At 42.8% G+C, this 288,358-nt stretch overlaps 1 protein-coding gene across 1 annotated transcript; it reads right to left on the bottom strand.

Moving 5' to 3' along the window:
* Window positions 1-125,359: 125,359 nt before the first annotated feature.
* On the bottom strand, window positions 125,360-269,435 carry LOC141141232 (vomeronasal type-2 receptor 26-like). Its single transcript, XM_073628932.1, has 6 exons — window positions 269,218-269,435; window positions 188,634-188,925; window positions 185,008-185,790; window positions 162,792-163,025; window positions 161,502-161,625; window positions 125,360-126,270 (listed from the first exon to the last, which is right to left on the bottom strand). Exons 1-6 carry the CDS (start codon window positions 269,433-269,435, stop codon window positions 125,360-125,362), a joined length of 2,562 nt encoding a protein of 853 aa, XP_073485033.1.
* Between the last annotated feature and the right edge of the window lie 18,923 nt (window positions 269,436-288,358).

Genomic DNA, 288,358 nt, shown 5'->3' with positions numbered 1-288,358 from the left:
CACCATGGACTTTCCCCAGCAACGGTTAGTTGGAGCGTCCGGAGGTCGCTCCTTTGAGGGGGGGTACTGTCAGGAAATGTTCCATCCGCTGGTAAGACCTGTTATTTGGCATGCAGTACTGAGGTCCACCAGCAGGTGTCTCCTGGCAGTTTGGAACTGTCAGGAGAGCTTTTCCCTGTTAATAATATATCATCTTTGGGCCGCAGTACTGGCATCCACCAGCGGATGGATCCTGGCAGTGTGGAGCAGACAGTACCTCCTACAATCAGGTGTCACTTGAGGCCAATCATAGGCCTATAAATACCTGGCAAACATTCACATGTTTGCCTTGATTTCTTCATTGCCTCCTGACCTGCTTGCAATCTGATCCTGTGCCCTGAATCTGATCCTGTCTTGGACCCTATCCTGTCCCACCTGTTACCTTGCATCCCTGCCTGCAGTCTGACCCATCCATCCTCTCCCTGTCCTGTGTTCCATACCCCATCGGCTGACCTCCCTGTGTATGACCTTGGCCTGGCTTACGTTTATGTCTCTGGAACATCCCTTGTCCATCTGCTGATCTGCTGTGTATGACCCTGGCCTGGCTTTTGTTTATGAACCTGGTATTTCCCATTTATTGCACTTATCTGTCTGTTGTTATTTGTGGGTAGGGATGAGCCGAACACCCCCCTGTTCGGTTCTCACCAGAACATGCGAACAGGAAAAAAGTTTGTTCGAACATGCGAACACCGTTAAAGTCTATGGGACACGAACATGAATAATCAAAAGTGCTAATTTTAAAGGCTTATATGCAAGTTATTGTCATAAAAAGTGTTTGGGGACCTGGGTCCTGCCCCAGGGGACATGGATCAATGCAAAAAAAAGTTTTAAAAACGGCCGTTTTTTCAGGAGCAGTGATTTTAATAATGCTTAAAGTCAAACAATAAAAGTGTAATATCCCTTTAAATTTCGTACCTGGGGGGTGTCTATAGTATGCCTGTAAAGGGGCGCATGTTTCCTGCGTTTAGAACAGTCTGACAGCAAAATTACATTTTGAAGGAAAAAACTCATTTAAAACTACCCGCGGCTATTGCATTGCCGACAATACACATAGAAGTTCATTGATAAAAACGGCATGGGAATTCCCCAAAGGGGAACCCCGAACCAAAATTAAAAAAAAAAAATGACGTGGGAGTCCTCCTAAATTCCATACCAGGCCCTTCAGGTCTGGTATGGATATTAAGGGGAACCCCGGCCAAAATTAAAAAAAAAAAATGACGTGGGGTTCCCCCTAAATTCCATACCAGACCCTTCAGGTCTGGTATGGATTTTAAGGGGAACCCTGCGCCAAAAAAAAAAAAAAAAACGGCGTGGGGTCCCCCCAAAAATCCATACCAGACCCTTATCCGAGCATGCAACCTGGCAGGCCGCAGGAAAAGAGGGGGGGACGAGAGTGCGGCCCCCCTCCCTCCTGAACCGTACCAGGCCACATGCCCTCAACATTGGGAGGGTGCTTTGGGGTAGCCCCCCAAAACACCTTGTCCCCATGTTGATGAGGACAAGGGCCTCATCCCCACAACCCTGGCCGGTGGTTGTGGGGGTCTGCGGGCGGGGGGCTTATCGGAATCTGGAAGCCCCCTTTAACAAGGTGACCCCCAGATCCTGGCCCCCCCCTGTGTGAAATGGTAAGGGGGTACATAAGTACCCCTACCATTTCACGAAAAAAGTGTCAAAAATGTTAAAAATGACAAGAGACAGTTTTTGACAATTCCTTTATTTAAATGCTTCTTCTTTCTTCTATCTTCCTTCATCTTCTGGTTCTTCTGGCTCTTCTGGTTCTTCTGGTTCTTCCTCCGGCGTTCTCGTCCAGCATCTCCTCCGCGGCGTCTTCTGTCTTCTTCTCCTCGGGCCGCTCCGCACCCATGGCATGGGGGGGAGGCTCCCGCTCTTCTCTTCTTCTCTTCTTCTCTTATTCTCTTCTTCTCTTCTTCATTTTCTTCTCCGGGCCACTCCGCAATCCATGCTGGCATGGAGGGAGGCTCCCGCTGTGTGACGGCGCTCCTCGTCTGACAGTTCTTAAATAACGGGGGCGGGGCCACCCGGTGACCCCGCCCCCCTCTGATGCACGGTGACTTGACGGGACTTCCCTGTGGCATTCCCCGTGACGTCGCAGGGAAGTCCCGTCAAGTCACCGTGCGTCAGAGGGGGGCGGGTGGACCCCCCCCCCGTTATTTAAGAACTGTCAGACGAGGAGCGCCGTCACACAGCGGGAGCCTCCCTCCATGCCAGCATAGATTGCGGAGCAGCCCGGAGAAGAAAATGAAGAAGAGAAGAAAAGAAGAAAAGAAGAAAAGAAGAAGAGAAGAAGAGAAGAGCGGGAGCCTCCCCCCCATGCCATGGGTGCGGAGCGGCCCGAGGAGAAGAAGATAAAAGACGCCGCAGAGGAGATGCTGGACGAGAACGCCGGAGGAAGAACCAGAAGAGCCAGAAGAGCCAGAAGAACCAGAAGAACCAGAAGATGAAGGAAGATAGAAGAAGCATTTAAATAAAGGAATTGTCAAAAACTGTCTCTTGTCATTTTTAACATTTTTGACACTTTTTTCGTGAAATGGTAGGGGTACTTATGTACCCCCTTACCATTTCACACAGGGGGGGGGCCGGGATCTGGGGGTCACCTTGTTAAAGGGGGCTTCCAGATTCCGATAAGCCCCCCGCCCGCAGACCCCCACAACCACCGGCCAGGGTTGTGGGGATGAGGCCCTTGTCCTCATCAACATGGGGACAAGGTGTTTTGGGGGGCTACCCCAAAGCACCCTCCCAATGTTGAGGGCATGTGGCCTGGTACGGTTCAGGAGGGAGGGGGGGCCGCACTCTCGTCCCCCCCTCTTTTCCTGCGGCCTGCCAGGTTGCGTGCTCGGATAAGGGTCTGGTATGGATTTTTGGGGGGACCCCACGCCGTTTTTTTTTTTTTTTTTGGCGCGGGGTTCCCCTTAAAATCCATACCAGACCTGAAGGGTCTGGTATGGAATTTAGGGGGAACCCCACGTCATTTTTTTTTAAAATTTTGGCCGGGGTTCCCCTTAATATCCATACCAGACCTAAAGGGCCTGGTATGGAATTTAGGGGGACCCCCACGTCATTTTTTTTTTTAAATTTTGGTTCGAGGTTCCCCTTTGGGGAATTCCCATGCCGTTTTTATCAATGAACTTCTATGTGTATTGTCGGCAATGCAATAGCCGCGGGTAGTTTTAAATGAGTTTTTTCCTTCAAAATGTCATTTTGCTGTCAGACTGTTCTAAACACAGGAAACATGCGCCCCTTTACAGGCACACTATAGACACCCCCCAGGTACGAAATTTAAAGGGATATTACACTTTTATTGATTGACTTTAAGCATTATTAAAATCACTGCTCCTGAAAAAACGGCCGTTTTTAAAACTTTTTTTTGCATTGATCCATGTCCCCTGGGGCAGGACTCAGGTCCCCAAACACTTTTTATGACAATAACTTGCATATTAGCCTTTAAAATTAGCACTTTTGATTTCTCCCATAGACTTTTAAAGGGTGTTCCGCGGCATTCGAATTTGCCGCGAACACCCCAAATTGTTCGCTGTTCGGTGAACTTGCGAACAGCCAATGTTCGAGTCGAACATGAGTTCGACTCGAACCCGAAGCTCATCCCTATTTGTGGGTCTCTGTCTGTGGTTGGTTATTGCACTGTGTCATATTGGAGTTGGTTGTTTTATATTACTCACTTTCTTTAATAAATTATTATATTTTCACTTATATACGTTTGGGTGTCCTCTGTCGCAGATCACACGGTTCTGGTCACACCTGTTCATGACAGAAGCGTTATCATAATGGGAGATTTAAATTATCCAGACATAGACTGGGCGGAGGGAACCGCGCATTCATTTAAGGCTCGCCAGTTCCTTAATGTCTTGCAGGACAATTTTATGGGTCAGATGGTAGACGCACCAACTAGAAATAAAACATTACTGGATCTACTGATTACTAACAATACAGACCTGATCACGGATGTGAAAATACGGGGCAATTTAGGTAACAGCGATCACAGGTCAATTAGTTTCAGTATAAATCACACAAATGGGAAACGTAAAGGGAATACAAAGACACTGAATTTCAAAAGAGCTAACTTCCCTAAACTACAAACCTTGCTAAAAGGCATTAATTGGGATAAAATATTATGAACAAAGAACACGGAGGAGAGATGGGTTTGTTTTAAGAGTATATTAAATAAGGGCATTAGCCAATGTATCCCATTGGTTAATAAATTTAAAAGGGCGAACAAAAGTCCTGGATGGCTTAACTCCAATGTAAAAATGCATATAAAAGCAAAGGAGAAGGCCTTCAAAAATACAAGGTTGAGGGATCATCCTCAGCATTCAGACTTTATAAAGAATGAAACAAGAAATGTAAGGGTGCAATTAGGACGGCTAAGATAGAACATGAAAGACATATAGCGGAGGAGAGCAAAAAAAATCCCAAGAAATTCTTTAAGTATGTAAACAGTAAAAAAGGGAGGACAGACCATATTGGCCCCATAAAGAATCAGGAAGGACATCTGGTTACAAAGGATGGGGAGATGGCGAAGGTATTGAATTTATTCTTCTCCTCAGTCTACACGAGTGAATCGGGGGGCTTCAGTAACCAAAACTGCAGTGTTTATGCTCATGACACAACACAGGAAACACCTCCATGGTTAACAGAAGACAGAATTAAAATTAGACTTGAGAAACTTAACATTAATAAATCACTGGGACCAGATGGCTTGCATCCGAGGGTACTTAGGGAACTCAGTCATGTGATTGCCAGACCGTTGTTCCTAATTTTTACAGACAGTCTACTGACTGGAATGGTACCAGCTGATTGGAAAAAAGCCAATGTAGCACCAATATTTAAAAAGGGCCAAAAATACATCCCTGGGAATTACAGACCAGTTAGCCTAACATCAATAGTATGTAAACTCTTGGAGGGGATAAGGGACTCTATACAAGATTTTAGTAAGGAGAACGGTATCATTAGCAGTAATCAGCATGGATTCATGAAGAATCGTTCTTGCCAAACCAATCTACTAACCTTCTATGAGGAGGTGAGTTGCCATCTAGATAAAGGAAGGCCCGTAGATGTGGTGTATCTGGATTTTGCAAAAGCATTTGACACAGTTCCACATAAACGTTTACTGTACAAAATAAGGTCCGTTGGCATGGACCATAGGGTGAGTACATGGATTGAAAACTGGCTACAAGGGCGAGTTTAGAGGGTGGTGATAAATGGGGAGTACTCAGAATGGTCAGGGGTGGGTAGTGGGATTCCCCAGGGTTCTGTGCTGGGACCAATCCTATTTAATTTGTTCATAAATGACCTGGAGGATGGGATAAACAGTTCAACCTCTGTATTTGCGGACGATACTAAGCTAAGCAGGGCAATAACTTCTCAGCAGGATGTGGAAACCTTGCAAAAAGATCTGAACAAACTAATTGGGTGGGCAACTACATGGCAGATGAGGTTCAATGTAGAAAAATGTAAAATAATGCATTTGGGTGGCAAAAATATGAATGCAATCTATACACTGGGGGGAGAACCTCTGGGGGAATCTGAGATGGAAAAGGACCTGGGAGTCCTAGTAGATGATAGGCTCAGCAATGGCATGCAATACCAAGCTGCTGCTAACAAAGCAAATACAATATTGGCATGCATTAAAAAAGGGATCAACTCCAGAGATAAAACATTAATTTTCCCACTCTACAAGACTCTGGTCTGGCCGCATCTAGAGTATGCTGTCCAGTTCTGGGCACCAGTCCTCAGGAAGGATGTACTGAAAATGGAGCGAGTACAAAGAAAGTCAACAAAGCTAATAAAGGGTCTGGAGGATCTTAGTTATGAGGAAAGGTTGCGAGCACTGAACTTATTCTCTCTGGAGAAGAGACGCTTGAGAGGGGATATGATTTCATTATACAAATACCGTACTGGTGACCCTACAATAGAAATAAAACTTTTTCGCAAAAGAGAGTTTAACAAGACTCGTGGCCATTCATTAAAATTAGAAGAAAAGAGGTTTAACCTTAAACTACGTAGAGGGTTCTTTACTGTAAGAGCGGCAAGGCGGTGGTCTCAGCAGGGAGCATCAATAGTTTCAAGAAACTATTAGATAAGCACCTAAATGAATGCAACATACAGGGATATACAATGTAATACTGACACATAATCACACATAGGTTGGACTTGATGGACTTGTGTCTTTTTTCAACCTCGCCTACTATGTAACTATGTAACTATGTAAGATAGAGCTTTTTGGCCTTAATTCTAAGCGGTATGTGTGGAGAAAACCAGGCACTGCTCATCACCTGTCCAATACAGTCTCAACAGTGAAGCATGGTGGTGGCAGCATCATGCTATGGGGGTGTTTTTCAGCTGCAGGGACAGGACGACTGGTTGCAATCGAGGGAAAGATGAATACGGCCAAGTACAGGGATATCCTGGACGAAAACCTTCTCCAGAGTGCTCAGGACCTCAGACTGGGCTGAAGGTTTACCTTCCAACAAGACAATGACCCTAAGCACACAGCTAAAATAATGAAGGAGTGGCTTCACAACAACTCTGTGACTGTTCTTGAATGACCCAGCCAGAGCCCTGACTTAAACCCAATTGAGAATTTCTGGAGAGACCTAAAAATGGCTGTCCACCAATGTTTACCATCCAACCTGAAAGAACTGGAGAGGATCTGCAAGGAGGAATGGCAGAGGATCCCCAAATCCAGGTGTGAAAAACTTGTTGCATCTTTCCCCAAAAGACTCATGGCTGTATTAGATCAAAAGCGTGCTTCTACTGAATACTGAGCAAAGGGTCTGAATACTTAGGACCATGTGATATTTCAGTTTTTTCTTTTTTAATAAATCTGCAAAAATGTCAGCAATTCTGTGTTTTTCTGTCAATAACTTAAATGATTTTAGCAAATGGCTGCAATATAACAAAGAGTGAAAAATTTAAGGGGGTCTGAATACTTTCCGTCCCCACTGTATGGTGGGCCTGTCCGTTAATCCTTGACTACTGGCAAAAAATTATAAAATGGATAAAATATATCACTGAGACTAAATTGGATCTTAACACTGCTGCCTACCTACTACACATAAACTCTTACTCACTGAGCAAGTATATAAAAAATTAAAAATGCTCACTAGACACCTTCAAATTGTAGCGAAGACTCTTATCCCTCTGCATTGGAAATCCACCCAAACCCCAACAGTCAAGGATTGGCTTAACAGAGTTAATACCATTTACAAAATGGAAGAAACTATAGCAATGAAAAGAGAAAAAGTAAAGATAAAAAAGAGAAGAGATGAAGGGAGAAGGGATGGAAATAAGAGGAGGAGTTGCGGGGGGGGGGGGTGAGCATACGGGGATCTGGTGCCTACAGACAGTTAGAACTTAAATGGAGGTCGGTTAAGGAAGGAGGAGGGGGTTGTCAAAACATGGTGGAAGGAAATGGTCCACCCAGGATTGCCAGATGCGTTCATACTTGGAAACCTTATCCAGGACCACTGCTTCAACCTTGGCATGAAGCATTGCCCTGGTGACTCTATGATTAACTTCAAGGGGGTGCAGGCTGGGGTTTTTATATGTTTGAAAGAAATCATGTCAGGTAGAGATGGGTCTGTACGCAAGCACAGGGTAAAGAAGTGTTTGAGCTGGAGGAAGTAGAATATTTCAGAACTGGGAAGACCATATGACTCGCAAAGCACTGGAAACGTCTTAACATCATCTGGAGTAGTGAATGAATGGGCCCGGCACTGGGGACATACTAAAATATTTAATGTGAAAATGGCTTAATGTAGCTTAACGTGTAATAAAGTGCCTAAACCTAGGGGCGCATGTGCGGCTTCTAGACATGGCGCACGTGTGAGGCATCGGCTCCATCCCTCGCCGACTCTCCGGGACTCCCGTTTCCCGCTACACAGCTCCGCAAACCATGGAAGTCACCTCCCTACACTCCCGCAGCGATTGTGCATCCCATGGGCAAAATAGGAGATCAAAGGCACGTCTACTCCTCCTTCCCTGGGCCATGATCCTCCTCCTATCCCTACTCCCTCAGAGATAGACTTGTAACTAGCCACTACGCAGCACATAACCTATGTACATCCAAGTTGCCTTTGGGGACATCACGTTGTGGCAAATGTGCATTTTGCCCATGGGTATTACCTGGAAATAGAATCCTACTCCCCAATGGTGAGACCTATTATCCCAAATTCTCCGCCACGTGCTGCACACAAGGGCTGGTATACCTTATGTGGAGCTTTTTATGTAGGGAAGACGGCCAGACAACTGAGAGAGAGAATCAATGATCATCTATATTATTCGGGCAATGGGAAAATGCTCACTCCCATCAGCTGACATTTGGACTTCTACCATCACTTTGATACTTCCTCTGTCTCATTTGTTGTTCTGGCCATCGCCCCAAAAAGCCCTAGAGGGAGTGAATGGGACAAGCTTATCCTTCAAAAGGAAACTCTCTGGATAGAGCGACTTAATGCTACCCGAGCGCCGGGGCTCAATGAAAACCAGTCCTACAAACTCACTTTTGCTGCCAGAGGTTTAGACATTAATGGCTGTGTGTTGAGTTATTTTGAAGGGACAGCAAATTTACACTGTTATACAAGCTGTACACTCACTACTTTACATTGTAGGAAAGTGTAATTTCTTCAGTATTGTCACATGAAAAAATATAATAACATATTTACAAAAATGTGAAGGGTTTCATATCAGATGGGTATGTGAATCCCAGAAGATTTCAATAGATGCCCGACCAATGGGACGTATTGTGACCATAGGGGAGAGATAGAGATTTCACCTACAATGTATATAAATTATTGTATAAACAGATATGATTTAGATTGGTTATATAGGGATCATGCTGAGTGTATGATGATTACCTTGTTCTTAATAGTTGATAGAACCAATTTGTTCCCTTTTTCTCATTGAGAAGGGTATTTTGCCACTATGGATGATGGAGGGAAAACATGGATGGTAGATGCTGGATAGCTCAGATGGAGCATACACAGTGAGAATTTCTTCCGCTGAGGGAGCCTATTATAATCGCCCTCCAATCTAGACTAGGTGCATGCCTCTCATTCTATAGTAGATCCCACAAGGCTGACTAGTGAGTCCCCCTTGAAGCATGGAGATAGTCACATATAGGTGCACAGAAATAGTCACCTGTCCCAGAAGAAATCCAAAGTTGTCTATAGAGAGGGAGAGGAGAGACTCTCTCTTTCACGGCCTCTGTCAGAGAATGGCGGCTGATCACTGCTTCATATCTCGTTCCAATGGCATTTGATGTCACCACTGGAGCATGGACGTCAGATAGATGCTGGCACGCATGCGCTAGCTCCATACAGTGGAAATGACGTAGCGCACTTATGAGCTGTTGTCACATCGCCATATTGGATTATCCTTGCTCAACATACACATAGGCGGGCTTAGCATGCCTCCCGAATAAATGTGGGCAGGACAGGTTGCACTATGGACCAGGATGCTCTAGGTAAAGCCTAGGTCGGATGGTATTGAAGGACCCGGTCTGATATTGTGCATTAGTCTTATACTATATTGGGCTCAAGTCAGCTACAGGTGATTGGTCAAACATCTGCCCCGGGCATCCGTATGGTCACTGATCCCTCCCAGTTATGGTTTGGCAATGGTCATATAATATACACAAAGAATATTGATTCCACAGTGTTACACATATTCGGACATCAAATTACATAGGTTAATATTTATCTCTATGTACCTAATCTTTCTGGCAATAATATTTTAGTACATATTAGGAGGGTGCAATAATATGCCCTGATTAAGAAGGGAATTATTGATAGAACGGTGCTCTCCTATTCACAGAAATTATTTATAACTGAGAGCATCGTTCAATCCGGGTTGCTTTAATGCAGAAAAGTTGTGAATCCAGCAAGCTTCTCGCTGTAAGAGTATCTTGCCATTATCTTACCCTCTTTCATTTAGTGGGATATTTCTAAAGCAAAAACATTCATTTTTGAGCAGTCAAATTGTGAAAATAATGGGTGTCTCCATTCTTTTCTTTGACATTAGAGAGACACGATCACGGATCCAATGGTAAAAAGGTCTCTTGGTTTTTCCCACATAAAAAGCCCCACAATCACACAGCATAATGTATACCACTCTCTATGATTGACAGTCAGCCAGAAATTGAGGTCTGAAAATAAAAAGCAAGGATACCAATCAAGCTAACAATAACAAACATTTTAGAGTTAGAACTGATCAAACCCCTAAAAAGAAAGTGCAAAATTATAAGCAAAAACAGATACAATTATTACAGACTCAAATGCAGCACACAAACAAAATCAACACATACTTATGTTTGAAATTAGCATGAAGCTTTATTTTCATCTAAGCATAAAACTAGATTAACATTAAAAGTTGTAAATCTAACATATGAGAATTCAAAGTAACTAGAACAAGATAAAAAATCTGCTGAGGCACACAAACACATGGTCAGAATGTACAAAAAACACACTTTTAAGGGCCTTAATGCAAAACTATACCAGCAAACAAAAAACCACAGCTTTAGTGAGGTGAGGGTCAGGCCTTATGCCCACCGCCCCCCAAAAAAATAACATATAGCGCTATTTGGAACACAATTTACACAATGCAAAAGATTCAGGCCTCTTGTCAGGCCAAACAACCAGCACAACTGCAGGCCTTTATATAACCTAGATGGAATTGCTAACAGACCCACCCAGTAAAGGACACACCCACCAGTGTAATTGTTTCTGTCTCTTAGTGTATGCCTCAAGTGCAAGTGCTCACACCTGTTCATCAGGAACACACACCCTTTACAAATGAATGAATGCCTCAGCATATAGATCTATGCAGGCTAAGGCTGGGTTCACACTAGTGCAACAAACGCTTCGATTTTGGGAGCTCATATCGCATGACGTGTGAAAATCAATGTTTCCCTATGGGAGCCATCCTAACTGGTACGATACAAGTTGGTCTGACTTTGAAAATGCTCCCTATACTACTTTGGCCCAACTTTGATCCTACTTCAGACTATCATTGAAGTTGGATCAAAGTCGGATCGCCATCTCGCATGATCCGACTTTGGCATGCGACTTGTGCTCTGATGATCTTGAGGGGGAACTCCATGCCAAATTTTAAATAAAAATCCGGCATGGGTTTCCCCTCCAAGAGCATACCAGGCCCTTCGGTCTAGTATGGATTTTAAGGGGAACCCCTACGCCAAAAAAACGGCATGGGGGTCCTCCCATATCCATACCAGAGCCTTATCTGAGCACGCAGCCTGGCCGGTCAGGAAAGGGGGTGGGGATGAGTGAGGGCCCCCCTGAACTGTACCAGGCCGCATGCCCTCAACATGGGGGGGTGGGTGCTTTGGGGCAGTGGGGCGCCCTGCGGCCCCCCACCCCAAAGCACCTTGTCCCCATGTTGATGCGGACAAGGGCCTCTTCCCGACAACCCTGGCCGTTGGTTGTCGGGGTCTGCAGGCGGGGGGCTTATCGGAATCTGGGAGCCCCCTTTAAATAGGAATTCCCCCAGATCCTGGCCCCCCACCCTATGTGAATGAGTATGGGGTACATCGTACCCCTACACATTCACCTAGGAAAAGAAGTGTCAATAAAAAAACAAACCAGACAGGTTTTTAAAATAATTTATTAGGCAGCTCCAGGGGTCTTCTTCCGACTTCGGGGTCTCTTCCTTCTTCTCCGCGCTCTCTGACCTCTTCTCCCGCTCTCCAATATCTTTTGCCAGGCTCCTCCGCTATCTTATGCTCTTTTGTCCACTCTTTTGCTAGTGGTGGCCAAGTCTTCTCCGCCGTCTTCTTCCCTCTTCTCTTCTTCCGATGTTGATACGACACTCTCTCACACTGTAATGCTGTGTGCGCAGTCTGCAACGACTTATATAGGGATGGGTCGTGGTCATTGGGTGAAGTTGTTGCGGACCGCGCACATGGCATTACAGTGGGAGAGAGCGTCGTGTCAACATCAGAAGAGGAGAAGAGGGAAGAAGATGGCAGAGAAGACCGGGCCACCGCTAGCAAAAGAGCAGAAGATAGCGGAGGAGCCTGGCAGAAGATACCGGAGTGCGGGAGAAGAACCGGAGACATACTGTGGAAGGCCAGAGAGCCATCGAACAACCTGTTTCTGGCATATTCCATGTGTTTTGAAGGCTCGGTATGGGTGATTACTGACAGCATGCTGAACCATCTCAAAATTGGTTTGTTTTTGATTGGTAAGAGGCTGCAATTAGTGGTGGTGGGGAAATGTTAAGGCTGATTATTGTCCTTGCCCATGGAAAAAATATGTCATGATTTGCAATGGTGGTGGAACCCTCCGACACATAAATACTGCAATTCTTTGGACATATACCTATAGGTGGTGAAATGACATCAGTAAGAAGTAATACTTCTTGATTTGTTCTGTAATATTTGATCGTCCTTGGTGGGTGAGTATAGAATGTTGATGAAGTAATGTTACCCTCAGAATTTTGGGAATGACATTTTGATTTCTGATGTTGGGCTCAAATTATGATCAACTGGAAATTCTAAACATCACACAAAATTGTGACTTATTTTAAATTTGCATTGGCAATGGTATTGTTTGTGCTTTGTAAAGACACCTGTGTGAGTTTGGGTAAAGATTGTTGTGAGATGGAAGTGAAAGTGACAGAGAAAAATATATTTTACCAAAACATCAAAACATTCCACATTCTAGTATTCTTAAAAACAAAATAGATGAGAAAAAACAAAATAGAAGCAGAAACATTGTTGCAAGGAACATTTATTTCAAAGAAAGATATATTTCATTTCAACATTAAAAGTATTTATTTCGGGAAATTTCAATTTGTACCATTAGAATCAATGGCTAAAACTAGCATTGGAATATAATAGCGCCAATTTTCATTCTCAAAAAAACATTTTAGCCTAGCGCTAATTTTGGTATTTACTATAGCGCCTTGTAAAAAAGCCATTGGTGCTAAAATGAGAGCTATTTTCAGGTCTGAGCATGCTCAGTTGTGTTGGCAGCTAGTTGTACAAAAACAGGGAATTTATCTCTTCACAGACTTTTAAAGATATTTCAGTTTAGAAATGATTTTTTCACACAGTTTAAAAGCAGATTATCTTTAAATAATATACCGCATATTTCAGTACCATATAGACAATTATACCATGCTCCAAACATTATTTTCATGTGCATTTCTCCAGGTTTTAGCAGAGTCATGCCCCGTACACACGGTCGGACTTTGTTCGGACATTCCGACAACAAAATCCTAGGATTTTTTCCGACGGATGTTGGCTCAAACTTGTTTTGCCTACACACGGTCGCACAAAGTTGTCGGAATTTCCGATCTCCACTAACGCGGTGACGTACACCACATACGACGAGACTAGAAAAGGCCAGTTCAGAACCAAGCGCGGCACCCTTTGGGCTCCTTTTGCTAATCTCGTGTTAGTAAAAGTTTGGTGAGAGACGATTCGCGCTTTTTCAGACTCGTGGCTTTCAGATCGTTTTCTGACGTTCAGTTTGTGCTTGTGGGTTTGTATCTGCTCTTCAGTGCGTGCAGTCAGTTCGTATCGGAGTTTTCTGTGTGATCTTGCCTGCTCGTTGCTGTTTTTCAGGTCGCTCTTCACAGGCCTTGCTGTTCTTCAGTGCGTTCTGTTACTTCGTTCTGAGCAGCCGACCGTTTTCTAGCCATGTTTCGTATGCGTACTCCTCGTAGAGTTCATGCTGTGCGGGGGCTTGGTGTTGGGGTCCTGGCCTTGACACAAGTCCAGTCCATGAACAGGGTGGGGAGGAGTTCATGGACCAAGAATTGGTTGCTTCAGCGTGACCAGTTCTGTCATATGCCTTTGCTCTGTGAGATCCGTGAGAATAATCCTGATGATTTCAGGAACTTTCTCAGGATGACGGACCCCGTATTTCACCATTTGTTGGCTTCGCTGACCCCCTATATCAGCAGGCAGGATACCTGCATGAGGCAAGCCATCACTCCGGAGCAGAGGTTGGTCGCTACCTTGCGGTATTTGGCCACAGGGAGAAGTCTGCAGGACTTGAAGTTCTCGACAGGCATCTCCCCCCAGGCTCTGGGGATCATTATCCCAGAGACCTGTTCTGCCATCATCCAGGTCCTGCAGAAGGAGTATATGAAGGTAAGATTTTTATCCTTTTATATCCCATTTTATTGTATTTAATGTTTGATAATATATTGTATTTCTTCCCTCGTTCCCTAATTACCATGATTGTAATATGCTGTGAATGTCCCCTTTGTCCTCATGCATGCTGGATTTTTATGTAATTATTATTTTATGTCCTTCATACATATTTGCCCTTCAATAACCTCCCCAGCATGGTGTCTCCTGCCCTATATTCACCTCATGTAGTCACTTAACAATGTATTTTATCAGCTCCATAGTAGTGCTTTACCCCAAACACCCCCTAAAATGTTTGGAAATGTTATTTTTGATTTAAATTCAGGCAAAGTGCCAGAGGCTTTTTTTTTGTGGTGTCCCCAAATTTTTTTTAACCCTCCCCCCCAACTGCTAAGTCAGCTGATCCCAATTTTCTATCTATCCTCAATCATCTATCTGCTGACTTTGCCAAACCCATACACACTATACCCATCTCTTTACTGGTCAGATTTATGGATGAATTCCCCAAAGCATGTAGTGCAAGGGCCTGCCTGTATACTTTCCAATGGTACTGTTTAAAGTTTTTGTATCCTATTATTATCTTGATAGGTAATAGCAGAATGTTCAAATGTCCTCAAATGTGTACAGTGTGTATTTATATCTTTGTATTATGACACTTCTTACCTGTCCAGTGGTCTGCCAATAGTGTAACTAAGGAGGGGCTGTTCATAGTAATACCCTGTATTTAGGCATTCATCTCTCAATGAAGTGAAAAGGGTTACCTGTCCAAGAGTTCCCCCCCTATAATGTTAGAAATGGCCCATGAGAGGGGGGGAGGGGGAATATGATAGGTGTACCTTATACTTTGGCCTTGTTAAATTCCCCTTAGTAAATGCTATCTGGAGGTTGCCCCATAATGTTTGTGACTAATTTGCTTGCCATGTTTCTGTGAAAAAATAGTAAGGTTTATTTTTTTTTCCTCAACAGTTTCCTTCAACGTCACAGGAATGGCAGACTGTGGCCTCCCACTTTGCCCAGCGGTGGGACTTTCCTAACTGCGGAGGGGCAATTGATGGGAAACACGTCCACATCGTCCCACCACCCAACTCGGGGTCGTACTATTATAATTACAAGGGGTTTAATAGTATAGTGATGTTGGCGGTGGTGTCGGCTAATTACGAGTTCTTGTATGTGGACGTGGGGAAGAATGGCCGGATGTCCGATGGTGGAGTGATCGCCCAGACGGAGTTCTACAGGCGTCTCCAGAATGGCAGCTTGGACTTGCCACCTCCAGAGGACAATGTTAAAGGTCTCCCATTTGTGTTCGTTGCTGATGAAGCATTTGCGCTGGGGGACCACCTGATGCGGCCATTCCCGATGAGGACCCTCACCCCGGAACAGAGGGTTTTTAATTACCGGCTGGCCAGAGCCCGAAGAGTGGTGGAGTACACATTTGGAATCCTGGCCAGCCGGTTCCGATTATTTCTGACACCCATCCATATGGCGGAGTATAAACTGAACCATATAATACTTGCCTGCTGTGTTCTCCATAATTTTTTAAGAAAACATTCAGCCAACTATGCTGGCTCAGTTGGGCCTGAGGCCGGAATCCCTAATCCATCAACACTGACGGCGCTTGAAAGTGGCTGTCCTGGCTTGCCCTCCCTGAATGCCCGTGATGTCCGGTTACGCTACCTGGAGTTCTTTGCGGGTAGGGGGGCTATCAATATGCCAGACAATCTGTGACACCTTTTTCAAATAAAAAACAACCAAAAGAAATTCTTGGTGGACATTTACTGCTTGTGTTTGTTTTAGCTGACCCTGACAGAAATGTGTTGAGTGCAGAAAATGTCGTGATTGGGTAACCTTATAAAAAACAGTGTTGGCTGGTACTTCCTAAATGCAAAAACACATTTCACTACAAGTGCACTTGCAACTGCACTGAACCTGCACTTGTAGTGCAAAGAGGATTTGCCCTTAGGAAATAACCCCCATTTTTGCATAAAACAACAATTACATCACCCCAAAAGTGTTGTAGTGTTGAGACAATAATCCACACATTCTTGAGTAAGGCACTTTTTTATACCTGCACAATCACATGTGCATTTCCCAAAGGTTTTTAAAACAAACCAACATGTTTGTTGTATAACAATGTTTGCAGTAGCATTATTGATATGACTGATTTCTGATTGGGACTCTAAAACAAAGTTAATACTGCAGCTGCAGGAACAGATTCACAGGACTCAATCACTGTGTTTAAAATGTCCGTTCGGTGAAAAATTTATTATTACATGTTATTTTATACATAGATAAGAAAGGGGTGGTGTGAGATGTTATTAAAAACTAACAAATAGCAATATGTTATTAAAAGCTAACAAATAGAAATATATTATTAAAAACTAGCGAATAGAACAATTGCAAAAGTAAAACCTTGAAAAGGGAGGGGGGAGTAGAGAGCGTTTAGTAGGAGAAGTGTCTGTGTGTTAGGTGAAGGTTACAGAACACATTTCAACAGTGAGAACAAAATGGATTCTCTTGTGCTTAAATGAACAGTACAATGAATGTCCATGTCATTTCCCCCCTTTTGTTTATTTGACACCATTCTTCTCCACGTTACGTTCAGCCGATTGCTGGTAACTCCTGTTACATTGGCACAGAGAGACGGCGTCCTGTTCAGCTCTCTCCTAGCTTTCTCACAATAATGGGTTCATCAGGGCTGGTGGTACATTTGTTGGTACAGCGGGTAGTCACACAGAGGCATAGCCTGATGAGGAAGTAAATAACAAACATGAGAAATAGGAACATCACAATGTAAGCGCCTAGTTTCTGTAACCATGTTGCTATGCCATATAAAAAAATCACCAAAACCTCCTAAACCCTGAAAGGGGTTCCATCCATCTTTAGCAATATCTCTGGCCTTATTCTGTAGTTCTCTTATCTTAGCAAGATGCCCTTTAATAATGTCCTCATTATCAGAAATGTATATACAACAGTCAGTGCAAAATATCTTACACATCCCACCTTGAGCTGCAGTGAGATCATTTAGCGTTAATCTGTGCTCTAATACTACTTTTTTAAGCTAAGCCATTTCTTCATTTAATAAACCTATATCAGTGGTAGTAAGGTTAATAATCTCATCTACAATTCTAGTGTAATTATTTAGTCTTTTCATTGCTTCAATGCCCCATCCTGTCCAGGAAGGGAACCATGACCATGCCATGTCACCTTCAGTGAACAGCTCTCTTTTGAACACTAAAGGGTATTCTGGACTTTGATCTGGTCGCACTGTATCTTTGCGAACAGCCAAAGCAGGTACTAACTTCCCAATATAACATGTACCTGTAACATTAGTAGGAAGCCAGGCGTAAGCTTTATTTCCACATATATAATATAACCCTCTACGTATGGACAGTATGCCTGCTCCTAAAAAACTGGAAGCAATAACATGGAATCTCAGGAAACCGATATTTTCACATATTGGAAACTGTGAGCAATTTGTACTATAAAGGGTTCTATTTAGTTCTGGATCTGGGATATAATAATATTGACCATAGTTTCCTCCATAAACTGTAATTTTTGCTCCAGTGCAATCTGAATTGCCCAACCGTCTACATTTAGTGTTAAACGGGCATGTAATGTTTAAACAAATCTGTGGAGTGTTTATCTGTTTCGAAACCATCAAAGTTACTGATCTGTGCTCATTAGCTGTGGAGACTATGTATGAGCCATTTATTCTGGTCCTGTTTAGATCAGTGAAATTGAGAGGCATTGCTATCATGGGTATTGTTCCTGTTTGGGGATGTAAGTGAGAACACACCCAGCAGTTACTAGCGTTGCTATGGGTTGCATACAATTTTAACATTTGGATGAAAAGGTTATTTTTCTATGTCTCAGTTCTCACAAACAACAAAAAGAAAAGAAACATTATCATCTTTTTTTCAAAGGATATCATCACTTCAGGATTTTCTTGCAGTGACTGGCGTGAATCCAGGTGGGTTTTCCTTCCAACTTGACAGAAGAACCGGTTGTCAAAAGCACCAAATGTGGTCCGTCAAATTTTGGTTCTAGTGGCTTTTTGACGTGTCGCTTGACCACCACCCAGTCACCTGGTTGGATTCTGTGAATACCTGAAACAGAATCTTGGTCGGGGATAGATTTATAAACACCTTCATGTATTTTATTCAATGTTCTTTGCAAAATCTGAACATATTCTAACAGATTAGAGTGAGAAGCCTGCAACTGTTGGGGAAAATATAGCCCTGTTTTGGGTGGCCCTCCAAATAAAATCTCATAGGGGGACAGCCCATGTGGTTGTTTAGGGGTAGTTCGTACAGAATATAGGGCTAAAGGCAAAGCTTCCACCCATCCTTTTCCTGTATCTGCTTTAATTTTTGCACATCTGTTTTTCAAAATTCCATTAAGTCTCTCAACGTTACCACTACTTTGTGGATGATAAGGTGTATGGAAAGCTTGCTGTATGTGAAGTGCTTCCATTACCTCTTTCATTACTTCCCCAGTAAAATGGGTTCCTCTGTCACTCTCAATAGTTTCAGGAACTCCATATCTACAAACTATTTCATTCAAAATTTTCTTTGCTGTTGTTTTTGCATTTGCTTTGGCTACTGGCCAGCTCTCGGGCCAACCTGAAAACATGTCAACACACACTAAAGCAAACTCATAGGTGCCTATTCTGGGCATCTGAATGTAGTCTATTTGAATTCTTTGTAAAGGGAAATCTGGCTTTGGAGAATGCCTTTGGGGAACATGAACAGGCCTCCCTGCATTGTACAGAGCACAAGTGAGACATGAAGCACAAAACCTGGCTGCAAATGCACTAAATCCAGGTGCTATCCAATAGCAGTCAGTAAGTGCCACCATCGCGCCCTTAGCAAGATGACTGACGCCATGTGCCAGCTGTGCTAAAACTGGGTACAAACTCCTGGGTAGACACTACCTGTTGTCAGCGCTCCACAGGCCCTGCTGATTTTGGGTAGCATTACATTTGATCCACTTATCCTTCTCTTCATCAGGGGCCTGGTTCTGCAACTGAATTAGAGTTTTTACATCCCACTGCTCTTGATGAGGGGAACTGTCCCCGCTACCTGGGCGACCCCTACAGTGGATGTGACTCCAAATGCCATCAGGGCAGCATCCTTTGCCGCTTGGTCCGCTAAAGCATTTCCTCTGGCTGTCATGTCACTTCCCCTTGCATGCCCTTTTACCTTCAAGATGGCAACTTCTGCTGGTTTCTGAAAGGCCTCAAATAGCCGCTCTATGAGTTTTGCATGTCTCACTGGCTTCCCTGCACTAGTCAGAAAGTGCCGTGCTTTCCAGATAGGCCCAAAATCGTGGGCTATTCCAAATGCATATCTGCTGTCAGTGTAAACATTTCCCCTTTTTTTCTCTAGGAGATGACATGCTTTGACTACAGCATACAACTCCGCTTCCTGTGCTGACATCTGGGGTTTCAATGCTTCCTGATGTAAAATGGTGTCTGTAGTGGTTACAGCAAACCCTGTGTGTGGCTGACCATCGTCAGTGTAAAATCTGGAACCATCTACGAATAAGTGTGTGTCACAATCTGATAAGGGCTCATCTTTTGCTGGTGTGACAGAGGCCCTTTCTACCTCCATAAGAGCCATACAATCATGAGAAAAACTCTCAGGTTCTACATCAGTACCATTTGTTGCATCTTCCTCATCAATTATAGGAAGAAGAGTAGCCGGATTTAAAGTAACACATCGTTTGATTGTTAAATTCGATGGAGCAAAAAGAGCAGACTGGTACTTGTCAAATCTACTGGCAGACACATGTCTAGTATTTACTTGATTCATGATTTCCTGTACTGCATGTGGCACATACAGGATCAGAGCAGAATCTAGTACAAGCTCCATTACTTTGTCTAGCAGCAAAATGCAGGCTGCTATGGCTCGCATACAACTGGGGGAGCCTTTGATGACAGGGTCTAATGGGGCTGATACATACATCACAGGCCTCTGTTTGTCTCCATGTAGCTGGGTGAGTACACCTGCAGCAAATCCATTGACTTCATGACAGAACAACGAGAAAGTCTTAGTATAGTCAGGAAGTCCAATGGCGGGAGCTTCAGACAAAATTTTAATAAGCTCCTTCATCTGCAATTCATTGTCCCATGTGAGTTTGAAAGGGTTTCTAGTGGTAGCCTCATATAGAGGAGCCATAAGTTCTGATGCATTTGGAATCCAGTCCCTACAATATCCCACTAACCCCAGGAAGGCACGTAGTTGCGGGACATTTCTTGGCTTTTCAAAGTTTTGTAGAGTTTTAACTCGATCTGGGGTTAGGTGACGGATTCCATGTGAAATGCAGTGACCCAGGAAGATCACTTTCTCTTGGCAGTATTGTAGCTTATCTTTGCTAACTTTGTTGTTACTGTTATAAAGAAACAGGACAAGGCTTACTGTTTCTCTGCTACAAATGTCCTTTGTATCAGAACAAATAAGCAAATCGTCTATGTACTGAAGCAAAACAGTGTTTGGGTGTGAGGGGGACCATTGGTCCAATACTTGCTTTAACGCAGTATTATATTCAGAGGGGCTACTCACACAGCCTTGGGGCAATCTTGTCCATGCTAACTTTTGAGCATCATGGGTAAATGAAAAAAGGTGCCAGCAATCTGGGTGCAGGGGCACCGAAAAGAAAGCATTTGCAAGATCAATCACTGTAAAGCAGGTGCTGGAGGCAGGTATTCCACTTAGTAAAGTGCGGGGGTTGGGCACGATCGGGGTATCTGCCTCTATTATATTGTTAATGGCTCTCAAATCATGCACCATGCGATATGTCACCTGCCCACCCTTCTTGTCTGGCTTCTTTGCAATTGGGAACAGGGGTGTATTGACCTGGGACTTAATTGGTACAACAACCCCTGCTGCTTTCAGTTGAGTGATTTGATCCTTTATCCCCTCAGTCTGAGCAATACTCAGTGGGTACTGTTTAATCTGTGGGAGATGGGCTCCTGGTTTAATTTTTATCATGACTGGGGTGCAATCCAGCAGACCTACATCATATTTGCTGGTGGCCCATAATTCAGTGGGAATCACTTTCAATTCTGGTGGAAATGGCAGAGTGGAGTCTTGGATTAAAAATACTCCACAGGCAGAATTTAAAACTTCTCCTGATAGACTACTGACCACTTGGACTCCTGTAGGAGTGTAGTCTATGTTTGCTAAAATCTGGTTCAAAATGTCAGCTCCCAAAAGATTGGTAGGAACTGTGTCTGAAACTAACACTTTAGTGACAATTTCTGTTTGCTGTCCTAGCCTGAGTTTAAGTGGCTTGGACTCAACCAAATCAGTAGAGGTCCCGGTTAGGCCAACACCAGAGATAACATTTGTAGATAATAATCCTGGAGGTAAGTCCTCTATATTAAAAACACTTCGGCTTGCACCAGTATCAATTAAACAGGTTAATTCTGTTTCTCCTCCAGGATAGGGGAGTTCTTGTAAAAATACTTTTACTCTGGCCTCGGGACCATTGTCTCCCCTATTTAACATGATTGATTCTGGCATGCCATTTTCCTATGCCTGATCCACTGCTTTTGGCAGAGAACTGGGATCAGCATGAGGGGCCTCTAAGCTCTTTTCTAGTCTACGGTCAGGAAGATGGCAGAATTTGGCTATGTGTCCTTCCCCATCACAATTGTAGCATATAATTGGTCCCCGATTGCCATGATTTCTGAAATTGCCTTTGCCTCTTCCTCTTCCTTTTCCTCTCTGCTTCCCCATGTACATTACCTTGGGTTTGCTGTCTTTTTGGTTAATCCTGTTTTCTATGGATAACAGGATAGGCAGGACGTCTCGAATAGACATATTGCCTGCCTCAGGCCTTGCTGTGAACAACTTTTCTTTCAACTGGGGTAATAAACCATCAAGAAACCTTTGTTTCACCAGTTGTGTAGATGGACTTGCAGTTTCTCCCGCCTTCTCTCTTCATCTTGCTGCCACAATTTGGAAATTATGGTTTGCTCCGGAAGTTCAGACTCTATCTCTCTTTCTCTGGCCAAAGCCTTAAGTTCAGAGAGATCCAGGTTTGCATATGTGCCTTTTGATTTATGCCAATCATCTGTTTCTAGGATACGAGCCAAATCCCTCTTTGTAGGTTGATATGGGGCTGTTAAACCTCTGCTCTCTACTATATTGCATAGCTCATCTTTTGTGTGTTCCATGTAATCTAATTATTTTGCTTTTGTGCGTGGACCCCTTTAAGCCAAACTGGCAGCCACATAAGGTGGGGGGTCCTCCTCTACAGAGTCTTCTGGCCAGACGTAGTAAATTTGGGCAGTACTTTTATTAAATATCTCCGTCAAGCCAGTTTGATTTGCTACTTTAGCTTCTGTCTCCCATGTGCAAGCTATTCTCCACGTTCCTTCACTGCACAGTAGTGGGCCATAATCGTGCAGAAAAGTTTGCCATACTTTTAAATCAAAAGTCCCTTCAGATTTTAAAGGTTTAGCTGTTCCCTTTGTCCATTCTACCCATTTATCTAGGGGCTCAGTATAGGCAGAACCGTACCTTCGGTTCATATATTCTCTAGCGCTCATCTTGCGCTGGGCATTTCCTGAAGGCCTCTCTCCTTTCATTCCCTTAATTAATTTAATGCCCATAATGACTGGCCAGTCTTCTCTCTTCTCTACTTGTGCCTATACCCTCTTGCCTCTAAAACAAATAGTACAGCAAATCTGCAGATTTACAAGAATAGTCTCCACTTATCTACGTGGATAGAAGGGGTTTATGACAATAGACAAAACACTCATTAAGAGACCCTCCTCGTCTCTTCTCTTCTCTGTGAGTTTTATCTGACCCTACCATGCGCCTCTGACCCAGGTCGCCCACAAGGAGTCAACGCAGGGAACTGCAGAGGATTTTCCCTATCCACACACAGTCCAACCCGTGAAGGGGGACACAAACACATTCACACACACACGTTACCCAACCAGAAAGGTCCGAGAGTGGTCTGGTTTCCTTGAGAACCGACAGATAGGATACATAGGAAAAGGCAGAAATATAGCAAGCTTAAGGGCAGCTTACCTAGCCGGCATTTGAGGTCTGCGTTTCCCGATGATCCCGATCGAAGCGCGGTTCCTTCTGGAGACTCTGCCAAACTCCTGGCTGGCTCGCCAAGACTGATATGACTGATTTCTGATTGGGACTCTAAAACAAAGTTAATACTGCAGCTGCAGGAACAGATTCACAGGACTCAATCACTGTGTTTAAAATGTCCGTTCGGTGAAAAATTTATTATTACATGTTATTTTATACATAGATAAGAAAGGGGTGGTGTGAGATGTTATTAAAAACTAACAAATAGCAATATGTTATTAAAAGCTAACAAATAGAAATATATCATTAAAAACTAGCGAATAGAACAATTGCAAAAGTAAAACCTTGAAAAGGGAGGGGGGAGTAGAGAGCGTTTAGTAGGAGAAGTGTCTGTGTGTTAGGTGAAGGTTACAGAACAGATTTCAACAGTGAGAACAAAATGGATTCTCTTGTGCTTAAATGAACAGTACAATGAATGTCCATGTCAATTATGAAAAATCAAAATATCCATTTCAGATAAAACAGGCCTGTGTAAAACCAACAAGAAAGCCAAAAAACTTGAACTTACAAAGTTCACATTAGGTAAAACCTGAAGGCTATATCAGACATCAGTATTTAGGAACTGGGTTTGATATAGCGTTCGATGGGGGGAAATCACCCCTGGAAAAGCCAAATTTGGAAGATGCACACCAATTTACGAATGTCAACATGTGCTATCTGCCATCAGGGGGGATCAAGGGACGTGTTTGGGGGGAGCAAGCCCTTCCTCAACGCTACTTTATAATTGAGGAAGGGGTTGCACCCCCAAAACGCGTCCATTGATCTCCCGTGATGGCAGATAGCACATGTTGGCACACTGTGTGCATCCTCCAAATTTGGCTTTTCTAAACATTTAAAAAAGTTTGGTACGATAAAACAGGTGATTTTGTGGGGTTTAAATTCGCCCCAAAACATCAATGATGTTATTATTTTTTTTAATAACATCAGTGATTTGTTGCTGGATGTTTTGCAATTGGAGATTACACCCCATGATCTCCCCGATCAGTATCTGGGCACTTTCAGATGTAAAGCATTCTGGATCACGATCACCTAAAAAGAGATAAAGAACAAAAAAAAGGTCTCAAAAATCTGCCACCATCCATCTCTTTTACCTGAGTCTGTGGTCGCAGACACTCACCTGTTGTGGTGCCAATCTCCACCACGTCTTCTTCTTCCTCCTGCTCAGCTTCTTGGGTTGGGGGTATTTCCCCTTCTTGCAGAGGTGGGGGGTCTCTGGTCTCCTGGGATGAGGGGTGTTCTCCGAGTCTTTTATCCCCTATGTAAAACAAAAATGGTATACTTAGCACACAGATATTTGATGGCAGAACTATAGAAATAGGAAACATTGCTTGGAAGTGGGGTACAATTGTCTATTTTAGCAGAATTCCAAGATATATATTTTTTATTGCCCTTTGTCAAGCTGCAATACTTTACCTGTTTGGTACAAGCTTCACAGATGTAACCCCCCCTATAGTATACACTGGAGCACCTGTGTGCCCCCCCCTAATAAAAATGGTGTTCTTGTGTCCCACACTAGTGCTCCAGTGTCCATATGTGAAAACAGCTGCTCAGTGTCCTCTCCTTACACACAATCTAGTTTGCATTTCATTCTAGTAACAAACCCATCTACACAAACAAATATTTGGCTTCCAAGTAGGCCCCCAAAAATGTGTGAAAATGCATATGGCCTAAACAATGGTGTTCTAGAGGCCGAAAGAAAAATGTTTGATACGAACAAATAATGTGCCCATGAACATTAAAGTTGACCTTTTGAAACGTTACAACTAATAAAAGCATATGGAGCAGAACGAACGTAATAAAGACAGAAAGAATAGGAACACAGCACAACTACTTACTTTTTTGCAGCACTCTCCGGATCTTTCGGTACTGCTCTGGCTCTCTCAACTTCAGGTCCGACCACCGCTTCCTGAGCTGATCTTTAGACCTCCGTACCCCGAAATTCCGCTCAAGACTCCTGACCACTTTCGCCATGATCTTGGCCTTTCGGATGTTGGGGTTGGGGTAAGGCCCATATTTTCCGTCATAGTCGGACTTCCTCATGATGTCGACCATCTCCAACATCTCCCCAAACGACATATTTGTGGCCTTAAAACGTCTCCTTCTGGATCGGGACGTGCCTGGATCCGCCCTTTCCTCCTCCTCGTTGCTACAATTAGCCCGCACCTGCTGTATGTCCGCCATTATGCTCTTCCCCCACTGCGCTGAACGAAAAGGGGCGGGGAATACACTAGAAAGAACGTCAGAGGCAGGCAGAGTTACACGCATGCGCAGTGTATATAAAGCGTAACATGCGTGCGTATTACGTTTGATCTGTGAGCGGAGGAAGGAGCATTGGACACGGCGATCGTAAGAACGAAGGTAAGAGACAAACTTGGGCCTATACTGCTTCTATAGATTGAGGCCTATATTGTAACAAGATTAGGAGAGTTTGGTGTGACATTAGGCTTTGTCTTGTGTTGTGTCTTGCAGTGAACATGGATATGGTACTGAAAGATAAGGACTTCATTTCAGTCTTCATAGAGATGCTAAGGGAGCTGCCCTGTCTGTGGGAGATTAAACACCCCCATTACAAGAACCAAACAAAGAGGAAGGCAGCACTGGAGCAATTGTGTGAAATTGTGAAGCAGGTGATCCCCACGGCAGACATCACTTTTTTAAAGATTTTCATTGGTGGCCTGAGGAGCACATATCTGAGGGAGCGCAATAAAGTCCTGGATTCACAGAGATCCGGAGCAGCAGGTGACATCTATGTCCCCAGGATGTTGTACTACGACAGGCTGCACTTTCTGGCAGGCCAGACTGAACCCAGGCCATCCCTCTCCAGTCTTCCTTCCACGCTTCCTTCCCCCCCGGCTGAGGTTTCTGACGCCCAACCTGGGCCTTCCAGGCCACATGTAGAGGAGCCCAGATTGAGCCAGGTATAGCATTCCTCTAAATATTTCTGCTTGTCCAATCAATGATGTGAACTATATGTTAGTTGGGAGTACTAATTAAGGATTGTTATTGATGATGCAAAACATTACAACTATGTCCCTTTTTCATACACAGGGAAGTCTCAGCCAGGAGGTGGCCGGGCCGAGCCGGCTGGCTGATCTGCAGGTCCCTCCATCCCCCCTGGAAAGAGAAAGTGGCAGTAGGAGGAGTGCCCTAGAGGAGGCGGCTATCAGATTTTTTTGTAGGGCTACAGAGGTCCTGGGAGCACCACACACCAGGCAGGAGAACATTGCTGCATTCATAGCATATAAAATGCAGAGGATGGAGGAGGGCCAAAAAGCCATGTGTGAGGCCCTCATATCTGAGGCTCTGGCGAAAGGTGTGAGGGGCCAAATTACACCTCACACACAGCTTTGGGATGGTTCTCCTCCTCCTCCTGCAGGTCCTACTCCTCCTCCAGGTCCTACTCCTCCTCCTGCCACATCTCCAACTGCACAGCCACAGCCCGGAAGGAAGTGTGAAAGGAAGACCAGAGAGTGATTGCCCTGGATCCCGTCTGGTCGGCCAAAAGATGCAGCCTCTTGTGGTACCACAGCCTGCGGACACAGATGTCATCTGCTGCTATCCGAGTCTCTGTGAATCCCGGACCAGACTGCCCTCCCTTACATATGGACTCCTCATGCCACCAATTTTGATGTTTAAGAATTGATGTCTGCCGTGGGGGTCCCAGGTTTCACTAATTTCTGCTGTTGATCCAGTGTTGCCTTCCTCTTTGTTTGGTTCTGATCCCTTAATAAAGGATTTTTGTTTTGAATTATACTCTCCTATGTGTTTTACTTCAAAAAGGACAGTTGGTTTGTGAGGATTCAGGTACATTTCAAATATACAATGTGAAATGAACAAGGTTCACCAACAACAAACAATCTCCTTGAGATTAAATAATAAATGATATCAATGGTGTTGGGGTAACTTGACACACAAAACACACACAAAAATGTTCTGGAGTAAAAATAAAAGTAACATTGAACAAAGATCAGCCTTGGAAAAATCCAAACATTAAAGAAAAAAAAAGGCTTAAAATCAAAAAAAAAAAAAAAACCATAAAAAATATAAAACTGTCAGATGTGACAACTAATAACAATATATTCAGGGAATCCCACTAAAAAAACACAAATAAAACTTTGTGAGAAGTGTGTGTGAATATGAGCAGCAAAACTACTTAATTCTTGTCACATTATAAAGAAGAAGAGAGTGCGCTGTATTAAACCATTTTTTACATTGCAGCGTGACGAAAGTGCTGTATCCATTGCGAACGCTAAGTTTACCAGAACGAGCTGTCCCGTGTTGGAATTTCTTCTGAGCATGCGTGGCACTTTGTGCGTCGGAACAGGTCACACACGGTCGGAATTGACGCGATCGGATTTTGTTGTCGGAAAATTTTATCTCCTGCTGTCCAACTTTGTGTGTCGGAAAATCCGATGGAAAATGTCCGATGGCGCCCACACATGGTCGGAATTTCCAACAACACGCTCCGATCGGACATTGTCCATCAGAAAATCCGACCGTGTGTACAGGGCATCAGGGTTGGGGCACTATCTGGTTTCAGGGAACTATAGTAAATTCGATTTTGGGAGTATTTTCTCACCAGAGCTATAGTAAATACCATTTTAGCGCTAATTAGCAATACTAGCGCTAATTAGCGCTAATTCACGCAAATTTGCACGAATTAGGGCCGTGGCGCTATAGTAAATGACCCCCATAGAGTACCAGGCACAGTTGGGAACCAAGTTCTTTGACAAAGATGAACCTCTCAAACTTTTACTTAAATCCACCCACCAAGGCTCCTCCCACCTACTAAAGTCATTTGACACCATATCAGTACAACTGCGCTGATTGGCTTCAAAAGATCTTTAGAACACTTTTGTGTATTACCAGGAACACACTATAGGTTGCACCAGAACCTAATTTCCCCCCTTCCACCTACTACTCTATCCCTCTCCCTTTTCTCCCCCCTCATTTATTTTTTCTTTTTTTCTCTTCTTCTTCTACTTTCTTTCTTTCTTTTTTTTTCTTCTTCTTATTATTATTTTAAATGGCCTACTCTCTACTAGGAATGTCTCCAAGCCTTATTTCACATAATGTGAACGGTGCCGGAAAAAAAGGACCAAAATCCTAAAAGAACTGAAGAAAGTCAACCCACAAATAGTCTTTTTACAGGAAACGCATTTCAAAGCCATAAACATGCCCCCGTATTACAAACAATTATTTCACAAATGCCTACCATGCCACCAACCCCACAGCAAAAACCAAAGGTGTCACAATCCTAATAAGAAAAAGTTCCTCTTTCATTCTTACACAAGAATTAATCAATTCAGATGGCTGTTACATCTTCCTAATAGGCACCTGGGACAGCAACCCAATAACCTTAGCTAGCGTTTACTTCCCTAATAAGTCACTCATAACCTTTTTTTTTAAAAATAATCACCAAACTCAAATGGTTTGCCACAGGCTGCATCCTCCTCGGCGGAGATTTTAATATTGCACTGAACCCCCTTCAAGAAACCTCTACAGGACATTCCCATGTAACATACAGGTACTAAAACGCATCAAAACATTTCTACAATCCCTATCTCTGGTATATACGTGGAGAACCACACACCCATCAGATAAGGATTACACCTTCTACTCCTCACCACACAAAAGATATTCCAGACTGGATTTAATCTTTATTACCCAGAAAGACTTGAGAAACATAACTAAAGCCGAAATAGGCATAATCTCTGTATCAGACCATGCACCCACCTCCATAGCCTTGAAACCTCAAACTCCTACTGTAAGTCGAAGTGTTTAACTGGAGACTGAATGCAGCATGTGTTTAACTGGAGACTCAATGCAGCATTACTAACAGACCAAACAATACAAAAATACATTCATGGCTCCATTAAAAACTACTTTGAGGTCAACAAAGATACGGACACCACCCCCTTATACAACTGGGAAGTACATAAAAGCGTGATCAGGGGTGAACTGATAAAATGAGGTGCAAGGGAAAAAAAGAACACGAAAGAGAAATTACAGCATTATCCAATAAAAAAGCAGGATTAGAAAAGCAACACAAACAATCCCTCTCCGCCAAATTAGGGAAAGAGCTTACACAATGCAGGAAATCTCTTAAACAGATACTAGAACTTAAAACCAAAAGAGCCCTTTAAAAAAAAAACAAAAAAAAAACATATTTTATGAACACGGAGACAAAAAGTGGGAAATACCTAACCAGGGCCCTTAAAGACACCAACATGGCAGGCTATATACATGCCATCCGCAATAAAGAAGGGATATTAGAAAATAAACCAGAAAAAATAGCTGTCCTCTTCCACAAGTTCTACACCAAACTATATAACATACAACCCCAACACAAACCCCCACACCTATCAAAAACAAAAGTAGAAACAATCCAAGATTTTCTAAAAGATAGAAAAATCCCGTCCCTTAATAGAGGAGACGCAGAGAAATTAGACCCTGATCCCCGATGGATCCACCTCCCAGTACTACAGAACATACACACAGCTGCTATCCAAACACCTCCTTGCAGCCTTTAACTAGCTAGCAAAAAACCAATACGATTCAAACTCCTTCCTAATGGCCTACATAACTATAATCCCAAAACCTGACAAAGATTACACAGACTGTACAAATTTTAGACCCATTTCCCTCTTCAACATGGACCTTAAAATACTAGCAAAAATCCTAGCAAATAGAATGAAACCCTTGTTATCAAAAATTATAGGACCAGAACAAGTAAGCTTTATGCCAGGGAAGCCAGAGATAACATAACCAAAACTTTGAACCTGATCCACCATACAAACAACGCAAGATCAAAGGCCTTTTGCTGTTCACAGACGCTGAAAAGTTCTTTGATAGAGTCTCTTGGGACTACATGTTTTCCACCTGCTCCTTCATAGGCATGGGAAACAACATGCTAAATTGGATAAAAGCCCTGTACCAAAACCCCCAAGCCAAAATTAAGATAAATGATATCTCTTCTGACTCAATAAATATAAGTAATGGAACCCGACAAGGATGCCCCCTCTCATCCTTCCTCTTCATATTGACTCTTAAACCCCTCATCAGAACAATAAACCTTGAAAATGCAATACATGGATTTCAGGTCAATAATAAAGTATGCAAATCTGCGGCGTACGCAGACAACTTTTTTTTTTTTTTACCCATCCCCATATTTCCATCTCCAACCTTAACAACATTTTTAAAACCTTTGGTTACATCTCCAACTTTAAAGACAACCAAAACAAATCTGAGGGGCTTAACCTAACTCTAACTCCCAAACAACTACACCTTACACAAAGGAATTGCCCTTATAAATGGGAACAAAACACCCCCAAATACCTAGGAGTTAAACTGACACCAAACATAGATTCCTTATACGAAGCCAATTTCAAACCCTTACTAAACTCCATTTCTACAGATCTTAAAAAATGGACAACCAAACAATTTTCTTGGTTCGGCCGGGCATCCATATTAAAAATTACAGTACTGCCAAGACTACTATACTTCTTCAATGCACTATCCATCCAAATACCCAATACATTTTTAAAAAGCTATAGGGATTGCAAAGGAAGTTTCTATGGGCAGATAAAAAACCCAGAACCAATCTCCGCCTGCTCACCCTCCCTAAAACTAAAGGAGGTATTGGTCTCCCAGATTTCAGAAAATATTGTTTCGCAACACACATTTCTAGACTGTTTGAATTGCACTGCCATGGCAACAACAAAGATTGGGTAAACCTAGAATTATCTAACAACAGACTAAAATGTTTATTCTACATTTGGACCCACCACTCCCAATGCTCCAACACCCTAAAACAACACCCACTGATCACAACTTTAAATATATTACACAAGATTGCCTTACCATACAAACTAGCCTTCATTCCAGGTCCCCTAACACTGATCATCAATAACCCTGACTTCCCACCAGGTCTTAACCAAAAAAGTTTATCAAAACCAGAACATAGCAAAACTTTCCTAGCAACACACTGCCTCCACAAAAGCAACCTAAAAACACGAGAGTCGCTGAAGAAGGAGTTTGGGGAATAATTTCCTGGCTATTGATTCTACATACAACTCCATGAATTTCTTCAAAATAGCAAACATAGAGCATCATACTGTCTTCCCATGACTCCCTTAGAATCAATATGCTTCAAGAGTTCTGTGACTCATAAAACAACCCCACTAGCCTATATGTGGCTAAATCAAATAAATCACAAAGATGATAACAAACACAGGGGATATGGGAATAGGAACTTAGAGTCAAAATTACAGATGCCCAATGAGAAAGAGCCCGTATTTTTGCACATAATGCTCGCTAACCACAAAAATACAGGAAATTTGCTATCACAATTTGGTTAAGCAGCAAAGATGGGAAGCGTTATCATAATGGGAGATTTAAATTATCCAGACATAGACTGGGCGGAGGGAACAGCGCATTCATTTAAGGCTCGCCAGTTCCTTAATGTCTTGCAGGACAATTTTATGGGTCAGATGGTAGACGCACCAACTAGAAATAAAACATTACTGGATCTACTGATTACTAACAATACAGACCTGATCACGGATGTGGAAATACGGGGCAATTTAGGTAACAGCGATCACAGGTCAATTAGTTTCAGTATAAATCACACAAATGGGAAACATAAAGGGAATACAAAGACACTGAATTTCAAAAGAGCTAACTTCCCTAAACTACAAACCTTGCTAAAAGGCATTAATTGGGATAAAATATTAGGAACAAAGAACACGGAGGAGAGATGGGTTTGTTTTAAGAGTATATTAAATAAGGGCATTAGCCAATGTATCCCATTGGTTAATAAATTTAAAAGGGCGAACAAAAGTCCTGGATGGCTTAACTCCAATGTAAAAATGCATATAAAAGCAAAGGAGAAGGCCTTCAAAAATACAAGGTTGAGGGATCATCCTCAGCATTCAGACTTTATAAAGAATGAAACAAGAAATGTAAGGGTGCAATTAGGACGGCTAAGATAGAACATGAAAGACATATAGCGGAGGAGAGCAAAAAAAATCCCAAGAAATTCTTTAAGTATGTAAACAGTAAAAAAGGGAGGACAGACCATATTGGCCCCATAAAGAATGAGGAAGGACATCTGGTTACAAAGGATGGGGTGATGGCGAAGGTATTGAATTTATTCTTCTCCTCAGTCTACACGAGTGAATCGGGGGGCTTCAGTAACCAAAACTGCAGTGTTTATGCTCATGACACAACACAGGAAACACCTCCATGGTTAACAGAAGACAGAATTAAAATTAGACTTGAGAAACTTAACATTAATAAATCACCGGGACCAGATGGCTTGCATCTGAGGGTACTTAGGGAACTCAGTCATGTGATTGCCAGACCGTTGTTCCTAATTTTTACAGACAGTCTACTGACTGGAATGGTACCAGCTGATTGGAAAAAAGCCAATGTAGCACCAATATTTAACCACTTCCCGCCCGCCCTATAGTGGATTGACGTCCGGGAAGTGGTTCTGTTATCCTGACTGGACGTCATATGACGTCCAGCAGGATAACATGCCGCAGCACGCCGATCGGTGGAGCGGTGTGTCAGTCTGACACACCGCTACACTGATCTTGGTAAAAAGCCTCTGGCGGAGGCTCTTTACCACGTGATCAGCCGTGTCCAATCACGGCTGATCACGCTGTCAATAGGAAGAGCCGTTGATCGGCTCTTCCTCACTCGCGTCTGACAGACACAAGTAGAGGAGAGCCGATCGGCGGCTCTCCTGGCAGGGGGGTCTGCGCTGATTGTTTATCAGCGCAGCCCCCCCGCAGATCACCACACTGGACCACCAGGGATCGCCACTAGGACCACCAGGGAAGGGGCAACATGTGGATGGCCAGGTATGTACCCCATGGCCATCCACATGTGCCCAGTGTGCCAAATCTGTGCCAATCAGTGCCCACAAATGGGCACTGATTGGCACAGTTATGTTGCAGTGATGCCCAGCAATGCCACCCTTAGGGGCATCACTGCAAACAAGTAATGCCATCAGTGCCACCCATCAGTGTCCATTCATGCCACCTGTCAGTGCCCATCCGTGCCCATCAGTGCCCATCTATCAGTGCCCATCCATGCCCATCTGTGCCAACTATCAGTGCCACCCATAAGTAACCATCAATGCCACCTACGAGTGCCCATCAATGCCACCTATGAGTGCCCATCAGTGCCGCCTATAAGTGCCCATCCGTGCCACCTATGAGTGCCCATCAGTGCCGCATACCAGTGCCACCTATCAGTGCCCATCAGTGCCACCTATCAGTGCCCATCAGTGCCGCCTATCAGTGCCTATCATCAGTGCCCGTCAGTGCCACCTCATCAGTGCCACCTCATCGGTGCCACCTCATCAGTGCCCATCAGTGCCACCGTATCAGTGCCCGTCAGTGCAGCCATATCAGTGCCCATCATTGAAGAAGGAAACGTACTTATTTACAAAAAGTTTTAACAGAAACAAAGAAAAACTTTTTTTTCAAAATTTTCGGTCTTTTTTTATTTGTTGCGCAAAAAATAAAAACCGCAAATGTGATCAAATACTACTAAAAGAAAGCTCTATTTGTGGGAACAAAATGATAAAACATTTGTTTGGGTACAGTGTAGCATGACCGCGCAATTGTCATTCAAATTGCGACAGCGCTGAAAGCTGAAAATTGGTCTGGGCGGGAAGGTGTCTAAGTGTCTGGTATTGAAGTGGTTAAAAAGGGCCAAAAATACATCCCTGGGAATTACAGACCAGTTAGCCTAACATCAATAGTATGTAAACTCTTGGAGGGGATAAGGGACTCTATACAAGATTTTAGTAAGGAGAACGGTATCATTAGCAGTAATCAGCATGGATTCATGAAGAATCGTTCTTGCCAAACCAATCTACTAACCTTCTATGAGGAGGTGAGTTGCCATCTAGATAAAGGAAGGCCCGTAGATGTGGTGTATCTGGATTTTGCAAAAGCATTTGACACAGTTCCACATAAACGTTTACTGTACAAAATAAGGTCCGTTGGCATGGACCATAGGGTGAGTACATGGATTGAAAACTGGCTACAAGGGCGAGTTCAGAGGGTGGTGATAAATGGGGAGTACTCAGAATGGTCAGGGGTGGGTAGTGGGATTCCCCAGGGTTCTGTGCTGGGACCAATCCTATTTAATTTGTTCATAAATGACCTGGAGGATGGGATAAACAGTTCAACCTCTGTATTTGCGGACGATACTAAGCTAAGCAGGGCAATAACTTCTCAGCAGGATGTGGAAACCTTGCAAAAAGATCTGAACAAACTAATTGGGTGGGCAACTACATGGCAGATGAGGTTCAATGTAGAAAAATGTAAAATAATGCATTTGGGTGGCAAAAATATGAATGCAATCTATACACTGGGGGGAGAACCTCTGGGGGAATCTGAGATGGAAAAGGACCTGGGGGTCCTAGTAGATGATAGGCTCAGCAATGGCATGCAATACCAAGCTGCTGCTAACAAAGCAAACACAATATTGGCATGCATTAAAAAGGGGATTAACTCCAGAGATAAAACATTAATTTTCCCACTCTACAAGACTCTGGTCTGGCCGCACCTAGAGTATGCTGTCCAGTTCTGGGCACCAGTCCTCAGGAAGGATGTACTGAAAATGGAGCGAGTACAAAGAAAGTCAACAAAGCTAATAAAGGGTCTGGAGGATCTTAGTTATGAGGAAAGGTTGCGAGCACTGAACTTATTCTCTCTGGAGAAGAGACGCTTGAGAGGGGATATGATTTCATTATACAAATACCATACTGGTGACCCTACAATAGAAATAAAACTTTTTCGCAAAAGAGAGTTTAACAAGACTCGTGGCCATTCATTAAAATTAGAAGAAAAGAGGTTTAACCTTAAACTACGTAGAGGGTTCTTTAAAAGTGCTATGTGAGTGGATGCGCTGCTCCCATCTGTGCTCTCTATATTACCTGTGTATGTGCTATCTTAATAGCCTAATTTGGTTCACCATCCACCTAACAGGTTATATCTCATTTATACAATAATCATATGTTTGTATAATTCATCACATGTGAACAACAACTTAATCCAAATACTTTAAATCATATAAAAAGTCCAGTGACATATGTCACATAATGATAGACTCTTCTTCATATATGTTGCAAATCATCCGTTATAATTGCCGTGGGCGGCGTGCTCTTGTGTGTGGTATCAGATTAAAGTGACTTAGTGCTTCACCACCACCTGTGAGATTTGCCACTCACCAGATTAATCTTTAAAACTGCACCTTTGGTTCATTAACAGGGATAACCACTCCACTCAAAGGAAACTTTCTCCAATATCTATACCAGGTCCTCAATGTTCCTCATGCAAACGGATAAAAAACCATCATCGCGCAATAACGTTTAAAACCTTTATTCCATACATAAAAAACACTTTGCACTCACATTTCCAAGTGCCATTAGGCCGGCACCGAGCTTTTCCCGCAGTTAAGGACGGGTGGGCACTGCAGCCCGGTTCGTCTGGTGTGTGCTAGATGGTCTCCGTTACCGCTTACGTTCCCCCCTGTTTGCGTTCGCGTCCTCTCCCAAGGGGGTTTGGAGAGGACGCGAACGCAAACAGGGGGGAACGTAAGCGGTAACGGAGACCATCTAGCACACACCAGACGAACCGGGCTGCAGTGCCCACCCGTCCTTAACTGCGGGAAAAGCTCGGTGCCGGCCTAATGGCACTTGGAAATGTGAGTGCAAAGTGTTTTTTATGTATGGAATAAAGGTTTTAAACGTTATTGCGCGATGATGGTTTTTTATCCGTTTGCATGAGGAACATTGAGGACCTGGTATAGATATTGGAGAAAGTTTCCTTTGAGTGGAGTGGTTATCCCTGTTAATGAACCAAAGGTGCAGTTTTAAAGATTAATCTGGTGAGTGGCAAATCTCACAGGTGGTGGTGAAGCACTAAGTCACTTTAATCTGATACCACACACAAGAGCACGCCGCCCACGGCAATTATAACGGATGATTTGCAACATATATGAAGAAGAGTCTATCATTATGTGACATATGTCACTGGACTTTTTATATGATTTAAAGTATTTGGATTAAGTTGTTGTTCACATGTGATGAATTATACAAACATATGATTATTGTATAAATGAGATATAACCTGTTAGGTGGATGGTGAACCAAATTAGGCTATTAAGATAGCACATACACAGGTAATATAGAGAGCACAGATGGGAGCAGCGCATCCACTCACATAGCACTTTTAATTTAATTTTTCTCTGAAAAATATTTTTTGGATGCAGCAGCTATAAATACCACTTACACTACTTTTGGATAGGATAGGTTTTGCGCCAGTGACACATATATTTTCACAGTAGAGGGTTCTTTACTGTAAGAGCAGCAAGGATGTGGAATTCCCTTCCACAGGCGGTGGTCTCAGCGGGGGCATCAATAGTTTCAAGAAACTATTAGATAAGCACCTAAATGAATGCAACATACAGGGATATACAATGTAATACTGACACATAATCACACATAGGTTGGACTTGATGGACTTGTGTCTTTTTTCAACCTCGCCTACTATGTAACTATGTAACTATGTAAGATAGAGATTTTTGGCCTTAATTCTAAGCGGTATGTGTGGAGAAAACCAGGCACTGCTCATCACCTGTCCAATACAGTCTCAACAGTGAAGCATGGTGGTGGCAGCATCATGCTATGGGGGTGTTTTTCAGCTGCAGGGACAGGACGACTGGTTGCAATCGAGGGAAAGATGAATACGGCCAAGTACAGGGATATCCTGGACGAAAACCTTCTCCAGAGTGCTCAGGACCTCAGACTGGGCTGAAGGTTTACCTTCCAACAAGACAATGACCCTAAGCACACAGCTAAAATAATGAAGGAGTGGCTTCACAACAACTCTGTGACTGTTCTTGAATGACCCAGCCAGAGCCCTGACTTAAACCCAATTGAGAATTTCTGGAGAGACCTAAAAATGGCTGTCCACCAACGTTTACCATCCAACCTGAAAGAACTGGAGAGGATCTGCAAGGAGGAATGGCAGAGGATCCCCAAATCCAGGTGTGAAAAACTTGTTGCATCTTTCCCCAAAAGACTCATGGCTGTATTAGATCAAAAGGGTGCTTCTACTGAATACTGAGCAAAGGGTCTGAATACTTAGGACCATGTGATATTTCAGTTTTTTCTTTTTTAATAAATCTGCAAAAATGTCAGCAATTCTGTGTTTTTCTGTCAATAACTTAAATGATTTTAGCAAATGGCTGCAATATAACAAAGAGTGAAAAATTTAAGGGGGTCTGAATACTTTCCGTCCCCACTGTATGGTGGGCCTGTCCGCCAATCCTTGACTACTGGCAAAAAATTATAAAATGGATAAAATATATCACTGAGACTAAATTGGATCTTAACACTGCTGCCTACCTACTACACATAAACTCTTACTCACTGAGCAAGTATATAAAAAATTAAAAATTCTCACTAGACACCTTCAAATTGTAGCGAAGACTCTTATCCCTCTGCATTGGAAATCCACCCAAACCCCAACAGTCAAGGATTGGCTTAACAGAGTTAATACCATTTACAAAATGGAAGAAACTATAGCAATGAAAAGAGAAAAAAGTAAAGATAAAAAAGAGAAGAGATGAAGGGAGAAGGGATGGAAATAACAAGGAGGAGTTGCCGGGGGGGGGGGGGGTGAGCATACGGGGATCTGGTGCCTACAGACAGTTAGAACTTAAATGGAGGTCGGTTAAGGAAGGAGGAGGGAGTTGTCAAAACATGGTGGAAGGAAATGGTCCACCCAGGATTGCCAGATGCGTTCATACTTGGAAACCTTATCCAGGACCACTGCTTCAACCTTGGCATGAAGCATTGCCCTGGTGACTCTATGATTAACTTCAAGGGGGTGCAGGCTGGGGTTTTTAAATGTTTGAAAGAAATCATGTCAGGTAGAGATGGGTCTGTACGCAAGAACAGGGTAAAGAAGTGTTTGAGCTGGAGGAAGTAGAATATTTCAGAACTGGGAAGACCATATGACTCGCAAAGCACTGGAAACGTCTTAACATCATCTGGAGTAGTGAATGAATGGGCCCGGCACTGGGGACATACTAAAACATTTAATGTGAAAATGGCTTAATGTAGCTTAACGTGTAATAAAGTGCCTAAACCTAGGGGCGCATGTGTGGCTTCTAGACATGGCGCACGTGTGAGGCATCGGCTCCATCCCTCGCCGACTCTCCAGGACTCCCGTTTCCCGCTACACAGCTCCGCAAGCCATGGAAGTCACCTCCCTACACTCCCGCAGCGATTGTGCATCCCTTGGGCAAAATAGGAGATCAAAGGCACGTCTACTCCTCCTTCCCTGGGCCATGATCCTCCTACACCATGGACCGTTACCTGCTTAGGCCTGCATCCCCGGCCTCAAGTATCCAGGATGATGTGCCGGACACGCCAGAACACCATGCGGCTGAGGCAAGTTCACTTTTCGCTCTCCCCCCACACAATCCCAGGGTTCCTCTACCCCCCCTGACAGCTGAGGTGTTAGATGCTAAACTGCACACTTTACTCCAAGCTCTCACCCGCAATATGGCACAAGAGGTAGAGAAGTTAGCTAAAGAACTGAGGGGTGAGATGGTGCAACTAGGGGAATGTACTGACACCCTAGAAACAAAATTTGATGAGCTTGTTCAATATGTTCAGGTCCTGGAAGAGGACAATGCTACCATTAAACATACTGTCACCCAGCTCCAAGCCCAACAGGAAGATTTGGAAAATAGGGAGCGCAGACAGAACCTGCAGATCAGTGGAATCCCAGAAACAATGGAAGATCAGGAAATCTGCCCCTTTCTACTAAGCCTCTTCAATGTTGTGGCCCCCAATATTCCCAATATTGACTGGCGACTGGACAGAGCCCACAGATCACTGGCCCCCAAACCCCCAGCTGGGGCAAAACCACAAGACATAATTGTCCGTTTTTATTATTATGACAGCAAAGAAGCCCTAACCATTGCAACCCGCAATAAATCCAGGCTCGACTTCAAGGGGTAAAAGATCCATAATTTTCAATGATCTTTCACCCATTACTCTTGCAATATGGAGGAATCTTTGCCCACTGACACTCCACCTCCAGGCTCATAAAGTTGCATATAGCTGAGGCTTTCCCGCCTCCCGTGATGGCACACAATATTCCCTGTGAGACCTCCAAGAACGTGATGCCTTCCTGCGTAACCTGGGTCTCCCACACCTCCCTGAAGAGGACATCACACCGCTCCCTGTCACACCTAAGCCACCAGCAGCTCCAAGTCACATTTGGACCCCAGTGAGACAGAAACTTCACAAGTCCACCTTCACTCCCCAGAGGCACGCTTTGTCCAGGTTTCCAACCTGATGACCACAACCCCACAAACTGGTTTTGATCTTTGAATTTATCTGGCCCCCTGACGTTCTTTTTTCCACATGGCCAGTGCCTCCACAATGGAGGCTTATTTTCTACCCCATGCCTATGGGGTCTACCGTTTGTTGCTTCTATTTCTCCCTGGTAATAGACTCACTCACTTTTGTTTCTGTTTTTGTTTTTCTGTTTTTTTTTTTGTTTTTGTCTGTTTATTAATTCATATTCCAGGATATCTCATTCCGGAGGACGGTGAGGGACACCCGCCTCCTCCCCCATCTTTGGAGATCCCATGCTCCTCTTCTCGGGCCGAGGCTTCGGCCCTGGCTTCCTGGTGGACACCCGCCCTCCAGGTTTCTTTTTGGTAACTTTTATTTTTTGTTCTTTATTGTTCTCTTTTTTCAGGTCTTTTTTTCTGACCTGTCGATGCTATCTCATGTGAACATAATGCATGTATGGTATTGTTTTGATGTTTTTCAATCTCTTTCTGAACTGTTCCCCCCCCCCTTCCCTTGTTCAACACACCATGGAACCCCCTATCAACTATGTTCTATGCTGTATTTCAATTGCTCCTTAAATGGATTGAGTTAACATGGCGTTGAAGTTCCTTACATGTAATGTTAAAGTCTTAAACTCTGTTCAAAAGAGATGTTTAGCTTTGAAAGAGTTTAAATCTTCAGGGGCTGATGTGATAATGGTGCAAGAGACCCATTTCCGCCCTGAGGGGTCCTTCAAATTTGCTAGTAAACAATTCCCAACAGCCTTTATGGCTTCTTATCCTTCTGGAAAAGCAGGAGTTGCCATTTTAATCAAACATTCTTGCCCACTGCGAATCAATTCCTCTTATTTGGACCCCCATGGCAGATTTTGTATCTTGAACTGCTCTTTCCTCACTCACTCCCTAACTTTGGTGAATGTCTATGCTCCCAACTCTAGTCAAATTAAACTTCTCTCTACTGTGAAAAATTAGACAAAGTCTCCCAACCTTTTACTATCATAGGAGGTGACTTTAATATGACAATGTCTCCTGGTAAGGATAGGCACTAACTTTTCCCCTCAGCAACAGCCTCCACAGCTCACCGCCTCTCGGCATCTTTCCACAAACTCATTAGGACACGTAATCTCCATGATGTTTGGAGACATAAGCACCCCACACAAAAACAGTATACATTTTATTCCAACCCTCATAAGCTTTATTCCAGGCTAGACCACTTTTTTGTCTCCTCTCCCCTACTGACATCCACGGTCTCCTCAGAAATTTACCCTATAACCTGGTCTGATCACTCTTTTGTACACTTAGAGATTGCCCTGTCCTCTGCATCACCCAGAACATGCCATTAGCAGCTCAACGAATCCCTGCTCCGCATTCCGGAGGCTAAAGAGAACCTATCTAACAACCTGTCTGAATTTTTCCAGCTCGATGATAACACGCTTCTGGAGACATCCACCTTGTGGGAAGCCCACAAGGCTGTCTTTTGGGGTTAATGTATTTCCATAGGCTCCTGCTTGAAAAAAGATATGGCCATCCAATGCTCCTCTCTGTTAAATAAACTCCAAAAGGCTGAGAGGCACCTGATGTTTTCCCCCACGGTGGTTAGGCTCCGAACTGTTATCTTTTTACGAAACCAGCTTCGATCCATAGATATGAAAAAAAAATGATAAATCCCTTCTGTGGTCCAAGCAGAAGTTTTATTAATACTCCAACAAACCCCACAGAATGCTGGTGAATAAACTGAAACCTTGCCCCTTCCACTCATCCCGGACTTTCTTATGCAAGCTACTGGCACACCTACCTATTGTCCTCTTACCATGTCCAAAGTCTTTGGAGTATTTTACCATAAACTATACAACTGTCTAAATGCAGATCCCAATCACCTCTTCACGCAAGAAAAATCCTTTTTCGAACCCTTACATAAGCCCAAACTTTCCTCGGCTCATCTTGCCTCCTTAAACTCTGCGATCACCCCTGAAGAGCTAGCTGAAGTAGTTAAAAACCTCATAAATCCCCTGGCCCAGATGGCTTACCTTACTCTTATTACAAAACATTTCTCCTGATTCTAAGCACACATTTAATATCCCTCTTTACCTCCTTGCTAAAGGGAACTATTCCCCATCCTCATTTTCTCCACGCTCATACCTCAGTGATCCCAAAACCTGGCAAAGACTCCTCCCTTCCTTACAATTACAGACCCATAGCTTTGCTCAATTCTGATTACAAGATCTTTACAAAAATATTAGCTAATAGACTCTCCCTTATAATCCCTAAACTTATACAAGAGGATCAAGTGGGAATGGTCCCCACTCGACATGCCGGCGACAACACAAGACGCACCATTGATCTCATTGATCTGCTAAATAGAACGACACGTCCAGCCCTATTCCTGAGCCTAGACACACAAAAGGCCATCTACCAGCTAAGCTGGCCTTTCATGTTTGCTACCCTTTCCAAATATGATTTTAAAGGCCCCTTTATGGCAGCGTTACATGCCTTATACTCCTGACCAACTTCCCAGGTTAAACTGTCTTAGTTTTTTTCGCCATCATTTCCATTGAGCAATGGCACCAGACAGGGGTGCCCGCTATCCCCTCTGCTCTTTATATTATGTTTGGAACCATTGGCTGAAGCTATTCGCACACATCCTGACATCCGAGGGGTCGCGCTACGACAGAGAGAGAGTATAAACTCTCTCTGTTTGCAGACGACATCCTACTGACATTGACCAGTCCACATACTTCCCTCCCGAATCTTCAAGATTTACTAGAAATATTTGATTCAATTTCAGGGTACAAAACCAACACAAGCAAAACAAGCTTTGCCACTTCACATCCCTACCTCTACCCTGGCCATACTACAACAGAATTACCCTTACCATTGGTGCCCACTCACCCTCAAATACATAGGGATACATTTAACTTCCTTATATCACACTCTCTATCAGGTTAACTTCCCCCCTCTCTTCCGCGACATTGACCGACTTTTGCATCAATGGGACACCCTCCCTATCTCTCTCTTAGGTCGGATCAATGTCCTTAAAATGTCCATCCTACCAAGACTTCTCTACTTGTTTGAAACTCTGCCAATCCCCATCCCAATGTCACAACTCAAGGCCACACAGAGACTTTTCCTACATTTTACCTGGCACAATAAAGTACACGTATAGCCAAGTCGGTAATGTTAGCCCCTTATTCCAGGGGTGGCGCAGGGGCCCCAGGCCTTATTAAATATTACTTTGCTACACACCTTAAACCGATTATTGCTTGGTCTGCCAGAATGGCTTCTTGTAGATGGTCAGAGATAGAAATGAGTATAACATGCCTGGTATATCCCTGTTCCATGATTTGGTCTACCCTACCTACCTCTATTGCCCAACTTCGGAGCCTTTGTTTAAATCCGATGCTATTCAAATTATCGATATGGAAAAGATGCTCTCACCAGTTCTCCCTCTCCTTCTCATGCCCACCCCTACTAAATTTGCTTTTTAACCCTGATATTCCGGATAGTTTATCTTACACTCGAATGTACCCCTGGACGCAAGCTGGAATTTTCCAACTCCGTAACATGGTCCACCCCCTCACCCGTACCCTATTACCTTTCATTGAATTACAGCAAAAACACCAGATCCCTAAACATCTCTTTTACTCATATCTCCAATTTAAACATTACTTCTATTCTCAGTCACAAACTCTGACCCTAGACAAACCCACCCGATTCAAACTTTTATGTGCCCAAGGCCCACACCAGATCCATCTCATCTCAGATATTTATAAGTTTCTCCACAATGCCCTCCCATTGACTAATACACACCATTTATATATGCAAAAGTAATCTAACAAACTATTTCTCTCCCTCAATGGCAGAAGATCTGGGAGGCGATCTCCAAATCATCAAGGTGCATTGAACAGAGAGAGAGACGGCTTATAAAATCTTATTTTATAAGCCATACAGGACCCCCGAGGTGATCCCAGGGTTCCTCTAGTGTGCTGAAGGTGCCAGAACAATGTTAGCTCTCTCTTTCACATATTCTGGGACTGCCCCGCTGTCTAACCCTTCTGGTCCTCCATCCAAGCACACCTACAAGGCCTATTCAAGATGGACCTACCCCTAGACCCGATTCACTACCTCCTGGGTCTGCCATGCCCGGGTAAATCCAAGCACACTCAAAAATTAGCCACTTTCATCCTACTAGCAGCTAAAAGGGCTATCCCCTTGAGATGGCTATCTACCTCCCTACCCACACTCCCACAGGTTTTTCAGATCCTGGAACAGATCTGTAGAATGGAAAACCTTACTGCAGTAATTCACGACTCACTCCCTCAATTTTCATTAATTTGGGATTTATGGGATCACTCTGAGCTTAACCCAGGTGCCATACCCTTAATTCCCTCATGATCAATGCCTGCCCGTGTGATTTCGTTAATCTAGTCCTCATAGAATACATACTGTCATACTCTCAGCTCCATGGTGTCCTTCCCCCCCTCTTTTTCGTTCAGTCAAGTCACCTTAGAGTGCCCTAGTCCTACAGTTTGGGTACTCTGGGAATCTTGCTGATAGCTGATCTGGAGAGTAAAAATTCTTATTAGTGAGATATAAAGTTACCTTTTTGTTAAGCTTGCTCTCCTGATCCACCCTTCCCCTTCCCTCACCCCCCCCCCCCAACTGTTCTGCAATTTTATACCACCTCCTATACTTGTATTATTGTAAGTTTATTCTGTTGTCATCTGTGTATGACCCCAGTGATTTTTGACAATCATACTGTTCAAAATGCACTGTCTTCTTTGAAGTTTTATATTTTTCATGAAAAAATTCAATAAATATACAATTTTTTTTAAAAAAGTGCCTAAACCTCAATTAATTGCCCTGAAACTTTGCACAGCCTAAGATGTTACCTTTCCAAACCTACCCTTTAAGTTTTATGCATTTTGGTATTCCACAAGGCAAACTAGGGACATTAAGCTTATTTTTTAGGGAGCTTAATATGGCTTAACATACAAAAAAGACCTTAAATGTCAACAAATTTCACCCAAACTTTACACAATAGAAGACAATATCCATGCCAACATATTCTGAAAATTCCAGCTCATTTGGTTAATCACACCAAAAGTTATTCACGTTAAACTATATTTTACAATGCTAAAACATTTTGTTGCCTTATGAGTTTATGTGAAATCTCCATTAATAGCTGTAAAATATTGTAATTTGGAATATATATCATTTAGCTTGTATCTATGCAGGCCGGAAGATAGTATCTTCACACATATCTGTGAGAAGACCAGACAAGACGGGACCCAGGCTTTTTTATACAAACAATGGGATTCAAACCTCATTGTTGTACACAAACTTACTTCAAAGGATCCCATGCTGGGATATGCAATGAAAGGAGGCCAATACTTAATTTCCCAGGAAAATTCAAGTCAATCTCTGGCTCACAAGGATTTGCATTAAAGGGGGCTGACTTGGGCAAAGTATAGGGAAGCTAACCAATCAGAAGGCACGCTATGCCGACCAATGAGGCATCAGCCTGTATTGATATACACAGACAAGCTTGGAGGAAACGCTCTCTTTTGGGGAAACCAGGCATCAGGATGGAACCTTGGTAAGAAAGGGTAATTATGGGAAAGGTATGCCCTTTACTTGTAACTAAATATGCTTGTAGATTAATGTTATAAGGAATATATTCTGTATTCCTTCATGTAATTCTTTTATTTTAACCGAATATTTTCTTCCTTGGTGTAGACTATCGATAGATGCTTGTGTATTAGATAGACTTTCAAATACTTACCAATAAATGTTGTTATTGTGTTAAAGCTTTCACTCTTGGTCAAAGAACTCTCATTTAACCCACATCAGATCTTGGAGATATTAAATCTTAAATATAATAAAGGGGTAACAATTTAATGTGAAAACGGCTTAATGTAGCTTAACGTGTAATAAAGTGCCTAAACCTCAATCAATTGCCCTGAAACTTTGCACAGCCTAAGATCTCAACTTCCCAAACTTATCCTATAAGTTTCATGCGATTCAGTATTCCACAAGGCAAACTAGGGACATTAAAGAGGGAGTCCTGCGAAAAAAAAATTAAAAGTCAGCAGCTCCAAATACTGCAGCTGCTGACTTTTAAAATAAGGACACTCACCTGTCCCAGGGTCCAGCGATGTCGGCACCCATGGCGGCTTAACTTCCTGGTTCCCTACTGCGCATGTGTGAGTCACGCTGCGCTTTCTAACTGGTCCCCGCTGTCTCTGGGACCCATGTGTGTCCCAGCAGACAGCGCGGTGGGGACAGGAAGAGGCATAGACTCCCGTGGGAGTCTATGCCAGAAGTGTGTGCAAATAGAAGATTCTATTCATGCCAACATATTCTAAAATTTCAGCTCATTTGGTTAATCACACCAAATGTTATTCACGTTAAGCTATATTTTACAATGCTAAAACATTTAATGTGAACAGATTAATGTTAAAGGAGCTTAACATACCATAATGTGCCCTAACCTCAATCAATTGTCTTGAAACTTTGTACAGCCTAAGTTCCCAACTTCCCAAACCTATCCTATAAGTTTAATGCGATTCGGTGTTCCACAAGGCAAACTAGGGACATTAAGCTTGTTTTTTTGTTGAGCTTAATGTGGCTTAATGTACAAAAAAGACCTTAAACGTTAACCAATTTCCCCCAAACTAACACAATAGAGGACTCTATCCATGTCAACATATTCTGAAAATGTCAGCTCATTTTGTTAATCACACCAAAAGTTATTCACGTTAAGCTATATTTTACAATGCTAAAACATTTAATGTGAACCACATAATGTAAAACGAGCTTAACGTACCATAATGTGCCTTAACCTCAATCGTCTTGAAACTTTGCACAGCCTAATATGTCAACTTCCCTAACCTATCCTATAAGTTTCATGTGATTGGGTGTTCCACAAGGCAAACTAGGAACATTAAGCTTGTTTTTTTGGGGAGCTTAATGTGGCTTAACGTACAAAAAAGACCTTAAATGTTAACCATTTTCCCCCAAACTTCACACAATAGAAGATTCTATCCATGCCAACATATTCTGAATAGGGATGAGCCGAACACCCCCGGTTCGGTTCGCACCAGAACCCGCGAACGGACCGAAAGTTTGCACGAACGTTAGAACCCCATTGACGTCTATGGGACTCAAACGTTCAAAATCAAAAGTGCTCATTTTAAAGCTAATTTGCATGGTATTGTCCTAAACAGGGTTTGGGGACCCGGGTCCTACCCCAGGGGACATGTATCAATGCAAAAAAAACTTTTAAAAACGGCCGTTTTTTCGGGAGCAGTGATTTTAATGATGCTTAAAGTAAAAAAAAAAAAAGTGAAATATTCCTTTAAATATCGTACCTGGGGGGTGTCTATAGTATGCCTGTAAAGTGACGCGTGTTTCCCGTGTTTAGAACAGTCCCTGCACCAAATGTCATTTTTAAAGGAAAAAATCTCATTTAAAACTGCTTGCGGGTTTAATGTCATGTCGGGTCATGGCAATATGGATGAAAATCAGTGAGACAAACGGCATGGGTACCCCCCAGTCCATTACCAGGCCCTTTGGGTCTTGTATGGATATTAAGGGGAACCCCGCACCCAAATTAAAATAAGGAAAGGTGTGGGGCCACCAGGCCCTATATACTCTGAACAGCAGTATACAGGCGGTGCACACAAGACAGGGACTGTAGGTTTGTTGTTAAGTAGAATCTGTTTGTAATTTTGAACATTTTTAACGTGTTTAGCTCCAGCCAAAAAATCTTTTCTAAGCTTTTTAGAAAACATAGGGAAGGGTTATCACCCCTGTGACATTTGTTTTGCTGTCTTTCCTCCTCTTCAGAAGATTTCACCTCACTTTTTTGTCCCAATGAAAAATGTTTTTTGAAAATTTGGGTTTTTTTGTGGAACAAGGATTGGAAAGCATCAGTGGAAAGGAGAAATTGTTTTCCCATATTAACTCTTACAGGAGAGAATTTCCCTTCCTAGGGGTAGATTTCATCTCACTTCCTGTTGTCTCCTTCCGTTTGCAAGTGGGAGTCGTTTGTAAGTTAGATGTTTGAAAGTAGGGTCCTGCCCTATATACTCAGCAGAAATTTGGGCCTTAGGTGTTGCTGTGGCCACAACACTGTAAGCCCTCACAGGGCCCTGCTGTGAAATATTAGATCAAGAATTGTAATTACATGCCCCTGTTGAACAGGAGCTGAAAAATTAGGCCTTAGGCACTGGTGCTGGTGCCACAACACTGCAACCCCTCACAGACACTCTAGTTGGAACGCAGGAACGAGCCCTGCTGCAAAGTATTGCTTCAAAAATTGTAATTACACGCCCCTGTTAGACAGGGGCAGAAAAATTGGGCCTTAGGCACTGGTGCTGGTGCCACAACACTGCAACCCCTCACAGACACTCTAGTTGGAACGCAGGAACGAGCCCTGCTGCAAAGTATTGCATCAAAAATTGTAATTACACGCCCCTGTTAGACAGGGGCAGAAAAATTGGGCCTTAGGCACTGGTGCTGGTGCCACAACACTGCAACCCCTCACAGACACTCTAGTTGGAATGCAGAAACGAGCCCTGCTGCAAAGTATTACATCAAAAATTGTAATTACACGCCCCTGTTAAACAGGGGCAGAAAAATTGGGCCTTAGGCACTGGTGCTGGTGCCACAACACTGCAACCCCTCACAGACACTCTAGTTGGAACGCAGGAACAAGCCCTGCTGCAAAGTATTGCATCAAAAATTGTAATTACACGCCCCTGTTAGACAGGGGCAGAAAAATTGGGCCTTAGGCACTGGTGCTGGTGCCACAACACTGCAACCCCTCACAGACACTCTAGTTGGAATGCAGGAACGAGCCCTGCTACAAAGTATTACATTAAAAATTGTAATTACACGCCCCTGTTAAACAGGGGCTGAAAAATTGTGCCTTAGGCACTGGTGGTGGCGCCCAGAACCAAAAATGTTCTTACAAGCTATCAGCGTGATGATTGAGGAGGAAGAGGATAATTACTCAGGGATAGTCACTCAGCATCAGCATAGGCAGTCTTTGAAGGGATCTGAGATTTCAAAAAAAATTATTCGGTTACATCAGCATCAGGTGCTTGGTAGCTGGTGGTGATCCAAGACTCATTCATTTTTATGAAGGTCAGCCGATCGACCGAGTCGGTGGACAGACGCACCCTGTGATCGGTTACCACGCCTCCAGCAGCACTGAATGTGCGGTCCGAAAGAACGCTGGATGCAGGACAGGCCAGTAGCTCAATTGCATACTGTGCAAGCTCTGGCCAGTGATCCATCCTCAAGACCCAGTAACCCAGAGGATTTTCGGTGGGAAAGGTGTCCAAGTCTGATCTTGCCCCTAGGTATTCCTGCACCATGTAAAACAGACGCTGGCGATGGTTGCTGGAACCGATCATACCTTGGGGCTGCGGACCAAAAAATTGTCTGAACGCATCGGTCAGACGGCCACCTTCTCCACCGCTCCTTCTTTGACTGACCGAAGCCTCAGCAACACGTTGTCCAGAAACAGGAGTTTGTAACCTCCCAGTCTCTGGGAACGCGTTGCCCAGACCTTTCTGCAAGGCCTCCCGAAGATGTTTCATCCTCTGCTCCCTCTGCGATGGCAAGATAAGGTCCGCAACCTTACCCTTGTAACGTGGATCAAGGAGGGTTGCCAGCCAGTATTGGTCCTTCTCCTTGATACCACGAATACGAGGATCCTTACGCAGGCTTTGCAGGATCAGGGAGGCCATGCAGCGTAGGTTTGCTGAGGCATTCGGTCCGGAGTCCTCTGGGTCACTAAGGACAACAACGTCCGCAGCCACCTCCTCCCAGCCACGTACAAGTCCATGTGTTCCTTGGGACTGATCCCTTAAAGACTGCTGCTGATGCTGAGTGCCAGGCTCCACCTCCATACTGACACAATCTTCCTCCTCCTCCTCCTCCTCCTCCTCCTCGTCCTCTTCCTGTGTGATCGGCGGGCACGCAGGAACACTGTCTGGATAAAGGGGGCCTTGAGAGCTAAGGAAGTCCTCCTCTTCCTGCCTCTGTTCTGCCTCAAGTGCCCTGTCCATTATTCCACGCAGCGTGTGCTCCAACAGGTGGACAAGGGGGACAGTGTCACTGATGCATGCACTGTCAGTGCTCACCATCCTCGTGGCCTCCTCGAATGGTGACAGGACAGTGCATGCATCCTTGATCATGGCCCACTGGCGTGGGGAAAAAAAAACAAGCTCCCCTGACCCTGTCCTGGTGCCATAGTCGCACAGGTACTCATTGATGGCCCTCTGCTGCGTGTGCAGCCGCTGCAGCATGGCCAACGTTGAGTTCCACCTGGTGGGCATGTCACAGATTAGGCGGTTCTTGGGCAGGTTAAACTCCTTTTGGAGGTCCGTCAGCCGAACACTGGCATTATATGACCGGCGGAAATGCACACAGACTTTCCTGGCCTGCCTCAGGACATCCTGTAAGCCCGGGTACCTGCCCAAGAACCGCTGCACCACCAAGTTAAGGATGTGAGCCAAACAGGGCACATGGGTCATTTGTCCCTGTCGGAGGGCAGAGAGGAGGTTAGTGCCATTGTCGCAAACCACCATTCCTGCCTTAAGTTGGCGTGGCGTCAACCACCTCTGAACCTGCCCCTGCAGAGCTGACAGAACCTCTGCCCCAGTGTGGCTCCTGTCCCCCAAGCACACCAGCTCAAGCACCGCATGGCATCTTTTGGCCTGCGTACTTGCGTAGCCCCTTGAACGCCTACGGAGCACCGCTGGTTCCGAGGAAGAGGCCATGGAGGAAGAAGAAGAGGAGGGGGTGGAGGAGAGAGGTGTGTCACAATCAGCATTTTGGAGGCGTGGTGGCAGAACAACCTCCAACACTACTGCACCTTGTCCTGCATCCTTCCCAGCTGCCAGCAGAGTAACCCAATGCGCCGTGAAACTTAGGTAACGTCCCTGTCCATGCCTGCTGGACCATGAGTCAGCAGTAATATGCACCTTACCGCTGACCGCCCTGTCCAGCGAGGCATGGACATTGCCTTCCACATGCCGGTAGAGAGCCGGAATCGCCTTCCGTGAGAAAAAGTGGCGTTTGGGTACCTGCCACTGAGGAACCGCACATTCCACAAACTCACGGAAGGGGGCAGAGTCTACCAACTGAAAAGGCAGCAGTTGAAGTGCTAGCAATTTTGCCAAGCTAGCATTCAACCGCTGGGCATGTGGATGGCTGGGAGCAAACTTCTTTCGGCGGTGCAGCAGCTGGGGCAGGGAAATTTGCCTGGTACAATCTGACGTCGGTGTACCAAAAGCAGATTGCCCACAAGTACTTGGCTGTGACACACCTAATTCTACACCTTCATTCCTCTCACTGCAGGTCTCAGAGAGGACTGAAGGTCTAGTGGGGTTGGAAATCTCAGCTGATGAGGAGCAAGGAGAGATCCTCTTTGTTCTTTGGTGTGGGTCTTTTAGATACGCTTGCCAACGAACTGCATGGCAGGTCAACATATGTCTGGTCAAGCATGTGGTACCCAAGCGGGAGATGTTTTGGCCACGCGAGATACGCTTGAGACATATGTTGCAAATAGCAGCGGTGCGATCTGATGCACTCGTCTCAAAAAAGGCCCACACCAAAGAACTTTTTGAATAACGCGCAGAGACTGCAGCGCCCTGCACATGTGGAGCTTTGGGGTGTGATGCAGTCAATGTGCTGCCCTTAGGCTGGCCCCTGGAGGGCATCCTGCCTCGTTGGTGATGTGCCGCCTCCTCCTCCTCCTCCTCCTCTCTCCTATCAGGCACCCACGTTGAGTCAGTGACCTCATCATCCCCTCCCTCCTCATCACTGGAGTAAACCTGGCAGTATGCTGCAGCAGGGGGAGCATGACTGCCAGATTGCTGTCCTTCTTGGGCACCCCCTCTGTCCGTGCTCATGTTACTGCCTTCATCGAGCTCAGTATCATCATCAGAGCCTTCCAAACGCTGGGCATCCTCCTGGAGCATGTACCCAACACTGTGGTCAAACAGTTCGAGGGAATCCTCATGAGGACATGATGGAGCTAGGGAAGGAGTCACTGATGACATTGAGCTGAGGGAAGAGGCCGCTGCTTTGCCAGACAAAGCACCCTGGGCATGGGTGAGAGAGGATGAGGAGGATGAGGACGGCTTGGTCATCCACTCGACCAAGTCTTCCGCATGTTGCGGCTCAACATGGCCAGCTGCCGAAAAAAAGGCCAAGCGTGTCCCATGGCCACGTGCTGATGAGGATGCACCGTCTCCACGACCAGCACTAGACACAGAGCCTGCTTGCCCTCTCTTATTGGCTTGTGACTGTCTGCCTCTCCTTCTTGGCCTTCCAGACATACTAATGGCCTGTAGCTGCACTAAGCTGGGAAAGAACACCTGTAATTTTCTTCAGGTAGCTTTATATACTGTAACCAGACAAGCCTGCCTGTCAGTAGGAAGATAATAGGAAGGGATCTAGCTGAACACTGTGAGCAGGACGCACTGTACTAAATGTAAATAGTCTAGCTGCCTGACCGTGGTACTAATAGGATCAAATAGAACACCTGTAATTTTCTTCAGGTAGCTTTATATACTGTAACCAGACAAGCCTGCCTGTCAGTAGGAAGATAACAGGAACGGATCTAGCTGAACACTGTGAGCAGGACGCACTGTACTAAATGTAAATAGTCTAGCTGCCTGACCGTGGTACTAATAGGATCAAATAGAACACCTGTAATTTTCTTCAGGTAGCTTTATATACTGTAACCAGACAAGCCTGCCTGTCAGTAGGAAGATAACAGGAACGGATCTAGCTGAACACTGTGAGCAGGACGCACTGTACTAAATGTAAATAGTCTAGCTGCCTGACCGTGGTACTAATAGGATCAAATAGAACACCTGTAATTTTCTTCAGGTAGCTTTATATACTGTAACCAGACAAGCCTGCCTGTCAGTAGGAAGATAACAGGAACGGATCTAGCTGAACACTGTGAGCAGGACGCACTGTACTAAATGTAAATAGTCTAGCTGCCTGACCGTGGTACTAATAGGATCAAATAGAACACCTGTAATTTTCTTCAGGTAGCTTTATATACTGTAACCAGACAAGCCTGCCTTTCAGTAGGAAGATAACAGGAACGGATCTAGCTGAACACTGTGAGCAGGACGCACTGCACTAAATGTAAATAGTCTAGAAGATAACAGGAACGGATCTAGCTGAACACTGTGAGCAGGACGCACTGCACTAAATGTAAATAGCAGGAACGGATCTAGCTGAACACTGTGAGCAGGACGCACTGCACTAAATGTAAATAGCAGGAACGGATCTAGCTGAACACTGTGAGCAGGACGCACTGCACTAAATGTAAATAGCAGGAACGGATCTAGCTGAACACTGTGAGCAGGACGCACTGCACTAAATGTAAATAGTCTAGAAGATAACAGGAACGGATCTAGCTGAACACTGTGAGCAGGACGCACTGCACTAAATGTAAATAGCAGGAACGGATCTAGCTGAACACTGTGAGCTGGACGCACTGCACTAAATGTAAATAGCAGGAACGGATCTAGCTGAACACTGTGAGCAGGACGCACTGCACTAAATGTAAATAGCAGGAACGGATCTAGCTGAACAGTGTGAGCAGGACGCACTGCACTAAATGTAAATAGCAGGAACGGATCTAGCTGAACACTGTGAGCAGGACGCACTGCACTAAATGTAAATAACATGAACGGATCTAGCTGAACACTGTGAGCAGGACGCACTGCACTAAATGTAAATAGTCTAGAAGATAACAGGAACGGATCTAGCTGAACACTGTGAGCAGGACGCACTGCACTAAATGTAAATAGTCTAGATAGAAGATAACAGGAACGGATCTAGCTAAACTGAATACAGTGTATATATATATATATGCAACACCTGGGATGCATATATATACACAATACACTGTAAGTGCAGCTAACTGACTGACTGTTCTGCCTAATCTATCTAACTCAAATCAAATGTCTCTCTCTCTCTCTATCTCTCAGCACACCGGAACACACACTACACAGGGCCGCCGTGCAGGCGGCCTTATATAGTGTGGGGTGTGTACTAAATCCCCTGAGCCATAATTGGCCAAAGCCACCCTGGCTTTGGCCAATTACAGCTCTCTCTACTGACGGCGCTGTGATTGGCCAAGCATGCGGGTCATAGTGTATGCTTGGCCAATCATCAGCCAGCAATGCACTGCGATGCCGCAGTGAATTATGGGCCGTGATGCGCCACACGAATTTGGCGCGAACGGCCCATATCGTTCGCAATTCGACGAACGATCGAACAGCCGATGTTCGAGTCGAACATGGGTTCGACTCGAACACGAAGCTCATCCCTAATTCTGAAATTTTCAGCTCATTTGGTTAATTACACTAAAAGTTATTCACGATAAGCTATATTTTACAATGCTAACACATTTAACAGCTTAATGTAAAAAGAGCTTAATGTACCATAATGTGCCTTAAGCTCAATTAATTGTCTTGAAACTTTGCACAGCCTAAGTTCTTAACTCCCCAAACCTATCCAAGAATTTTCTTGCGATTCGGTGTTCCACAAGGAAAACTAGGGGCATTAAGCTTGTTTTTTGGGAGTTTAATGTGGCTTAACATGGTTAACCAATTTCCCCCAAACTTCACACAATAGAAGACTCTATCCATGCCAACATATTCTGAAAATTTAAGCTCATTTTGTTAATCACACCAAAAGTTATTCACGTTAAGCTATATTTTACAATGCTAAAACATTTAATGTGAACAGCTTAATGTAAAAAGAGCTTAACGTACCATAATGTGCCCTAACCTCAATCAATTGTCTTGAAACTTTGCACAGCCTAAGTTCTTAACTTCCCAAACCTATCCAAGAAGTTTCATGCGATTCGGTGTCCCACAAGGCAAACTAGGGACATTAAGCTTGTTTTTTGAGGAGCTTAATGTGGCTTAACCACTTGAGCCCCGGACCACTATGCTGCCTAAGGACCAGAGGTCTTTTTCCAATTTAGCACTGCGTCGCTTTAACTGCTAATTGCGCGGTCATGCAATGCTGTACCCAAACGAAATTCTGTCCTTTTCTTCCCACAAATAGAGTTTTCTTTTGATGGTATTTGATCACCTCTGCGGTTTTTATTTTTTGCGCTATAAACGGAAAAAGACCGAAAATTTTGAAAAAAAATGATATTTTCTACTTTTTGTTATAAAAAAAATCCAATAAACTCAATTTTAGTCATACATTTAGGCCAAAATGTATTCGGCCACATGTCTTTGGTAAAAAAAATGTCAATAAGCGTATATTTATTGGTTTGCGCAAAAGTTATAGCGTCTACAAACTAGGGTATATTTTCTGGAATTTACACAGCTTTTAGTTTATGACTGCCTATGTCATTTCTTGAGGTGCTAAAATGGCAGGGCAGTACAACCCCCCCCAAATGACCCCATTTTGGAAAGTAAACACCCCAAGGAAATTACTGAGAGGCATGTTGAACCCATTGAATATTTTTTTTGTCCCAAGTGATTGAATAATGACAAAAAAAAAAATATTTACAAAAAGTTGTCACCAAATGATATATTGCTCACACAGGCCATGGGCCTATGTGGAATTGCACCCCAAAATACATTCAGCTGCTTCTCCTGAGTACGGGGATACCACATGTGTGGGACTTTTTGGGAGCCTAGCCGCGTACGGGGCCCCGAAAACCAATCACCGCCTTCAGGATTTCTAAGGGTGTAAATTTTTGATTTCACTCTTCACTGCCTATCACAGTTTCGGAGGCCATGGAATGCCAAGGTGGCAGAAAACCCCCCCAAATGACCCCATTTTGGAAAGTAGACACCCCAAGCTATTTGCTGAGAGGCATATTGAGTCCATGGAATATTTTATATTTTGACACAAGTTGCGGGAAAGTGACACTTTTTTTTTTTTTTGTACAAAGTTGTCACTAAATGATATATTGCTCACACAGGCCATAGGCATATGTGGAATTGCACCCCAAAATACATTTAGCTGCTTCTCCTGAGTATGGGGATACCACATGTGTGGGACTTTTTAGGAGCCTAGCCGCGTACAAGGCCCCGAAAACCAATCACCGCCTTCAGGATTTCTAAGGGCGTGAATTTTTGATTTCACTCTTCACTGCCTATCACAGTTTTGGAGGCCATGGAATGCCCAGGTGGCACAAACCCCCCCCCCAAATGACCCCATTTTGGAAAGTAGACACCCCAAGCTATTTGCTGAGAGGCATGGTGAGTATTTTGCAGCTCTCATTTGTTTTTGAAAATGAAGAAAGACAAGAAAAAACATTTTTTTTTCTTTTTTCAATTTTCAAAACTTTGTGACAAAAAGTGAGGTCTGCAAAATACTCACTATACCTCTCAGCAAATAGCTTTGGGTGTCTACTTTCCAAAATGGGGTCATTTGGGGGGGGTTTTGAACTGTCCTGGCATTTTATGCACAACATTTAGAAGCTTATGTCACACATCACACACTCTTCTAACCACTTGAAGACAAAGCCCTTTCTGACACTTTTTGTTTACATGAAAAAGTTTTTTTTTTTTGCAAAAAAATTACTTTGAACCCCCAAACATTATATATTTTTTTAAAGCAAATGCCATTACAGAATAAAATGGTGGGTGTTTCATTTTTTTTTTCACACAGTATTTGCGCAGCGATTTTTCAAACGCATTTTTTTGGGAAAAAACACACTTTTTAAAATTTTAATGCACTAAAACACACTATATTGCCCAAATGTTTGATGAAATAAAAAAGATGATCTTAGGCCGAGTACATGGATACCAAACATGACATGCTTTACAATCGTGCACAAACGTGCAGTGGCAACAAAATAAATACATTTTTAAAAGCGTTTAAAAGCCTTTACAGGTTACCACTTTAGATTTACAGAGGAGGTCTACTGCTAAAATTACTGCCCTCGATCAGACCTTCGCAGTGATACCTCACATGCATGGTGCAATTGCTGTTTACATTTGACGATAGACCGCCGCTTGCGTTCGCCTTAGCGCGAGAGCAGGGGGCGACAGGGGTGCTTTTTTTTTTTTTTATTTATTTATTTTTTTTTTGCTTTTTTATCTTATTTTTAAACTGTTCCTTTCATTTTTTTTTTAATCATTTTTATTGTTATCTCGGGGAATGTAAATATCTCCTATGATAGCAATAGGTAGTGACAGGTACTCTTTTTTGAAAAAATTGGGGTCTATTAGACCCTAGATCTCTCCTCTGCCCTCAAAGCATCTGACCACAAAAAGATCGGTGTGATAAAATGCTTTCCCAATTTCCCAATGGCGCTGTTTACATCCGGCGATGTAAAATGCTCGTAGCTTCCAGTTTCTTAGGCCATAGAGATGTTTGGAGCCACTCTGGTCTCTGATCAGCTCTATGGTCAGCTGGCTGAATCACCGGCTGCATTCTCAGGTTCCCTGTTGAGACAGGAGAGCCAGAGAAAAACACGGAAGATGGTGGGGGGGGGCATTCCCTCCCACGGCTTGTAAAAGCAGTCTAAAGGCTAATTAGCCACTAGGATTGCTTTTACATGAAAGCCAACCGCTGGCTGAAAAGAATGATACCAAGATGATACCTAAACCTGCAGGCATCATTCTGGTATAACCACTCAAAGTCGTGAATGGCGTACCTGAAGACAAAAAAATGGTTAACAATAAAGCACGGTAAAGTATAAAAAATTGCATACCTGAAAAACAAACATGATAAAACATAATAACAATAAAACATTGCAGAATAGAATACAGTAAAAAAGAGCAGAACAATAGAGAGAGAGAATAGAGAGAGAGAATAGAGAGAGAACAATAAAACGACAACTATTTTTTTTATTTTATATATATATATATATATATATTTTTTTTTTTTTTTACACTTTTTTTGTAACTAACTTTTATAACGGTAACCGGTTCCAGGTTCGGGTCTCTCAAAATGCGATGGCATCTTGGGAGACCCTGTGAAAGTGTGTCCTAGTCTGTGCAATGCTGTACCCTACGCTAATACTCAACTAGTGAATGGTAGCGTTCAAAACATTCACCAATGCAAAGACCAGGATTGTCAGGACAGGAGGGACAATAATAGCGGGTGTCACGCCTATATCCGCGCTTGCTGTAGACACAACATGTTTTTTGGGGGGGTTCGTTGGGTAGGGGTACTCGAGAGGACATAAAGAAAATGCCTCTCATGCAGCCGACTGCATTTGGTTGGGGATGTGAATGGAGGAAGTACGGGCGCTGCAGAAGTAATGGGTTCCCAATTAGGATTGGCGAATGCAGCAGGAAGGGCACTATGGGCACGACGGGCCTGTGTTTGTCTTTTTGGTGGCAGCGGGACACTACTTGTGCTTGCCACCTCACCAGCTTGAACTGCACTTATGGGACTCGCCACGTCACCAAGTGTTACTGCAGTGCGGGTTTGACTACGACCGGGGTATACTAGGCCACTGGTGCTTGCCAGTTCAATAAAAAGCTACCAAAAAAACTGTTAGTGATCGCAGGGATCAGGCCTGACTCTGCGAACGCTGCAGTTATGCCTTTAGTGTTTTGTAAGTGACAGTGATCGATCGATACTGCACTTGGGTGGGCTGGGCTGGGCCAGGCGGAGGGGCAAAACGCAGGTGCTAGCAGGTATCTGGGCTGATCCCACTAACACTGCATTTTTGGGAACCCTAAACTGCTGGGGACGCTAGTATAGATCTGATCGGATCAGATATTGATCCGTTCAGATACTATACCACTAATGCCGCGTACACACGGTCGGACTTTTCAGCTACAAAAGTCCGACAGCCTGTCCGACATACTTCCGGCGTACCTTCGGCGGACTTGCGGCAGACTTTCTAACGAACGGACTTGCCTACACACGACCACACAAAAGTACGACAGCCTAGTACGCGGTGACGTACACCAAGTCCGACGAGACTATAAAACGGAAGTTCAATAGCCCGTATGACACCCTTTGGGCTCCTTCTGCTAATCTCGTGTTTATCTCGTGTTAGTAGAAGTTTGGTGAGAGACGATTCGCGCTTGTGAGACTCGTATTTTTCAGTTCGTTTTAACCGTTGTTCAGTCTGTGCTTGTGAGGTTTGTATCTGCTTTTCAGTGCGTTTGGTCAGTTGGCATTGAGAAATCTTTGTTTTATTGTCCGCTCGTTCCTGATTTTCAGGTCGCTCTTCACAGGCCTTGCTGTTCTTCAGTGCGTTCTGTTTAGTGCGTTCTGACCAGCCGACCGTTTTGAAACCATGTTACCTGTACGTACTCGTCGTCGAGCTCGTGCATTGTATGTGTTTGGTGCTGTAGTTTATTCTTCAGACCAAGACCAGTCCATGAACAGGGCGAGGAGGAGTTCATGGACCAAGAATTGGTTGCTCCAGCGTGACCAGTTCTGTCACATGCCATTGCTCCGTGAGATCCATGAGAATAATCCTGAGGATTTCAGGAACTTTCTCCGGATGACGGACCCCGTTTTTGACCGTTTGTTGGCTTTGCTGACCCCCTATATCAGCAGGCAGGATACCTGCATGAGGCAAGCCATCACTCCGGAGCAGAGGCTAGTTGCCACGTTGCGGTACTTGGCGACAGGGAGAAGCCTGCAGGACCTCAAGTTCTCGACAGGCATCTCCCCCCAGGCTCTGGGGATCATTATCCCAGAGACCTGTTCTGCCATCATCCAGGTCCTGCAGAAGGACTATATTAAGGTAAGATATTTTTCTTTTATTAGCATCACATGTTCTTTTATGTAATCTTTGATAATGTAATGTATTTCTTGCTTCAAACACTACTTACCATCATTGCAATATAGTGTGAATGTCCCCTTTTTATCCTCACACATGCTGGATTTTTTTCCTGTTATTTTTTGTCATGCATGTATATTTTCCTTCAATAACCTCCCCAGCATGCAATGATGGGAACATATCCACCTAGTCTACTCATTTTGAATGTATTTTGTTTGAGTGTATTTAGTGTGCTTATAATTAGCAATTAGCTTGATTTCCCAACCCCCCCCCCCCCCACCCTCGTAAAAATTTGCTTGAATGTTCTGTGGTGTTGATTTGTCTAAAGCAAATATATGTTGCACTTTGCAAAATGCATGTGCACTCTACAAGTGCATTTGTTCCAGTGCTTTAGTAAATGAGCAGAAGCTCTGCTGATTTCCATCATCAAATCATATGCAAGCCACAAAGTGTTTTCATTAATTGCCCTTGCATGTGATTGTGTACTCCTTGCAACATGAATGCCTTTTTACCTTACCTCATTTACTGTAAGCTGGTTAGCAACTGCACCTGCAGAGTGCGACAACTGCAGTCTTGTAGCCTTTTTAGTCCCTAAATTCCTGCGTGTCCTAAAAGTAATCTTTTTTAGGGATTTCACAACCCCCTAAAATGTAATCAATGTTCCATCAGAGGGGGTGAGCAATCTGATAAGTGTGCCTTTCCATATTAGTTATTCCAGAAGAATTAAATTATTTAATGTTATACTGATGCTGGGGAATAATGTTTTTATTGTCTAATTTTCTTGCAATGTTAGCTTCCAAATTAATGATTTTGGTTTTCTTGTTTGATTCCCCAGTTTCCTTCAACGCCACAGGAATGGCAGACTGTGGCATCCCATTTTGCCAGCCGTTGGGACTTTCCCAATTGTGGAGGGGCTATAGATGGGAAACATGTCCACATCGTGCCACCACCCCATTCGGGGTCATACTATTTTAATTATAAGGGGTTCCACAGTATTGTTTTAATGACGGTGGTGTCGGCACACTATGAATTTTTATATGTGGACGTGGGGAAGAATGGCCGGATGTCGGATGGAGGAGTATTTGCCCAGACGGAGTTCTGCCAGCGTCTCCAGAGTGGTGGCCTGGGATTGCCACCTGATGCGGATAACGTGGAAGGACTCCCCTTTGTCTTCATTGCCGATGAAGCCTTCGCTCTCAGCAAGCACCTCATGAGGCCATTCCCCCAAAGAACCCTCACCCCGGAGAGGAGGGTTTTTAATTTCCGGCTGGCCAGAGCTAGAAGAGTGGTTGAGAATGCGCTTGGAATTCTGGCCAGCCGGTTCCGCCTGTTTCAAACATCCATTAATTTGGCGGAATACAAACTTAATTTTATCATTTTATCGTGCTGCATTCTGCACAACTTTTTACACAAACATTCTCTAAATTATATAGGAACAGTTGGGCCTGAGGCCGGACTTATAGATGACAACCTTACGGGCCTGGATACTGTCCGTACTGGCTTGGCCCCCCAAAGTGCCCGTCAAGTTAGACAGCAATATGTTAATTATTTTATGGGTAGGGGGGCCATTGCAATGGGCCAGGATATTTAATTTTTTTAAATAAAAAAAATATTGATGAAATCTGGAATTATATTTATTGCTTGCCTTTCTTTTGGGCTTTCTCCTAGGTTATGGTCGAGCAGTTGTAGTGCCAACTGTATTTTCCTTTTAAATGTCTAAATAAGCTCCATTGCCACTGTAAACAACTTTTTTACAATTATAACCAAACTGATACTGAGCATTGAAATAACAAACCACACATTTATTTAATTCCTATAAGGAGATGTTTTTATTAATCGTTGTTATGCATTCAGTTATGCATTTAGTAGAAAATGTTCATAGACAAAAATATAATGATATCTTAATAATTTGCAAAAATATAATTATATTTAAATATTTCTACATAATCCACAAAAAAATATTTTTGCCTTTTTGATTTTCGCAAACAGGCTTTTTTTTTTTTTTTTTTTGAAATCCTTTTTTGTTTATTTTTTTGGTTTTTTAAAATCCTTTTTTTTTATATTTATTTTTTTTTTGTTTTTTTAAATCAAGTTTTATTTTTTTTTTTTGGTTTTTTGGAAAATCAAGTTTTTTTTTTTTTTTGGTTTTTTTGAAAATCAAGTTTTTTAATTTTTTTTTGTTTTTTTGAAAATCAAGTTTTTTAATTTTTTTGTTTTTTTTGAAAATCAAGTTTTTTAATTTTTTTTTTTTTTTTTTTTTAAATCAAGTTTTTTTTTTTGGTTTTTTTTAAAATCAAGTTTTTTTTTTTTTTTTGGTTTTTTGAAAATCAAGTTTTTTAATTTTTTTTTTTTTTAAATCAAGTTTTTTTTTTTTTGGTTTTTTTAAAATCAAGTTTTTTTTTTTTTTTTTGTTTTTTTTAAAATCAAGTTTTATTTTTTGTGGATTTTTTATGTATTTTCTAGAAACAGCCCTCCTTTTTTAAATTATGTTAAACAGCCATATATGTTCAGCCAAAAAAATAAAGAGAAGGCCCAGAATGGGGTCAGCAAAACAGGAAATGAAGGACATGATCGATGTTTTGGGGTTTCAAAAAGGGCATTTAGATTCTACCCAAAACATCAATCATGTCCTTCATTTCCTGCTGCATACGATCCAGCCGATTACGCATTTCATCGATCTCCCTATTCCAGGCCATTATTTGACCAATTAGCCGTTGGGCACTGTCTGAGGTGAAATAGTCACTTCTTGTACCTAAAGTGGAATGAAACCAAAAAATGTGTTTAGAAATATGCACACATACATAGTTTACCTTACCATAATAAAGCTGTTGTCTCAGACACTGACCTGGTGGGGTGCCCATGTAGCATAATTCCTCCACATCCTCGGGGGTGGCACTGTTGCTTGAATCAAGCACAACCAGATCCCCTAAAATAGAGTAGAAAAATTACATTAAAGAAAAGACAGCCATGCATAGATTACCGTAAGCTGGTGTGTCAGACACTCACCTGGTGGGGTGCCCATGTCGCCCACCTCTCCTTCCTCCACATCCTCAGTGGGGCTTGGGCTGATTTCCCAATCATGTTGTTTGGCTTGGGGTGGACTGTCTTCTTGTTGGCTGAGTGATTTTTCCCCTATGTGAAACAAAAAATTAGTAATCTACTTAGCACACAGATATTTTAGTACATAGTAATTTTCAAACATTTGGAGTGAAGTGGTTTGTGTAGAGTTCCTATTTTACCTCAATATTTCAAATTATAAAGACATATCGGATAGATAGATATCTAGATATCAATATCTCGAAATATAGTTAATAATCTTTTGATCTCTCTCTCTCTCTCTCTATATCTGGAACAAAATCTAAATATATAACTAAATGTAAAGAAAAAAAAAAGATAACTTAAAATATTACAAAAGAATGTTTTACATTTCTATATCTATCTATCTATCTATCTATCTACCTATCTCTAGCTCTCTCTCTCTCTCTCTATATATATATATCTATATATAGATATATCTATATATATCTATATATAGATATATATATGTATATATATCTATATATAGATATATATATATATATATATATATATATCTATATATATCTATATATAGATATAGATATATATAGATATATATATATATATATATATATATATATATATATATATATATATATATATATATATATATCTATCTATCTATCTATATATATCTATATCTATATATATCTATCTATATATCTATCTATATATACACACATATATATAGATAGATATATCTATAGATATGTAACGAGGTTTATTAAAAGATCGTTTGAAACGATGAGCAAAACAATCGTATAGGAAGGAAAAGCACATGGAGCAGTATACAAGGTAATAAACACAAGAGAAAAACACGAGAAGTACTTACTTTTTTTCAGCACTTTAAGGATCCGTCTGTATTGATCCGGCTCCCTGAGCTTGAGGTCAGACCATCTTTTGCGAATTTGATCCTTGGAGCGCTGGACCCCAAAAGAAGCCTGTAAAGTGTCCACCACCTTCGCCATTATTTTGGCCTTGCGCAAATTTGGCCGTGCGTACGGCCCATACTTCCCATCATAGTCCTTTTTTTGAAGAATGGCCACCATCTCCACCATCTCTTCAAAACTCATATTGGAGGCCTTAAATCTAGGCGTCACAGATCTGGTTGACGTTCCAGCCTCCGGGCTTTTTTCGCTACCTGAGGTAGTTAACATGTCAGGTGTCTCCGCCATTATTTACCCCACTACGCGCCGTAACTAAAAATGGGCGGAGAACATGAGTTAAAATCGAACGTCAGGGGCGGGCGACGCAGGCGGAGTTTCACACATGCGTAGTGTATAAAGAGGGGCCTTGCGCACGTGTCGTACGTACGTTCTGTGCGTCGAATTAGGGGGCGGAGAACATGAGTTAATTTCGAACGTCAGGGGCGGGCGACGCAGGCGGAGTTTCACACATGCGTAGTGTATAAAGAGGGGCCTTGCGCACGTGTCGTACGTACGTTCTGTGTGTCGAATTAGGGGGCGGAGAACATGAGTTAATTTCGAACGTCAGGGGCGGGCGACGCAGGCAGAGTTTCACACATGCGTAGTGTATAAAGAGGGGCCTTGCGCACGTGTCGTACGTACGTTCTGTGCGTAGGTGATAGTGGACCAGGACGTTACAAAATGAAGGTAATTTTAAATAATTTTTTTTTTTTTGGTTTTATGGTCATGACTTTGTAGCAAGCGGCCTATATGGCTTGATAGATTGGTGAGGCCTACATAGGGAGAAGATGATGAGGGGTTAGCAGAAACCTAATAATAAGTGTTTTTTGTCTTGTGACTTTATCTTTTCCAGATATAATGAATCCCCTATTTAAGGATCCAGAGTTCCTTACAGCTTTCATATCTAAATATCGAGAGATGAGGAATTTGTGGGAGGTGAAACACCCTCAGTATTATGCAAAGCATGTGAGGAAGTCAACGCTGGAGAGACTTCTGTCCTTTGTCCAGGCGACCATCCCGGAATCAACAATGGAGACATTGCTCAAGAAAATTGGGGTCTTGAGGAATATGTATAAGAGGGAGCATAAGAAGATCCAGAAATCAATGAGATCAGGAGCATCAGCAGATGATGTTTATGTACCCAGGCTGTGGTACTACAATCAACTCCGTTTTCTTGATGACCAGAATGAAGCTAGGGCATCACTTTCAACCCTTCCCTCCACCCTTCCCTCCACCCTTCCCTCCACCCCAGCAGAGGCTGATGAGGAGCAAGCTGGGTCTTCCATCCTGGATGAACCGGATATGACCATCTGGAGTCAGGTAAATTATATTAACAAATATTTACTGTACTAATATTAATGATGTTAACTGGATGTTATAATTGTCTAAAATAATTTTGGCCTCAAAATTGTGTATACATATCAATTGACAGGAGTGGCTAAATATGTTTGGCACCTGCTATAAAAAATTAGGGTGTCTGATTAGACTCTTTTATTAAAGAGATGTATTCACATTGAATTTGCTAGTCATGAGAAGCAAATTGTGTGTCATTGATGAACCCCAAATAAATAAATAAAACTATGTCCTTTTTTTATACACAGGATGAGTCCATCCAGGAGGAATGTGTGGAAAGTGGCAGGCAGGAGGAGACCGGGCCCATGGACAGCCTGGAGGAGGGCGGATTCTCCATCATCCTGGAGGAGGCTGGGCCCAGTGTCAGGCAGGAGGTGGCTGGTCCCAGTGAGGTGGCTGGTCCCAGTGAGGTGGCTGGGCCAAGTGAGGTGGCTGGGCCCAGTAGGAGCATGACCCAATCACAAGTGCTTCCCCTCCACCTTCCCAAAAAAAGGGCCAGGAAGGGGATGGTCACACAGGAGGCATCCCTGCGCCTCATGCAAGAGGCCACCCGTTTTTTGAGAAGCCCCCCCGAAGCAGAAGAGTCCTATGGCTGCTACTTAGCCAGCAGGCTTCTTCAAATGGATTGGGAGCAGCGTCTCATTTGCGAGCGCCTATTTGGGGAAACTATCCAGAAGGGGCTGCAGGGCACGCTAACCTGAAACACACAACTACATGAGGCAGCCCCCCTCCTCCTCCTCCTCCTCCTCCTGCCACAACTGAAACACCACAGCCACAGCCTCCAAAGAAGGCTACAGGGAAGGCTGCAGGGCAGCGTGGAGGCAAGGCTGCAGGGAAGAGAAGAAAGTGATGACCTGGGTTCAGTCTGGTCTGACAGAAGACGCAGGCTGTTGTAGGACCACAGTCTGGGGACATCTAGATCATCTGCTGGTGCTGTTGATCTCTGGGATTCTTGGACCAGATTGTGCTCCCTCTTATATGGACTCCTCAAGATCCCAATTTTCTTGTACACCGACTTTTTCCAGCGTTGACTTCCTCTTTATTTTATTTTGACCATGAATAAATGGATCTTTTTTGAGTTTAGCAAAAGACTTTATGTGTTTTCTTTTAAATCATTGATTTTACACACAATGTTAAATTAACAAGGGACAACAATCTCATTGAGTTTGAAAAAACACACCAAAAATACATTACTAATGTTAATAATGTTCAAGTGGTAAGTCTTGAAAATAAAAAAATCTACATAACCAAAAACGGTGCTTTGGGTTAACTTTATCTAAAAACTAAAAAATAAGCACTAGAAAAACAAAACTAGAATAATGGGTTCTTTGTGGTAACTTTACAAACCTAAAAAAAAAATAAATAAATAAAAGGTAAAAAGTATTATTAGTATGGAAACATTGTTTTTAAAAAGCATACTATATCATTCATGAGATCAAAGAGAAAAAGAATCCAGAAATCAGTTTGGGAGAACTCTGAATATGAACAGCAAAACACCTTCGTTCTTTAGAGCATTCGTAAAGAAGAAATAAAATGCGCTGCATTCAACGATCACAGATTTTGCAGCGTGATGAATGTGCTACCTACAATACGAACACTAGTTTTACTAGACCGAGTGCTTCCGTTTAGTTTTTGCTTATGAGCATGCGTAGTTTTTTTGTCCGTAGGACTAGCATACAGACGAGCGGACTTCGGGGTCCGTCGTAGTTACGACGTAAAGATTTGAAGCATGTTTCAAATCTAAAGTACATCGGATTTGAGGCTAAAAAAGTACGTTGAAAGTCCGGAGAAGCCCACACACGATCGGATTACCAGCCAGCTTTAGTCCGTCAGCGTCCGTTGGACTTTTGTAGCTGAAAAGTCTGACCGTGTGTACGCGGCATAAGGGAAGTGTATGCTGCGTGCGTGGGTGTTAGCGGTACTGGCGCTAACCTGATGCTGCTTGGGCCTGGTGCTTGCCAGTTCACCAAAACGCTACCAAGAAAACTGTTAGCGATCGCAGGGATCAGGCCTGACTCTGCGAACACTGCAGTTATGCTTTTATTGTTTTGTAAGTGTCAGTGATCGATCGATACTGCACTTGGGTGGGCCGGGCAGAGGGGCAAAACGCAGGTGCTAGCAGGTATCCCCCCTGTCACAAACTGACACCAAGCAGTTTTTTTTTTTTTTTTGTCTGATTACTGCATGGTGTCCGTTTGTGACAGTTACAGTGTTAGGACAGTTAGGGTTAGCCCCCTTTAGGTCTAGGGTACCCCCCTAACCCCCCCTAATAAAGTTTTAACCCCTTGATCACCCCCTGTCACCAGTGTCGCTAAGCGATCATTTTTCTGATCGCTGTATTAGTGTCGCTAGTTAGGGAGGTAAATATTTAGGTTTGCCGTCAGCGTTTTATAGCGTCAGGGACCCCCATATACTATTTAATAAAGGTTTTAACCCCTTGATTGCCCCCTAGTTAACCCTTTCACCACTGATCACCGTATAAGTGTTACGGGTGACGCTGGTTAGTTCGTTTATTTTTTATAGTGTCAGGGCACCCGCCGTTTATTACCGAATAAAGGTTTAGCCCCCTGATCGCCCGGCGGTGATATGCGTCGCCCCAGGCAGCGTCAGATTAGCGCCAGTACCGCTAACACCCACGCACGCAGCATACACCTCCCTTAGTGGTATAGTATCTGAACGGATCAATATCTGATCCGATCAGATCTATACTAGCGTCCCCAGCAGTTTAGAATTCCCAAAAATGTAGTGTTAGCGGGATCAGCCCAGATACCTGCTAGCACCTGCGTTTTGCCCCTCTGCCCGGCCCAGCCCAGCCCACCCAAGTGCAGTATTGATCAATCACTGTCACTTACAAAACACTAAACACACATAACTGCAGCGTTCGCAGAGTCAGGCGTGATCCCTGCGATCGCTAACAGTTTTTTTGGTAGCGTTTTGGTGAACTGGCAAGCACCAGCCCCAGGCAGTGTCAGGTTAGTGCCAGTAGCGATAACACCCACACACGCACCGTACACCTCCCTTAGTGGCACAGTATCTGAACGGATCAATATCTGATGCGATCAGATCTATACTAGTGTCCCCAGCAGTTTAGGGTTCCCAAAAACGCAGTGTTAGCGGGATCAGCCCAGATACCTGCTAGCACCTGCGTTTTGCCCCTCCGCCCAGCCCAGCCCACCTAAGTGCAGTATTGATCGATCACTGTCACTTACAAAACACTAAACGCATAACTGCAGCGTTCGCAGAGTCAGGCCTGATCCCTGCGATCGCTAACAGTTTTTTTGGTAGCGTTTTGGTGAACTGGCAAGCACCAGCGGCCTAGTACACCCCAGTCGTAGTCAAACCAGCACTGCAGTAACACTTGGTTACGTGGCGAGTCCCATAATTGCAGTTTAAGCTGGTGAGGTGGCAAGCACAAGTAGTGTCCCGCTGCCACCAAGAAGAAGACAAACACAGGCCTGTCGTGCCCATAATGCCCTTCCTGCTGCATTCGCCAATCCTAATAATTTGGGAACCCACCACTTCTGCAGCACCCGTACTTCCCCCATTCACATCCCCAACCAAATGCAGTCGGCTGCATGAGAGACATTTTCTTTATGTCCTCCCGAGTACCCCTACCCAACGAACCCCCCAAAAAAGATGTCGTGTCTGCAGCAAGTGCAGATATAGGCGTGACACCCGCTATTATTGTCCCTCCTGTCCTGACAATCCCTGGTCTTTGCATTGGTGAATGTTTTGAACGCAACCATACACTAGTTGAATATTAGCATAGGGTATAGCATTGCACAGACTAGGCACACTTTCACAGGGTCTCCCAAGATGCCATCGCATTTTGAGAGACCCGAACCTGGAACCGGTTACAGTTATAAAAGTTACAGTTGCAAAAAAAAGTGTAAAAAAAAAAAACACAAAAAAATATATGAAATAAAAAAAAATAGTTGTCGTTTTATTGTTCTCTCTCTCTCTATTCTCTCTCTATTGTTCTGCTCTTTTTTACTGTATTCTATTCTGCAATGTTTATTGTTATTATGTTTTATCATGTTTGCTTTTCAGGTATGCAATTTTTTATACTTTACTGTTTACTGTGTTTTATTGTTAACCATTTTTTTGTCTTCAGATACGCCATTCACAATTTTGAGTGGTTATACCAGAATGATGCCTGCAGGTTTAGGTATCATCTTGGTATCATTCTTTTCAGCCAGCGGTCGGCTTTCATGTAAAAGCAATGCTAGTGGCTAATTAGCCTCTAGATTGCTTTTACAAGCAGTGGGAAGGAATGCCCCCCCACCGTCTTCCGTGTTTTTCTCTGGCTCTCCTGTCTCAAAAGGGAACCTGGGAATGCAGCCGGTGATTCAGCCAGCTGACCATAGAGCTGATCAGTGACCAGAGTGGCTCCAAACATCTCTATGGCCTAAGAAACTGGAAGCTACGAGCATTTCATGACTTAGATTTGGCCGGATGTAAACAGCGCCATTGGGAAATTGGGAAAGCATTTTATCACACCAATCTTGGTGTGGTCAGATGCTTTGAGGGCAGAGGAGAGATCTAGGGTCTAATAGACCCCAATTTTTTTTCAAAAAAAAGTACCTGTCACTACCTATTGCTATCATAGGGGATATTTACATTCCCTGAGATAACAATAAAAACGATTAAAAAAAAAAAAAAAATGAAAGGAACAGTTTAAAAATAAGATAAAAAAGCAAAAAAATAATAATAAAAAAAAAAAGCACACCTGCCCCCCCTGCTCTCGCGCTAAGGCGAGCGCAAGCATCGGTCTGGCGTCAAATGTAAACAGCAATTGCACCATGCATGTGAGGTATCACCGCGAAGGTCAGATTGAGGGCAGTAATTTTAGTAGTAGACCTCCTCTGTAAATCTAAAGTGGTAACCTGTAAAGGCTTTTAAAGGCTTTTGAAAATGTATTTAGTTTGTCGCCACTGCACGTTTGTGCGCAATTTTAAAGCATGTCATGTTTGGTATCCATGTACTCGGCCTAAGATCATCTTTTTTATTTCATCAAACATTTGGGCAATATAGTGTGTTTTAGTGCATTAAAATTTAAAAAATTTGTTTTTTCCCAAAAAAATGCGTTTGAAAAATCGCTGCGCAAATACTGTGTGAAAAAAAAAATGAAACACCCACCATTTTAATCTGTAGGGCATTTGCTTTAAAAAATATATAATGTTTGGGGGTTCAAAGTAATTTTCTTGCAAAAAAATAATTTTTTCATGTAAACAAAAAGTGTCAGAAAGGGCTTTGTCTTCAAGTGGTTAGAAGAGTGGGTGATGTGTGACATAAGCTTCTAAATGTTGTGCATAAAATTCCAGGACAGTTCAAAACCCCCCCAAATGACCCCATTTTGGAAAGTAGACACCCCAAGCTATTTGCTGAGAGGCATGTCGAGTCCATGGAATATTTTATATTGTGACACAAGTTGCGGGAAAAAGACAATTTTTTTTTTTTTGCACAAAGTTGTCACTAAATGATATATTGCTCAAACATGCCATGGGAATATGTGAAATTACACCCCAAAATATATTCTGTTGCTTCTCCTGAGTACGGGGATACCACACGTGTGAGACTTATTGGGAGCCTAGCGCATACGGGACCCCGAAAACCAAGCACCGCCTTTAGGCTTTCTAAGGACGTGAGTATTTTGCAGACCTCACTTTTTGTCACAAAGTTTTGAAAATTTAAAAAAGAAAAAAAAAATTTTTCTTGTCTTTCTTCATTTTCAAAAACAAATGAGAGCTGCAAAATACTCACCATGCCTCTCAGCAAATAGCTTGGGGTGTCTACTTTCCAAAATGGGGTCATTTGGGGGGGTTGTGCCACCTGGGCATTCCATGGCCTCCGAAACTGTGATAGGCAGTGAAGAGTGAAATAAAAAATTTACGCCCTTAGAAATCCTGAAGGCGGTGATTGGTTTTCGGGCCCCATACGCGGCTAGGCTCCCAAAAGGTCCCACACATGTGGTATCCCCATACTCAGGAGAAGCAGCTAAATGTATTTTGGGGTGCAATTACACATATGCCCATGGCCCGTGTGAGCAATATATCATTTAGTGACAACTTTGTGCAAAAAATTTTAAAAAATACAAAAATTTGTCACTTTCCCACAACTTGTGTCAAAATATAAAATATTCCATGGACTCAACATGCCTCTCAGCAAATAGCTTGGGGTGTCTACTTTCCAAAATGGGGTCATTTGGGGGGTTTTGTGCAATCTGGGCATTTTATGGCCTTCAAAACTGTGATAGGTAGTGAGGAGTGAAATCAAAAATTTACGCCCTTAGAAATCCTGAAGGCAGTGATTGGTTTTCGGGGCTCCGTACGCAGCTAGGCTCCCAAAAAGTCCCACACATGTGGTATCCCCGTACTCAGGAGAAGCAGCTGAATGTATTTTGGGGTGCAATTCCACATATGCCCATGGCCTGTGTGAGCAATATATCATTTAGTGACAACTTTTTAAATTTTTTTTTGTCATTGTTCAATCACTTGGGACAAAAAAAATTAATATTCAATGGGCTCAACATGCCTCTCAGCAATTTCCTTGGGGTGTCTACTTTCCAAAATGGGGTAATTTAGGAGGGTTTGTACTGCCCTGTCATTTTAACACCTCAAGAAATGACATAGGCAGTCATAAACTAAAAGCTGTGTAAATTCCAGAAAATGTACCCTAGTTTGTAGACACTATAACTTTTGCGCAAACCAATAAATATATGCTTATTGACATTTGTTTTTACCAAAGACATGTGGCCAAATACATTTTGGCCTAAATGTATGACTAAAATTGAGTTTATTGGATTTTTTTATAACAAAAAGTAGAAAATATCATTTTTTTTCAAAATTTTTGGTCTTTTTCCATTTATAGCGTAAAAAATAAAAAACGCAGAGGTGATCAAATACCATCAAAAGAAAGCTCTATTTGTGGGAAGACAAGGACACAAATTTCGTTTGGGTACAGCATTGCATGACCACGCAATTAGCAGTGAAAGCGATGCAGTGCCAAATTGTAAAAAATGCTCTGGTCAGGAAGGGGGTAAATCCTTCCGGGGCTGAAGTGGTTAAATGTTAACCAATTTGCCCCAAACTTCACACAATAGAAGACACTATCCATGCTAACATATTCTGAAATTTCAGCTCATTTGGTTAATCATACCAAAAGTTATTGACTTAAGTTATATTTTACAATGCTAAAACATTTAATGTAAAATGTACATTAAATGTTTTAGCATTGTAAAATATACATTTGATGTAAAACGAGCTTAATGTACCATAATATGCCTAAACTTCAATAAATTGTCTTGAAACTTTGCACAGCCTAAGTTCCCAACCACCCAAACCTATCCTATACGTTTCATACGATTCAGTGCTTCACAAGGCAAACTAGGAACATTAAGCTTGTTTTTTTGGGGAGCTTAATTTGGCTTAACGTACAAAAAAGACCTTAATTGTTAATCAATTTTCCCCAAACTTCACACAATAGAAGACTCTATCCATGCCAACATATTCTGAAAATTTCAGCCCATTTTGTTAATCACACCAAAAGTTATTCACATTAAGCTATATTTTACAATGCTAAAACATTTAATGTGAACAGCTTGATGTAAAAAGAGCTTAACGTACCATAATGTGCCTTAACCTCAATCAATTGTCTTGAAACTTTGCACAGCCTAAGTTCTTAACTTCCCAAACCTATCAAAGAAGTTTCATGCGATTTGGTGTTCCACAAGGCAAACTAGGGACATTAAGCTTGTTTTTTTGGGGAGCTTAATTTGGCTTAACGTACAAAAAAACCTTACATGTTAACCAATTTCCCCCAAACTTCACACAATAGAAGACACTATCCATGCCAACATATTTTGAAATTTCAGCTCATTTCGTTAATCACACCAAAAGTTATTCACTTAAGCTATATTTTACAATGCTAAAACATTTAATGTGAACAGCTTGATGTAAAACGAGCTTAATGTACCATAATGTGCCTAAACCTCAATCAATTGTCTTGAAACTTTGCACAGCCTAAGTTCCCAACTTCCCAAACCTATCCAAGAAGTTTGGGTTTTAGTCTCCTACAAGGCAAACTAGGGACATTAAGCTTGCTTTTTGGGGAGCTTAATTTGACTTAACGTACAAAAAAGAGCTTAGATGTTAACCAATTTCCCCCAAACTTCACACAAAAGAAGACTCTACCTGTGCCAACATATTCTGAAAATCTCAGGTCATTTGATAAATCACCCCAAAAGTTATTCACATTTAACCATTTTTTTTACAATCCTTAACCAGGGGAGGGTTCCGAAAAGTGGAGGTTCAATTTTTGTGTGAACCTCTGCTTTAAGTCAGGGGTAGACAAGCTCGGCACTCTAGCTGTGGTGAAACTACAAATCCCATCATGCCTTTGCCTCTAGGAGTCGTGCCTGTGATTGTCAGGGTCTTGCAATGTCATCGCTGGATCTAGATGGGACTCGGGGTAGTGTTTAGACATGTATGATTAGTTTCGTACGAATCAAAAATTCGTACGAATTTCCCTAAATTCGTACATTTGGGAGGATCCGAAATACGAATTGCTATGCTTCCAAATCTTGTACGAAATTTTGTTTACGAATTTCGGATCCAAATTCCAAACGAACATTTGTAATTGTTACGCAAAGTTAACGAACCTAAAAGTTCAAAACCCAGGAAGTCAGCACAGCATGGGGATGGTGGGAGCCCCTCATAATGATATATTCATCATAACGAACATTTGTAATTGTTACAAAAAGTTAACAAACCTAATGAAAAATTCGTATTGCGTACGAATTGAAATTGAATTTTGGACACGAATTACGAAATACAAATTAATTCTAATATGAAATGGAACGGAACGAAACTAAACAAATTTATTGATGGCGCACATGTCTAGACAGTGTTAGGGGGCTGAGGGGGGCTGCTGCACACAGAAGGCTTTTTATCTTAATGCATACAATGCATTAAGATAAATAAACCTTCTGACTTTACAAACCCTTTAAGCTTGTTTTTTGGGGAGCTTAATGTGCCTTAAAATGAATGTAAAGGCAGAAGGTGCATTCTATGAATTAAAATAAAAAGATAAAAAAACCTTCTGTGTGCAGCAACTTCCCTCAGCTCCCCCAATACTTACCTGAGCCCCCTCTCTATCCAGCGGTGTGCATGAGTGCCTCGGCCATCTGGGACTCTCCCTCCTGATTGGCTGAGACACAGCAGTGGTGCCATTGACTCCCGCTGATGTCAATCAAAGTCAGGTAGCTAATCAGGAGAGAGAGGGGGCTTGGCTCAAGTGCCCCATAGCAAGCTGCTTGCTGTGGGGGCACTTGGCAGGAAGGAGCAGCCAAGAGCGCCAGGGAGGGAACTGAGAAAAGGAGAATCAGGGCTGCTTTGTGAAAAACCACTGCACAGAGGAGGTACAGTATCTCACAAAAGTGAGTACACCCCTTTTTGTTAATATTTTATTATTTCTTTTCATGTAACAACACTGAAGAAATGTTGATCGCGAGAGCCATAACGGGGATTTGTGTGTGTAAACACACAAATCCCTGTTCTGACAGGGGAGGAGAGACAGATCGTCTGTTCCTACTTTGTAGGAATGGCGATCCGGCTCCTCCTCTAGTCAGTCCCATCCCCTCACAGTTATAAACACACATAGGGATCACATTTAACCCCTTGGTCGCCCCCTAGTGTTAACCCCTTCCCTGCCAGTGACATTTACACAGTAAACAGTGCATTTTTATAGCACCAATCGCTGTATAAATGTCAATGGTCCCAAAAATGTATTAAAAGTGTTCGAGCAGTTCACCACAATGTCGCAGTCCCACTAAAAATCGCAGATCATCGCCATTACTAGTAAAAAATAAATAAATATGCCATAAATCTATTCTCTATTTTGTAGACGCTATAACTTTTGTGCAAACCAATCAATATACACTTATTGCGATTTTTTTTCACCAAATATATGTAGAAGAATACATATTGGCCTAAAATGATAAAAAAAATAATAATCTTTAAAAATTTTTTGGGATATTTATTATAGCAAAAAGTAAAAAATATAGTTTTTTTCAAAATTGTCGCCCTTTTTTTTTTAATAGCACAAAAAAGAATAAACACAGCAATGAGCAAATACCACCAAAAGAAAGATCTATTTGTGGGGAAAAAAAGAATGACAATTTTGTTTGAGTATAATGTCGCATGACCGCGCAATTGACAGTTAAAACGACGCAGTGCCGTATCGCAAAAAATGGCCTGGTCATTAAGGGGGCAAATCCTTCCGGGGCTGAAGTGGTTAATCAATAGACTTGAAACTTTGCACAACCAAAGTTTTTATCTTCCCAACCCTATCCTGAAAAGTTTATGTATTTTGGTTTCCCACAAGCAAATGAGTGACATTTAGCTTAAGGTATATGTAAAGGTTCATTTTTTTTTTTATAAACATGTCATACTTACCTCCTCTGTTCAGTTGGTTTTGCACAGAGTGGCCCCGATCCTCCTCTTCTGGGGTCCCTCAGTGGCGCTCCTGGCTCCTCCTCTTCTCGAGTGACCCGTTGGAGAGCTGCTCTCCCTTGGGGGAACTCGTGTGGGCGCGCTCCCGTGTCCTGCTGCTGCGTCCATTGACGCACACAGCAGGACTTGGCCCCACCCCCATCTACCACGTCATTGGATTTGATTGACAGCAGGAGGAGTCAATGGCTGCGCTGCTATCAATCTATTCAATCAGGACCCGAGACAGCGGCTGGAGCTGGTGTGTGTTGTCCATCGCTGGAAAGACCGGGTTCAGGTAAGGAAAAGGAGGGCTCTGGGAGGCTGCTGCATCACAGAAGGTTTTTTACCTTAATGCATAGAATGCATTAAGGTGAAAAACATTGAGGGTTTACAACCACTTTAATTTTTTGGGAGCTTAATATGGTTTAATGTACACAAAAGAACTTGTGCAAAGTTCTATGCAAAGTTACAAGGCAACTGATTGAGATTTAGGCTAGAGCTGCATGATTCTGGCTAAAATGAGAATCACAATTTTTTTGCTTAGAATAAAGATTGCGATTCTCGCGGTGTAACATCGTCTTTCACATTATACAAAAAAATTGGGCTAACTTTACTGTTTAGTTTTTTTAATACATTAAAGTGTATTTTTTTTTTAAATGGCGTTTAAAAAACCGCTGCGCAGATCTGATGTGACATAAAATATTGCAACAACCACCATTTTATTCTCTAGGGTCTCTGCTAAAAAAAAATATATCATGTGTAGCGCTTGGTTGCTACTAGTAACTAGGGATGAGCTTCGAGTTCGAGTCGAACTCATGTTCGACTCGAACATTGGCTGTTCGCAAGTTCACCGAACAGCGAACAATTTGGGGTGTTCGCGGCAAATTTGAATGCCGCGGAACACCCTTTAAAAGTCTATGGGAGAAATCAAAAGTGCTAATTTTAAAGGCTAATATGCAAGTTATTGTCATAAAAAGTGTTTGGGGACCCAGGTCCTGCCCCAGGGGACATGGATCAATGCAAAAAAAAGTTTTAAAAACGGACGTTTTTTCAGTAGCAGTGATTTTAATAATGCTTAAAGTCAAACAATAAAAGTGTAATATCCCTTTAAATTTCGTACTTGGGGGGTGTCTATAGTATGCCTGTAAAGGGGCGCATGTTTCCTGTGTTTAGAACAGTCTGACAGCAAAATGACATTTTGAAGGAAAAAACTCATTTAAAACTACCCGCGGCTATTGCATTGCCGACAATACACATAGAAGTTCATTGATAAAAACGGCATGGGAATTCCCCAAAGGGGAACCCCGAACCAAAATTTAAAAAAAAAAATGACGTGGGAGTCCCCCTAAATTCCATACCAGGCCCTTCAAGTCTGATATGGATATTAAGGGGAACCCCGGCCAAAAAAAAAAAAAAAAATGACGTGGGGTTCCCCCTAAATTCCATACCAGACCCTTCAGGTCTGGTATGGATTTTAAGGGGAACCCCGCGCCAAAAAAAAAAACGGCGTGGGGTCCCCCCAAAAATCCATACCAGACCCTTATCCGAGCACGCAACCTGGCAGGCCGCAGGAAAAGAGGGGGGGATGAGAGTGCGCCCCCCCTCCTGAACCGTACCAGGCCACATGCCCTCAACATTGGGAGGGTGCTTTGGGGTAGCCCCCCAAAACACCTTGTCCCCATGTTGATGAGGACAAGGGCCTCATCCCCACAACCCTGATGTCTTCAACAAAATGTCTTCAATATCCTTGTATTGACATTTTTAAAAGATATTGGCATATTCTATGCAGGGATAGACACCTGGGAGAAGTACTCCCCAGCCATCCCAAGTTTATATATAGAAGGGCCCCAAGTTTTGGGGACCTGGTGGTTAAGAAGGTTCTGAACCCACCAGGGCAGAATGACCTGAGATTGGACTTCAAGGGATTTTACTGTTGCAGAAGATGCATTTGTTGCAGGACAGTTAAAGTGAAACACAGAGGGATAAAAAGTGTGACTAACAGGGATGGAGAATCCTTTGACATCAAGGAGTTTAGTACATGTAACTCCTCACACGTAGTATATCTTATGTGGTGCCCTTGTGGCCTTTTATATGTGGGGAGAACAAAGAGGCTTTTAAGAATTAGAATCTCAGAACACCTAATGAACATCAAAAACGGTTATAAGTACCATAGTGTCTCTCTGCATTTTAAGCACCAACAAGATCCCTCCTTATTACAGTTCTGTGGATTAGATGTAGTCCACCCATCCTGGAGGGGATCCAATAGAGTGAGGAACCTGTCCCAGAGGGAAACTAGGTGGATATTTCTATTGAAGAGTTTGGCCCCGAGGGGGTTAAATATAGAACTTGATTTAAATTGTTTTATCAATGATTTTTAGTGGTCTCTTACTTTTAATCCTTTGATGAATGATGATTCTGTACGTGGGCTAAGGGATATATCCATAAGATGTAAAGATTAAGGTGGTGGATCCACTAGCCGTGAAATTAGATATATGCATTGATTACTAGATATGATGAGGGATTGGAATTGTATCATATCTGAGGTAGATTGGTGTTTATGGGTAAAATTCCCTTTGATTCTTATATGCGTTTTGGGATATGCGATTATATATGTAATTTTAAAAAATAGAAGTTTTTTAGAAACACTCAGTATATACCGCAATACTTGAATATTTTATGATCTGAGATAGAAGTTTACTGTCATTCAACATGCACATAGCTAGTTATTTTACATGGGATATAATTCTCTTTTAAATGAAGATTAATTGCAATATTTTATAGACTTTTTAAATTTTTATTTTTGATACTTATTTTTATATATATATATATGTTTTAGAATGAAATCCATTATCCAGGATTTTTCCATATATGTATGTTACTTAGGTTTAATAGTATGCAATATAATATATATGTATATGGAATAGTGAGGCGCATGTATATTGAAAGATATTCTTATTTATGGGCTTCACTCTGTTGGTATATGTAGTGCGGATATTTATTTGCTCACACATATACAGATCCGTTATATGAGAAATATAGGGGGCTTAGTATTTAAACATGAAAGCGGTACAGGCAGTCAGTGTCAGTTCGCTCTGTTGTCTAGGGTTATAATATAAAGTTCATATGGTATAGCGATGTTATTATACTTAATGCACTTATTGGTGATAACATCAGTCCATGTCATTGTTTCATCTAACCCCTGCTCTGCACCGCCGTCTAGTTCCTAACCTAATTCATATAGCGGGGACCCGAGATGTGCGCAGGCGCGAAGCGCGGCGTCATAGACGTAGGCGGAATATGCATATAAGGGGTGATTGATGGGGATTGCGGCCTATCCCATGAGTAAGTCAACTTGTGACGAAACATGTCGGGGGCGTGGCCGTGAGACGTGACACACAATATTGCTATCCTTACGAAGGGAGAGAGGTTGCGATTACACGGAGGCACGGAGGAGCATTCAGGGAGGTGGTGAGAGGGAACGCTGTGCGCCGGCACACCTCGGGTCCGCCGTGACCAGTTGTTACAGTTTGGTTCCACTATATACAGTTTGAGGAGATTTGCACCTTATTTCTGGCTGGTTTTTATCGTTTTAAATGTGAGTGATGCATTAGAAGATTGCAGTGATTTTAATAAAGTGTTAAATTGGTTCACACTATTGGAGCACTTATTATTTCTTTCATGTGGGCCTCATGTTTAAACAATCACCGTGGAAACAACGATTGATCCTTTTACCCGGGGGTGGTAAATAAGCGATTTTTGCCGTGCATGAGAGTGCTGGCAAAACTAGTCGGTGAGTGCAATTCTTGAGGAAGTGGAAGCACCGTGCACCAAGGGAGAGGTGGAAGATACGTGTTATCACCTGGTTGCATCAAGATTGATCACTTATTTAGGACACTATTTATCACGTGTGATGTCATGTCAATCAAATTTTTTTGGACTGATTATTTGAAAGTGTGATCATTTTGTATCCAATTTAGTGCATGTTTAGCATGATTACCTTGCACTTTATCACTGGAGAAGTTTGTTTATGTTTGATTTAAAGATTCACTCACTGATTGTGATTTTATATACGGAGAGGGTCACACCATCACTGTATTGCTACCATACATTTAACGCATTGAGTGTATGGGTTTGAATTTTTTATAATTTTTCAAATATTTTTCTTGATATGCAATTTCGTTTATTTTCATTATTTATGTGAATTTGCTGACACCTTTAGGGGGTGACACCATCACTGGTTTGAAGCACATGAACACTTATATTGATTATTAGCGCCTCTTATTTTTTCTGTGGGTGTCTGTGGGCAATGTATGACTATACAGACGCACTAGATTAAATATTTCATAAAGGACATTTGTAGCAGAGAAACAGTAAGCCTTCTCATATTTCTCTATAACAGTAACAACAAAGTCAGCAAAGATAAGCTACAATACTGCCAAGAGAAAGTGATCTTCCTGGGTCACTGCATTTCACATGGAATCCGTCACCTAACCCCAGATCGAGTTAAAACTCTACAAAATTTTGAAAAGCCAAAAAAATGTAGTGGGGTTAGTGGGATATTGTAGGGACTGGATTCCAAATGCATCAGAACTTATGGCTCCTCTATATGAGGCTACCACTAGAAACCCTTTCAAACTCACAAGGGACAATAAATTGCAGATGAAGGAGCTTATTAAAATTTTGTCTGAAGCTCCTGCCATTGGACTTCCTGACTATACTAAGACTTTCTCGTTGTTCTGTCATGAAGTCAATGGATTTGCTGCAGGTGTACTCACCCAGCTACATGGAGACAAACAGAGGCCTGTGATGTATGTATCAGCCTCATTAGACCCTGTCATCAAAGGCTCCCCCAGTTGTATGCGAACCATAGCAGCCTGCATTTTGCTGCTAGACAAAGTAACTGAGCTTGTAATAGATTCTGCTCTGATCCTGTATGTGCCACATGCAGTACAGAAAATCATGAATCAAGTAAATACCAGACATGTGTCTGCTAGTAGATTTGACAAGTACCAGTCTGCTCTTTTTGATCCATCAAATTTAACAATCAGATGATGTATTACTTTAAATCCAGCTACTCTTCTTCCTATAATTGATGAGGTAGATGCAACAAATGGTACTGATGTAGAACCTGAGAGTTTTTCTCATGATTATATGGCTCTGATGGAGGTAGAAAGGGCCTCTGTCACACCAGCAAAAGACGAGCCTTTATCAGATTGTGACACACACTTATTCGTAGATGGTTCCAGATCTTACACTGATGATGGTCAGCCACACACAGGGTTTGCTGTAACCACTACAGACACCATTTTACATCAGGAAGCATTGACACCCCAGATGTCCGCACAGGAAGCGGAGTTGTGTGTTGTAGTCAAAGCATGTCATCTCCTAGAGAATCAAAGGGGAAACATTTACACTGACAGCAGATATGCATTTGGAATAGCCCACGATTTTGGGCCTATTTGGAAAGCACAAAACTTTCTGACTAGTGCAGGGATGCCAGTGAGACATGCAAAACTCATAGAGCAGCTATTTGAGGCCTTTCAGAAACCAACAGAAGTTGCCATCTTGAAGGTAAAAGGACATGCAAAGGAAAATGACATGACAGTCAGATGAAATGCTTTAGCGGACCAAGCAGCAAAGGATGCTGCCCTTATGGCATTTGGAGTCACAACCCACTGTAGGGGTCGCCCAGGTAGCGGGGACAGATTCCCCCCATCAAGAGCAGTGGGATGTAGAAACTCTAATTCAGTTGCAGAACCAGGCCCCTGATGAAGAGAAGGATAAGTGAATCAAATGTAATGCTAGACAAAATCAGGCGGGCCTGTGGAGCGCTGACAACAGGTGGTGTCTACCCAGGAGTTTGTACCCAGTTTTAGCACAACTGGCACATGGTGTCAGTCATCTTGCTAAGGGCGCAATGGTGGCACTTACTGACTGCTATTGGATAGCACCTGGATTTAGTGCATTTGGAGCCAGGTTTTGTGCTTCATGTCTCACTTGTGCTCTGTACAATGCAGGGAGGCCTGTCCATGTTCCCCAAAAGCATTCTCCTAAGCCAGACTTCACTTTCCAAAGAATTCAAATAGACTACATTCAGATGCCCAGAATAGGCACCTATGAGTACGCTTTAGTGTGTGTTGTCATGTACTCAGGTTGGCCCGAGTGCTGGCCGGTAGCTAAAGCAAATGCAAAAACAACAGCAAGGAACATTTTGAATGAAATAGTTTGTAGATATGGAGTTCCTGAAACTGTTGAGAGTGACAGAGGAACCCATTTTACTGGGGAAGTAATGAAAGAGGTAATGGAAGCCCTTCACATACAGCAAGCTTTCCATACCCCTTATCATCCACAAAGTAGTGGTAAAGTTGAGAGACTTAATGGCATTTTGAAAAACAGATGTGCAAAAATTAAAGCAGATACAGGAAAAGGATGGGTGGAAGCTTTGCCATTAGCCCTATATTCTGTACGAACTACCCCTACACAACCACATGGGCTGTCCCCCTATGAGATTTTATTTGGAGGGCCACCCAAAACAGGGCTATATTTTCCCCAACAGTTGCAGGATTCACACTCTAATCTGTTAGAATATGTTCAGATTTTGCAAAGAATATTGAATAAAATACATGAAAGTGTATATAAATCTATCCCCGACCCAGATTCTGTTTCAGGTATTCACAGAATCCAACCAGGTGACTGGGTGGTGGTCAAGCGACACGTCAGAAAGCCGCTAGAACCAAAATTTGATGGACCACATTTGGTGCTTTTGACAACCGGTTCCACTATCAAGTTGGAAGGAAAGCCCACCTGGATTCACGCCAGTCACTGCAAGAAAATCCTGAAGTGATGATATCCTTTGAAAAAATGATGATGGTGTTTCTTTTCTTTTTGTTGTTTGTGAGAACTGAGACATGGAAAAATAACCCTTTCATCCAAATGTTAAAATTGTATGCAACCCATAACAAAGCTAGTAACTGCTGGGTGTGTTCTCGCTTACATCCCCAAACAGGAACAATACCCATGATAGCAATGCCTCTCAACTTCACTGATCTAAACAGGACCAGAATAAATGGCTCATACATCTCTCCACAGCTAATGAGCACAGATCAGTAGCTTTGATGGTTTCAAAACAGATAACCACTCCACAGATTTGTTTAAACATTACATGCCCGTTTAACACTAAATGTACACGGTTGGGCAATTCAGATTGCACCGGAGCAAAAATTACAGTTTATGGAGGAAACTATGGTCAATATTATTATATCCCAGATCCAGAACTAAATAGAACCCTTTATAGTACAAATTGCTCACAGTTCCCAATATGTGAAAATATCGGTTACCTGAGATTCCATGTTATTGCATCCAGTTTTTTAGGAGCAGGCATACCATCCATACGTAGAGGGTTATATTATATGTGTGTAAAACTTACGCCTGGCTTCTTACTAATGTTACAGGTACATATTATATTGGGAAGTTAGCACCTGCTTTGGTTGTTCGCAAAGATACAGTGCGACCAGATCAAAGTCCAGAATACCCTTTAGTGTTCAAAAGAGAGCTGTTCACTGAAGGTGACATGGCATGGTCATGGTTCCCTTCCTGGACAGGATGGGGAATTGAAGCAATGAAAAGAATAAATAATTACACCAGAATTGTAGATGAGATTATTAACTTTACTACCACTGATATAGGTTTATTAAGTGAAGAAATGGCTCAGCTTAAATAAGTAGTATTAGAGCACAGATGAACGCTAAATTATCTCACTGCAGCTCAAGGTGGGATGTGTAAGGTATTTCACACTGACTTTTGTATCTACATTTCTGATAATGAGGACATTATTAAAGGGCATCTTGCTAAGATAAGAGAACTACAGAATAAGGCCAGAGATATTGCTAAAGATGGATGGAACCCCTTTCAGGGTTTAGGAGGTTTTGGTGACTTTTTATATGGCATAGCAACATGGTTGCATTAACTAAGCGTTTACTTTGTGATGTTCCTATTTCTAATATTTGTTATTTACTTCCTCATCAGGCTATGCTTCTGTGTGACTACCCACTGTACCAACAAATGTACCACCAGCCCTGATGAACCCATTATTGTGAGAAAGCTATGAGAGAGCTGAACAGGATGCCATCTCTCTGCGCCAATGTAACAGGAGTTACCAGCAATCGGCTGAATGTAATGCGGAGAAGAATGGTGTCAAATAAACAAAAGGAGGGAAATGACATGGACATTCACTGTACTGTTCATTTAAGCACAAGAGACTCCATTTTGTTCTCACTGTTGAAATGTGTTCTGTAACCTTCACCTAACACACAGACACATCTCCTACTAAACGCTCTCTACTCCCCCTCCCTTCTCAATGTTTTACTTTTGCAATTGTTCTATTCGCTAGCTTTTAATAATATATTTCTATTTGTTATCTTTTAATAACATATTTCTATTTCTTAGCTTTTAATAACATCTCACACCACCCCTTTCTTATCTATGTATAAAATAACATGTAATAATACATTTTGACACTGAACGGGCATTTTAAACACAGTGATTGAGTCCTGTGAATCTGTTCCTGCAGCTGTAGTATTAACTTTGTTTTAGAGTCCCAATCAGAAATTAGTCATAACAATGCCAAAAGGTCAGGGTCACAAGCAAGCAGGGATAGTCAAGAACAAGCCAAGATCAGTAACTGGAATCAGATGTAGAAGAAACAGCAAGTCGCACACAAAAGCTAAACACACAATGGTTGATCAGCAGGGCTGGCTTGCAGTGTACAGGTTAATACAGAGTTCCCTGATAGGGGCTGGGATGGAGCCATGTTTTAAGGAGAGATTATTTAAGCAGCCAGGTGAGAGTGGCAGGCCTCTTAATCTGAACACATGGAGAGGTAAGCTGACAGACAAACACTACTGCATAGCCATGACATTAAGCTCCCCAAAAAACAAGCTTAATGTCCATAGTTTGCTTTGTGGAACACTGAATCACATGAAACTTATAGGATAGGTTTGGAAAGTTGAGATCTTAGGCTGTGCAAACTTTCAGGGCAATTGATTGAGGTCTAGGCACATTATGGCTTGTTAAGCTCTTTTTACATTAAGCTGTTCACATTAAATGTTTTAGCATTGTAAAATATAGCTTAACATGAATAACTTTTGGTGTGATTAACGAAATGAGCTGAAATTTTCAGAATATGTTGGCATGGATAGAGTCTTCTATTATGTGAAGTTTGGGGGAAATCGGTTAACATTTAAGGTCTTTTTTGTACGTTAAGCCACATTAAGCTCCCTAAAAAAACAAGCTTAATGTCCCTAGTTTGCTTTATGGAACACTAAAATGCATATAATTTATGGGATAGGTGTGGAAAGGTAAAAACTTAGGCTGTACAAAGTTTCATGGCAATTGATTGAGGTTTAGGCACTTTATTACACGTTAAGCTACATAAAGCCATTTTCACATTTAATGTTTTAGTATGTCCCTAAATAAAGTGTTTTGATAAAACTGTACGTAATAAATAAAAGGGTAATGTCTGAATCTACGTATAATGAATTGCAGTGCCTCCAGCCACTTATGGCAGTTGATAAAAAAAATGTGAACTATGTTCAGACAATCAGTAAAATACCACAATAATTTTCTGAGTTTGTTAATCTATGGGGAATTCTTACCAATGTATAAATATCTCCCAATTAAATTAATAAGTAAATGTTTTATTGTATTAATATACAAGTATAATTATACAACTTCTATATAATTATAAAACCAGAATTTCTGGTGATTAATATTTCATACACATTACCAAAGACAGCAACACAACAATAAAACTATTTTCCTTAATATTTGACATATAACCCTAGGGTAGCCCCAGTTGACTATGTTAAAAAGGTTGTAGTTAAACGCTCCAAAATCACAATACCTCTTGCTGCTCGGAAGACAATTTTCTGACTTTCTCCGGCCGGAAGGAAGTCAAAATATGTCTTGTGGAGCCAACAGATAGATATTATCAATTTGAAAGAAGTCTGAATTTAACAGGGCTACCAGGTTGGATTGGGCAATAAATAATTTCCCTGGGACCACAATAGCCAAATTAGTTGCAATACAGGTTGATCTTAATTTCACCCACACACGGCTTCAACACACGGCAAGACAAATAACGTGAGAAAATTATTTAAATACTAAACTACCCTTCACACAGCACTTGATAAGATTAAAATATAAACAGTAAAATATGATTCCTATAATTTTGGGAAGAAAAATGTGATCCTCATTTATATGGTCAGTATCTCACCACTGTTTAAAGGAAAGGATTTATATTTGATTCATCCTAAGAGCAACGTCCAATAAGATGGGGAGTGGTCACTTATTACCAAGCTTGTGTTCGTCCAGAGAGTGTATGTCAGAGTGTGGATCTGTGGTCCTCAGTCTTTTGAATCATGTGTGTGTCTCTTTTTGTATGGTGAAAATTGTTGGATGGTTACCTCCCTCCCCTCATGTTTACCATCTTTTAATTGGTTGGTTCCAAATATGGGAGGTAACTGCCCTAATTCTCACCCGGCCACCTGTGATCATGGTAAAGGTGTAATCAGAATATGATGTCTAGTGTTATTATGAAATATATTTTCCCTCCTTAATGGTTTGTAGTTAAATTAAAATTTGGTAATGAGATTTTGGTGAAACTATAAATACTGTACACACGACCGGTTTTGCCGTCGGAATAAACTCCGAAGGTTTCTCCGACGGAATTCCAAGCAAGTGGTCTTGCCTAAACTCGGTCAAACCAAAGTCCGACCAAAGTCCGACCGTCCAGAACGCGGTGACGTACAACACGTATGACGGGGCTAGAAAAAGGAAGTTCAATAGCCAGTAGCCAATAGCTTCCGTCTCGTACTTGCTTCAGAGCATGCGTTGTTTTTGGTCTGTCGGAACAGCATACAGACAAGCGGTTTTCCCAATAGGAATTGGTTTCTTCAGAAATATTTAGAACATGTTCTATTTCTAGGTCCATCAGAATTTTCTAAAATACAAGTCCAATGAGGCATACACACGATCGGAATATACAATGAAAAGCTTCCATCTGACTTTTTCTGTCGGAAATTCCGCTCGTGTGTACGCGGCATAAGAGTTACTGAGAGTGTTTAAAATATTTAATCCATGAAATGCTAGGGTTTTTGGTGGTAAAGTTTGAATACAGTCTTAAAGTGACTACTTTTTTTTAAACATATTACTTTTTGAATTCCCAGAATGTCAGCTGCAATGTGTTAATGATGTAATGTTGCTTATATTTATTATCATTTTTTTTCATGCTTATGATAATCATATATTACAAAGTTAGGAAACTATGTTTCTGAGTCAGAATATGTGCTTGGGTAAAAAGTTCTGTTCTGGGACCCTCAGGTTTCACTTGGGTCCAGAGGATAAGAGGAACTAAAAGTGTTTATGTTTTATTGAATCCTGCTGCAATATTGGATTTGGGAAAGATGGTCAGTTGATTATATATAGAATCTATATAATGAAAACTGTTGCTAGGAAACATTTTATTTCTGCATGTTTAATGGACTAATGGACTTATGTTTGAATTAATGGAATAATATTATTTTCAACACCTCCACTGGTTAAGGAAGGCTTTATCCAGTTGTTCAGGTGATTCTGTGGTTATTCATGTTGGCTGGAGAGTATCATTCGTGCCTCTATCTGGATGCCCACTACTTAAAGAAATGATTACATCTTTTGCATGGAAATCTTTGTTATTCTAAGTCAGCCAGGAGGTTTGTTCTGGTATGACACATGGCTACTCTTCATTGTCATTACTGAAGCAAGCTGAAGAAAGAAAGCCACTCCTGGAAAAGTTCCTGGGATGCCTAGAGGGGGAGCCATGACGCCAACCCAAGGCCTGAGAATTCCAGTGAACACCACAAGAGAGAGATCTGAGGTGCCAGCCCAAAGACCCAAACCTAGCCCAAATGCATCAGTTCCAGTCTGTCTGTGGATGTCAAGTTCTGTCCTTACAAAGAGGCAAGTTTTATGAGGTGGAGAATCCTCTGATTGCATGGGTGAGTACAGAATAAAATCATCGGAGGTAATTTAGAAGCTTAGGAAATTAAATTAAGTAGTGAAATAATGTGGACTCTTTATATACTGCAAATTTTATTAACATTTATAAGTCATACAAAGAGGCTCTTTTTGTGTTCTTTTATATTTTTGATGAGGAATACTTTTAATTAACCTACAGAATGTCATGCCCCCTCCCTCTTGTTTTTCATGGACAATTGCTATACAGCTGAGATCTCAATATCTACTAATTCCGATGTGTTTATTTATTGTTCTCTATTTAATGCATGCTTATTCTAATGACACTTCTTTTATTCCTCTTTGTATACTTTGAAATCAAATTTGTTATGTGTATGATTTCGAAGATAAAATATAGAAGGGTGGAGCAGGCTAGAGAGAATTGTGATAATTATGAGTTAGACTTATATTGGTGTTTCTTTTAGGAACAAAGGGGAGGATTGATAGGATATTGATCTTCTTTGATTATTGATTTTCTGCAAGCATTATTAATTTACATGCAGTATATCTGCAATGCTTTATGAAACCAAGGCTGGGAGACCTCCTTATCCACTTCCCACCTTGCCACTGCACATAAACGGCCAGGTGGGTGATTCCTCCTTCTGAGTGGACATTTCTGAACGTTTTTCAGAAGGAGCGGGATCAAGCGGCCGCACAATCCTGATGCGCTCGTTCAATCACAGCTGTCATGTAATGTAAACAAAGAGCCGTTGCCAGGCGATCGGCTCTGTTTCTCCTCACACAGTGTCAGTGAGTAGGAGAGCGGATCTGCAAGCTGGGGATTAATGTGTATGAGCTGTTTTTTACAGCTTTTTACACACTGATCACCCAGCTAGTGTCCCCAAACAGTGTACCTAAACAGTGAAAAACACCAACAACAGTCCCACATCTGTCCGAGTAAACATCTGCCACACTGAACATCTGTCCGTGATTATCTGGCACAATCTGTCTGTGATCATCTGCGCACATCTGGCGCACATCTGTCTGTGATCATCTGCCACACCTGTCCATGATCATCTGGCACATCTGTCCTTGATAATCTGCGCACATCTGTTCGTGATCATCTGTGCACATCTGGCACACATCTGGCACACATCTGTCCGTGATCATCTGCCACATCTGCCCATGATCATCTGCCACATCTATCTGTGATCATCTGCCACATATGTCCGTGATCATCTGCCACATCTGTCTGTGATCATCTGCCACATCTAATTCCACTGTCCTGGTGTTCCAGGGCCTTCAAAAATGTAATAGGTACTCAGGAAACTAAATGTGTAATTTATGCCTTTAGAACGCCTGATGGTGCTACCTACATGTTGGGCCTCTGTATGTGGCCATGCTGTGTAAAAGTCTCACACATGTGGTATCGCCATACTCAGGGGTGTAAATTTTGCTATGTACATGCTATATGTTAGAACAATCTTATAACTTGACAACTTGGTGTAAAAAATATATGTTTTCACTTTCTTTCCCTATTTTCCAAAAACATGTGGAAAAAATGACATGTTCAAAAAGACTCATTATGCCTCATAAAATTTTTATTGGCGTATTTGCTTTGCAAAATGGGGTAATTTTGTGGGTACTTCTACTATTCTGGTGCTCCAGGGCCTTCAGAAATGTGATGGGTGGTCAGGAAACTAAATGTGTAATTTATGCTCCTAAAACAGCTGATGGTACTCCCTGCATGTTGGGTCGCTGTATGTGGCTAGGCTTTGGCTAGGCTGTGGAGTAATGTAATTACAAGTTTATCTATGCCATGTATGAGAAATAACTTGTTAACCACTTAAGGACTAGCCTCGTTTTGGATTTTAGGTGTTTACATGTTTAAAACAGGTTTTTCTGCTAGAAAATTACTTAGAACCCCCAAACATTATATATTGTTTTTCTTCTAACACCCTAGAGAATACAATGGCGGTCATTGCAATACTTTTTTTTGCACCGTATTTGCGCAGCGGTCTTATAAGCGCACTTTTTTTGGAAAAAATTCACTTTTTTGAATAAAAAAATAAAACAACAGTAAAGTTATCCCAATTTTTTTTTATATTGTGAAATATAATGTTACGCCAAGTAAATTGATACCCAACATGTCATGCTTGAAAATTGCGCCCGCTCGTGGAATGGCGTCAAACTTTTACCCTCAAAAATCTCCATAGGCGACATTTAAAAAATTCTACAGGTTGCATATTTTGCGCTACAGAGGAGGTCTAGGGCTAGAATTATTGCTCTCGCTCTACCGGTCGCTGTGATACCTCACATGTGTGGTTTGACCACCGTTTTCATATGCGGGCGCTACTCGCGTATGCGTTCGCTTCTGCGCGCGAGCTCGTCGGGACAGGGGGGTTTTAAAAATTTTTTTTTTTATTTTTATTATTTATTTTAAAATATTTTATTTATTTTTACACTGTTAAAAAAAAAAAAAAAATTGTGTCACTTTTATTCCTATTACAAGGAATGTAAACATCCCTTGTAATAGAAAAAAGCATGGCAGGACCTCTTAAATATGAGATCTGGGGTCAAAAAGACCTCAGATCTCATATTTACACTAAAATGCAATAAAAAAAAAAAAAAAAAGTCATTTAGAAAAATGACATTTGAAAAAATATGCCTTTAAGAGGCGTGGACGGAAGTGACGTTTTGACGTCGCTTCCGCCCAGCAGTATCTTGGAGACGAGTGAGCGCCATCTTGGCCTCACTTGTCTCCTGACACACAACGGAGGAGGACGCGATCGCCTCCGCCGCTACCGACGGCTCCGGTAAGCGGCGGAGGGCACCGGATCGCGGCGGGAGGGGGGGGGGCCCCTCTCCCGCCACCGATAAAAGTGATCTCGCGGCGAATCCGCCGCAGGGACCACTTTTATCTGAAAGCCGGCCGCCGCACGAAAACGGGGATACCGGGGTTATGGCAGCTAGCTGCTGCCATAACAACGATATACCCCTTCAAACTTAGGACGTATATATACGTGCGGCGGTCGGGAAGTGGTTAATATGCCAATTTTGTGGAAAAAATAAATACTAATTCTTCATTTTCCAAACTATTGTGGGCAAAAAATTGTAACTTCAAAAAACTCACTATGCCTCTTACTAAGTACCTTGGACTGTCATCTTTACAAACAGGGGTCATTTGGGGGGTATCTGTACTGTCCTGACGTTTTAGGGCCTCAAGAAATGAGATAGGTCATCAGTACATCAGGATTGATCAATTTTCAATGATACGTAGCATAGCTTGTAGACTGTATAACTTTCACGCAAACCTATTATCATACACATGTCAGTATTTTTTATTTAAAAAACATGAAGCAGAATACATTCTGGCCTAAATTTATGACAAAATTAGATTTTATTGGATTTCTTTATAAATAGAAAGTAGAAAATATAGTTTTTTTTCAAAATTTTTGCTCTTTTTTTATTATATTGCAAAAATAAAAAACCCAGTGGTGATTAAATACCACCAAAAAAAATCTCTATTCGTGTTAACAAAATTATAAAAATTTAATTTGGGTACAGTGTAGCAAGACTGAGTAATTGTCATGGAAAGTGCAAGAGCTTTGAAAGCTGAAAATTGGTCTGGGATGGAAGGGGATGAAAGTGCCCAGTATTGAGGTAGTTAAGCTTAAATATTAATGCTACATTCTATACTCAGGAAACAGTTTACATAGAAAAAAGGAAAGTTGCTACAAGAATAGGCTTAACCGTAAGATATTTACAGAATCATGATAAAGCAAGACCATTAAGTTTGTGACACATACACATAAAATTTTGGATAGGAAAATTACATTATGGGAGTGTATGTTTAAGGGGTCAATAAACACACCCCACACAGGGGGAGCTTGTCTTTATTTAGGAATAAAGCATAATTAAGTGACACACTCATGTCATGTTATATCTTGTATTATGAATCTTATAAAAGAATGAACCCAGAAATAAAAGCTTTGAGCAGTGTATGAATTATGATCTTTGGGTGTGGCGGAACATAGAAATGCTGGCAAATAAGGTAATGTAATTAGAAAGTAATAGAGGTGATAGCTAGTAAATACAGGTATAGGAGGACAGAGAGTCTTTCAAGCCATTCGCCTGCAGACCCCCACAACCACCACCCAGGATTGTGGGTAAGAGGCCCTTGTTGTCCTTGTTGTCCTCACCAACATGGTGACAAGGGGCATTGGGGTGGGCGGGGGGGGGGGGCAGGTACCGTACAGGTAATCAATACAGGTAGTGCATTTTATGTGAAAAGATTGTTTTGGTAAACATTTGCACAAATACCATGGGGCCTTAAACATCAGTAGCACCTTCCTTTTATTCCACTGCTCCTATGCTTTTAGAAAATATATGGTTTGGAGGGTCTTTTACAAACTCTGAAAGCTGTAAGGGAAACATTAAAAGCTTCAGATTCTTTGAGAAATTTACATTCAATTTTCAAAATTTTGGCAAAAAGGTATAATTTTATTTGTACAAATATTTGTTATTTATTAACCACTTCAGCTCCAGAAGGTTTTACCCCCTTCCTAACCAGACCATTTTTTGCGAGACTGCACTGCATTGCTCTAACTGACAGTCGTGCAGTCATGCGACACTGTACCCAAATATAATTGATGTCCTTTTTTTCCCACAAATAGAGCTTTCTTTTGGTGGTATTTGATCACCTCTGCAGTTTTTATTTTTTGCGCTATAAACAAACAAAGAGCCACAATTTAAAAAAAACATTTTTTTTTTTACTTTTTACTATACAGGCAGTCCCTGAGTTATGAATGGGTTAGGGACTGCCTGTTTGTTCTTAAGTCGGATTTGTTCGTAAGTCGGAAGCACATGCGCAGAACGGCAGAGACGTCATTTTCTCATGTTTTCTGCTGTTTTCCAGCGTCATTTTCTGATGTTTTCCGATGTTTGCCGATGTTTTCCGATGTTTTCCAATGTTTTTTGCTGTTTTCCAATGTCGTTTTCTGATGTTTTCCGCTGTTTTCCGATGTGCCACCGATGCTGCCTCCCGTTCCTAAGTAGGAGTCATTCGCAAGTCGGAGGTTAATAACTAGGGGACCTCCTGTAATACATATCCAAAAAAATCTAAAAAAATGAATTTATTCATCAGTTTGGGCTGATATATATTCTTCTACATATTTACAGTAAAACAAATTGCAATAGGCGTATATTGTTTGTTTTGCGCAAAAGTTATAGCATCTTTAAAATAGGGGATAGATTTATGGCATTTTTATTATTTTTATTTTTAATAGTATTGGCGGCAACCTGCAATTTTTAGCAGGACTGCAACATTGTAGCGGATAGATTGGACACTTTTGACAGTTTTTTGGGACCATACAGCGATCAGTACTATAAATAGCCACTGATAACAGTGTAAATGTCACTGACAGGGAAGGGGTTAACAGTAGGGGCGATCAAGGGGTAAATGTGTTCCCTAGGTGTGTTCTAACTGAAGGGGGGATGGGCTTACTGGAACATGACAGAGATCACTGTTCCTGATCACTGGGAACAGTAGATCCCTATCATGCCACCTGTCTTGTCTATCAGCAACCTTGTTTACAAAGGCAGCTCCCCGTTCTGCCTCTGTAATAGGTGATCGCGGATTGCCAGCAGACATCGAGTCCGCCCGACCCGTGGGCATGCTCCCGCAGCATTCAGCGCGAGCCACCATAGAGCTACGGCAATTTGCGCAGGAGAGCCGACCTGCCGCCGTATAACAAAAGCGGCTGGTCAACAAGTGGTTAATTTAGGCCAATATGTATCCTGCTACATGTTTTTGGTAAAAAAAATCCTAATAAGCATATATTGATTGGTTTGCGCACATATTATAACGTCTACAAACTATGGGATAGGGTTATAGACTTTTTTTTATTGTTTTACAAGTAATGGCGGTGATCAGCGATTTTTAGTGGGACTGCAATATTGCAGCGCACAAATATGACAGTAAAGCCGTGCGAATTCAGCTGATTTCACTCCCGCATGTCAGCCCTGATTGAGCCAGCGATTTCACAGACATCTGTGTGGGTTTCTGCACAGATGTCAATATGAATTGCACCCCGAAATCCCAAACGTAGTACAGAAACTACTTTTTGAATTCAGTGCAGCATCTCAAATGCAGCGCTGCACCGATTAGGACGGTGCCATTGCCGGCAATTGTCGCCTATTTGAAATGCAATTGAATTAAATGACACTGGCAGGGAAGGGGTTAACATCAGGCTAAAGTGTGCTCTTAGGGAGTGCTTTCTAACTGTGGGGGGAATGCTGTGACTGGAGAAAAACAGAGATCCGTGTTTCTGCCTAACAGAAACACAAGATCTCCATTTTATTCTCTGACAGAACGGCAATCTGCCTCGTTTACATAGGCAGAACGCCATTCTCCCTCTCCTGGGAACGATCAGCAGGTCCCGGTGGCCATCGCGGCCCCAGAGCCGAAGATAAGAATCACTTACATGTACATTATTTTGCGCTTAGGTGCTGCCTTCCCACAGTATATGTACATGGGGTATTCCTTAAGCGGTTAAAGTGACCAAACACCACTTTTCATTGAATAAAGTGCATCCAATTATACATTTCCCAGTATTTATCAAATTTAGCTAATAAGCCCCCCATCATGTCTGGGAGGCCAAAAAGGAGAGGCAGATGTCCCTAAGCCACTATGAGGGTGCCATCAGCGTCTGTGTCCACAGGCAAAGGTGGACGTGGTCCGTCTTTAGGCAGGGCACCATTTTCTCTGTTTAGTGATGTTGCCCATGCTATCCAGCCACAGCATGCAGAGTAGGTGGTGGACTGGCTTACTAAACCATCCTCATCCACCTAATCCTCTTTGACCCAAGGTGACACTAGTGTGCAATCTACTACAGCTGCCAGATCAGCTTATTCTGCCTCCTTGTCCACAGCTACTCCTGCCATAGCCCCAGCTTTATGCATAGAGGAGTCAGCTGAATTATTTGAACACAGCATCAGCCACTTGCTTCTTGAGAATGCACAGACATTACTTGATTCTGATGTTGCTTCTGAGGTTGAGGAAAGGAGTAACATGAGCCTACAGAGAGGGGAGAACACTGATAAACAACACATTGGCAGTCATGTTCTCCAAGCCACAGTGTATTGCCAAGTTGGCTGCAGTGATGATGAGGATGGAGGGGATGATGATTATGAGGTCACTGATGTGACTTGGGTGCCAGATAGAGCAGAGGAAGAAAGTGAGGGTAAGGCACAACCCCAAAAAGTCAGTCATCATGAAAGAGTAGAGAGCAGCCACCCTATTCCACCAGATTGTGGGCCTCTGGACCCAAAGCTCAGCTGTTGGTGCCTTTTTTTTAGCACATGTACAGCTGATCACACTATTGCAGTTTGCAATCCCTGTGGCAAGTAGATCAAGCGTGGCAAAAACACCAGCCATTTGAATACAACTTACTTGCAAAAGCATTTAACCTCCCACCACTCATTGGCAAGAGCACCTGAAAGCCACACAAAAGGGACACATTCTTCTCCTCACTCCTCACCTTTCATGTCTACCCCCACTATATCTCATGACCTCTCATCAGCCTCCACTGACAGGGATGATGGTATAGCAAAGGGTGTCATGGGTCCTTGCATCACATCTGACAGCAGCACACCACCAGCTGTAGAGTATAGCAGACAAATTGCTCTGCCCCAGCTGCTGAAAATAAAATACACTCCTTGCCATCCACATTCCCAGTGTCTAAATTCCAGCTTTACAACTTCTTTGTTTCCATCTGGTGGATTCTGCCCCCTTCCATTCATTTACAGAATGCGCTGTACCACAATGGCAGATTCCCAGTCGCTATTTATTTGCATGTAAGGACATTCCAGCTCTGTACCATTATGTGAAAGGCAACATTTTTGGATCATTTGGCAAGACATTCAGCAACAAGGTCCACCTTATTGCTGACACGTGGTCCAGCAAGCATGGTCACGGACAATATATTTTGTTCATAGCACACTGGGTAACACTGCTTGCAACTAGGAAGCATGCAGGACAGGGCTCAGTGCTGGAGTTTTTGTCTCCATACAGCTGGTGGTGATGATACAAGATCTTTTAGCTCCACACCCTCCTTCTTTATGCCCTCATCTGCTGAATTGTCTGGCAAATGTCCTCAGCTTGGTGGGGCAGAGTTTCTTAAACAGGTACCCAGGTTTGCAAGATTTTCTAAGACAGGTCAGAAGAGTCTGCAGCCATATCAGGTGGTCATACACAGCCAGTGTTTGCTTGGCTGAAATTCAGTGGGAAAACCGCCTGATTAGTGACATGACCACCAGGTGGAACTCAAATTTGGTAATTCTGGAGTGGCTGCACATGCAGCAGAGGGCAGTCAATGAGTACCTGTGTGAGTATGTCACAAGGACAGGCTCAGGGAAGCTCAGCTTTTTTTTCTCCACGCCAAAGGCTGCTGATAAAGGATGCATGCACCGTACTGTCACCATTTGAGGAGGCGATAAGGATGGTGAGCTGTGACAATGCATGCATCAGTGACACAATTCCTGTTGTGTTCCTGCTAGAGCATACTCTTTGTGGCAAAAAATTTTAACGGTTACCAGGTTAGAGTTACAGAGAAGGTCTTTTACTAGAATTATTGCTCTCACTCTGACGATCGCGGCAATACCTCACATGTGTGATTTGAACACCGTTTACATATGCGGGTGTGACTTCTGCATGCGTTTTCTTTGCTGGGCAAGCATGCGGGACGGGGGTGTTTTAAATTTCTTTCTTTTTTTCTTATTTATTTATTTATTTATTTATTTGTTTATTTATTTATTATTATTTTTTACATTGTCCCTTTATAAAAAAATGTAAAATTATGATCACTTTTATTGCTGTCACAAGGAATGTAAACATCCCTTACAGTAATTGGTGGTGACAGGTATTCTTTATGGAGGGATCCCAAATCCCTCCTTTGCACAGCGGTGATTATGATCTGCACCATTGGCAGCCAAGTAAATCGAAAGTGACGTTGCTTCTGTGTTTTTACATAGGAGACTAGATAGAAGCCATTTCTGGCTTCGTTCCAATCTCAGCCTAGGCGGCGGAAGTGTCGGATCGTGGATCGGGTCCCCCGGTGGGACGGGAGACCCAGGAAGAGCGGGGGAAGGTGGTGGGAGGGGGGAAGTCCCCTCCTGCTCATTTAGGATAACAGCTGATCACTTTTTATCCGCATCGTTTGTCATCACTAAAAAGCCGACCGAAAGCTCTAAAAACGGTACTGGGGTGATACCTGCAGCTGCAGCCATCACGGGGTATAACCCCTTCAAGCTGAGGCTTCATATTTGCGTATGGTCAAAGTAATGCACTTGGGGGCAAAAAATATAAATGCAAAACATTCACTAGGTGGAGCTCCTCTGGGAGAATCAAGGATGGAGAAGATTCTAGGGGTGCTAATAGATGACAGATTGAGAAACAGCATGCAGTGTCAAGCTGCAGCTACCAAAGCAGGCAGAATGTTAGCATGCATAAAAAAATGGATATAATCCATGGATAAGAATATAATTCTGCGACTATATAAAACTCTGGCTAGGCCACATCTGGAGTTTTCCATCGAGTTCTGGTCACCAATCCTCCGAAGGGATGTGCTTGAGCTGGAGAGAGTCCAAAGAAGGGCAACAAAAATAATAAGGGGACTGAAGGACCTCAATAATGAGGAACAACTGCAAATGCTAAATTTATTTTCACTGTAGATGGGGCTTTTGTGGATTCTGGAGCTGCTGGCATATTCCTGGACTACACTTTTGCTAAGGAAAATCCCATTTGTTCCAAAGTCTAGACCCCTGAACATTACCACCCTGAATGGACAACCGTTGGGAGATGGCCTTGTAAAGTTTGAGACTACAACAATCACCCTTCAGGTAGGCACATTCCATAAGGAGGAAATTGTCCTGTCTCTTATTGATTCTCCACTTCTTCTGTTATCCTTGGTTACCCATGGTTACAAAAACACAACCCTTCTTTTGATTGGGAAAATGGACAACTAAGCTCTTGCGGGCCATCCTGTTATCTAAACTGTTTGACTCAACCCGTGCGATTAATTTGATTCCTGGAGCACCATTTCCCAAAGGAAGGATCTATACCCTGTCATTGCCTGAACAAAAATCTATGGAGAAATACGTAAAAGACAACTTGGAAAGAGGTTTTATCTGACCCTCTTTTTCTCCAGTAGGGGCAGGTTTTTTCTTTGTTGAAAAAAAGAATGGGGTCTTCGACCATGCATAGACTATCGAGGGTTAAATCAAATCACTGTAAAAGACTCCTACCCTTTGCCTCTCATTCTAGAACTGTTTGACGTACTCAAGGGAGCCGTTATCTTTTCTAAGATGGACCTCCGAGGGACTTAAAACCTAATTCGAATTAGAGAGGGTGACGTGTGGAAGACAGCATTCAACACCAGCAATGAACATTTTGAGTATCTGGTTATGCCATTTGGACTTTGCAATGCCCCTGCTGTCTTCCAACGAAGTAGATAATCACAAAACTGTTGCTGAAATCATGAATGACATTTTTCAAGATTTCAGCAACAGTTTTGTGATTATCTACTTGGACGGCATTTTAATATTTTCCAAGACTCATCTAGTGCACGTCTTATATGTAAAGCAGGTGTTACAACGACTGAGAGAAAACCACCTTTACGCGAAGTTTGAGAAATGCAGTTTTCATCAAAACTGTATACATTTCTTGGATACATCATAAGTACTGTCGGTTTCCAAATGGTCCCTCAAAAACTTTCTGCTGTCTTGCAATGGCCCCAACTCACCACTTAAGGAGGGCTCCAAAGATTTGTAGGGTTAGCAAATTACTACAGGCGCTTCATCAAAGGTTTTGCCTCTATTGCTGCCTCCCTTACTTGCTATGACTAAGAAAGATACAAACTGCAAGATGTGGCCCTCAGAAGCGGAATCAGCTTTCCAGCAATTTAAAGATATGTTCAGCAAGCCTCCAGTTCTTCAATATCCAAATCCCGATCTCCAGTACATTGTTGAGGTTGATGCCTACGAAGTAGGAGTAGGTGCCGTGCTGTCCCAGAGACAGCCTAAGTCTGGTAGAACCCATCCAGTGGCGTTTTTCTCTAGAAAGTTTTCTCCAGCAGAGATGAATTATGATGTTGGGAATCAAGAACTACTGGCCATCAAACCGGCATTGTCTGAATGGCGACATCTTCTGGACAGAGCTCCCAAGCCTTTTTCTATTCTGACTGACCATAAAAACCTGCTGTATCTTCAGGCTGCTAAACGTTTGAATTCACGTCAAGCTCGATGGCCTCTGTTTTTCTCCCATTTCAATTCTGTTCTTTGTTATGTCCCTGGGCATAAGAATAAGAAAGCCAATGCTTTTTCCAGACAGTTCGCTACTTCTGAAGAAGATCGACCTACCGAGCAGTATATAATCCCACCTCACAAAATTGTCATACAGATCACTACGGCTCTTTCCCAATAGCTACAAGAACCCAGAATTGTGTTCCTCAAAGCTTGAATATACCACCAGGTCGCCTGTTCATAGCCCCTAGCCTCAGAAAACTTGTACTCCTCTGGGCACATGATGGTGCTTTATCCGGTCATCCTGGTGTCACCATCACTCTTAAGACCTTGCAACGTCATGTCTGGTGGCCTCATATGAAAAAAGATATTACTGACTATGTGGCTGCCTGTCCAACTTGCTGCTAATAAAGTACCCCGCACATTGCCTACTGGACTGTTACAACCACTTCCTGCACCTCGCCAGCCTTGGACCCATTTGACTATGAACTTTTACAGAGTTACCTAAGTCTGAGGGCATGACTGCTATATGGGTCATAGTGGATCGCTTTTCCAAAATGTCTAATTTTGTACTGCTCCCTGGATTATCTACAGCGGAAGCACTGTCTACCCTATTCCTTTCCCATATTGTGAAACATCATGGCATACCTACCAATGTCATCTCAGACCACGAATCCCAGTTTGTTTCCTGATTCTGAAAAGCATTCTGTAAGAAACTGGGAGTAACGCTCTCACTCTCTACCTCACATCACCCTCAAACAGATGGTCAAACTGAATGCATGAACCAGACCCTGGAAACCTATCTTCAACATTATGTCAATGCGTTACACTTTTACAAGAGGTGTTTGTCATACATACCCCTGTGAAAGTTGGAAGATATAGAAATCCATGGCATTCAAATCACTCGTGTGATGGATATCTGCGGATCAAGTTGTCATGTGATCCATTAAGGACTGGGAAACCTCAGAAATTTGAGAAATTGGCCATTGTGTGACCTTTGGCTACCGGGGTCCACATGAAGTTCATTGATCGTTGGGACCAACACAGATCTGGTAAAGCAGTTGTTAGTCCCTATTGTCCACAGATGTGATCCCTCACTTTCTGTCAGGGCTGGGCTCAGCCCTTCCTTCTCAAAGCTGACTGCTCAGCTGTCAGCTAATTACCAGTTCCTATCTCTTCACAGTGACTCACCTGTTGATGATATCCTGCTTGTCAGTCCTGCCTACTTAAGCATCCAGACCAGATGATCTCTGCCTTCATCTTGGTCACATCTCTAGAGACGTTCTCAAGTGTTCCTGTTTAAGACTTGCTTGGCTGACATTCCTTCAGGCTCCAGATGCTGCTTGCTGTTCTACTACGCTCATCTCTGGCTCCGTGACGTTTTGGCTTGTCTGACTATCCGCTCTGGTTCCTGAACTCTGGCTATGTTTTGACTATGTTTAGTCTGTTTACCTTTTTTTATTATTATTAATAAACAAGTGTGATTTAACTGTACTTCTGTCTGATTCATGGTTTCTGACACCTTCTCTATCAGTAGAAAAGCGGGAAGTGTCTCTGTCCTCTACAGTGAATGAAGGAGGATCTGCAGCAGCAGCAAAAGAAACAGAAAAAAGGAAGCAGAAACAGCCAAATGGGAAGATGGGGCTAGTGAGCCTACGAGGCCTGAACTAAGGGCACAGAAAGGGCGAAGAGTTATGTGCCATCTCAAGAGATTGACATGTGATGTGTTGGATGAGAGCTCAGATGAAGTCATATTCATCCCTAAAGAAACTCTTGACATGCCTGACCTGTTCACCACAGATTTGGTGAAGGGCGACCCTGACTCACCCTTTGACACAACTGGCAGGGCCAGCCCTGTAGAAGGGGCCTGCAGACAGGACAACACCCCCATCATATGACAATTAGTGAGAGGTTTGTCTGTAAACCCTGTGTCATAAAATTAATTATTTGAGTCATACAGTGTTAACATTTGTTGTTGTTATGCTAACCTGTTTCCTTCCGCATGTATTACAAAAGCATGTAACAGGTCAAGGACTGTTCTTTCCTTTAGGGGACCAAAGGTTCTTTAGTGGGGGGAGGTAGCCTGGAGCCAGCTATCTTACCTACAATAACAAAAGACACTTTGCAACATTGCTGCAGTGAAATGGTTTCCCTCTAGTGTCCGCAAAGACTGTGTCATCACATCCTGCCAGCAGAGTAATTAACACCAGGAAGCAAAGCATACAGGGAATTTTACTTCCAGAACTCATGTTTCACATTGAGATTGAGCTATTTTAGGACTACAACTTCCAGCTTGATCTGGGGTCAAAGGAACTAGAGACTCCATCTTGCTGATCTGAGGGGATTTTCTGAGACTACACGAGGCAGAGGAAGAGATCCAGGTCAGTCCACCATGTGATTTCTGGCATCCACAGCCAGTCAGGACATCTAGCCTGTGGGAGAGGGATCCCAGGTGCATATCCAGTCTGTGGGAGAGGGATCCCAGGTGCATATCCAGACACACCTGCATTGATGGTGTGTGGCATTCCGGTGTGAGTGGACCAGTCAGGTCACTAGAAGAGCCTGCCTGTATCAGGACGTTTGTTTGGTCATTGACCGCAGGATTGGGTGAGAGGGCTTTTGCCCATTTACAGGAAACAAGGACACAGTACACAGATAGAGTTGTATGGACTTTGTATACAGACATCATTGCTCTTAGTCACCTTGCTGACATCTGTAGTGCCACAGGACACAAAGCCATTCAGATACAGAGACACTGTATACAGACACCATTTTCTTTTCACCTTGCTGAGGAAGATCCTGCATTCTTTTTTTTTTAACAGAAATGTTTTTATTAGACAAAAGAGCATTACAGTTCAAAATAATATACTACATTCAGTGTAATAAGAATATAGACAGGAAAAATCATCTTCATCCAGTGATCATAACTTAGCAACTATTCCAGCAGTACAGGTGTCATAGGTATCCTGTGTCAATGCACATTAGTGCACTGTTAGCACTAGAAAAACCTCACAAACCTTATGTAAATATTCAATATTCGAGTGGGGCGTGGTGAAAAAGGAGGGGGGGGGGGAAGGGGAGATGCAGCAAAGCAAGGAGTAATCAGGGCAAGTAGAGGAAGAAAGGGGGGAAATGTAGGGAGGGGGGAGGAACAAGGTACGAGGGAAAAAGGTATGATATAGAGAATATCCACTAGTGTGATTCAAGTCATAGTTAGGAGGAAGGGGGTTCAGGGTCATCAGGGGCATCTATCCAGGAGGTTTTATCAAATTTCCCTGGGCATTGTCTGCTTTCATAGGTCATTCTATACAGAGGAAGTACCGAGGTCACCAACTTCCTCCACGAGGCCAGAGTAGGAGGCTCTTCTAGTTTCCATCTTAGTAAAATTTTACGTCTGGCATAATATAGTGAGAAGGTAAGAAACAATTTACTATACCTGTCTCCCTCAACATCTTCCAAATGGTAGTAGTAGTATTTTAGGATCAACCTGTATATTTAATTCTTTAACATCACTAAGTGTAGAGGCCACTGTCGTCCAAAAAGGTCGGAGTTTGGGACAGGACCAGACCATGTGCCAGAAGGTACCCACCTCCTGAATGCATCTCTGACAGTTGGGGTCTCTTTGATGGTAAATGCGCGCCAGTCTCCGTGGGGTAAAGTACGCCCTATGTAGGAACTTAAATTGTATGAACCTGTCTTTTGCAGCAATCATGGAAGGAATGTATGAAATTAAACACTCCTTCCACTCCTCTTCGTCAAGAGATGGAATATCCATCCTCCATTTTTCCCAGGTTTTGGTTAGTTTAGTGTCATATTCAACTGTGAGGTATAAATATAATGTCTAGAGGGGCTTCCCCATCACTCCGGAGATCAAGACACACTCAATGGAGTCCGACTCCAAAGTGAGGGGGTCAGGGACCTGGGCTTCAAAGGCATGCTTCAACTGCCAGTGTCTGAACTGGAAAGATACCGGAAGTGCATACGTTTGCCTCAGTACCTGGAAAGTCATAATCCTACCATCTTGAACTATGTGCTTTAAGGTAATGATTCCCTTTTTTGCCCACAAAGAAGGATCTGGAATACTATATAGGTGAGAGAGCATAGGGTTACCCCACAGGGGCATGTGTGGTGAAATGTGATTGGGTTTCCCTAGATCTTTCTAGCCTCCTGCCAGACCCTTACCGTGGTTCGCATCAGAGTTGTCATAGATGGACTGGCCCTAAGTCCACGAAATGGCAGGTTGCTCGGGGCTGCAAAGGAGCCCAGAATGGCTGCCTCTAGAATGACCGTTGGATTCTGTGCGGGCTGGGAGAACCACCAGCGAGCCGTGACCAAGACAGCCGCCCAATAGTAAAGTAAAAAGTTCAGGAGTGCCAGTCCCCCCCCAAAAGTGGGAGATATAATATCTGTTTGGCCACCCTAGGAGGTCTCCCAGCCCAGACAAAGGATATCAGCAGACTCTCCAACCTCTGCAAAAAAGTCCTGGGAATGTGTGTGGGGGTATTACGGAAGAAGTACAAATATTTGGGAAGAAAAATCATTTTTAACAGATTAACTCTGCCCACAGGGGTCAACGGAAGGGAACGTCATGCAGCACATCTAGCCACCAGATGTGTCATGAGTGGTCGCAAATTATTTTCCATATAGTCCTGTACTTGAAATTATCTACCCATTTGAGCTGCGGATGTGGCACTCTAGGGGTCGAGGGGTGGAGCGGGAAAAGAACCGATTTGTCCCAGTTAATACGAATCCCCAAGTATCGACCGAATCTGTTGATTAGTTCCAGTGCAGTCTGTAGAGTGGATGATGCGTCCGCTAGATAAAGCAGAGCATCATCCGCATACATCGATAACTTTTCCTCAATTGGGGCTACCTGAAGTCCCCTTACACCAGGATCTGCTCTCAGCAAAATAGCCAGGGGCTCCATTGCTAGAGCAAATAGGCTCGGAGAGAGAGGACAACTCTGTCTCGTGCCCCGAGTTAATTGGAACTTCCCCGATAGGCAACCATTGGTACGGATTCTAGCCGAAGGACCATGGTATAACATGCAAAACCAGTTTGTAAAACCTGGACCAAACCCGAATCGCGATAGAACTTCCCATAAGTAACCCCACTCGACGGAATCAAAAGCTTTCTCCACGTCGAGTGAGGCCACCAATCCCATTGTCTTCTCATCTGCTCTGTCTAAGTGAGTAAGAAGGCATCTGATATTAATATCAGTAACTCTTCCAGGCATGAAGCCGTTTGGTCCCTGTGGACAAGGGCAGTAATGACCAAATTAAGCCTATTAGCCAAAACTTTGGCCAATATTTTCGCGTCCACATTTAGCAGGGTTATGGTTCGATACGAGGAACATAATGTGGGGTCTTTTCCCGGCTTGGGGATCACTACTATGATCCCTTCATTTATTGTGTCAGGAAGTTTCTCGAGGTGCGTCGATGCAGAGAAGAGACTATGGAGTTTATCAACTAGTTCTGTAGCATATTGTTTATAAAATTCCACTGGGATGCCATCTGGTCCCAGAGTTTTTCCTACCTGCATCAATTTAAGCACCAGTATTATCTCCAAAGTCGTAATGGGGCGTCAAGTTTGTTACGATACTGTTTCGGTAAGGGTCGGAATGTCAATATCAGCTAAATATGCCGTTAGGTCCTCCTTACTGTAATCTGCCCTAGAGGTGTAAAGGGATTTGTAAAATTCTGCAAAACAGCAATTAATCCCATCTGGGGTATGAATCAACTGTCCCGAGGACTCCCTGATATGTGGGATGCTCATCCCCCTGTCTGTTCTCTGGAGAGCCAGGCCAATAGCCTCCCCGATCTCTCCTCCTGCTCAAACATCCGTTGGGATTGTGCTAACATTTTCTTTTGGGTAAAAGAAATATGGAGGTGAACAACCTCTTTAGTCATAAATTGTAAATGTGAGTAGTGTTGGGGGTCTCGAGTGCGAACAAAAAGAACCTCAGCGCTAATCGCCTCCCTCTCAGCTTCTATCAATTCCGCCCTGCATTCCCTACGAACTCTGGCAATGATGGTCTGGTAATGTCCCCTCGTCGTGGCCTTGAAGGCATCCCACACAACTGTAGGCTCCGCCGAACCACCGTTGACCGCCCAATAGCCATTCAATTCAGTTCTGATTTGAGTGCCACAGCAGTGTCTGAAATCCAAAATCTAGATAGCCTCCATAACCTGTCAACTGAGCCTAGGGAGAAGTCTAATGACAAGAACAGGGGTGCATGGTCTGAAATTCCCCTAGGTAGTATTTGTAAGTCCATGACCCTTGGAAGGACCGGACTCCCAGCATAGACCAGGTCTATGCGGGAGAATGTTCTATGGGAGGCCGAATGGCATGTAAACGTCCGAGCCTGGGGATGTCTCCACCTCCAAACATCTGTCAGACCGTAGGTGTCTGCCCATTCAGCCAACCCGGGACAGTGATGTCCCGCATTCGTCAGTCTGTCCAGATCCGGGTCGGGGACTAGATTAAAGTCACCCAGGATGATAGTGTTGTCAGAGGCAAACTCAGCCATCTTACTGGTGATTTGGTTTAGCACCAGCAAGGAAGCCGGAGGGGGTAAATATAAGCCCACAACGGTCCACGTCAGAGAGTGAATCTTGGCGTTAATAATGACATACCTACCGTCCAGGTCCAGGGCCAAATCCAAGAGCCGGAAAGGAAGAGACTTCAATACCAGAATACTAACACCTCTGGAAAAACTGGAGTGTGTGGAGTGGTAATGGTAGCCCACCCATGTTTTTTTAAGGGCAAGTACCCTGCTGCCTATGAGGTGCGTTTCTTGGAAGACACAAATGTGTGGGTTATAAGCTTTAATGAATTGGAACACCAGGGAACGTTTAACGTTTAACCCCCTGGTATTCCATGAAAGGATGTTAAGGGTGGACATGGGCTCTAGGAGTGATAAAAATAACAGGATCAGTATAAATCTTGGCTCCTGAACTGGACCTCTGGACCAAAAACGGACACACCTGAAAACAATGCAATGCTGATAAATCAATTATTTTAGTACATTTATAGAACAAAAACAAAACCAAACTAAAAACATTTATAAGGACCCAATAACTGAAGCAAATTAAACTGGCCCCGTTAGGGGAACTTTCACCACCCCCCACCCCACCCAACCCCCCCAAACTGAGGCGGGTATTCATCCCAAACTGATTCAGCTCACCGGCTGCAACAGGGGGTCCGTGGAAGAGTCAAGCTTAGCCCCCCGAAACTTCTTGGGGGGGGCAAGCAGCAGTTCAAGCGGCTTTTTAAATGTGAGATGACCGCTGATTTAATATAACAAGCTGTAAGGGACTAATGCCCCGTACACACGGTCGGATTTTCCGATGGACAATGTCCGATCGGAGCGTGTTGTCGGAAATTCCGACCGTGTGTGGGCGCCATCGGACATTTTCCATCGGATTTTCCGACACACAAAGTTGGAGAGCAGGAGATAAAATTTTCCGACAACAAAATCTGATCGCGTCAATTCCGACCGTGTGTGGCCTGTTCCGACGCACAAAGTGCCACGCATGCTCAGAAGAAATTCCGACACGGGACAGCTCGTTCTGGTAAACTTAGCGTTCGCAATGGATACAGCACTTTCGTCACGCTGCAATGTTAAAAATGGTTTAATACAGCGCACTCTCTTCTTCTTTATAATGTGACAAGAATTAAGTAGTTTTGCTGCTCATATTCACACACACTTCTCAAACTTTTATTTGTGTTTTTTTAGTGGGATTCCCTCAATATATTGTTATTAGTTGTCACATCTGACAGTTTTATATTTTTTATTTTTTATTTTTTTTGGATTTTAAGCCTTTTTTTTTCTTTAATGTTTAGATTTTTTCCAAGGCTGATCTTTGTTCAATGTTATTTTTATTTTTACTCCCGAATATTTTTGTGTGTGTTTTGTGTGTCAAGTTACCCCAACACCATTGATATCTTTTATTACTTAATCTCAAGGAGATTGTTTGGTGTTGGTGTCCCTTGTTCATTTCACATTGTATATTTGAAATGTACCTGAATCCTCACAAACCAACTGTCATTTTTGAAGTAAAACACATAGGAGAGTATAATTCAAAACAAAAATCCTTTATTAAGGGATCAGAACCAAACAAAGAGGGAGGCAAAACTGGATCAACAGCAGAAATTAGCGAAGCCTGGGACCCCCACGGCAGACAACAATTCTTCAACATCAAAATTGGTGGCCTGAGGAGTCCATATCTAAGGGAGGGCAGTCTGGTCCGGGATTCGCAGAGATCTGGATAGCAGCAGATGACATCTGTGTCCCCAGGCTGTGGTACCACAAGAGGCTGCATCTTTTGGCCGACCAGACTGAACCCAGGGCAATCACTGTCTGGTCTTCCTTCCACGCTTCCTTCCGGGCTGTGGCTGTGCAGTTGGAGATGTGGCAGGAGGAAGAGTAGGACCTGGAGGAGGAGGAGGACTGGGGGGACCTGGAGGAGGACTGGGGGGACCTGGAGGAGGACTGGGAGGACCTGGAGGAGAGGGAGGAGGAGGAGGAGGACCTGCAGGAGGAGGAGGAGGACCATCCCAAAGATGTGTCTGAGGTGTAATTTGGCCCCCCTACCTTTCTCCAGAGCCTCCGATATGAGGGCCTCACACAAGACTTTTTGGCCCTCTTCCATCCTCTGCATTTTATAGGCTATGAAGGCAGCAATGTTCTCCTCCATGGTGTGGGGTGCTCCCAGGACCTCTGTAGCCCTCCAAAAGAATGCTATAGCAGCCTCCTCTAGGGTACTCCTCCTACTGCCACTTTCTATTTTCAGGGGGGGTGGAGGGACTTGCAGATCAGCCGGCTCGGCCCGGCCACCTCCTGGCTGAGACTTCCCTGTGTATGAAAAAGGGACATGGTTGTAATGTTTTGCTTCATCAATCACAATCTTAAATTAATACTCCCAACTAACATCTAGATAACATCATTGATTTGACAAGCAGAAATATTTAGAGGAATGCTATACCTGGCTCAAGCTGGGCTCCTCCACATATCGCCTGGAAGGCCCAGGTTGGGCGTCAGAAGCCTCAGCCAGGGGGGAAGGAAGTGTGGAAGGAAGACTGGAGAGGGATGGCCTGGGTTCAGTCTGGCCTGCCAGAAAGTGCAGCCTGTCGTAGTACAACATCCTGGGGACATAGATGTCATCTGCTGCTCCGGATCTCTGCGAATCCAGGACTTTCTTGCGCTCCCTCAGATATGTGCTCCTCAGGCCACCAATGAAAATCTTTAAATAGGTGATGTCTGCCGTGGGGATCACCTGCTTCACAATTGCACACAATTGCTCCAGTGCTGCCTTCCTCTTTGCTTGGTTCTTGAAATGGGGGTGGGTAATCTCCCACAGACAGGGCAGCTCACTTAGCATCTCTACGAATACTGACATGAAGTCATTGTCTTTCATTAAGATATCCATGTTCACTGCAAGACACAACACAAGACAAAGCCTAATGTCACACAAAACTCTCCTAATCTTGTTACAATATAGGCCTCAATCTAGAAGCAGTATAGGCACAAGTTTGTCTCTTACCTTCGTTCTTACGATCGGCGCGTCCAATGCTCCTTCCTCCGCTCACAGATCGTACGTAATACGCACGCGTGTTACGCTTTATACACACTGCGCATGCGTGTAACTCCGCCCGCCCCTGACGTTCTTTCTAGTGTATTCCCCGCCCCTTTTCGTTCGGTGCAGTGGGTGAAGAGCATGATGGCGGAGTTACAGCAGGTGCATGCTAATTCTAGCAACGAGGAGGAGGAAAGCCCGGATCCAGGCATGTCCCGATCCAGAAGGAGACGTTTTAAGGCCACAAATATGTCGTTTGGGGAGATGTTGGAGATGGTCGACATCATGAGGAAGTCCGACTATGACGGAAAATATGGGCCTTACCCCCACCCCAACATCCGAAAGGCAAAAATCATTGCTAAAGTGATCAAAAGCCTCCACAGGAATTTCGGGGTACGAAGATCTAAAGATCAGCTCAGGAAGCGGTGGTCGGACCTGAAGTTGAGAGAGCCAGAGCAGTACCGAAAGATCTGGAGAGTGCTGCAAAAAAGTAAGTAGTTGTGCTGTGTTCCTATTCTTTCTGTCTTTATTCCGTTCGTTCTGCTCCATATGCTTTTATTAATTGTAACGTTTAAAAGGGCAACTTTAATGTTCATGGGCCCATTATTCGTTCGTATCAAACATTTTTCTTTTGGCCTCTAGAACACCATTGTTTAGGCCATATGCATTTTCACACATTTTTTGGGGCCTACTTGGATGCCAAATATTTGTTTGTGTAGATGGGTTTGTTACTAGAATGAAATGCCAACTAGATTGTGTGTAAGGAGAGGACACTGAGCAGCTGTTTTCACATCTGGACACTGGAGCACTAGTGTGGGACACAAAAACACCATTTTTATTAGGGGGGGCACACAGGTGCTCCAGTGTATACTATAGGGGGGCTACATATGTGAAGCTTGTACCAAACAGGAAAAGTATTGCAGCTTGACAAAGGCCAATAAAAAATATACATCTTGGAACTCGGCTAAAATAGACAATTGTACCCCACTTCCAAGCAATGTTTCCTATTTCTAGTTCTGCCATCAAATATCTGTGTGCTAAGTATACCATTTTTGTTTTACATAGGGGAGAAAAGACTCGGAGGACACCCCTCATCCCAGGAGAACACAGACCCCCCACCTCTGGAAGAAGGGGAAATAACACCAACACAAGAATCTGAGCAGGAGGAAGAAGAAGATGTGGTGGAGATTGGCACCACAACAGGTGAGTGTCTGCGACCACAGGCTCAGGTAAAAGAGATGGATGTTGGCAGATTTTTGAGACCTTTTTTTTTGTTCTTTATCTCTTTTTAGATGATCGTGATGTGAGGGAGAGAGAACGTTTCACATCTGAAAGTGCCCAGATACTGATCGGGGAGATCATGGGGTGTAATCTCGAATTGCAAAACATACAGCAACAAATCAGTGATGTTATTAAAAAAAATAATAACATCATTGATGTTTTGGGGCGAATTTAAACCCCACAAAATTACCTGTTTTATTGTGGTCCAATCTTCCAAAAATTTTTTCCATGTTTAGAAAAGCCAAATTTGGAGGATGCACACAGTGTGCCAACATGTGCTATCTGCCATCACGGGAGATCAATGGACGCGTTTTGGGGGTGCAACCCCTTCCTCAATTATAAAGTCGCGTTGAGGAAGGGCTTGCTCCCCCAAAACACGTCCCTTGATCCCCCCTGATGGCAGATAGCACATGTTGACATTCGTAAATTGGTGTGCATCTTCCAAATTTGGCTTTTCCAGGGGTGATTTCCACCCATCTGAACGCTATATCAAACCCAGTTCCTAAATACTGATGTCTGATATAGCCTTCAGGTTTAACCATATGTGAACTTTGTAAGTTCAAGTTTTTTGGCTTTCTTGTTGGTTTTACACAGACCTGTTTTATCTGAAATGGATATTTTGATTTTTGATAATGCTACTGCAAAAATTGTTATACAACAAACATGTTGGTTTGTTTTAAAAACCTTTCGTAAATGCACATGTGATTGTGCAGGTATAAAAAAGTGGCTTACTCAAGAATGTGTGGATTATTGTCTCAACACTACAACACTTTTGGGGTGATGTAATTGCTGTTTTATGCAAAAATGGGGGTTATTTCCTAAGGGCAAATCCACTTTGCACTACAAGTGCAGGTTCAGTGCAGTTGCAAGTGCACTTGTAGTGAAATGTGTTTTTGCATTTAGGAAGTACCAGTCAACACTGTTTTTTATAAGGTTACCCAATCACAACATTTTCTGCACTCAACACATTTCTGTCAGGGTCAGCTAAAACAAACACAAGCAGTAAATGTCCACAAAGAATTTCTTTTGGTTGTTTTTTATTTGAAAAAGGTTTCACAAATTGTCTGGCATATTGATAGCCCCCCTACCCGCAAAGAACTCCAGGTATCGTAACCGGACATCACGGGCACTCAGGGAGGGCAAGCCAGGACGGCCACTTTCAAGCGCCGTCAGTGTTGATGGATTTGGGATTCCGGCCTCAGGCCCAACTGAGCCAGCATAGTTGGCTGAATGTTTTCTTAAAAAATTATGGAGAACACAGCAGGCAAGTATTATATGGTTCAGTTTATACTCCGCCATATGGATGGGTGTCAGAAATAATCGGAACCGGCTGGCCAGGATTCCAAATGTGTTCTCCACCACTCTTCGGGCTCTGGCCAGCCGGTAATTAAAAACCCTCTGTTCCGGGGTGAGGGTCCTCATCGGGAATGGCCGCATCAGGTGGTCCCTCAGCACAAATGCTTCATCAGCAACGAACACAAATGGGAGACCTTCAACATTGTCCTCTGGAGGTGGCAAGTCCAAGCTGCCATTCTGGAGACGCCTGTAGAACTCCGTCTGGGCGATGACTCCACCATCGGACATCCAGCCATTCTTCCCCATGTCCACATAGAAGAACTCGTAATTAGCCGACACCACCGCCAACATCACTATACTATTAAACCCCTTGTAATTATAATAGTACGACCCCGAGTTGGGTGGTGGGATGATGTGGACGTGTTTCCCATCAATTGCCCCTCCGCAGTTAGGAAAGTCCCACCGCTGGGCAAAGTGGGAGGCCACAGTCTGCCATTCCTGTGGCGTTGAAGGAAACTGTTGAGGAAAAAACAATAAACATTACTATTTTTCACAGAAACATGGCAAGCAGATTATACACAAACATTATGGGGCAACCTCCAAATAGCATTTATTAAGGGGAATTTAACAACAACAAAGTATAAGGTACACCTATCATATTCCCCCTCCCCCCCTCATGGGCCATTTCTAACATTATAGGGGGGGGGGACTCTTGGACAGGTAACCCTCTTTACTTCATTGAGAGATGAATGCCTAAATACAGGGTATTACTTGGAACAGCCCCTCCTTAGTTACACTATTGGCAGACCACTGGACAGGTAAGAAGTGTCATAATACAAATATATAAATACACACTGTACACATTTGAGCACATTTGAACATTCTGCTATTACCTATCAAGATAATAATAGGATACAAAAACTTTAAACAGTACCATTGGAAAGTATACAGGCAGGCCCTTGCACTACATGCTTTGGGGAATTCATCCATAAATCAGAGCACTAAAGAGATGGGTATAGTGTGTATGGGTTTGGCAAAGTCAGCAGATAGATGATTGAGGATAGAGAATTGTGATCAGCTGACTTAGCAGTTGGGGGAGGGAGGGTTACAAAAAATTTGGGGACACCACAAAAAAAAGCCTCTGGCACTCTGCCTGAATTTAAATAAAAAATAACATTTCCAAACATTTTAGGGGGTGTTTGGGGTAAAGCACTACTATAGAGCTGATAAAATACATTGTTAAGTGACTACATGAGGTGAATATAGGGGCAGGAGACACCATGCTGGAGAGGTTATTGAAGGGCAAATATGTATGAAGGACATAAAATAATAATTACATAAAAATCCAGCATGCATGAGTACAAAGGGGACATTCACAGCATATTACAATCATGGTAATTAGGGAATGAGGAAAGAAATACAATATATTAGCAAACATTCAATACAATAAAATGTGATATAAAAAAAATAAATAATAAAAAAAATCTTACCTTCATATACTCCTTCTGCAGGACCTGGATGATGGCAGAACAGGTCTCTGGGATAATGATCCCCAGAGCCTGGGGGGAGATGCCTGTCGAGAACTTGAGGTCCTGCAGGCTTCTCCCTGTGGCCAAATACCACAAGGTAGCGACCAACCTCTGCTCCGCAGTGATGGCTTGCCTCATGCAGGTATCCTGCCTGCTAATATAGGGGGTCAGCGAAGCCAACAAACGGTGAAACACGGGGTCCGTCATCCTGAGAAAGTTCCTGAAATCATCAGGATTATTCTCATGGATCTCATGGAGCAAAGGCATATGACAGAACTGGTCATGCTGAAGCAACCAATTCTTGGTCCATGAACTCCTCCTCACCCTGTTCATGGACTGGACTTGTGTCAAGGTCAGGACCCCAACACCAAGCCCCCGCACAGCACGAACTCTACGAGGAGTACTCATACGAAACATGGCTAGAAAACGGTCGGCTGCTCAGAACGAAGTAACAGAACGCACTGAAGAACAGCAAGGCCTGTGAAGAGCGACCTGAAAAACAGCAACGAGCAGGCAAAATCACACAGAAAACTCCGATACGAACTGACTGCACGCACTGAAGAGCAGATACAAACCCACAAGCACAAACTGAACGGCAGAAAACGATCTGAAAGCCACGAGTCTTAAAAAGCGCGAATCGTCTCTCACCAAACTTTTACTAACACGAGATTAGCAAAAGGAGCCCAAAGGGTGCCACGCTTGGTTCTGAACCGGCCTTTTCTAGTCTCGTCGTACGTGGTGTACGTGACCGCGTGGTTGTCGATTGGAAATTCCGACAACTTTGTGCGACCGTGTGTAGGCAAAACAAGTTTGAGCCAACATCCGTTGGAAAAAATCCTAGGATTTTGTTGTCGGAATGTCCGAACAAAGTCAGACCGTGTGTACACCCTATAAGAGTCAAAAGGAGAAAGGAAAACTGTATTGTGTCCCCACAGTGAAATCGATCCAGCAATAGGTGGGCATACATAGTATGAACTCTAGTGCTTCAGAAGGGGAGAAAACAGGTATAAGGAAATGGCATATCACAACAGTCTCATGACCAAGTCCTTTGTCAGGGGCGCTAACTTAAATGTCACCGGCAGGGGTAGTTAACAGCCGCTATCAAATCCACACACGCCATGGATGTAAAGAGGGCACAACAGATGCAACAAAGTTAGTTCATCCATGGGATACTTTGTGTGACAACCCAGGCCTGGGCCCAGATCAATTTGAGCAAAAAATTGAAGAGTGTCATGCGGCACATACCGTTTAGTCGTTCAGCGGATCTGAGGTAACGAGTCCAGCCAGATAGACGCCTCTCTAGGTATGCTGAAGAATCGGGTTGTCTCACCGTCCTGGACTCTTAGACGGGCAGGGAAGAGTATGCTGTAGCCAGGGCTGATCCCAGGTGGGTGCACGGGGTGCAGTGCACCTGGGCGCCAGAGAGGTGGGGGTGCTGAAGCGCCAGAGTGCTCCCCTCCCTCCTCCTCCTCCTCTCCGTGTCCAGAGCAGGCCCCCTCCGCAGGTCACGGCCGCGGAGCGGCCGCTGTGTTTTTCGCTGCTGCTAGAGCCCGTCGGCGTCCCCCCTCCTTCCTTCTCCTGTCAGAGAAGGAGAGCAGCTGCCGGAGATCGGAGCGGCTGGTCTCTGTGTGGAGAGAGACCAGCCGCTCAGTGACTTCGCTGAGGGGGAGAGCGGTCCATGCCTGCAGCCTGACAGGCTGACACAGGTTCTCCTCCTCTGTCTCTCACTCCCGCGGCCCGCCCAAGCCTGTCTAGACAACTGCTCTTTACCCTGGCAGCGCGGCTGCACACTGTCCTCTCTAGCTGCCGCCCGGGTTTTAATGGGTCTCTAGAGTACTAATAGAGGGAGGTTTGTCTCTGGGGCGGTCTGTACTAATCGAGGGGGGTTTGTCCTGGGGGGTCTGTACTAATGGGGGGGTTGTCCTGGCGGGGTCTGTACTAATGGGGGGTTGTCCTGGGGGAGTCTGTACTAATGGGGGGGTTGTCCTGGTGGGGGGTCTGTACCAATAGAGTGGGGGCATTGTTCTGGGGGGTCTGTACTAAAGGAGGGGGGTTTGTCCTGGTGGGGGGTCTGTACTAATGGAGGGGGGTTGTCCTGGGGGGGTCTGTACTAATGAAGGGGGGATTTGTCCTGGGGGGGTCTGTACTAATGGGGGGGTTGTCCTGGGGGGGTCTGTACTAAAGTAGGGGGGTTTGTCCTGGTGGGGGGTCTGTACTAATGGAGGGGGTTTGTCCTGGGGGAGACTGTACTAATGGGGGGGTTGTCCTGGGGGGGTCTGTACTAATGGGGGGCTTGTCCTGGGGGGGTCTGTACTAATGGAGGGGGGTTGTCCTGGGGGGTCTGTACTAATGAAGGGGGGATTTGTCCTGGGGGGTCTGTACTAATGGGGGGGTTGTCCTGGGGGGGTCTGTACTAAAGGAGGGGGGTTTGTCCTGGTGGAGGGTCTGTACTAATGGAGGGGGTTTGTCCTGGGGGAATCTGTACTAATAGGGGGGTTGTCCTGGGGGGGTCTGTACTAATGGGGGGGCTTGTCGTGGGGGGTCTGTACTAATGGAGGGGGGTTGTCCTGGGGGGGTCTGTACTAATGAAGGGGGGATTTGTCCTGGGGGTGGCTGTACTAATGGGGGGGTTGTCCTGGGGGGGTCTGTACTAAAGGAGGGGGGTTTGTCCTGGTGGAGGGTCTGTACTAATGGAGGGGGTTTGTCCTGGGGGAGTCTGTACTAATGGGGGGTTGTCCTGGGGGGGTCTGTACTAATGTGGGGGGCTTGTCCTGGGGGGTCTGTACTAATGGAGGGGGGGGTTGTCCTGGGGGTGGCTGTACTAATGGAGGGATCTTGTCCTGGGGGGTCTGCACTAATGGGGGGTTGTCCTGGGGGGTCTGTACTAGTGGAGGGGGGGTTCTCCTGGGGGGGTCTGTACTAATGGAGGGGGTTTAGTGACGTCACTGCAGCTGCGGGCTCTTCTTTTGCCCCTTCCCCTCCCTCTCCCTCTCCTCCACACGTGCACTGCTATACTAGTGAGCGGTGCTGGACGGCACAGCCTCCCACTATGTTTCTTCCCCTGCCTTCATATCAGCCAGGGAAAAAATAGAATAGAAAAAAGGAGCATAGAAGAGGATTGTGGGACATGTAGTCCCGAGGACTGACAGCCCCACTGTAACACGGAAACTGCAGCCCACACAGCATGCTCAGATGATTGGGAGAGAGAGAGACAGGAGCCTGGGAAAGCTTTCAGGGAAGTACACCCAGGACTCCAGAGGGAGAGGGCAGTGCTGAGGGAACAGCATCAGAGAGGGAACCCCACTGCCCTGCACCACCAGAGGGAAAGACACACAGCCTAGCGCCATCCCAGGTGGAGAAAGGAATGGAGTCATTGCTGTAATACAGATCTGGGTGCTACCCAGCGGAGTCGCCACGGACAATTCAGAGTGAGCTGACTCCTGATCAGAGGAACCGTTGCTGTATCGCTGGGTCAGGTGAGAGGGCCGATCGGCCATTATCTACTAACGTCCATAGGAACTGCAGTCTCTGACCATCTTCTTGTTCTGACCATCCACTTGTCTGTATGCTAGTCCGATGGACGAAAACCGACGCTAGGGCAACTATTGACTACTGGCTATGAACTTCCTTGTTTTAGTCTGGTCGGATGTCATCACGTATGAATCCGTCAGACTTTGGTGTGATCGTATGTAGGCAAGTCCGTGCATTGGAAAGTCCGTCTGAAGTCCGTCAAAAGTCCGTTGAAAGTCCATCGGAAAGACTGTCGGACCTTTGTTGCTGAAAAGTCTGCCCGCGTGTACAGGGCATTAAAGGTCTTTTGGGCTACATTATCAGGCCAAACCTGGTGGTTTCAATGGAAAATGATGCACTGACTGCATTTTACCACACTAATGCCCTGTACACTCGGTTGGATTTTCACACGGAGGGCTTTTGCCCATTTGCAGGAAACAAGGACACAGTACACAGATAGAGTTGAATGGACCTTGTATACAGCATCATTGCTCTTAGTCACCTTGCTGACACCTGTAGTGCCACAGGACACAAAGCCATTCAGATACAGAGACACTGTATACAGACACCATTTTCCTTTCACCTTGCTTAGGAAGATCCTGCATTCTTTACTCGATAATCTGGGCCAGTTGTGTTGTTTGGCTCTGCTATTCAGGAGTTTAAGTGCACCAACGAGTGGCTAGCTGAAAATACAAAGCCTCATCTTTCTTTAACCACTTGCCGACTGTCCACCGCAGTTATACTGCGGCAGAATCGCACAGGCAGACAAATCGCCGTCATGGTACTTCGGTACCATAGACAGCCACTAGGGGGTGCGTGCGTGCCTCCGGAGGTGCTCGCCCCCTGCTCACCCACGGAGTCGATGCGAGTGCCCAGTGGTCTCGATCACCGCCGGGCTCCCGCGATCGCTCAGGGCACACAGAGAACCGGGAGCTATGTGTGTAACCACACAATTTCTGGTTCTCTGAGGGGAGAACTGACAGAACCTCTGTTCATACAGAGTATGAACAGGTGATCTGTTAGTTTCCCTGCACAATCCACATCCCCCTTCAGTTAGAACACTTCCTAGGACACACATTAACCCCTTCACTGCCCCTAGTGTTAACCCCTTCACTGCCAGTGACATTTTTACAGTAATCAATGCATTTTTAATCGCATTGATCGCCGTATTAATGCCAATGGTCCCAAAAATGTGTCAACATTGTCCGACGTGTCCGCCATAATGTCGCAGTCATGATAAAAATCGCTGATAGCTGCCTATTTCTAGTGAAAAAAAATTATTAATAAAAATGCCATAAAACTATCTCCTATTTTGTAGATGCTATAACTTTTGCGCAAACAAATTAATATACACTTAGTGCAATTTTTTTTACCAAAAATATGTAGAAGAATACGTATCAGCCTAAACTGAGGAAAAAAAAAATTTTTTTATATATTTTTTGGGGATATTTATTATAGCAAAAAGTAAAAAAGAATGTGTTTTTTCAAAATTGTTGCTCTTTTTTTGTTTATAGCGCAAAAAATAAAAACCGCAGAGGTGATCAAATATCACCAAAAGAAAACTCTATTTGTGGGAAAAAAAGGACGTTGATTTTGTTTGGGAGCCACGTCACACGACCGCGCAATTGTCAGTTAAAGCGATGCAGTGCCGAATCGCAAAAAGTGCTCTGGTCTTTGGCCAGCCAAATGGTCCGGGGCTGAAGTGGTTAAAGGGATTGGAGTTACTTGTGCCATATTGGCCCACACACACATACTCAGGGCGCTGTATGTGCAGTGGGTGTGCTGGACAGTTTATCAGGGAAGCTAATCTGTTAAATATTGATTTGAATACAGTGTTTGTAATTGGGCCTAGGGTGTCGGCAGACAGAAGAGAGGGGTCTGGCATAAAGAGGGTCAGTCTTCTGCTCTTCTCCTGCCTGGACTCATAGAGCCACATTTAAGTAGAGGTAACCAATCCAATATAAAGTGTTATATTGTAATTTATTTGTCATTTAAGTGTGCCTCTGCTCTTGGGCTATTCTCAGGTTTGGAATCCCCTGAAAGCAGTCAAACGATGATGCAGACTGCTTGGTAACTACAGAATAAGTGTCAAGCACCAGGAACCTATAACTATGTAGTACTTTCTGTATCTTCAAAAAGTTCTGCCAAATTTCATTCAATTCAATTACAGTTTCCACTGCAATTCTCTTATGTTACCTGACTTATACGTCAAGTACTGCCAGCTCCTTATGCCCTGTACACAAGAGCGGACTTTTCGACCGGACTGGTTCGGTGGACTGAATCCTGGCGGACAATCCGATGTGTGGGCTTCATCCTCTCGTCTGTATGCTAGTCCGATGGATGAAAACGCTAGGGCAACTATTGGCTACTGGCTATGAACTTCCTTATTTTAGTCCGGTCGTACGTCATCACGTACGAATCCGTCGGACTTTGGTGTGATCGTATGTAGGCAAGTCCGATCATTGGAAAGTCCGTCGGAAGTCTGTCAAAAGTCTGTCGAAAGTCCGTCGGAAAGACTGTCGGACCTTTGTTGCCGAAAAGTCCGCCCACGTGTACAGGGCATTAAAGGTCTTTTGGGCTACATTATCAGGCCAAACCTGGTGGTTTCAATGGAAAATGATGCACTGACTGCATTTTACCACACTAATGCCCTGTACACACGGTCGGATTTTCCAACAGAAAACGTTTGATAGGACCTTGTTGTCAGAAATTCCGACCGTGTGTGGGCTCCATCATACATTTTCCATCAGAATTTCCGACACACAAAGTTTGAGAACTTGCCAAATCCAACGCACAAAGTGCCATGCATGCTCAGAATAAATTAAGAGATGAAAGCTATTGGCTACTGCCCCGTTTATAGTCCCGACGTACGTGTTTTACGTCACCGCGTTCAGCACGATCGGATTTTCTGACAACTTTGTGTGACCGTGTGTATGCAAGACAAGCTTGAGCCAACATCCGTCGGAAAAAATCCATGGATTTTGTTGTTGGAATGTCCAATCAATGTCCGACCGTGTGTACAGGGCATTATAGTGCAAACTTCAAATCAAGGGGACATCTGTCTACAGTATGATCACTTGTTTCTCGGGACAACACAAACAAGTCCATCAAATTATGCAAAAGTATTGGTATCTGTTAAAGGCTGACAGTACCATATCCAAACATCTCAAAACCTATCCAGAAATCACCATCAGGAGATCAAAATCATTAAAAGATAATCTGGTCCATAGACACTATACTTCCAAAGTGGGGACCAAAAATAGATCAAAAGGAACCTTTCCATGCAATAAATGCAATTTTTGAAGATACAGTCCTAAAGCTGATTGGATCACTCTTCCTGATGGACGTATTTTCAGACCTCAATTTCTGTCTGACTATCAATCAGTGAGAGTGGTGTACATTATGCTGTGTGATTGTGTGGCTTTTTATGTGGCAAAAACCAAGAGACCGTTTTACCATCAGATCCGTGATCGTGTCTCTCTAATTTCAAAGAAAAGAATGGAGACACCCATTAGTAGACACATAGGCCTTTTTCACAAATTTGACTGCTCAAAAATGCATTTTTTTGCTTTAGAATATATCCCACTAAATGAAAGAGGGGGAGATAATGGCAAGATACTCTTACAGCGAGAAGCTTGCTGCATTCACGAATTGTCTGCATTAAAGCATCCTGGATTGAACGATGCTCTCATTTATAAATAATTTTTGTGAATAGGAGAGCACCGTTCTGTCAATAATTCCCCACTTAATCAGGGCATATTAATGCATCCTCTAATATGTACTAAAATATTATTGCCAGAAAAATTAGGTACATATAGATAAATATTAACCTATGCAATTTGATGTCCAAATATGTATGGAAATTGAAATCTAGAGATGTGCTTTATAAGGATGTTGGGACAAATCCAGAGGAGATATATATAGAGATTTAATTAGAGATTTAATTAACTGAACACTGTGGAATCAATATTCCTTGTGTATATTATATGACCATTGCCAAACCATAACTGGGAGGGATCAGTGACCATACAGATGCCCAGAGCAGGTGTTTTACCAATCACCTGTGGCGGACTTGAGCCCAATATAGTATAAGACTAATGCACAATATCGGACCGGGTCCTTCAACCATCCGACCTAGGCTTTGCCTAGAGCATCCTGGTCCATAGTGCAAGCTGTCCTGCCCACATTTATTCGGGGGGCGTGCTAAGCCTGCCTATGTGTATGCTGAGAAAGGATGATCCAATATGGTGATGTGACAACAGCTCGTAGGTACACCAAGTTGTTTCCGCTGTATGGATCTAGCGCATGCGTGTCAGCATCTGTCTGTCATTCACGCTCTAGTGGTGACATCAAATGCCATTGGAATGGGGGAGAGATATGAAGCAGTGATCAGCCGCCATTCTCCGACAGAGGCTGTAAGAGAGAGAGAGAGTCTCTCCTCTCCCTCTCTATAGACAACTTTGGATTTCTTCTAGGACAGGTGAGAACCAACTATCTCTGTGCACCTATATGTGACTATCTCCATGCTTCAAGGGGGACCCACTAGTCAGCCTTGCATGATGTACTATAGAATGAGAGGCATGCACCTAGTCTCCCTCCCGCTGTACTGGCTATGGAGATACCTCTCTACATGTATCTTATATAGATACATATCACTGAGTGAACATATATGTGTTTTATTTATTTTTCAGTCCTTACTAGGCTGATGCATGATTGGAGAGCGATTATAATAGGCTCCCTCAGTGGAAGAAATTCTCGCTGTGTATGCACCATCTGGGCTATCCAGCATCTACCATCCACGTTTTCCCTCCATCATCCATAGTGGCAAAATACCCTTCTCAATGAGAAAAGGGGAACAAATTGGTTCTATCAACTATTAAGAACAAGGTAATTATCATAAACTCAGCATGATCCCTGTATAACCATCTAAATCATATCTTGCCAAGATATGGTGGCCAGGACCATACAGCGGTTTAACCGGACAGGTTAGACTCAGAACAGGCCTCGCCATGGTCGACTAAAGAACTTGAGTGTACATGCTCAGTGTCAGATCCAGAGGTTGTCTTTGGGAAATAGACATATGAGTGCTGCCAGCATTGCTTCAGAGGTTGAAGGGGTGGGGGGGTCAGCCTCTTAGCGCTCAGACCATACACCGCACACTGCATCAAATTGGTCTGCATGGATGTCGTCCCAGAAGGAAGCCTCTTCTAAAGATGATGCACAAGAAAGCCCGCAAACAGTTTGCTGAAGACAAGCAGACTAAAGACATGAATTACTGGAACCATGTCCTGTGGTCTGATGAGACCAAGATAAACGTATTTGGTTCAGATGGTGTGTTTGGCCGCAACCAGGTGAGGAGTATAAAGACAAGTGTGTCTTGCCTATAGTCACACATGGTGGTGGGAGTGTCATGGTCTGGGGCTGAATGAGTGCTGCCGGCACTGGAGAGCTACAGTTCATTGAGGGAACCATGAATGCCAACATGTACTGTGACATACTAAAGCAGAGCATGATCCCCTCCCTTCAGGGACTTGGCCACAGGGCATTATTCCAACATGATTACAACCCCTAAAGAAGCTGAGGATAAAGGTGATGGACTGGCCAAGCATGTCTCCAGACCTAAACCCTATTGAGCATCTGTGGGGCATCCTCAAACAAAAGGTGGGAGTAGCGCAAGGTCTATAACATCCACCAGCTTCGTGATGTCATCATGGAGGAGTGGAAGAGGACTCCAGTGGAAACCTGTGAAGCTCTGTTGAATTTCATGCCCAGGAGGGTTAAGGCAGTGCTGGAAAATAATGGTGGCCACATAAAATATTGACACTTTAACTTTTAATATATGTACAAAAATTAAAGCATTGTGATAAAAATGTAATGTGTTGTATTCAGCATTTAGTAATTATTTCTATGTCTTTTTCATCTATAGTATCAATTTCATTCAGCACTATTGAGTCTCCTGAAGAAACTCATTGGGGCGAAACATGTAGAACTGAAGTGACTGCATTGGTGTATGAATTGTATATTGATATGACAAAGATTTTTAGCAATTTTAATTGTTACAAATAAAATATGTTTAATTTTATCTAAAGCAATTGTAGTTACCTTACTGTGGTACCTTTAAAAGTCCTGTGTTTTTTCCCTTTCTCTTTTGTGTATAATTGGGATGCTGTGTCTTTTCTGGCCTTTTTGGCCTTTGATAAATATCTATCTACAGTAGATTATTTGTCAGCTATTCAACAGTTACAGTCCAAGAAACAACATTTTACACAAGAGCAGTCACTGCCATTAAAATTGCATGCCCATTGCAAACAGAATCATTAAGCCTTTGTTTTTACTAAAACCTCCAAACAGCTAAATCTGGGAACATTATTGAACTTGCAAAGCATTTCCCCCCATCTGATTTTGACACTCTATATACTGAGTTTATTGAATAACATAAGTAATATGTGACAAACTTCAGTGATGTTCCTGAGAGTGACACATATAATTCTTATTGGCACATGGTAGCACAATGCTTTATTATCCACCAGGACAATCTGAAAGTACCTAAATTCCAATGTCTGGTAAAATTTGCAAAAACTATTCTTTTTCTTCCTGGGACAGCTGAGGTAGAATGTTTGTTCTCATCTGTTAAGTAAATTAAAATTAATCTTTGGAACAAACTTTTCACTCCAATGTTGTCAGTGAAGAGTAGCCTAGGAAGAATTACTCAGAAAATGAATGGAAATGTTGATATCACAATGTATGACCACAAGGATGATACTTTATCAAAGTCTGAATGTAAACCACTGGGTGTTTCTTCAGCTGCTGGTGAGTTGTATAAAGACAAAGATGAGGTGGTGGTGGTGGTGTAGGAGAACCACTGACTGCAAGCATGTACATATTTGATTCCTTCCCCTTGTGACTGTACAACAGACAATTAAAAAAAAAAAAATAATTTGTTTGTACTGTGATAACATACTGTATGAAATAGTTTCAAATACAGAAAATTACAGTTTGAGTTGTAAAAATATTGGGGTTATGGCCAGTCAAGCCCTAAGTGTTTATCTCTGTATCTTCTGCCTACAAAGGGTAATTTTTCTTCATTTTGATTCAGTTTTTGGAAGCAGATCTGGCACCATGCTAGGGAGGATCAACCTTTTCTGTTTTGCCTATTATCACAATAGCAGAAAGTTACCAATTTCCCCAAAAATTGCAGTTGTCAGTGGAAAAGGTGGTGAGGGGAAACCTTCACATGGGGACAACTGCTCCACTGAATACTTCTGAAAGGTACTTTCTTGTTATTTCCACAATACTCACATTACTATCTCTGTGGCAGCTGATAATTGAAATGTCAGTTGTTTATTGATATCTCTGTGCCCCGGTTGGGAAGATTCACCCTCTATTTAGGCTGTTTACCATTATCACCAAAAATAAGATCAAGTCCACAACAGGAATAGAGGGGACCTTCAGAAATTGGGACACTTATTCCTGTGATTTTGGTGGCTACCTGGAATTTCCCCTCACTTTCTGTAGTGGCTATGGAACTGAAATTGAAGGGGAATCTCTCAAATTGGAGATAGGTTACAGAACTGCTGGGTTATCTTATCCCGATCTTCATGTAAAATGAGAAATATGTGTTTTGTCTTTTGTTATATCTCAAGTACATTGCACATCCCACTAGCTAAATATATGTAGCTTACATGCTGACATTTTGACTAACATTTTAAATGTCAGTAAAAAAATGTCTCTGTCAGTAATTATTTTGTGTCGTGTGAGTAATTTTCACTTCCGGAGGTTGACAACCCTAGTCAGGGGGTGCATACATATGAACATATCATCTCCTGTACTTGGGAATAATTGCTAAATTTCCTTCCATATTAAAATGAAGCAATGAGCCTTTCACATTTTAAACCTCTGTCTACATAAATGCTTATTGTTGAATAACTGATAATTATTCACAAGGCAAGCATCTCTCGATGACTCCAAAAGACAGAAAGACAGTGCCAGATGTCTGAGCAACCAATCACCAAGCACCAGTGTTGTCACATGGGAGGAAGTGGAGTAAACCACATGCCCTCATACCTGGAAGTATAAGGTATTAGTGTTCACTTTCAGTAGTGAAAGGAAAGGTGGCAATCAAAGAGAATATGAATATGATCAGGTGGGGAGTGGGCAGTTAAGATAACTATTTACTCTTCTGGGGAAAAACACAGGTTTACTTAAATGTGATCTTAAATATGATTTATATTTCTAAGAAACTGGAGAATAATTTTATTATAACTAAAATGAGTTTAATGAGTTTAGAAGAGCTCTAAACAAGATAATTTCCACTTGACAAGTCTAGGGATATCCTTAGCTTTCCACTGATTACCTGTTAAAGGAAATGTATAATGTTTTATATTGATTTGTCAACTTTATTAATGCTTTTTTTTTTTTGTTTTTTTAGAATATTTTTCCCCACGCTTACAGTTCCAGCCAGCAGGTGAAGCTCTTGGCTCCTTTTACATTGTTGGTTCATAAGCTGGCTATATATAAAATATGTCCATCATTTTCCTTTGATTTTTTTTATTGCTACAGTAAAAAAATCAATTTGACCCCATTTACTATTAGAACATAAACTGAACATTCAAAAATCTATTTTTTTTATGAAAAGACACTTTGGGTTTAGTATAGGCAAATTTCAGAGGCAGGTTTTGTAAGGAGAGGAGAACTTTACTGGGGGGTTTGTTCAAAAATCTTAATCTGAATATTGAAGTGCCACAATAAATAGTTTACGTCCGATATGAGGTTTATTTCAAATACTAAATGGGTAAAACAGCCAACACATTTTAGGAGTCCAACATCAGCCCCTTCACCAAGGCTTAGCAAAATCCTCGGTTGACATTCTGGTGACTCAGACATAACTAATGAATATATTAACATATTAACACACATATTAAGGCCCCATTCACACCCGAGCATATCATTTTCAGGCAGAAAGTTGCGCAATTTTACAGCGGATTTAAACGCGATTTTGACATGTTTTTTCTGTTATTTTGTACAGGTCAAAAGGTCATCAATGTAAAAAGCTGAAAAACGCCCAAATCTGCCTAAAATAATAGTTACAGAACTGTTTGAGCTTTAGGCGTTTTAGAGCTTCTGGCTTCAGGCATTTTGGAGTGGAGATGTGAACCATCTCCATAGAGAATAATTGTTTTTTTTCCCCTCCAGGGTTTTGTAGCTTCAGGCTTCAAGCTACAAAATGCTCATGTGTGAATGGGCCTAATTCATCAGTACCTAATTAACCTTGAAAAAAACATCATTTTGGACATGGTTGGCTTGCAGAAGCTGCCTACTTACTAATCAAATGTGCTACAGGGAATAAACCAACATAACAATAACATTCATTTGAAAACCATCACCCACTTCCAGCCCCAGGTTTCATCTCCATCTACCTTTAAAAACAAAAAATTGCACGAGATTTACACAACTTTGACCTAGGATTAACAACATTTGAAATTCATTAGACTTGGCTGAAAGCTATTTGAATCTTGTGTGAAAACATTTATAAACAAATTCCTAAGAGTAGTTATTCATGTCTATTTTTGCTATCAAGTAAACATGACTGTGTATTCAATTCAGGTTTAAATAAAATAATGAAACATTTTGGAAAAAATATACAGCTTAGAAGTCCAGCACTTGAGGCCAATATGGCAAATATCTCCACAGCCACCATGTATTTCCCTTTAGTGCTCAGATAGGCCGGGATCATGGAAATCCAGACACTGCAGAAAACCAGCATGCTGAAGGTGATGTATTTGGCCTCATTAAAACTGTCCGGTAATGTCCTCACCATGAAAGCCAGAACAAAACTCACAGCTGCCAGAAACCCCATATAACCCAACACAGAGTAGAACCCGATAACTGACCCTTCATTACACTGAATAATGATCTTGTCTTGATAAGAGCGAGTGTCCATTTCCTTAAAAGGGCGAGAAGAGGACAACCAATAAATACATATTATTACTTGAATGGATGAACACACTGATACTATGGAATTGGCCAGTTTGCTTCCAAGCCATTTCCTCCAGTAACTGCCAGGTTTGGTGGCTTTGAAAGCGATATAAACCATGATTGTTTTAGCAAGAAGAGAGGAGACAGCTATGGAGAAGATGACTCCAAATGTCATGAGACGCAATATACAGGTTATATCCAGAGGCTGACCAAGGAACAAGAACACACAGAGGAAGCTTAACAAAATGGAGATAAGAAGAACAAAACTCAGATTTCTGTTATTAGCTTTGACGATTGGGGTGTTCAGATAGGTAATAAAAATCCCCTTTATTAAAACAGTCACAATGCAGAGTACAGCAGAAACTGTTAGGAATACTTTAGAAATGCCATCAGTGTAGGAAAGGAATTCAAGGTGTTTTGGAATACACCGATCTTTCTTCTCATTGGGCCATTCTTCCTCTGGACAATTCATACAGTTCTCACTGTCTGCCAAAAGTAATACATATAACACAGATTAATTTTTATTCTAATTAATTAAACAGTCATTTTTGGAGGAGCAGTGGGGATGTAATTTGTACATATGCAGCACAGTCCTTAAGGAGCTACTGAGTGAAATAGCCCCCTGAGACTAATCTGGTGTATGGACTATTCATATTATCAATTTAACCACTCTGCCACACTCCTGACAATGAGTTAGAAGACATAAACTTGAGTTGAATCTGTAGTGTAGGAGTATGGCAGCACAGTGGATCTTCTGCACTGGATCACATTATTAGATACATAATCCAGCACTTCCGGGTAGGACCTGTGCGAGCGCATGACAGCCGCGCCGGCTATTCTGTCATTAGTCTCAGCACGAACTGATCAGTGGGTCCTGGCCAATGGATGACATTTGGCACCTGCTGATCGGTAAAGAAGATGACAGGACAGAACTCTCTGACTGTAAGCAATACAGAGCTCTGTCCTGTCAGCGGGGATAAGACATAAGATGGGAAAAAACATTCCGCCATCCGAATGGAGTACTGTTCAAGCCCGTGCACTTCACCAACTGCCAGACAAGAGGAGTGGTGTACCTCATGTCATGCGAATGCGGGGCATATTATGTTGGGAAGACAAAACAAGAATTCCATCGTCGTATCTCAAAACATATCTATCATATGCAAATCGGTAACCACTATGTGCCACTTGGGCGACATGTGGTGACAGTGCATAACTACAGGATACCTAAAGTATCCTTCACCGCACTCGATCGGATTCATATACCAGATCGAGGCGGTGATTGGAATAAAACTTTGTTGCAACACGAACAGAGGTGGATATTCAAATTAGATGCCACCTCTTTCCCAGGATTAAATGAGGCTATCTCATTTGCCCCATTTTTAAAAGGCTTTGTTTCAGGGAAAACCCAATAAATACTCTTATGCCGCGTACACACGGTCGGACTTTTCAGCTACAAAAGTCCGACAGCCTGTCCGACAGACTTCCGGCGGACTTTCGGCGGACTTGCGGCAGACTTTCTAACGAACGGACTTGCCTACACACGACCACACAAAAGTCCGACGGATTCGTACGTGATGACGTACAACGGACTAAAATAAGGAAGTTCATAGCCAGTAGCCAATAGCTGCCCTAGCGTGGGTTTTTGTCCGTCGGACTAGCACACAGACGAGCGGATTTCGGGGTCCATCGTAGTTACGACGTAAAGATTTGAAGCATGTTTAAAATCTAAAGTCCGTCGGATTTGAGGCTAAAAAAGTCCGTTGAAAGTCCGGAGAAGCCCACACACGATCGGATTACCAGCCAGCTTTAGTCCGTCAGCGTCCGTTGGACTTTTGTAGACGAAAAGTCCGACCGTGTGTACGCGGCATTAGAAGTCTTTTTCCCAACAAAAAAGCCCCTTTGACCATCTTTCTGGTTATCATATTTCCCCTCCCCTTTTGGATGATCTGATTTTGGTTTTGGTTTTATCTTGTCCTATTTTATTTTATTCTTTTTGCTGTGTCTTTGCAGAGTTATCAACGAGCGTGATTATTGTCCCTTACTTGTAATGATGTCTCATGCTTATGTATACTATGATGTCTGGTTAATACCACCATGCCATTTGAAATGAGTTTGGGAGAATATACCCACGCATGTCATGTACCATTTGCTTCTATACATTTCTTTTGTTTGTAAGTAAATGTAAATTATTGTGATGTTTCCTTTTCTGGCCCTCTCTCTATCTTTGGGGATCTGACACACTCGCTGCCGCTACTTCTGGATCTGGGGGTTTTCTCCTCTGATGTGCCTTCCCCGCAAGGGGGGAAGGAACCAGTTAACATCTAGCAGCTCCTCCCCCTTTCTTTCCCCATCAGGCACCCGGGCTGGTATCGGCTGCTGCATTGGGGATTTCTCTTCCTTGCCAGCGGCGTTCCGGACCATTCCCGGACGTTCGCGTCACTGCATATGCGCGGCGGCCCCACACGTGCGACGTGACATAGGGAAGCCACACGAGGCTGCCTGAATGGCAGCCATGCCGCCCATGACGGTCTATTTGATCGGCCCCCCTTTGGGGGTTTTTGTTTGGGGGGGGGATGCGCACCTGTAGTGGATCCACCTTGATTAGGATACGCCCCTAGTAAGTATATATACATGTAAATGTTTCTGGATCTGTAGTCTCTCTGCTTGGTGGGTTAGAAATCTATGCAGTTCCTGCACTGTAAGTATACACTTGAGCAGTATGTTCTTGTGCCATCTTTGCCTCTATACCTATACTCTATAACAAATATATTATGTACCTATGTGCAGTTACTCCTAGTACCCCTTTCTATATATATATATTTCAGGCTTGTCGACCCAGTTTGGACACTGATCCACTGAGCCTGACACAACTTGTGGCCAATCCCGGGCTAGGTCACAAATGATAGTCTGTCTATATAGGGCGATTTGGCGCAGCTTCATATCTGCTTCAACACTTGTTAAGGTACATTTGGATTTATCTTGCTGTTTTTTTCTATATCAGGCTCTAGTGGTAATTTCTTTTTCTTCCTTTTTAGTTATACACTGTCTATTTTTTGTACCCTTGTGCCCTACTAGTTTCACACTGTGGTCTGGCACACACTGAATGCATTACTCTTCACCCGTTGGGTCACTCCTCTAATACCATGTATACATAAATATTTCTTTAGATACTCAATATTTCACTGTATCCTTTTCACGTTCTCACAACCCCTTTAATTTATTTTAATCAAGCTGTCATATATTACTCTGACCCTCTAATCCATTACTTCATTCAACCATTAAACTCATTTATCCAATTTTTTTCTCTTAATTTATCCTATTATATTTATCTATTACTGTTTACTAGAAATATAGTTGCCAAGCACCTAGAGGCCGCTAACTGCACCTATGGACTGGTGCCTGGTAGCCAGTCAATTGCCCATCTATTTGGACAACTATATATTTTTTCTAATAATCCTTTCTCATATGCAGGGATATATTATTTAGTCTATATTTTTTGGGGATTTCCGCTGCAGGTGTGGCTTTTCCCCTTGACTGATCACCTGGCCCGATGAGGGGTGACTTTTCAGTGTGACTTCTTGTAAGCCACATCGTTGGACTACTGCCCCTTTTTCTGGTTGCGGTGTTGGTGGAGGTGCCTTGGGACCCCCTGGGGGTGAGAGAGTGAGCAGCTTTTAAAGGGACCTATATGTAGGAAGTTTCCTTTCCCCTACTGGACATACACTGTTGGGTAATTATATCAGGTGTATACATTGTATATTACTGTTATTGTATGTAAGTGCTCTGTCACATGTGTACTTATATCATACATCTCTCAACAGACTGACCCTCTGAAGAAGACCCCTAGTATATGGGTTGAAACGCGTCAGCTTATTTTCCATATTGCTGACATTTTTGTCTAATGTTATTATGGAAATATGTCTGTATAGTGTATGTCGACTTTAATAAGGTCAAAATACTTCCTACTGGAGCTCATTTCTTAAACTTTCATGATATGTGATTTTTTTGTAAAATAAACTTTTATACATACTTTGATTCAATATTTGTACTTTGCTGCCAGAAAACCCCACCTTGGGGGAACTTTTCTCTTTTTCATATATATATATAGATTCCCAGAGAATGAGGAAGAAAAGAATTTCGTTTTTGACAGCTTGGTTGGAGCCCTTTCGGTGGTGCACAATTGCTGGAGCTCAATGATCCTTGACTGTTTAAAGTCAGTAATTGTAGAAGAGGTAACTGGAGGGGTTTAACTCAAGGAAGAACTCAAATCAGTCACGGAGCTACAGTATGTTTAGGGTGGGAGGGGAAATTAGCAAAGGAGTAGTATTGTAGGAAGAAGTGCAGCCTTGGGGTGTTAGGACAATACCTTTGAGAATGGTCTGGATAGGATGGATGACACACAAAGGGTGGTAGGTAAGGCAATAATGAACTGGAGTGTCAGTGTCTGCTATACAGTACAAGGATGAGGGTAAATAACCCTCTTACCAAACTCAGATGTAGATACAGACAGTGGAGGGGCCCCTCATACACTAATGTGATGACTCCGGAGAACCCAATTGGCCCTTTTGGAACAGCTGGGACAGACTGGCGATCTAGTTCTGTGTCTATTGGACACCGAGGATGGGCTGCCGATCCTCCTCTGTGTTCTTTGAATGCTGGGGATAGACTGGTGGTTCCCGTGTCTCTGGTACAGCTGAGGTTCGACTGGCAACTTTGCTCTGTGTTTCTGGAACAGCTGAGGATAGACTAGCGATTACACTTGTGTCTAGGGAATAGGTTGTGCTGGCAGACAGCTGTTAACAGACTCAGCATTCTGTCCCAACATTCCTTTCCTGGTACCAAGTGCCCTGGATCTTCCCAGGCAGTTTTGTAAAAGTTCTCTCTTCCACTCCTTCACGGTGATTGAACTAAACATCCCATAATCCACCTGTTCAGCATGGACATTCTGGGACTTTCTTTCCCATGACAGTTTTGTGTAGGTTAGTTAGTTTTTACTTGTAGAGTCTTACATTAACATTCACTAGTGTTTTTCAGTACTGAGTTTGGTTCTCCTTGTTGATTATATAGGGTAAAACAGTTATTTTCATTGCACCATAACAACCAATAATGCTCTAGGGCAGTAGGTGTGGTGTTGTTATTTGCTATGATGTTGGCAGCCAGCCTTCCCGCAAAAATGGCTCCTCCAGACCTGCTCCACTTCCCGCTTTTTACCACACTGCTGGAGGGCTTTGATGTGAAGAGGGGACTGTGTGATTAGGAAGAACTGTGTGCTGGGGGAAATGTGTGATGAGGAGCTCTGTGATTTGGGGGGCTTTGTGATGGGTAGACTGTGATGTAATGAGAAGACTAATTGATGGGGGGAATCTGGTATATAATAGGGGTTTTGACACATAGGGAGGACTCTGATGTATAGGGGTGCCTCTGACATGATGGGGAGATCTGGTGTGAAGAGGGGCTTTTGATGTGAAATTAAGATTAGATATTTTTATTGATTATAAAGACAAATTTACATACAGACATAAAGAAAACTGAATAAGGTGGTTATTACAATCAAAGAGTAATAAAGCTAACAAGCTGACCCTTGAGTAAGAGTCAGAGGGCTGGCTATCCATCTGCCCCAAATTGTTTGGAATGTGTTAGCTCTCTTGTGGGTCTCAAATGTAAGTTTATATGGTGGTAAAGAGTCATTAATTAGTTTCAACCATGTGGATCTTGTTGGGGATTGTGATCCCTTCCATGATAATAATATGGACTTCTTTGCATAAAAGTATAAGATGCAGAATAGTTTCTTAGCATAAGTGGGAATAGACAGGTCACCAAAAATGCCTAGAAGGCAGTTCTTGGGATTCAGGATATAGGACAGGCCCAGGGTGGAGGAAATAAAGGAACCAATATCTGTCCAAAAATGGGGCAGGTCTAGAAGCAGTATATGAAGTCAGCAGTTTGGCCACATCCTCTAAAACATTCTGCGGAGGGGGAAAACCCCATTTTATACAACTTGGCAGGAGTAAGGTGAGAATAATGAAAAATGTTACGCTGAATAATGCGGTCTCTAGAGGATATATATTGTAACTGAAGATTTACCCCTTTCTTAAATTTATCTTTGGGAAGTTCACTATAACTTTAAGTTACTAGATTATCTTGTCATTAACAGATTCAATTTATCATTATTATAATACCCACAGATTTAATGTGGAGTGGAGTGGACTATCTCATCTATCTCCCGTAGCCCCTGTCCAGACAGTTGGAATTTTGCATATAGGAGTGGTGTTAATGATTTTATTATACTGGCTGTGGCTTATTACAAGGTTATACATGTAAACTTTTCCATCATATTAAATGAATGTTTTTCATTTTCATTTTTATTTTCTATTAATATATTGTATGATTGTACAAATACTGTGCTCTCACGAAGAAGTAGATTCTTGGTTCATAAATCATGTTGAGAATTTATTGTATTCCCTTCATTGATCCATGCAATGATATTACATAATGAGGTAAAAAAGTATTGTACAGATTAGCAATGGTCATTGTTTTTGAATAATAGGGTATACATGGAGGTATCATAGAATATAGAACATTAACATACATCAATCTTTTTACAGGGTTTTATTATGATCTGAAAATACAATTTTAGCAGTGACACTTGTTTGTACCTGTAAAGTCCCACATGTTTTTTTTTTCTTTTTACACAATATACCAAGAATGTTAGTACACCCCATAATGGAAAGTCTATGGAATCCATGCATAATGAATTTCTTTGTAATATCAAAAAATACACTGGGCTTATTCACTAAAATAGTATCAGGTGCAGCTCCGCAGAGAAACCAATCAGTTTCTAGGTTTTGTTGTTTAACCACTTGCCAACCAGCTGCCATCGTTACATGGCAGAAGAACGGCTGTCCTGCGCGCATCGCTGTACCTGTATGGCGGCTCGCGTAGACGCAGTTGCGGGCGGCATGCTTTCGCTCCGGCTGCATGCTGCAGGAGCGTGCCCGCTGGTCGGGCGTACTCGAAGTCAGCCGGTGACCTGCGATCACCTAGTACAGAGGCAAAATGGGGATCTGCCTTTGTAAACAAGGCGGATCCCTGTTCTGACAGGGGACATGTCAGAGATCTTCTGTTCCCGGTGATCGGGCAAAGTGATCTCTGTCAGTGAACTTACAGTTAGAACACGCTGAGGGAACAAATTTAAACAGTTGAACCCTTGATCCCCCCTAGTGTTAACCCCTTCCCTGCCAGCGTCATTTATACATTGATCAGTGGACTGATCAATGTAATAATGTCACTGGTCCCCAAAAAGTGTCATTTCGGGTCAGATTTGACCGCAGCAGTGTCGCAGTCCCACTAAAAATCACTGCTATTACTAGTTAAAGCAATAAAATTTTAAAAAGTCCCTAAATCTATCCCATAGTTTGCAGACGTGATAACTTTTGCGCAAAACAATCTATATATGTCTATTGCAATTTTTTACCAAAAATATGTAGAAGAATATATATCAGCCTAAGCTAATGAATAAATGTTTTTTTTTTATATTTTTTTTCAGATATGTATTATAGCAAAAAGTTAAAAACTATTTTTTTTTAAATTGTCGCTCTTTGTTTATAGGGCAAAAAATAAAAACTGCAGAGGTGATCAAATAACACCAAAAGAAAGCTCTATTTGTGGGAAAAAAGGACATCAATTTTGTTTGGGTACAGCATCACATGACCGCGCAATTGTCAGTTAAAGCGATGCAGTGCCGTATTGCAAAAAAATTACCTGGTCATTAAAAGGGCAAATCCTTCCGGTCCTTAAGTGGTTAAACTTAATTGAACAAGCTGAGGTTACAATCTAATTAGTTTCTATGCACAGCTGCACCAGATTATGTGTGAAAAAAGTGGGTAACTAATGCGCAAACCTATACTACACCATAAAATATAAATGAGTAGCTGCCAACATGAAAGGTGTTCTCACACAGAATGACAAATAAAAAGTATGTGGAGCTGACTCAACTAAATGGAATATAAATGATTAAGGTATGATATATGAATCTATAAGTGCAATATACAAGCTATAGAGGTAGCACTTCCGTGGTCCTGCTAAAACTGAATAATGAATAATATAGTGCAAATAATCTTCAAAATATGCAACAATGTAAATGATAACATTGCAATAATAACTTTCAAAGTGCAAAAATGAAGTGCAAAAAATGCCCCAAAGTGATAATAGTGCAATAATATAGTCCAGTACAAATAATCTCCAAGTGACAGTTCATAGGGAAAAAAGTGACTTCATGAAAGGGTACCCTTTCATGAAGTCACATGTTGTTGTGGAAATTTTTATTAATGTATGTTATCAGATGTCCCTCAGTGTCAGATTTGCTGCAATGTGCTCATGCGAGCGTATATTCGCACATACAGACATTGGTGGAAGACCATTGGCTGGGAAAACCTTCCCGTGGACACGGCAGATCTGTGTGCTCTTTTAAGGATGTTTGTTTATGCCTCACCAAGGGACTGGCCACTCCATGGCGACCGCATCTAAACTCCTGAGTAAGCAGATCTGCGTATATGGGAACCATAGCATAACCATACAAAATTATAGTCCACTGAGCCATGATAGAGTATGGCTCGCATCATTGGTAGCAGTGGGAATGTGCACACGATCGTGTTCAGAGCCATGTAAGTAGAGTCCTTTGTGTCTCACAAGATGCTTGCCGCATGGCTCTGCACATGACCATCTGCACACGTCACTACTGTATTTCAATTTGAATATATACAAGAGTCTGATTGGCTGATTCTGAAGCCACCACCTTCCTTTGTTATTCATGTTTATAGTATAAATAAAAGGAGCTGGCTATTCTCTCGAGGATTCTGCTAAGCTCAAGGTGATACCAGCATCTGTCTGTGTTACTTGGAGACATACAAGTGCGCATTCTCTGTATTATATAAGAGAGCTGTTTTTGTGCTTTTAAGCACAAATTCTGGGTAACTCAGGGCCATGGGTTTGTGTGTCTCCCATAGAGGGTTTGCCCAGGCCAAGGCTCTCTCAGAAAGCAAAGATATCACAAAACCTACTTTGCTTCTGTCCATGGGAAACTGGGGCAGCATCTCAAAGTATATCTCAACTTGGTTGAGAGACCTCTGCATTGAACTGGATCGCCCCCAAATCACTGGGGAAGCGGAGCGGAACCACACATGCCTCTTATAGAGGTAATACTTGAGGTTGTACTGGAGCAGCCATAGTGGAAGATTCCAGGTGAGCTGTGCAACTCAGGAGCATTTGTAACGCCAAGACATCTATCGATCCAATCTGGAAATAATATTACCAACAAGTGCACTGACTGCATCTTCTGAATTCGCTTACTGTCAGAAACCATGAATCAGACCGCGACAGAAGTACAGTTAATCACAATTGTTTAATAATAATAAAAAGGTAAACAGTGTAAGCATAGTCAATACATAGCCAGAGTTCAGATACCAGATCGGGTAGTCAGCCAATGCCAATGTCAGAGAGCCAGAGATCAACGTAGTAGTACAGCAAGCATGGATCAGGAGCCAGAAGGGACCTCAGCCGAGCAAGTCTTCAACAGGAACGCAGGATAAAGTCTCTGAGATGTGACCAAATGCGAAGGCAGAGATGAAGTGAGCTGGACGGTTTAAGTAGCCAGGACTGATGAGCAGATCATCAACAGCTGAGTCACTGTGGAGAGAAAGGAGCTGGCAATTAGCTGACAGCTGAGTGGCCAGCTCAGAGAAGGAAGGGCTGAGCCCAGCCCTGACAATATCGTGAGACCAGCTGGGCCATATATAATAGTCGGAATTCCAGTGCGTGATTGTATTAGCATAAAACGTGATTGTATTAGCATAAAACGTGATTGTATTAACATAAAACGCATTCTAGCAGCCCTGATCAGGCCGTGTATAACAATTGGAAAGTGGGGGCCAGTTATAGTGATAAAGGCGCAAAACAATAACTGCTCCGAAAGTAAAGCGCAGGGTTCTCTGGAAGCGGAATTCGCCAAAAAAGCAATTTGAATCGTATGGGAAATGGGCTGTCCATGCACCTCAGTCAGACAGCTGCACAATACGTAAAGTCTGGGTTTGGAGCTAAGGCCATTAGACCCCTTAAAGATTGGCATGTATGGTCAGAGGGTACAGTAAGGTGTATTCCTTTGGAAGGTACTTTTGATGCCTGGAGGTACGAGACCCCAAAATAAAAATATCTTGGAAGTAGTTCAGCTGTGGCTTCAGAAATCTGTAATGATGAGTGAGTTGATGCATGTGTAGTACACGTTTGTGTGGTAAAAAATCTCATGCCTGTTTTTGAACTTTGTGTGGCAGGTTCATACAAGATTTCGAGCTTCTCTCGTGTTTCTCCCATTGTATTTTTTCCTATCGCTAAAAGAGTGAAGGCAGCATTCCATCTGGTTGTTTTGTTATTTCATTTTTGTTTTGGGAACTATGAAATATCTCCCCCACATTTGTATCTAAATGTTTGTCTCATGTTTTAGTCTTCTCATTGTTTGTATGTAGTAACAAGAATATGTTTGAACCTACCACGACAGCCCTCTTACGTGTCGCAGCTGTTGTATTTTAGTAGGAACATGAAAGTAAGGGTTACAGAGGGATAGTTGCTGTCGGTTTTGAGGAATGTCAGTGACAATTTACCAATGTACACGAATGTTGTATTGCTTACCATTCTTTGCAGGGAAAATATGAAGGCTAGAGTAATAACTTTTGTTTATAATTATCTTTTCAGGTTACATAGAAAGCAGGTGTATGTAGATAGCTGTACACATGCATAAATACACACGCCTAAGAAGGTAAAAGTATCATAGGCTATTTCACCGTTTAATTGTTTTTTTCTGCACCATTCTAAACCCTGCGTCTCTTCCTCCAGTATGTAATGAGGAAGAAAATGGGTAGATGATAATGGTGAGAATGACAATTTTCAAACCAATAATACTAACTGCTCTAATTCTAGCCAAGTTTGTGACCTAGTAGGATAACATGTTCCACGACTGTCTTTCTTTGCTGGAATTTGAATCAGCAAGCAGCAGTGAAGGAGGCTCCCAGCCCAGATGCTAAGAACCTTTTTGTTAATGGTTCCAGGTATTACACCCCAAATGGTAAGCCACGCAGTGAACACAGTCATTGAGTTAGATTTGTTTGGAGGTCAACCAAAAACAGGGTTGTACTTTCCTCAGCAGTTGTCAACATTCTCAGCTGATGGGGTAGGTGCAATCACTGTAACATGAACTTCAAAAAGTCCACCACATGGTTCATGAGCCCCTCCTGGACCCTGACACAATAACTGCTTTACATGCTTTGCAACCAGGTGACTGGGTCATTGTAAAAAAAAATGGAGGGACAAGACAACTGGATCCACACCAGCCACTGCAAGAAGCTGCTCAACTACACCAAAGGATGAGGAGTATCTTTGTTTATGTATATTTTTAAAGTGTATTTTCCAACTAGCTAAGAAAGTGAACAGGAGACATTGTTGGGTCTACTCTGAATCTCCACCAAGCTTTAGTACCCCAGCAATGACAGCAGTACATAATATATAGGATGTTCATTTTGGTATGAGGAGTTTTGATAAACTAGTAAAATACAAACAGACACTTGTCAATAGAATTTAATGATACATTTCTAGAGTGTAAAATTAGTTATAGTTTTAACAATAGCTCTTGTTCTTGCCAGTTTTGGTATCGGGACAACTGGGTAGCCCACAAGTGCTTCAACTTTGGTTCATTATTTATGCAGGTCTACAGCTTATAAGGTAATTCCCCCTAATGCAAGAGGTTCATGTGTCCTGGTGAAACTCGTCCCAGCATCCTATGTCGCGGCCGATCGTGAGGATCTGATGGCGCAAAAGAAAGTAAGAATGGCAGGGACAGCTAGAAGGGAATTGTTCATCAACCCCGACCAGGTCTGGGCATGGTTTCCTGCTTGTACATGGTGGGGGCTTAAGCTTATGAAATGATTGAACAATTTCTCATCCATTGTGGATGGGATGTTTAATGTAACTGTTGAAACTACAAGGAAGTTCCCACAGGACTAACGACAAATCAAGACCTTTTTATTAAAAGATGGCCATTATTATCTGTTGGCATCCAATGGGGGTTTCTGTGAATTCATAGGAAAATATTATTATACCTGGATCGGGGATACTAGTGACAAAGTTCAGGCCCATATGGATAAAGTTTAGATCACTGCAAGGCAAAGCCAGAGCTATAGCTAGTGAAGGTTGGTTTCATTTTAAGGGTTTGGGAAACTTTGGGGGATTTTTTATTTTCCATCGGATCATGGTTGAAGGAAGTAGGGGTATATATACTCATGTTGTTTTTATTTCTATTCCTTCTATATGTCATGATGAGGTGCTCCTGTTGCCTGATTGGACAAGTGAACAGAGCCCAAGCAGATGACCACATCTTACTCACCGAGATGAGATGCCCTGAAGTCCAGCCCACGTACAAGACACAGAGGATCCCAGACCGACTGGCGATTACTACAGCTCACCATGTTGTGTCTTCCTTATAAGTCATCCCTCCTGAATAGGGATAAGCTTTGAGTTCGAGTCGAACTCATGTTCGACTCGAACATCGGCTGTTCACCAGTTCACCGAACAGCGAACAATTTGGGGTGTTCGCGACAAATTCGAAAGCCACAAAACACCATTAAAAGTCTATGGGAGAAATCAAAAGTGCTAATTTTAAAGGCTTATATGCATGGTATTGTCATAAAAAGTGTTTGGGGACCTGGGTCCTACCCCAGGGGACATGGATCAATGCAAACATTTTTTTAAAAACGGTCGTTTTTTTGGGAGCAGTGATTTTAATAATGCTTAAAGTGAAACAATAAAAGTGTAATATTCCTTTAAATTTCGTACATGGGGGGTGTCTATAGTATGCCTGTAAAGGGGCGCATGTTTCCCGTGTTTAGAACAGTCTGACAGCAAAATGACATTTCAAAGGAAAAAAAGTCATTTAAAACTACTCGCGGCTATCAATGAATTGTCGGTCCGACAACACACATAAAAGTTCATTGATAAAAATGGCATGGTAATTCCCCACAGGGGAACCCCGAACCAAAATTTAAAAAAAAATATCGTGGGAGTCCCCCTAAATTCCACACCAGTCCCTTCAGGTCTGGTATGGATATTAAGAGGACCCCCGGTCAAAATTAAAAAAAAAAAATGGCATGGGGTCCCCCTCAAAATCTATATGAGACCCTTCAGGTCTGGTATGGATTTTAAGGGGAACCCTGCGCCAAAATGTAAAAAAAAATGGCGTGGGGTCCCCCCCCAAAAATCCATACCAGACCCTTATCCGAGCACACAACCTGGCAGGCTGCAGGAAAAAGAGGGGGGGTGAGAGAGCGCCCCCTCCTGAACCGTACCAGGCCACATGCCCTCAACATTGGGAGGGTGCTTTGGGGTAGCCCTCCAAAGCACCTTGTCCCCATGTTGATGGGGACAAGGGCCTCATCCCCACAACCCTTGCCTGGTGGTTGTGGGGGTCTGCGGGTGGGGGGCTTATCGGAATCTGGAAGCCCCCCACCCACAGACCCCCACAACCACCAGACAAGGGTTGTGGGGATGAGGCTCTGTCCCCACAACCCTTGTCCCCACAACCCTTGCCCCCACAACCCTTGCTTATCGGAATCTGGAAGCACCCTTTAACAAGGGGACCCCCAGATCCCAGCCCTCCCCCCTGTGTGAAATGGTAAGTGGGCTGATTGGCTGATTCTGAAGCCACCACCTTCCTTTGTTATTCATGTTTATAGTATAAATAAAAGGAGCTGGCTATTTTCTCGAGGATTCTGCTAAGCTCAAGGTGATACCAGCATCTGTCTGTGTTACTTGGAGACATACAAGCGCGCTTTCTCTGCAACATATAAGAGAGCTGTTTTTGTGCTTTTAAGCGCAAAGAGATGATATGCTTATAGGGAGAAGCTTAAAATTTCTCTGACAGTGTTCAGTAACGTAATGCGTCAGGAAGGAGCCGGGTGTCGTCACATCAGGTCGCCGCCGAGACTGGAAGTTCCTTTACTAAGCTGTACCGAGTGTTTTGAACTGTAAGTTACTACTTGTTTTTTAAAGTGTATCGAATTACTGCAGTATGGAGCCCCTCTTCTCTATTGCACGTTAATACTGCATTGGATGAGCCTGAAATCCACCCTGGTACTGGCATTGTTGTAGATATCTGTGGAAGTCGATCGATCACTGAGGATTCAGCGTTTATCCATACAAAGGCCTGATTTGACCCGTAGGGGTCTTTTTATGAGGTGAAAGGCTGTGGATAATGAGTGGTGCACATCGGATGGTGCCATCAATTGGATGAAGTGGGTCTTTTTTTCTGTTGCTTTACACATTGCACTTTTCCCCTATGAACTGTCACTTGGAGATTATTTTTACTGGACTATATTATTGCACTATTATCACTTTGGAGCATTTTTCACACTTCATTTTTGCACTTTGAAAGTTATTATTGCAATGTGACCATTTACATTGTTGCACATATTGAAGATTATTTTGCAGTATATCATTCATTATTCAGTTTTAGCACGGCCACAGAAGGTGCTATCTCTGTAGTTTGTATATTGCACTTATAGATTCATATATCATACCTTAATCATACATACCTTAATCATGTATATTCTATTTAGTTGAGTCAGCGCCACATACTTCTTTTTTTTATTTACCAGATTATTGTGCTGCTGTTTTAGTAAATAACACCCGCTGTTTTATCTATTTTAAAATACTACCTGCCTCGCCTCTCCTACATTGCAGTCTTACGAAGCTGCTTACATACTATCCAGCAACTGTCCAATATTTCCAGCTAGTGTCCCTCTAATAGTATGCTCTATTTTTTTTCATGATAAAACCTGCCATGTCTCTCCCTTTTACATTGCAGCCTAACCAAGCTATTTACATATTGTCCAGTAACTGTACAACATTTGTGGATGTTGTATTACTAAGATTACTCTCTAATGTTTATTTCAAGATAAAACACATCATCTCTCCCTTTTACATTGCAACCTTAGATGCTGATTGATACTGTCCAACCACTGAACAATATTTGTGGCTATTGTCTCTCATGAACAATATTTGTGGCTATCGTCTCTCAAACAATACATTACAATGTTTCTTTCAAGATAAAACCTGCCTCAGCTCTCCCTTTTACATTGCAGCCTTACCAAGCTGTTGAGCCACTGTACAATATTTGTGGCTATCAGCTATCAGAGAATAAACTCTAATGTTTATTTTAAGATGCAGTATAGCTTGATTCTCCCACCTACCTTTCAACTTTGCCAAACTTTTTACAAACTGACCAGCCACTGAATAATACATGTGGCAATTGTCTCTCAAATAAAGTATTGTAATGTTTATTTAAAGATAAAACTTGCCTCACCGCTCTGTTTTAATTTGCTACTTTGCCATCTGCTAACATACTGTCCAGCCACTGAACAATATTTGTGGCTTTTGCCTTTCAAATATTGAACCCACATTTATTTTTCAAGATAAACATACTGCATCTATTCCTCTTAAGTGTGAGCCTTTCCAAGCTGCTTACATACTGCCTAGCCACTGTAAAACACTTGAGCAGTGGAAGTGGATGTACATGGAGTTGAAGTGGATGCAAATGCATCTGCCAATGGCTCTGCATTGGGAGGGCATTAATAGGCCCTCTGAATGAGCTCCGATGCAGAATACAGTGCTGCTGGTCATACAAAAAAAAGCTCTAGTGTTTCACAACATCACATACAGCTTAAAGGCATCTCTCAAGCATTTAGTCCCCATGTCCCCAGTTACAGTGCCCAGCCACCCATGCCCTTTTTTGACAACATATTAGCCTATTAACCTACAAAATAGGCAGAATGTAGTATCAAGGATGACCCCCCCTAGACTTCAGTGAGATCAAATAATAAGTTCAAGTGTATGGAATTCACAGATTCACCCCGTAAATCAAATGCCGCACAGTGCATTGGAAGCCCTGATTGGCTGAAGCAGTGAAGGCTTTGCCCAATCAGGGCTCATAGCACTGTTATAGCCATGATTGGACACAATCATAATGACTCTCTCCAATCATGGCTTATTACTCATAGACCCACCCCGCACTATAAAAGGTTCCTTCTCAGAGCAGCCATTTGCAGTGTGATATTGAAGTGGAGAGAGATAGAACAGGGCTCTGTTCATTGCTACTAGTGAGTTAGTGTGCTATAGTGTGCTATTGTGATTCTATTATGAGTGTAAAGTTTCAGTGTAGTGTGAATATAGTGATAGTGCAGTGTGAGTGTAGTGCGACCATTCATTTTTACTGTAGTGTCAGTTTAGTGTGTCAGGGCACTTTTACTGCAGTATATTAAATTGTGTTAGTGCACTTATACTTCAGAATATTGAAGTGCGTTAGTGCACTTTTACTGCAATACAGTGTGTCATTGCGGTTTTACTGCAGTATATATGTAGTGTGTCAGTGGAGTGTGTCTGTGTAGTGAGTACTCAAGTTAAAGTGCACCAAACACCACATTCAAGTACACATTTCCCCGTCTCTATTACATTTCGGTAATAAGTCCCTCCCATCATGTCTGGGAGGCCAACAAGGAGAGGCAGATGTTCCCATGGCACTGTGAGGGGGCAGCAGCATCTGTGTCCACAGGCAAAGGTGGACGTGGTCCATCCTCAGGCAGTTTAGTGATGTTGCCCTTGCTATCCAGCCACAGCATGTAAAGGAGGTGGTGGACTGGCTTACTAAACCATCCTCATCCTTCTCTTCCTCTATCACCTAAGCAGAGACTAATGCACAGTCCACCGAAGCTGCCAGAGTGGCTTATTTGGCCTCCTTTCCCACAGCTACTCCTGTTATAACCCCAGCATCATGCATGGATGAGTCAGCTGAGTTATTTGAAACACTTGCTCTCTGATTATGCACAGCCATTACTTGATTCTGATGTTGGTTCTGAGGTTGAGGAAGGCAGAAACATGAGCCTACAGAGAGGGGGGAACACTGGTAAACAACAAATTGGCAGTCAAGTTCCCCCAGTCGCAGCATATTGCCAAGTTGGCTCCAGTGATTATGAGGATGAAGGGGATGATGATGATGAAGTCACTGACGTGACTTGGGTGCTGGATAGAGGAGAGGAGGAAAGTGAGGGTTAGGCACAACCCCAAAGAGGCAGAATGTCCTCAAGAGCAGCCATCATGGAAGAGTAGAGAGCAGCCACCCTCTTTCATCACGTGGAGCTGTTATCTCCTGGCCCACTTGCCACAGCTCAGCTGTCTGGGCCTTTTTTAGCACATGTGCAGCCGATCACACTGTTGCAATTTGCAAACTTTGCCTCAAGCAGATCAAGCGTGGCAAAAACACCAGTCATTTGGGTACCACATGCTTGACAAGGCATTTAACCTTTCACCACTCAGCCAGTTGGCAAAAGCACCTAAAAGTAGACATGTGAATTTCATTTTGTTCCAAATCGAAATTCGGACAAATTTTTCATTATTCGGAAATTCAGATGCATCTGAAATACCGAATTACAAAAGTAATGAATTTAAACTAATCCGAAATAATGATTCAAATCTAATTTGAAAACTATTCGAAAACAAATTTGCATCGAATTTGAAAACAATTTGAAAACAAATTTGAATCGAATTTGAAAACAATTTGAAAACAAGTTCAAATGGAATTAAAAAAAAATAGAAATCAATTTTCTAAAAAAGAATACTATTACATAGAATATACAATAATAAAGCAATAGAATAAAAATATAGGAATAGTAAAGACTAGAATTTAAAAGAATGTAATAAAATAGAATATGACCGTCTTCCGAAATTCGAATTTTGAATAGTATAAATTTGAATTTGAGAATAGATTGCAAAAGAATGCAAAACAATGTAAACTAAAATGATAGAAAAGAATAGAATAGAAAAATAATCAAACAGATTAGAATAAAACATAATATATATTATATTTTGTTCTGTTCTATTGTTCTATATATATAAATATTATTGGCTATATATAAAGCCATCTTCCGACATTCGAATTTTGTGTAGAATGAATTTGAATAGAAAAGATTAGAATAGAATAGAAAAACAATAGAACAGAATAGAATAAGATATAATATATATTATATTTTTTCTGTTTTGTTCTATTCTATTGTTTTTCTATGCTATTCTTTTCTATTATATTTCTATTAGAATTGGATTTCATTCTATATGAAATTCGAATTTTGTAAAATGGCTTCCGAAATTTGAATTTTGTATAGAATGAATTTGAAAGAAAAGATTAGAAAAGAATAGAAAATAATAGAATAAAAAATAAGACAATACAATAGAACAGAATAGAAAAGTATAAAAAAGTATAAAAAACTGAAATATCACATGGTCCTAAGTATTTAGACTCTTTGCTGTGACACTCATATGGTGCTGTCCATTTCTTCTGATCATCCTTGAGATGGTTCTACACCAGGGATATGCAATTAGCGGACCTCCAGCTGTTGCAAAACTATAAGTCCCATCGTGCCTCTGCCTCTGGGTGTAATGCTTGTGGCTGTCAGAGTCTTACTATGCCTGTCCAACACCTGTCCAATACAGTCCCAACAGTGAAACATGGTGGTGGCAGCATCATGCTGTGGGGGTGTTTTTCAGCTGCAGGGACAGGACGACTGGTTGCAATGGAGGGAAAGATGAATGCGGCCAAGTACAGAGATATTCTGGATGAAAACCTTCTCCAGAGTGCTCAGGACCTCAGACTCGGCCGAAGGTTTACCTTCCAACAAGACATTGACCCTAAGCACACAGCTAAAATAACAAAGGAGTGGCTTCACAACAACTCCGTGACGGTTCTTGAATGGCCCAACCGGAGCCCTGACTTAAAACCATTTGAGCATCTCTGGAGAGACCTAAAAATGGCTGTCCACCAACGTTTACCATCCAGCCTGACAGAACTGGAGAGAATCTGCAAGGAGGAATGGCAGAGGATCCCCAAATCCAGGTGTGAAAAACTTGTTGCATCTTTCCCATAAAGACTCATGGCTGTATTAGATCAAAAGGGTGCTTCTACTAAATACTGAGCTAAGGTTCTGAATAGGGATGAGCTTCGTGTTCGAGTCGAACCCGTGTTCGACTCGAACATCGTCTGTTCATATGGGCCGTTCGCGCCAAATTCGTGTGGCGCGTCACGGCCCTTAATTCACTGCAGCATCGCAGTGCATTGCTGGCTGATGATTGGGTCATAGTGCATTCTTGGCCAATCACAGCGCTGCCTGAACAGAGAGCCGTAATTGGCCAAAGCCAAGGAGGCTTTGGCCAATTATGGCTCAGGGGATTTAGTACACGCCCCACACTATATAAGGCCGCCTGCAAGGCGGCCCTGTGTAGTGTGTGTTCCGGCGTTCATTGAGAGAGAGAGAGACACACAGTGACATTTGATTTGAGTTAGATAGATTAGGCAGAACAGTCAGTCAGTTAGCTGCACTTACAGTGTATTGTGTATATATATGCATCCCAGGTGTTGCATATATATATATATACACTGTATTCAGTTTAGCTAGATCCGTTCTTGTTATCTTCCTACTGACAGGCAGGCTTGTCTTGTTACAGTATTTACAGCTACCTGAAGAAAATTACTGGTGTTCTTTTGATCCTATTAGTACCACAGTCAGGCAGCTAGACTATTTACAGTTAGTGCAGTACATCCTGCTCACAGTGTTAAGCTAGATCCGTTCCTGCTATCTTCTTACTGACAGGCAGGCTTGTCTTGTTACAGTATATACAGTTACCTGAAGAAAATTGCTTGTGTTCTTTTGATCCTATTAGTACCACAGTCAGGCAGCTAGACTATTTACAGTTAGTGCAGTGCGTCCTGCTCACAGTGTTCAACTAGATCCGTTCCTGTTATCTTCTTACTGACAGGCAGGCTTGTCTTGTTACAGTATATACAGCTACCTGAAGAAAATTGCTGGTGTTCTTTTGATCCTATTAGTACCACAGTCAGGCAGCTAGACTATTTACAGTTAGCGCAGTGCATCCTGCTCACAGTGTTCAGCTAAACCTACAAGTTAGTGGGGTGCGTCCTGCTCACAGTGTTCAGCTAAACCTACAAGTTAGTGGGGTGCGTCCTGCTCACAGTGTTCAGCTAAACCTACAAGTTAGTGGGGTGCGTCCTGCTCACAGTGTTCAGCTAAACCTACAAGTTAGTGGGGTGCGTCCTGCTCACAGTGTTCAGCTAGATCTGTTCCTGTTATCTTCTTACTGACAGGCAGGCTTGTCTTGTTACAGTATATACAGCTACCTGAAGAAAATTACTGGTGTTTTTTTGATCCTATTAGTACCACAGTCAGGCAGCTAGACTATTTACAGTTAGTGCAGTGCGTCCTGCTAACAGTGTTCAGCTAAAACTACAAGTTAGTGGGGTGCGTCCACCTCACAGTATTCAGCTAAACCTACAAGTTAGTGCAGTGCGTCCTGCTCACAGTGTTCAGCTAGATCCGTTCCTGTTATCTTCTTACTGACAGGCAGGCTTGTCTTGTTACAGTATATACAGCTACCTGAAGAAAATTACTGGTGTTCTTTTGATCCTATTAGTACCACAGTCAGGCAGCTAGACTATTTACAGTTAGTGCAGTGCGTCCTGCTCACAGTGTTCAGCTAAACCTACAAGTTAGTGGGGTGCGTCCTGCTCACAGTGTTCAGCTAAACCTACAAGTTAGTGTGGTGCGTCCACCTCACAGTGTTCAGCTAAACCTACAAGTTAGTGGGGTGCATCCTGCTCAGAGTGGTCAGCTAAACCTACAAGTTAGTGGGGTGCGTCCTGCTCACAGTGTTCAGCTAAACCTACAAGTTAGTGGGGTGCGTCCTGTTCACAGTGTTCAGCTAAACCTACAAGTTAGTGGGGTGCGTCCTGTTCACAGTGTTCAGCTAAAAGTACAAGTTAGTGGGGTGCGTCCACCTCACAGTGTTCAGCTAAAGCTACCTGTAGAAGATTGGTGGTGTTCTCATACTACAGGCAGGCAGTTGATTTTGCTAGCTGCAGTATCAGTACATATATATATATATATATATATATATATATATATATCCCAGCTTAGTGCAGCTACAGGCCATTAGTATGTCTGGAAGGCCAAGAAGGAGAGTCAGACAGTCACAAGCCAATAAGAGAGGGCAAGCAGGCTCTGTGTCTAGTGCTGGTCGTGGAGACGGTGCATCCTCATCAGCACGTGGCCGTGGGACATGCTTGGCCTTTTTTTCGGCAGCTGGCCGTGTTGAGCCGCAACATGCGGAAGACTTGGTCAAGTGGATGACCAAGCCGTCCTCATCCTCCTCATCCTCTCTCACCCATGCCCAGGGTACTTTGTCTGGCAAAGCAGCGGCCTCTTCCCTCGGCTCAATGTCATCAGTGACTCCTTCCCTAGCCCCACCATGTCCTCCTGAGGAGTCCCTCGAACTGTTTGACCACAGTGTTGGGTACATGCTCCAGGAGGATGCCCAGCGTTTGGAAGGCTCTGATGATGATACTGAGCTCGATGAAGGCGGTAACATGAGCACGGACAGAGGGGGTGCCCAAGAAGGCCAGCAATCTGGCAGTCATGCTCCCTCTGCTGCAGCATACTGCCAGGTTTGCTCCAGTGATGAGGAGGGAGGGGATGATGAGGTCACTGACTCAATGTGGGTGCCTGATAGGAGAGAGGAGGAGGAGGAGGAGGTGGCACATCATAAGGGCAGCACATTGACTGCATCACAACCCAAAGCTCCACATGTGCAGGGCGCTGCAGTCTCTGCGCGTTATTCAAAAAGTTCTTTGGTGTGGGCCTTTTTTGAAACAAGTGCATCAGATCGCACCCACCGCTGCTATTTGCAACATATGTCTCAAGCGTATCTCGCGTGGCCAAAACATCTCCCGGTTTGGGTACCACATGCTTGACCAGACATATGTTGACCTGCCATGCAGTTCGTTAGCAAGCGTATCTAAAAGACCCACACCAAAGAACAAAGAGGACCTCTCCTTGCTCCTCATCAGCTGAGATTTCCAACCCCACTATACCTTCAGTCCTCTCTGAGACCTGCATTGAGAGGAATGAAGGTGTAGAATTAGGTGTGTCACAGCCAAGTACTTGTGGGCAATCTGCTTTTGGTACACCGACGTCAGATTGTACCAGGCAAATTTCCCTGCCCCAGCTGCTGCACTGCCGAAAGAAGTTTGCTCCCAGCCATCCACATGCCCAGCGGTTGAATGCTAGCTTGGCAAAATTGCTAGCACTTCAACTGCTGCCTTTTCAGTTGGTAGACTCTGCCCCCTTCCGTGAGTTTGTGGAATGTGCGGTTCCTCAGTGGCAGGTACCCAAACGCCACTTTTTCTCACGGAAGGTGATTCCGGCTCTCTACCGGCATGTGGAAAGCAATGTCCATGCCTCGCTGGACAGGGCGGTCAGCGGTAAGGTGCATATTACCGCTGACTCATGGTCCAGCAGGCATGGACAGGGACGTTACCTAAGTTTCACGGCGCATTGGGTGACTCTGCTGGCAGCTGGGAAGGATGCAGGACAAGGTGCAGTAGTGTTGGAGGTTGTTCCGCCACCACGCCTCCAAAATGCTAATGATTGTGACACACCTCTCTCCTCAACCCCCTCCTCTTCTTCTTCCTCCATGGCCTCTTCCTGTGCTTTGTCCTCGGAACCAGCGGTGCTCCGTAGCCGTTCAAGGGGCTACGCAAGTACGCAGGCCAAAAGATGCCATGCGGTGCTTGAGCTAGTGTGCTTGGGGGACAGGAGCCACACTGGGGCAGAGGTTCTGTCAGCTCTGCAGGGGCAGGTTCAGAGGTGGTTGACGCCACGCCAACTTAAGGCAGGAATGGTGGTTTGCGACAATGGCACCGACCTCCTCTCTGCCCTCCGACGGGGACAAATGACCCATGTGCCCTGTTTGGCTCACGTCCTTAACTTGGTGGTGCAGCGGTTCTTGGACAGGTACCTGGGCTTACAGGATGTCCTGAGGCAGGCCACGGAAAGTCTGTGTGCATTTCTGCCGGTCATATAATGCCAGTGCTCGCTGACAGACCTCCAAAAGGAGTTTAACCTGCCCAAGAACCGCCTAATCTGTGACATGCCCACCAGGTGGAACTCAACGTTGGCCATGCTGCAGCGGCTGCACATGCAGGAGAGGGCCATCAATGAGTACCTGTGCGACTATGGCACCAGGACAGGGTCAGGGGAGCTTGGTTTTTTTTCCCCACGCCAGTGGGCCATGATCAGGGATGCATGCACTGTCCTGTCACCATTTGAGGAGGCCACGAGGATGGTGAGCAGTGATAGTGCATGCATCAGTGACACTGTCCCCCTTGTCCACCTGTTGGAGCACACGTTGCACGGAATAATGGACAGGGCACTTGAGGCAGAACAGAGGCAGGAAGAGGAGGACTTCCTTAGCTCTCAAGGCCCCCTTTATCCAGACAGTGTTCCTGCGTGCCCGCCGATCACACAGGAAGATGACGAGGAGGAGGAGGAGGAGGAGGAAGATTGTGTCAGTATGGAGGTGGAGCCTGGCACTCAGCATCAGCAGCAGTCTTTAAGGGATCAGTCCCAAGAAACACATGGACTTGTACGTGGCTGGGAGGAGGTGGCTGCGGACCATGTCGTCCTTAGTGACCCAGAGGACTCCGGACCGAATGCCTCAGCAAACCTACGCTGCATGGTCTCCCTGATCCTGCAAAGCCTGCGTAAGGATCCTCGTATTCGTGGTATCAAGGAGAAGGACCAATACTGGCTGGCAACCCTCCTTGATCCACGTTACAAGGGTAAGGTTGCAGACCTTATCTTGCCATCGCAGAGGGAGCAGAGGATGAAACATCTTCGGGAGGCCTTGCAGAAAGGTCTGTGCAACGCGTTCCCAGAGACTGGGAGGTTACAAACTCCTGTTTCTGGACAACGTGTTGCTGAGGCTTCGGTCAGTCAAAGAAGGAGCGGTGGAGAAGGTGGCCGTCTGACCGATGCGTTCAGACAATTTTTTGGTCCGCAGCCCCAAGGTATGATCGGTTCCAGCAACCATCGCCAGCGTCTGTTTTACATGGTGCAGGAATACCTAGGGGCAAGATCAGACTTGGACACCTTTCCCACCGAAAATCCTCTGGGTTACTGGGTCTTGAGGATGGATCACTGGCCAGAGCTTGCACAGTATGCAATTGAGCTACTGGCCTGTCCTGCATCCAGCGTTCTTTTGGAACGCACATTCAGTGCTGCTGGAGGCGTGGAAACAGATCACAGGGTGCGTCTGTCCACTGACTCGGTCGATCGAATGACCTTCATAATAATGAATCAGTCTTGGATCACCACCAGCTACCAAGCACCTGATGCTGATGTAACCGAATAATTTTTTTTGAAATCTCAGATCCCTTCAAAGACTGCCTATGCTGATGCTGAGTGACTATCCCTGAGTAATTATCCTCTTCCTCCTCAATCATCACGCTGATAGCTTGTAAGAACATTTTTGGTTCTGGGCGCCACCACCAGTGCCTAAGGCACAATTTTTCAGCCCCTGTTTAACAGGGGCGTGTAATTACAATTTTTGATGCAATACTTTGCAGCAGGACTTGTTCCTGCGTTCCAACTAGAGTGTCTGTGAGGGGTTGCAGTGTTGTGGCACCAGCACCAGTGCCTAAGGCCCAATTTTTCTGCCCCTGTTTAACAGGGGCGTGTAATTACAATTTTTGATGCAATACTTTGCAGCAGGGCTTATTCCTGCATTCCAACTAGAGTGTCTGTGAGGGGTTGCAGTGTTGTGGCACCAGCACCACCACCACCACCACCACCAAAGGCCCAATTTTTCTGCCCCTGTTCAACAGGGGCATGTAATTACAATTCTTGATCTAATATTTCACAGCAGGGCCCATTTCTGCACCCACCAAGAGCGAGTGAGGACTTACAGTGTTGTGTCACCAGCACCACCACCACCACCACCAAAGGCCCAGTTTTTCCTTGTCAAAAGAGGTTTATTGAGTATACAATGTTATAAAGATACATAAAGTAAGTATACAAGGATCTATAAAGTAAGCTCATTGTTTTACAGTAGGGTTTATATAGGTAAATATCATGAAATTTCAAATATTAAACATTGGGTTCACGTAAACCGAAATTAAAGATATATATCATTTCCTTAGTTACCTTTGTAGGTATTTAAATGATTTATACCTACTATACATATTGTTTACAAGTAGAGTGTATATAGGTCAAATAAATTCTGATAATGAGCTTTAATCGTAAGGTGGAGAAAAGGAAAGAGAAAGAAGAAAAAGGGTTGAAAGGTAGAGGTATGGTCCACAAGATTGTCCTGCTCGTCAGGTTATTATTCTTTTTAGTTCTCTTTGAAGCCTTAGAATGGGTGTCTCTGTAAGTCATTTAATCTGTTACCATGGCAACAGGACAGAGTCATTGAAGTTTGACAGGAACTGTTGTTTTATCCAAGGATGCCAAAGTTTTTCAAATTTTGGAATTTGATTTTGATCGATGGCTACCATCTTAGCATGGGACATTGTATTATTCATTCTGTGAATTGTTTCTGCTAGTACCAATGTAGAAGATTTCCATGCCTTGGCCACTGTTTGTTTTGCAGCCGTTATTAGTTGGATCATAAGTTTGAATTGAGAGAGTGTTAACCATTCCGGTTTTAGATTAAGTAAAGTTAAATATGGATCTGGTTGTATTATTTTTTTTAATATTTTAGATGCAATCACGAAGACTTCCTTCCAGAAGGTTTGGATTACTGGGCACGTCCACCATATGTGTAAATATGTGCCTATTTCTGGGCATCCTCGAAAACAAAGAGCTGAGGTATTAGGTGAATATTTTGCCACTCTAGCGGGTACAAGGTACCAGCGAGTTAGGACTTTATAATTTGTCTCCAGTGCTAAGATGTTGGGTGAAGATGACTTAGATGTGAGCCATATGTTAGACCAGTCCGTGTCTTCTAAAGTTCGTCCCAGGTCCTCCTCCCACCTCTGAATGTAAGAGGGTCTATTAAGATTTGCTACTCCATATAATTGATTATAAAGTGATGAAATTGTACCTTTAGCAAATGGATCTTTTGTACAGATTGATTCAAAAATGGATAATTGGGATAATGGTGTATCCCCCTCTAGGAATGGTGTATAGAAATGTTTGATTTGGAGATATCTAAATATCTCAGAGTTTGGTAGATCATATTTTTCTCTAAGCGATGGGAATGAAAGGAATGATTTAGATGCTATGAAGTCATTTAGTGTCTGAATGCCTGATGTTGTCCAAGCTTTAAAAGAATTTGGGTAGATCAATGCTGGATAAAAGGCCGGATTTCTGATAAAAGAAAGGAGAGGATTGTGTGGAGATTGTAACTGATATTTGGTTTTTAGTTTATCCCAGAGAGATAAGAAGTGTTTAGTTATGGGATTATGAATTTTAAAGCGGTCTTTAGGATCAAGCCATAATAAATTTGATATTAATAGAGGGTCATTTTCTGAAGCCTCTATAAGTACCCATAATGGGATTTCCTGTTTTGCATGGTATTTGGACAAACTGGCCAAATGTGCTGCTCTGTAGTAGTTAGTAAAATTAGGGTATCCCAGGCCTCCTTTATTTTTGGGAAGATGTAGTGTGTGTATAGGTATACGTGGTTTAGAAGAGCCCCATATAAACGAAGTTGCTCTTTTTTGTACTATTCTCAAAAAATAGGAAGGAATTGGAATAGGGAGGACTCTGAATAGATAAAGCAATTTGGGTAGAATAGTCATTTTGATTGCATTAATCTTCCCTATCCAGGATAAAGGAAGTTGCGACCATTGTTTTATTAGATTTGTGATCTGTCTTAATACAGGAGGATAATTGGTTGAGAATAAGTCAGAATGAGATGCTGTTAAATGAATTCCAAGATATGGGATTGATTTTTCTGCCCATGTGAATGGGAGTGCAGCCCTAGCCGGGATCAATTCCATGTTTGTGAGTGAAATATTAAGCACTAGGCATTTCTTAGGATTAATCATAAGGCCGGATAGGGCTGCAAATCCATCAAGAGCTGGTATTAAGTTAGGACCAGAGACCTGTGGTGATGATAGAAAAAGTAATATATCGTCTGCAAATATACATAATTTGTGTGTAATACCTCCTACTTCAATGCCAGTTATAGTTTGGTTTGTTCTGATGTATTGGGCCATGGGTTCGAGTATAAGGGCAAATAATAAGGGAGATAATGGGCAACCCTGTCGGGTACCTCTTTCGATATTAAAGGCTTCAGATTTGTATCCAGCATATTTTATATAGGCTTTGGGTTTATTATATAATGCTTTGATCCATGTTAAAAAATGGGGTCCAAAACCCCATTTTTGTAATGAATATTGCATATATTGCCAGGATACTGTGTCAAATGCCCTCTTAATATCGAGAGATAGAAAACATAAAGGGATTTTCCGTTTTTTAGCAATATGTGCCAATAACACTGCCCTGCGTATATTATCGCCTGCCTGTCTATTTGGCATGAAGCCTACTTGATCTCTATGTATTAATTTTCCTATAATGCTATTGAGGCGTTTTGCTATTATTTTTGCTAATAATTTTATATCGAGGTTTAACAGAGAGATAGGCCGATAATTCACACAGGAAGTATCATCAGAAAGGGGTTTTGGGATCATACAAACAATTGCCATTAGTGTTTCTTGGCGAAAAGAATGTCCATCTAGAAGTTTGTTATAAGTTTCAGTGAGAATGGGAGAGAGTATTTCTGAGAATGTTTTATAGTATAAAGCCGAGTAGCCGTCTGGGCCTGGTCTTTTGTTAAGTTTTAGGTCTTTTATGGCGTTAGCAACTTCATCTATAGTTATAGGCTCATCCAAACTGCTTTTTTGATTCTGAGATAACTCAGGTAAGGTTATTTTTGAGAAGAAGGATTCAGTCTCTGTAGGATTAAATTCATTGTTTGTCTTGTATAAAGTTGCGAGATGTGAGTGAAATTTATGGACTATTTTAACTGGATTACAAGTGTAAACATTTTTTGATAATTTCAAACGTATTGGTTTGAAAGATTTGTTAGTTGAATTTAATGCCCGAGCCAAATATGTACCTGGTTTGTTTGTATTCATGTAGAAATTGTGTTTGGAGCGTTTGAGGGATTTATCAACTGACTCAGTGAGAAATAGTTCGTATTCCAATCTAGATTTTTCCAGATGAGATTTTGTACTCTGAGATGGATTATCTTGAAATGATATGTAGGCTGCAATAAAATTGAGTTCTAGTTTTTTTGCTAGATTTTTGCGTTCCCGTTTAAATAGTGCCATTTGTCTTTGTATTGTACCACGCAAGACAGGCTTATGAGCTTCCCACAGTGTTATTGGGGAGATGTCTGTTGTATTATTAATTGATATGTATTCCTTTAAAGCTTGTTCAATGGCCATCTGATGTAGTGGGTGTTTGAGCATTATGTCCGGTAAGTACCATGTTGGGTCATGCGCTTTTGGTATGGCTGAGGCTATAGTAGTGTATACTGCATTATGGTCAGACCACGGAATCGGAATTATATCTGATGCAATAATTTCTGGTATCATTCCTATTGTTAGAAAATATGATCTATTCTGGTGAAGGTTTGATGAGGGTGCGAGAAATAAGTGAATTTCTTTTTCATTTGGGTTACTTTCTCTCCTCGAATCTACCAGATTGTATTTGGAAAGAAGTTGAGAAAAAGGTAATCTAGAGGTTATTTTGGATGGTGTAAAAGGTGATTTATCTAGAAATGGGAGGAGGACCTGGTTCGAATCCCCACACATTATCACTGTTCCTATTTTGTGTGTATTAATCACTTGTAATATATGTGAGAGGAATGGTGTAGGTTGTTTGTTAGGAGCGTAGTAGGAAATCACCGTGATTGCTGTATCCATTATATAACCCATGAGTATCAGGTATCTACCTTCTGGGTCTTTAATTTCTGATGATAAGGTGAATGGTGTGGATCGGTGAAATGCAATTAGAGTTCCCCTTTGCTTGGTACAGGCAGAAGCCGTGTAAATTTGTTGATAAAAAGGAGAAATATATTTTGGAGTAGAATCTTTGGTGAAGTGTGTTTCTTGGAGGCATACTATGTGAGCCTTCTTGTTATGGAAAGTACGGAAGGCTTTGGTCCTTTTTTGAGGGACATTTATTCCCTGAACATTCAGGGAAAGTATATTCAGTGGTGCCATGGTAATAGATCAAATAGTTTTGACTTACTTTTTGTTATCCAGAGCTGACTGCGCAGATCAACCTGTGTGGACTGAAGAGATGAATAGATAGAAAAGAAACCAGTGAATTCTGGAGTAAAGAGTAAACAAAAAACATATGAGATTGGATGATACATTGTATAAATTATTTTTTGCAAGTAATCACAATTTACCCGTGAAAGAGAATAAATATCTCTCTCAGGGGAATAAGTGCCTTTGTCACACTCCCACATAATATGGTTGGGAGAATGAGGAGGGCTAATGGGGGTACACGGATCTTCCGCTTACAGGAGAGAAGTGCTATGTCAAAAGACATCAAAATGATGTTACATTAATTGGAGTGCAGAATATAGTTTTTGTTGAAATTATTTATTCCAGGGTGGTTGGATATGGTTAGTCTTGCCCTAGGCTAAATAATTCAGTTAGAAAGGTACTGTTAATAACTTTGGTATTGATGAAGATAGTTTGAATTATTTTGGGATTTTAACCCTTTTAGATTAAACAATTACATATTTTATTCATATGTAACTGTTTAGATATGTTAACTCATAAAATTGATGTTGTATTGCTTCAGATTAGAATAAACAAAAACATAATTCTAGGAACTAGTTAGGTAATAATATATTTGTTTTAAGAAAAGAAAGAAAAAGCTTCCATTACTTCTGGATTATTAAACATATTTGTCCTAAAAAGTAATAAATCTATTGTTATTACCTGATAATATATAACTGAACAAGAATTTCCTTATTTCACTTATATATTCTAAGGCTATATGAATCAGAAGTAATAAGAAATATAACCGGAATGTAACATGATCCCACACAGTGTGTGACTATCAGAATGCAGTTACATTCAGTTATAAATATAGGTTTTTTATAGAGAACCATCTCTTAGTATAATAAATGAAGAGATATCAGGAATTAGGATGTCAGTCCATTGAATCTTCTTGGTCCATGGATGATGTGGCATAACGGCCTCTTTTGTGAGAATGATGATTCCCATTTTGTTCTGAAATTTTCTGGGTGCTGCCTGAAGGTGAAGATGCCATTCTTCTACGTGTGGGAGTGTTGCTGCTTGTGGGTTCTGTCAGATTTAATTTTAAAAGGGTTTGTTGTAGTTCATCTGCTGATCTGCTTCTGTAAATTGTACCTTGGTAGTTAAACCTGACTGAAAAGGGGAAACCCCATTGATACATAATGTTGTGGCGTTGCAGTTCCATTAGTTGGGGTTTCATGGATCGTCTTTTAGTAATAGTAAGTTGGGATAGGTCAGCAAAAATTTGATAATTGTGTCCTTGAAAATTAAGTTCCTTTTTTTCTCTTGCAGCAATTAGTATTTGTTCTTTCGTTCTGTAATAATGACATTTTGTGATTATATCACGTGGGGGTCCATCTTTCTTTTTGGCTGTGAGGGCTCTGTGTACTCTGTCCAGTTCTAAACGTTCAATAGGGATATCTGGCTTTAGTTCTTGTAATAGAGCAGTAATAGTAGATTGCAGGTCTCTCACAGTTTCAGGTATTCCCCTTATGCGCAAGTTTGAACGTCTGGCTCTATTTTCGTAATCTTCGAGCTTAGTTTGAAGTATTAAATTCTCTTTTTTTAATTGTTCCAATTCTGTTATATTTTCTTGGGTTGTAATTTCAATTTCATCCATTTTTATTTCTAAGGCTGCGGTGCGGTTTCCCAGTTCTCTTATTTCTTTGGTTAGGCTTTTTGTTATTTGGTCTGAGGTTTGTTTTAAAGCCTTATGAAGCATCTTTTCAAATTGTAATAATATTACTGGGGATACTGAGGAGGCTTGTGGAGAAGTTTGTGAGAGGATTTGTTCTGTATCTGACTCAAATGGAGAGTCTTGCTGTGACATTTTCTGTCTGTGAGAGCGCCCTGATGCTGTATCTTGTGAGGTGACTGGAGCTGCTTCAGCTGCAGTGAGTGCCTGTGAGCTCTTTGTGAGGTGATTTTTATTTCTGCCACGGCTTCCTCCCAGTACCATATTTCCTGCCCAAACTTTCACAGTTTGTTCCCTGGGGCAAAAAGGTTCAAATGGATACCTTTTGAGCCTGCAGGCTCCGCTTTGTCCTTCTCTTCTCTCCTCAGCGGTGTGGAGCTCTAACAATGCATGTCTGCTCCGCTAGGCTCCGCCTCCTGTCCCCTCAAGGCCCAGTTTTTCTGCCTCTGTTCAACAGGGGCATGTAATTACAATTCTTGATCTAATATTTCACAGCAGGGCCCTGTGAGGGCTTACAGTGTTGTGGCCACAACAACACCTAAGGCCCAAATTTCTGCTGAGTATATAGGGCAGGCCCCTACTTTCAAACATCTAACTTACAAACGACTCCTACTTGCAAACGGAAGGAGACAACAGGAAGTGAGATGAAATCTACCCCTAGGAAGGGAAATTCTCTCCTGTAAGAGTTAATATGGGAAAAACATTTCTCCTTTCCACTGATGCTTTCCAATCCTTGTTCCACAAAAAACCCCAAATTCTCAAAAAACATTTGTCATTGGGACAAAAAGTGAGGTGAAATCTTCTAAAGAGGAGGAAAGACAGCAAAACAAATGTCACAGGGGTGATAACCCTTCCCTATGTTTTCCAAAAAGCTTAAAAAAGATATTTTGGCTGGAGCTAAACACGTTAAAAATGTACCCGTTCAAAATGACACACAGATTCTACTTAACAACAAACCTACAGTCCCTGTCTTGTAAACTGTAAACTGCTGTTCAGAGTATATAGGGCCTGGTGGCCCCACACCTTTCCTTATTTTAATTTGGGTGCAGGGTTCCCCTTAATATCCATACAAGACCCAAAGGGCCTGGTAATGGACTGGGGGGTACCCACGCCGTTTGTCTCACTGATTTTCATCCATATTGCCAGGACCCGACATTACATTAAACCCGCAAGCAGTTTTAAATGAGATTTTTTCCTTTAAAAATGACATTTGGTGCAGGGACTGTTCTAAACACGGGAAACATGTGCCACTTTACAGGCATACTATAGACACCCCCCAGGTACGATATTTAAAGGAATATTTCACTTTTTTTTTTTTTACTTTAAGCATCATTAAAATCACTGCTCCCGAAAAAACGGCCATTTTTAACAGTTTTTTTTCATTGATACATGTCTCTTGGGGTAGGACCCGGGTCTCCAAACCCTTTTTAGGACAATACCATGCAAATTAGCTTTTAAAATGAGCACTTTTGATTTCGAACGTTCGAGTCCCATAGACGTCAATGGGGTTCTAACGTTCGTGCGAACTTTCGGTCCGTTCGCAGGTTCTGGTGCGAACTGAACCGGGGGGTGTTCGGCTCATCCCTAGTTCTGAATACTTAGGACCATGTGATATTTCAGTTTTTCTTTTTTAATAAATCTGCAAAAATGTCAACAATTCTGTGTTTTTCTGTCAATATGGGGTGCTGTGTGTATATTAATGAGGAAAAAAATGAACTTATATGATTTTAAATGGCTGCAATATAACAAAGAGTGAAAAATGTAAGGGGGACTGAATACTTTCCGTCCCCACTGTATATATATCGGACACTGCGTCTTTTGCTGCCCTATCCCATGGTGGTCTTCTCTGGACTCTCTCCCCCAGATCCAGTGGATGTAAGGCAGGAGGTGTCGGAATCCTTCTAGCCCCACATAGCACCTTTCAGGTACTTCAACCACTTCCCTCTCTGTCACTCTCCTCTTTCGAAGCACACTGCATTTGTCTATTCACACCAGTTTCTCTAAGGATAGCTGTGATCTACAGGCCCCCTGGACCAGTATCAACCTTTCTTGATGACTTCTCTGCCTGGCTACCCTACTTTCTTTCTTCTGAAATCTCCACAATCATTCTGGGTAACTTCAACATATATTAATACTTACACTCCTGCCACTTCCAAACTTCTCAGCCTTTGACCCGAAGCAGTGGAATCCCCCCCCCCTTCTCACTCTGAAGGCAATATCCTTGACCTCGTTTTCTCTCACCTTTGCACTCCATGCAATCTCTCTAACTATCCATTCCCTCTCTGATCACTACCTTATTAGTTTCACCCATTTCCTCTCCTCCACCTCCTCTCCCTCCAACCGCCTAAAAGTTACCCGCAGAAACCTACATCATCTCAACCCTTCTTTAGTCTACTCTGCTACCGAAAACCTCTATGACAAAATCTCACCCTTATCCTGCAGCAACCGAGCCACTTCTGTCTACAATGCTTCACTTCTAGCCTCACTGGACTCACTGCCCCCCCCACTACACGCAGAATTAGGCCCCGACCCCTTCAACCTTGGCAAACAGATGATACCAGAAGTCTGAAAAAACATAGTCATGCTCATAAGCACCTGTAGTGTAAGACTAAGTTGCAGAAAAATTTCAACCAATATAAATCTGCCCTCCAAAAATACAATTCCAGCCTCCTCACTGCCAAGCAGACCTATTTTATCACTCTCATTAGCAACTTATCATCCCGTCCCGTCAACTCTTCTCTACCCTCAACTCTCTACTTCGTCCTGCACTGCCTCCAACTCACTCACTGCCCAGGAGATCGCCAATCACTTCAGACAGAAGATTGATATGATTCGCAAGGAGATCTCTACTGTTCAGATACCCTCCATGCTTTACACTTCATGCCCACAGGTACAATCATTACTTCCCTCTTTCAACTCCACCACTATAGACGAGGTTGCTAAACTACTTGCTGAAGTCCACCTTACCACCCCTCTGGATCCTGTTCCCTCGCAAATGCTACGTTCACCCTCTGGCTCTATGCTATACTCTCTAACACACATATTCAATCTCTCCCTCTCTTCTGGCATCTTCCCCAACTCTCTAAAACATGTACTTGTCAGACCCATACTTAAATAGCCCTCACTGGATCCATCCAATCTTGACAACCTAATCCCCATCTCCTTGCTCTCCTTCTTATCCAAACTCCTTGAACGTCTGGTCTACAACTGACTGAGTGTCCACCTTGCTGATAATAGCCTTCTTGATCCCCTTCAGTCTGGATTTCATCTTCAACGCTCCACAGAAACTGCTCTCCTAAAACTAACAAAAATCTACTTATGGCCAAAACCAGTCAACACTATTCTGTACTCCTACTCCTGGACCTCTCTGGTGCCTTTGATATGGTTGACAACCCCCTCAAAAAACTCCACGCCTTTGGTCTCCGTCACTGTACTCTTTGCTGGTTCTCTTCCTACTTATCCAACCGCACCTTTAGCGTTTCTTACAATTCTACTTTCTCCTCTCCTCTTCCTTTCTCTGTTGGGGTCCCCCAAGGTTCTGTTCTTGGACCTCTCCTATTTTCAATCTACACCTCCTCCCTGGGTCAGCTGATAGCCTCCCATGGCTTCCAATACCACCTCTACGCTGATGACACCCAAATCTATTTCTCTACCCCTCAGCTCACTCCCTCTGTCTTCTCTCATATCACTAATTTACTATCAGATATATCAGTCTGGATATCACACCACTTCCTCAAACTCAATCTATCCAAAACCGAACGTATAATTTTTCCTCCCCCATATGCCCCTTTCCCTTTCCGTGATCTCTCTGTCAAAATCAATGGCACAACTATAAGCTCAACCCTGCATGCCATGGTTCTAGGTGTAGTCCTGGACTCTGAATTTTCTTTTAAGCACCACATCCAATCACTGTCCAAATCATGCCACCTCAACTTCCGCAACATCTCCAAAATACACCCCTTTCTAACCAATGACACCACAAAGCTCTTAATTCACTCGCTGGTCATCTCTCGCATCGACTACTGGAACTCCCTTCTCATTGGCTTACCTCTACATAGTCTAACACCTCTTCAATCCATCATGAATGCTGCTGCCAGACTCATCCACCTTACCAATCGCTCTGTGTCTGCTACCCCTCTCTGTCAATCCCTCCACTGGCTTCCGCTCACCCAACAAATTAAATTCAAAATACTAACAACTACGTACAAAGCCATCCACAATTTAGCCCCCCCCGCTACATCACTAGCCTAGTCTCTAAATACCAACCTACTTGTTCTCTTCATTCCTCTCAAGACCTTTTTCTCTCTAGCTCCCACGTCACCTCCTCCCATGCTTGCCTCCAGGACTTTTCCAAAGCCTCTCCAATCCTATGGAATGCCCTACCCCAATCTGTCCACTTATCTCCTACTCTATTAGCTTTTAGACAATCCCTGAAAACCCTTCTTTTCAGAGAAGCCTACCCTACCCACACCTAACAACTGTATTTACATTTTCTCCATCAGCTCATCCCCCACAGTTATTACCTTTTGTTTCACTTGACCCTCCCTTCTAGATTGTAAGCTCTTATGAGCAAAGCCCTCCTGTATTGATTTGTATTGTAAGTGTACTGTCTGCCCTCATCTTGTAAAGCCCTGCACAAACTGTTGGCGCTATATACATCCTGAATAATAATAATAATTATATATATATATATATATATATATACAGTATATGCATATACAGTTACAGGTTTTGCACATCTGTGAATTTCACGTTGAAGTTAAAAACAATAAAACAACAATACAAAAATATAAGGTATACCAGTCATATTGGATATCTGCCCTTCTGAACATGGGACACAGTCATAGCAGCAAGAGTGGATTGAAGATCCTGGCTTTTTTCTGTATCCGGGCAAACAAGAGTCCACACACCGAGACTCCAGCTTCTAAAAGGAAGTGAAAAAAAATGTATTTACTTGTGTGAAATAACATTGGAGATTCAATAAGAGTGTGTTGAAAACTGTTACTGTATCTCTTTATCTGTGTCTTCCATTGCATATTATTTCTATTTTTCAGTAGGGCTGCCAGCAAGTCTCTCAGTGTACAGTGTGGAGATCCTGCCAGGAACAACTCTTCTTATTTCAGGCTGACTTTGCTGGGAGGGCATCCATGGACATCCTCCTGGGATCGTCCTCTGTGATCACTGAGTCCATGGGACTGAGATGATCATAGATCGGTGTAAGGGCCAATCACAGTGGCCCTTTTCCACATGATCAGCTGTGTTCAATGACAGCTGATCACGGGATGTAAACACAAGCTGGTTATGGGCTTTTCTTTCCTCATGCTGACCTTGTGAAGAGAGAAGAAGAGAGCCAATAACTGGCTTGTGTTAAAGGGGCATCAGCACTAATAATCAGGGTTGTCAATCAGTGTCCAACAGTGCTGCCAATCAATGCTCATCAGTGCTGCCAATCAGTGCCCATCAGTGCTGGCAATCAGTGCTGTCAGTCAGTGCCCATCAGTCCCTCCTCATCAGTGTCACTAATCAGTGCTGCCTATCAGTGCCCATCAGTGCTGCCAGTCAGTGCTGTCAGTCAGTGCCAATCAGTGCCTCCTTATCAGTGTCACTTATCAGTGCCACCTACCAGTGCCCATCAGTGCAGCCTCATCAGCGCACATCAGTGAAGGAGAAAAATTACCTGTTTGCAAAATTTAATAATAAACTATGAAAAATGTTTTTTTTGTTTTTTTCAAATTTTTTTTGTTTGTTTCTTTGGCAAAAAGAAAAACAGTGGTGATTAAATACCACCAAAAGAAAGCTCTATTTGTATGAAAAATATGATAACATCTTCATATGTGTACAGTGTAACATGACCGCTCAATTGTCATTCAAAATGTGACAGTGCTGACCACTGAAAAATGGCCTGGGCAGGAGTGGTAAACCTGTCTAGTAGGCAAGTGGTTAATTTCTGTGTTATTTTTACTTATATGTGAAGGGCAGATAAGACTAATATAATATTTGAAGCAATAAAATTCATGGGTAACATTATGAAATGTCATTGAATGACTATAATTGTTACATATCTGTTGTGCCACATGATCTCCTCCTCACCGTATTATTGCCTTCATTCCATGTTATTTTGTCGGGGTCAATGTGAAGTTGGTCTTCTTCTTTAGCCCATGGTGTGTATGAACCAACATCAGTATCACTTGTTCTAAGTTGGCGGTAAGAATTCATCTGATTTACTATTTTGTAGTGGAAAGGAAATTCACCATTTTCATCAAATAAGGTCATTCTGTCTGCCGTCTTATATGGATTTTTTATTTGTTTCACATATTTATACAGCTGGAGGACAGAAAAACCTCAAACAAGTTAAAACTGAAGTTTAAACAATTTATATGTTGCTTCCCCTTGTGTCTCCATCTCCCTTTATCAATGCAATATACAGTATGTATGTATATATATATATATATATATATATATATATATATATATATACATAATCGAAAATTCGGAAATTCTGAAAATTCAAAAAGTCGGAAATTTGGAAATTCGGAAATTCAAAATTTTGGAAATTCGAAATTCGGAGATGCGAAAATTTTTGTATTTCAAAAATTCGAATTTCCGAATTTTTGAAATACAAAAATTCTGAATTTCGGAAATTCTGAAATCTAAAAATAAGAATGAAAATCCGAAAATTTAAAAGAACAAAAATCTGAAAAAAGAACAAAAATCTGAAAATTCAAAAAACACAAAAACTCGAAAATCTGAAATAATAACTAACTAATATAATAACTTAACACTATTACTAACTATTACATTATAGGTATTGGAATTTCCTTATCTAAACAAATTGCCATATCTAAACGAATGGAACGTAACAAATTAATTATAATAATAATAATGTATTATTATTATGTATTATTTAGTTTTGTTCCATTCGTTTAGATGTGGCATTCTTTATTTCGGATCATTCGTAACTTCAGATAAATTTGTATTTGTTACATTCACTAACAACCAAATTTGAAAGGAAATTCCAATACCTATAATTTAATAGTTAGTTATTATTAGTTAGTTAGTTATCATTTAGATTTTTGGGATTTTTGTATTTTCGTTCTTTCTAATTTTAGGATTTGCCTTTCCTTTTTTCAGATTCTCAAATTTACTAATTTTTGAAATTTCTGAATTTCTGAATTGTCAAATTTTCGATTCTGAATTATCAAATTTCTGGATTTTCAAATTTCTGAATTCCAAATTTTTTAATTTCTGAATTCCAAATGTTCGAATTTCTGAATTTCCGAATTTTCTAATTTACGAATTTACAAATTCCGAATTCTCGAATTTACGAATTTACGAATTCCGAATTTTCAAATTTCCAAATTTTCAAATTTTCTTTTTTACAAATTTATGAGTTCTGAATTTTCTAATTTACGAATTTATGAATTCTGAATTTTCAAATTTTCAAATCAAGGAATTTCTGATTTTTTTTAATTTTCGAATTTATGAATTCACGAATTCCGAATTTTAGAATTTCCGAAAAAAACAAAAAATGAATTAAACAAAAACGAAAACGAACACATTTTTCAGCAGTGCGCATGTCTATTATGTACCTTTTTTAGATTCATTGACGTCACTGGGTCTCTGTGGCTTTCTATGCAATGAAGGCATATCATGGCTGATGGAAGGGACTGGCAGACTGGTACAGCTTCCTAAAAACATAACAGCACCCTGCCTCAGGTCTCTTCTCAAGAGCCCTCGCTCCCAATGAAAGCAGTGGTCTGGGTCTTGGGAGGAGATATGTAAATATCAGAATGCCCTGATGAGTTGATATCAGTCTGGAGGAGTGGTCATTCCTAGGCAGGCTGTATTTGCATGAAGGTAACACCCATATGTGATACTGAGACTCCATTGTTTAAATATGTTTTATGTTTACATTACAGCTTACCAAATCTTAAGTGTGATGATCTGGTGATCCTGTCAGTAAGCCTGTTGTTTTTGAATAGAAAGGCTCTCCTGCGGAATGTATCAGTTTACAGAGATGAGGAAACCACTTAACACTGGTAGGGGATGCTTAAAATGACCAGCTTTTTATATTTATGTAAAACCTTTATCCCAATAGAAAGAAAATAAAAAAAAAAACAATTAGCTGTAACTGATTTTAATGCATTAGCTGGAGATTGGTTTTAATTTGTTGGTGTATCTAAATCATCCAACACTCCCCTCCCCCTAGACTGACAATGCCGCTGTCCAAAGGTGCCCCCCTGTGATCCTTCAACCAATGTGGGAGGCGCTCTAATACAGGAGACGTTCTAATGGCCAGATCACCAGGTGAAAACAAAAGAGAGGGAAAGCCAAAGAAAAGAAAAGAAAACAAATGCAGCCACCACATCTAATGATTGGTAAGGTGCAATATATTCATTTTTGCTTTTAGGTTTAACCACTTCAGCCCACGAAGGATTTAATGGCCATTTTTTGAGATCCAGCACTGCGTCATTTTAACTGACAATTGCACGGTCCTGCGATGCTGTACCCAAACAAAATTGACATTTTTTTTTCCCTTAAAAAGAGATTTATTTTGGTGGTATTTGATCACCTCTGCGCTTTTTATTTTTTGCGCTATAAACAAAAAAAGAGTGACAATTTTTTTAAAAAACAATTTTTTTTTACTTTTTGCTATAATAAATATCCCCCCCCAAAAATGTAAAAAAAACAAATTTCTTCATCAATTTATGTATTCTACTACATACTGTATTTTTGGTAAATATAAGCATATACTGATTGGTTTGCGCAAAAGTTATAGCGTATACAAAATAGGGAATAGATTTATAGCATTTTTATTATTTATTTATTTTTTTACTAGTAATGGCAGCGATCTGCGGTTTTTTAGTGGGACTGCAACATTGCAGCGGACAGATCGGACACTTTTGACACATCTTTTGGACCAGTGACATTTATACAGTGATCCGTGCTATAAAAATGCACTGATTACTGTATAAATATCACTGGCAGGGAAGGGGTTAACACTAGGGGGTGATCAAGGGGTTAACTGGGAGACGTTTCTAACTGTGAGGGGACTGACTGGAGGAGGAGCCATATCACTGTAGCTAGTAGGAACACATGATCTGTCTCTTGTCCACTGTCAGAACAGGGATCTGTGTGTTTACATACACAAATCCCCATTCTTTCTATCGTGCGGCGATTGCGATACATATACTGCGAATTGCGCAGGAGAGCCAACCTGCTGCCATATATGTATGGGAGTCGGTCGGGAAGGGGTTATTACCACTTTAACTTCTTCCAGAGCGCCCACCACACATTTACAGCGGCAGGGCGGCCCGGCTGCGCAAAACAATGTACCTGTATGTTGTCTCGTCTTCCTGAGTCTGGGAATGCGTGCCGCCCGCGACCCCGCTTCTGCTGTGACTCGACACAGCGGGAGCCAATCAGCGGGTCCAGCGGACGTGACGTCCGCTGGGACCCACCGATCATTGACAGGAGAGGCAGAACGGCAGTCTACACAATGTACACAAGGCAGACCGCCATTCTGTCAGAAAGCAAGATGGAGATCTTGTTTTTCTGCTAAGCAGAAACCCGGATCTATGTTTTCCTCCTGTTAAGCAATCCCCCGCACAGTTAGTAATCTCTCCCCCTAGGAGCACACTTAACCCTTTGATCGCCCCTGATGTTAACCCCTTCCCTGCCAGTGTCATTAGTACAGTGAGAGTGCATTTTTTTTAGCACTGATCACTGTATTGGTGTCACTGGTTCCCAAAAAGTGTTAGTGTCCGATCTGTCCACTGCAATATCGCAGTCCCACTAAAAATCGCTGATCACCGCCATTACTAGTAAAAATAAAAAAGCCAAAAATATATCACATAGTTTGTAGACATGATAACTTTTACGCTTATTGGGGTTTTTTAAAAAAAAAATTATGTAGCAGAATACATATTGGCTTATATTAATGAAGATATTTGATTTTTCTTGGTTTTTTTTTTTTGTTAAATTGTTGGTCTTTTTTCATTTTTAGCGCAAAAAATAAAAATTACTGAAGTGATCAAATACCACCAAAATAAAGCTCTATTTGTGGTAAAAAAAGAACATAAATTTTGTTTGGGTACAGCATTGCATGAACGCGCAATTGTCAGTTAAAGCGACGCAGTGCAGTTTTTGTACAGTATTCCATTGGCTCCCACTGCTGTCAGTCACAGCCAGTGAGCCAATGAGTAGGGAGTGTGGGGGTCGGGACAAGCCACGGCTCTGTGTCTTATGGGCTCAGTAGCGAGCACACTCATAGTAATCGGCTTGTCATTCAGGGCGCTGGTCTAAGGGGAGGAGCCAAGAGCACCGGTGGGGGACCCAAGAAGAAGAGGATGCAGGCTGCTCTGTGTAAAACCATTACACAGAGCAGGTAAGTATAACACATTTTTTATTTTTTATTTTTTGTTGTTTTTTTTTAATGTACCTTTAATATCATTTTGCAAATAATCACAGATATTTATTACATATGTAGGGATTTACTGTAAATACTTTGTGCTTATTGATAAATAAAGCAAACCGTGCAAACAAACATCAACATTTTACTGCAGCTGCATTAAACGTCAGCAACCCTATACATCATGCATCAAACAATTGCAGAGCTGTATGGATAAAATAGAAAAATCATTCAGTATGCTAAAAATGAATTCCAAATTTCCACCAATGCTTTCATACTAATGAACGTGTGCAACAAATTCAAGTGAAGAATTAGAGAAGCACGTATCTCTGGTGAAGTGCTAATAATGAATGTGGAGCACGGAGCAGTGTGTAGATTATACTTTGAAGATATCACAAAGATCACATTATTTATTAAATTGAACGTCATCATTTACTGTAGTATGATATGTTTATGTATTCATTCACTTGAATTTGTTACACAAGTTCACTAGTATAAAAGCACTGGTGGAGATTTGGAATACATTTTTAGTGTACTGAATGTTATTGTTTTTTATATTATATATTTGGGGATTTGCTGCCTTCTACTGTTATATGTAATTATATATTAGCACTTCCTGTCTATTGGAGGTTGTCTTTGAAGATCCTCAATAAGGAGAAAATGATGTGTGTGAGAGAGAGAGAGAGAGAAGGTCTCAGCCACGTGTCCTGTCAATGCTGCTAAATCCAGACCAGAAGGGATTAAGAGGCAAGTGCTCCTATGTTTGATAGTTTAAAATTATTGTCCAAAGCTTCTGAGTAGGGATGAGCCGTACACCCCCCTGTTCGGTTCGCACCAGAACATGCGAACAGGAAAAAAATTTGTTCAAACACGCGAACATCGTTAAAGTCTATGGGACACGAACGTGAAAAATCTAAAATGCTAATTTTAATTGTTAATATGCAAGTTATTGTCATAAAAAGTGTTTGGGGACCTGGGTCCTGCCCCGGGGGACATGGATCAATGCAAAAAAAAGTTTTAAAAACGGATGTTTTTTCAGGAGCAGTGATTTCAATAATGCTTAAAGTGAAACAATAAAAGTGAAATATTCCTTTAAATTTCATATCTGGGGGGTGTCTATAGTATGCCTGTAAAGTGGCACATGTTTCCCGTGTTTACAACAGTCCGAGAGCAAAATGACATTTCTAAAGGAAAATAAGTCATTTAAAAGTACTAGCGGTAGCGCCAGCAGCTATAATGAATTGTCGGGTCTCTGCAATACTCTTAAAAGTCATTGAAAAAAATGGCCTGGGGTTCCCCCACAGTGCATTACCAGGCCCTTTGGGGCTGGTATGAATATTAAGGATAACCCTGAACCAAAATAAAAAAAAAAATGCGTGGGGATCGCCCCAAATTCCATACCAGGCCCTTCAGGTCTGGTATGGATATTAAGAGGAACCCCGTGCCAAAGTTTAAAATAAAATTATGTGGGGGGTCCGTCCCCCTCAAAATCCATACCAGATCCTTCAGGTCTGGTATTGATTTTAAGGGGAACCCTGCACCAAAATTTTTTTTAAAATGGCGTGGGGTCCCCCTAAAAATCCATACCAGACCTTTATCCGAGCATGCTACCTGGCAAGCCACAGGAAAAGAGGGGGGGAGGAGAGAGCGCTCCCCCTCCTGAACCGTACCAGGCCACATGCCCTCAACATTGGGAGAATGTCCCCATGTTTATTGGGACAAGGGCCTCATCTTCACAACCCTTGCCCGGTAGGGGTCTGCGGGCGGGGGGGCTTATCAGAATCTGGAAGCCCCCTTTAACAAGGGGACCCCCGGATCCCGGCCCCCCTGTGTGAAATGGTAATGGGGTACAAATGGAGCCCTACCATTTCACAAAAAAAGTGTCAAAAATGTTAAAAAGACAAGAGACGGTTTTTGACAATTCCTTTATTAATGTCTTCTTCTTTCCCCTCTTCTTCTTCCATCTCCTTCTGGTCTTCATTTGGTTTTTTTCCTCCATCTTGTTCTTCCCCCGCTTCTTCCTCTTCTTCCTCCAATCCTCTGCTTCTTCCTTTGGTTTTCTCGTCCGCATCTTTCTCTGGCTTCTTTTTCCCCGCTTCGTTCTTTGGACGATCCGCATCCATGGGAGGTTCCCGCTGTGTGACGCTTCTCATGTTCAACCTGAACAGGCAGCCCATCCCTACTTCTTCTACTTCTGAGAATATTACCAAAAGTATTGGGACGGCTGCCTTTACACGCACATGAACTTTATTGGCATCCCAGTCTAATGCCGCGTACACACGGTCGGACTTTTCGTCTACAAAAGTCCCACAGCCTGTCCGACAGACTTCCGGCGGACTTCCGGCGGACTTTCGGCGGACTTGCAGCAGACTTTCTAACGAACGGACTTGCCTACACACGACCACACAAAAGTCCGACGGATTCGTACGTGATGACGTACACCGGACTAAAATAAGGAAGTTCATAGCCAGTAGCCAATAGCTGCCCTAGCATGGGTTTTTGTCCGTCGGACTAGCACACAGACGAGCGGATTTCGGGGTCCGTCGTAGTTACGACGTAAAGATTTGAAGCATGTTTCAAATCTAAAGTCCGTCGGATTTGAGGCTGAAAAAGTCTGCTGAAAGTCCGGAGAAGCCCACACACGATCGGATTACCAGCCAGCTTTAGTCCGTCGGCGTCCGTTGGACTTTTGTAGATGAAAAGTCCGACCGTGTGTACGCGGCATTAGTCCGTAGGGTTCAATATTGCGTTGGTCCACCCTTTGCAGCTATAACAGCTTCAACTCTTCTGGGAAGGCTGTCCACAAGGTTTGGGAGTGTGTCTATGGGAATGTTTCACCATTCTTCCAGCACATAAAGAAAGAGGGTCAGGACTTTAAATGAGGTATGTATATTGTGGCTAATTGAAGGAGTCAAAGTGAAACATGAGCAAGTATTTTTATTGATCCACAGAATGGAGCCCATTTGTCCTACTGTTCCAGATACTCTGGGTCACACCTACATTTATGCTCCCTGTGTTCCTGTTGGACCCTACTACCACAGCTTCCGGACCAGGCATTCCTTCCAGTCCTAGCACCCTGGCGGTGTGTTTGTTTCACACTAAGCAGGTCTGTGAGTCTTACAGGGATGACTATCTTATGCTGCCTGTATGCATTTTTACTCTTTTCCAATTTTTGCCTATGAATGGTTGATTTTGATATACTTACCTTTCTTTATAGATGTATCATGCATCCACCCCTGATGATTGGATAGATCCCATGAAACACGTTGGGATTAAACTAGATGCAATGCATACATACTTACATTACTTACATTACTTACCTTTGGATCCAGGCAATACCGTGGATTATAACTGTTATATTATAGTGATTTTTTATTACTGAGGACAATACTATTGTATATTTTATTTATGTTTTTAACATGTAAATGATTTGGATACATGATTTGTTATATTATGTGTCATTACTGCATGTATTGTCTGCCATGTATCTACTCAATCATGACAAACAAATAAATACTTATTCATGTTTCACTTTGACTCTTTCGATTAGCCACAATATACACACCTCATTTAAAGTCCCGACCCTCTTTCTTTATGTACCTGAATAGGGATGGAGATGCATGTTACCATGCATTTCATTCAAAGTTCCAAAAGCCCCCTCTATTGCGACCATTCTTCCAGAAGCGCATTTGTGAGGTCAGGCACTGATGTGGGAGAGATGGCCTGGCTCACAATCTCCGCTCTAATTCATCCCAAAAGTGTTCTATCGTGTTGAGGTCAAGACTCTGTGCAGACCAGTCAAGTTCCTCCACCCCAAATTGCTCATCCATGTCTTTATGGACCTTGTTTTGTGCACTGCTCCAATTTATTTGGTGGAGGGAGGATTATGGTGTGGGGTTGTTTTTCAGGGGTTGGGCCTGGCCCCTTATTTCCAGTAAAGGGAAACCTTAAGGTGTCAGCATACCAAGACATTTTGAACATTTTGCTCCCAACTTTGTGGGAACAGTTTGGGGATGGCCCCTTCCTGTTCCAACATGACTGTGCAAAAGTGGACAAGGCGAGGACCATAAAGACATGAATGAGCAAGTTTGGAGTGGAGAAACTTGACTGGCCTGACCTCATTGCTGGATCTAGATGGACCTCAGGTAAGGAGCTGAGGGGGGCTGCTGCACACAGAAGGCTTTTTATCTTAATGCATAGAATGCATTAAGATAAAAACCTTCTGCCTTTTCAACCACTTTATGACTCAATAATCAGCATAAGCTAGTGCCAGGTTTGGCAAGCCAACAGCCACTTCTGTTTGTAAAAGGTTTGGTTGCATGATAGATTAAAATCCACTAGGGTGCAGAGTAGATAGGCTGAAAAGCGCAATTCCAGGCTGGTTGTACAATGGCTGGAGGGTCTCCTCTTCACATCAGATCTTATATTCAGGTCTCAGACACAAAAATGGACACCACATTGGGTTCAGCCTCAGAGGCCCCATGAAACTGGACTTTGCTGCAACATTCATCTGGAGATATCTCTATTAATAACTATATATACCTGGGTATATGTTCACAGAGGTCCTGTCCTGGGTGGAGGCACTGCTAACTTTATTATCAAACCCACTCTTCCACTTAGTGAAGGTTCTGGTTCTCTTATTTATCTACAGGTTTAGCGCAATATTCTGTTTGGGGAGGGCCATTTGTCATAATGTGCTCATTTGCATACACAGATTCTAATGGTTAAAGTAATACTAAATTCTTGTTTCTTTTTACTGAAAAATAACAAACATGTTATACTTACCTCCTCTGTGCAGTGATTTTGCACAGAACAGCCTGGATCCTCCTCTTCTCGGGTCCCTCACAGGCATTCCGGGCCCCTCCCTCCTGCCGAGCACCCCCACAGCAAACAGGTTGCTATGGGGGCACCTGAGCCGAGCCACTGCTCTGTGTGTCCATTCAGACACGGAGCCACTGTGTGGCCCTGCCCCCTTTCTCCTTTGATTGGCTCACTGATTTTGATTGACAGGAGCCAATAGTCTCTGCTGTGTGTCTCAGCCAGTCAGGAGGCAGAGTACCGGACAGCCGAGTCTCTCGTGCAACATTGCGGGATCAAGATGGGGCACAGGAAAGTATTAGGGGGGGTGGGTGGGGCGATTTGCACACAGAAGGTTTTTTTTATCCTAATGCACAGAATGCATTAAGAGAAAAAACCTTCTGCGTTTACTACCACTTTAACCGCTTGCCGCCCGCCGGCTGTCATATGATGGCCAGGCAGCTCGGCTCTCATTCTGGGAGGGCGTCACATGACACCCTCTCCTTCCCAGCCCACCAGGGGGCGAGCGCGCACTGCCAGCGGCAATCGTGTGCGCCCGCCCACCGTGTCACTGGGCTCCCCAAGGCTTTCCCCGTGATGACAGAGGGGGCGGACAGGGAAGTCCCCATCAAGTCCCCGTGCATCAGAGGGGGGCGGGGTCACCGGGTGGCCCCGCCCTCTGTTATTTAAGAACCGTCAGAAGACAAGAAGCGTCACACAGCAGGAGCCTCCCATAATGGATGCGGAGCGGCCCGAGAACGAAGAAGGGAAGAAGACGCCGCGGAGGAAGATGTTGGACGAGAACACCGGAGCAAGAAGCAGAGGATTGGAGGCAGAAGAAGAAGATGAAGGAAGAAACCGAAGGAAGATAGAAGAAAGAAGATGGAAAGAAGAAGCATTTAAATAAAGGAATTGTCAAAAACTGTCTCTTGTCATTTTTAACATTTTTGACACTTTTTTGTGAAATGGTAGGGTACCCCCTTACCATTTTCACACAGGGGGGGCCAGGATCTTTGGGTTCCCTTGTTTAAGGGGGCTTCCAGATTCCGATAAGCCCCCCGCCCACAGACCCCCACAACCACTGGGCAACGGTTGTGGGGATGAGGCCCTTGTCCTCATCAACATGGGGACAAGGTGCTTTGAGGGGGACCCCAAATTACCCTCCCAATGTTGAGGGCATGTGGCCTGGTACAGTTAGGGAGGGGGGGTGCTCTTTCGTCCCCCCTCTTTTCCTGCAGCCTGCCAGGTTGCATGCTCACATAAGGGTCTGGTATGGATTTTTTGGGGGACCCCACACCATTTTTTTTTTTAATTTTGGTGCGGGGTTCCCCTTACTATCCATACCAGACCAGAAGGGCCTGGTATGGAATTTAGGGCGACCCCCACGCCATTTTTTTTCTTAAATTCTGGTTCTGGGGTTCCCCTGTGGGGAAATCCCATGCCATTTTTATCAGTTAACTTTTATGTGTATTGTCGGACAAGCAATTCATTAATAGCCGCGAGTAGTTTTAAATTACTTTTTTTCCTCTGAAATGTCATTTTGTTTTCAGACTGTTCTAAACACGAGAAACATGCGCCCCTTTACAGGCATACGATAGACACCCCCCAGGTACGAAATTTAAAGGAATATTACACTTTTATTGTTTCACTTTAAACATTATTAAAATCACTGCTTTCGAAAAAACGGCCGTTTTTAAAACTTTTTTTGCATTGATCCATGTCCCCTGGGGCAGGACCCGGGTCCCCAAACACTTTTTATGACAATAACTTGCATATAAGCCTTTAAAATTAGCACTTTTGATTATTCATGTTCGAGTACCATAGACTTTAACGGTGTTCACGTGTTCGAACAATTAGAAACACTCCATAGGAACATAATTAACCCCTTGATTACCCCCTAGTGTTAACCCCTTCCCTGCCAGTCACATTTATACAGTAATCACTGCATTTTTATAGCACGGATCGCTGTATAAATGTGAATGGTCCCAAAAATGCGTCAAAAGTGTCCGATATGTCCGCCATAATATCGCAGTCATGATAAAAATCGCAGATCACCGCCATTACTAGTAAAAAAAAAAAAATAAATAAAATTGCTATAAATCTATCCCCTATTTTGTAGACGCTATAACTTTTGTGCAAACCAATCAATATATGCTTATTGCGATTTTTTTTTTACTAAAAATATGTAGAAGAATACGTATCGACCTAAACTGAGGAAAAAATTTGTTTAAAAAAAAAAAAATTGGATATTTATTATAGCAAAAAGTAAAAAATATTGTGTTTTTTTCAAACTTGTCACTCTTCTTTTGTTTATAGCGCAAAAAATAAAAAACGCAGAGGTGATCAAATACCACTAAAAGAAAGCTCTATTTGCGGGGAAAAAATAATAAAAATTTTATTTGGGTACAGTGTTGCATGACCGTGCAATTGTCATTCAAAGTGTGACAGCGCTGAAAGCTGAAAAATGGCTTGGGCAGGAAGGGGGTGAAAGTGCCCGGTATTGAGATGGTTAAATACACTCACAGGCCACTTTATTAGGTACACCTTGCTACTACCAGGTTGGACCCCCTTTTGCCTTCAGAATTGCCTTCATTCTTCATGACATAGATTCAACAAGGTGTTGGAAACATTCCTCAGAGATTTTGGTCCATATTGACATGATAGCATCACGCAGTTGTTGCAGATTTATCGGCTGCACATTCATGATGCAAATCTCCCATTCCTCCACATCCCAAAGGTGCTCCATTGTATTGAGATTTGGTGACTGTAGAGGCCATTGGACTGTGGAAGTAGCCATTAGAAGACAATAATCATAAAGGGATGGACATAGTCCAGTAATCATAAAGGGATGGACATAGTCAGCAACAATACTCAGGTAGGCCGTGGTGTTTAAACGATGCTCAGTTGGTACTAAGTGGCCCAAAGTGTGCCAAGAAAATATCCCCCCACACCAATACACCACCACCACCAGCCTGAACCATTGATACAAGGCAGGATGGATCCATGCTTTCATGCTGTTTACGCACTAACATACAATTTTTCAGGACAAGCTTTCGGGGTATGTCCCCTTCTTCAAGGTCCAAGCAGTACTGATTCACAAATTTTTAAGCAGAATGTTAAAGAAAAAAAAAAGAAAAACAAACACATACAAATCATTGGTAATAAAAATAGCAGCAGAGTTAGTGAGATAAGACAGAGGGAGAGCTATAGACTGGAGGGGAGGGGATGCTAGTGGCAGAGGGGGTCGTAAAACTTTAGCATAATGTGTAAGGAAACCAATATCTAAATTCAGGCCATTATTTTTCGTGTCAAAAAGAAGTATCATTCTTAGTTCCAACGTTTTCCTTTCCTGGATAGTTCTGAAATTCCCTTTAAGAACTAAAACATTGAGGTCTTCTATAGTGTGGTCTGGCTGTGAGAAGTGATGTCCCACAGGTGTGCATAAACTGTCTTTTTTATGTTCCTTGATGGTATGTCTGTATAAATTCATCCTCGCTTGCAATTGTATGTTAGTACAAATAAAAAAAGTATCACGGAAAGTACTCAATTTTCTCTGTCACTATTGCACTAATACGGCTACAATCAAATCAAGTATGTTGTTTACGCCAAATTATAACCCTACCATCTGAATGTCACAGCTGAAATTGAGATTCATCAGACCAGGCAACATTTTTCCTATCTTCCATTGTCCAATTTTGGGGAAGCCTGTGGGAATTGTAGCCTCATTTTCCTGTTCTTAGCTGACAGGAGTGGCACCCGGTGTGGTCTTCTACTTCTGTAGTCCATCTGCATCAAGGTATGATGTGTTGTGCATTCAGAGATGGTATTCTGCAGTCCTTGGTTGTAACGAGTGGTTATTTGAGTCATTGTTGCCTTTCTATAATCTCCAACCAGTCTGTCTATTCTCCTCTGACATCAACAAGGAATTTTCCCCCACACAACTGCTGCTCACTGGATATTTTCTCTTTTTTGAGTCCATTCTCTAAAACCCCAGAGATGGTTGTGCATGAAGCTCCTAGTAGATCATCAGTTTTTGATAAACTCAGACCACCCGTCTGGCACCAACAACCACATCACATTCAAACTCACTTAAATCCCCTTTCTTCCCCATTCTGATGCTCAGTTTGAACTTCAGCAAGTCATCTTCACCACGTCTAAATGCCTAAATGCATTGAGTTGCTGCCATGTGATTGGCTGATTGGTAATTTGTGTTACCAAGCAATTGAACAGGTATACCTAATAAAGTGGCTGTGGGTGTATAATTGGCCAAGTATTAGCATATAAAGTTTAATTTCACATTACCCTGATTTCTACACAAATTGAGGATAGGGTTGAAGCACAGTTACACTGGTTACCTTGGTAGTCATGTATGTACTGTACAAAGATATGGTTTAATGACTGCTGCATAAATGATTCTTAAACATTGTTACAAGTTAAATATAAAAATATAGAAAAAAACTTACAGTGCTTTGAAAAAGTTTTCATAAACCTTGAAATTTTCCACATTTTGTCATGTTACAACCAAAAAACATGAATGTATTTTATTGGGATGTTATGTGATAGACCAACACACAGTGGCACATAATTGTGAAGTGGATGGAAAATGATAAAAGGTTTTGCGTTTGGGCCAAAAAGTTAAATTTTGGTCTCATTTGACCAGAGCACCTTCTTCCACGTGTTTTCTGTGTCCCCCACATAGCTTCTCCCAAACTGCAAATTGGACTTCTTATGGCTTTCTTTCAACAATGGATTTCTTCTCCCCACTCTTCCATAAAGGCCAGATGTGTGGAGTGCACGACTAATGCCTTGTACACACGGTTGGATTTTCCGTCGGAAAATGTGTGATAGGGCCTTGTTGTTGGAAATTCCGACCGTGTGTAGGCTCCATCACACATTTTCCATCGGATTTTCCGACACACAAAGTTTGAGAGCAGGCTATAAAATTTTCCGACAACAAAATCCGTTGTCGGAAATTCCGATCGTGTGTACACAAATCCGACGGACAAAGTGCCACTCATGCTCAGAATAAATAAAGAGATGAAAGCTATTGGCCACTGCCCCGTTTATAGTCCCGACGTACGTGTTTTACATCACCGCGTTTAGAACGATCAGATTTTCCAACAACTTTGTGTGACCGTGTGTATGCAAGACAAGTTTGAGCCAACATCCATCGGAAAAAATCCTAGGATTTTGTTGTCGGAATGTCCGAACAAAGTCCGACCATGTGTACGGGGCATAATAGTTGTCCTGTGGACAGATTCTCCCACCTGAGCTACCATGGGCCTCTTGGCTGCTTCTCTGAATAATGCTCTCCTTGCCCAACGTGTCAGTTAAGGTCGACGGGCGTGTCTTGGTAGGTTTGCTGTTGTGCCATACTCTTTCCATTTTCGGGTGATGGATTGAAGAGTGATCCGTGAGATGTTCAAAGCTTGTTTTTTTTTATAACCTAACCCTACTTTAAACTTCTCCACAAATGTATTCCTGACCTGTCTGGTGTGTTCCTTGGCCTTCATGATGCTATTTGTTCGCTAAGGTTTTCTAACAAACCTCTGAGGTCTTCACCGAACATCTGTATTTATACTGAGATTAATTTACACACAGGTGGATTCTATTACTAATTAGGTGATTTCTGAAGGCAATTGGTTCCACTAGATTTTAGTTAGGGGTATCAGAGTAACCACACTTTTCGAATATTTGTAAAAAAAATTGAAAACCATTTATGATTTTCTTTCCACTTCACCATTACGTGCCACTTTGTATTGGTCTATCACATAAAATCCCAATACAATAAATTTTAGTTTTTGGTTGTAACATGAAAATTATGTGGTCAATTTCAAGGGGTATGAATACTTTTTCAAGGCACTGTATGATATGCGTGAATACATGAGCAGATCTATCTACCTCAAAAGTTCTGATAAAGAAGTATAATTCTATCTATTTTGCTAATGATTGTTCGACAATACAGTTCTCAAAAGGTAATGTTAGATTGTTTTGAAGAAAGATGTTAGAACACATGGTTCTTCTCTAGATTCTTAGAACACGTTTTGTTTGTAACATGGAAACAGTTAATCTTCTCGTTCTGCAATAAGGATTTGAAAAATGAGAGGTCTCTTATAGTGAGCAATGGGGTTGGTTTACTAAAATTGGAGAGAGCAAAATCTGGCAACTCTGCATAGAAACCCACCAGCTTCCAATTTTTTATTGTCAAAGCTTAATTGAAGAAGCTGTACTTAGAAACTGATTGGCTACCATTCACAGCTGCACCAGATTTTACACTCTCCAATTTTAGTAAATTAACCCCAATGTGTTGCTTGTGCAAATTCTTAAGTGTATACTTTAATGTGTAAAATGTTCTTAGAAAATCTTTTATGTGGATCATGGAGCAAGTTATTCTTCTTGTTCTACAATAATGCTGCATACACATTATCGGACTTTCCGCCAACAAAACCATGGATTTTTGTTCGAAGGTTGTTGGCTCAAACTTGTCTTGCATACACACAGTCACACAAATGTTGGCCAACAATTATGAACGTGGGAACGCGGTTCAATGGAGCATACACACGGTCGGACTTTCAGCCAACAAGCTCACATCCAACATTTCCCGTCTGAAAGTAAGACCATGTGTACGTGGTACAAGGGATTTGGAAATCTAGAGGTCTGTCAAGCTGATAAGTTGTTCCAAGATAACAGGAATGAAAGTCTCTAATCGTGAACAATGTGTTGCTTGTGCAAATTCTTAAGTGTATGCATTAATGTGTAAAATATTTATGTTTGCGAGGGCCCTACATGTCCGCCAGCCAGAACTGGAACGTAAAAGCCTCTATGTTAGACCTAAAGACCACGTTCTGGAAACTGTTGTCACCTGGGATCCTCTAATCTTTTATTTTCTGTATTCATGCACAGATTTACACTCTAAACAGCATGGATGGATGAATCTACAATGACAGCTACTATAATCGACAGCCATGCGTGCTGTGGCTGTCCGAATTCAATAACCAGCAGTATAGATTCAGTGTAGAGAGATCTATGCATGTACAATTGGCCATTCACCTTTTTTGATGTTTCAGTAGAAGTTCGTCAAGGTGCTGACAAGGTCATTCACAGCTCAAAGTTAAGCCTATTCCTGCTCTGGTGTATGGCCAACTTAATTCTTCTACTAAAATGATACAGTTTGTTTTGTTGGGGCCCTCAGTGAAGCTACTATTCAGACAGCGGCCAAAGTAGGACCTGCACTTAGTAAAATATGATGAAATCTATACCTTTTCCCTGTTCAGACATGAGATCACAAAGTCTGGCAGAGGGAAGTCTCAGAAACAATTCCCTTTGCAGCCCTCAGATGTCATCGGATGGTAAAAAGTTGCAAAAAATGCTAGGTGTAATCTTGGACTCTGACCTCTCCTTTCGATTCCACAGCCAATCACTGTCCAAATCTTGCTACCTTAATCTCCATAATATCTCCAAAATGCACTCCTTCTTGGCAATGACACCACCAACATACAAATTCACTCTCTTAGGATCCCTCACCTCGAATATAACACCTTCCCCCTCATTGGCCTACCGCTACACAGGCTATCCCAGCTATAGTGCTGCTGCTAGATGTATGCACCTAACCATCAGCTCATTAACTACCAACCCTCTTTGCCAATTTCTCCACTGGCTTGCGCTCATCTAACAACTAAAATTATAACTACTAACAAGAGCTAAATGGGAGAGAAAAAAAGGAATTTTAACGGTGCAGTAGGAATAAGTAATGATGAGTGAAAATTGTAATAATAAAAGATTATTTTTTCTATTATAATTTTAATAAGTTCAAAGTTAAAAAACACATGGACAAAAATAGGCAGTGATTCATATAAATGGTGGTCATAACAAGTAGGTTGGGTTGAAAAGAGGGGTTGCACATTAGCCCGACATGTTTCGCTGTAATGCTTCTTCAGGGGATGTGCAAACTGAGACAAGAATGTCGAGAAAAACTGTACATATATGGAAGCAAAAAATAAACATAAACAAGGATCCAAAAAACGAATATGATACATATAAAAGAAAATATACATCACAACACATGCTTGGCATTACAAAGAGCCTGCTTACCCCGCAACAGAGTCCACCCAGAATCAACAACTGCCTAGTACCACAAAAGACAACATTTACAGAGGTTCCCGTGTAGTCACAGAGGACAGAAAAAGGCCAAGCTAAACAAGTAAAAAAGGGGAGTATGTATTCATGAGAAGGAGCAACAAAAAAAAGAGAGGCATGCTGTATAGAAAAAATAGCAAAGGGCCAGAAAATAAATTTACTTACTTTAAAATAATAATAGCAAAGCATGGGGTGGAGGGCCCAACTTTGGACAGCTAAATAGTATTAGCAGGATGTCATTGTATAGAGGAAAAAATAATAAGGGAAAAAGAAAAAGAAAAAATCAGGAGTATATATATTATTATAATAATAAATAAATTAGTTATATGCATATATAATAGATAAAAAATTATCAAAGGTAATATTGTTAAAATAAAATTGAATAAAAATACCAGTTTTAGAAAAAACGTAGAGGACTAATGTCTCTATATATGAGTATATGTATAGAAGGAACAATAGAACAAATCAATAAATGGATAAAGGATGATAAGATAAACAGAGCATAGTTATGAAAAGGCTTATGAAAATTTAAAGAAGCTTTGCGGATTAATGGAGAGTAAAATGTCAGTGAACTAAGTGAATTTTAAACTTACCGATAAGGTGGACTGATAGAAATAGTCTAACCCTCTGGCTCTGGCATTGGAGATGCCAGAATGGCTGGCTTTATCTGTCCTCCATCGAGTCGGCATCTGATGTCACTGATGGCACCTACACATAGGAAGCACTCCATACACTTGACCCGGATACCTACAGGGCACGTCCATCCAGGGACGCCCGGATATTGTTCTGCCCGTTATCTAGGCCCTTACTTTAAGCTCTAACGACAGTCCGTCCCATGTATCCCGGATGTATATTTACTGATGCTGGAATTGCTGTGCACTCAAAATTCTTCCATCATCATGGTCTGGCACATAGTGAACACTTTGTTTGATTGAATCACCTTCGGCACTCTTTATACATGGAATCATTCCATTTGAATTAAAAAACATATGTAAATATACCCAACTCTCAGTCTCTGATGAAGGTATCAGAATACTGGAAACGCGTCGGGTATCAGAGTACACCACCCTTTGGAGAGTACATATGATGATCTGTTATTGTGTATTTTTTGTTCTGTTTTTTGTTTGATGAATTTTGCAATGTGTAGACGGTACACGTCTTTTTACTCTATATCATTAAAAGATACTTTTTACCATTGAGTTGGTGGTCTGTTAAAATCCCATTCAGGGGGTATTTTTTCTTGTTTCTGATGCGGACGTGAAGACGCCATTGTGCATGCCCAGGGAACCAAGTCAGACCCTGCAACTACAACACCCAGGAGTCCTTTCGGCAGTGGGAGGGCCCCAGGCAGGGCGCCAACACAATGGGAGATCATGACCAGAGCGAGATCCTCCCTAACAGCTCGCAGACCAAGGGGAAGTAGGCGAAAAGATGTTAAACACACTGTGGGTGGAAATACAGTGAAAGGGGGATGCCTAAAGCATGACCTGGGGGCATGAGGGTCCCTGGCAAAGTGCGGCACTAGAAGTGCATAGAGCGAAAAAATCACTAGATGCCCTGGGCGTCCATATGACTACTATGGACAGTCTCCTGGGGAAAAGAAAGTAAACGGAAGGCAGCAGTGGACTGGGAAGAAGTAAAAACGGGGCAGCAGGCTAACGACAGGCACACCACACAGGACCACCCACAACCGTGACCTGTCGAAATGGCAAGCATATATTCTGTATACAAATTAGAAATGGTAATAAACAAATAACATATGAAACATATCATCAGATCCAGTAATATATACAATCATATAAATACATGGTAGATATGTGTGTGTATATATATATATATATATATATATATATATATATATATATATATACTGTATATTTTTTTTCTCTTTTTTAATGTCATATTAAAGGCTTGAAGCTCAGGCTTTCATTAAATCCTGGAAATACAGTGGCTCTAAGGTCATAAATCCAGTGGGCTTCAAGCTGGAGCAGTGTCTTATCGGCACTGCCCCCCCTTGAGTCCAAGGGAACATGTTCCAATGCCAGGAATTTAATTACATTGGGAAATGCCAATGTGTCTAATAATAGCAGTATCCATCTTTTTTTCCCAATGGGTTTAATATGGTCTCTTATCCGTTTAAAAAAATGGTCGCTTAGTCTTCCCAATGTAGAAGCCACCGCATAAACACTGGGCCAAGTAAATGACTTCAGGTGATTGGCAGGTGACTCTAAATTTGATGGAATGCCAATTACCATTGGGAAGTTTAAACTTAGACTTGTGGTCAACAAACTGGCAGATATCACAGTGGCGGCAAGGAAATGTGCCAGAATTGGCCCGAATCTCAGATAGAGGTATAGTGTCAAAATGGCTATGGACTAAGTGGTCTTTTAATGACAGAGCACGTCTGAAAGTGATTTCTGGAAATTCTCTGATATATTTCTTTACAACAGGATCTGCTGGCAAAAGCAGCCAAAACTTGTTCAGAACTTTTCTGATTTCAGTATGTTGGTTTGAATAATGAGTAATAACTCTTACTGTGTCAGCTTTAATCGAATGTTTATAAGAGAAGATCAGAGAATTTCTATCTTTTGCATTAACCTGTTATAGGCTTTTTTAAGTATAGATCTTTTGCAGCCCTTTGAAAATCTGAATCCTTACTGCAATTGCACTTGAGCCGTAGGTACTGGCTGTATGGAATACTTTTTAATAGTGGGTCTGGATGGGAACTTCTGGCATGGAGAATAGTATTGCCCGCAGAGGGCTTCCTATACAGTGAAGAATCCAGCTTTCCATTTTCATCAATTGAAATAACTAAATCTAAAAAAAAATAATGTTAGTTTGGCTGCAGTTCATGGTAAATCTAAGATTGAAGTCATTGATAGAAATCAAACTTAGAAATTGCCTTAGTTCCGATTCAGTTCCCGACCAAAAAATAAGTACATCGTCAATATAACAATGCCATGAAATAATTTTCTCCAGTAAATGAGTTAAATCATCTCTTAAAAAGAAATCTCTTTCCCACCCCCCCAGGTACAGGTTAGCATACGATGGGGCACATTTAGTCCCCATCGCAACCCCCTGCACATGGAGGTAGTGGGAAGAGCCAAACAGAAAAACATTGTGTTTCAAAATATAACCATGTAGTTTGAGAACAAACTGGTTATACCTAGAAGAAGAAGGACCCCTTTCACTTAAATGACTCTGTACCACTTCAATACCCTTATCATGGGGAATAGCATTATATAGATTCTCAATGTCAAGGGCTACAAGCCAGGTATTGGGGGGGAGATGTATACCCAAAATGGTTTTTAATAAGTTCATAAATTGTATCTTTAATATAAGAAAATAGCAATGTCACATGGGGGTAAAGGTAACTGTCCACCAGGGAACTAGCATTTTCAATAAGGCTGGAACAGCCAGAAATTATCAGATGTCCGGGGGGTTCAGTAAGGGACTTATGTATCTTGGGTAGGGCATAAAATGTGGGGATTTTTGGATCCTTGATATTTAAAAAATTCCAGGTGTTCTGATCAATAATCCCCTGTTGATAAGCTTTGAGAATAATTGTGAGATATTGAATACAAAAGTTATCAATGACTGTTTTTGAAATGGGTCGATACCAATCTGGATTTGAAAGGATAGTCACATACTGGGGTACTTCCATAATAACCAAATTTCCCCCCTTGTCGGCGGGTTTGATGATTATTTCCGAGTTGGTTTGAAGTGATTTGATAACATCTTTTTGTTGTGAAGTTAGGTTGAAGGGCCCTGAAGAGATGAATTTAGAATCTTCAATAGATTGAGAGGTTTGTTGAATAAAGGCCCAAATGTTGTTACTTGTTTAGCTTGGCCTTTTTCTGTCCTCTGTGACTACACAGGAATTTCGTCTGTTGCGGTACTAGGCAGTTGTTGATTCTTGCGGGGTAAGCAGGCTCTTTGTAATGCCAAGCATGTGTTGTGATGTATATTTTCTTATATATGTATCGTATTAGTTATTTTTTTTTTGGATCCTTGTTTATGTTTATTTTTTGTTTCCATATATGTACAGTTTTTCTCAACATTCTTCTCTCAGTTTGCACATCCCCTGAAGAAGCATTACAGTGAAACATGTCGGGATAATGTGCAACCCCTCTTTTCAACTCAAACTGCTTGTTATGACCACCATTTATTTGAATCACTGCCTATTTTTGTCCATGTTTTTTTTAACTTTGATCTTATTACAATTATAATAGAAAAAATAAACTTTTATTATTACAATTTTCTCTCATTTTTACTTATTCCTACTGCACGTTAAAATCACTTTTTTTCTCTCCCATTTAACTCATCTTTTCATTGGAATGTGGTGCCTATTACATTGGGTGTTTCACCAATAATTGGACACAACCTATATATTAACAAGAGCCCTGCCCTGAGGAGCTACATCAACAACCTCATCTAAAACTATCATTCAAACCATCCTTTCCACTCCTGCAAGACCTCCTGCTCTCTAGCTCCCTCGACACCTTCTCCTATGCTCTCCTCCAAGACTACTTCAGAGATTCTTTCATCCTTTTAAACATTCTAATGCAATCTGTCTGGCTATCTCCTGCTCTGTCCGTCTTCAGGCAATCCTTGAAAACTCATCTGTTCACGGAAGCCTATCCTGCCACCACCTAAAAACTATACTTTTATTTTCTCATTAGCTCATCCAATACAGTTATTACCTTTTGTATCACTTGCAGCCTCTTTTTAGATTGTGAGCTCCCATGAGCAAGGCCCTCCTAACCCTCTTGCATTAAATTATATTGTAACTGTACTGTTTCCCTTTATTTTGTAAAGCACTGTGCAAACAGTTGGTGCTATATAAATCCTGTAGAATAATTATAACAAACCCAAAATGTTTGGTCAAAGTACCTTCTAACGTTTCTATACAAAAAAAATTCTAAAAAATAACCTACAGACTATTGCACTATACTGTTTTACCTGCTTAAATCTGTTAATATTAAAACTGTGATTAAACTTGTTGAAAAAATGTATAGCTTCAGCCATAGTTTTTACTCCAATATACATTCGTACAGATTCTTCGCAAAGCATATTTCCTTCAATTTGTGGAAAAAAGATTCTTATGAAACTCTGGCTAGAAATAGTAAAGTTTTGGAAATAAATATTTTTCCCATTTTGAGTTGATGTTATATTGTAAAATGTAATTATCACATTTTCCAGCAACAGTCCAGTTTGTGAATGTCTTGATAATAGATTGTCATCAAACGGACGGACTTCAATAAGAATTTGCGGATCAAACAACTGTAAAGACAAACTTGTTATAAAACTTGTCAAAATGGTTATCACCTTGATTTCACCTGAAGTCCAGCCTGGAGGAAGGATAAGCATATTGTTTCTATTGACCTGAGAGTATTCATAAAGGTATCCCCGAGCATTGCTTGTGAAGGATCCACAAAGTATTAAAACTTTAGAATGCACTTTAATAAGTGTGTCTTTCCACTGATTTATTGTAGCGGAATTCACAGTCATTCTTTTTTCAAAAGCCACACAAATCTCCTGGGAAGCCAAATTTCTCTTCAGAATTTGCACTTCATTCTCTCCGGTATCATTGTCTGAAAAAAGTATTCCAACCCAATTCCAGCCAAAATGTTTCACTAGTTTGGCAATTGCTAAATAATAGACATAATCATTCTGAACGGTCCTGAAAACATGCGGGTAAAGGAGTCTGTCACTTAATGAGTAATCAGTGGCTCCATAGCTGATCTGAAAGGAGAAGGATTAACTATTAACAGGGCTGGCACCAGCATAAGGCTGCTTAGACAGCCGCTTTAGGGCATCAGAATGGGGAGTGGCACTGGTGGAGCTTTGATGGGCGCAATGGTGACCCTGACTATTAACTATAATGTTACTATATTTAAAAGTTACATTCATATCCAGTTGGCACTAAAATTATAATTAGAGTCTTCACTGTACAAATATTTAAAAATACAACTGATCTTTTAGATTAAATCAGCTAAATACATATCAGGTGCATTAAAACAAAACATTTATTGCTATATACTGTAGAAAAGCCAGGCCCTGCCAGCATGCTGTAGAGAAGGATCCTTGCTCTCTGTGTTGAAACAGTGGTCTACCTGCAGAGGTATGATATGCCCCTGGTTGAGTCAGATCTGTGACTCTCCAATCAGCAAGGGTCATAAGTATTATATGATATAGCTTGGGATTATCAGTGGACATGTTGGACCCCTGCAGAGAGACCACTGTTTTCACACAGAGAACAGTGACCTTTCTCTGCAGCAGGCTGGCAGGGGATAGGCGTCCCTACTCAGGCTAAATTATACATACCCAGAAAAATTATGCAAATCAGGAGAACCGAGATCAACCTGACTTTACTTGTGATCTGCTTGCTTTGAATCACCAATTCTGGCTAGCCAGAAAAAACAGTTTACCCTCATTTTCAGAAGAAGTCAGCAAAAGATAAACTATGTTTCTCTCAGTATATATATGCATAAAGATATAATTTATAATTACAAACTCTAGCGCAGCTTTGTATTCATTTTGCTTAAATCCTAGTTGAAGCCTACTTTATATTTCTGGTGTTCCCCGTTGACAGCTGAATGTAAAAAAAACAATGCCAGCAAAAAAAAATAATAATAACAGAGCGGGGTCCCTCCCATTCCATACCAGGCACTTCAGGTGTGGTATTGATTTTAAGGGGAATCCCACACCAAAATGAAAAAAAAAAACAACATGGGGTCCCCTCAAAATCCATACCAAACCCTTATCCAAGCATACAGCTTGGCAGACCAGTAAAGGGGAGGGGGGCATCCTCCCTCCTGAACCATACCAGGCCACATTCCCTCAACATGGGGGGGTGCTTTGGGGTAGGGGGCTCCCCTCCAAAGCACCTAGTCTCCATGTTGATGAGGACAAGGACCTTTTCCCACAGCCCTGGCCCAGTGGTTTTGGGGGTGTGGGGAGGAACTTTCGGAATCTTGTAGCCCCATTAACAAGAGGGCCCCCAGATTCAGCCCCCCTATGTGAATGAGTATGGGTTACACACAGAACACACAGTTTTTGACAAGTCCTTTATTAAAAAAAACAACACCATGTCCTCCAGTGTAGATCCATCATCAATCACAATGAACGCCGGTTGCCACCCCCCCCCAAAAAAAGGTCCTCACGCGATGAAGGCTCCCGTCATCTGACAGCTCTGCTGCCTCCCACCACTAATAAACTAAAGGGCAGGGGCACCCGGTGATTTCACTGTATAGTGCCCTTGTGACATCATTTTTTACTATATACCCATGGGGGGACAGGACCTGGGGGCCCCATTGTTGAAGGGGGCTTCAAGATTCCCATAAGCCCTCTGCCTGCAGACTCCCACAACCACCGGCCAGAGTTTTGGGGAAGAGGCCCTTTGTACCCATCAACATGAGAACAAGGTGATTTAGTGATGTCACCGTATGGCCCTGCCCCCTGGTGATATCATCGACTAGGGCATGCTGGGTACTAGACATGCTACATGTTTTTTTTGCTCTTTAGCGCCACCCTTTGGGCTCCTTCTGCTAATTTCATGTTAGTAGAAGTTTGGTGAGTGTTGATTCGTGCTTTTCTTTTCGCGTTTTTCATTTTGTGCTTTTCAGTTAGTTTCTGAATGGCCGTTCGTCAACCAGACATGTTGCAGAATTGGAGGAGATAACAAGTTATTTATTATTGGCCTTGGAGTTATTGCTTTGACTTTTTTTTGGTTGAATAATGATTTGATTTGGTATATTTTCTTTACTTTTGGATGCATAGAATGCACTATTTGGTTAAGTTCTATTGGCAGATAGCATGTCTATTTTTTTTTAATGCGCAATAAAAAAATTGTGGAGAATAATACTTGGCTATGTGTTTTACTTCAAATGACAGTTTGGGAGTAGGCAGCTACATTTAAAAAAATACAATGTAAAATTAACAAGGGACACCAACATAGTTGTATCTTTGTTCTTAAAAACTACGGGATAATGGTGTTGTGGTAACTTACACAATTAAAAAAAAAATAATAATATTATTCTTGATATCACTAGAAAAAAAAAGCCTTTGAAAATTTGTTTGCAATAACTCCATCAGTATCACCAGCAAAGCAGCTTCATTATTATCCCATTAAAGAAGAAGAGAATTGTGTGCTGCATTTGGAGACTTCATAATTTGCCACGTCACGAATGTTAATTCTCCATTACAAATGCTAGTTTACAAGACCGACTGCTTCTGCTTCTGAGCATGCATGTTTGTACTTTGGACTTTTGTCCGACGGATTGTGTACACATGATCGGAAAGTCCGACAACACACATTTATTGGTGGAAAATTTGAGAACATGCTAGCCAACATTTGTTGGTGGAAAGTCTGACAACAATTGTCCGATGGAGTATACACATGGTCAGATTGTCCGCCAACAACCTCACATCCAACATTTCCCATCGGAAAGTGCGATCGTGGGTACGGGGCTTTAGAGTTTATATACACTTTAACTTTCACAGACTGTCATGTTTTTGTAAAATGTATATTGTTTTCTCTGTTGACTTAGAATATTATTACAAATATACAAGTACTTTTCACTCACCTGTGTGTATCTGTAAAGTCCAAGGATTTGGGCAATTGGGATTGTAGTGGGTGAATAGTGATCTCCAATAACACCAGCCAGCTTGCCTTGTCCTTTACAGGAATAATTAGGAAATGTCCCATTTGGTCCAGATAAGATCTGCAGAACACTCTGTACACCCTTCCTGGGTTCCAACCATGAATCAAATAGATGGAAGCCTAAAGTGATATTGGGTAAGATATCTGGATCCTGGTTAATATTATCAATTGCGTAAAGGAAAGCTAGGAGGTTCACGAAATACCAGAAAGATGGGCTACAAAAAGATTTTTTCCAAAATAGTACATTAACAATTTCTATACAGATATGTCAAATGTTTTAAAAATATTCATACATGTGATCAGCATTAAATTCAGGGGGAAAAGCTTTTGGGCAATGCTTTCTGGGGAATGAATAAAACAGCAGAAACAATGTTGAATTAATGCTAAGTTTCACAAAGCAGGTCTGTAAATGAAAGTCTCACCACTGAATGTTTAAACCAATCATGTGGCCTTTAAAGATCCAGAACACCTACTTGTGGACTGTTTTGGTATATTCTGCATAGGTCTGGCAGGTAGTGATCAGCCAAACTGCCTGTTCAGTTCAGCAGGTGTTCGGTGAACTTCGTTGAAACCAGTTAAATTGAAAATGCTAATTTTCTGCTCTAATAGGCAAGAAGGTGTAAAAAAAGGGAGTGGGAGAGAACTGCCTTTGAGAACAATGCAAGGTGAGGCGCAATCCTGGGAGGTTGTCATATGACATCCTGCCAGAAAAACAATGCTCCCATCCGACCATCATTTACCAATAGGCTGGGCGGGAAGGCATTAAAGTGAACCCATTTGAGTCTCGCATGGATTTTAAGAGGGTACTTCACAAAAAAAATAAAAATAAAAAACAAAAAAAAAAGCATGAGGTTCCCCAGGATATACTGTACATACCAGACCCTTTGATTTTGGTACAGATTTTAAGGGGCCTCCACGCAAAAAAAAGTGAATTCCCCCTAAAACCCCCCAAAACCCGGAAGCCCCCTATAACAAGGAGTCCCACCCCCCCCCCCCCAGGTGAATGAGTATGGGGTACATTGTACCTCTACTCATTCACTAAAAAAAGTGTCAAAATAAATATAAAAAAAAACATTCCCCCCTTTCCTGAGCTGTCGGGCTGCATGCTCAGATAAGGGTCTGGATTTGGGGGGGACCCCATGCCATTTTTTTTTTCATTTTGGCATGGGGTTCTCCTTAAAATCCATACCAAACCCAAAGGGCCTGATATGAATTGGGGGTCCCTCCATGGCGTTTTTTTTTTTTTACGTTTTTGTATTGCCGGCATTGTTATGTTTACATTTCAGCTGTCAGTGGGAAAGCCCGCTGACAGCTGATGAGTCATTGTTTTTTCAGGTTGGGGGGTGGCTTCCTGGCCCGCTGCTTAACAACCAGCTATTTTTCACACAGAATTTGAATTGGTCGTTCATTTTTTAACCAATCCGAATGCTAATCGTTTTGGAATTTGTTAGAAAACAAATAAAACAAATTTGAATGATTTTTAATGAAAATTGTTACTATTTCATTTGGAGATTCCAATACATTTGAATCTCAAAATAACCAAACATTTGTCTGAATTTGGATTCGGGCCGAAACTAATTTCACATGAGAAGGGACACTGACAGCGGATAGACAATGTAGTTTCCCAAGTATGTGTGTATGATATTTATTTTCTAACAATTCTCATAGCCCTGAATATTCTGCTTCCTAAGAAGACATCTCCTATTTTTTTTAAGTTGTCACCCTCAGCTGGTGCCATTTCCTGGGGGAGGGAGTTTTCACATTTTTACTGCTCCTTTATTCTAACTTCAGCTCATGGCCACATGTCCTCTTAACCTTAGAGTAAACAATTTCTCACAGTTATTGGAGCCACCCTTGACATATTTGTACATTGTAATCTTATCCCCGCTTAAATGATTCTTCTTCAGAGAGAATAACTGTAATCTATGTAATAGATTCTCATAGCTGAGATCCTCCACCCATCTTATTATTTGTTTTGCCCTAAGCTGAAGTCTTTCTAATTCAGCAATGTCTTTCCTGAGGATTGGTGATCAAAACTGAACTGCATATTGTCTTCTTGGAGAGAGTTATTTGACAGATAGAAATAGTGTTATCTGTGTGTTATACATATATACAGTATCTCGCAAAAGTGAGTACACCCCTCACATTTTTGTAAATATTTTATTAGATCTTTTCATGTGACAACACTGAAGAAATAACACTTTTCTTTGCTGCTGCTGCTGTATAACAGTGTAAATTTGCTGTCCCCTCAAAATAACTCAACACACAGCCATTAATGTCTAAACTGCTGCAACAAAAATGAGCACAGCCCTAAGTGAAAATGTCCAAATTGGGCCCAAAGAGTCAATATTTTGTGTGGCCACCATTATTTTCCAGCACTAATTTAACCCTCTTGGGTATGGAATTCACCAGAGCTTCACAGGTTGCCACTGGAGTCCTCTTCCACTCCTCCATGACGACATCACGGAGCTGGTGGATGTTAGAGACCTTGCACTCCTCCACCTTCCATTTGGGGGTGCCCCACAGATGCTCAATAAGGTTTAGGTCTGGAGACATGCTTGGCCAGTCCATCACCTTTACCCTCAGCTTCTTTAGCAATGCAGTGGTCGTTTTGGAGGTGTGTTTGGGGTCATTATCATGTTGGAATACTGCCCTGCGGCCCAGTCTCTGAAGGGAGGGGATCATGCTCTGCTTCAGTATATCACAGTACATGTTGACATTCATGGTTCCCTCAATGAACTGTAGCTCCCCAGTGCCGGCAGCACTAATGCAGCCCCAGACAATGACACTCCCAACACCATGCATGACTGTAGGCAACACACACTTGTCTTTGTACTCCTCACCTGGTTGCCGCCACACACGCTTGACACCATCTGAACCAAATAAGTTTATCTTGGTCTCATCAGACCACAGGACATGGTTCCAGTAACCCATGTCCTTAGTCTGCTTGTCTTCAGCAAACAGTCTGCTGGCTTTCTTGTGCATCATCTTTAGAAGAGGCTTCCTTCTGGGATGACAGCCATGCAGACCAATTTGATACAGTGTGCGGCATCTGGTCTGAGCACTGACAGGCTGACCTCCCCCCACCCCTTCAATCTCTGCAGCAATGCTGGCAGCACTCATATGTCTATTTCCCAAAGACAACCTCTGGATATGATGCTGAGCATGTACACTCAACTTCTTTGGTATACCATAGTGAGGCAGTTTTTGACAATTCCTTTATTAAAAAAATTTTAAAAAAAAGTCCCGCCATGTAGATCCATCATCAATTACAATGCCCACAGCCCAGGGTTATGGGGAAGAGTTGCATGGGTGGGTCATGCTGGATCATGTGAAATCATGCTGTGTTGGTGATATCACAAGAGGGTGGTGCCACCAGCTGACGTCACCAGATGGCCCTGCCCTTTACCTATATAAGAACTGTCACACAGCGGAGCAGTTATTTGCTGGTTAGCCTTCATCCAGCTGTTTGCTGTAATATTCCATCGTAATTCTGTTTTTACTCATTGCTTTTTCTTCTGCTATATATCTTTCTTCTTCATTCTTCCTATTGCTTTCCATCATATTTATTTTTATTTTGCCTCTCCTGTTCTCCTTGTCTCCTTTTGAGATTGGTACCCCCTTTTTTAGAGCCACATATATATATTTCTGGAGATTAGCCACAGCCACCACTCCCCTCTCACTGTCATTACATTGACACATATTTGTACACTGCTTTATTAATGGGTATATCTATTTCTTTGGTGACTTTATTTGTTTGTGGCTATGTGATTGTAAAAATGTAATTATTTATTTGATTATAATGTCATTAGATATTAAATATTATTTACCAAGGGCTATTTTTTTATAAATCTACTTAAAGAAGGGATAGCTTGGGGTTCTGTTTCCACTTCTGTTTCCACTATTGCATCCCCAAAGTCGCAAGAATAACACTGCGACTTTGCAATGCGATTTTTTGATGCGATGTCAAGCGACTGGTGAAAACCATGTGAGTACAAGTCGCACCGAAGTCAGAACAAAGTAGTGCAAAAACCTTTTTTGGAGTCGCTGTGACTTGAATTGCACCAATTGGAACTAGCACCATTGAAATACATTGGTTTTGATTTGTCATGCAACTTCACATGTGTCAAGTCACACGACAACTTACAGTAGTGGAAAGGGAAACCTTAGCAGAGCCTTAATGTTGTAGCAGTTCAAAATCATTGTGCATCATGCACCGTTTTTTATGCTTGGGTGATAGACGTTTTGGTCGCTTTCCTTGTCGCATATGCTGGTCCATGTTGATTTTACTTTAAATGGGATTTTATACGATTATGGTATGTTTTGTTGCACTTGATGTCTTTTTTCAAGCAAAAATTATTTTATTTTTATATGCTTTGATATATAGTTTCTCCAGTGGGGGGGGGGCACTTTTTCATTCAGTGGTGATTATGTAGATTCTAGACTCTCACAGGTGTTTTTAACTTGACCACTAATGGTACACATGTTTTGGCCATTAGGTTAAATTGTTTAAATTGTATATATGTGTCTGTTTATGTGTCTGTCTGTATATGTAGCATCTAGCTATGACTAAGCACTGTGCCTGGTGTGAAACGCGTCAGTTAGTCTGTACCCATTTGTGATGCTTTGATATCTATTTTTATACAATAAAGGTGAAATTTTTTTGAGTGCAGCTATCCAGCTATTTATTTTTTCTAGCCTTCATCACGGAAGGAGCAGTACCCCATACTCATTCACATAGGGTGCTGGGATCTGGGGGCGCAGACCCCTGCAACCACAGCTGAGAATTGTCAGGAAGAGGCCCTTGTCTCCATTAGCATATGGACAAGGTGCTTTGGGGTGGGGGGGCAAAGCACCCCCCCTTGTTGAGGGCATGTGGCCTGGTATGGTTCAGGAGGGGGGCGCTCGCTCATTCTCCCCCTTTCCTGCCAGGCTGAGTGCTTGGATAAGGATCTGGTATGGATTTTGGGGGGCAGGGGTTTATTTGCCATGGGGTTCCCTTTAAAATCCATACCAGATCCAAAGGGCCTGTTTTTTTTTTTCTGTATATTTTTAAATTGTATATTGTTGTATAGAGTCAATTTAAATGTCTTTTTTTCTTTACAAATGTCATTTTTGCTGCAGCAAGTTCTATACACAGTACAGATACACCATTTTGCAGACAGACTAAGGGGAGCCCCCAGGCACTAAATTTTAAGGAATGTTTTACTTTTATCATTTTACTTTAAACATCAGTAAAATCACTGCTCCTTTAAAAAAAAATATATTTTTTTACACTTTCATCTTGATACATGTCCCCCAGGGCAGTACCCAGGCCTTCATACCCATTTTATGGCCAATAACTTGCATATAATCCTTCAAATTGGGGACGTTTGATTTTTCATGTTCGGGTCCCATAGACTTTAATAGAGTTTGCAGGTCCAAACTTTTTCTCTGTTCAGGAGTTCTGATGCGAATCGAACAGGGGGGTGTTTGGCCCATCACTACTAAGGAAGCATCTGGCAACACTGCAAAGCATCATTAGCCTGAAAGCAAGTTTGGACCATACCCATCAGTTGGGTGGTGATAAGGAAGTGAAGACTCCAGAGCAGAATAATTGGGTAACAGTTAAATGTGGTAGAGGAAAAAGTATAAGGGAGGCCAGTCCTGAGCTGACACATCCCAAAAAATACACCCGGTTGCGTGATATTGGGGACATCCATCAAGGAGTGGCAGTGCTGGAGCAGAATGAATCCCCTAGCTGCCGGGAAACAACTCCTCCAGTAAAGATGGGGACAAGGATAAAGTAAAGTATAGACAGATTCTAATGGTAGGGGATTCAGTTATTGGAAGGACAGACAGGTCAATCTGTCACAAAGATCTCTGAAAAGTATGTTGTTTACCGGGCAACTGGGTTCAGCACATCATGGATCAGATGGACAGATTGATGGGTGGGGCTGGGGAGGACACAGCATTCATGGTACATATTGGTACTAATGACAAAGTTAGAGGAAGAGGGAGTGTCCTAAAAAAAATCAGGGATTTAGGAGCTATGCAGAAGAAATGGACCTCCATTGTGGTATTCTCAGAAATACTGCCTGTACCTTGAGCCACACCAGAGAGGAAGCAGGAGATTAGGGAACTTAACAATTGGCTGAGGAACTGGTGCAGGAAAGAGGGATTTGGGTTCCTGGAGAACTGGACTGTCTTTTCAGTCAGTTACTGGCTCTACAGTAGGGACAGACTGCACTTAAATGGGGAGGGTGCAGTTCTGCTGGGAGAGAAGATGGCCACAAATGTAGACATTTAAACTAGGTGATGGGGGCAGGGATCAGAGGAAGAGATAGCCAGCAGTGAGCAAATGACAGAGGGTGCTACTGGGGGCATTAGTAATAAGGAGGAAAAAATATGTGCTTGTACAAAATTAAAAGACATGTACACAAATGCTAGAAGTCTAACTAATAAAATGGAAAAACTGGAGCTGCTGATACACGAGGAGGACTTTGTGGAAGTATTAAAAACTTGGTTTGATAGCTCACATGACTGGCATGTCAATGTTCAGGGGTTCTCCTTGTATCGGAGGCACAGGGAAGGTAGAAGAGGGGGAGTGGTGTGTCTGTATATCAAGAATAATTTAATAGTGAATGTGAGGGATGGCATAACTAATGGGGCAAGGGAGGGGGTGGAATCCTTGTTGCTAGAGCTTCAAAGGGAAGTAGCAAATGGGAAACTAATAGTGAGCATTTGCTACAGGCCCCCTAACTTAGAGGATGAGGAGAAGTCTGATCTATCACAGTTAGAATAGCAGCAAGGCAGGGCAATGTTATCTTAATGAGGGATTTCAATTAATTGGGCAAAAGGAACTGCTAACTAATTTAAAGCTTGCCATTTCATTTCAAATGTCTTACAGGACAACTCTATGGGTCAATTGGTAGATGCTTTGACTAACAAGGTCAGCAGAATATTAGCATGCATTATAGAGCTATTTTCTCCAGAGATAAAACTAAAATTCTACCACTTTACAAGACTCTGGTTTAGCCACATCTTGTGTATGTTCTGGTCATCAGCCCTCAAGAAGGATGTGCTGCAACTGGAGAGAGTCCAGAGGCTTTATTCAACCTTACAAACTATGAAAATATGACATAAACAAATTCTTCAGGGAATAATTGAAGGAACATGCTTAGATCATTCATACTATTGCCTTGCAGTAACACAAGCCAATGACGTTAGCTGTGTTTGTGTAATTCAGTGCCAGAAATGCAGTGTGTTCTGAGGCATTGGGCACTCCATTCAAATTAAAGTAATTGTAAAGGCAGAAGGTTTTTTAACTTAATGCATTCTGTGCATTAAGATAAAAAGCCTTCTGTGTGCAGCAGCCCCCCTCAGTCCCCCCAATACTTACCTGAGGTTCCTCTAGATCCAGCAAAGTTGCAGGAGTGTCTCTGCTGCTCGGGACTCCCCTCCTCATTGGCTGGGACAACAGCGTGGCACTATTGGCTCCCTCTGCTGTCAATAAAAGTCAGCCAGCCAATAAGAAGAGAAAGGGGGCCAGGTCAGGGCTCCATGTTTGAATGGACATAGGGAGCTGTGGCTCAGCTCGGGTGCCCCCATAGCAAGCTGCTTGCAGTGGGGGCACTCAACAGGAGGGAGGGGCCAGGAGAACGGAAGAGGGACTCGAGAAGAGGAGGATTGGGGCTGCTCTGTGCAAATCCACTACACAGGGCAGGTACATAGTTAGTCAGGTTGAAAAAAGACACAAGTCCATCTAGTTCAACTATAAAAGAAAAAAAGAAAAAAATATATCATACAATCCCATATACTCAATCCTATACCCACAGTTGTTTCAGAGGAAGGAGAAAAAAAAACAGAAAAGCAGGATCCTATTTGCTACAGCAGGGGAATCTACTGAACTGGCCGGAACCACCTCTATAGGGAGTCTATTCCACATTTTCACAGATCTCACTGTGAAGAAACCTTTCCTTATTTGGAGATGAAATCTCTTTTCCTCTGGACATAAAGAGTACCCCCTTGTCCTCAGTGTTGACCGTAAAGTGAATAATAGACATGTGCACACTGAAATATTTTGTTTCAGAATTTCGTTTTCGTCAGAAAAATAAATGTATGTAGTTACTCCAGAAATTCGTTTTTATTTATTTTGTTTTTTGTTAAAAATTGCATTCGTCCGAAAATCCAAATTAATTAAGGTCGAATCTGTCATTGAAGGCTTTCACATTCATTTCTCAATCTCCAAGTGCAATGGCGGGCGCGGCATCCAATGTTGTGTCAGATATTGATATGGCATTATAATATAGAATCTATAATAATAAATCCCCCCCACAACATGGGCAGCCTCTGATGCTATCACAACACTAGCAACACTAGTATTACTATCAAGTTCACAACAATAACACAATAGCAGCAGATTATTATGAAAAAGTTACGTTGAACTGTAGCTTGCTTCACTATTGTTCTGCTGCTGTGCTTATGCTTAATTGCTAAATAATTCAGGTTCTCTGACAAATGGACCAGCTAAGATTGACTGTCTTCTGAAATGATTCAATGAGTGTGTCTCTCTGCTAGCAAATCGTAAGTGAAAGTAAGTTGGCTGTACAGGGTGTACTTACCCTGTTTCCCCAAAAATAAGACCTAGCGTGATTGTCAGTGATGGCTGCAATATAAGCCCTTCCCCCCAAATAAGCCCTAGTTAAAGTCCTTGTAGGTCTTATTTTCAGGGTAGGGCTTATTTTTGGGGAAACAGGGTAGGGCTTATTTGGGGGGTAGGGCTTATATTGCAGCCATCACCGACAATCACGCTAGGTCTTATTTTCGGGGGAAACAGGGTAGTTCTAGCTATTTTACAGCCCCTCCTCTTTGGTTACAATAGGCCAATAACATTCATCATTATTTTTATTTTACTCCCCCCACCTAATTCCAGCAGCGATCTTTTCTTTCTATGTCAAATCTTTTCTCTCTATGTCAAATTTTTTCTCTCTATGTAGAATAATCTTGGACTAAGTTAAGGTTAGGCACATTCGTCCACAGGTTCAACAGATTGTTATTGTCAGCGTCATGTCGATTCTTCTATCTATATCGAACTGTTGTTGCAACAAAAATGAAAATAAAGCATTTGTTTATGTTGGATCTTTCGGTTTTTGTATCCTGTGCTTTCGTTATCGTTTGTTAAAACGATAATGAAAATACCTGAAATTTGGACGAAAATGCATCCGGACGAAAACAAATGCACATGTCTAGTTAATAACTTAACACCAAGTTCACTATTTGGACCCCTTATATATTTATACATGGTGATCGTATTCCCCCTCATGCCCCGTACACACGGCCGGATTTTCAGACGGAAAATGTGTGATAGGACCTTGTTGTCGGAAATTCCGACCGTGTGTAGGCTCCATCACACATTTTCCATCGGATTTTCTGAAAGTTTGAGAGCTTGCTATAAAATTTTCCGACAACAAAATCCATTGTCGGAGTTTCCGATCGTGTGTACACAAATCCGACGCACAAAGTGCCATGCATGCTCAGAATAAATAAAGAGATGAAAGCTATTGGCTACTGCCCCGTTTATAGTCCCGACATATGTGTTTTACGTCACCGCGTTCAGGATGATCGGATTTTCCGACAACTTTGTGTGACCGTGTGTATGCAAGACAAGTTTGAGCCAACATCCGTCGGAAAAAATCCTAGAATTTTGTTGTCGGAATGTCTGATCAATGTCCGACCGTGTGTACGGGGCATTAATCTCCTCTTCTCAACAGTGAATAAATTCAGTTCCTCTAATCTTTCCTCATAGCTGAGCTCCCCCATGCCTCTTATCAGTTTGGTTGCCCTTCTCTGCACTTTCTCCAGTTCCCCGATATCCTTTTGAGTACTGGTGCCCAAAACTGAACTGTATATTCCAGATGAGGTCTTACTAATGATTTGTACAGGGGCAAAATTATATTTCTCTCTCTGGAGTCCATACCTCTCTTAATACAAGAAAGGACTTTGCTCGCTTTGGAAACCGCAGCTTGGAATTGCATGCTATTATTGAGCATATGATGTAACCAAAACCCCCAGATCCTTCTCCGCCATTGATTCCCCCAGTTGTACTCCCCCTAGTATGCATGATGCATGCATATTCTTAGCTCCCAAGTGCATAACTTTACATTTATCAACATTAAACCTCATTTGCCACATAGTCGCCCAATAAGGTAAGTATAACATGTTTGTTATTTTTTTTTTTTTAAACGAGACTTTACAATCACTTTAATGTTCTGCCTAAACACAAGGCACATAATGCACCACACCACAAAGTTGTGAATAGGCTAGGTAATGTTTTTTTCTAACCTGATGTATGCCGAATGTCATGGGATTGGAAGTATAGAAACAGCTTACAGCTGCATCTGTGAGTTTGTTTCAAAACTTAACTCTGGGCTAGGGATGAGCTTCGTGTTCGAGTCGAACCCATGTTTGACTCGAACATCGGCTGTTCGATCGTTCGCCGAATTGCGAACGATATGGGCCGTTCGCGCCAAATTCGTGTGGCGCGTCACGGCCCATAATTCACTGCGGCATCGCAGTGCATTGCTTGCTGATGATTGGCCAAGCATGCACTATGACCCGCATGCTTGGCCAATCACAGCGCCGCCTTAACAGAGAGCCATAATTGGCCAAAGCCAACCAGGCTTTGGCCAATTATGGCTCAGGGGATTTAGTACACGCCCCACACTATATAAGGCCGCCTGCACGGCGGCCCTGTGCAGTGTGTTCCGGTGTGCTTAGAGAGAGACAATGTCATTTCATTTGAGTTAGCTAGATTAGGCAGGACAGTCAGTCAGTTAGCTGCACTTAAAGTGTATTGTGTATATATATGCATCCCAGGTGTTGCATATATATATATATACACTGTATTCAGTTTAGCTAGATCCGTTCCTGTTATCTTCTAGACTATTTACATTTAGTGCAGTGCGTCCTGCTCACAGTGTTCAGCTAGATCCGTTCCTGTTATATTCCTACTGACAGGCAGGCTTGTCTTGTTACAGTATTTTGAAGAAAATTACTGGTGTTCTTTTGATCCTATTAGTACCACAGTCAGGCAGCTAGACTATTTACATTTAGTGCAGTGCGTCCTGCTCACAGTGTTCAGCTAGATCCGTTCCTGTTATCTTCTTACTGACAGGCAGGCTTGTCTTGTTACAGTATTTTAAAGAAAATTACTGGTGTTCTTTTGATCCTATTAGTACCACAGTCAGGCAGCTAGACTATTTACAGTTAGTGCAGTGCGTCCTGCCCACAGTGTTCTGCTAAACCTACAAGTAAGTGGGGTGCGTCCTGCTCACAGTGTTCAGCTAAACCTACAAGTTAGTGGGGTGCGTCCACCTCGCAGTGTTCAGCTAAACCTACAAGCTAGTGGGGTGCGTCCTGCTCACAGTGTTCAGCTAGATCCGTTTCTGTTATCTTCTTACTGACAGGCAGGCTTGTCTTGTTACAGTAAATACAGCTACCTGAAGAAAATTGCTGGTGTTCTTTTGATCCTATTAGTACCACAGTCAGGCAGCTAGACTATTTACAGTTAGTGCAGTGCGTCCTGCTCACAGTGTTCTGCTAAACCTACAAGTTAGTGGGGTGCGTCCTGCTCACAGTGTTCAGCTAAACCTACAAGTTAGTGGAGTGCGTCCACCTCACAGTGTTCAGCTAAACCTACAAGCTAGTGGGGTGCGTCCTGCTCACAGTGTTCAGCTAGATCCGTTCCTGTTATCTTCTTACTGACAGGCAGGCTTGTCTTGTTACAGTATTTTAAAGAAAATTGCTGGTGTTCTTTTGATCCTATTAGTACCACAGTCAGGCAGCTAGACTATTTACAGTTAGTGCAGTGCGTCCTGCTCACAGTGTTCTGCTAAACCTACAAGTTAGTGGGGTGCGTCCTGCTCACAGTGTTCAGCTAAACCTACAAGTTAGTGGGGTGCGTCCACCTCACAGTGTTCAGCTAAACCTACAAGCTAGTGGGGTGCATCCTGCTCACAGTGTTCAGCTAGATCCGTTCCTGTTATCTTCTTACTGACAGGCAGGCTTGTCTTGTTACAGTAAATACAGCTACCTGAAGAAAATTGCTGGTGTTCTTTTGATCCTATTAGTACCACAGTCAGGCAGCTAGACTATTTACAGTTAGTGCAGTGCGTCCTGCTCACAGTGTTCTGTTAAACCTACAAGTTAGTGGGGTGTGTCCTGCTCACAGTGTTCAGCTAAACCTACAAGTTAGTGGGGTGCATCCACCTCACAGTGTTCAGCTAAACCTACAAGCTAGTGGGGTGCGTCCTGCTCACAGTGTTCAGCTAGATCCGTTTCTGTTATCTTCTTACTGACAGGCAGGCTTGTCTTGTTACAGTAAATACAGCTACCTGAAGAAAATTGCTGGTGTTCTTTTGATCCTATTAGTACCACAGTCAGGCAGCTAGACTATTTACAGTTAGTGCAGTGCGTCCTGCTCACAGTGTTCTGCTAAACCTACAAGTTAGTGGGGTGCGTCCTGCTCACAGTGTTCAGCTAAACCTACAAGTTAGTGGGGTGCGTCCACCTCACAGTGTTCAGCTAAACCTACAAGCTAGTGGGGTGCATCCTGCTCACAGTGTTCAGCTAGATCCATTCCTGTTATCTTCTTACTGACAGGCAGGCTTGTCTTGTTACAGTAAATACAGCTACCTGAAGAAAATTGCTGGTGTTCTTTTGATCCTATTAGTACCACAGTCAGGCAGCTAGACTATTTACAGTTAGTGCAGTGTGTCCTGCTCACAGTGTTCTGCTAAACCTACAAGTTAGTGGGGTGAGTCCTGCTCACAGTGTTCAGCTAAACCTACAAGTTAGTGGGGTGCGTCCACCTCACAGTGTTCAGCTAAACCTACAAGCTAGTGGGGTGCGTCCTGCTCACAGTGTTCAGCTAGATCCGTTCCTGTTATCTTCTTATTGACAGGCAGGCTTGTCTTGTTACAGTATTTTAAAGAAAATTGCTGGTGTTCTTTTGATCCTATTAGTACCAGAGTCAGGCAGCTAGACTATTTACAGTTAGTGCAGTGCGTCCTGCTCACAGTGTTCTGCTAAACCTACAAGTTAGTGGGGTGCGTCCTGCTCACAGTGTTCAGCTAAACCTACAAGTTAGTGGGGTGCGTCCACCTCACAGTGTTCAGCTAAACCTACAAGCTAGTGGGGTGCATCCTGCTCACAGTGTTCAGCTAGATCCGTTCCTGTTATCTTCTTACTGACAGGCAGGCTTGTCTTGTTACAGTATTTTAAAGAAAATTACTGATGTTCTTTTGATCCTATTAGTACCACAGTCAGGCAGCTAGACTATTTACAGTTAATGCAGTGCGTCCTGCTCACAGTGTTCTGCTAAACCTACAAGTTAGTGGGGTGCGTCCTGCTCACAGTGTTCAGCTAAACCTACAAGCTAGTGGGGTGCGTCCTGCTCACAGTGTTCAGCTAGATCCGTTCCTGTTATCTTCTTACTGACAGGCAGGCTTGTCTTGTTACAGTAAATACAGCTACCTGAAGAAAATTGCTGGTGTTCTTTTGATCCTATTAGTACCACAGTCAGGCAGCTAGACTATTTACAGTTAGTGCAGTGCGTCCTGCTCACAGTGTTCTGTTAAACCTACAAGTTAGTGGGGTGTGTCCTGCTCACAGTGTTCAGCTAAACCTACAAGTTAGTGGGGTGCATCCACCTCACAGTGTTCAGCTAAACCTACAAGCTAGTGGGGTGCGTCCTGCTCACAGTGTTCAGCTAGATCCGTTTCTGTTATCTTCTTACTGACAGGCAGGCTTGTCTTGTTACAGTAAATACAGCTACCTGAAGAAAATTGCTGGTGTTCTTTTGATCCTATTAGTACCAGAGTCAGGCAGCTAGACTATTTACAGTTAGTGCAGTGCGTCCTGCTCACAGTGTTCTGCTAAACCTACAAGTTAGTGGGGTGCGTCCTGCTCACAGTGTTCAGCTAAACCTACAAGTTAGTGGGGTGCGTCCACCTCACAGTGTTCAGCTAAACCTACAAGCTAGTGGGGTGCATCCTGCTCACAGTGTTCAGCTAGATCCGTTCCTGTTATCTTCTTACTGACAGGCAGGCTTGTCTTGTTACAGTATTTTAAAGAAAATTACTGATGTTCTTTTGATCCTATTAGTACCACAGTCAGGCAGCTAGACTATTTACAGTTAATGCAGTGCGTCCTGCTCACAGTGTTCTGCTAAACCTACAAGTTAGTGGGGTGCGTCCTGCTCACAGTGTTCAGCTAAACCTACAAGCTAGTGGGGTGCGTCCTGCTCACAGTGTTCAGCTAGATCCGTTCCTGTTATCTTCTTACTGACAGGCAGGCTTGTCTTGTTACAGTAAATACAGCTACCTGAAGAAAATTGCTGGTGTTCTTTTGATCCTATTAGTACCACAGTCAGGCAGCTAGACTATTTACAGTTAGTGCAGTGCGTCCTGCTCACAGTGTTCTGTTAAACCTACAAGTTAGTGGGGTGTGTCCTGCTCACAGTGTTCAGCTAAACCTACAAGTTAGTGGGGTGCATCCACCTCACAGTGTTCAGCTAAACCTACAAGCTAGTGGGGTGCGTCCTGCTCACAGTGTTCAGCTAGATCCGTTTCTGTTATCTTCTTACTGACAGGCAGGCTTGTCTTGTTACAGTAAATACAGCTACCTGAAGAAAATTGCTGGTGTTCTTTTGATCCTATTAGTACCACAGTCAGGCAGCTAGACTATTTACAGTTAGTGCAGTGCGTCCTGCTCACAGTGTTCTGCTAAACCTACAAGTTAGTGGGGTGCGTCCTGCTCACAGTGTTCAGCTAAACCTACAAGTTAGTGGGGTGCGTCCACCTCACAGTGTTCAGCTAAACCTACAAGCTAGTGGGGTGCATCCTGCTCACAGTGTTCAGCTAGATCCATTCCTGTTATCTTCTTACTGACAGGCAGGCTTGTCTTGTTACAGTAAATACAGCTACCTGAAGAAAATTGCTGGTGTTCTTTTGATCCTATTAGTACCACAGTCAGGCAGCTAGACTATTTACAGTTAGTGCAGTGTGTCCTGCTCACAGTGTTCTGCTAAACCTACAAGTTAGTGGGGTGAGTCCTGCTCACAGTGTTCAGCTAAACCTACAAGTTAGTGGGGTGCGTCCACCTCACAGTGTTCAGCTAAACCTACAAGCTAGTGGGGTACGTCCTGCTCACAGTGTTCAGCTAGATCCGTTCCTGTTATCTTCTTATTGACAGGCAGGCTTGTCTTGTTACAGTATTTTAAAGAAAATTGCTGGTGTTCTTTTGATCCTATTAGTACCAGAGTCAGGCAGCTAGACTATTTACAGTTAGTGCAGTGCGTCCTGCTCACAGTGTTCTGCTAAACCTACAAGTTAGTGGGGTGCGTCCTGCTCACAGTGTTCAGCTAAACCTACAAGTTAGTGGGGTGCGTCCACCTCACAGTGTTCAGCTAAACCTACAAGCTAGTGGGGTGCATCCTGCTCACAGTGTTCAGCTAGATCCGTTCCTGTTATCTTCTTACTGACAGGCAGGCTTGTCTTGTTACAGTATTTTAAAGAAAATTACTGATGTTCTTTTGATCCTATTAGTACCACAGTCAGGCAGCTAGACTATTTACAGTTAGTGCAGTGCGTCCTGCTCACAGTGTTCTGCTAAACCTACAAGTTAGTGGGGTGCGTCCTGCTCACAGTGTTCAGCTAAACCTACAAGTTAGTGGGGTACGTCCACCTCACAGTGTTCAGCTAAACCTACAAGCTAGTGGGGTGCGTCCTGCTCACAGTGTTCAGCTAGATCCGTTTCTGTTATCTTCTTACTGACAGGCAGGCTTGTCTTGTTACAGTAAATACTGAAGAAAATTGCTGGTGTTCTTTTGATCCTATTAGTACCACAGTCAGGCAGCTAGACTATTTACAGTTAGTGCAGTGCGTCCTGCTCACAGTGTTCTGCTAAACCTACAAGTTAGTGGGGTGCGTCCACCTCACAGTGTTCAGCTAAAGCTACCTGTAGAAGGTTGGTGGTGTTCTCATACTACAGGCAGGCAGTTGATTTTGCTAGCTGCAGTATCAGTACATATATATATATATATATATATATATATATATATATATATATATATATCCCAGTTTAGTGCAGCTACAGGCCATTAGTATGTCTGGAAGGCCAAGAAGGAGAGGCAGACAGTCACAAGCCAATAAGAGAGGGCAAGCAGGCTCTGTGTCTATTGCTGGTCGCGGAGACGGTGCATCCTCATCAGCACGTGGCCATGGGACACGCTTGGCCTTTTTTTTGGCAGCTGGCCATGTTGAGCCGCAACATGCGGAAGACTTGGTCGAGTGGATGACCAAGCCGTCCTCATCCTCCTCATCCTCTCTCACCCATGCCCAGGGTACTCTGTCTGGCAAAGCAGCGGCCTCTTCCCTCAGCTCAATGTCATCAGTGACTCCTTCCCTAGCCCCACCATGTCCTCCTGAGGAGTCCCTCGAACTGTTTGACCACAGTGTTGGGTACATGCTCCAGGAGGATGCCCAGCGTTTGGAAGGCTCTGATGATGATACTGAGCTCGATGAAGGCAGTAACACGAGCACGGACAGAGGGGGTGCCCAAGAAGGACAGCAATCTGGCAGTCATGCTCCCCCTGCTGCAGCATACTGCCAGGTTTGCTCCAGTGATGAGGAGGGAGGGGATGATGAGGTCACTGACTCAACGTGGGTGCCTGATAGGAGAGAGGAGGAGGAGGAGGCGGCACATCACCAACGAGGCAGGATGCCCTCCAGGGGCCAGCCTAAGGGCAGCACATTGACTGCATCACACCCCAAAGCTCCACATGTGCAGGGCGCTGCAGTCTCTGCGCATTATTCAAAAAGTTCTTTGGTGTGGGCCTTTTTTGAGACGAGTGCATCAGATCGCACCGCTGCTATTTGCAACATATGTCTCAAGCGTATCTCGCGTGGCCAAAACATCTCCCGCTTGGGTACCACATGCTTGACCAGACATATGTTGACCTGCCATGCAGTTCGTTGGCAAGCGTATCTAAAAGACCCACACCAAAGAACAAAGAGGACCTCTGCTTGCTCCTCATCAGCTGAGATTTCCAACCCCACTAGACCTTCAGTCCTCTCTGAGACCTGCACTGAGAGGAATGAAGGTGTAGAATTAGGTGTGTCACAGCCACGTACTTGTGGGCAATCTGATTTTGGTACACCGACGTCAGATTGTACCAGGCAAATTTCCCTGCCCCAGCTGCTGCACCGCCGAAAGAAGTTTGCTCCCAGCCATCCACATGCCCAACGGTTGAATGCTAGCTTGGCAAAATTGCTAGCACTTCAACTGCTGCCTTTTCAGTTGGTAGACTCTGCCCCCTTCTGTGAGTTTGTGGAATGTGCGGTTCCTCAGTGGCAGGTACCCAAACGCCACTTTTTCTCACGGAAGGCGATTCCGGCTCTCTACCAGCATGTGGAAGGCAATGTCCATGCCTCGCTGGACAGGGCAGTCAGCGGTAAGGTGCATATTACCGCTGACTCATGGTCCAGCAGGCATGGACAGGGACGTTACCTAAGTTTCACGGCGCATTGGGTGACTCTGCTGGCAGCTGGGAAGGATGCAGGACAAGGTGCAGTAGTGTTGGAGGTTGTTCCGCCACCACGCCTCCAAAATGCTAATGATTGTGACACACCTCTCTCCTCCACCCCCTCCTCTTCGTCTTCCTCCATGGCCTCTTCCTCGGAACCAGCGGTGCTCCGTAGTCGTTCAAGGGGCTACGCAAGTACGCAGGCCAAAAGATGCCATGCGGTGCTTGAGCTGGTGTGCTTGGGGGACAGGAGCCACACTGGGGCAGAGGTTCTGTCAGCTCTGCAGGGGCAGGTTCAGAGGTGGTTGACGCCACGCCAACTTAAGGCAGGAATGGTGGTTTGCGACAATGGCACCAACCGCCTCTCTACCCTCCGACAGGGACAAATGACCCATGTGCCCTGTTTGGCTCACGTCCTTAAGTTGGTGGTGCAGCGGTTCTTGGGCAGGTACCCGGGCTTACAGGATGTCCTGAGGCAGGCCAGGAAAGTCTGTGTGCATTTCCGCCGGTCATATAATGCCAGTGCTCGGCTGACGGACCTCCAAAAGGAGTTTAACCTGCCCAAGAACCGCCTAATCTGTGACATGCCCACCAGGTGGAACTCAACGTTGGCCATGCTGCAGCGGCTGCACACGCAGCAGAGGGCCATCAATGAGTACCTGTGCGACTATGGCACCAGGACAGGTTCAGGGGAGCTTGGTTTTTTTTCCCCACGCCAGTGGGCCATGATCAGGGATGCATGCACTGTCCTGTCACCATTTGAGGAGGCCACGAGGATGGTGAGCAGTGATAGTGCATGCATCAGTGACACTGTCCCCCTTGTCCACCTGTTGGAGCACACGCTGCGTGGAATAATGGACAGGGCACTTGAGGCAGAACAGAGGCAGGAAGAGGAGGACTTCCTTAGATCTCAAGGCCCCCTTTATCCAGACAGTGTTCCTGCGTGCCCGCCGATCACACAGGAAGAGGACAAGGAGGAAGAGGAGGAGGAGGAGGAGGAAGATTGTGTCAGTATGGAGGTGGAGCCTGGCACTCAGCATCAGCAGCAGTCTTTAAGGGATCAGTCCCAAGAAACACATGGACTTGTACGTGGCTGGGAGAAGGTGGCTGCGGACCATGTCGTCCTTAGTGACCCAGAGGACTCCGGACCGAATGCCTCAGCAAACCTACGCTGCATGGCCTCCCTGATCCTGCAAAGCCTGCGTAAGGATCCTCGTATTCGTGGTATCAAGGAGAAGGACCAATACTGGCTGGCAACCCTCCTTGATCCACGTTACAAGGGTAAGGTTGCAGACCTTATCTTGCCATCGCAGAGGGAGCAGAGGATGAAACATCTTCGGGAGGCCTTGCAGAAAGGTCTGTGCAGCGCGTTCCCAGAGACTGGGAGGTTACAAACTCCTGTTTCTGGACAATGTGTTGCTAAGGCTTCGGTCAGTGAAAGAAGGAGCGGTGGAGAAGGTGGCCGTCTGACCGATGCGTTCAGACAATTTTTTGGTCCGCAGCCCCAAGGTATGATCGGTTCCAGCAACCATCGCCAGCTCCTGTTTTACATGGTGCAGGAATACCTAGGGGCAAGATCAGACTTGGACACCTTTCCCACCGAAAATCCTCTGGGTTACTGGGTCTTGAGGATGGATCACTGGCCAGAGCTTGCACAGTATGCAATTGAGCTACTGGCCTGTCCTGCATCCAGCGTTCTTTCGGAACGCACATTCAGTGCTGCTGGAGGCGTGGTAACCGATCACAGGGTGCGTCTGTCCACTGACTCGGTCGATCGACTGACCTTCATAAAAATGAATGAGTCTTGGATCACCACCAGCTACCAAGCACCTGATGCTGATGTAACCGAATAATTTTTTTTGAAATCTCAGATCCCTTCAAAGACTGCCTATGCTGATGCTGAGTGACTATCCCTGAGTAATTATCCTCTTCCTCCTCAATCATCACGCTGATAGCTTGTAAGAACATTTTTGGTTCTGGGTGCCACCACCAGTGCCTAAGGCACAATTTTTCAGCCCCTGTTTAACAGGGGCGTGTAATTATGATTTTTGATGTAATACTTTGCAGCAGGGCTCGTTCCTGCATTCCAACTAGAGTGTCTGTGAGGGGTTGCAGTGTTGTGGCACCAGCACCAGTGCCTAAGGCCCAATTTTTCAGTCCTTGTTTAACAGGGGCGTGTAATTACAATTTTTGATGCAATACTTTGCAGCAGGGCTCGTTCCTGCATTCCAACTAGAGTGTCTGTGAGGGGTTGCAGTGTTGTGGCACCAGCACCAGTGCCTAAGGCCTAATTTTTCAGCTCCTGTTCAACAGGGGCATGTAATTACAATTCTTGATCTAATATTTCACAGCAGAGCCCTGTGAGGGCTTACAGTGTTGTGGCCACAGCAACACCTAAGGCCCAAATTTCTGCTGAGTATATAGGGCAGGACCCTACTTTCAAACAACTAACTTACAAACGACTCCTACTTGCAAACGGAAGGAGACAACGGGAAGTGAGAATAAATCTACCCCTAGGAAGGGAAATTCTCTCCTGTAAGAGTTAATATAGGAAAAACATTTCTCCTTTCCACTGATGCTTTCCAATCCATTGGGACAAAAAGTGAGGTGAAATCTTCTGAAGAGGAGGAAAGACAGCAAAACAAATGTCACAGGGGTGATAACCCTTCCCTATGTTTTCCAAAAAGCTTAAAAAAGATTTTTTGGCTGGAGCTAAACACGTTAAAAATGTACCCGTTCAAAATTACAAAGAGATTCTACTTAACAACAAACCTACAGCCTGTATACTGCTGTTCAGAGTATATAGGGCCTGGTGGCCCCACACCTTTCCTTATTTTAATTTGGGTGCGGGGTTCCCCTTAATATCCATACAAGACCCAAAGGGCCTGGTAATGGACTGGGGGGTACCCATGCCGTTTGTCTCACTGATTTTTATCCATATCGCCAGGACCCGACATTACATTAAACCCGCAAGCAGTTTTAAATGAGATTTTTTCCTTTAAAAATGACATTTGGTGCAGGGACTGTTCTAAACACGGGAAACACCCGTCACTTTACAGGCATACTATAGACACCCCTCAGGTACGATATTTAAAGGAATATTTCACTTTTTTTTTTTTTACTTTAAGCATCATTAAAATCACTGCTCCCGAAAAAACGGCCGTTTTTAAAAGTTTTTTTTGCATTGATACATGTCCCCTGGGGTAGGACCCGGGTCCCCAAACACTTTTTAGGACAATATCATGCAAATTAGCCTTTAAAATGAGCACTTTTGATTTCGAACGTTCTAGTCCCATAGACGTCAATGGGGTTCTAATGTTCGTGCGAACTTTCGGTCCGTTCGCAGGTTCTGGTGCGAACCGAACCGGGGGGGTGTTCGGCTCATCCCTACTCTGGGCGTTAGATTTTAATGCAAATGTAAAGATGCCTGGTCATTTCTACAAGTAGTGGAAGTAAAGACTAGGTATGGACCGAACACCCATTGGTTCGGTTTGCACCAGAACATCTCGAACAGGCAAAAAGTTCTAGCGAACATGAGAACCCTAATAAAGTCTATGGGACACGAACATGAAAAATCAAAAGTCCTAATTTTAAAGGCTTACATGCAAGTTATTGCGATAAAAAGTGTATGGGGTACTGCCCCAGGGGACATGTATCTATGTTAAAAAAAGTTTTTAAAACAATCGTTTTTAACCACTTGCCCCCCGCCCACCGTCAAATGATGGAGGGAAGGTGCAGCTCTCGTTCTGGGTGGATGCCATATGACGGTGCACACAAGCGGCCACTACCGCATGCCTGAGGGGATGCGCAGCAATCGCACTCACGCCATGTTGCTAGGACAGGGTGCAACCCCGATCTCTGTAGAGAGCCACTGACCATGTGATCGGCTGTGTCCAATCACATCCGGTCACATGTAAACATGGAAGTGACAATAATTTGCTCTCATTGCCTTACGCTAACAGAGTGTGTGGCGAGAAAAGCTGATCAGCAGCATCTCCTTGCAGAGGACAGCAAGACATCCCTTGAAGATTGCTATATGTTATCATCTACATCCATGCTGACACAATCCTCCTCCTCTTCCTCCTTTGTGTTTGGCAGCTCTGCAGGAATGGTATCTGCATAACGGGGGCCTTCAGAGGAAAGGAAGTCCTCCGCTTCCTCCTGCCGTTCTGTCTTAAGTTCCCTGTCCATGATTCCACAAAGCATGTGCTCCAGCAGAAATACTAGACGGACAGTGTGACTGATGCATGCATTGTCGTGGCTCACCATCCTTGTGGCCTCAAATGGTGACAGGACAGTGCATGCATCCTTTATCAGTAGCCACTGGCGTGGCAAAAAGAAGCCAAGCTCCCTTTAGCCTGTCCTTGTGCCACACTCACACAGGTATGTACATGTACATCGCTCTAAGGCAGTTTCTCTTACACTGCTGCCAAAAGCCTCTATCCCAGGTGGAGGGTGCAAGACCTGTATGCAAACAGAAACTTAGAAGAAAAGAAGACTGGACGGCCGCACTCCTATGCAATTTCTTTATTCAAGTGCCGGATACAAAGGTGAACTACAGGTATCAGCTTACATGTTTCACACCAAGGTCGGGTGCTTACTCATAGCTCAAAAAACTGGTGTCTACAGACAGGTATATATACACACAAGTACATAGATAATTACATGAGGTGAAGGTTATCAATTGACACCCTAATTAGCAATCAATTGATTAGTTAAACAAGTGTCAGAAAAATGTATCAAACTGAAATTTCTCACTATAATAATGTTGTAAAAACAATAATAGTGGAACCAAAACAAATATGTGCTAGACGGACAAACAGAAAATCCATCTAAAAGTGTAGGTGTATTTAGCACAATCATTTAATATTAATGAAATTGATAAAATAGGGTTTAATTATCAAAGGAATTTTATCATTTAGAGTGCACATTTTATTGCTAAAACCTCACAACTTTCTCTAATGCCCTGTTCACACGGTCGGATTTTACGACGGAAAATGTGCGATTGGAGCTTGTTGTCCGAAATTCCAACCGTGTGTGGGCTCCATCGGACTTTTTCTATCAGATTTTCTGACACACAAAGTTTGAGAGCAGGCTATAAAATTTTCCGACAACAAAATCCAATCGCGTCAATACCGACTGTGTGTGGACAATTCCGACGCACAAAGTGCCACGCATGCTAATGCCCCGTACACACGGTCGGATTTTCCGATGGACAATGTCCGATCGGAGCGTGTTGTCGGAAATTCCGACCGTGTGTGGGCTCCATTGGACATTTTCCATCGGATTTTCCGACACACAAAGTTGGACAGCAGGAGATAAAATTTTCCGACAACAAAATCTGATCGCGTCAATTCCGACCGTGTGTGGCCTGTTCCGACGCACAAAGTGCCACGCATGCTCAGAAGAAATTCCGACATGGGACAGCTCGTTCTGGTAAACGTAGCGTTCGGAATGGATACAGCACTTTCGTCACGCTGCAATGTTCAAAATGGTTTAATACAGCACACTCTCTTCTTCTTTATAATGTGACAAGAATTAAGTAGTTTTGATGCTCATATTCACACACACTTCTCACAAACTTCTTTCGTTACTATTTATCGGGATTCCCTCAATATATTTAGATTTCTCACATCTGACAACAAAATTTTTTGTTATTTTTGGACTTTAATGTAGATTCTTTTTTTGTGTTTCTCTTTTTTTTTTTTTTTTTTGTGATTTTGATTTGTACTCCCGAAAATGTTTGTGTGTGTTTTTGGTGACAAGTTCCCACAACTCCACTAATATGTTGTTCTATTTAATCTGTAGGAGATTGTTTGGTGTTGTTGTCCCTTGTTAATTTCACATTGTACTTTAGAAATGTACCTGAATCCTCACCAACAAACTGTCCTTTTTGGATGAAAACACACAGAGGAGAGTAGAATTTCCCTAAAAAAATTTTATTAAGGGCTCACAACTAAACAAAGAGGGAGGCAACGCTGGAGAAACTGCAGAAGTGGGTGAAGCCTTGGACCCCCAGGGCACACATCAATTATTTAAAAGCAAAATTGGTGGCCTGAGGAGTCTAAGGGAGGGCAGTCTGGTCCAGAAGTCCCAGAGATCCGGAAAGCAGCAGATGACATCTATGTCCCCAGGCTGTGGTCATACCAGAGACTGCATCTTCTGTCAGACCAGACTGAACCCAGGGTCATCACTCTTTGGTCTTCCCTCCACGCTTCCTTCCAGGCTTTGGCTGTGGTGGTCTAGTTGTGGCAGCAGGAGGAAGAGGAGGAGGATCGTCCCTCTCCATGACATCCGTCTTGTGTGTCAGTTCCCCACTCAACCCCTTACGTAGGACTTTATAAATCAGGTCCTCAGAGATCTTGCGTTGGCCCTCCTGCATGCCCTGCAATTTTGTGGCAGCCATGCAGGCAAAGGCCTCTTCAGTACTGGGGAAGGCTCTGAGGGACGCCGAAGCCTCCTGGATCAGCCTGTACGCTGAATCCTGCACGGGACTCGGAGTGGCCTTCCTGGCCCTTTTGTATGGAAGGCGGAGGGGAGGAACCTGAGACTCAGTCAGGCTGCGACTGGTCCCAGGCTTCTCCTGGCTGCAACTTAGCCCCGCTTCCTCCTGGCTGCCACTAATCCCCGCCTCCTCCTGGCTGCCACATTCCACAACCTCCTCCTGGCTGAGGTCTTCCTGTGTATGAAAAAGGGACATAGTTTTAGTTTTTTATTCATCAATCACACACAATTGTCACCTCCTGACTGCTGCAAATTGAATGTTAACAAATATAACAGACTATCATTCTGAGCCCAGCAGTTTTCATTCTTGTCCCAATTTTGGGTGCCCACTACTGTCTATTGATATGTAAAGCACTTTTTTTAATCAGCAATTAGTGATCAATAATAACATCTAATAAACATCATTTATTTATTGACCAGAAATCTGTAGAAGAATGCTATACCTGACTCTAGCTGGGCTCCTCCACTTCCTCCTGGCTGGAAGGCCCAGGTTGGACATCGGAAGCCTCAGCTGGGGTGGAAGGAAGGGTGGAAGGAAGAGTGGAGAGGGATTCCCTGACTTCAGTGTGGTCTGACAGAAATCGCAGTCACTCATAGTACCACAGCCTGGGGACATAAACGTCATCTGCTGCAGCTCCGGACCTCTGGGAATCTGTGACCTTCTTGCGCTCCCTAAGATAAGTGCTCCTCAGGCCACCAATTTTAGCTTTTAAATAAGGGATGGTTGCTGTGGGGACCACCGGCTTCACCAACTCCAGCAGTTTCTCCAGCGCTGCCTGCCTCTTCTGTTTGTGATTACAGTGGGGGTGTCTTACTTGCCACAGACAGGGCAGCTCCCTGTACTTGTCTATGAACAGGGGCAGGAAATTGTGGTCATTGAACCCATCCATTTTCTCTGCAAGACACAACACAAGACAAACCCTAATGTCAGGCCAAACTACTCTAATCTTGTTACAATATAGGCTTCCATTTCGAAGCAGTATAGGCCCAAGTTTAGATCCTACCTTCGTTAGCACGATCGGCGTCTCCGATGCTCCTTCCTCCGCTCACAGATCGTACGTAAGATGTTACGATTTATACACACTGCGCATGCGTATAACTCCGCCCGCCCCTGACGTTCTTTCTAGTCTAGTCCCCGCCCCTTTTCGTTCGGTGCAGTGGAGGAAGAGCACATGGCGGAGAGACAGCAGGATCGTGCTAAGTACAGCAACGAGGAGGAGGAGGAGAAAAGGCCGGAGCCTGAAACGTCCCGATCCAGAAGGAGATTAAAGGACTCAAATATGTCCTTTGGGGAGATGTTGGAGATGGTGGACATCCTGAAGAAGGCCGACTATGATGGAAAGTATGGGCCTTACCCCAACCCCAATGTCCGAAAGGCCAAGATCATGGCGAAAGTGGTCAGGAGTCTGCACCGGAAATTCGGGGTACGACGATCGAAAGATCAGCTCAGGAAGCGGTGGTTGGACCTGAAATTACGAGAACATGAGCAGTACAGAAAGATCCAGAGAGTGCTGCAAAAAAGTAAGTAGTTGTCCTGTGTTCCTATTCTTTATGTTTATTACGTTCGTGCTGCTCCATGTGCTTTTAGGAACTGTTGTACAGTTTAAAATGGTAACTTTCATGTTCATGGGCACATTATTCGTTCGGATCACACATTGTTATTTCGGACGATAAAATACCATTGTTTAGGCCATAAGCATTTGGCCACCATTTTGACGCCCTATACTTGTCTTCAAAGAATTGGGTTGTGTAGATGGGTTTGTTACTAGAATGAAATGCAAACTAGATTGTGTGTAAGGAGAGGACACTGAGCAGCTGTTTTCACATCTGGACACTGGAGCACTAGTGTGGGACACAAGAACACCATTTTTATTAGGGGGGCCACACAGGTGCTCCAGTGTATACTATAGGGGGGTCTCCATCTGTGAAGCTTGTACAAAACAGGTAAAGTATTGCAGCTTGACAAAGGACACTAAAAAAGCTACATCTTGGAACTTGGCTAAAATAGACAATTGTACCCCACTTCCAAGCAATGTTTCATCTTTATAGTTCTGACCTCAAATATCTGTGTGCTAATTATACCATTTTTGTTTTACATAGGGGAGAAAAGACTCGGAGGACACCCCTCATCCGTGGAGACCAGAGCCCCCCCCCTCGGGAAGAAGGGGAAATCCCAACAACACAAGAGGAAGAAGACGTGATGGAAATAGTTACCACAACAGGTGAGTGTCTGCGACCACAGGCTCAGATAAGAGATGGATTGCGGCATTTTTTTTAAACAAAATTTATTTTGGGTTTCCTCTCTTTTTAGGTGATCGTGAGGTTGTCGATCCAGATCCTTTCACATCCGAAAGTGCCCAGATCCTGATCGGGGAGATCATGGGGTGTAATTTACAATTGGAAAACATCAAGCAAAACATCAATGATGTTATTCCAAAATATAAAAACATCATTGATGTTTTGGGGCGAGTTTAAAACCCCTCCAAATCACTTTCTTCTTTTGTGTGCTACAATGTGCGAAATGTTTTTGTGATTTTTCCCAAAGCCAAATTTGGAGGATGCACACAGTGTGTCAACATGTGCTATCTGCCATCACGGGAGATCAATGGACGCGTTTTGGGGGTGCAACCCCTTCCTCAATAATAAAGTAGCGAGAGGAAGGGCTTTCTCCCCCAAAACACATCCCTTGATCCCCCCTGATGGCAGCTAGCACATGTTGACATTGGGAAATTTGTGTGCATCTTCCAAATTTGGCTTTTCCGGGGGTGATTTCCCCCCATCTGAACGCTATATCAAACACAGTTCCTAAATACTCATGTCTGATATAGCCTTCCAGTTCTACCAAATGTGACGTTTGTAAGATCAAGATTTGTGTCTTTCTTGTGGGTTTTACACAGGCCTGTTTTCTATAAAATGGACATTTTAATTTTGGATAATGACACCACAAAAATTGTTATACAACAAACATGTTGGTTTGTCAGAAAAACCTTTGGTAAATGCACATGTGATTGTGCAGGTATTAAAAAGATTGTTCATCAAGAATGTGTGGATTATTGTCTCAATGCTACAACACTTTTGGGGTGATGTAATTGTTGTTTGATGAGAAAATGGGGGTTATTTCCTAAGGGCAAATCCACTTTGCACTACAAGTGCTGTTTCAGTGCAGTTGCAAGTGCACTTGTAGTGAAAAGTGTCTTTGCATTTAGTAAATAACAGCCAACAGTGCTTTGTATAAGGTTACACAATCACGACATTTTCTGCACTCCACACATTTCTGTCAGGGTCAGCTCAAACAAACACAAGCAGTAAATGTCCACAAAGAAGAGCCTGGGGGGAGATGCCTGTCGAGAACTTGAGGTCCTGCAGGCTTCTCCCTGTGGCCAAATACCGCAAGGTAGCGATCAACCTCTGCTCCGGAGTGATGGCTTGCCTCATGCAGGTATCCTGCCTGCTGATATAGGGGGTCAGCGAAGCCAACAAACGGTGAAACACGGGGTCCGTCATCCTGAGAAAGTTCCTGAAATCATCTGGATTATTCTCACGGATCTCACGGAGCAAAGGCATATGACAGAACTGGTCACGCTGAAGCAACCAATTCTTGGTCCATGAACTCCTCCCCACCCTGTTCATGGACTGGACTTGTGTCAAGGTCAGGACCCCAACACCAAGCCCCCGCACAGCACGAACTCTACGAGGAGTACGCATACGAAACATGGCTAGAAAACGGTCGGCTGCTCAGAACGAAGTAACAGAACGCACTGAAGAACAGCAAGGCCTGTGAAGAACGACCTGAAAAACAGCAACGAGCAGGCAAGATCACACAGAAAACTCCGATACGAACTGACTGCACGCACTGAAGAGCAGATACAAACCCACAAGCACAAACTGAACGTCAGAAAACGATCTGAAAGCCACAAGTCTGAAAAAGCGCAAATCATCTCTCACCAAACTTTTACTAACATGAGATTAGCAAAAGGAGCCCAAAGGGTGCCGCGCTTGGCTCTGAACCGGCCTTTTCTAGTCTCGTCGTACGTGGTGTACGTCACCGCGTTGTTGGCGATCGGAAATTCCGACAACTTTGTGCGACCGTGTGTAGGCAAAACAAGTTTGAGTCAACATCCATCGGAAAAAATCCTAGGATTTTGTTGTCGGAATGTCCGAACAAAGTCCGACCGTGTGTACGGGGCATTAGAGTTAATTCCGAGACGGAACTACTCGGTCTGGTAAAATTACAGTTCATAATGGATATAGCACTTTCGTCACGCTGCAATGTTTTAAATAGTTTAATGCAGCGCACTCTCTTCTTCGTTATAATGCTAGAAGAATGAAGTTGTTTTGCTGCTCATATTCACACAAACTTCTCACAAACTTCTTTCTTTATTATTTCTCGTGATTTCATCAATATAATATTTTTATTTGTCATATCTCCCCCCAATTTTTTTTTGCTGTTTTTAGATTAAATAATTATTTTTGCATGTTTTTAACGCCTGATCTTGTGTTTTTATTTTTTTTAACTCCAGAATAGTTTTGGTTGTGTTTTGTTGTTAATTTCACATTGTATTTTTGAAATGTACCTGCCTCCTCACAAACAAACTGTTCTTTTTGAATGAAAACACACATAGGCGAGTATAATAAATCAAACCAAAAATTTATTAAGGGCTCATAACCAAAGAAAGAGGGAGGCAATGCTGGAGAGACAGCAGAAATTAGCGAAGCCTTTGGCCCCCAGGGCACACATCAATTATTTCCAGGCAAAATCGGTGGCCTGAGGAGTCCTTATCTAAGGGAGTTCAATCTGGTCCAGAAATCCAAGAGATTATGAACAGCAGCAGATGACATACATGTCCCCAGGCTGTGGTCATACAAGAGCCTGCATCTTTTGTCAGACCAGACTAAACCCAGGTTATCACTCTCTTCTCTTCCTTCCACGCTTCCTTCCATGCTGTGTCTGTGGTGGTGGAGTTGTGGCAGGAGGAGGAGGATGATGCAACTCACTCAGGTGGTTATTGGGTGTAATTTTGCCCCTCAACCCCTTCCCTTTCATGACTAAGCCTATTTTTGACATTTGGTGTTTACAAGTTAAAATCCATATTTTGGTCTAGAAAATTACTTAGAGCCCCCAAACATTATTTTTTTTTAGCATAGAGTCTAGAGAATAAAATGGCGATTGTTGTAATATTTTTTATCACATGGTATTTGTGCAGCGGTGTTTTAAACACAACTTTTTGGGAAAAGGGACACTTTCATGAATTTAAAAAAAATCAAACAGTAAAGTTAGCCCAATATTTTTGTATGATGTGAAAGATGATGTTACGCCGAATAAATAGATACCAAACATGTCACGCTTTATAATTGCACGCACTCGTGGATTGGCGTCAAACTACGGTACCTAAAAATCTCCATAGGCGACGCTTTAAATTTGTTTACGGTTACCAGGTTAGAGTTACAGAGGAGGTCTAGTGCTAGAATTATTGCTCACGCTCTGACGATTGTGGCGATACCTTACATGTGTGATTTGAACACTGTTTACATGTGGGCGCGACTTCCGTATGCATTTTCTTTGCTGCGCGAGCTTGCGGGGACGGGGGGCGCTTTAAAAAATGTTTTTTTCTTATTTATTTTATTTATTTTTATATTTAGAAATTGTGTTAAAAAAAAAAATTTGATCACTTTTATTGCTGTGACAAGGAATGTAAACATCCCTTGTGACAGTAATAGGTGGTGACAGGTACTCTTTATGGAGGGATTGGGGGTCTAAAAGACCCCCGATCCCTCCTTTGCACTTCACAGTATTCAGATCGCCAAAAACAGTGATTCTGAATACTGTAGATTTTTTTTTTAGACCGGCACAATTGGCAGCCGAGTAAACGGGAAGTAACGTCATGATGTCGCTTCCGCGTTTAGAATTAGAAGGCTGCAACGAAGCCACCCACAGCTTCATTCCAGACTGTCAGCAGCCACTGGAGGTGGTAAGGAGGCCCGGTAAGAGCGGCGGGAGAGGGGACGTCCCCTCCCGCTCCTCCTGTATAACAGCCGAGCGGCTTTTAGCTGCATCGGTTGTTATACATGGATAGCCAATTGCCGGCTCTACAAAATGGAACCGGGATGATGCCTGCAGCTGCGGGCATCATCCCGGTATATCCCCTGAAAGCCGAGTACGCACATCTGTGTACGCTCGGTTGGAAGGGGTTAATGTTTGATAAATGCGTTCCTCACACATGAGGCGTTGGTCCTCCTGCATGCCCTGCAGTTTAGTGGCAGCCATGCAGGCAAAGGCCTCTTCAGGAGTGGGGGTGGCTCTCAGGGACGCAGAAGCCAACTGAATCAGCCTGAGTGCTGAATCCTGCACGTTACTCCCCTTCCTGGGTCTTTTGTTTGGAAGGCGGAGGGGAGGGACCTGGGATTCTGTCAGGCTCCTACTGGACCCAGCCTTCTCCTGGCTGCCACTTACCCCTGCCTCCTCCTGTGTGCCACATTCCACAGCCTCCTCCTGGCTGAGGTCTTCCTGTGTATGAAAAAGGGACATAGTTTTAGTTTTTTCTTCATCAAACACAATTTTCATCTCACGACTGTTGCAAATTGAATGTTAACAAATATAAAAGACTATCATTCTGAGCTCAGCATTTTTCATTCTTGTCCCAATTATTTTTGACCACTGCTGTCGATTGATATGTAAAACACTTTATTAAATCAGCAATTAGTGATCAATAATAACATCTAGTAAACATCATTTATTTTTTGACAAGAAATCTGTAGAACAATGCTATACCTGGCTCCAGCTGGGCTCTTCCACTTCTTCCTAGCTGGAAGTCCCAGGTTGGACATCGGAAGCCTCAGCTAGGGTGGAAGATAGGGTGGAAGGAAGAGTGGAAGGAAGAGTGGAGAGGGATTCCCTGACTTCAGTCTGGTCTGACAGAAATAACAGTCTCTCATAGTACCACAGCCTGGGGACATAAACGTCATCTGCTGCAGCTCCTGATCTCTGGGAATCCTGGACCTTCTTGCGCTCCCTTAGATAAGTGCTCCTCAGGCCACCAATTTTGGCTTTTAAATAGGGGATGGTTGCCGTGGGGACCACTGGCTTCACCAACTCCAGCAGTTTCTCCAGCGCTGCCTGCCTCTTTTGTTTATGATTATACTGTGGATGTTTCGCCTGCCATAGACAGGGCAGCTCCCTGTACTTGTCTATGAAAAGGGGAAGGAAGTTGTGGTCATTGAAGCCATCCATTTTATCTGCAATACACAAGACAAACCCTAATGTCAGGCTAAAGTCTCCTAATCTTGTCCCAATATAGGCTTCAATCTATAAGCAGTATAGGGTCCAGTTTAAATATAACCTTCATTATCACGATCGGCGCCTCCGATACTCCTTTCTCCACTCACAGATTGTACGTAGTATGCATGCGTGTTATGCTTTATATACACTGCGCATGCGTGAAACTCCACCCGCCCCTGACGTTCTTTCTAGTCTATTCCCCGCCCCTTCTCGTTCGGCGCAGTGGGGGAAGAGCACATGGCGGAGACACAGCAGGTGCGTGCTAATTACAGCAATGAGGCGGAGGAGGAAAGCCCATAGCCAGAAACATCCCGATCCCGGAGGAGAAGATTTGAGGCCTCAAATATTGCCTTTGTGGAGATGGTTGACATACTGAAGAGGGCCGACTTTGATGGGAAGTATGGACCTTACCCCAACCCCAATGTCAGATAGGCCAAGATCATGGCAAAAGTTGTCAAGAGTTTGCACAGGAATTTTGGGGTACGTCGATCCAAGGATCAACTCAGGAAGCAGTGGTCGGACCTCAAATTAAGGGAGTACGATCAATATAGAAGGATCAGGAGAGTGCTGTAATAAAGTAAGTAGTTGTCCTGTGTTCCTATTCGTTATTTTTATAATGTTTGTGCTGCTCCATGTGCTTTTCTTTACTGTTGTACAGTTTAAAATGGCAACTTTCATGTTCATGGGCGCATTATTCGTTCGTAGGAAACATTGTTCGTTCGGCCAATAAAACACCATGTTTTGGCCAGAAGCATTTCAATACATTTTTTATGGCCTACTTCTCTTAAAATAATTCTGTTGTCTAGATGGGTTTGTAACTAGAATGAAATGCAAACTAGATTCTGTTTAAGGAGAGGACACTCAGCAGCTGTTTACACATCTGGACACAAGAGCACTAGTGTGGGACACCAGAACACCCTTTTTATTAGGGGGCCCACACAGGTGCACCAGTGTATACTATAGGGGTGACTCCATCTGTGAAGCTTGTACAAAACAGGTAAGTATTCAAGCTTAACAAAGTAAAAAAATATTTCTTCATCTTGCAACTCTGCCAAAATAGACAATTGTACCCCACTTCCAAGCAATGTTTCATATTCCTATTTCTGCCATCAAATATCTGTGTGCTTAGTATACCATTTTTTTTTTTACATAGGGGAGAAAAGACTCGGAGGACACCACTCATCAGAGGAGACAACAGACCCCCCACCTCAGGAAGAAGGGGAAATGCCACAAATCCAACAGGAGGAGGAGGAGGGAGACGTGGTGGAAATAGTCATCACAACAGGTGAGTGTCTGCGACCACAGGGTCAGGTAAGAGATGGATGACGGCATATTTATAATACATGGTGTATTTTTTTTTTCCACTATTTTTAGGTGATCAGGATCTTGTGGATGAAGGTCATTTCACCAGTGAAAGTGCCCAGATCCTGATCGGGGAGATCATGGGGTGTAATAGGGACTTGGAAAACATCAAGCAAAACATCAATGATGTTCAAAACAAAATGAAGAACATCATTGATGTTTTAGGGAGAGTTTAAAACCCCTCGAAATCCCTAATTTTGTTGGCTTTTTTTCCAGAAAGTTTTTTGCACATTTTTAAATATATTTTCGAAAAGCCAAATTTAGAAGATGCACACAGTGTGTCAACATGTGCTATCTGCCATCACGGGAGATCAATGTCTGTGTTTTGGGGGTGCAACCCCTTCCTCAATAATAAAGTAGCTGAGAGGAAGGGGTTGCACTCACAAAACACGTCCCTTGATCCCCCATGATGGCAGCTAGCATATGTTGACATTCGGCAATTTGTGTGCATCTTTAAAATTTGGCTTTTCCAGGGGTGACTTCACCCCATCTGCTGAATGCAATATCATACACAGTTTATAAATACTCATGTCTGATATTTCCTTCAATTTCTACAAAAGTTGAACTTCGTAAGTTCCAGATTTGTGTATTTCTTGTTGGTTTTAAACATGTCTGTTTTACCTTAAACGGACATTTCTACTTTCTATTATTAATGTCACCTACAAATATTTTATACAACAAACATGTTGGTTTGTTTTAAAAACCTTGTCTAAATGCACATGTGATTGTGCTTGTATAAAAAATCTTGATAATAATAGGCGGAGCCTAGCGGAGCAGACATGCATTGTTAGAGCTCCACACCGCTGAGGAGAGAAGAGAAGGACAAAGCGGAGCCTGCAGGCTCAAAAGGTATCCATTTGAACCTTTTTGCCCCAGGGAACAAACTGTGAAAGTTTGGGCAGGAAATATGGTACTGGGAGGAAACCGTGGCAGAAATAAAAATCACCTCACAAAGAGCTCACAGGCACTCACTGCAGCTGAAGCAGCTCCAGTCACCTCACAAGATACAGCATCAGGGCGCTCTCACAGACAGAAAATGTCACAGCAAGACTCTCCATTTGAGTCAGATACAGAACAAATCCTCTCACAAACTTCTCCACAAGCCTCCTCAGTATCCCCAGAAATATTATTACAATTTGAAAAGATGCTTCATAATGCTTTAAAACAAACCTCAGACCAAATAACAAAAAGCCTAACCAAAGAAATAAGAGAGCTGGGAAACCGCACCGCAGCCTTAGAAATAAAAATGGATGAAATTGAAATTACAACCCAAGAAAATATAACAGAATTGGAACAATTAAAAAAAGAGAATTTAATACTTCAAACTAAGCTCGAAGATTACGAAAATAGAGCCAGACGTTCAAACTTGCGCATAAGGGGAATACCTGAAACTGTGACAGGCCTGCAATCTACTATTACTGCTCTATTACAAGAACTAAAGCCAGATATCCCTATTGAATGTTTAGAACTGGACAGAGTACACAGAGCCCTCACAGCCAAAAAGAAAGATGGACCCCCACGTGATATAATCACAAAATTTCATTATTACAGAACGAAAGAACAAATACTAATTGCTGCAAGAGAAAAAAAGGAACTTAATTTTCAAGGACACAATTATCAAATTTTTGCTGACCTATCCCAACTTACTATTACTAAAAGACGATCCATGAAACCCCAACTAATGGAACTGCAACGCCACAACATTATGTATCAATGGGGCTTCCCCTTTTCAGTCAGATTTAACTACCAAGGTACAATTTACAGAAGCAGATCAGCAGATGAACTACAACAAACCCTTTTAAAATTAAATCTGACAGAACCCACAAGCAGCAACTCTCCCACACGCAGAAGAATGGCATCATCTTCACCTTCAGGCGGCACCCAGAAAATATCAGAACAAAATGGGAATCATCATTCTCACAAAAGAGGCCGTTATGCCACATCATCCATGGACCAAGAAGATTCAATGGACTGACATCCTAATTCCTGATATCTCTTCATTTATTATACTAAGAGATGGTTCTCTATAAAAAACCTGTATTTATAACTGAATGTAACTGCATTCTGATAGTCACACACTGTGTGGGATCATGTTACATTCCAGTTATATTTCTTATTACTTCTGATTCATATAGCCTTAGAATATATAAGTGAAATAAGGAAATTCTTGTTCAGTTATATATTATCAGGTAATAACAATAGATTTATTACTTTTTAGGACAAATATGTTCAATAATCCAGAAGTAATGGAAGCTTTTTCTTTCTTTTCTTAAAACAAATATATTATTACCTAACTAGTTCCTAGAATTATGTTTTTGTTTATTCTAATCTGAAGCAATACAACCTCAATTTTATGAGTTAACATATCTAAACAGTTACATATGAATAAAATATGTAATTGTTTACTCTAAAAGGATTAAAATCCCAAAATAATTCAAACTATCTTCATCAATACCAAAGTTATTAACAGTACCTTTCGAACTGAATTATTTAGCCTAGGGCAAGACTAACCATATACAACCACCCTGGAATAAATAATTTCAACAAAAACTATATTCTGCACTCCAATTAATGAAACATCATTTTGATGTCTTTTGACATAGCACTTCTCTCCTGTAAGCGGAAGATCCGTGTACCCCTATTAGCCCTCCTCATTCTCCCAACCATATTATGTGGGAGTGTGACGAAGGCACTTATTCCCCTGAGAGAGATATTTATTCTCTTTCACGAGTAAATTGTGATTACTTGCAAAAAATAATTTATACAATGTATCATCTAATCTCATATGTTTTTTGTTTACTCTTTACTCCAGAATTCACTAGTTTCTTTTCTATCTATTCATCTCTTCAGTCCACACAGGCTGATCTGCGCAGTCAGCTCTGCATAACAAAAAGTAAGTCAAAACTATTTGATCTATTGCCATGGCACCACTGAATATACTTTCCCTGAATGTTCAAGGAATAAATGTCCCTCAAAAAAGGACCAAAGCCTTCCGTACTTTCCATAACAAGAAGGCTCACATAGTATGCCTCCAAGAAACACACTTCACCAAAGATTCTACTCCAAAATATATTTCTCCTTTTTATCAACAAATTTACATGGCTTCTGCCTGTACCAAGCAAAGGGGAACTCTAATTTCATTTCACCGATCCACACCATTCACCTTATCATCAGAAATTAAAGACCCAGAAGGTAGATACCTGATACTCATGGGTTATATAATGGATACAGCAATCACTGTGATTTCCTACTACGCTCCTAACAAACAACCTGCACCATTCCTCTCACATATATTACAAGTGATTAATACACACAAAATAGGAACAGTGATAATGTGTGGGGATTCGAACCAGGTCCTCCTCCCATTTCTAGATAAATCACCTTTTACACCATCCAAAATAACCTCTAGATTACCTTTTTCTCAACTTCTTTCCAAATACAATCTGGTAGATTCATGGAGAGAAAGTAACCCAATGAAAAAGAAATTCACTTATTTCTCGCACCCTCATCAAACCTTCACCAGAATAGATCATATTTTTCTAACAATAGGAATGATACCAGAAATTATTGCATCAGATATAATTCCAATTCTGTGGTCTGACCATAATGCAGTATACACTACTATAGCCTCAGCCATACCAAAAGCACATGACCCAACGTGGTACTTACCGGACATAATGCTCAAACACCCACTACATCAGATGGCCATTGAACAAGCTTTAAAGGAATACATATCAATTAATAATACAACAGACATCTCCCCAATAACACCGTGGGAAGCTCATAAGCCTGTCTTGCGTGGTACAATACAAAGACAAATGGCATTATTTAAACGGAAACGCAAAAATCTAGCAAAAAAACTAGAACTCAATTTTAATGCAGCATACATATCATTTCAAGATAATCCATCTCAGAGTACAAAATCTCATCTGGAAAAATCTAGATTGGAATACGATCTATTTCTCACTGAGTCAGTTGATAAATCCCTCAAACGCTCCAAACACAATTTCTACATGAATACAAACAAACCAGGTACATATTTGGCTCGGGCATTAAATTCAACTAACAAATCTTTCAAACCAATACGTTTCAAATTATCAAAAAATGTTTACACTTGTAATCCAGTTAAAATAGTCCATAAATTTCACTCACATCTCGCAACTTTATACAAGACAAACAATGAATTTAATCCTACAGAGGCTGAATCCTTCTTCTCAAAAATAACCTTACCTGAGTTATCTCAGAATCAAAAAAGCAGTTTGGATGAGCCTATAACTATAGATGAAGTTGCTAACGCCATAAAAGACCTAAAACTTAACAAAAGACCAGGCCCAGACGGCTACTTGGCTTTATACTATAAAACATTCTCAGAAATACTCTCTCCCATTCTCACTGAAACTTTTAACAAACTTCTAGATGGACATTCTTTTCGGCAAGAAACACTAATGGCAATTGTTTGTATGATCCCAAAACCCCTTTCTGATGATACTTCCTGTGTGAATTATCGGCCTATCTCTCTGTTAAACCTCGATATTAAATTATTAGCAAAAATAATAGCAAAACACCTCAATAGCATTATAGGAAAATTAATACATAGAGATCAAGTAGGCTTCATGCCAAATAGACAGGCAGGCGATAATATACGCAGGGCAGTGTTATTGGCACATATTGCTAAAAAACGGAAAATCCCTTTATGTTTTCTATCTCTCAATATTAAGAGGGCATTTGACACAGTATCCTGGCAATATATGCAATATTCATTACAAAAATGGGGTTTTGGACCCCACTTTTTAACATGGATCAAAGCATTATATAATAAACCCAAAGCCTATAAAAAATATGCTGGATACAAATCTGATGCCTTTAATATCGAAAGAGGTACCCGACAGGGTTGCCCATTATCTCCCTTATTATTTGCCCTTATACTCGAACCCATGGCCCAATACATCAGAACAAACCAAACTATAACTGGCATTGAAGTAGGAGGTATTACACACAAATTATGTATATTTGCAGACGATATATTACTTTTTCTATCATCACCACAGGTCTCTGGTCCTAACTTAATACCAGCTCTTGATGGATTTGCAGCCCTATCCGGCCTTATGATTAATCCTAAGAAATGCCTAGTGCTTAATATTTCACTCACAAACATGGAATTGATCCCGGCTAGGGCTGCACTCCCATTCACATGGGCAGAAAAATCAATCCCATATCTTGGAATTCATTTAACAGCATCTCATTCTGACTTATTCTCAACCAATTATCCTCCTGTATTAAGACAGATCACAAATCTAATAAAACAATGGTCGCAACTTCCTTTATCCTGGATAGGGAAGATTAATGCAATCAAAATGACTATTCTACCCAAATTGCTTTATCTATTCAGAGTCCTCCCTATTCCAATTCCTTCCTATTTTTTGAGAATAGTACAAAAAAGAGCAACTTCATTTATATGGGGCTCTTCTAAACCACGTATACCTATACACACACTACATCTTCCCAAAAATAAAGGGGGCCTGGGACACCCTAATTTTACTAACTACTACAGAGCAGCACATTTGGCCAGTCTGTCCAAATACCATGCAAAACAGGAAATCCCATTATGGGTATTTATAGAGGCTTCAGAAAATGACCCTCTATTAATATCAAATTTATTATGGCTTGATCCTAAAGATCACTTTAAAATTCATAATCCCATAACTAAACACTTCTTATCTCTCTGGGATAAACTAAAAACCAAATATCAGTTACAATCTCCACACAATCCTCTCCTTTCTTTTATCAGAAATCCGGCCTTTTATCCGGCATGGATCTACCCAAATTCTTTTAAAGCTTGGACAACATCAGGCATTCAGACACTAAATGACTTCATAGCATCTAAATCATTCCTTTCATTCCCATCGCTTAGAGAAAAATATGATCTACCAAACTCTGAGATATTTAGATATCTCCAAATCAAAAATTTCTATACACCATTCCTAAAGGGTGATACACCATTATCCCAATTATCCATTTTTGAATCAATCTGTACAAAAGATCCATTTGCTAAAGGTACAATTTCATCACTTTATAATCAATTATATGGAGTAGCAAATCTTAATAGACCCTCTTACGTTCAGAGGTGGGAGGAGGACCTGGGACGAACTTTAGAAGACACGGACTGGTCTAACATATGGCTCACATCTAAGACATCTTCACCCAACATCTTAGCACTGGAGACAAATTATAAAGTCCTAACTCGCTGGTACCTTGTACCCGCTAGAGTGGCAAAATATTCACCTAATACCTCAGCTCTTTGTTTTCGAGGATGCCCAGAAATAGGCACATATTTACACATATGGTGGACGTGCCCAGTAATCCAAACCTTCTGGAAGGAAGTCTTCGTGATTGCATCTAAAATATTTAAAAAAATAATACAACCAGATCCATATTTAACTTTACTTAATCTAAAACCGGAATGGTTAACACTCTCTCAATTCAAACTTACGATCCAACTAATAACGGCTGCAAAACAAACAGTGGCCAAGGCATGGAAATCTCCTACATTGGTACTGGCAGAAACAATTCACAGAATGAATAATACAATGTCCCATGCTAAGATGGTAGCCATCGATCAAAATCAAATTCCAAAATTTGAAAAACTTTGGCATCCTTGGATAAAACAACAGTTCCTGTCAAACTTCAATGACTCTGTCCTGTTGCCATGGTAACAGATTAAATGACTTACAGAGACACCCATTCTAAGGCTTCAAAGAGAACTAAAAAGATTAATAACCTGACGAGCTGGACAACCTTGTGGACCATACCTCTACCTTTCAACCCTTTTTCTTCTTTCTCTTTCCTTTTCTCCACCTTACAATTAAAGCTCATTATCAGAATTTATTTGACCTATATACACTCTACTTGTAAACAATATGTATAGTAGGTATAAATCATTTAAATACCTACAAAAGTAACTAAGGAAATGATATATATCTTTAATTTAGGTTTACGTGAACCCAATGTTTAATATTCGAAATTTCATGATATTTACCTCTATAAACCCTACTGTAAAACAATGAGCTTACTTTATAGATCCTTGTAAACTTACTTTATGTATCTTTATAACATTGTATACTCAATAAACTTCTTTTGACAAGGAAAAAATCTTGATAATCAACAATGTCTGGCTTCTTCTTTCATTGCTCCTAAACTTTTTTTGTGTGAAAACTTTTGTTTTCAGTGACAATGAGTGTTATTTCCTAAGGGCAAATCCACTTTGCACTACAAGTGCAGTTTCAGTGCAAGTCAGTCTCAAGTGCACTTGTAGTGCAAAGTGTCTTTGTCTTTAGTAAATAACACACAACAGTGCTTTTGTATTTTACACAATCACGCAATTTTCAGGACTGCCCAAATTTCAGTAATGGTCAGCTAAAAGAAACACAAGCAGTAAGTGTAAGCAAATAATTTTTCTGTTAAAAAAAATTTTGATTTAAAAAATGTCTCAGACATTGTCTGGCATATCGATGCCCCCCCTACCCACAAAGTATTCCATGTATCTTAGATGGACCTCGCGGGCACTCAGGGGGGCAAGCCAGGACGGCCAGCTTCAAGCGCCATCAGGGTTGGTTCAATAAGATTAATAACTCTGGCTTCAGGCCCAACTGAGCCAATATAGTTCACAGAATTTTTCTTTAAAAAGTTGTGGAGAACACAGTCATGTGTATGGGTGTAAGAAATAGGCAGAACTGGCTGGCCATTATTCCAAAGTGTTCTCCACCACTCTTCTGGCTCTGGCCAGCCGGTAATTAAAAACCCTCTGGTCTGGGGTGAGGGTCCTCATAGGGAATGGCCGCATAAGATGGTCCCCCAGTGCAAACGCTTCATCCACAACAAAGACGAATGGGAGTCCTTCCACATTGTCTTCTGGAGGTGGCAAGTCCAAGCTGCCATTCTGGAGACGCCTGTAGAACTCTGCATGGGCGATGACTCCATCATCTGACATCCGGCCATTCTTCCCCACGTCCACATGCAGGAACTCGTAAGTAGCCGACACCACCGCCAACATCCCAATACTACCGAAACCCTTGTAGTTGTAATTGTATGACCCTGAGTTGGGTGGTGGGACAATGTGGACGTGTTTCCCATCAATTGCGCCTCCGCAGTTAGGAAAGTCCCACCACTGGGCAAAGTGGGAGGCCACAGTCTGCCATTCCTGTGGGTTGGAAGGAAACTGTGGAGTCAAACAAGAAAAATAAATTAATCATTTTGCACATAAACATGGAAAGCAGATTAAACACAAACATTCTTGGCCAACATCAGTATAACATTTATTTTAGGGAGTATTTAAAGACAAAGGTATAAGGTCCACCTATCAGATCCCCCCCCCTCATGGGCCATTTGATAAATTTTATGGAGGGGAGATGTTTGGGACAGGTAACCCTCTCCACTTCATTGAGAGATGAATGCCTACATAATGTGTATTACTTTGGCCAGCCCCTCCTTACTTTACACTATTGGCAGCCCACTGGACAGGTAAGAAGTGTGATAATACAAAGAGATAAATACACACTGTATACATTTTAGCACATTTTGAGATTCTGCAATTACCTATCAAGATAATAATAGGATACAAAAACTTTAAACAGTACCATTTGAAAGTATTCAGGCCGGCCCTTGCATTACATGCTTTGGGGAATTCATCCATACATCGGACCACAAAAGAAGTGGGTATAGTGTGTATGGGTTTAGCAAAGTCAGCAGATAGAGGATTGGTATCAGCTGAGTTAGCAGTTGGGGGGAGGGAGGGTTCCAAATGATTTTGGGACCCCCAAAAAAACTCTGAATTTCAAACACACATCACAATTTTACACATTTTAGGGGGTATTTAGGGTAAAGCACTACTATGAAGCTGACAAAATACATTGTTAAGTGACTACACAAGGTGAATATAGGGCCAGGAGAGCATGCTGGGGAGGTAAGTGAAGGCAAATATGTATGAAGGACAAAAAATAAAAACCTAAAATTCCAGCATGTATGAGGACAAAGGGGACATTCACAGCATATTACAATCATGCTAATTAGGGAATGAGGAAAGAAATACAATATATTAACAAACATTAAATACAATAAATTGTGACGTTAAAGGATAAAAATCTTACCTTCATATACTCCTTCTGCCGGACCTGGATGATGGCAGAACAGGTCTCCGGGATGATCCCCAGAGCCTTGGGGGAGATGCCTGTCGAGAACTTGAGGTCCTGCAGGCTTCCCCCCGTCGCCAAGTACCGCAGGGTGGTGACTAGCCTCTGCTCCGGAGTGATGGCTCGCCTCATGCAGGTATCCTGCCTGCTGATATAGGGGGTCAGCAAAGCCAATAAATGGTGAAACACGGGGTCCGTCATTCTGAGAAAGTTCCTGAAATCGTCAGGATTATTCTCATGGATCTCACGTAGCAAAGGCATGTGACAGAACTGGTCACACTGGAGCAACCAATTCTTGGTCCATGAACTCACCCCACCCTGTTCATGGACTGGGCTTGTGGCAAAGTAAGGACCCCAACACCAAGCCCCCGCACAGCATGAACTCTACAAGAAGTACGTATATGCAACATGGCTAGAAAACGGTCGGCTGCTCAGAACGAAGTAAGAGAACGCACTGAAGAACAGCGAGGCCTGTGAAGAGCGACCTGAAAATCAGTAACGAATGAACAAGAACACAATGACAAGTCAATAGGAAATCGCTGCATGCACTGAAGACCAGATACAAACCCACAAGCACAAACTGAACAGCAGAAATACGATCTGAAAACCACAAGTCTGAAAAAGCGCGAATCGTCTCTCACCAAACTTTTACTAAAACAAGATTAGCAAAAGGAGCCCAAAGGGTGCTGTGCTTAGTACTGAACTGCCCTTTTATAGTCTCGTCATACGTGGTGGACGTCACCGCGTTGTTGGCGTTCGGAAATTCCGACAACTTTGTGTGACCGTGTGTATGCAAAACAAGTTTGAGCCAACATCCGTCGAAAAAAATCCATGGATTTTGTTGTTGAAATGTCCGATCAATGTCCGACCGTGTGTATGGGGCATTAGATATCATCTTTTTATACTGTGGTTTTTACAACTTCTAAAATGTTTTTTGGATTCTAAAGTGGGTCTTATAAAAATTAGGTGACTGCTGTATGGTGACAATACCATTCATACAGAGACACAAATCTGCATATACAGTACTGGTGGTGATTGGATCTAGCATTTATAGTCTCAACATAGTGCCGCTCATACAGGATGGTATGCTGTTCAACCACTCCCTGTATGTAGACACAGGCGAATAGATAACAGGGTCAAAAAATCATTTGACCTAGTATTAGATTAGATTCCATTTTGCTTTTATTTCATTCTACTCAACTCCACCTTGTTCTACTTCATATCATTTGATTATTGTCTCATTATTAACCCTTACCAATCCACCCCCACCATAAATTGCATTTTTTTTCATTTTCATATATTGCTAACATTATTTTTATATAGTATAGTGCGGTGGAATGGTCATGTTCTGTGGAATGGAATGGAACTAAACAAAACAAAGCAAAACACAAAACACCAAATAGAAAAACAATCCATGTTCACATCTAGTTATACCGTGGACATGGATTGTGTCTAGTTTGACATGGAGGGGATATGGGGAGGGAAAAAGTCTAAAGGAAATGGTTTCACCCAATTAAAACTCTCCCACATATTTCACACAAAGCTTCATTATTTATAGAAGTGTGTTACATCCCACTCATGGTTAAGACCAAGGGGTTTTCTGGTATTAAGGTTGAAAATCCAGAATAATAAGATTCTGAATTTGTCCCCGCCTCTTTTTTGGTACTGTAACTTTTTCTACTCCTTGTATGGACAAAATTTCAACATCTTTATTGTGACGTTCATTCCAGTGTTTTGCCACATTTGTCACATGGTACTTTTGTATATCGTATAAATGATCATATAACCGATCTCTTAACCTACGAGTTATGCGACCAACATACTGGAGCGAGCATAATTCACATGTAATAATGTACACTAAATATCTGGTATTGTAGTTAATGAATGATTTTATCCTGGTATCTTTGTGGGTAGTCATCGAATGAATCAAATCACCGCTCTTAATATAATATAATATAATATAACAGCATGGACAGATATTTGCTCCACATCTGAATGAGCCCTTAATATATAACCAATATGGAGGATGGTGTGTACTTGTGAATAAACTTGGAGACAGGGTTCGACCTAAAGTAGGGGCCCTACCAGAAACTGTTTTGATGCCATTTGATAGAATTTGGGCATAAATGGGATCGTTGAAAAGTATGGTTAAATATTTCTTAACGGTAGATTCAACTTTCCTGAACTCGATGCTATATGGTGTTGAAAACACTGGGACACCATTTACAGTTGATTTCTTTTTCCTGTCTAAAGTGTTTGTTCCATTGCTTAACAAAGCATCTCTTTTAGTATTTTTAGCTATGTTATTGGCTCTGTTTAAAACAGATTTCGGGTATCCCCTTTTTATGAAGCATTCTTTCATGTTTAAAGATTCTACTTGAAAATTTTAATTGTTACTGCATATTCGTCTTAGTCTGAGAAATTCCCCTACAGGTATTCCCTTGATGGTGTGCTTGGGGTGGCTAGAGTCGGCCCTCAACAGTGTGTTACCTGCAAGAGGTTTTCTGTAGTACTTTGACTCAACTCCACCATCAATACCCATCAATGTGACATCAAGAAAGTCGATAGAATTGGAATCCATATGACCAGTGAAGCATAATTTGAGGTCATTGTCTATTTATTTGGCACATATTTCACATAATACACATTGTATTTCTTTGGCATATATGAATAACAGGTCATCAATATAGCGGTGAAAAAACTTTATATGGGAATGATGGGGACACTGAGCTTCGAAGATGTGGGACCTCTCCCACCAACCCATGTAAAGGTTGGCAAGAGAGGGTGAAAACTTAGCCCCCATAGAGGCCCCGCATCTCTGGAGGTAGAAGTCCCCATCGAACATAAAATAACTGTGTGTCAAAAGATATTCTAAACACTGTAAAATAAATTCCTGATGAACTAAGGAATATTTACTAAACTGTTGCAAAAAATAAGAAACCACTTGAAGACCTTTTGAATGGGGGATGGATAAATATAGGCTGCTCACATCACAAGAAATCCACACCAGGTCATGGTTCCAAACTTGACTCTTGACATCCATTAACAACTGCTTTGTGTCCCTAAGAAAGCCGGGTAACTCACAAACTAAAGGCTGTAACTGATAGTCTATCCACTGCCCTAAGGGCTCATTAAGGGATCCTATGCCGGCAACAATCAGTCTTCCTGTTACCAGATTTAATCCCTTATGTATTTTAGGTAGATGGTGAAATATGGGTATAATAGGTGACTCAGGGATAAACATATCTTTTTCTTCAACAGTAAAGATACCAACACTCAATCTAACAAGGCATTTAACTCTTTTCTAAAGTTTTGCGTAGGGTCGCATCTAAGTTTACAATGTGTGGTTGTATCTGCTAGTTGGTGGACTGCTTCAGCTTTATAAGCACTGGAATCTAACACTACTACAGCCCCCCTTATCGGCATTTTTAATGACAATAGTTTTGTCTTCACTTAAATCTATTAGGGACTGTTTTTCAGAAGGTGTAAGATTGTCAGATATGATAGAGCTAGCGCATCTATGTAACAGATGAGTGAGATTCCTCTCCACCAACCTCTGGAAATTATCCATCATTCAAAACAGTTTCTGGTAGGGTCTCTACTTTAGATCGAACTCTGTCTCCAAGTTTATACACAAGTACACACCATCCTCCACATTGGTTGAAAATTATGCTGTTTTTATATTAAGAGGGGTGATTTGATTCATTCAATGACTACCCACAAAGATACCAGGATAAAATCATTCATTAACTGCAATACCAGATATTTAGTGTACATTATTACATGTGAATTATGCACAACTTGCAGGTTAAGAGATCGGTTATATCATCATTTATACGATATACAAAAGAACCTTGCAATAAATGTGGTCAAACACTGGAACGAACATCACAATAAAGATGTGGCAAGTTTGTCCATACAAGGAGTAGAAAAAGTTACAGTACCAAAAAGAGGTGGGGACAAATTCAGAATTTTATGTAAAAAATAAGTATTCTGGATTTTCAAACTTAATACCATAAAACCCCTTGGCCTTAACCATGAGTGGGATGTAACACAGTTCTAGGAATAATGAAGCTTTGTGTGAAATAAGTGGGGGAGTTTTGATTGGGTGAAACCATTTCCTTTAGACTTTTTCCCTCCCCATATCCCCTCCATGTAAAACTAGACACAATCCATGTCCACGGTATAACTAGATGTGAACATGGATTGTTTTTCTATTCAGTGTTTTGTGTTTTGCTTTGTTTTGTTTTGTTCTATTCCATTCCACAGCCCATGACCCCATTCCACCGCACTATACTATATAAAAATAATGTTGGCAATAAATGAAAATGAATATAAAAATGCAATTCATGGTGGGGGTGGATTGGTACGGGTTAATAACGAGTTAATAATCATATGATATGAAGTAGAACAAGGTGGAGTGGAGTAGAATAAAATAAAAGCAAAATGGAATCTAATTTAATACTAGGTCGAACAATTTTTTTGACCCTGTTATCTATTCGCCTGTGTCTGCATGCAGGGAGTAGTTGAACAGCATACCATCCTGTATGAGCGGCAGTATGTTGAGACTATAAAGGCTAGATGCAGTCACCAGCATATGATGATTTAATAATAACAATACACATCGATCAATGAAGTGGATGGGGAAGAATAGAATCAATTAAATCAATATAATAAAATAAATTCATCCTTGATTAGTCATCCCAAAATAATGGTCATTTCTTTATGTTATTATTAACCATTCGACATATTTTGATACTTTATAAATGTAAAATAACTCTTTGGAGTTGGGAAATATGTTTTATGGAACAGTATAACAATTTAAAAGTCCAATAGAGTGGGTGCTTTTTTTTTTTTAAAGGGACTGTTCTTTGATTCAGACACCTGTTCAGGTGAGAGGACAATATATCCTTTTTCCTGATACTTTGTGTCTCTATATGTATGGTATATAATCAAAAGGGCAGGAGTTTGGGACTTTAAAAGAGGCACATTAGGGGGCGTGTCCGGACGCAAAGCAGGGAAGATGTGTTTGTGCTGTGCTCTGCACAAACAGAGATGATCCACTGCCATCCTTCCTTTGCCTCATCCCGGTGAACATTGGAAATACCGGCATACCCTTCAGGGCATTGGGTGCTACAATTATAACTTCTCCCTGGCTGCAGACTGTGCCCGGCTGTGTGTATTTTGCAGATCCACTTCTCGATCGCCGCCATCTTAAGGCCTGCAGGCCCCCACACACTCCCTGGCACATAGAGAACCAAAGGTCGGAAGACGGCTGCATCCTAGCACACCGGCAGCCACCCCCCTCCCAGAAGACTTTGGATACCGCTACAGCAGGGGAGGATTGCCTGAAAATCATTGAGATATCCTCCGATCCGACATCCCGCGGCCTGACACTAAGCGGCGGCTTGCAGCCTGCTGACCAGGCTTCTTCCTCCCTCCGTGGACGCGGTGAGTGACAGACCATCTGCATTCCCCTCACGCAGCTAGTGCCCTGGCAGGGTCTGCCCGCTAATCCATCGGCTGAGCCTAGTGGGGAATACAGGAGATCGGACAGGCTGGAACTTACACGGCCAGCAGCCGTTATTAGGAAAGACCGCAGCTTCGGCCTACACTCAGAAGTCGGCGGCCATCTTGGAACTCCAGATACACCCGGCCACTTCCCTCTCACCTCACCTGTACCCTAACTTCACACTAACTAAACAGTGTTCACCACTAGGAATATTACCTCCTCCCACAGGATCCAAACGGTTTCCTTTGAAACAGATAAATGTAGCTTACAAATGAATGGTGATCACTCCACCTAATATGGATTTTGTTCCCTAAATGAGCTCAGAGGCCCGTCTGCTCCCCGAGACCTCCGTTACACTATACTAGTTTTTTTATAGCTCTGGAGGTAAGCCTGACCATATGCCACATCACTTGAACAGCGAAACTACAAGCCTCTGTTTGGGCCCCACGAAGGGTCAAATATGGAACGCTATGTCACCAGGCCACAACTTACAACCTCAAACTACTCCACAGACCCGTTTGCGGCGATGGAGCCATCCATGGGAGTGGAGAATGCTGTGAACACTCCACCTACTATTGCTCAAGGTCTGGGCCTTGTTTCATCTTCTCCACATGAGATTCTTACTCCAGACATACTAGATGCCAAGCTAGATGCTAAGCTTCAGCTCCTACTTCAACAAATCACAAACAATGTCTCCACTGAGGTGATCACTCTTGCTGCCGAACTGAGAGGAGAGATAGACCAAATTGGAGAACGTACTGACACTCTTGAAAACAAATTCGATGAGATGATAAACTATATGCAGGCTATTGAGGAGGAAAACCACAACTTACGTTTATCAGTCTCTTAATTGCAATTACAACAGGAGGATTTGGAAAATAGAGAAAGGAAGCAGAATTAACGCTTCAGAGGTATCCCTGAAACAGTGGGGGACTCTGACCTACGTGCTTATCTTCTGGGTTTCTTCAACACCCTGGCCCCTATGGTGGTGGACATTGACTGGCGCCTGGATAGAGCCCACTGATCTATGAGCCCAAAACCTCTGGCTGGAGCTAGACCCATAGATGTTATAGTGAAATTTCATTTTTTTGAAAGCAAGGAAGCACTCACTCTAGCCACACGTAACAAACCCCAACTTACATACAAGGGGGCAAAACTCCAGATTTTCAGTGACATTTCCCCCATTACCCTTGCTAAACGTAGGAATTTGTGTCCAATCACCTTTCATTTACAACACCACAAGATTCTATTCTATATTACTGGGGCTTTCCATTTCACCTCACTGTTTCCAAAGATGGAGTACAACACACTCTGCGTGAACTATTGGAAGGTGAGGCATTCTTGAAACGTTTCGGTCTACCTCCCCTCCCGGAAGAGGATTTGACCCCTCCAAACAATCAGGCATGTCTACCTCCTAACACACCCAGTCGTATCTGGACCCCCGTGAGAGACAGGTCCAAGAAACATTTCTCCACACCCCAGCGCCTACGCACCTACAAGCAACCTCCTTGATTGTCTTGCTCCTGTGTCTCTGGATCCATCCAAACAGTATTATTTCTGACTCTTCCTGTTTTAAGAGTGATGGAAATTGCTGTTCTGACCTAATATAATTTTTGTATCTACCCTGTACTTTTTGTTTAGGGTAGAGACAATTTTTCCTCATCCCATGAGGTTTTGTTACTAATGGTTTGTTTCTCCCTCTCTGGCCATTGTGCCTCAGTTGACAGATTCTCTTGTTCATCCGCTGACATTTTCTCTGTACTGTTAACTGTTCTTCTACTGGCAGATTTAACCCAATTGCTACCGAGCTCAAAAGGTGAGCGGCCGGTGCTTCCCAGCTCTCTACCTAGAATTTCCTGACGGAAGTCCGTACACGCCCCTACCTGGCTTGACATTAGTTCAGGGCCTCCTAGGTCTTCAAAAATTCCAGTTACTTTTTGTTTTTATTTTTTTCCCCAGTTGGTTTTTGTTTTCTACTATGTCCATGGATATCAACCAGCTTCTTAGGCTGAAAATGTTCTACCCATACCTTTCTAACCTATTGCAGTTTTATTACAGGATATGTCTGCCAACATTTGGGTACTAAGGAAATGCTACTACAGACAATGTTTATGATCATATTTGTATCTTGTTTGTCTCTTATGTTCTAGTGTTCTTTGATGTCTCTGCCTTTTACACAAGCTTACCTGACGGGTCCACACACATGGCTTTAAAGATTATGTCGTACAATGTGAACTGTCTTGGTTCCATCCGCAAGCACTGGATGGCCCTGAAGGATTTCAGGGCTTCAGACGCAGATGTGGTGATGATCCAGGAGACCCGCTTTAAGTCAGAGGGCTCACTTAAATTTGCCTCAAGGTATTTCCCCACCTCCTTCCTTGCCTCTGATCCCTTGGGCAGGGCGGGAGTGGCAGTTCTGATTAGAAAATCGTGCCCTATTAAAGTTAAAAGCTCTTACGCCGACCCTCTTGGTAGATTTCTTATACTGGATTGCGAATATATGACTACCTTTTTTACACTCATCAATCTCTATGCCCCTAATACAGGCCAAGTTGATTTTCTTAATAAACTGTTTGACTCCCCTTGCTACCCCTCACAAGCTTTTATGATCTTTGGTGGGGACATCAATCTGGTTATGTCACCCAATAGAGATAGGCAAACCCTCTTTGATACTACGCCTTCTAAAAATATTATATCCCAAGCTAATTCCTTTCGCAAGTGTATAAGGTCTCATCAACTATTTGACTCATGGAGGATTAGACACCCCTCCTCTAAACAGTTCATTTTTTATTTCTCAGCTCATAAAATGTCCTCACGTCTTGACCATTTCTTTATATCAGCTCCACTCATATCCTATGTGGCTGAGGCTGACATATCGCCTATTACATGGTCGGACCATGCTCCTTTTACAATAAACCTTGTGCTCTCCCAGGCCTACACTAAGTCCTGTCACTGACACCTAAATGATCACCTCCTACAATCTGAGGTCTCATGTAACATCTTAGCAAAAAATCTAGAGGAATATTTTCAGTATAACATAGGGTCAGTCTCAGACTTTTCCATGCTTTGAGAGGCACACAAGATGGTTTTTCGAGGTGCTTGCATAGCTGAAATCTATCGGTAAAGATAGAAATAGTCTTATACAGTCCCTCTGTCAGGAAGGGCATGCCAGCACCCAAGATGGCTGCCGAAGAAGATGACCTGTTACCTCTGACTGTCAGGAAGGGCATGCCAGCACCCAAGATGGCTGCCGAAGAAGACGTCCTGTTACCTCTGCCCCTGTCAGATTGCCATTGGTGCACACACCCCCTGTGACAGCTTTTGACACCCAAACAGGCTACTTAAACTCAGTCAGTTTCCAGACTCATTGCTGTCTGCTCTACAGCATTCCCTGTGTATCCTGCGATTACCTACCTGACTTCCGTTCCTGTTGTGACCCGGCTTGCTTCCTGACGTTCCTGTTTCCTGCCTGCATCCGACCCCGGCTTGTCCTCTTCTCTGCATCTGCCTGCTCCTTTTGCCACTTCGCTGCCAGTCTGCTGACGACCCGGCCTGTAATCTGATTCTGCTTCCACTTCAGCCTCTGTTCCTGACGTGCCCGTTTGTGTATGACCCGGCCTGCCTGTACCTGCCTTCTCTTCAGCCTCGAGGGTGCCACCATCCCTTCTGCTGCACCTGCACTTCTGCCTGTGGGGACCGATTGTCTACTTGCTCCAGCTACCTGCCTACCACTGCTCTGGGATTCCTACAGACACCTCTACAGCCCGGCTGAGTGCTCCGATCCAGCTCCAGGTTCAGCGATCCCGCCAGGCACTCGTGCGACTCTGCATCTCAGTGCTTCCTGTCAGCTCTATCAGGGGCTCCAAGTCAGAGTTATAAGAGAGGCCATCCTCTGCATATCAGGCTCCATCACCAGGTACGTGACACCCTCACTTCCGCTTTGGTCAGAGACTATTGGGTGGCCCCACAGTGTCGAAATTACGTAAGGTCACTTCTCTTAGAGAGTAAATCAAACTATTACAACTTGGTAGGGCAGCTAGATCTTTATTATGGACAAAACAAAAATTTTATGAATATTCAAATAAACCCCATAGAATGCTAGTCAACAAATTACATCCACGCCTGTTTAACTCATTTCCTGATTTCCTTCAACAGGCGGATGGATCTAGAGTACATTGCCCCCGTGCAATGTCAAACACCTTTGGCAAATTATATCATAAATTATACAACTGTCTGACTCCAGAGAACCATTTTAATTTCACTCAGGAGAAGTTTAAAACTTTCTTTTCCAACATAAAACTCCCGAAACTGTCTTCAGAGGACCTAGCCAGTTTGAATATAGACATTATGACTGAAGAACTCCTGACCATAGTTAAGAAACTCCCACTACATAAATCACCCGGCCCCGACGAGCTTCCCTACTTTTATTATAAATCCTTCTTTGATATCCTGTCCCCACACATGCCGACTCTCTATGAATACCTGCTTAAGGGTACGTCTCCTCTTCCACAATTCTCTCACTCATATATTTCCGTCATCCCAAAACCAGGCAAGGATCCCTCTATCCCAGATAATTACAGGCCTATAGCGATTTAAATTCAGATTATAAAATTTTTACCAGAATTCTTGCGTCAAGATTATCTAGACTTATCCCCAAATTGATTCATAGGGATCAGGTGGGCTTTGTCCCTGGTAGACATGCGGGGGACAATACAATTGTACGATAGATCTGATAGATCTTTTGGATAGAACCTCCCAACAGGCATTGATCTTAAGTTTGGATGCACAAAAGGCCTTTGATAGACTGAGCTGGCCTTATATGTTTAATGTTTTAAAGACATATGGTTTTAGGGGCCCTTTTCTAAAAGCTTTAGAAGCTCTTTACTCGACAGTTACAGCTCAAGTACAGATGTCATCCTTCTTGTCGCCTAGCTTCCCCATGACTAATGGTACTCGGCAGGGTTGTCCTTTATCACCACTGTAAGGATGTTAGAGTGCTGCTTTAAGATATGTTATACAAGAAGAAATGTATTTTGCTTTCTTATGCAGAAAATTCGAATTGCAAAGATTATTTGCAAGCTATGTACTTGAACAGGATGTACGTGTGGTTAGCCTGACCTTTAGCAATATATGAAGTGATAAAACAATGGTCCCATGTCTGGAACAATTGGCAGATTGCCTAGCATACGTGGTCACATATATATAAACTTATATTTAGATATAGCCTGAGGGATATCTCTAGGCAGAATATGCAATTTATGACATTTTATGCTTATTTTTTCATAAAGTCTATGCTTCAATCTCATTGGCTGATAATAAGAGGGAGGTTTTTCTCTCTCTCTGTAAGTGTATAAGATATATGCAAACCCAGTAAACCATTGTAATTTTGATTCACCATCCCATGTGTGTGTCTTGATTACCCGATCGATCAGAGAGTTCTATCCATACACCCATAGGTCCAACCCGGGTTCAAAGGAGAAATAGGGGCAGCTTAATAGAAATGGTTCCAGAAGTGGTGGCAATCGACTGCAAGGTTAGTGGAAACTTTGTAAATTTATTTTACGAAGCCTTTTCACTTATGCTAGCACGATTGACCCTTATTGTTTTTTTTAATTTTATAATCTCGAGGATTGCTAGGTTGGCTCTCCTGGGATAAAGAGGTAACATAATCTCGAGGATTGCTATGTTGGCTCTCCTGGGATAAAGAAGTCGCATAGTTTTAATGGTTAAATGATGTCCCGCTAGGCTGGCCGGACTCATAGGATTATAGAGAGCATTTAATGCTTTCTTAAAATAAAGGACGGGTGTATGGAGCTCTAAAAAAAAAAGGGGAAATTGTGTGCATACAATTTAACGTTGTTTCTTCATGAATATATTGCTCTGTATTTTGTTGTGATCATATGTATATGTGAATATATACTTCGACATAAGGGAGTTGATTTACTATTTGGTTTGATCTTGATAAGTGATATACATAGAGTTATAGAGTTATATCAGTGTTATTGTGTTTGTTGTGTGTTAAACAAATGTCACAAAGGTGTTCTGAGTGTATTACCATCTTAAACTGTGAAAGGGACCTTTATTTAGAGAAGGTACCCCGCGGGTTCAAACTTTGAGATTCAATATACATAATAATTTTGTATTTGAAGAAGGTTTAACAGTAAGAGGAGTAATAAGTATTATAAGTATCATTGTGACATTAAGGATATTGTGAAATAATTATGGGAAATAAGTTAGAGAAGGAAGCTCCCGAACCTTCCTCCTATGATTTTGTAAAAGGCACTTTTGGGGCAAATTGTGTCGATCCTTTTTGGGAAAATGTACAAACTTGTGCACATCAGTTGCATCTTTCAGGCTTGGGTCATGGGGACCGTGTTCCCTGGAAGATTGGGAGGAGGTAATGAAAATTTGTGGGACGCATAATCGACACAATTACCCCCCGGGTGACTAGGATTGTAAATATATGATGAAATGTTGTAAAATGTACTAAAGGAAAGACAGGGAGAAAGAAGTGAGGGAAGCAAAGAGGCTAGAGAAAAAAAAAATCAGAAGATCTAGCTATAGCATTACAAGAAGTAGAGTCTGCGGGTCAGATAATCTTTCGTTCTGCAAACAAAGGAACCCTCTAAGGCCCTTCCTTTGATCATGATAGGTAATACTCAGGTTCAGATCCCCCTTCCCATGGGCTAATTAAAGATATAAGGGACACCTGCCCTAAACCTAGAAAGGATCCCAGAGCTGTTGCAAATTTTTTTTAAAAGGTTTTGTACAGGAGCTAGAATGACTGCAGAAGATCTCCAAATCATTATTCAAGCAGTATACCCTGAAACCACGGTTGAATTTGATGTAGCGGCAGCTTTTATAATGGCAGATCCCTATGACAAACCTGGAGGGTGGGATATTTTTGGGGGCCAACTAAGACTAGCTTGGCATAAAGCATACAAAGGGAACACAAGTGTACACACTATGTTGTCTTGCAAACAAAATCCCGGGGAAGATTTTTACTCATTTTTGTTTTGTCTACATAAAATATATCACTCACTGATTGTAGGTTTATCACTCCAGAATGTACAGAGGGTTGCTCAATGGGTATTAATGGAACTGACGTCCAACATTAAGTGACTCCTCCATTACAAGTTAGTACATTACAGGACGAACCTCTTACAACTATGTGTTTTGCTGTTTTGACTGACTGACCTTTCCCTAATGGGAAGAGACTTAATGTCTGCTTTAAGAAATAATATAAGATTTGACCAAGAAGGTGGATTGACATAGTCTCCACTATGTGACTTGACTAATCCTAAAAGTCAAGACTTCAGGGGAAATTACATGCTTCTACCTGGACCGCTAGAAAATCACCCAATTTGGGCTAAGGACAAAACCTCTGTAGGACATCTTAATTGTACACCTTACTCTCCTACTTTCAAACCCAACACAATATCACACTTCCAAAAACAATATCCCCTTACAGAAGAAAAACTGCAGGGCATTTCACCATTGATTGAAGAATACAAAAAAGAAGGCATACTAAAGGAAATAGTTAGTCCATGGAACACATTTTTTTTAGTGTACCGGTTGGGGAGGACGCAAAAAAGGATCTTTGGTTTTGTTTGAGGCCGGGTCAATTGGACACAGCTCCCACAAGAATTTGTTGACAGCCCAGCAGCCTTCTCTATGGTATTGAAATGATCTCTTGACGACTGGACATCTCCTCAGGGTTCCATACTGCTTCAATATGTAGATGACCTACTGCTGTGTAGTGAGAGCCAGGGACGCTGTGAGTCCAACTCTGAGCATCGCCTCGCCTCAGAAGGTCACTTGGTGTCTTGGAAAAAGATCCAGTGGTGTAGGTCGCAGGTTGAGTATTTGGGGTGTATAATCAAACAAGGGGAATGTTTGGTGTCACCGGCTCGGGCCTCAGTCCCCCGAAGGAGAAAGCTGCGCTTCTCTCCTTCCTCGGCTCGATTGTCAACTGCAGACAATGGATACCTGATTGCTCACACTGGGATTCGATCCTTAGAGCAGCTACATTGTTGGGTTCTCCAAAAATGATGAATTGGACTGAGGAAATGCTACAAGCATTTACCACCCTCACTGCGTCCCTCTCAAGGGCACCTGCATTGGGTCTACATGACCATAATAAACCATTCTGTTTATATTGTGTAGTCTCAGGTCCAGCGTTTGCAGGAATTTTAGCACAATGACATGGTGGGGTTTTGAGACCAGTTGCATATCTGTCAAAGAAATTACCCGTGCAGGTTCAGGGGATGCCCTCTTGCCTTCAAGCTCTCGGGGCTTGTGCAATGGCTGTAAAGGAGGCAACCAAATTAACATTGGGAGGGCAGACAACATTATACACAACACATTCGATAGTTCACCTTATGCAGAACATGGGTACTCAGCATATGACAACACAACATACAAGTGGCTATGAAGTTATACTCTTTAACACACAGAATCTTGAAATCGAATCATGCTCTGAGACAACACCACAAGACAGATTTCTACACTTTCCCTTACATCTTTCTGAGGGAAACCCTATCCCACAGCATGACTGTAACAAGCAACTTCTAGAATCTACTTCACCACGTTCTGATTTAAAAGACACCCCCAACCCTGATTACTTACATGTGTTTGTAGACGGTAGCTGTACACGTCCTGACGATCACACATACAAGACTGGTTACTCATTTGTCATGCTCCCAGACATTATCTTAGAAAGTAAACCACCTGTCCTACGATTTCTACCTTCTGGACTAAAGTTTTTCACCTCACCTCCCAAATCACTTCACTTCAGCTAGATTTCTCTCCAGCCCAAGCCCTCCTCCACCACTCCTCCCTACCGATGAAAACTTATCATAAATCCCTAGCTCTACATCTAATAAATGCAGCCAAACTTTGTATCCCAGTTCTCTGGAGATCACCCAACCCACCCACAATCGCAGACTGGTGCAAAAGAGTAAACAAAATAGCCGAAATGGAAGAACTTGTACATCAAGCACAAGACTCCTCCACTAAATTCAGGAACATTTGGGCCTGTTGGCAACATTTCCGCACAACATCTGAATATACCCAAATATTCAATTAGGAATCCTCCTCCATTACATCATAAGACACATCATACAACCCCACTGTATACCTCCCTCCCTATAGCTTTTCACGAAACAAAAATTCAGGATGCAACTATATCATTACTCTTGCAGATATCATTTTAATGTTCCATTACGCTTTCCTTCCTGGGACATGGTTCTTCTGAAAAGATACTTCCCGTTAGACCCATGGCTGAGCCAGGGACGGGAAAGAACTCTCCCTTACATTTTTTGTACTTTTCATTGTACTTTGATCCACATTTACTCGACACTTTCCTATGATAGGTATCTATTGCTGTATGCTATGATTATATCTCATTCTACAAATATTATCCTTCATCTGGGCACCATGTGCCAGGATTAATTTTACTTTTTCACACAGACATAGTAATCAATGGTTATCCCAAACATAATCCAATGAAAATCTTCGATCCATATACTAATGCTATTCATTAGTATTTTATTATAATATGTTTTTTTTATCTTCTCTCCTTTTTTTTCTTTTTTGCTCCTAAAGATCAACATGTTTACAAAATATCTTACTTGCTTTGATATATGTTCTTTACATTTTATGTCCCCACTCATATGTAATCCCATAAACTCACACTCAAGATGTAATGTGTTTTTCAACAATTCCAAAGTTTTATATGTGAATACTTGTTAAAATATACCGTTGTACTATCTTGATTGTTCCCTCTGTATAACACTGTTATCATTTTATTTAATACCATACTTTTCTGTACTACTTTTATGTATGGATTTAACAAAATAAAGCTTTATTGGAAAAAAAAAGAAAGTAAACCACTTCAGCGGAACAAGCAGAACTAATTGCTCTTACTAGAGCATGTCAGCTCTTTGAAGGACAGGATGTGAACATTTACACAGATATCATGTTGAAGCTTTATTTAAAGCGCTCCTTCTTCCTCACCACATTAATGTAATTAAGGTTCGCGGGCACTCATATGTTAAAACAGAAATAGCAAAAGGGAATGCACTCGCTGATAGGTTGATTTTTTAGGTATTCAATGGAAGCTACACATCCCTTATCATCCCCAAAGTGCAGAAGTAGTAGAAAAGATGAACAGAAATATTAAAGATAAACTAAAGAAAGCGACAGGAGGAACTTTCAGAAACTGGTTAGCTTTTCTTCCCGCAATACTTTTCCAAATCCGTACCACACTCCATTCCAGAAACGGCTTATCCCCTTATGAGATATTAATGGGAAAACCAACACAAAGGAAATAGATAGAAATAGGAGAGGAAACTAATCTATATTCTTTACAGGAAGAGTACGTGAAAAACCTGGTAAGTAGCTTTACAGAAAATTATGACAAGGTAGCTGTCACCTTTCCTCCTCTCTCCACAGAACCAATACATCCTTTTATACTCAGAGACAGGGTGCTGGTCAGGCAACTAGCAGCAAGAAGACACACGGGCTAGATCTTCCAAGGATCTTTTGAAGTATTGAAAGTTGCAAGAACAGCAGTCCTGACTGACCAGAGCCACAATGGATCCACAAATCAAGGATATAGAAAGCCCCTGATCACTGAAAAATATACATGTCCACAGATGAAACAATGGAACTCTAATTCTCTCAATAACAGGAACCCCCTACAGACTCTGGTTCTCCCCCTGTTCCCCAAATGGGTGAAGTGACTTGCCAGATTCCTTTTCACCCTTTCCCCCCCTAAAAGAAACTTATCAATCTGCCTATCAGCTTTTTCAATGACATGTATAATATGTTCTTTTGTTTCTATGCTTTACACAAAACAGAGATGGTATAATGAATAATATTGGTGATCAATACAGACTTTTCATCTGCTATGATCAAAGGAGGGATTGTAAGGATGTTAGAGTGCTGCTTTAAGATATGTTATACCAGAACAAATGTATTTTGCTTTCTTATGCAGAAAATTAGAAGTGCAAAGATTATTTGCGAGCTATGTACTTGAACAGGATGTACGTGTGGTTAGCCTGACATTTAGCAATCTATGAAGTGATAAAACAATGGTCCCATGTCTGAAACAATTGGCAGATTGTCTAGCATACGTGGTCACATATATATAAACTTATATTTGGATATAGCCTGAGGAATTTCTCTAGGCAGAATATGCAATTTATGACGTTTTATGCTTATTTTTTCACAAAGTCTATGCTTCAATCTCATTGGCTGATAACAAAAGGGAGGTTTTTCTTTCTCTCTGTAAGTGTATAAGATATATGCAAACCCAGTAAACCATTGTAATTTTGATTCACCATCCCATGTGTGTGTCTTGATTACCTGATCGATCAGATAGTTCTATCCATACACCCATAGGTCCAACCCGGGTTCAAAGGAGAAATAGGGGCGGCTTAATAACCACTGCTTTTTATTCTATGTCTAGAACCCCTGGCTGAGTCCATCCGCTCTCATCTGGATGTTCGTGGGGTGGTGATGCGACAGGGAGAATATAAGCTATAACTTTTTGCAGATGACATCTTGCTCACTATCACTAATCCATTGATTTCTCTTCCCTCACTACATAAACTACTGACCTCCTTTGGGGCCATTTCCGGTTATAAGGTCAACACCTCCAAGACTGAAGCCCTACCTATACACATCCCGCCACCCATATTATCACAGCTCAAAGAGTTCTATCCTTACAAATGGTGCAAAACTTCCCTCAATTACCTAGATGTTTTTCTCACTCCTTCCTACTCTTCCCTTTACTCTGCAAACTTTCCACCCCTGGTTCTGGACATCAATAAATCCCTGTCGGCTTGGACAAAATACCCTCTATCTCTGTTGGGCAGGATTAATGTCCTAAAAATGTCTATTCTACCTAGACTATTATACCACTTTGAAACGTTACCAGTTGCCTTGCCCTCCTCCCAATTAAAGGCAATTCAACTGAGTTTTTTAAAGTTCATATGGGGGGATAGGGCTCATTGCATAGCAAGTTCTGTGGTTTTTGCCCCAAGATTCAGGGGGGGAATGGGTGCACCGGACATTATTAAATATTACTATGCCTCACATTTAAGGCCTATTGCTTCCTGGTCTATTCGCACCAAATCAGTGGGCCGCCATTGAAAAGGGTGTGTTCCTTGGTTTGGGGTGGCCCCCCATCCCTGGAACCCACTCTCAAATGTCAATGCACTGCTCCAATGACTTTCACTTTAACCATCTGGCGTAAATGCCTCAAGGACTATTGCCTTGCCTCACCTGGCTCCCCTCTTGTAAATGTATTGTTTAACCCACTCATGCCAGATAGTATGTCCTTGAGCAGGATCTTCTCATGGCTCAATGCCCCTCTTTTTCAACTTCGAGATCTAGTACATCCTAGCGAAGACTACATACCTTCGACCCTTTACATGAGAAATTTGATATCCCTCCCCAACTCTTACACTTTTACCTACAGGTTAGACATTTTTTTCACTCTAAATCCCCAACTTTAACTCTTGACAATCCAACTGCCTTTGAATACCTATGCGCTCAAGGACCCCATCAACCACATTTAATATCCTCCATTCATCGTATCATCCATGAGTCAACGCCTCTTACTGAGACCACACATCATTATATGGAAAAATGGTCCCATTTAATAGGCAGACCTATTTCAGTCCAGGTGTGGGATAAGATTTGGTCCTCCATTTCCAAGTCTTCCAAATGTGTGACCCAGACAGAGACATCCATGAAAATTCTCATGTTTTGGTATAAAAACACCTGACATAATTCATAAATATGACCCCTCAGTCTTGCCGCGCTGTTGGCGTTGTGGGACTGACACTGCTTCCTTATTCCATATATTTTGGCAATGTTCAATGATCCAATCCTTCTGGTGTGAGGTGGGGCTCCTGATACAGAAAGTGATGAATAAATTCTTCCCACTTGACCCCTTGAATTATTTGTTGGGCCTCCCTTTCCCTGGCATAACCAGAAGAACCAACCGGCTTCTTTCTTATATTTTGCTGGCTGCCAAAAGACTTATTCCCCTATGTTGGCTGTCCAATGCACCTCCTCCTTGGTCCAAATTCTTACAACTAGTGGCTGAAATTAGGAGGATGGAATATCTAATGGCCTCAGTACATGACACTATTCCCCAATTTGATAAAGTGTGGGAACTTTGGGATCAGTCAGAATTTGGGACCCCTATGCCGACTATAGCTTCTTAAATTAGATTGGCATTGTATTACTTGTGATCATGGTACCTCCCCTCTATTTCTTATTGTTTTTTTTATGTATGTCATTTGCAGTCTCTTATCCTATACCATGTATACTTTACAAAATCTTTGTCCTTCACTTTATATGACTGACCTTTGGTTTTGAACCTATAATACCTAATTTTGGGCTGCTTACTTTATATATTGTGGACATGCTGTGCAGAACACTCCTGTGCTCTGTACTTGTGGATTCTGTTCATCTACATCTTATACTCCATTGTTTTTCTGTTTTGATGTCATTATCTTTGTATTCTGCATTATGCAACAATTTTGTATATGCTTGCTTTAAAACATAAAAGTCTAACAAAAATACAATTTTGAAAAAAATGAGGCACATTAAATGACCCTCCATCCCGGGTACGAGTATGTAAACAGAAAAAGGGAATGTGGAACTTTATGAGGCAATTGACTTGTGGAGGTAGAGTGGTTGGTAAACATTATTTATTTGTAACAATAATAAAAAACAGATAAAAAAAGTATTTTCATATATCTGCACATACACATGGCATAAACGTAATAGATACATATATGTCAACTTGGCAGCACATAAGAGATAGTAAATATTAATAAAGTATAATACAACTTTAGGTGGATTTTCTGTTTGTACATCTAGCACATATTTGTTTTGGTTCCACTATTATTGTTTTTACAACATTATTATGGATGTTCACAACAGGGCACAGCAAATACACACATTTGAGGTTTATTTACTCATTTATATGGTAATGGTGAGAAGTTTCAGTTTGACACATTTTTCTTGTCTTGGATATATTAAGAATACAATTTACATTTACTTCATAAATATTATTCCAGACTTATTCAATTTATACTAACTAGAATGTATATAAACAATTATTTTACAATTAATTCATATATGTAATTCTGTGTTTATAATTATTGTTTCACCATTCACTCTACTCCAGTGTTTCTCAACTCCAGTCCTCAAGGCGCACCAACAGGTCATGTTTTCAGGATTTCCCTCAGATGAAACGGCTGTGGTAATTACTAAGGCAGTGAAACTGATCAAATCACCTGTGCAAAATAATGGAAATCCTGAAAACATGACCTGTTGGTGCGCCTTGAGGACTGGAGTTGAGAAACACTGCTCTACTCTAACAAAACAAGCTAATGAAAGAAAAAAAAAAAGAAAGGAAAAGAAAAAAGAGAAAAAAAAAAGGTGGGACGGGGGAAAGAAGAGGGCACTGTAAGATTACTCTACAGATAATTTGATAAGATTGCTGAGGTTCTAAACTCTTCCCATTTTTGCAAATTTTTTAAGGTTTGTTCCTTAAGATCTAATTCTACCGCTATCATCAATTCCAGTGACTGCATCTCGCTCATCTCACATACCCATTCCTCAATTGAGGGATCTATCGTTTTCTTCCATTTTCGAGCTACAATGGTTCATGCTGCTGTTAACATGAATCTCAAGATATCTTTTCGTATAACCTTCATAGATCCGGGGATCATTGACAAGACTGAAACTAATATATCTGGCTGTACATTCATTCCTGTAATGGCATGATCGATATATCATAGATTTTTGACCAAAATGTCTGGACCCCTGGACAATAGCACCATATAAGTGACATTGTACCTTTTGCATTTAAGCATCTCCAACATACCTCTTAATTTTCCCTATTTATTTTATGCATATCTACCGGGCATCTATACCATCTTGCTAAGATTTTATAGTTGCTTTCTTGATGTCTACTTGATATAGATAATTTATGTGTAGGTAGGATCCCTCTTTCACATTTTGATCTAGGGATAGTCATCTCGAGTTCTTTCTCCCACTTAATTAAATAAGCTAACTCCTGTTGCTTTGTTTTTTTTTTTTTGGAATCCAGTATTTATATAATGTAGATAATACATGTATTGGTCTTTGTTCTTGTAATAATAATTGTTCAAATTCTGTTAATGAGCTATCTAATAAAGATTTATTTATCAAGGATTGGATATAAGTTTGAAGTTGTTGATACTGCATCCATTTGGTCTTATTCTCCAAACCCAAGGATTCCAATGGGGGGAGCCTATTCTCTAACAGGGTCTGAACCACCCTTACGTCATCACATCTACGCCATTTTAAAAAAGTCAAGGCTTCCATTGTTGGTGGAAACTCAGGATTGCAAAATAGAGGTGTCATTGGCCCAATATAAGTGGACCAAGTCTCCCTTTTCAATAACGTGTCCCAGATCTTCAATGTTGAAAATACCAACAATGGCATTTCTCTCTTGGGGGGGTCGGTGTTCTCTAATTACCCAGGGTAATGATTTCAATTTCATGACAAGGGGGAAAGGGGACAGCCCTGTCAGGTTCCATTTGAGATCACCACCTGATTGGATAGATCTCCACTTGTACGTATTCTAGCTGTTGGATTATGATATAAAGCCATTATCTTCTACATAAGTAAAGGACCTATTCCCTATTGTTTTAATGTCTCCTCAAGGAAAACACCATCCCACACTGTCAAATGCCTTCTCGGCATCTATCGCCAATAGACAGGATGGGATGGCAGGGTTCTGGGCATATTCTACCAATGCAAGAGTCTTCAATGTATTGTCTCTTGCCTTCCGACCCCTGACAAATCCCACTTGACAAAACCATCTGGTCCTGGGCTTTTACCTATTACTAATGAATCAATTGCATTCGGCACTTCCACCTCAGAGAATTCCATATCCACCTCCTCTGTCTTCGCCACCGTAAGAGTTGGTATAGCTGTTTCTTCTAAATATTGGCGCATGATTTCCCAAAACTTTTCAGGATCCACTCCTACCACTTGATTTGGTATGTTATATAATTTAGTGTAGAAGGAATGGAATGATTCTAGAATTCCTTTTGGATTGTGCGTCAAATCTCCTGATGCTGTTTTAATTTTTACTATAGAGGTCGTAGATATACGTTGGCGTAAAGTTCTAGCCAAGAGCCTACCTGGTTTATCTCCATGTTGATAATAAAGTGCCTGGCTTTTGTCTCTAGGTTGTAGAGTCTGTTCATGTAATAGAGTTTGTAGTTCTGTCTGTTTATCTGTTAATGTTATTAAATTCTCTGAGGTCGAATTTTGTTTATGCAATTTTTCAAGTTTTTTGATATCCTTTATCACTTCATTTTTAATATACAATTTCCTCACTTCATAGTCACTCCCATATTTTTTAGTAATTAACTGACACTAGACAGATTTTCTCATTTTGTCCACTCATACACATCATTTTTTCCATACTCACCCTCATTCACCATTCCTGGTAAAGGACCATTCCTTCTTTTCCCCTTTTTTGATTCCTTGTCCACAAATCACATATACATCCTTTATTTTGGGACCTTTGCTGCAGGTCTTTGGGATCCTTCCTTTCTGCTCATTTCAGGCTGCAAATAGTGTGGCTTCTTGTTAGCTACATGTGAGTGGATTCCCTTCTTGGAGTGTGTGCCGCATGAGGGCACAGGATTGCTGATTGACTTTTAGAGCGAACCTCGGGCCAGGAGATTTTCTGTGTTTATCCCTCATTGGTAAATATGTTGTCCTTGCTATTTGCCCTTGTATACATGAGGGATTTTACATTATGAAAATGTACATTGTTAATGCATAAAAAATAATGATTGTACATAATTCTTGACAGCAAATTGATCCCCTGAGGAAGACTTTGATCACGCATGTTGAAACGCATTGGAAATTTGCATATTAAGTATTGATAACTATTGCTGTATGATTACAATATTGTAAAACTGAATACTCACGTTCATTTCTGACCGGCGCTCATATTTTAAGTATTTGTGTGTGCTTATAACCCGTTGTTCCATTTTTCTAAATAAAATTTTTTATAAACCAAGTTAATGACTTGAATCCTGCCGCGGAAAAACTCCACTGGGGAGACTGTTCCATATTATATCCTTTATAAGTAGGGATATTTTATGCCCCCTTATTTTTTTTAATCTCGCCCCGTGTTTTATAAAAAGACCACGTAAAACACATTTTACATTTTCCCATTGCACAGGTAGGGATGTAGTATCCCCTAGATGGTCTGTCACAAAATCCTTAATTGCTTGTCTGATGTCCGACATACAGACCTCATATTTAAGAAGATTATCATTTAATTTCCATGACCATTTAGTCAAAATAGCTTTCGATATATTCAACACCAAAAATACTGATCAGACTAGACAAACTCCCTTTTGATTTATAAAAAAGAGGTTTAATCTATGATATGTACCGTGGACTTTAGAATGAAATGTATAATCGCTATCTATTGGGTGAAGGGCTCTCCATATATCTATCAGTTGGTTCTTATCCAAAATGGTTTTAAATTTATTCATATCTTTAATAGTCTGAGATACACAAGATGCGGTAGTATCTAAGTCCTGATCAAGAATAAAATTAAAATCCCTCCCAATCAAGGTCACGCCCTCCCCTCTTTCCATAAGATCTGTCAACAATTGTATACCTGTCTTAATTTGATTTTGGTCTGGTAAATATAGGTTAATAAAATGTGTATTTTTTTCTGTAAACAGACCGTTTTAAGAGCGAGGCTCTTCCATCCCTGCTCCTCCAACTATCGAGAACCAAGTGAGGGAGAGACTTGTGGGTTGCTATAGAGACTCCCCTAGATTTAGAGTAGGCAAAAGAATCAGGATACCATATAGGGTAGCATCTATTCTGTATATCGGGTATGTGATTAGAACGAAAATGTGTATCCTGAAAGAAGAGAACGCTAACCTTTTGCTTATGAAAAGAGTATAAAATTTGTGATCTCTTTAATAGAGAGTTTAGCCCTCAAGCATTAAAGGAGCAAATTTTAACAGAGCCCATAATTAAAAAAAAAATCTCAAACCTTACACACACACACACAATTATCCACCTATGCTAACAACCCACTAAATGACTCCTTTGAGTCTAAACTTACAATTTGTAAGTTCCCTAAATAGGGCTTATGGAGAGACCTTCCTCAGATAGGCCGCGCCCGACCCAAACATGAATAAGTACAAATATATATCCTATCTCAATATAAGTTAATTTTTGGTCTATTCATATGCATTTATAAGAGGAACGAAAAGTTTTAGGGAAACACGGGGAAAGAAAAGGAAAGAAGGAAAAGGAGAAAAGAGAAAAAGAGAAGGAAGAGAAAAAAAGGGGAAAGGAGGGTGCTATAGGAGGAGTGAACAAACATAAATATGATAATTAATCACAATAATCGATCACAATGAAGTGCTAAAATGCACATAACTATAACCTATACAATCCATACAATCTATACAATACAGTCCTTCAGAGTTCAGTCCGGCGAGAAGTCCGCTCGTGTGTAAGTAAGTAAGTAAGTATTGATCCTGTTCCTGTTTTTTCTCTTCAGATTGGGCCATTTTTTGTTCAATGATATTGATAATTGATAATGATGTTATTTTAGATTCCGCAATCTCCATTTTATTTTGCGTGTCAGCTAAAGATGATTTCATAGATTGTAATTCAGCTTTATATGAAGTTTCAAGCCTGTAAACATATTTATCCATATATTCTCTCATCGGTAAGGACTGTATATATGCCTGCATATATCAGGAACCCCCTTATGGTCTCTCAGTATTCACATTAGCTTTTAGCATATTTAAGGGGGTACTAGTGCTAGAACATTCAAGCTCTGTTACACCTGTAGGGAATGATAAATTCAGTTCTGTTACCAAAGAGGTTTCCTGTTGGGCTTGTATCTGTGATTGCTGGAAAAAGTCCTTAATGTCATTTTTTTGTGTGAGTTGAGATTTGGGGGTGTTTTTAACTATGCCCCCAACTGAGCCCCTCTTAGCTTTTTGTGAATGTGTACCTTTAGGTGGCATTTTACAGTCCTGATAACTTATAAAAATAAAGAGTCTCACCTTGGTTCCTACAATATTGAGCTTGTATTTGCAGACCTCGCTTGTCACACTGTTAAAGCTGTTATTCTGTTCTCCAAACTGTATATAATGAGTGCAGCTTCTTTAGTGACTTGTGTTCTTGAGCCCAGGTATCTGTCAGCCAATATGCCCTTGTATCCATAGGGAGCAATGTATACCTGTTATGTGCTCACCACCACCTGAGGTCCCACATCTTGCCAGGAGACTGAGTTCTTTGAGCTATGAGTAAGCACCCGACCTTGGTGTGAAACATGTGAGCTGATAGCTGTTGTTCACCTTTGTATCCGGCACTTGAATAAAGAAATTGCATAGGAGTGTGGCCATCAAGCCTTCTTTTCTTGTATACTCACACAGGTACTCATTGATGGCCCTCTGCTGCATGTGCAGCTGCTGCAGCATTGCCAGTGTCGAGTTCCACCTGGTGGGCATGTCACAAACCAGACGGTTGGTGGGCAGGTTGAATTACTGTTAAATGTCAGCCAGTCAAGCACTAGCATTGTATGACCGCTGGAAATGGCCACAGACTTTTCTGGCCTGCCTCAGAAGATCTTGTAAGCCTGGGTACCTGTTCAAGAAACACTGCCACCACCAAATTCAGGATGTGTGCTAAGCATGGAACATGTGTCAAGTGTCCCTGTCGGAGGGCGGAGAGAGGGTTGGTGATATTGTCGCGTACAACCATTCCTGGCTCAAGCTGCCGTGTCGTCAACCACCTTTAAGCCTGCCCCTGCAGAGCTGACAGAATCTCTGCCCCAGTGTGGCTCCTGTCCCCTAGACAGACCAACCGAATCACCGCATGGCATCTTTTAGCCTGACTGCTTGCGTAGCCCCTTGAATGCTTAGGGCGAAATGCTGGTTCAGAGGACAATTCTGCAGAAAAGGCCATAGAGGAAGAAGAAGAGGAAGGGGTGGAGCAGACAGATGTGGCAGAATCACCACTAGATTTTTGGAGGTGTGGTGGTAGAACAAGCTCTAGCACTGAACCCTGTCATGCATCCTTCCCAGCTGCCAGCAGAGTTACCCAGTGCGCCATGAAGGAAATGTAACGTCCCTGACCATGCCTGCTGGACCATGAGTCAGCAGTAATGAGAACCTTGCTGCTGACCGCCCTGTTCAACGAGGCCAAAACATTGACTTCCACATGACGGTACAGAGCTGTAATGGCCTTACGTGAAAATAAATGTATTTTTGGAACCTGCCACTGTGGTATAGCACATTCTGCAAATTCATGAAAAGGGGCAGAGTCTACCATATGAGAAGGCAGCAGTTGTAGTGCTAGCAATTTGGCCAAGCTAGCATTTAGGTGCTGAGCATGTGGATGACTGGGACAGTATTTTTTTTTTACGTCTTAGCAACTGGGGTAGCAAAATTTGCCTGGTGAAATCAATTTTCTGTACTGCTAGCAGATTGGGTGCAAGTACTTGTGGCTATACCATCATTCCCCTCAGTGCAGGTTTTTGAAAAAACTTGAGGTGTATTAGGAGTAAAAATCCCAGATGAGAAGTCTGCATTTTTTATGATGTGGGTCTTTCAGGTGCTGTTGCCAACAGGACTGCATGGTAGGTCATCATTTGTCTTGTCAAGCATGTAGTGCCCAAGCGGCTGGTGTTCTGGCCATGCTTGATCAGCTTCAGACATAGATTGCAAACAGAAACGCTGCGGGCTGCTGCACATGTGTTGAAAAAAGCCCAGACCACAATTAACTTTTGGAAGTCAGCGGGGAGTAAGCAGCACCCTGCATCTGTGGAGCTCTGTGGTGTGATGCAATAGGGTGGCTGCCCTTAAGCCGGCCCCTGGAGGACATCCTGCCTCGTTGGAGTTGTGCCCCCTCCTCCTCACTTTCATCCTCTGTTCTCTCACACACCCACGTATAGTCAGTGACCCCATCCTCCCCTCCCTCTTCATCATTGGAGCAAACTTGGCACTATGCTGCAGCTGGGTGAACATGACTGCTAGTTTCTTGTCCTTCTGTGGCACCCCCTCTCTCTATGCTCACGTTACTCCCTTCCTCAACCTGTGAACCAATATCGAAGCATTCAAATTGCTGCGCATACTCCTTCAGCATGTAACCAACACTATGATCCAATAATTCAAGTGACTACTCCATGCATGATGGTGGGCCTATGGAAGGAGTAGCTGTGGACAAGGAGCCGGTGGAATAGGTCACTTTGGCATCTGTGGTGGAAAGCAAACTACTATGAGCCTGGGTGACAGAGGATGAGGAGAATGAGGATGGCTTAGTTATCCACTCCACCAACTCTTCTGCATGTTGTGGCTCAATAACATGGCCAGCAGGGGAAAAAAAAGGACAAGCGTACACTGCCTGCGGAAGAATCACCATGTCTGTGATCACCACTTTTTTCTGTAGACACAGAGGCTGCTTTCCCTCTTTTAGTGGCCTGTGAGCATCTGCCTCTCCTTGTTGGCCTTTCGGACATAATGGGGGTTTTTGGGGGGGATTTATTTTTTGCTTGGTGCACTATAAACCGTTGTATTATTCTTTTTTTATTTTTTGGGGGGATTTTTATAACTCTTTATTATAGAGTATGGGACGGGAATATGGTGCTTGGGTGCAATACCTTTTTGCTTGGTGCACTATAAACCGTTTTATTATAGTTTTTTTTTAATAAAGAAAATAAGGATGCAGCAATTGTGGAGAATTTTTCTTTCACTGCTGCTGCTGCTGCAGAAAAACTAAATTAGAAAAAAATGTAAAAAAAATTTAAAAAAGGCAAAGAAAAAAAAAACAGTGGTGATGCAGAAGGAAGACCACCTGCAACTCAGAAGAAGGAACAGCATTTATGGAGATTTTTCTTTTGCTCCTGCTGAAAAAAAATTCAAAAAGCACCCCAAAAGAAAAAAAATAGGGAACCACTGCTGACGCAGAAAGAGAAACACCTGTGACGCAGAAGGGGAGACAGCAATTATGCCCTAAATATCCCCTAAAAATCAAAAGTATACCACTGCTGTGTTGATGCAAAAGGAATAACACATGTGACACAGAAAGGGGAGTACTAATAATGTAGCAAAAGAACCTGATATTGCAAAAAAAAAAAAATATTAATGAAAAAAAAAAGTGGGATCAGTGGTGACACACCGACACTGTCAAGACTATACTCACCAAGGCCGAGATGCCGAGAGCGGCTCGCCCTTACGACCACGCGCACCCGACCCCTGGAGGTGATACAGGGAGTTGGAGGCACGGGCTTCCGGTGGTGACTGAATTCCTGAAGGAAGTCCGTGTAGCCGTTGGTCACTGGAGAAGCTGCAGACAAATGGTTAGCTGAAACTGGGGTACCAAGGCGGGCAAGTCCGTATTCAGGCAGAGATCAGGAGCGGGGTATCGGGCAAGAGCAAGTCCGTGTAACAGGCTGAGATCAGGGGTATCAGGCAGGCAGAGGGTAATCCGTTAAACAAGCAGGGGTCAGAGGTATCAGGCAGGCAGAGAGTAATCCGTTTTACAAGCAGAGGTCAGGGGTATCCGGCAGGCAGAGAGAATAGTCCGTTTTACTAGCAGAGGTCAGGGGTATCAGGCAGGCAGAGAGAATAGTCCGTTTTACTAGCAGAGGTCAGGGGTATCAGGCAGGCAGAGAGGATAATCCGTATAAACAAGCAGAGTAGCACAGGGAACACAATAGGCAGCAGGGAAAATCAGGCACAGGGGACAGGGCACAGCTGACGACTAACCAGCAACCCGACTGGGCGCTGGAGCCGTCAGAAGTAGCCCACCGGCGAGCGCGTCAGTGTGACGCGCCGCCGGGCACCCGCACGGCCACGGCGCGCACACGGGGACCGCCGTGCACCCGCGCGCGCCGCACCATTGGGCCGCGAACGAGTGTGCGGCGCAGCGTGAGTCCTCCGCGCATGCGCCGTGGAGCCCGGCAGACGGAGGCGGCTTGTGCCTCCTGACAGTGCCCCCCTCCTAAGGGCGGACACTGAACGCCCAGACTGGACATCACCTCCGGGTGGTCTCGGTGGAAAGCTTGAATTAAGCGTGGTGCATGTAGGTTCCTTGCAGGTTCCCAAGAGTTGTCCTCAGGTGGATAACCCTTCCACTGGATCAGATACTGCAGTTGTCTGCCCTTCTTCCTACAGTTAAGGATGGACTCCACCTCAAACTCATTCTCTCCATCCACCCTAACTGGTGGCGGAGGAAGCTCCCCTCTCTCCGGAAAAGTGCTGTCCACCACAGGCTTCAGTAAGGACACGTGGAAGACAGGGTGGATTCTGTAAGTCTTCGGTAGTGCTAGCTCCATAGCCACAGGGTTGATAATCCTTTTGATGGGGAAAGGACCAATGAACTTGGGTCCCAATTTCCGCGAAGGCACGGATAGTTTAAGGTTGGTAGTGGATAACCAGACTTCTTCTCCAAGTTTAAAGGTTGGATTTTCCCTCCTGCCCCGGTCATATTGCTCCTTGTAATCCGTTTGAGCCCTCTGCAACATGTCCTGAATCCTCCGGAAATTTGCCTGTAAAGAGGCCACTCTGTCCTGCACGGCAGGGACTGCTATCTCGGGAACATCGTTGGACAGGAAGGTGGGATGGAATCCACAATTTGCCCAGAAAGGCGTTTGGTTAGTAGCAGCGTGAACAGAATTGTTATACGCGAACTCTGCGTATGGGAGAAGGCTTGCCCAATCATCTTGAGATCCCGAGCAGAAACACCGCAGATATTGCTCTAGGGTCTGGTCCGTCCTCTCCGTTTGGCCGTTACTCTGAGGGTGGTAAGCTGATGAGAGGCAGACTTTGATATTTAAGGCTTTGCAGAGCTCCCTACAAAATGTGGACGTAAATTGTACACCCCTGTCCGATACGATGTTCTTTGGTACTCCATGGAGCCTGATGATTTCCTTGAGAAAAATATTGGCAGTCTCTAAGGCCGAGGGGGTGCCCTTCATGGGCAAAAAATGGGCCATCTTGGAGAGACGGTCAACCACGACAAAAATAGTGGTAAAGCCCCCCGAGGCTGGCAGGTCCACTATGAAATCCATGGAGACGTCAGACCATGGTCGTTCGGGGATCGGTAGAGGTCTTAGTAAACCCCAGGACTTGGTGTTTCTCCCCTTGTTCCGCTGACACGGAGGGCAGGATGCCACATACTCTTTGCAATCCCGTCTCCACCCAGGCCACCAAAAGGAACGAGAAACCAGCTCGGACGTCTTCCTTACTCCAAAATGCCCTGCGAGTCTATGGTCATGGCACATCTGAAGGGTTAGTGACCGTGTCTCCCGAGGTACAAAAATTTTTCCACGGATCCAGAAGAAATTACCATTTCTTTTCAAGGATTGCACCTCTGGTTCCATGCAAGAGTTGGATGATGATTTGATGGATGACATCAAATCCACTTGTGTCACCCCAAGGAAGTTTTGGGAAGAGAGGATAGTACCAGGTTCCGACGTTTGGGACTCTGCCGAGAACATCCGTGAGAGTGCGTCTGCCTTTCCATTCTTTGAGCCAGGTCTATAGGATATGTGGAAGTTGAAGCAAGAGAAAAAGAGAGCCCAGCGGGCTTGTCTAGGTCTTAGTCGTTTTGCTGTCCGTAAATACTCAAGGTTTTTATGATCTGTAAAGATCATTACCGGATGTAATGCGCCTTCGAGCAGATACCTCCATTCTTCAAGAGCAAATTTTATGGCCAGCAACTCCCTGTCACCCACGTCATAGTTTAACTCGGGCGGGCTGAGTTTCCGAGAAGCGAATGCAACGGGGTGAAGGATAGCCTTGGGCCCTTGTCTTTGAGAGAGAATTGCTCCTGTGGCAATTTCCGAAGCGTCCACCTCCAAAACATATGGCTGGGAAGGATCGGGGTGGCGAAGAATTGGAGCCGAACTAAACAGATCCTTTAATTTCAAAAAGGCCTCTTGTGCGGCCTCACTCCACCGGAAAGAGTTGTGCTGACGGGTTAGCTGGGTGATAGGTGCTACAATAGTCGAGAATCCAACAATGAATTTCCGATAAAAGTTAGCAAATCCTATGAATCGTTGAACCCCTTTTTTATTGGATGGAGCTGGCCAATCTTGGATGGCTTGTATCTTTTGGGGATCCATTGCGATCCCGCCGGCCGATATGATGAACCCCAGGAATTGTACCACTGATCTCTCGAACTCACACTTTTCCACTTTCAGATAAAGCTTGTGCTGTTTTAATATGGTAAGGACCTTTTTGACATGCCCCCTGTGTAGCTCAATCGTGGGAGAGAAAATGAGTATGTCATCCAGGTAAACAACAAGGAAGTCATCCAGGTATTCTCGGAATATGTCGTTTACTAGGTGCTGGAAAGTGGCTGGAGCATTGCATAGCCCGAATGGCATCACCAGGTACTCGAAGTGTCCAAACCTGGACCTGAACGCTGTCTTCCATTCATCCCCGGCTCTGATTCTAACAAGGTTATAGGCACCCCGCAGGTCTAATTTGGAGAAGACCTTGGCAGAACGGAATCGTTGGAATAGCTCCGGGATGAGTGGTAGTGGGTACCTGTTCTTAATGGTGATATTATTAAGCTGCCGGTAGTCCACACAAGGTCTAAGGGACCCATCTTTCTTCCCGACAAAGAATATCTCTGTTCCAGCAGGTGAGGATGAAGGACGGATAAACCCCTTTTCCAGGTTCTCATCGATGTACTGTCTGAGCGCCTCCAGTTCAGTCTCGGAGAGAGGGAATATACGACCGAACGGAATCACGGATCCCGGCAACAGGTCGATCGGACAGTCATAAGGCCGATGAGGTGGTAGGCGATCAGCCATTTGTTTATTAAAGACCTCCTGGAACTCCAGATATTCAGAGGGAATCTGTTGAAGTTTGTCTGACGAGGTAGTAACCGTAGCACAAACCTTCGGGGTTAAGGGGAGGCAATGCTCCAAGCAGTATGGAGAGGAGAAGGACACCACCTTGGTGCTCCATTGGATCTGCGGATCATGAGCTTGTAACCAGGGCAGGCCGAGGATGACTGGGAAGATGGGAGAGTGGATGAGGTCGAGCCGTAGGAGTTCCTGATGCCCGGAGTCGGTGGTTACTAGGACAGGCTGGGTCTCCTGGGTGATTGGACCTGAACTAGGAAGAGAGCCATCGGCTAGATGCACTTGTAAACCTTGGGCCTTTGTTTGCAAGGGAATACGGAGGCTGTGGGCCAAGGCTGTATCCATGAAGCAGCTACAAGCCCCCGAATCAATGATGGCGGGTAGGCGAGACTCCCCTTCCAGTAGCTGCAAGGAAACAGACAACATCACATAAGACTTCGGAGCATCATTATCCTGATAATTCATTAATCTAGGCTGAAGGAACTTACTGGGCCTTATTGGACAATTGCGCAGGAAGTGTCCCGCTCCCCCGCAGTACAGACACAAATTGGACTGCCGTCTGCGTTGCCTCTCTTCCGAAGTTAGCGGGGCCCGGACCAGGCCTAGCTGCATGGGCTCAGCTTCAGGAGGTGTTGTGGAAGATGGTGACGGCATGGATGGGGCTCTGAACGACGTCCACGTAGGGCGTGGACCCTGAAACCGCTCCGAGCGGCGTTCTCGCAAGCGCCTGTCCAGTTTCGTGGCTGCCTGAATGAGCTCTTCCAAGGTCTCCGGAGTCTCCATCCTGGCTAGCTCATCCTTGAGGAGTTCAGACAAGCCTTGACGGTACTGGTAGCGAAGAGCCGGCTCGTTCCAATTCGTGTCGGCCGCCCATTTACGGAACTCTACCGTATAATCTTCGATGGGTCTCCTTCCTTGGGACAAGTGGTGGAGAATGGCTTCAGCGGTAGCCTTCCGTTGCGGGTCATCGTAGAGTTGGGACATACCCTCGAAGAAGGTATCTATGGAATTTAACACAGGACTTCCCTGTTCCATTAAGCCATGGGCCCAGGCCTGAGGTTCCTCTGACAGCAGCGAGATAGCGAAACCCACCTTGACGATCTCTGATGCAAATGTCCGGGGCTGGAGGGCAAAGTAAAGTGAACATGCGTTCTTAAAAGCTCTGAATTTTTTACGGTCCCCGGAGAACCGTTCGGGCGTAGGGACCCTAGGTTCAGGAAGCGCCATGACAACGGTAGGGCTGGCGGTGGCCTGGGGAAGCGGACCTTCATTGCTGGGTGCCGGAACTGCAGTGGCAGAGGGAAGTACTCCAGCAATCTGTTGGAGGCGGCTGTCAATTTGAGTATACCCCTCCTGTAACTTCTGGACTGAGTCGGCCAAAGTGGAGACCTGTTGGCACAGGATCTCCAAAGGAGAGCGCGCTCTGTCGGCCTCGGACATCTGGCTGGTTAGTACTGTCAAGACTATACTCACCGAGGCCGAGATGCCGAGAGCGGCTCGCCCTTACGACCACGCGCACCCGACCCCTGGAGGTGATACAGGGAGTTGGAGGCACGCGGAGGCACGGGCTTCCGGTGGTGACTGAATTCCTGAAGGAAGTCCGTGTAGCCGTTGGTCACTGGAGAAGCTGCAGACAAATGGTTAGCTGAAACTGGGGTACCAAGGCGGGCAAGTCCGTATTCAGGCAGAGATCAGGAGCGGGGTATCGGGCAAGAGCAAGTCCGTGTAACAGGCTGAGATCAGGGGTATCAGGCAGGCAGAGGGTAATCCGTTAAACAAGCAGGGGTCAGAGGTATCAGGCAGGCAGAGAGTAATCCGTTTTACAAGCAGAGGTCAGGGGTATCCGGCAGGCAGAGAGAATAGTCCGTTTTACTAGCAGAGGTCAGGGGTATCAGGCAGGCAGAGAGAATAGTCCGTTTTACTAGCAGAGGTCAGGGGTATCAGGCAGGCAGAGAGGATAATCCGTATAAACAAGCAGAGTAGCACAGGGAACACAATAGGCAGCAGGGAAAATCAGGCACAGGGGACAGGGCACAGCTGACGACTAACCAGCAACCCGACTGGGCGCTGGAGCCGTCAGAAGTAGCCCACCGGCGAGCGCGTCAGCGTGACGCGCCGCCGGGCACCCGCACGGCCACGGCGCGCACACGGGGACCGCCGTGCACCCGCGCGCGCCGCACCATTGGGCCGCGAACGAGTGTGTGGCGCAGCGTGAGTCCTCCGCGCATGCGCCGTGGAGCCCGGCGGACGGAGGCGGCTTGTGCCTCCTGACAGACACATCAGTAGCACCACAACACTGTGTTATTCACACTACACTGCACTGTATTATTCACACCACACTACACTGAATTATATACTCTGCATTGCACTATATACTCTGCATTGTAGTGTATACTCTGCACTGCACTATATACTCTGCACTACACTATATACTCTGCACTGCACTGTAGTGTATATTCTGCACTATATACTCTGCACTGCACTGTGGTATATACTCTGCACTATATACTCCGCACTGCATTATATAGACTACACTGACTGCACTCTATTATATATTCTACTCTTACTACACCAGGGGTGCACAACCGCTGGCCCACGGTCCACATATGGCCCACAGCGCCCTCTGATGTGGCCCGCTATGTCTTGCTCTGAGATGGCGGGTTGGCAAGCCTGGATCGCGAGTTCCAGACCCGCCATCTCCAAGCATCAGCGCGAAGAACGGAGCCGCCGCTAGATGGAAGCAGAGCCGATGCTTCCTGTATAGCACCGGCTCCTTCACAGGCAGAGTGATACCAATGTATTCCGCCTGTGACAGGAAGGATCGGCTCTGCTCTCTAGTGCAGCCGCATGCTTCTGTCACAATTATGCACGGGAACCCGCGATCTCGGACAGCAGCCAGCAGTGCCAGAGCCAGCAGTGCCAGTACCAGCCAGCAGTACCAGTATCAGCCACCAATACCAGCCACCAGTATCAGTCACCAGTACCAGCTACCAGTACCAGCCACCAATACCAGCCACCAGTACCAGCCAGCAGTAACAGTACCCACCAGTAGTACCAGTACCCACCAGCAGTACCAGCCAGCAGAACCAGTACCTGCCAGCAGCACCAGTACCCACCAGCAGTACCAGTACCAGCCAGCAGTACCAGTACTCGCCAGTAGTACCAGTACCAGCCAGCAGTACCAGTACCCACCAGCAGTACCAGCAAGAAGTACCAGCCAGCAGTACCAGTACCAGTAGCCACCAGCAGTATCAGTAGCCACCAGCAGTACCAGTACCCACCAGCAGTACCAGCCAGCACTACCAGTACCCACCAGCAGTACCAGTACCCACCAGCAGTACCAGTACCAGCCAGCAATACCAGTACCCACCAGCAGTACCAGTACCAGCCAGCAGTACCAGTACCCACCAGCAGTACCAGTACCCACAAGCAGTACCAGCCAGCAGTACCAGTACCAGCCAGCAGTACCAGTACCCACCAGCAGTACCAGCCAGCAGTACGAGTGCCCAGCAGCAGTACCAGTACCTGCCAGCAGTACTAGCCAGCAGTACCAGTACCCGCCAGCAGTATCAGCCAGGGGTATCTGCCAGCAGTACCAGCAGGAAGTACCCAACTGCAGTGCCAGCCAGCAGTACCAGGCCTGGAGGACAGCCAGCAGCAGCCACCAGCTATAACCACCTGGGGGACAGCAGTCAACCAGCTGCAGAAATCCTGAGGAAGAAGTGAAGATCGAGGCCAGTTGAGATGCAGGTAAACCACTGTGCATCAGTGTGAAAGCAGCCTTAGGCCCCTTTCACACGATCGGTCTGATCGGGTCTGCCTGTCTGTTTTTCAGGCGGACCCAATCGGACCCACCATTCACTTCTATAGAGTGGCAGATGTAAACTGTCCGTTTACACCCGCCTATCTGCAATCCGATCTGCTTAAAAAAAACAGAAGGGGATCTGTCCCCTTCTGTCTGGGCAGATCAGAGGGCCCTTAGGGTAGAGCAGGCTGCATCTGTGTCTGCTCTACATATGCAGAGTGGACACAGACCTGCCATCTGCCCGCTACGCTCATTGTGGCCCGCGACCTGTTTCCAAGTCGCTAAAGTGGCCCTCTCTCCTCAAAAGGTTGAGCACCCCTGGCCTACACGCTCAATCCACTAACTAACCTGCCTAATCTCTCTCCACTACAACACACTACATACGGCCGCCATGTAGGAAGCCTTATATAGTGTGGGCCCCGGAGCCATGATGGCTTTAATAGCACATCGCGCTGTGATTGGCCAAAGCATACAGTTCAGGTGCATGCTTTGGCCAATCAGCAGCTGTCAATGCACTGTGATCTCGTAGTGCATTATGTGGAGCTCCACAGCGAGCGAACGACCCTGAAGACTCAGCATGTGACTCCCCACTGTGGTTCCTAGGCTCTCCCACTCCTACCAGGAGCACAGGACCACAACAACTATCAGGGTGACTAGCGGTGTGAACAGAGGAGAGATAACATACCTGATTTCTCCTCCATACAGCAAACCCGGAAGCACTTCTGGGTTTGTGACTGTCAAATAACAGCCGCTAATGGCAAGTGTAGGAGCTGATCAGGGAGTTTATGTCCTTTATCAGCTCTGGGAAAATAATAGACCCCTGATGTCTCCATAAAGAGAACCTGTCACTGCAGAATACTATCACATTGGGGACTTAACAGCCCATAAAGAAGAAAAATTCTAAGTGAAGTTAAAATTAATAAAACTGGAAAAAATAAATAAGTAAAGCAAATAGTAACAAATGACCGTTGATGCCTTTACACACATATGTAAAAATAAGTATAGATAGCATTGGAAGACATCACCAGTGTAACACATTTTGGAGGAGAGAAATAGTTTTACTTCCAATATTTATAGTTAACTCTAAAATTATGAGCTGGAAGGGCTTTTGAAAGCATCACTTAAGGATGTTTGTTTTGTGGGTGCAGGCATTTTTTTAAGATTTACATGTTTGTTGTCTATTTAATAGACACAATCTCACCTTTTATATTTAAAAATATATACTGTACATTATATTACTATCTTTGTGTGCACTAAAAGAAAATGTAAGTGTATTTTGTAGTGAAAATATTGGTTTGATACACATTTGCAAAGATATGGTGCAACATAAAGATTTACAATTATCATTTTTTTTTATTCTGCAGGTTCTCTGCTTTCAGAAATATACTGTATAATGTTTGGGGAGCTGAAAGTAATTTTCAGGCCTAAAATGTGCATTTTACCAGGAGTGCGATAACTGAAACTGCTCTGGCAGAGAAAGCATTCAAATAAAACTCCAAGCAAATAATGAAATACACAAGAAGATAGGCATACATGAGAGCTGTTTTAACTGGCAAAGGATTTGTATGTCTGTCCATCCAGTTCTGATATTTACACAGCTCTGCCACACAGCTCTGTCTAACAGTACAGGAGACCTGGTTTCTCTCTGCTGCAGTTCAGACACACTTGCAGGTCTTACCCCTCCCCCAGACTGTGTCTGATACCAAGTAAAATGTCATCACTTACACATGTAATGATGTACTATTCAGTACAGAGCTGCATTCATTTATGTCTTTTATATCTGTCTGGGGTTCAGATTTAAGACCTTTAAACATACATAAGTCATAAACCACATGAAAACAATCTGAGTGGCCAATCCACAGCAGGACTTTAGTATATGAACCCTTCATTGTGCCCTGTGCTGGAGTTTGTAAAAAAAAGGGAAATGACAGCACAGATTGTATGTGTGATGCTATAAAGAATGGTAACAGAACAATTGGGATTAAAGCATAAGTGCACATCACACTTTCCGCAAAAACTTCCCCCTGAGATTTTATGTCCCATCTAGAACATTTATTTTATTTTTTGTACACATTTTAAAATCTGCATTTTTGGTTATTCAATTACCTAAATCCCCAGAACATAATATATTTTCTGAAGCCAGAGGCCTAGTAGAAAAAAAGTCAGAGTATTCTGACAGTGAAGAGTCTCGCTTCCAGAATACAATGTCTCAAAAGGGAGGATTCCCCCATCTACCTGGATGAATGAAAAATAAAAATCATCCAAGGACAGCTGTAAAGTGATCACTGTTACAGCTAGAGAGGCACCAATAGTACAAGTACCAATACTTTTTTTTTAGTACTTACCGATACCTACCGCAACTGTTTTTCTTTTTTTTTTTTTCACGTTATCAATGGTACAAAGCATTGCAAAGTTATTTACAAATTAAATAAATTGTTTGTTTTTTTGCGCTTTTTGAATGTGAAATATGTAAATATATATATATATATATATATATATATATATATATATGTAAAAATATTCACTAACAAAGCAAACAAAAAAGTTTTAATTGTTTATCGTTTAAAAAAAAATAGACGTGCACAAAAAAAAAAAAAAAGCAGGTTAATAATAATTAAATGGAGGAGAATAATTAAGGCTGATTAGAGTAAATTTAGGGTTAATAAGGGGTTAAACAGAGGAACATTTGTTCATCCCTTTGATCTGCAGATGAAGAAACAGAAAGATACAAAAAGAAACAATGTTTCTTTTTATTTTAGTGTTTCAGCGGCAGAGCCATGTTGTTAATAAACATTGCCGGCTGCTTTTTTCTTTTTTTTTTGACACCTCCAATTACCGGACTTTTTTAACACTTCAGCTGTCAACAGGGGAGACCCACTGACAGCTCAAAGAACCGAGCCTGAAAGCATTGGTTTCAGGTATTGGTGCATTTGCACGAGTACCGATACTTGTGCAAATACTCGGTATTGGCACCGATACCTGTACTAGTATCGGTGCAACCCTAGTTACAACAAATAAAAAATGACAGATCCACACAAACAGAGCGGATGGAGGAATCCCCACATTTTTAAGCTTTAAAGAAAAGACTCTTCCAGCAACTTCTGGAACACACTGACACTGTTATAGTTTGTCACTGTCACCCACCCCCTATCACTGTAGTCCACCCCCTGACACTTTCAGCTTGGCTTGCATGTAAATGAAGAGACATTTTATATCCAATATATACATTCTTATAATATTTCCATCACATGTATTTCTTACAATCATTTTGTAAAATCTGATTTGTTGTTCTTTGTCGCCCTGATCACTTTTTTCTCTCCATATCAAGTAAGTTACATACCTGTATGTCTTTTCTTCAGGTGAATATTGATCATCTTCTTTTGACCTCACAGTGAACACTCCTCCAATGATCAAATCTCCATCCTGAAAATATTGGAATTCATCAAATACATCAGTAAAATGAAGGGTACAGGCCGGACTCTGCATTCCTGATCTCCAGAGTGTCATACATTGCATGATCACACAGAACTGGAAGATGTAGGTATATGATACACCCATAGCTCCGATCACTGGGTTCTTCTTAAATTAAAGCCTATAATTCTCCATTGTGACACAGACCTCTGCAGCATGGGTATCACAATAGCAATACAATGAGATGGCTTCTCTCCCTTCCTTTTATACAGTTCAGTACCATACATCTCTCATTGTTCTCATTATACTGACGTCATTTTCTATCTACTTTTATTTGTTTGTACAGGTAGTTTATTTGTGAGTGGTTAAGTTTAGTCCTCTATTATTCATATTATTCTAACAACTCTAAACCAAGACGTATAATTTCTTTAAAATAAACTCCTATTCAGCAAGGATCAATGCTAAATATTATCATACAATTGAAATACACAGGTAGTACCAAATATTTTTTTATTTATAATGATTTCTGCTCACATTAACAATGCACATAACTGTTCTATATTGTTCTGACACTGTAAAGTAAGCAAGGCCTGTAAAAGAAGACTGTCTTTACTTACCTTTTTTTGGCCCTTACCTGCAAACATGTTTAAGTTTTAAGTAATACCTGCTTCTCCATGTCTTCTGTATTTTTGCTCATGAAACAGTAATGACTTTGCATTCTTCTTTTCCTACAGTAATTGTTCTACTTGAGCTTACCCTGGAATGGTGGCAGTAGATCTTCCAGAGTTTTCCCTTTGTATCAAGAAGGGGTGAAATATCTCCCTTGAAACGTCCCACTATATTTCCTGCTGTTGCCAGAATTCCAACACTTCTCCTCCTAACCTTCATCACCCAACACTTATCCTCCTAACCTTCAACCTTCAACACTTTTCCACCCAAACACTATTCCTCTTCATATTACACCTTTACCTCCTGCTGCCTTAGGGCATTCCACATGCCATGGAATGGCCTTTTGTGCAAAATAATGACACTGGCTTGAACTTTGGGTCAAAATAATGATGGTTGGGTACCTGCTATTGTGTAGTACATGACACAGAAAAAGGTAGGAGGAGGAGGAGAACGTGTACACTAGCAATCCAAAAAATTATTGATATGTATCCTTGTGCAAGAAGAAAACAAAGAATTAGTAGTCCCAAGTACTGGATTTAATGTGTCCTAAAAAAAGAAATCCAAGTATAGCAGCTTGGACCAATGTACCAATGCACATACCATACTCATGGGATCCCTCTACAAGCTGGAGCACAGGACCTAAATCATAGTAGAGATCACTATAGTAGCAGTGTCTATTATTGTGATCTCCACTAATTTCTAGGTCTTGTGCTGAATGGCTTTCCAGCTGCATCCTAAACACAGGCGGTCAGCCACACAGCAAGGATCTCATTCAGAGAATGTTTTAAATTGCATTTGCTGTCACAAAGCATTCTCTACTTGGATGAGGTGGGCTGGTGGGGCAGTGATATCACAAACTCCTGTGTTTACAATGCAGCAGGGCAGCCACTTGGTACAAGACCCAGATGCTAGTGCAGATCACTGCAGTAGGGTTGTCTACTAAAGTGAATTCCAGATTCTAGAGGGATTCCACTGGTATGGTATATGCATAGTTAAATTGGTCCAAGCTATGTAAAAAAAAGCTGTACCTTGAAGTCTTCTTTAAGGAAAAAGAAGATGAGTGCGTTAGTACGTAAGGCAGTTGCATTGTGGCCTCCTGGCTGAAGATGGCATTGTGTCATGGCCATTGTACAGGAGGGAGGAATGGAGAACTTTGTTCCTCTGGAGCTTCCATCAGTGTCATCAGGGGAGCAGCTGTCAGATTGGGCAAAGGAACCCTGGGTCACTCCGGATGTGTATTGACTACCGAACCTTGAACTGAAGGACTATCTGTCACGGAACGTCCCACACTCCGCTTGAGTGCTTCCGTCATATACCACTTCCTCCCAGTCTGTATACAGATATTCCAACCTCTCTGAGCACAAAACAAGGCGACACTTGCTTGTTGCTACCATGAACTGTTTTATTTAGAATCAAAATTACAAGACTTTATATGCCGTTGGAACCTCCTCTATCAATACAACTGTAACCTAATTAACCTAATTAACATGAGCTAATTAACTAAAAAATTTACCCAGACCAGATGACAGACTTGTGGGCACCGAGCTTCACACAGTAGTATAAACACAATAGCTGGAGCTAATTACAATTAACAATACAAACAACAATCTCCCCCCTCCTCAGCCTATTCATCAACAGTTCGGCTCCTAGCCAGTCCTGGAGGCTAATGTGATCAGCTCACTCAATTAACAGGGTGAGTTCAGAATCAACCAAACCAATAATAGTCTCTACATACATCCTGGGAGATATTGTGGACAAATATTACTGTCCCATTTTAAGTAGTCCAAGATATATTTTCATACTCACCCTGTGCCAGGATGGCACAGGGTGACTTAGACATAAGATGTATTCTGAGTTCCATGGGCCCTCCCATCACATCTCTCCCCTTTCGGCAGAAGACTAACACAGGAGGAGACCCCAGACGGGTTGACTCCGAAGTTAGTAAGTAGTTCCAGTCCTCTACTGCCTGTACCCACACAGTACCCCAAATAAATTGTTCCAAACAAAGCATTAGTCACCCAGCCAACCTCTGCCTCTCTCAGAGAACATATCTGCCGCTGGGGGGAGGCCTGGACTGGCCCTTCTCCCTGGAGTCCTTTCTGCCGCTGGAGAGAAGACAGGGCATCTGGGCTCACTCTGTCATGCTGTTGGGGATTGGGGCCCACTGCCCAGCATCCCTGGGGTATACAGGTGGAGACTGAAGTCCCATCCACCTTCACAGGAAATCCATCCTCTCTTAGTCGAGGGCAGAGTCCAGCAGTCCTTGGCCCTGTTGTCAGCCCTTCTGCTGGAAACCCCACACCATCTGTTCCGGCTAACTGTTGGGGAGGGAGGCTGACTGCCCCGCCTCCCTGGAACTCTGTAGTTGTTGCTGGTGCTGGGCAGAGGTTGGTAACACTCTGCCCTGTTGCCAGCACTTCTGCTGGGGACTCCGCATCCTCCGCTCTGGCTAACCGTTGGGGCAGGAGGCTCGCTTCCTCCACTCCTAAACTGTGTAGCTGCCATTGGGGAGGTGAGCCGGCTGCTTCCTTTTCCATTCCCTCATCTGGTTGCTTGGACGACATGTCTATGGTACTGTCTCCCAGGTGCACTGATCTTTGCTGGGGAGGGAAGGCCGCTTCCTCCACCCTGACCAACTGTTGGGGAGGGACAACACACACCTCCTCTCCCTTCTCCCCCTGTATCTGCTGCTGGGAGGTGATTGCCACCTTCTCACCCTGGGCCTCCGAAACTGCCACAGGTGTGGGGCAGAGGTCTTGGACCCTCTGTCCGGTTGCCAGATCTTCAGCTGGAGAAGTTTGTTGTAACTCCACAGATACTGCTGTTGGTGCTGGGCAGAGCACAGTGAAGTTTGGCCCCAATAGCAGCTCTTCTGCTGGAGGCTCATCAGGTTGTTCTTCCTCAGCAGAAAAGTCTATCAAATCCCATGTCTCTGCAACTGATGTCTGGGGACAGAGGTTCACCATCTCCTGTCCATGGAACCGGGAGGATGCTGTCATTTCTGGGCAGAGGTTAGCAGAGCTCTTCCCTGTTGTCAGCACTTCAGGTTTGGGGACGGCAATCTCTGGATTTTCCACTGCCGATTCTCTGGCATGCTGCTGAACTTGTTCTAGCAGTTTCCTGTATGCCCTTTCCAGATGCTGTTCCTTCCTTAGCAAATGATCCAGATCAGGTTTGAGCTCTGAGACCCCTGCAAGACCGAGCATAGACTCTCTATATTCTCTCAAGTCCTCAAGGTCAGGTTCCCCTTCATCGCCAAACATAAAATGATCTGTAAGGCTCTCCCACAGCAATCCAGGGCCGCCAAAGTCATATCCCTCTGGAGAGCATTCTGTTGTCTCCCCTAAATATCCCTCCTCTGCGTGCCATTGCAGAGCCCGATAACGATTGTCCAGCTCTATCTCCTGCTGGACCAGCCTGTCCAACTCAGTCACCCATTGCTCCTGGGGTCGCTCTCCCAGGAATGCCATCTGCAATGCCCGTTGGTCACTGGCCCGTTGTTCTTGGGTTGGAAAGCACTTGCCCTGTTTTATACCAGCGAGCTGGAGGGCTCCGATCCTGAGCCCCACCCGAATCTGCTGCCTGAGCTCCAGGTATTCATCCTTAGACACAGTCCTGGTGTATGTTGAAAGGATGATCCGCAGCAGCCCCAGGAACTCTGATGCCAGGTCCATATTTCCGCTGGGGTGACTGACGTCTGCTATGCTGATCTTGGATCCAGTTGGAGGTTTGGATGTCCCAGACTGCTGGAAGCATCCCGCTGCTTGCCACCAATGTCACGGAACATCCCACACTCCGCTTGAGTGCTTCCGTCATATACCACTTCCTCCCAGTCTGTATACAGATATTCCAACCTCTCTGAGCACAAAACAAGGCGACACTTGCTTGTTGCTACCATGAACTGTTTTATTTAGAATCAAAATTACAAGACTTTATATGCCGTTGGAACCTCCTCTAACAATACAACTGTAACCTAATTAACCTAATTAACATGAGCTAATTAACTAAAAAATTTACCCAGACCAGATGACAGACTTGTGGGCACCAAGCTTCACACAGTAGTATAAACACAATAGCTGGAGCTAATTACAATTAACAATACAAACAACAATCTCCCCCCTCCTCAGCCTATTCATCAACAGTTCGGCTCCTAGTCAGTCCTGGAGGCTAATGTGATCAGCTCACTCAATCAACAGGTTGAGTTCAGAATCCAATAATAGTCTCTACATACATCCTGGGAGATATTGTGGACAAATATTACTGTCCCATTTTAAGTAGTCCAAGATATATTTTCTCACTCACCCTGTGCCAGGATGGCACAGGGTGACTTAGACATAAGATGTATTCTGAGTTCCACAGGCCCTCCCGTCACACTATCCAAGACCAGTACACAACCCCCCACATAGAAGAGGCCCTGAAATGTCTGTCTGGGGCCAAGTGGTTCAGTGTGCTGGATCTAAAGAGCAGATAGCACCAGATACCCATGCATCCGGATGACCGAGAAAAAACAGCCTTCATCAGCCCTCTAGGATTTTTCTACCAGACTTCAGTTACATATCTTGGGCATGTAGTTTCAGCTGAGGGGATAGCTACTGACCCCCAGAAGTCGGAAGCCGTTACTTCTTGCCCTCGCCTGAGCACCGTCCATGAATTGGGGTTGTTTCTGGGGTTCTGCTCCTATTATAGGAGATTCGTGAAGAGCTTCCCACAGATTGCTAGTCCATTGAATGAACTCTTATGCCTCATACACACGGTCGGACATTGATCGGACATTCCGACAACAAAATCCTAGGATTTTTTCCGACGGATGTTGGCTCAAACTTGTTTTGCATACACACGGTCGCACAAAGTTGTCGGAATTTCCGATCGCCAATAACGCGGTGACGTAAACCACATACGACGAGACTAGAAAAGGCCAGTTCAGAACCAAGTGCGGCACCCTTTGGGCTCCTTTTGATAATCTCGTGTTAGTAAAAGTTTTGTGAGAGACAATTCGCGCTTTTTCAGGCTCGTGGTTTTCAGATCATTTTCTGCTGTTCAGTTTGTGCTTGTGGGTTTGTATCTGCTCTTCAGTGAGTGCAAGCAATCTCCGCATGACTTTTATTAGTCATTGTGTTCTTGTTCGTTCGTTACTGTTTTTCAGGTCGCTCTTCACAGGCCTTGCTGTTCTTCAGTGCGTTCTGTTACTTCGTTCTGAGCAGCCGACCGTTTTCTAGCCATGTTGCGTATACGTACTCCTCGTAGAGTTCGTGCTGTGCGGGGGCTTGGTGTTGGGGTCCTGACCTTGACACAAGTCCAGTCCATGAACAGGGTGGGGAGGAGTTCATGGACCAAGAATTGGTTGCTTCAGCGTGACCAGTTCTGTCACATGCCTTTACTCCGTGAGATCCGTGAGAATAATCCTGATGATTTCAGGAACTTTCTCCGGATGACGGACCCCGTATTTCACCGTTTGTTGGCTTTGCTGACCCCTTATATTAGCAGGCAGTATACCTGCATGAGGCAAGCCATCACTCCGGAGCAGAGGCTCGTCGCCACCCTGCGATACTTGGCGACGGGGAGAAGCCTGCAGGACTTGAAGTTCTCAACAGGCATCTCCCCCCAGGCTCTGGGGATCATTATCCCAGAGACCTGTTCTGCCATCATACAGGTCCTGCAGAAGGACTATATTAAGGTAAGATTTTTATCCTTCAATATCACATTTTATTGTATTTAATGTTTGATAATATATTGTATTTCTTTCCTCATTCCCTAATTACCATGATTGTAATATTCTGTGAATGTCCCCTTTGTCCTCATGCATGCTGGATTTTTATGTAATTATTTTTTTTGTCCTTCATACATATTTGCCTTCACTTACCTCCCCAGTGTGCTCTCCTGGCCCTATATCCACCTCATGTAATCAGTTAACAATGTATTTTGTTATTATTATATATGTATATTATCAGCTCCATAGTAGTGCTTTACCCCAAACACTCCTAAAATGTTTTTAAATGTGATTTGTAATTTAAATTCAGGCAGAGTGCCAGAGGCTTTTTTTAGGGGTCCCCAAATCATTTTTAACCCTCCCTCCCCCCAACTGCTAAGTCAGCTGATAACAATTCTCTATCTATCCTCAAGCATCTATCTGCTGAGTGTCAAAACCACACACACTATACTCATCTCTTTAGTGGTCAGATGTATGGATGAATTCCCCAAAGCATGTAGTGCAAGGGCCTGCCTGTATACTTTCAAATGGTAATGTTTAAAGTTTTTGTATACTATTATTATCTTGATAGGTAAAAGCAGAATGTTCAAATGTGCTCAAATGTGTACAGTGTGTATTTATATCTTTGTATTATGACACGTCTTACCTGTCCAGTGGGCTGCCAATAGTGTAACTAAGGAGGGGCTGTTCAAAGTAATACCCATTATTTAGGCATTCATCTCTCAATGAAGTGAAAAGGGTTACCTGTCCAAGAGCTCCCCCCCTATAATGTTAGAAATGGCCCAGGAGAGGGGGGAGGGGGAATATGATAGGTGTACCTTATACTATGGTGTTTAAAAATTCCCATTAATAAATGTTATCTTGATGTTGGCCAAGAATGTTTGTGTCTAATCTGCTTTCCATGTTTTAATGTGCAAAAAGACTATTTTTTTTTTGTTTTCCTCAACAGTTTCCTTCCACGCCACAGGAATGGCAGACTGTGGCCTCACACTTTGCCCAGCGGTGGGACTTTCCTAACTGCGGAGGGGCAATTGATGGGAAACACATCCACATCATCCCACCACCCAACTCGGGGTCGTACTATTATAATTATAAGGGGTTCAATAGTATTGTGATGTTGGCGGTGGTATCGGCTGCTTATGAGTTCCTGTATGTGGACGTGGGAAAAATGGCCGGATGTCCGATGGTGGAGTCATTGCCAAGATGGAGTTCTACAGGCATCTCCAGAATGGCAGCTTGGACTTGCCACCTCCAGAAGACAATGTGGAAGGACTCCCATTCATCTTTGTTGCGGATGAAGCATTTGCGCTGGGGGACCATCTTATGCAGCCATTCCCCATGAGGACCCTCACCCTGGACCTGAGGGTTTTTAATTACTGGCTGGCCAGAGCCAGAAGAGTGGGTTCCGCCTATTTCTTACACCCATACATATGGCGGAGTACAAACTGAATAACATTATCCTGGCGTGCTGTGTTCTACACAACTTTTTACGGCAACATTCTGCCAACTATGCTGGCTCAGTTGGGCCTGAAGCCAGAATTCAAAATGGACTACTTACTTTTTTGCAGCACTCGCCGGATCTTTCTGTACTGCTTGTGCTCTCTTAATTTCAGGTCCGACCACCGCTTCCTGAGCTGATCTTTCGATCGTCGTACCCCGAAATTCCGGTGCAGACTTTTGACCACTTTCGCCATGATCTTGGCCTTTCTGACATTGGGGTTGGGGTAAGGTCCATACTTTCCATCATAGTCGGCCCTCTTCAGGATGTCGACCATCTCCAACATCTCCCCAAAGGACATATTTGATGCCTTAAATCTTCTCCTTCTGGATCCAGACGTTTCTGGCTCCGGGCTTTCCTCCTCCTCATTGCTATAATTAGCACGCACCTGCTCTGACTCCGCCATGTGCTCTTCCCCCACTGCGCCAAACGAAAAGGGGTGGGGAATAGACTAGAAAGAACGTCAGGGGCGGACGGAGTTACATGCATGCGCAGTGTGTATAAAGCGTAACACGCGTGCATAGTACGTATGATCTGTGAGCGGAGGAAGGAGAGTATCGGAGGCGCCGATCGTGATAACGAAGGTAAGAGCCAAACTTGGGCCTATACTGCTTCTAGATTGAGGCCTATATTGTAACAAGATTAGGAGAGTTTTGCCTGACATTAGGGTTTGTCTTGTGTTGTGTCTTGCAGTGAAAATGGATACCTTGAAAGATAACGACTTTATGGCAATCTTCACTGATATGTTCAGGGAGCTGCCTTGTCTATGGGAGATAAACCACCCTGAATATAAGAACCAAACAAAGAGGAAGGCAGCACTGGATCAATTGCTGGAATTTGTGAAGACAATGATCCCCACGGCAGACATCACCAAGATCCTAATTGGTAGCCTGAGGAGCACTTATCTAAGGGAGCGCAAGAAGGTCCAGAGATCCCAGAGATCCGGAGCTGCAGATGACATTTACATCCCCAGGCTGTGGTACTATAACAGGCTGCATTTTCTGGCAGGTCAGACTGAACCCAGGCCAGCACTCTCCAGTCTTTCTTCCACGCTTCCTTCCCCCCCAGCTGAGGCTTCTGACGCCCAACCTGGGCCTTCCAGGCAGCAACATGTGGAGGAGCCCAGCTTCAGCCAGGTATAGCCTTCTTCTAAATATTTCTGCTTGTCCAATCAATGATGTTAACTAGATGTTAGTTTGGAGTACTAATTTATGATTGGGATTGATGATGCAAAAACTAAAACCATGTCCCTTTTTCATACACAGGGAAGTCTCAGCCAGGAGGTGGCCGGCCCAAGCAGGCTGCCTGATATGCAGGTCCCTCCCCTCCACCTGCAAAGACAAAGTGACAGGAAGAGGAGTAACCTGGAAGAGGCTGCCATAGGCCTCTTTTGGAAGGCTACAGAGGCCCTGAGAACCCCCACACTGTGGAGGAGGACTTTTCTTGCATAACTGCCTGCAAAATGCTGCAGATGGAGGAGGGCCAATGACTCCTGTGTGAGTGCTTAATTTTGGAAGCTCTCAATAAGGGGTTGAGGGGCCAAATAACATCTGCTACCCACATTTGTGACCTCACACATGGTCCTCCTCCTCCTCCAGGTCCTACTACTCCTCCTCCTCCTTCTCTAGGTCCTAATACTACTCCTCCTCCTCCTCCAGGTCCTACTCCTCCTCCTGCCACATCTCCAACACCAGAGCCACAGCCGGGAAGGAAGCGTGTAAAGAAGACTAGAAAATGATGACCCTGGGTCCAGTCTGGTCTGGCAAAAGATGCAGCCTCTTGTAGTAGCACAGCCTGGGGACACAGATGTCATCTGCTGCTTTCTGGATCTCTGGGACTTCTGGACCAGACTGCACTCCCTTAGATATGGACTCCTCAGGCCACCAATTTTGATGTTAAATAATTGATGTCTGCCCTGGGGGTCCAAGGCTTCGCTAATTTCAGCTGTTTCTCCAGTGTTGCCTCCCTCTTTGTTTGGTTCTGAGCCCTTAATAAAGTAATTTTGTTTCAATTATACTCGCCTATGTGTGTTTTCATTCAAAAAGGACAGTTTGTTTGTGAGGATTCAGGTACATTTCAAAAATACTATGTGAAATTAACAAGGGACACCAACACCAAGCAACCTTTTTGAGATTAAATAATATAAGATAATAATGGTGTTGTGGTAACTTGACACACAAAACACACACAAAAATATTAGGGAGTAAAACTAACCAAAAAATAAAACAAAGATCAGCCTTGAAAAAAATACAAACCTAAAAAAAAACAAAAAACAGCCTTTAAAAAAAAAAAAAAAGAAAAAAACCCAAAAATAATTTTGGCAGATGTGACAAATCAAAATATATTGAGGGAATCCCGATAAATAATAAAGAAAGACGTTTTTGAGAAGTCTGTGTGAATATCAGCAGCAAAACTACTTCATTCTTCTCACATTATAAAGAAGAAGAGAATGCGCTGTATTAAACCATTTTTTACATTGCACCGTGACGAAAGTGCTGTATCCATTGTGAATGCTAATTTTACCAGACTGAGCTGTTCCATCTCGGAATTTCTTCTGAGCATGCGTGGCACTTTGTGCGTCGGAACTGGCCACACGGTCGGAATTGACGCGATCAGATTTTGTTGTCGGAAAATTTTATAGCCTGCTCTCAAACTTTGTGTGTCGTAAAATCCGATGGAAAATGTCCGATGGAGCCCCCACACGGTCGGAATGTCCGACAATACGCTCCGATCGGACATTTTCCATCGGAAAATCCGACCGTGTGTACGGGTCATGACAGAAACAGATGGAAGGGGACCTGCAAAAAACCCAGAAGGGAGGCCATGGGAATCCATCCAGGAATAATGGATGATGAAGTGTGAAACGCCTTTTAAACAACTGAAGGGGAGCCTTGTAGGGATGAGCCGAACACCCCCCTGTTCGGTTCGCACCAGAACATGCAAACAGGCAAAAAATGTGTTCGAACAACGTTAAAGTCTATAGGACACGAACATGAATAATCAAAAGTGCTAATTTTAAAGGCTTATATGCAAGTTATTGTCATAAAAAGTGTTTGGGGACCTGGGTTCTGCCGCAGGGGACATGGATCAATGCAAAAAAAGTTTTAAAAATGGCCGTTTTTTCTGGAGCAGTGATTTTAATAATGCTTAAAGTGAAACAATAAAAGTGTAATATTTCTTTAAATTTCATACCTGGGGGGGTGTCTATAGTATGCCTGTAAAGGGGCGCACGTTTCCCGTGTTTAGAACAGTCTGACAGTAAAATGACATTTCAAAGGAAAAAAAGTAATTTAAAACTACTCGCGGCTATTAATGAATTGCGGGTCCGACAATACACAAAAGTTTATTGATAAAAACGGCATGGGAATTCCCCACAGGGGAACCCCGAACCAAAATTAAAAAAAAAATGGCATGGGGGTCCCCCTAAATTCCATACCAGGCCCTTCCATCAGGCGTCTTCTTCCCTTCTTCTTCTCGGCCGCTCCGCATGTCCACACGGGGACTTGATGGGGACTTCCCTGTGGCATTCCCTGTGACGTCAGAGGGGGGTGGGGTCACCAGATTCCGATAAGCCCCCCGCCCGCAGACCCCCACAACCACCGGGCAAGGGTTGTGGGGATGAGGCCCTTGTCCCCATCAACATGGGGACAAGGTGTTTTGGGGGGCTACCCCAAAGCACCCTCCCAATGTTGAGGACATGTGGCCTGGTATGGTTCGGGGGGGCGCTCTCTTGTCACCCCCTCTTTTCCTGCGGCCTGCCAGGTTGCGTGATAAGGGTCTGGTATGAATTTTTGGGGGGACCCCACGCCATTTTTTTTTAAATTTTGGTGCAGGGTTCCCCTTAAAATCCATACCAGACCGATTTTGAGGGGGACCCCACGCCATTTTTTAAAAACAATTTTGGCCGGGGTTCCCCTGTGGGTAATTCCCATGCCATTTTTATCAATGAACGTTTATGTGTATTGTCGGACCGGCAATTCATGAATAGCCGCGAGTAGTTTTAAATGACTTTTTTTTCCTTTGAAATGTCATTTTGCTGTCAGACTATTCTAAACACGGGAAATGTGCACCCCTTTACGGGCATACTATAGACACCCCCCAGGTACGAAATTTAAAGGAATATTACACTTTTATTGTTTCACTTTAAGCATTATTAAAATCACTGCTCCCGAAAAAACTGCTGTTTTTAAAAGTTTTTTTTGCATTGATCCACGTCCCCTGGGGCAGGACCCAGGTCCCCAGATACTTTTTATGACAATACCATGCATATAAGCCTTTAAAATTAGCACTTTCTCCCATAGACTTTTGAAGGGGTTTCCGCGGCTTTCGAATTTGCCGCGAACAACCCAAATTGTTCGCTGTTCTGCGAACTGGCGAACAGCTGATGTTGGAGTCGAACATGAATTCAACTCGAACTCGAAGCTCATCCCTAGAGCTTTGTGGTAGCACCAGTGTTGGCCTACGCATACCCATCCAAGCCTTATGAGTTGCACGTGGGTGCTAGCAGAGATGGCCTTGGGGGAGTGCTGTATCAAGAGTCAGAGGGAAGACTCCATCCGGTAGATTATGTGAGTCACAGCCCCCTTGAGAAAAACTATCCTGTACACAAATTTTAGTTCTTGGCCCTCAAGTGGGCAGTGGTAGATTAGCTACGTGACTATCTGTACGGAGCCACGTTTGTGGTGAAGACGGATAATAACCTTTGACTTACCTATTAACCACAGCCAAGCTAGATGCCACTGGACATTGATGGCTGGTCGCTCTGTCTGAGTTCTGATTCAGTCAGAAGTACCGACCAGGAGTGGGAAATCGGAACACCAATGCCCTTTCCCCAACACCCCATACCACAAATGCTGGGCAAAAGAGTTGGGTCATTTACCTTTGGAAAGAGTGTTGGCTGTGTGTCAGGGAGTCGAGCACAAGCACATCGGAGCAGTAGGAACTGAAGCTGTAGGAGTCACTCCTGCTGGAGTGCCCAAATATTATTGTGATTTGTCAAGAATTGCCTCAACTGACAAGAAAAGATATGAGGCGGGACCAACTGAAAGATCCATTGGGAAAGCTTTGGAAGAAGTCCCTATCTATTTAAGACCCTGAGAAACACTGGTTAAAGGTATTGACTAGGGATGGGCGAACGGTTTGGTCCGAACATAAGTTTGGGTCGAACTTTGGTTGTTCGGACGTTCAGCGAACACCGAACAATATGCGTTGTTCGGGGGAAATTCGGAAGCCGTGGAACACCGTTAAAGTCTATGGGGCACTAACATGAAAAATCAAAAGTGCTCATTTTAAAGGCTTATATGTAATATAAGTATATAAGTTATTGCCATAAAAAGTGTTTAGGGACCCGGGTCCTGCCCAGGGGACATGTATCAATGCAAAAACATTTTTTTCGGGAGCAGTATTTTAATAATGCTTAAAGTGAAACAATAAAAATGAAATATTCCTTTAAATATCGAACCTGGGCACTGGATGTGAGATGGGGAGAGTGTGGAGTGAGAGCATGAAGATGTGTGTGTGCTCTCCCCCTGTCCTCTGCCTCAGTGCGGTGGCATACGGAGGCTGCTGAGACTGCTGTTTGTTGGTGGAGTGAACGGGAAACATTGGCTGAAAGATCTGGCTGACTGTGCCGTGCCTCCCTCTATGTGGAGTGACGGGAGAGGAGGAGTATATCCCCGAGCAATCACGGAGAACTACGAGTGACTCCGACGCAGCCAAGGACGCCGTGTCTATTCTAAAACCCCGCAAAATTCCGTGAGAGAGAGGGAGCGTAGGAAGAAAACTTTTTGCTGTGGTACTGTTGGAGGCACTGCGAGAGCACGGTGAGATGTCCTGAGGGGAAAATGTAACACCTAATGTGAGCTGAGCGGGAGTATGTGAGGATCAACCTGAGAGGTACGAGCGGCACCCCCCCAGGGGGATTTTATATCTGAACCAATGACATTCTTGTATAAAGGGAAAAAAAGGTAAAAAAATGCTTGGCTGAATGCTGGGCATTCAGAGACTTAACTATAAGCCTATGATGTATTGTGCCTTGATAATCGGTCTATAAGCATTCCAGCACTCTGTATTGAGTTCTCTTTTTTTTCCTTCTTTGGACACTATATAATTGGAATTTTTTTTCCTGCTTTTTGGCTCTCAGAGACTATAGGTCACAATACCCAGGAATTATTTGGATTGAAAGCTCTGGTGTTTATAATAATATACGCATGCTCCACAGTATCAGGGTATAACTCTGTGTTACTTTCATCTGTAGAGCAGCTAATTGAAGATTGCAGTATCTCACTGCTATCTTTAGTAACCTCAGTATATGGAACCCTGCTCCCTTGTAACACAAGAACTATAATACCCCAGTGTTACAGCTTTACCGTTTAGAGAAATTTGTGATATAACATTTTAGTTTTAGCCCTTTTACACCTTTGCATCAGTAGGGAGGGGGATGGAAGGAATGAGGAAGAGAGAGAAAAAAGGACATCATTTGATACAGCATAGTAACCACAGGGTGCAGCACATTATACCGAGGCATCCTTGTCTAAGCAATCCTTGTGCAATCCCAGGTTATAGCTTTGATACTTTCAGGGTTTATTAAATCCTTATCTCTTCAACACCCGGAGATTTTGAATATTTATAAATATCTGTAGGATATCTCTATGGGAGCTTGTTGTCGGAAATTCCGATCGTGTGTAAGCTCCATCGGACATTTTCCATCGGAATTTCCATCGGAATTTCCAACACACAAAATTTGAGATCTGGATCTCAAATTTTCCGACAACAAAATCCGTTGTTGGAAATTCCGATCATGTGTACACAATTCTGACTCACAAAGTTCCACGCATGCTCGGAATCAAGCAGAAGAGCCGCACTGGCTATGAAACTTACATTTTCTCGGCTCATCGTATGTCACCACATTCTTGACGTTGGGAATTTCTGACAACATTGTGTGACCGTGTGTATGCAAGACAAGTTTGAGCCAACATCCGTATGAATAAATCACATGGATTTTGTTGTTGGAATGTGCGATCGTGTGTATGCGGCATAATTCTCTCAGGAGCTTTGCATAATACAGTGGTGGATGCGTTGGAGGGGGGCTCTTTTTTTTATAAGAACCCTATAACAAAAATGGTAATAAAAGTCTGGAAAACTGCTAAAAAACTGATGGGATATACAGGGACACTTGAATATACCTCCTCTGGAATAATAATAACTTACAGGAGTTGCTGCCAAGGAAAGGTCAAAGAGTGGGAATTACAGGGTATAAATAGATTGATTCAGTTATATGAAGGGAATACCTTGAAGGCGTTTTTGGAATTAAGAGGAGAATATAATATACCATACCACTCATTTTATAGATATTTACAGATTAGATATAGTATGCTTTAGAAGCCCAATTTAGGGTGCAAGTATTAGTATGGAATAAAACTCCTCTTTTTCAAAAGATCTTTAAGGCGGATACAACTAATGCCGCATACACACGAGCGGACTTTATGGCAGACTTTGCTCGGCGGACTTTTCGCCTGACTTTTTCGGCTCCTTGCGCCAGACTTAAAAAGGGACGGATTTGGACACACACGATCACTGCAAAAGTCCGCTGGTTTGGAACGCGGTGACGTACAGCACGTACGACGGGACTATAAAAAGGAAGTTCAAGCCCCACTACGGCACCCTTTGGGCTCCTTCTGCTAATCTCGTGTTTATCTCGTGTTAGTAGAAGTTTGGTTAGAGACGATTCGCGCTTTTCACACTTCAGCTTATTTCGATCATTTTCTGCGGTTCAGTTTGTGCTTGTGAGGTTTGTTTCTGCTTTTTCAGACCGTTCTGGTCCGCTCATTCCTGATTTTCAGGTCGTTCTTCATAGGCCTTGCTGTTCTTCAGTGCGTTTGTTATAAGTTTGTTTGTTTGACCAGCCGACCGTTTTAAAGCCATGTCGCGTGGACGTACTCGTTCTCGAATTCGTGCTGCGTGGGGACTTGGTGTTGGGGTTAATACTTTGACCCGAGTCCAGTCCATGAACAGGGCGAGGAGGAGTTCATGGATGAAGAATTGGTTGCGCCAGCGTGACCAGTTCTGTCACATGCCTTTGCTCCGTGAGCTCCGTGAGAATAATCCCAAAGATTTCAGGAATTATCTCCGGATGACAGACCCCGTTTTTGAGCATCTGCTGGCTATGCTGACCCCCTATATCAGCAGGCAGGATACCTGCATGAGGCAAGCCATCAGTGCAGAGCAGAGGCTAGTTGCCACTTTACGTTACTTGGCGACTGGGAGAAGTCTTCAGGACTTGAAGTTCTCGACAGGCATCTCCCCCCAGGCTCTGGGGATAATAATCCCAGAGACTTGTTCTGCCATCATTCAGGTCTTGCAGAAGGACTATATTAAGGTAAGTTTTATCCTTTAACATTACATGATATGTATTAAATGTTTGCTAATGTATAGTCTAAATGTCCTCCTTACCTAATTACCATGCTTGGAATATGCTGTGAATGTCCCCTTTATCTTCATGCATGCCTGTTTTTGGACATTAATCATTTATTGCCCTACATGCATATTTACATTCAATAACCTCCCCACCATGCAATCTGGGTCCATTTATATCTCTAGCCTATAGTCCCTTGAACAATGTATACTGTCAACTCCATTGTACTGTTTGACCCTCCCCCACCCCTCAAATGTTTTAAAATGTCAGGTGTGTTTTTGACCCTAATTAGAACCCCTTCCCAACCCCTCAAATGTTTTAAAATGTCAGGTGTGTTTTTGACCCTAATTAGAACCCCTCCCCCACCCCTCAAATGTTTTAAAATGTCAGGTGTGTTTTTGACCCTAATTAGAACCCCTCCCCCACCCCTCAAATGTTTTAATATGTCAGGTGTGTTTTTGACCCTAATTAGAACCCCTCCCCCACCCCTCAAATGTTTTAAAATGTCAGGTGTGTTTTTGACCCTAATTAGAACCCCTCCCCCACCCCTCAAATGTTTTAAAATGTCAGGTGTGTTTTTGACCCTAATTAGAACCCCTCCCCCACCCCTCAAATGTTTTAAAATGTCAGGTGTGTTTCTTAACCTAATTAGAACCCCTCCCCCACCCCTCAAATGTTTTAAAATGTCAGGTGTGTTTCTTAACCTAATTAGAACCCCTCCCCCCACATTAAAATTGATCAATGGGCCATCAGAGGGGGCGATTCATCTTATAAGTGGGCCTTATGTTTTTTCTAATTTAAATAACAAACACACATATTAATAATGTTTGACTGCTGTTGTTCAGTAATGTTTTTGTGTAATCTGATATCCAAGTTATGTTTTAAATTCCTTATATTAATTTTTTTGTTTTTTCACTCCACAGTTTCCTTCCAGTACACAGGAATGGCAGACTGTGGCCTCCCAGTTCGCTGACCGTTGGGACTTTCCCAACTGTGTTGGGGCGATTGACAGGAAGCATGTCCGCATTGTGCCACCATCGCATTCGGGGTCTTATTTCTATAACTACAAGGGGTTCCATAGTGTAGTTTTGATGGCAGTGGTCTCGGCACATTTGGACTTTCTGTTTGTGTATGTGGGGAAGAATGGCCGGATGTCTGACGGAGGAGTGTTTGCACAAACCGAGCTGTGCCAGCGTCTCCAGACTGGTGGCCTGGGATTGCCACCTGATGACCAGAATGTGGATGGACTCCCCTCAGTTTTTATCGCCGATGAAGCATTTGCTCTCAGTGAGCACTTGATGAGGCCGTTCCCCCAAAGAACACTCACCCCTGAGGAGGGTATTTAATTACCAGAGCAAGAAGAGTTGTGGAGAATGCCTTTGGGATTCTGGCCAGCCAGTTCCGTTTGTTCCTTTCAGCCATAAATCTGGCGAACTATAAAATTAATCACGTCATACTTGCTTGCTGCATACTACTACACTTTTTACGTAGACATTCTGCTACATATCTAACCTCTGTTGGGCCTGAGGCTGGACTTGTACAAGATCCAACAATGACAGGCCTGGAAATTGGCCAAATTGGCTTGGCCCCCCGAACTGCACTGAAGTGTGTGAGCGATATGTGAATTATTTTAATGGTTGGGGTGCCATTTACCTTTAGTTAATAAGGCCCTTTGTCACTGTAACCACACAAAAATTTACTAAACATATTATTGAGAAATAATCAGCCACACACATTGTAGTAGTAAAAACATTTTACTGTGTGCACATTGAAAGGTGCATTTTTTGAAACATTTTTTGTTTTTTTTATTTTTGGTTATTTTTTTTATTTTATTTTTTTTATCAAAAAATAATTTATTTTTTAGAAAACATTATTAAAGGCATATTTAAACAAAAATACACCTTGTTTAAAATCTTAAAATTCACAACAGTGTTTTGAAAAACATACAAAAAAATCAAAGAACTTACAAAGTTCAACATTTTAAGAACGGTGCTGGTGATGTCACCCTTGTAAATAGAAAATGTTTAATATGCTCAAAATTGAACATTACAAAAGGGTCAAGTCAACATGTGCTATCTCCCATCATGGGGGAGCAATGCACGTGTTTTGTGTGTGCAATCCCTTTGTTCCTCTCACCACGCAATAATTTTGAGGATGAAAGGGTTGCAAACACAAAACAAGTACATTGATATCCCATGATGGAAGATAGCACATGATGACACACCGTGTGCATCATACAAATTTCTTGGTAACGAAAAAAGTTGTAACCAAAATTTCAAGAAGAAAGAAACTTCACAAGGAAATGAAGAACATGATTGATGTTTTTAGGCAAAACGTTATTATATTCTGCTTAATACATCAATCGTGTTCTTCATTTCCTGTTGCATGGAGTCCAGGCGAAGTTGCATGCTGTGAATTTGTTCACGCATTTTATCAATTTGGCCATTCCACAGCATTATCTGGCCAATCAGTCTTTGGGCACTGTCTGTGGTGAATAACTCTGCCGCTTGGCCTTCCACAACCAGAAGCTCACCTAAAATGTGTGAAAAAAACAAGGGTTAAAATATGCATGCCCGGAGTGTCAGTCACTCACTTGGTGGGGTTGAAAGGTCACACACTTCCTCCACCTCTCCTTCCTCCAGCTCGTCGGGTGGGCGTGGTCTTGGGCTGGGGCTTGGGCTATCTTCAGCCTCAGGCTGGTGACTTGGGGGGGTCCTGGGATCCTTGGACTGTTGTCTGAGTCTTTTCTCCCCTATGATAAGTCAACAAAAGGTATAGTTAAA

The sequence above is a fragment of the Aquarana catesbeiana genome, linkage group LG01 (genome assembly GCF_042186555.1).
Source record: "Aquarana catesbeiana isolate 2022-GZ linkage group LG01, ASM4218655v1, whole genome shotgun sequence".
Lineage (NCBI taxonomy): Eukaryota > Metazoa > Chordata > Amphibia > Anura > Ranidae > Aquarana > Aquarana catesbeiana.
This window is presented reverse-complemented; position numbering and strand designations above follow the sequence as displayed.

Coding starts and splice junctions, on each gene's coding strand:
- LOC141141232 (XM_073628932.1), bottom strand. CDS start 269,435: ATGGGTGTATCATATACCTACATCTTCCAGTTCTGTGTGATCATGCAA. Junction 188,926..269,217: donor CCTGAAGAAAAGACATACAG/GTATGTAACTTA, acceptor ATCTTTTTGTAG/CCCATCTTTCTGGTATTTCG. Junction 161,626..162,791: donor GGAATGAAGGCAATAATACG/GTGAGGAGGAGA, acceptor ACTTCCTTTTAG/AAGCTGGAGTCTCGGTGTGT.